General features: G+C 36.2%; 5 protein-coding genes and 3 long non-coding RNA genes across 9 annotated transcripts; 6 read left to right on the top strand and 2 right to left on the bottom strand.

Annotated features, from left to right (window-relative positions):
* The first annotated feature begins 1051 nt into the window (after positions 1-1051).
* LOC102806096 (acid-sensing ion channel 4-A-like) lies at positions 1052-6166 on the top strand. Its single transcript, XM_085498395.1, has 7 exons — positions 1052-1236; positions 2594-3137; positions 3848-3946; positions 4456-4585; positions 5528-5584; positions 5775-5910; positions 6052-6166. Exons 1-7 carry the CDS (start codon positions 1052-1054, stop codon positions 6164-6166), a joined length of 1266 nt encoding a protein of 421 aa, XP_085354521.1.
* A 53925-nt stretch (positions 6167-60091) lies between these two features.
* LOC102801970 (acid-sensing ion channel 1C-like) lies at positions 60092-80686 on the top strand. Its single transcript, XM_085498394.1, has 8 exons — positions 60092-60472; positions 69994-70546; positions 71234-71332; positions 74071-74218; positions 74566-74622; positions 76677-76812; positions 77359-77450; positions 79278-80686. The coding sequence occupies exons 1-8, from the start codon at positions 60123-60125 to the stop codon at positions 79388-79390; spliced, it is 1548 nt and encodes a 515-aa protein (XP_085354520.1). The 5' UTR covers positions 60092-60122; the 3' UTR covers positions 79391-80686.
* A 928-nt stretch (positions 80687-81614) lies between these two features.
* On the bottom strand, positions 81615-154267 carry LOC102807292 (gamma-aminobutyric acid type B receptor subunit 2-like). The gene is made up of 18 exons (XM_085498393.1): positions 154061-154267; positions 153412-153549; positions 150993-151163; positions 150660-150761; positions 150500-150565; positions 150150-150341; positions 149777-149998; positions 148559-148622; positions 148174-148263; positions 147400-147556; positions 88237-88369; positions 87044-87151; positions 86746-86903; positions 83127-83319; positions 82925-83080; positions 82622-82777; positions 82218-82373; positions 81615-81779 (listed from the first exon to the last, which is right to left on the bottom strand). Exons 1-18 carry the CDS (start codon positions 154265-154267, stop codon positions 81615-81617), a joined length of 2634 nt encoding a protein of 877 aa, XP_085354519.1.
* Positions 154268-167710: 13443 nt separating this feature from the next.
* On the top strand, positions 167711-168094 carry LOC146747363 (uncharacterized). Its single transcript, XR_014929217.1, has 2 exons — positions 167711-167788; positions 167934-168094. It is a non-coding gene; the product is annotated as an uncharacterized LOC146747363 (long non-coding RNA).
* Positions 168095-168282: 188 nt separating this feature from the next.
* On the top strand, positions 168283-180744 carry LOC102807152 (adhesion G protein-coupled receptor D1-like). The gene is made up of 17 exons (XM_085498392.1): positions 168283-168339; positions 169525-169645; positions 169872-170015; positions 170120-170192; positions 170655-170811; positions 172485-172534; positions 172633-172753; positions 172859-172956; positions 173172-173271; positions 174718-174845; positions 175034-175126; positions 177759-177825; positions 178584-178669; positions 178793-178919; positions 179036-179077; positions 179225-179437; positions 179986-180744. The coding sequence occupies exons 1-17, from the start codon at positions 168283-168285 to the stop codon at positions 180019-180021; spliced, it is 1713 nt and encodes a 570-aa protein (XP_085354518.1). The 3' UTR covers positions 180022-180744.
* A 15164-nt stretch (positions 180745-195908) lies between these two features.
* On the bottom strand, positions 195909-201173 carry LOC146747362 (uncharacterized). Its single transcript, XR_014929216.1, has 2 exons — positions 200551-201173; positions 195909-196155 (listed from the first exon to the last, which is right to left on the bottom strand). It is a non-coding gene; the product is annotated as an uncharacterized LOC146747362 (long non-coding RNA).
* An 11476-nt stretch (positions 201174-212649) lies between these two features.
* On the top strand, positions 212650-257930 carry LOC102807039 (gamma-aminobutyric acid type B receptor subunit 2-like). The gene is made up of 14 exons (XM_085498161.1): positions 212650-212856; positions 213643-213780; positions 239166-239336; positions 239673-239774; positions 240006-240071; positions 242282-242473; positions 247278-247505; positions 247847-247910; positions 251626-251715; positions 251892-252048; positions 255881-256013; positions 256755-256862; positions 256983-257105; positions 257781-257930. Exons 1-14 carry the CDS (start codon positions 212650-212652, stop codon positions 257928-257930), a joined length of 1929 nt encoding a protein of 642 aa, XP_085354287.1.
* Positions 257931-258325: 395 nt separating this feature from the next.
* Positions 258326-260798, top strand: LOC146747361 (uncharacterized). Of its 2 annotated transcripts, none has more exons than XR_014929215.1 (2): positions 258326-258475; positions 259229-260798. It is a non-coding gene; the product is annotated as an uncharacterized LOC146747361 (long non-coding RNA). The 2 variants fall into 2 exon arrangements; XR_014929214.1 differs by lacking the exon at positions 258326-258475 and adding an exon at positions 258490-258576.
* The last annotated feature ends 27560 nt before the right edge of the window (positions 260799-288358 follow it).

Below are 288358 nucleotides of genomic sequence, written 5' to 3'. Positions count from 1 at the left end.
ATCTCGCTATATCACGTGATTCCAGGCTATACTTTGCCCATGTCATCGATGTCTTCAATTGAATCAAAATCTTTGAATCAAATTTACCCTTCTGAATAAAATTGTCATATAATTTTCTTTTCAAATTGGAAACAAGATTTAGTATTGCACCATGAAAACCATAATACTACTCGATAACTAAGTCACATTTGGGGAACCAAATGCATTACACAAGCTGCTTTTATATCAAAGTCCTATTACTCTGCTGTGAACTGTGTCGAAGAAGAAGAAGATTTTCATCAGAAATTAGACACTTTCACCACTTGTTTTGCATTCTTGTAAAATATTATCAGTTTCACTATTAAAGCATTCCTAAACAGACTTTGAAATACAACCACCCATCCACAATGCGGACCAAAATCTAAACTATCGGTATTGCGTCGAGTACAAGTTAGTGAACAGTGAACGGTCGGGTGCTTTGCCTGGAACAGCCTGACGAGTGACGCATAAAACAGTAATGAAATGTTTATTGGGTTTACATCACAATTAATTCAACTAAATTATGCTCTTTAATCAATTTCGCAGCGGACTAACACCACAATTTGCCATCATGGAAAATCTTGAATTGTGCATGCGCTAGTTATATAATATCTTCGTAAGGCATTCTGTGATTCGTTGAAAAAACTAGTCTTGTTGCACGAGATTTCCATATGGATTAGGTCAGATGCATCTAAGACGACCGAGATACGATACATAAAAACAAAAATAACAATAACAAACATGGATTCTAATTAGATTGATAGTTAGCCATTTTTAATTAATCCATACACATGAAATGATGACATAATTCACAATCCACTGTGTATTGGGTATTATTTATAGACTACTAATGAAATCATCCAACCATAAATACGTTGATTCATTGCGTATATCACTGTGTATGTCACCTGGGAGAGTGAATAAGTAAATTTATGTGTTCTAGCATTGCATCCATAGTTAACGTCCGGAGAAGTACACTGCAGTCTTCTGTATAATCATAGATACTACTGAGAGAGAAATGAACACAATAGAGATGTGGACTGGAAATCAAAAGCCTGTCGCATCGATCACAGAACCAGAAGAAGGGGAAAGCGCGATCAAGCGACAGGTGAACGATCACAGATGTCATGGCTTCGATGGCGTCCGTGCATTCACACAGGAAACGACAATGCACGGGATACGTCATACGATGTGTATCAATTACAGCCCACACAGAAGGTAGGAAACATATACACTCTTACTAACAATATACGAAGACAGTAAATAAGTAACTATAAAATGTTTGATTAAAGACTACACGTATATTTGCGATGTATGTTAGTGTGTGTAATAGTGGCAGGGAGCAAGGTATAATCGACTTATCAATCAAGTAACATAAAACTAAGCCATAGCTTAGTGTTTGCTGAAAGTACATTATGATTTACCGGCGTTACCCAGCAACAACAGACAATAGCATAAGTATTAGCTATATCTACATTATATTAAACATCTACTGTCGTATTACACTTAGACCTCATACGTTTCATATGTGTTCGTATTTCATGTTGTGTTCGTTCAGCTAAGTTGATATCTTACATATGAGCCATCGACAATTACAACATCATAGAATTGCCAACTAATCTCGGAATAGTTATTGTCGCTTACATAACAATAAATAATCTTAACGTGTCATAAATTCATGAACTGTACATGTGGAAAATATAAAAAAAAAACTCTCGCTGAACTAACTTTGTTTTACCTCTGCCCATAATTGATTCATAGAAGCTTCGAAACAAGTCTATATAATTAGTTCATAAACAGTTCGGTTGTGTGAATAATTGTTATATTGTCTCCTAAGCAAATAACACCGAATAAACGGCAAGGTAAAGACTATGTCTAATTATAGTAAATACGTACTGCGTGCGTGACTCGAACCGGCGCTCGCGTACGGCACCTAATCGTCTAGCTTCACGCCACTACACGTCTTCCCCTCGGCCACCGGGCATCCCCAAAAAAGGATGCTTAATAACCGAGCTTATTACGGTTCGAGTCACGCACGCAGTACGTATTTACTATAATTAGACATAGTCTTTACCTTGCCGTTTATTCGGTGTTATTTGCTTACTTTACTTCCTATGTCGACAGCAACTATGAGTTTAAAATTATTTCTCAGTACTTATTCACTGTTACAATGCTGTACCATTACTTTCACCATCCTACTACAGCCAGATCTGAAGGCCTTTGCCGCATTCTGGCCATGCTGTGTGGCGCGTATCGCGTGGACGGGTTTTATGTTCTCTGCACGTAATAAGCTCGGTTATTAAGCATCCTTTTTTGGGGATGCCCGGTGGCCGAGGGGAAGACGTGTAGTGGCGTGAAGCTAGGCGATTAGGTGCCGTACGCGAGCGCCGGTTTGAGTCACGCACGCAGTACGTATTTACTATAATTAGACATAGTCTTTACCTTGCCGTTTATTCGGTGTTATTTGCTTACTTTACTTCCTATGTCGACAGCAACTATGAGTTTATATTGTCTCCTAGTTGATTGGAAGTAATAATGCTGTACTTATTTTTGTTCGTTCTTTTTACATTCTTAGAGCGTTATGGACCGTTTTATTTCTAAGTACGTGTGTTGGTTTCATGTTTGCTATGACGAGGAGCTTCACTCGTTTCAAGGCATGTCCGGTTAACACAGTAATGAACAGTACCCGCCTAGGCTCCGTTGCATTTCCAGCAATCACTCTGTGCAATTACAACAGACACCGAGCTAGTGCCATTAATGGCACGTGGCTGGAGCTCATGTTGAAAAGAACAAAATATGACAACGCTCAAGACATTGAGTGGTCTTACATCACGGCTAAGAAAGACAACTACAAAAACAGAACTGAACAGACAAGGAAATGGGCGCATCAGATAGATGAAATGCTAGTTTATTGTACATGGGCAACAGACACGGCATGTAGTGCCAGGAACTTTACTACTGTTATGACAGATTTCGGAGTATGTTACACCTTCAATCGGCACTTTAGCAATATTCTCAGAGTGAAACACCGAGGCAGTAGATACGGACTGTACCTAGTAATGAATGCCCAACAACATGAATATGTACCTCTGAATAACAACAATGGTGTCGGATTCAAGGTATGTATTACGTAGTAAAGTTAGGCAAGTTATACATGTCCTATGTTATAACGCTTGCAGTGTGTTGTAATATTTTACGTATGGAACTCAGTAAAGTAATATTTTGTTGGTTCCTCTCTATTGCTCTAATAGTACGTTCTTGTTCAGTTACTAAGAAAGTTCTGTTTCTTTGTTCCAAACAATCCCGTCTCGTTGCTTGTGATTACGTGTGTTATACAAACGTATATTGGTTGGTAATAGTTTGGTGAAAACCACTGTACATACCCATTTGTGGATATGTTTCATGCATTCACTTCCAATTTGCTAAATAGTTTGTAGTTTTGTTATCCCCATAGTAACCCTTTAACTAACAGTTGTTGTCGTGTGAACTTTATAGACATTCTACTGGTTTACATCTACATTAAATCATATATCTTTCCAATAACACACACCAAAAGCGATGGAAGGCGTCTGTGACGTCACGCACCCAAGATGACGAAACGCGTCTGTGACGTCAAAATGACGTTGGTTATTTCGAATTTCGTTTAACCTTATAAACAATCCCATTTTTGACAGCAGATCAAAACAACTTCGACGCCCCTCCACTCTTTTACGTCACTGAATTTAATAAATTATCAATAATGAGTTTAACAATAATGATAAAAAATAGGTTGAACTGTCACTCAGTTAATTAACTAATTATTGATTGTTTTATTTAATTGCGTCACCAGGTGTTGATACATGCACAGCATGATACTCCTCGTGTAAGTCAGCTGGGTATGTCTGTGTCACCCGGAATGGATGTCACGATTGCGATGAGAATGAAAGAGGTATGTGCATGCTGAAAACGCCTCTTTAAATCGGTGTAAGATAGAAGTTGAAAATAATGTATTAAAAGATTACACATACGGTTATGATCTTGCATGAAAAGCTTTATAAGTAAAACACCATTCAAACTAAAAATCATGAATCGCCACTCTTGAAGATAAGAACCCAAAATATTATATAACTAATTATTTTGCAAATAAACTTAGTATCAGCTATATATATATATATGGAACACAATCTCATGGAACCGACTGTTTTGTTTTACACCACTCAATCTGTTGGACATGTGTCAAAAATGTATATCTCAAACGGTGTATTTATAGACATCATTTTAAAAGAAATGTTTAAAGTTGTGTGAGTGAATTATCAATGTACATGAATCACAAGCCTCCAACATAAAACTCACGTGATTTCCAATTTCAATTACGTAAACACTAAATAAGTAACCGGATAGTTTTCATACCTGTCATGTCTTTATCACTAATACCCCGTAACTGTTATTGATTCGCAGACAAAAGTGTTGAAATGCAGTGATACACCATTGAAGTATTTCGATATATATTCCTATCCAAACTGCCAACTTGAGCGAATTACTGATCACGTGATTGCCGCATGTAATTGTAAAGATGTGTACATGCCTGGTACGTAGATGGTGTTAGTTCTTTATTTTATGAAAAGTAAATAATCACTCGACAGTTTGAGCAATGGTGTTAATGATACCAGGGTGTTCTCTGTGCATGTGTCTGTTAAATAGACTTGTATTATTAGTGTAACCACATCATATCACCGTTATTCATGGCATCACATGTTTAAAAAACAGATTTTCTCTGGTAATTAATGTACAAATGTACACGTGGAATATATTTAATAAATGATTTACAACCATCAGAACGCTAAACATAGGGTCTCAGTTTCGGTTTAAAAATATAGAGCTTTATCCATTTGATTTGAAATGATTACACTATATAACTTGATATATGTTTGATGCCAAAAGTGTTTATTACTTTAGTAGACCGTGGGGACAAACACCTTGTTGACACTATTTTTAACACAAAATTGTAAACAACGAACCCGTCAGCATAAACAAACTTAAACTTGCGGACCTATTTAAGTGTTAACTTACAGTGAAATACGGAAGTTACTAATTTGCATAATCATTCAATCAGTGCGAATTTTACAAACACTTATTGCGTGGTATTCTGACACCGCTGTTCATAACCTGATTATGTGTTGGTGCACTATTTCCGGTAGTTTGTATGTACCACTGTAAATCCAAGGAAGTCTAAATACAAGAAATGCAAATAGGTTTTAGGGCCTAAGTGCCAGCCAACATAAACATGCCTTAGACAAACGACTTAGACAAATTATTTATAATAATCTTTAATATGCAACGCATTTATTGCAGCGTTATTCGTTTTTTTAACAGTTATGTGTTATGATTTCCCGAATTATTACAGGTGACATTCGTGTATGCAGTGTGCGTGAATCATTAACATGTGTTCAACACGTTATTATTACAGGTGACATTCGTGTATGCAGTGTGCGTGAATCATTAACATGTGTTCAACACGTTATTATTACAGGTGACATTCGTGTATGCAGTGTGCGTGAATCATTAACATGTGTTCAACACGTTATTGGTAAGTTTTATAACATAAATTAACATGAGATTACGGAATTATAGGTTACTTAAATATCAGTTAGAAAGCGCGGGAAAAATAGAATGAAACTAAGTGATTTGAAAATCTTTTTTGAATGAATACACATCCACACATAATATATATTTTTATATTTCAATAATAATAATCAACTTTTTCCTTTGATTTGTAGCGACCGGTGATTTCTCATGTGAAGCACCATGTCAAGAGATCTCCTTTGAATCAAAGCTAAGTTTCGCGTCCTATCCGGCGATGTTCGTTTCAAAAAGGATGAAAACCAAAAACAATTTGGGATTTGATTTCTTAAGGTAAGTCGACAGCCGATTATTACTGATTTTCATGTTAATCTTTCGCCAAAAAGCAATGTATTATAAGGACAATATGACGTATGATTATGTTGTACAATATTGTTTTTCTACATGCAATTGCCGCTGTATATTTCTTTCCAGAGAAAACTATGTTGCACTTACTATATACATGGAAGACATGGTTGTACATTCAACTACTGAAGAAGAGGCATATCCCTATGACGATTTCATTGGTAAGAAAAATACATACTTTTAACTGTAGGTCACAACATTAACAAAATAATAAAAGGGAGCATTACACTGTCAAGATACATACTTATACTACACCATACATAGTATACATACTTACACTACACCATACATAGTATACATACTTACATTACACCAAACATAGTATACATACTTACATTACACCATACATATTATACATACTTATACTACACCATACATAGTATACATACTTACACTACACCATACATAGTATACATACTTACATTACACCATACATAGTATACATACTTATACTACACCATACATAGTATACATACTTACACTACACCATACATAGTAAACATACTTACACTACACCATACATAGTATACATACTTACACTACACCATACATATTATACATACTTATACTACACCATACATAGTAAACATACTTATAATACACCATACATAGTAAACATACTTACAATACACCATACATAGTATACATACTTACATTACACCATACATAGTATACATACTTATACTACACCATACATAGTATACATACTTACACTACACCATACATAGTAAACATACTTACACTACACCATACATAGTATACATACTTACACTACACCATACATATTATACATACTTATACTACACCATACATAGTATACATACTTACACTACACCATACATAGTAAACATACATATACTACACCATACATAGTATACATACTTACACTACACCATACATAGTAAACATACTTACACTACACCATACATAGTATACATACTTACACTACACCATACATATTATACATACTTATACTACACCATACATAGTAAACATACTTATACTACACCATACATAGTAAACATACTTACAATACACCATACATAGTATACATACTTACATTACACCATACATAGTATACATACTTATACTACACCATACATAGTATACATACTTACACTACACCATACATAGTAAACATACTTACACTACACCATACATAGTATACATACTTACACTACACCATACATATTATACATACTTATACTACACCATACATAGTATACATACTTACACTACACCATACATAGTAAACATACTTACACTACACCATACATAGTATACATACTTACACTACCCCATACATATTATACATACTTGCACTACACCATACATAGTATACATACTTATACTACACCATACATATTATACATACTTATACTACACCATACATAGTATACATACTTACACTACACCATACATATTATACATACTTACACTACACCATACATAGTATACATACTTACACTACACCATACATAGTATACATACTTATACTACACCATACATATTATACATACTTATACTACACCATACATAGTATACATACTTACACTACACCATACATATTATACATACTTACACTACACCATACATAGTATACATACTTACACTACACCATACATAGTATACATACTTATACTACACCATACATAGTATACATACTTACACTACACCATACATAGTATACATACTTATACTACACCATAAATAGTAAACATACTTACACTACACCATACATATTATACATACTTATACTACACCATACATAGTATACATACTTACACTACCCCATACATAGTATACATACTTACACTGCACCATACATAGTATACATACTTACACTACACCATACATATTATACATACTTATACTACACCATACATAGTATACATACTTATACTACACCATACATAGTAAACATACTTACACTACACCATACATAGTATACATACTTACACTACACCATACATATTATACATACTTATACTACACCATACATAGTATACATACTTACACTGCACCACACATAGTAAACATACTTACACTACACAATACATATTATACATACTTATACTACACCATACATAGTATACATACATATACTACACCATACATAGTAAACATACTTACACTACACCATACATAGTATACATACTTACACTACACCATACATAGTATACATACTTACACTGCACCATACATATTATACATACTTATACTACACCATACATAGTAAACATACTTACACTACACCATACATAGTATACATACTTACACTACACCATACATATTATACATACTTATACTACACCATACATAGTATACATACTTACACTGCACCATACATATTATACATACTTATACTACACCATACATAGTATACATACTTATACTACACCATACATAGTAAACATACTTACACTACACCATACATAGTATACATACTTACACTACACCATACATATTATACATACTTATTCTACACCATACATAGTATACATACTTACACTGCACCACACATAGTAAACATACTTACACTACACCATACATATTATACATACTTATACTACACCATACATAGTATACATACTTACATTACACCATACATAGTATACATACTTACATTACACCATACATATTATACATACTTATACTACACCATACATAGTATACATACTTACACTACACCATACATAGTATACATACTTACATTACACCATACATAGTAAACATACTTACACTACACCATACATAGTATACATACTTACACTACACCATACATATTATACGTACTTATACTACACCATACATAGTATACATACTTACACTGCACCATACATATTATACATACTTATACTACACCATACATAGTAAACATACTTACACTACACCATACATATTATACATACTTATACTACACCATACATAGTATACATACTTACACTGCACCATACATATTATACATACTTATACTACACCATACATAGTAAACATACTTACACTACCCCATACATATTATACATACTTATACTACACCATACATAGTATACATACTTATACTACACCATACATATTATACATACTTATACTACACCATACATAGTATACATACTTATACTACACCATACATAGTATACATACTTATACTACACCATACATAGTATACATACTTACACTACACCATACATATTATACATACTTATACTACACCATACATAGTAAACATACTTACACTACACCATACATATTATACATACTTACACTACCCCATACATAGTATACATACTTATACTACACCATACATAGTGTACAAACTTACACTAAACCATACATAGTGTACAAACTTACACTACACCATGCATAGTGTACATACTTATACTATACCATACATAGTGTACATACTTACACTACGCCATACATAGTATACATACTAACACTACACCATACATAGTATACATACTTACACTACACCATACATATTATACATACTTACACTACACCATACATAGTATTCATACTTACACTGCACCATACATAGTATACATACTTACACTACACCATGCATAGTATACATACTTACACTACACCATACATAGTATACATACTTACACTACACCATACATAGTATACATACTAACACTACGCCATACATAGTATACTTACTTACACTACACCATACATAGTATACATACTTACACTACACCATAAATAGTATAAATACTTATACTAATTCATATATAGTATACATACATACTTACACCATACATATTATACATACTTACACTACACCATACATAGTATACATACTTACTCTACACCATACATAGTATACATACTTATACTAATTCATATATAGTATACATACTTACACTACACCAACATATTATACATACTTACACTACACCATACATAGTATACATACTTACACTACACCATACATAGTATACATACTTACACTACACCATACATATTATACATATTTACACTACACCATACATAGTATACATGCTTACACTACCCCATACATAGTATACATACTTACACTACACCATACATAGTATACATACTTACACTACACCATACATAGTATACATACTTACACTACCCCATACATAGTATACATACTAACACTACACCATACATAGTGTACATACTCACACTACACCATACATAGTATACATACTTACACTGCACCATACATAGTATACATATTTACACTACTCCATACATAGAATACATACTTACACTACCCCATACATAGTATGCATACTTCCACTACATCATACATAGTATACATACTTACACTACCCCATACATATTATACATACTTACACTACACCATACATAGTATACATACTTACACTACACCATACATCGTACACATACTCACACTACACCATACATAGTATACATACATACTTATACTACCCCATACATAGTATACATACTTATACTAATTCATATATAGTATACATACTTACACTACACCATACATAGTACACATACTTACACTACACCATACATAGTATACATACTTCCACTACACCATACATCGTACACATACTCACACTCCACCATACATAGTATACATACTTATACTAATTCATATATAGTATATATACTTACCTTACACTACACCATACATAGTATACTTACCTTACACTACCCCATACATAGTATACATACTTACACTACACCATGCATAGTATACATACTCACACTACACCATACATAGTAATTAGTAATTATTCCTAAATCAAAGATTCATTTTGTTTCAGGTGATGTGGGTGGACAACTCGGTATATTTATTGGAGCAAGTATTATGACTTTATGTGAACTCTTTAATTTCATTGCAAAGTGTCTATGGCATAGATGTTACAAATACTGTCAGAGAAAGGATGTTGTTTCGCTACAATAACTTGCTAACATATTTGTATATGTACGAAATAAACACTCTGAGTGGTCAAATTATTTCTATATATTTGAATAGAATGAAACACACTTAATATTATTATTGTGTGTGGAAATGTATCGTATAAGTCTATCACGTAATCATAACATTAAAAATAAATAAAGCAAAATCAATACTTTGAGATATGGTCAAAATCCAGAAATTCTATACTTTGAAAAATTAAAAAAAAACAATTTTTCATGCGTATAATGAAATGATGCTTGAAAGACATTGATTTTATTTGGGCACCAAGGCAGAGTCGAAAGATTAATTTTGTGCACTTTTTAATTCATCATATCAGACTACTATATATGTCACAATGTAAGTTTCACATATCGAAATTTCACTAAATCAATTGTCTCGAACGCCTGCAATATAGAAGAAGCGTTGTTATATTAGATTTGTGTCATTAATTAACACACGTACTTCTACAACATAGATTATGGATGTGAAACTATATCTATAATATGTGCGATATATATTAAGTGAAGGTTCAACAATATATAACAACACTCATGAATTATACTCGTTATGTGACTACATAGTCGCAATCCTTACACATACATGTCATGTGAATGACACAATAGGACATGGTCGACGTATGGTTGTAAAATATTCATGCCTGTATTAGCCATGCCAACATAGGTGCTATATTATAACAACATGGTTGCTGGTTATGACAACATGATTGCTGGTTATGACAAGATGATTGCTGATTATGACAGCATGGTTGCAGATTATGACAACATGGTTGCTGTTTATAACAACATGGTTGCTAGTTATGACAAGATGATTGCTGATTATGACAGCATGGTTGCTGATTATGAGAACATGATTGCTGATTATGAGAACATGATTGCTGATTATGAGAACATGATTGCTGATTATGATAACATGATTGCTGATTATGACAACATGGTTGCGATTATGACAACATGAATGCTGATTAGGACAACATGATTGCTGATTATGACAACATGGTTGAAGATTATGACAATATGATTGCTGATTGTGACAGCATAGTTGCTGATTATGACAACATGGTTGCTGATTATGACAGCATGGTTGCTGATTATGACAGCATGGTTGCTGATTATGACAACATGGTTGCTGATTATGACAACATGATTACTGATTATGACAACATGGTTGCTGATTATGACAACATGGTTGCTGATTATGACAACATGGTTGCTGATTATGACAACATGATTGCTGATTATGACAACATGATTGCTAGTTATGACAAGATGATTGCTGATTATGACAGCATGGTTGCTGATTATGACAACGTGGTTGCTGTTTATAACAACATGGTTGCTCATTATGACAGCATGGTTGCTGATTATGACAACATGAATGCTGATTAGGACAACGTGATTGCTGATTATGACAACATGATTGCTGATTATGACAACATGGTTGAAGATTATGACAATATGATTGCTGATTGTGACAGCATAGTTGCTGATTATGACAACATGGTTGCTGATTATGACAGCATGGTTGCTGATTATGACAGCATGGTTGCTGATTATGACAACATGATTGCTGATTATGACAGCATGGTTGCTGATTATGACAACATGATTGCTGATTATGACAGCATGGTTGCTGATTATGACAATATGATTGCTGATTGTGACAGCATAGTTGCTGATTATGACAACATGGTTGCTGATTATGACAACATGATTGCTGATTATGACAAGATGATTGCTGATTATGACAGCATGGTTGCTCATTATGACAACATGATTACTGATTATGACAACATGGTTGCTGATTATGAGAACATGGTTGCTGATTATGACAACATGGTTGCTGATTATAACAAGATGATTGCTGATTATGACAACATGATTGCTAGTTATGACAAGATGATGGCTGATTATGACAGCATGGTTGCTGATTATGACAACATGGTTGCTGTTTATAACAACATGGTTGCTGGTTATGACAAGATGATTGCTGATTATGACAGCATGGTTGCTGATTATGACAACATGATTACTGATTATGACAACATGGTTGGTGATTATGACAACATGGTTGCGATTATGACAACATGAATGCTGATTAGGACAACATGATTGCTGATTATGACAACATGGTTGAAGATTATGACAATATGATTGCTGATTGTAACAGCATAGTTGCTGATTATGACAACATGGTTTCTGATTATGACAGCATGGTTGCTGATTATGACAGCATGGTTCCTGATTATGACAACATGATTGCTGATTATGACAGCATGATTGCTGATTATGACAATATGATTGCTGATTGTGACAGCATAGTGGCTGAATATGACAACATGGTTGCTGATTATGACAGCATGGTTGCTGATTATGACAGCATGGTTGCTGATTATGACAACATGATTGCTGATTATGACAGCATGGTTGCTGATTATGACAGCATGGTTGCTGATTATGACAACATGATTACTGATTATGATAACATGATTGCTGATTATGACAACATGGTTGCGATTATGACAACATGAATGCTGATTAGGACAACATGATTGCTGATTATGACAACATGATTGCTGATTATGACAACATGGTTGAAGATTATGACAATATGATTGCTGATTGTGACAGCATAGTTGCTGATTAGGACAACATGGTTGCTGATTATGACAGCATGGTTGCTGATTATGACAGCATGGTTGCTGATTATGACAACATGGTTGCTGATTATGACAACATGATTACTGATTATGACAACATGGTTGCTAATTATGACAACATGGTTGCTGATTATGACAACATGGTTGCTGATTATGACAACATGATTGCTGATTATGACAACATGATTGCTAGTTATGACAAGATGATTGCTGATTATGACACCATGGTTGCTGATTATGACAACGTGGTTGCTGTTTATAACAACATGGTTGCTGATTATGACAGCATGGTTGCTGATTATGACAACATGGTTGAAGATTATGACAATATGATTGCTGATTGTGACAGCATAGTTGCTGATTATGACAACATGGTTGCTGATTATGACAGCATGGTTGCTGATTATGACAGCATGGTTGCTGATTATGACAACATGATTGCTGATTATGACAGCATGGTTGCTGATTATGACAATATGATTGCTGATTGTGACAGCATAGTTGCTGATTATGACAAGATGATTGCTGATTATGACAGCATGGTTGCTGATTATGACAACATGATTACTGATTATTACAACATGGGTGGTGATTATGACAACATGGTTGCGATTATGACAACATGAATGCTGATTAGGACAACATGATTGCTGATTAAGACAACATGATTGCTGATTATGACAACATGGTTGAAGATTATGACAATATGATTGCTGATTGTGACAGCATAGTTGCTGATTATGACAACATGGTTTCTGATTATGACAGCATGGTTGCTGATTATGACAGCATGGTTGCTGATTATGACAACATGGTTGCTGTTTATAACAACATGGTTGCTGGTTATGACAAGATGATTGCTGATTATGACAGCATGGTTGCTGATTATGACAACATGATTACTGAATATGACAACATGGTTGGTGATTATGACAACATGGTTGCGATTATGACAACATGAATGCTGATTAGGACAACATGATTGCTGATTATGACAACATGATTGCTGATTATGACAACATGGTTGAAGATTATGACAATATGATTGCTGATTGTGACAGCATAGTTGCTGATTATGACAACATGGTTTCTGATTATGACAGCATGGTTGCTGATTATGACAGCATGGTTGCTGATTATGACAACATGATTGCTGATTATGACAGCATGATTGCTGATTATGACAATATGATTGCTGATTGTGACAGCATAGTTGCTGATTATGACAACATGGTTGCTGATTATGACAGCATGGTTGCTGATTATGACAACATGGTTGCTGATTATGACAAGATGATTGCTGATTACGACAACATGATTGTTAGTTATGACAAGATGATTGCTGATTATGACAGCATGGTTGCTGATTATGACAACATGGTTGCTGTTTATAACAACATGGTTGCTGGTTATGACAAGATGATTGCTGATTATGACAGCATGGTTGCTGATTATGACAACATGATTACTGATTATGTCAACATGGTTGGTGATTATGACAACATAGTTGCGATTATGACAACATGAATGCTGATTAGGACAACATGATTGCTGATTATGACAACATGATTGCTGATTATGACAGCATGGTTGCTGATTATGACAATATGATTGCTGATTGTGACAGCATAGTTGCTGATTATGACAAGATGATTGCTGATTATGACAGCATGGTTGCTGATTATGACAACATGATTACTGATTATTACAACATGGGTGGTGATTATGACAACATGGTTGCGATTATGACAACATGAATGCTGATTAGGACAACATGATTGCTGATTAAGACAACATGATTGCTGATTATGACAACATGGTTGAAGATTATGACAATATGATTGCTGATTGTGACAGCATAGTTGCTGATTATGACAACATGGTTTCTGATTATGACAGCATGGTTGCTGATTATGACAGCATGGTTGCTGATTATGACAACATGGTTGCTGTTTATAACAACATGGTTGCTGGTTATGACAAGATGATTGCTGATTATGACAGCATGGTTGCTGATTATGACAACATGATTACTGAATATGACAACATGGTTGGTGATTATGACAACATGGTTGCGATTATGACAACATGAATGCTGATTAGGACAACATGATTGCTGATTATGACAACATGATTGCTGATTATGACAACATGGTTGAAGATTATGACAATATGATTGCTGATTGTGACAGCATAGTTGCTGATTATGACAACATGGTTTCTGATTATGACAGCATGGTTGCTGATTATGACAGCATGGTTGCTGATTATGACAACATGATTGCTGATTATGACAGCATGATTGCTGATTATGACAATATGATTGCTGATTGTGACAGCATAGTTGCTGATTATGACAACATGGTTGCTGATTATGACAGCATGGTTGCTGATTATGACAACATGGTTGCTGATTATGACAAGATGATTGCTGATTACGACAACATGATTGTTAGTTATGACAAGATGATTGCTGATTATGACAGCATGGTTGCTGATTATGACAACATGGTTGCTGTTTATAACAACATGGTTGCTGATTATGACAAGATGATTGCTGATTATGACAGCATGGTTGCTGATTATGACAACATGATTACTGATTATGTCAACATGGTTGGTGATTATGACAACATAGTTGCGATTATGACAACATGAATGCTGATTAGGACAACATGATTGCTGATTATGACAACATGATTGCTGATTATGACAACATGGTTGAAGATTATGACAATATGATTGCTGATTGTGACAACAAGGTTGGTGATTATGACAACATGGTTGCGATTATGACAGCATGGTTGCTGAGTATGACAAGATGATTGCTGATTATGACAGCATGGTTGCTGATTATGACAACATGATTACTGATTATGATAACATGATTGCTGATTATGACAACATGGTTGCGATTATGACAACATGAATGCTGATTAGGACAACATGATTGCTGATTATGACAACATGATTGCTGATTATGACAACATGGTTGAAGATTATGACAATATGATTGCTGATTGTGACAGCATAGTTGCTGATTCTGACAACATGGTTGCTGATTATGACAGCATGGTTGCTGATTATGACAGCATGGTTGCTGATTATGACAACATGGTTGCTGATTATGACAACATGATTACTGATTATGACAACATGGTTGCTGATTATGACAACATGGTTGCTGATTATGACAACATGGTTGCTGATTATGACAACATGATTGCTGATTATGACAACATGATTGCTAGTTATTACAAGATGATTGCTGATTATGACACCATGGTTGCTGATTATGACAACGTGGTTGCTGTTTATAACAACATGGTTGCTGATTATGACAGCATGGTTGCTGATTATGACAACATGAATGCTGATTAGGACAACATGATTGCTGATTATGACAACATGATTGCTGATTATGACAACATGGTTGAAGATTATGACAATATGATTGCTGATTGTGACAGCATAGTTGCTGATTATGACAACATGGTTGCTGATTATGACAGCATGGTTGCTGATTATGACAGCATGGTTGCTGATTATGACAACATGATTGCTGATTATGACAGCATGGTTGCTGATTATGACAATATGATTGCTGATTGTGACAGCATAGTTGCTGATTATGACAGCATGGTTGATGATTATGACAGCATGGTTGCTGATTATGACAGCATGGTTGCTGATTATGACAACATGATTGCTGATTATGACAAGATGATTGCTGATTATGACAGCATGGTTGCTCATTATGACAACATGATTACTGATTATGACAACATGGTTGCTGATTATGACAACATGGTTGCTAATTATGACAACATGGTTGCTGATTATGACAAGATGATTGCTGATTATGACAACATGATTGCTAGTTATGACAAGATGATTGCTGATTATGACAGCATGGTTGCTGATTATGACAACATGGTTGCTGTTTATAACAACATGGTTGCTGGTTATGACAAGATGATTGCTGATTCTGACAGCATGGTTGCTGATTATGACAACATGATTACTGATTATGACAACATGGTTGGTGATTATGACAACATGGTTGCGATTATGACAACATGAATGCTGATTAGGACAACATGATTGCTGATTATGACAACATGATTGCTGATTATGACAACATGGTTGAAGATTATGACAATATGATTGCTGATTGTGACAGCATAGTTGCTGATTTTGACAACATGGTTTCTGATTATGACAGCATGGTTGCTGATTATGACAGCATGGTTGCTGATTATGACAACATGATTGCTGATTATGACAACATGAATGCTGATTAGGACAACATGATTGCTGATTATGACAACATGATTGCTGATTATGACAACATGGTTGAAGATTATGACAATATGATTGCTGATTGTGACAGCATAGTTGCTGATTATGACAACATGATTTCTGATTATGACAGCATGGTTGCTGATTATGACAGCATGGTTGCTGATTATGACTGCATGGTTGCTGATTATGACAGCATGATTGCTGATTATGACAATATGATTGCTGATTGTGACAGCATAGTTGCTGATTATGACAACATGGTTGCTGATTATGACAGCATGGTTGTTGATTATGACAGCATGGTTGCTGATTATGACAGCATGATTGCTGATTATGACAGCATGGTTGCTGATTATGACAACATGGTTTCTGATTATGACAGCATGGTTGCTGAATATGACAGCATGGTTGCTGATTGTGACAACATGATTGCTGATTATAACAACATGGTTGCTGGTTATGACAAGATGATTGCTGATTATGACAGCATGGTTGCTGATTATGACAACATGATTACTGATTATGACAACATGGTTGGTGATTATGACAACATGGTTGCGATTATGACAACATGAATGCTGATTAGGACAACATGATTGCTGATTATGACAACATGGTTGAAGATTATGACAATATGATTGCTGATTGTGACAGCATAGTTGCTGATTATGACAACATGGTTTCTGATTATGACAGCATGGTTGCTGATTATGACAGCATGGTTGCTGATTATGACAACATGATTGCTGATTATGACAGCATGATTGCTGATTATGACAATATGATTGCTGATTGTGACAGCATAGTGGCTGAATATGACAACATGGTTGCTGATTATGACAGCATGGTTGCTGATTATGACAGCATGGTTGCTGATTATGACAACATGATTGCTGATTATGACAGCATGGTTGCTGATTATGACAAGATGATTGCTGATTATGACAGCATGGTTGCTGATTATGACAACATGATTACTGATTATGATAACATGATTGCTGATTATGACAACATGGTTGCGATTATGACAACATGAATGCTGATTAGGACAACATGATTGCTGATTATGACAACATGATTGCTGATTATGACAACATGGTTGAAGATTATGACAATATGATTGCTGATTGTGACAGCATAGTTGCTGATTAGGACAACATGGTTGCTGATTATGACAGCATGGTTGCTGATTATGACAGCATGGTTGCTGATTATGACAACATGGTTGCTGATTATGACAACATGATTACTGATTATGACAACATGGTTGCTGATTATGACAACATGGTTGCTGATTATGACAACATGGTTGCTGATTATGACAACATGATTGCTGATTATGACAACATGATTGCTAGTTATGACAAGATGATTGCTGATTATGACACCATGGTTGCTGATTATGACAACGTGGTTGCTGTTTATAACAACATGGTTGCTGATTATGACAGCATGGTTGCTGATTATGACAACATGGTTGACGATTATGACAATATGATTGCTGATTGTGACAGCATAGTTGCTGATTATGACAACATGGTTGCTGATTATGACAGCATGGTTGCTGATTATGACAGCATGGTTGCTGATTATGACAACATGATTGCTGATTATGACAGCATGGTTGCTGATTATGACAACATGGTTGCTGATTATGACAACATGATTACTGATTATGACAACATGGTTGCTGATTATGACAACATGGTTGCTGATTATGACAACATGGTTGCTGATTATGACAACATGATTGCTGATTATGACAACATGATTGCTAGTTATTACAAGATGATTGCTGATTATGACACCATGGTTGCTGATTATGACAACGTGGTTGCTGTTTATAACAACATGGTTGCTGATTATGACAGCATGGTTGCTGATTATGACAACATGAATGCTGATTAGGACAACATGATTGCTGATTATGACAACATGATTGCTGATTATGACAACATGGTTGAAGATTATGACAATATGATTGCTGATTGTGACAGCATAGTTGCTGATTATGACAACATGGTTGCTGATTATGACAGCATGGTTGCTGATTATGACAGCATGGTTGCTGATTATGACAACATGATTGCTGATTATGACAGCATGGTTGCTGATTATGACAATATGATTGCTGATTGTGACAGCATAGTTGCTGATTATGACAGCATGGTTGATGATTATGACAGCATGGTTGCTGATTATGACAGCATGGTTGCTGATTATGACAACATGATTGCTGATTATGAAAAGATGATTGCTGATTATGACAGCATGGTTGCTCATTATGACAACATGATTACTGATTATGACAACATGGTTGCTGATTATGACAACATGGTTGCTAATTATGACAACATGGTTGCTGATTATGACAAGATGATTGCTGATTATGACAACATGATTGCTAGTTATGACAAGATGATTGCTGATTATGACAGCATGGTTGCTGATTATGACAACATGGTTGCTGTTTATAACAACATGGTTGCTGGTTATGACAAGATGATTGCTGATTCTGACAGCATGGTTGCTGATTATGACAACATGATTACTGATTATGACAACATGGTTGGTGATTATGACAACATGGTTGCGATTATGACAACATGAATGCTGATTAGGACAACATGATTGCTGATTATGACAACATGATTGCTGATTATGACAACATGGTTGAAGATTATGACAATATGATTGCTGATTGTGACAGCATAGTTGCTGATTTTGACAACATGGTTTCTGATTATGACAGCATGGTTGCTGATTATGACAGCATGGTTGCTGATTATGACAACATGATTGCTGATTATGACAACATGAATGCTGATTAGGACAACATGATTGCTGATTATGACAACATGATTGCTGATTATGACAACATGGTTGAAGATTATGACAATATGATTGCTGATTGTGACAGCATAGTTGCTGATTATGACAACATGATTTCTGATTATGACAGCATGGTTGCTGATTATGACAGCATGGTTGCTGATTATGACTGCATGGTTGCTGATTATGACAGCATGATTGCTGATTATGACAATATGATTGCTGATTGTGACAGCATAGTTGCTGATTATGACAACATGGTTGCTGATTATGACAGCATGGTTGTTGATTATGACAGCATGGTTGCTGATTATGACAGCATGATTGCTGATTATGACAGCATGGTTGCTGATTATGACAACATGGTTTCTGATTATGACAGCATGGTTGCTGAATATGACAGCATGGTTGCTGATTGTGACAACATGATTGCTGATTATGACAACATGGTTGCTGGTTATGACAAGATGATTGCTGATTATGACAGCATGGTTGCTGATTATGACAACATGATTACTGATTATGACAACATGGTTGGTGATTATGACAACATGGTTGCGATTATGACAACATGAATGCTGATTAGGACATGATTGCTAATTATGACAACATGGTTGAAGATTATGACAATATGATTGCTGATTGTGACAGCATAGTTGCTGATTATGACAACATGGTTTCTGATTATGACAGCATGGTTGCTGATTATGACAGCATGGTTGCTGATTATGACAACATGATTGCTGATTATGACAGCATGATTGCTGATTATGACAATATGATTGCTGATTGTGACAGCATAGTGGCTGAATATGACATCATGGTTGCTGATTATGACAGCATGGTTGCTGATTATGACAGCATGGTTGCTGATTATGACAACATGATTGCTGATTATGACAGCATGGTTGCTGATTAAGACAAGATGATTGCTGATTATGACAGCATGGTTGCTGATTATGACAACATGATTACTGATTATGATAACATGATTGCTGATTATGACAACATGGTTGCGATTATGACAACATGAATGCTGATTAGGACAACATGATTGCTGATTAGGACAACATGATTGCTGATTATGACAACATGGTTGAAGATTATGACAATATGATTGCTGATTGTGACAGCATAGTTGCTGAATAGGACAACATGGTTGCTGATTATGACAGCATGGTTGCTGATTATGACAGCATGGTTGCTGATTATGACAACATGGTTGCTGATTATGACAACATGATTACTGATTATGACAACATGGTTGCTGATTATGACAACATGGTTGCTGATTATGACAACATGGTTGCTGATTATGACAACATGATTGCTGATTATGACAACATGATTGCTAGTTATGACAAGATGATTGCTGATTATGACACCATGGTTGCTGATTATGACAACGTGGTTGCTGTTTATAACAACATGGTTGCTGATTATGACAGCATGGTTGCTGATTATGACAACATGGTTGACGATTATGACAATATGATTGCTGATTGTGACAGCATAGTTGCTGATTATGACAACATGGTTGCTGATTATGACAGCATGGTTGCTGATTATGACAGCATGGTTGCTGATTATGACAACATGATTGCTGATTATGACAGCATGGTTGCTGATTATGACAACATGGTTGCTGATTATGACAACATGATTACTGATTATGACAACATGGTTGCTGATTATGACAACATGGTTGCTGATTATGACAACATGGTTGCTGATTATGACAACATGATTGCTGATTATGACAACATGATTGCTAGTTATTACAAGATGATTGCTGATTATGACACCATGGTTGCTGATTATGACAACGTGGTTGCTGTTTATAACAACATGGTTGCTGATTATGACAGCATGGTTGCTGATTATGACAACATGAATGCTGATTAGGACAACATGATTGCTGATTATGACAACATGATTGCTGATTATGACAACATGGTTGAAGATTATGACAATATGATTGCTGATTGTGACAGCATAGTTGCTGATTATGACAACATGGTTGCTGATTATGACAGCATGGTTGCTGATTATGACAGCATGGTTGCTGATTATGACAACATGATTGCTGATTATGACAGCATGGTTGCTGATTATGACAATATGATTGCTGATTGTGACAGCATAGTTGCTGATTATGACAGCATGGTTGATGATTATGACAGCATGGTTGCTGATTATGACAGCATGGTTGCTGATTATGACAACATGATTGCTGATTATGAAAAGATGATTGCTGATTATGACAGCATGGTTGCTCATTATGACAACATGATTACTGATTATGACAACATGGTTGCTGATTATGACAACATGGTTGCTAATTATGACAACATGGTTGCTGATTATGACAAGATGATTGCTGATTATGACAACATGATTGCTAGTTATGACAAGATGATTGCTGATTATGACAGCATGGTTGCTGATTATGACAACATGGTTGCTGTTTATAACAACATGGTTGCTGGTTATGACAAGATGATTGCTGATTCTGACAGCATGGTTGCTGATTATGACAACATGATTACTGATTATGACAACATGGTTGGTGATTATGACAACATGGTTGCGATTATGACAACATGAATGCTGATTAGGACAACATGATTGCTGATTATGACAACATGATTGCTGATTATGACAACATGGTTGAAGATTATGACAATATGATTGCTGATTGTGACAGCATAGTTGCTGATTTTGACAACATGGTTTCTGATTATGACAGCATGGTTGCTGATTATGACAGCATGGTTGCTGATTATGACAACATGATTGCTGATTATGACAACATGAATGCTGATTAGGACAACATGATTGCTGATTATGACAACATGATTGCTGATTATGACAACATGGTTGAAGATTATGGCAATATGATTGCTGATTGTGACAGCATAGTTGCTGATTATGACAACATGATTTCTGATTATGACAGCATGGTTGCTGATTATGACAGCATGGTTGCTGATTATGACTGCATGGTTGCTGATTATGACAGCATGATTGCTGATTATGACAATATGATTGCTGATTGTGACAGCATAGTTGCTGATTATGACAACATGGTTGCTGATTATGACAGCATGGTTGTTGATTATGACAGCATGGTTGCTGATTATGACAGCATGATTGCTGATTATGACAGCATGGTTGCTGATTATGACAACATGGTTTCTGATTATGACAGCATGGTTGCTGAATATGACAGCATGGTTGCTGATTGTGACAACATGATTGCTGATTATGACAACATGGTTGCTGGTTATGACAAGATGATTGCTGATTATGACAGCATGGTTGCTGATTATGACAACATGATTACTGATTATGACAACATGGTTGGTGATTATGACAACATGGTTGCGATTATGACAACATGAATGCTGATTAGGACAACATGATTGCTAATTATGACAACATGGTTGAAGATTATGACAATATGATTGCTGATTGTGACAGCATAGTTGCTGATTATGACAACATGGTTTCTGATTATGACAGCATGGTTGCTGATTATGACAGCATGGTTGCTGATTATGACAACATGATTGCTGATTATGACAGCATGATTGCTGATTATGACAATATGATTGCTGATTGTGACAGCATAGTGGCTGAATATGACAACATGGTTGCTGATTATGACAGCATGGTTGCTGATTATGACAGCATGGTTGCTGATTATGACAACATGATTGCTGATTATGACAGCATGGTTGCTGATTAAGACAAGATGATTGCTGATTATGACAGCATGGTTGCTGATTATGACAACATGATTACTGATTATGATAACATGATTGCTGATTATGACAACATGGTTGCGATTATGACAACATGAATGCTGATTAGGACAACATGATTGCTGATTAGGACAACATGATTGCTGATTATGACAACATGATTGCTGATTATGACAACATGGTTGAAGATTATGACAATATGATTGCTGATTGTGACAGCATAGTTGCTGAATAGGACAACATGGTTGCTGATTATGACAGCATGGTTGCTGATTATGACAGCATGGTTGCTGATTATGACAACATGGTTGCTGATTATGACAACATGATTACTGATTATGACAACATGGTTGCTGATTATGACAACATGGTTGCTGATTATGACAACATGGTTGCTGATTATGACAACATGATTGCTGATTATGACAACATGATTGCTAGTTATGACAAGATGATTGCTGATTATGACACCATGGTTGCTGATTATGACAACGTGGTTGCTGTTTATAACAACATGGTTGCTGATTATGACAGCATGGTTGCTGATTATGACAACATGGTTGACGATTATGACAATATGATTGCTGATTGTGACAGCATAGTTGCTGATTATGACAACATGGTTGCTGATTATGACAGCATGGTTGCTGATTATGACAGCATGGTTGCTGATTATGACAACATGATTGCTGATTATGACAGCATGGTTGCTGATTTTGACAATATGATTGCTGATTGTGACAGCATAGTTGCTGATTATGACAAGATGATTGCTGATTATGACAGCATGGTTGCTGATTATGACAACATGATTACTGATTATTACAACATGGGTGGTGATTATGACAACATGGTTGCGATTATGACAACATGAATGCTGATTAGGACAACATGATTGCTGATTAAGACAACATGATTGCTGATTATGACAACATGGTTGAAGATTATGACAATATGATTGCTGATTGTGACAGCATAGTTGCTGATTATGACAACATGGTTTCTGATTATGACAGCATGGTTGCTGATTATGACAGCATGGTTGCTGATTATGACAACATGATTGCTGTTTATAACAACATGGTTGCTGGTTATGACAAGATGATTGCTGATTATGACAGCATGGTTGCTGATTATGACAACATGATTGCTGTTTATAACAACATGGTTGCTGGTTATGACAAGATGATTGCTGATTATGACAGCATGGTTGCTGATTATGACAACATGATTACTGAATATGACAACATGGTTGGTGATTATGACAACATGGTTGCGATTATGACAACATGAATGCTGATTAGGACAACATGATTGCTGATTATGACAACATGATTGCTGATTATGACAACATGGTTGAAGATTATGACAATATGATTGCTGATTGTGACAGCATAGTTGCTGATTATGACAACATGGTTGAAGATTATGACAGCATGGTTGCTGATTATGACAGCATGGTTGCTGATTATGACAACATGATTGCTGATTATGACAGCATGATTGCTGATTATGACAATATGATTGCTGATTGTGACAGCATAGTTGCTGATTATGACAACATGGTTGCTGATTATGACAGCATGGTTGCTGATTATGACAACATGGTTGCTGATTATGACAAGATGATTGCTGATTACGACAACATGATTGTTAGTTATGACAAGATGATTGCTGATTATGACAGCATGGTTGCTGATTATGACAACATGGTTGTTGTTTATAACAACATGGTTGCTGGTTATGACAAGATGATTGCTGATTATGACAGCATGGTTGCTGATTATGACAACATGATTACTGATTATGTCAACATGGTTGGTGATTATGACAACATGGTTGCGATTATGACAACATGAATGCTGATTAGGACAACATGATTGCTGATTATGACAACATGATTGCTGATTATGACAACATGGTTGAAGATTATGACAATATGATTGCTGATTGTGACAACAAGGTTGGTGATTATGACAACATGGTTGCGATTATGACAGCATGGTTGCTGAGTATGACAAGATGATTGCTGATTATGACAGCATGGTTGCTGATTATGACAACATGATTACTGATTATGATAACATGATTGCTGATTATGACAACATGGTTGCGATTATGACAACATGAATGCTGATTAGGACAACATGATTGCTGATTATGACAACATGATTGCTGATTATGACAACATGGTTGAAGATTATGACAATATGATTGCTGATTGTGACAGCATAGTTGCTGATTCTGACAACATGGTTGCTGATTATGACAGCATGGTTGCTGATTATGACAGCATGGTTGCTGATTATGACAACATGGTTGCTGATTATGACAACATGATTACTGATTATGACAACATGGTTGCTGATTATGACAACATGGTTGCTGATTATGACAACATGGTTGCTGATTATGACAACATGATTGCTGATTATGACAACATGATTGCTAGTTATTACAAGATGATTGCTGATTATGACACCATGGTTGCTGATTATGACAACGTGGTTGCTGTTTATAACAACATGGTTGCTGATTATGACAGCATGGTTGCTGATTATGACAACATGAATGCTGATTAGGACAACATGATTGCTGATTATGACAACATGATTGCTGATTATGACAACATGGTTGAAGATTATGACAATATGATTGCTGATTGTGACAGCATAGTTGCTGATTATGACAACATGGTTGCTGATTATGACAGCATGGTTGCTGATTATGACAGCATGGTTGCTGATTATGACAACATGATTGCTGATTATGACAGCATGGTTGCTGATTATGACAATATGATTGCTGATTGTGACAGCATAGTTGCTGATTATGACAACATGGTTGATGATTATGACAGCATGGTTGCTGATTATGACAGCATGGTTGCTGATTATGACAACATGATTGCTGATTATGACAAGATGATTGCTGATTATGACAGCATGGTTGCTCATTATGACAACATGATTACTGATTATGACAACATGGTTGCTGATTATGACAACATGGTTGCTAATTATGACAACATGGTTGCTGATTATGACAAGATGATTGCTGATTATGACAACATGATTGCTAGTTATGACAAGATGATTGCTGATTATGACAGCATGGTTGCTGATTATGACAATATGATTGCTGATTGTGACAGCATAGTTGCTGATTATGACAAGATGATTGCTGATTATGACAGCATGGTTGCTGATTATGACAACATGATTACTGATTATTACAACATGGGTGGTGATTATGACAACATGGTTGCGATTATGACAACATGAATGCTGATTAGGACAACATGATTGCTGATTAAGACAACATGATTGCTGATTATGACAACATGGTTGAAGATTATGACAATATGATTGCTGATTGTGACAGCATAGTTGCTGATTATGACAACATGGTTTCTGATTATGACAGCATGGTTGCTGATTATGACAGCATGGTTGCTGATTATGACAACATGATTGCTGTTTATAACAACATGGTTGCTGGTTATGACAAGATGATTGCTGATTATGACAGCATGGTTGCTGATTATGACAACATGATTACTGAATATGACAACATGGTTGGTGATTATGCCAACATGGTTGCGATTATGACAACATGAATGCTGATTAGGACAACATGATTGCTGATTATGACAACATGATTGCTGATTATGACAACATGGTTGAAGATTATGACAACATGGTTGGTGATTATGACAACATGGTTGCTGATTATGACAACATGATTGCTGATTATGACAACATGAATGCTGATTAGGACAACATGATTGCTGATTATGACAACATGATTGCTGATTATGACAACATGGTTGAAGATTTTGACAATATGATTGCTGATTGTGACAGCATAGTTGCTGATTATGACAACATGATTTCTGATTATGACAGCATGGTTGCTGATTATGACAGCATGGTTGCTGATTATGACTGCATGGTTGCTGATTATGACAGCATGGTTGCTGATTATGACAACATGATTGCTGATTATGACAGCATGATTGCTGATTATGACAATATGATTGCTGATTGTGACAGCATAGTTGCTGATTATGACAACATGGTTGCTGATTATGACAGCATGGTTGTTGATTATGACAGCATGGTTGCTGATTATGACAGCATGATTGCTGATTATGACAGCATGGTTGCTGATTATGACAACATGGTTTCTGATTATGACAGCATGGTTGCTGAATATGACAGCATGGTTGCTGATTGTGACAACATGATTGCTGATTATGACAGCATGATTGCTGATTATGACAATATGATTGCTGATTGTGACAGCATAGTTGCTGATTATGACAACATGGTTGCTGATTATGACAGCATGGTTGCTGATTATGACAGCATGGTTGCTGATTATGACAACATGATTGCTGATTATGACAGCATGGTTGCTGATTATGACAAGATGATTGCTGATTATGACAAAATGATTACTGATTATGACAACATGGTTGCTGATTATGACAACATGGTTGCTGATTATGACAACATGGTTGCTGATTATGACAAGATGATTGCTGATTATGACAACATGATTGTTAGTTATGACAAGATGATTGCTGATTATGACAGCATGGTTGCTGATTATGACAACATGGTTGCTGTTTATAACAACATGGTTGCTGGTTATGACAAGATGATTGGTGATTATGACAGCATGGTTGCTGATTATGAGAACATGATTGCTGATTATGAGAACATGATTGTTGATTATTACAACATGGTTGCGATTATGACAACATGATTGCTGATTATGACAACATGATTTCTAATTATGACAACATGGTTGAAGATTATGACAATATGATTGCTGATTTTGACAGCATAGTTGCTGATTATGACAACATGGTTGCTGATTATGACAGCATGGTTGCTGATTATGACAGCATGGTTGCTGATTATGACAACATGATTGCTGATTATGACAGCATGGTTGCTGATTATGACAAGATGATTGCTGATTATGACAGCATGGTTGTTAATTATGACAACATGATTACTGATTATGACAACATGGTTGCTGATTATGACAACATGGTTGCTGATTATGACAACATGGTTGCTGATTATGACAAGATGATTGCTGATTATGACAACATGATTGCTAGTTATGACAAGATGATTGCTGATTATGACAACATGATTGCTGATTATGACAGCATGATTGCTGATTATGACAATATGATTGCTGATTGTGACAGCATAGTTGCTGATTATGACAACATGTTTGCTGATTATGACAGCATGGTTGTTGATTATGACAGCATGGTTGCTGATTATGACAGCATGATTGCTGATTATGACAGCATGGTTGCTGATTATGACAACATGGTTTCTGATTATGACAGCATGGTTGCTGAATATGACAGCATGGTTGCTGATTGTGACAACATGATTGCTGATTATGACAGCATGATTGCTGATTATGACAATATGATTGCTGATTGTGACAGCATAGTTGCTGATTATGACAACATGGTTGCTGATTATGACAGCATGGTTGCTGATTATGACAGCATGGTTGCTGATTATGACAACATGATTGCTGATTATGACAGCATGGTTGCTGATTATGACAAGATGATTGCTGATTATGACAACATGATTACTGATTATGACAACATGGTTGCTGATTATGACAACATGGTTGCTGATTATGACAACATGGTTGCTGATTATGACAACATGATTGTTAGTTATGACAAGATGATTGCTGATTATGACAGCATGGTTGCTGATTATGACAACATGGTTGCTGTTTATAACAACATGGTTGCTGGTTATGACAAGATGATTGGTGATTATGACAGCATGGTTGCTGATTATGAGAACATGATTGCTGATTATGAGAACATGATTGCTGATTATTACAACATGGTTGCGATTATGACAACATGATTGCTGATTATGACAACATGATTTCTAATTATGACAACATGGTTGAAGATTATGACAATATGATTGCTGATTGTGACAGCATATTTGCTGATTATGACAACATGGTTGCTGATTATGACAGCATGGTTGCTGATTATGACAGCATGGTTGCTGATTATGACAACATGATTGCTGATTATGACAGCATGGTTGCTGATTATGACAAGATGATTGCTGATTATGACAGCATGGTTGTTAATTATGACAACATGATTACTGATTATGACAACATGGTTGCTGATTATGACAACATGGTTGCTGATTATGACAACATGGTTGCTGATTATGACAAGATGATTGCTGATTATGACAACATGATTGCTAGTTATGACAAGATGATTGCTGATTATGACAGCATGGTTGCTGATTATGACAATATGGTTGCTGATTATGACAACATGATTACTGATTATGACAACATGGTTGCTGATTATGACAACATGGTTGCTGATTATGACAACATGGTTGCTGATTATGACAACATGATTGGTGATTATGACAACATGATTGCTAGTTATGACAAGATGATTGCTGATTATGACAGCATGGTTGCTGATTATGACAACGTGGTTGCTGTTTATAACAACATGGTTGCTGATTATGACAGCATGGTTGCTGATTATGACAACATGGTTGCTGATTATGACAGCATGGTTGCTGATTATGACAGCATGGTTGCTGATTATGACAACATGATTGCTGATTATGACAGCATGGTTGCTGATTATGACAAGATGATTGCTGATTATGACAGCATGGTTGTTAATTATGACAACATGATTACTGATTATGACAACATGGTTGCTGATTATGACAACATGGTTGCTGATTATGACAACATGGTTGCTGATTATGACAAGATGATTGCTGATTATGACAACATGATTGCTAGTTATGACAAGATGATTGCTGATTATGACAGCATGGTTGCTGATTATGACAACATGGTTGCTGATTATGACAACATGATTACTGATTATGACAACATGGTTGCTGATTATGACAACATGGTTGCTGATTATGACAACATGGTTGCTGATTATGACAACATGATTGCTGATTATGACAACATGATTGCTAGTTATGACAAGATGATTGCTGATTATGACAGCATGGTTGCTGATTATGACAACGTGGTTGCTGTTTATAACAGCATGGTTGCTGATTATGACAGCATGGTTGCTGATTATGACAACATGAATGCTGATTAGGACAACATGATTGCTGATTATGACAACATGATTGCTGATTATGACAACATGGTTGAAGATTATGACAATATGATTGCTGATTGTGACAGCATAGTTGCTGATTATGACAACATGGTTGCTGATTATGACAGCATGGTTGCTGATTATGACAGCATGGTTGCTGATTATGACAACATGATTGCTGATTATGACAGCATGGTTGCTGATTATGACAATATGATTGCTGATTGTGACAGCATAGTTGCTGATTATGACAACATGGTTGCTGATTATGACAGCATGGTTGCTGATTATGACAGCATGGTTGCTGATTATGACAACATGATTGCTGATTATGACAAGATGATTGCTGATTATGACAGCATGGTTGCTCATTATGACAACATGATTACTGATTATGACAACATGGTTGCTGATTATGACAACATGGTTGCTGATTATGACAACATGGTTGCTGATTATGACAAGATGATTGCTGATTATGACAACATGATTGCTAGTTATGACAAGATGATTGCTGATTATGACAGCATGGTTGCTGATTATGACAACATGGTTGCTGATTATGACAACATGATTACTGATTATGACAACATGGTTGCTCATTATGACAACATGGTTGCTGATTATGACAACATGGTTGCTGATTATGACAACATGATTGCTGATTATGACAACATGATTGCTAGTTATGACAAGATGATTGCTGATTATGACAGCATGGTTGCTGATTATGACAACGTGGTTGCTGTTTATAACAACATGGTTGCTGATTATGACAGCATGGTTGCTGATTATGACAACATGAATGCTGATTAGGACAACATGATTGCTGATTATAACAACATGATTGCTGATTATGACAACATGGTTGAAGATTATGACAATATGATTGCTGATTGTGACAGCATAGTTGCTGATTATGACAACATGGTTGCTGATTATGACAGCATCGTTGCTGATTATGACAGCATGGTTGCTGATTATGACAACATGATTGCTGATTATGACAGCATGGTTGCTGATTATGACAATATGATTGCTGATTGTGACAGCAGTTGCTGATTATGACAACATGATTGCTGATTATGACAAGATGATTGCTGATTATGACAGCATGGTTGCTCATTATGACAACATGATTACTGATTATGACAACATGGTTGCTGATTATGACAACATGGTTGCTGATTATGACAACATGGTTGCTGATTATGACAACATGATTGCTGATTATGACAAGATGATTGCTGATTATGACAGCATGGTTGCTCATTATGACAACATGATTACTGATTATGACAACATGGTTGCTGATTATGACAACATGGTTGCTGATTATGACAACATGGTTGCTGATTATGACAAGATGATTGCTGATTATGACAACATGATTGCTAGTTATGACAAGATGATTGCTGATTATGACAACATGGTTGCTGTTTATAACAACATGGTTGCTGTTTATAACAACATGGTTGCTGGTTATGACAAGATGATTGCTGATTATGACAGCATGGTTGCTGATTATGACAACATGATTACTGATTATGACAACATGGTTGGTGATTATGACAACATGGTTGCGATTATGACAACATGGTTGCTGATTATGACAGCATGGTTGCTGATTATGACAACATGATTGCTGATTATGACAGCATGGTTGCTGATTATGACAAGATGATTGCTGATTATGACAGCATGGTTGTTAATTATGACAACATGATTACTGATTATGACAACATGGTTGCTGATTATGACAACATGGTTGCTGATTATGACAACATGGTTGCTGATTATGACAGCATGGTTGCTGATTATGACAGCATGGTTGCTGATTATGACAAGATGATTGCTGATTATGACAAAATGATTACTGATTATGACAACATGGTTGCTGATTATGACAACATGGTTGCTGATTATGACAACATGGTTGCTGATTATGACAAGATGATTGCTGATTATGACAACATGATTGTTAGTTATGACAAGATGATTGCTGATTATGACAGCATGGTTGCTGATTATGACAACATGGTTGCTGTTTATAACAACATGGTTGCTGGTTATGACAAGATGATTGGTGATTATGACAGCATGGTTGCTGATTATGAGAACATGATTGCTGATTATGAGAACATGATTGTTGATTATTACAACATGGTTGCGATTATGACAACATGATTGCTGATTATGACAACATGATTTCTAATTATGACAACATGGTTGAAGATTATGACAATATGATTGCTGATTGTGACAGCATAGTTGCTGATTATGACAACATGGTTGCTGATTATGACAGCATGGTTGCTGATTATGACAGCATGGTTGCTGATTATGACAACATGATTGCTGATTATGACAGCATGGTTGCTGATTATGACAAGATGATTGCTGATTATGACAGCATGGTTGTTAATTATGACAACATGATTACTGATTATGACAACATGGTTGCTGATTATGACAACATGGTTGCTGATTATGACAACATGGTTGCTGATTATGACAAGATGATTGCTGATTATGACAACATGATTGCTAGTTATGACAAGATGATTGCTGATTATGACAACATGATTGCTGATTATGACAGCATGATTGCTGATTATGACAATATGATTGCTGATTGTGACAGCATAGTTGCTGATTATGACAACATGTTTGCTGATTATGACAGCATGGTTGTTGATTATGACAGCATGGTTGCTGATTATGACAGCATGATTGCTGATTATGACAGCATGGTTGCTGATTATGACAACATGGTTTCTGATTATGACAGCATGGTTGCTGAATATGACAGCATGGTTGCTGATTGTGACAACATGATTGCTGATTATGACAGCATGATTGCTGATTATGACAATATGATTGCTGATTGTGACAGCATAGTTGCTGATTATGACAACATGGTTGCTGATTATGACAGCATGGTTGCTGATTATGACAGCATGGTTGCTGATTATGACAACATGATTGTTGATTATGACAGCATGGTTGCTGATTATGACAAGATGATTGCTGATTATGACAACATGATTACTGATTATGACAACATGGTGGCTGATTATGACAACATGGTTGCTGATTATGACAACATGGTTGCTGATTATGACAAGATGATTGCTGATTATGACAACATGATTGTTAGTTATGACAAGATGATTGCTGATTATGACAGCATGGTTGCTGATTATGACAACATGGTTGCTGTTTATAACAACATGGTTGCTGGTTATGACAAGATGATTGGTGATTATGACAGCATGGTTGCTGATTATGAGAACATGATTGCTGATTATGAGAACATGATTGCTGATTATTACAACATGGTTGCGATTATGACAACATGATTGCTGATTATGACAACATGATTTCTAATTATGACAACATGGTTGAAGATTATGACAATATGATTGCTGATTGTGACAGCATATTTGCTGATTATGACAACATGGTTGCTGATTATGACAGCATGGTTGCTGATTATGACAGCATGGTTGCTGATTATGACAACATGATTGCTGATTATGACAGCATGGTTGCTGATTATGACAAGATGATTGCTGATTATGACAGCATGGTTGTTAATTATGACAACATGATTACTGATTATGACAACATGGTTGCTGATTATGACAACATGGTTGCTGATTATGACAACATGGTTGCTGATTATGACAAGATGATTGCTGATTATGACAACATGATTGCTAGTTATGACAAGATGATTGCTGATTATGACAGCATGGTTGCTGATTATGACAATATGGTTGCTGATTATGACAACATGATTGCTAGTTATGACAAGATGATTGCTGATTATGACAACATGATTGCTGATTATGACAGCATGATTGCTGATTATGACAATATGATTGCTGATTGTGACAGCATAGTTGCTGATTATGACAACATGTTTGCTGATTATGACAGCATGGTTGTTGATTATGACAGCATGGTTGCTGATTATGACAGCATGATTGCTGATTATGACAGCATGGTTGCTGATTATGACAACATGGTTTCTGATTATGACAGCATGGTTGCTGAATATGACAGCATGGTTGCTGATTGTGACAACATGATTGCTGATTATGACAGCATGATTGCTGATTATGACAATATGATTGCTGATTGTGACAGCATAGTTGCTGATTATGACAACATGGTTGCTGATTATGACAGCATGGTTGCTGATTATGACAGCATGGTTGCTGATTATGACAACATGATTGTTGATTATGACAGCATGGTTGCTGATTATGACAAGATGATTGCTGATTATGACAACATGATTACTGATTATGACAACATGGTGGCTGATTATGACAACATGGTTGCTGATTATGACAACATGGTTGCTGATTATGACAAGATGATTGCTGATTATGACAACATGATTGTTAGTTATGACAAGATGATTGCTGATTATGACAGCATGGTTGCTGATTATGACAACATGGTTGCTGTTTATAACAACATGGTTGCTGGTTATGACAAGATGATTGGTGATTATGACAGCATGGTTGCTGATTATGAGAACATGATTGCTGATTATGAGAACATGATTGCTGATTATTACAACATGGTTGCGATTATGACAACATGATTGCTGATTATGACAACATGATTTCTAATTATGACAACATGGTTGAAGATTATGACAATATGATTGCTGATTGTGACAGCATATTTGCTGATTATGACAACATGGTTGCTGATTATGACAGCATGGTTGCTGATTATGACAGCATGGTTGCTGATTATGACAACATGATTGCTGATTATGACAGCATGGTTGCTGATTATGACAAGATGATTGCTGATTATGACAGCATGGTTGTTAATTATGACAACATGATTACTGATTATGACAACATGGTTGCTGATTATGACAACATGGTTGCTGATTATGACAACATGGTTGCTGATTATGACAAGATGATTGCTGATTATGACAACATGATTGCTAGTTATGACAAGATGATTGCTGATTATGACAGCATGGTTGCTGATTATGACAATATGGTTGCTGATTATGACAACATGATTACTGATTATGACAACATGGTTGCTGATTATGACAACATGGTTGCTGATTATGACAACATGGTTGCTGATTATGACAACATGATTGGTGATTATGACAACATGATTGCTAGTTATGACAAGATGATTGCTGATTATGACAGCATGGTTGCTGATTATGACAACGTGGTTGCTGTTTATAACAACAAGGTTGCTGATTATGACAGCATGGTTGCTGATTATGACAACATGGTTGCTGATTATGACAGCATGGTTGCTGATTATGACAGCATGGTTGCTGATTATGACAACATGATTGCTGATTATGACAGCATGGTTGCTGATTATGACAAGATGATTGCTGATTATGACAGCATGGTTGTTAATTATGACAACATGATTACTGATTATGACAACATGGTTGCTGATTATGACAACATGGTTGCTGATTATGACAACATGGTTGCTGATTATGACAAGATGATTGCTGATTATGACAACATGATTGCTAGTTATGACAAGATGATTGCTGATTATGACAGCATGGTTGCTGATTATGACAACATGGTTGCTGATTATGACAACATGATTACTGATTATGACAACATGGTTGCTGATTATGACAACATGGTTGCTGATTATGACAACATGGTTGCTGATTATGACAACATGATTGCTGATTATGACAACATGATTGCTAGTTATGACAAGATGATTGCTGATTACGACAGCATGGTTGCTGATTATGACAACGTGGTTGCTGTTTATCACAGCATGGTTGCTGATTATGACAGCATGGTTGCTGATTATGACAACATGAATGCTGATTAGGACAACATGATTGCTGATTATGACAACATGATTGCTGATTATGACAACATGGTTGAAGATTATGACAATATGATTGCTGATTGTGACAGCATAGTTGCTGATTATGACAACATGGTTGCTGATTATGACAGCATGGTTGCTGATTATGACAGCATGGTTGCTGATTATGACAACATGATTGCTGATTATGACAGCATGGTTGCTGATTATGACAATATGATTGCTGATTGTGACAGCATAGTTGCTGATTATGACAACATGGTTGCTGATTATGACAGCATGGTTGCTGATTATGACAGCATGGTTGCTGATTATGACAACATGATTGCTGATTATGACAAGATGATTGCTGATTATGACAGCATGGTTGCTCATTATGACAACATGATTACTGATTATGACAACATGGTTGCTGATTATGACAACATGGTTGCTGATTATGACAACATGGTTGCTGATTATGACAAGATGATTGCTGATTATGACAACATGATTGCTAGTTATGACAAGATGATTGCTGATTATGACAGCATGGTTGCTGATTATGACAACATGGTTGCTGATTATGACAACATGATTACTGATTATGACAACATGGTTGCTCATTATGACAACATGGTTGCTGATTATGACAACATGGTTGCTGATTATGACAACATGATTGCTGATTATGACAACATGATTGCTAGTTATGACAAGATGATTGCTGATTATGACAGCATGGTTGCTGATTATGACAACGTGGTTGCTGTTTATAACAACATGGTTGCTGATTATGACAGCATGGTTGCTGATTATGACAACATGAATGCTGATTAGGACAACATGATTGCTGATTATAACAACATGATTGCTGATTATGACAACATGGTTGAAGATTATGACAATATGATTGCTGATTGTGACAGCATAGTTGCTGATTATGACAACATGGTTGCTGATTATGACAGCATCGTTGCTGATTATGACAGCATGGTTGCTGATTATGACAACATGATTGCTGATTATGACAGCATGGTTGCTGATTATGACAATATGATTGCTGATTGTGACAGCAGTTGCTGATTATGACAACATGATTGCTGATTATGACAAGATGATTGCTGATTATGACAGCATGGTTGCTCATTATGACAACATGATTACTGATTATGACAACATGGTTGCTGATTATGACAACATGGTTGCTGATTATGACAACATGGTTGCTGATTATGACAACATGATTGCTGATTATGACAAGATGATTGCTGATTATGACAGCATGGTTGCTCATTATGACAACATGATTACTGATTATGACAACATGGTTGCTGATTATGACAACATGGTTGCTGATTATGACAACATGGTTGCTGATTATGACAAGATGATTGCTGATTATGACAACATGATTGCTAGTTATGACAAGATGATTGCTGATTATGACAACATGATTGCTGATTATGACAACATGGTTGAAGATTATGACAATATGATTGCTGATTGTGACAGCATAGTTGCTGATTATGACAACATGGTTGCTGATTATGACAGCATGGTTGCTGATTATGACAGCATGGTTGCTGATTATGACAACATGATTGCTGATTATGACAGCATGGTTGCTGATTATGACAATATGATTGCTGATTGTGACAGCATAGTTGCTGATTATGACAACATGGTTGCTGATTATGACAGCATGGTTGCTGATTATGACAGCATGGTTGCTGATTATGACAACATGATTGCTGATTATGACAAGATGATTGCTGATTATGACAGCATGGTTGCTCATTATGACAACATGATTACTGATTATGACAAGATGGTTGCTGATTATGACAACATGGTTGCTGATTATGACAACATGGTTGCTGATTATGACAAGATGATTGCTGATTATGACAACATGATTGCTAGTTATGACAAGATGATTGCTGATTATGACAGCATGGTTGCTGATTATAACAAGATGGATGCTGTTTATAACAACATGGTTGCTGGTTATGACAAGATGATTGCTGATTATGACAGCATGGTTGCTGATTATGACAACATGATTACTGATTATTACAACATGGGTGGTGATTATGACAACATGGTTGCGATTATGACAACATGAATGCTGATTAGGACAACATGATTGCTGATTAAGACAACATGATTGCTGATTATGACAACATGGTTGAAGATTATGACAATATGATTGCTGATTGTGACAGCATAGTTGCTGATTATGACAACATGGTTTCTGATTATGACAGCATGGTTGCTGATTATGACAGCATGGTTGCTGATTATGACAACATGATTGCTGATTATGACAGCATGATTGCTGATTATGACAATATGATTGCTCATTGTGACAGCATAGTTGCTGATTATGACAACATGGTTGCTGATTATGACAGCATGGTTGCTGATTATGACTACATGGTTGCTGATTATGACAAGATGATTGCTGATTATGACAACATGATTGTTAGTTATGACAAGATGATTGCTGATTATGACAGCATGGTTGCTGATTATGACAACATGGTTGCTGTTTATAACAACATGGTTGCGGTTATGACAAGATGATTGCTGATTATGACAGCATGGTTGCTGATTATGACAACATGATTACTGATTATGACAAGATGGTTGCTGATTATGACAACATGGTTGCTGATTATGACAACATGGTTGCTGATTATGACAAGATGATTGCTGATTATGACAACATGATTGCTAGTTATGACAAGATGATTGCTGATTATGACAGCATGGTTGCTGATTATAACAAGATGGATGCTGTTTATAACAACATGGTTGCTGGTTATGACAAGATGATTGCTGATTATGACAGCATGGTTGCTGATTATGACAACATGATTACTGATTATTACAACATGGGTGGTGATTATGACAACATGGTTGCGATTATGACAACATGAATGCTGATTAGGACAACATGATTGCTGAATAAGACAACATGATTGCTGATTATGACAACATGGTTGAAGATTATGACAATATGATTGCTGATTGTGACAGCATAGTTGCTGATTATGACAACATGGTTTCTGATTATGACAGCATGGTTGCTGATTATGACAGCATGGTTGCTGATTATGACAACATGATTGCTGATTATGACAGCATGATTGCTGATTATGACAATATGATTGCTGATTGTGACAGCATAGTTGCTGATTATGACAACATGGTTGCTGATTATGACAGCATGGTTGCTGATTATGACTACATGGTTGCTGATTATGACAAGATGATTGCTGATTATGACAACATGATTGTTAGTTATGACAAGATGATTGCTGATTATGACAGCATGGTTGCTGATTATGACAACATGGTTGCTGTTTATAACAACATGGTTGCGGTTATGACAAGATGATTGCTGATTATGACAGCATGGTTGCTGATTATGACAACATGATTACTGATTATGACAACATCGTTGGTGATTATGACAACATGGTTGCGATTATGACAACATGAATGCTGATTAGGACAACATGATTGCTGATTATGACAACATGATTGCTGATTATGACAACATGGTTGAAGATTATGACAATATGATTGCTGATTGTGACAACATGGTTGGTGATTATGACAACATTGTTGCGATTATGACAACATTAATGCTGATTAGGACAACATGATTGCTGATTATGACAACATGATTGCTGATTATGACAACATGGTTGAAGATTATGACAATATGATTGCTGATTGTGACAGCATAGTTGCTGATTATGACAACATGATTACTGATTATGACAGCATGGTTGCTGATTATGACAGCATGGTTGCTGATTATGACAACATGATTGCTGATTATGACAGCATGGTTGCTGATTATGACAAGATGATTGCTGATTATGACAACATGATTACTGATTATGACAACATGGTTGCTGATTATGACAACATGGTTGCTGATTATGACAACATGGTTGCTGATTATGACAAGATGATTGCTGATTATGACAACATGATTGTTAGTTATGACAAGATGATTGCTGATTATGACAGCATGGTTGCTGATTATGACAACATGGTTGCTGTTTATAACAACATGGTTGCTGGTTATGACAAGATGATTGGTGATTATGACAGCATGGTTGCTGATTATGAGAACATGATTGCTGATTATGAGAACATGATTGCTGATTATTACAACATGGTTGCGATTATGACAACATGATTGCTGATTATGACAACATGATTTCTAATTATGACAACATGGTTGAAGATTATGACAATATGATTGCTGATTGTGACAGCATAGTTGCTGATTATGACAACATGGTTGCTGATTATGACAGCATGGTTGCTGATTATGACAGCATGGTTGCTGATTATGACAACATGATTGCTGATTATGACAGCATGGTTGCTGATTATGACAAGATGATTGCTGATTATGACAGCATGGTTGTTAATTATGACAACATGATTACTGATTATGACAACATGGTTGCTGATTATGACAACATGGTTGCTGATTATGACAACATGGTTGCTGATTATGACAAGATGATTGCTGATTATGACAACATGATTGCTAGTTATGACAAGATGATTGCTGATTATGACAGCATGGTTGCTGATTATGACAACATGGTTGCTGATTATGACAACATGATTACTGATTATGACAACATGGTTGCTGATTATGACAACATGGTTGCTGATTATGACAACATGGTTGCTGATTATGACAACATGATTGGTGATTATGACAACATGATTGCTAGTTATGACAAGATGATTGCTGATTATGACAGCATGGTTGCTGATTATGACAACGTGGTTGCTGTTTATAACAACATGGTTGCTGATTATGACAGCATGGTTGCTGATTATGACAACATGGTTGCTGATTATGACAGCATGGTTGCTGATTATGACAGCATGGTTGCTGATTATGACAACATGATTGCTGATTATGACAGCATGGTTGCTGATTATGACAAGATGATTGCTGATTATGACAGCATGGTTGTTAATTATGACAACATGATTACTGATTATGACAACATGGTTGCTGATTATGACAACATGGTTGCTGATTATGACAACATGGTTGCTGATTATGACAAGATGATTGCTGATTATGACAACATGATTGCTAGTTATGACAAGATGATTGCTGATTATGACAGCATGGTTGCTGATTATGACAACATGGTTGCTGATTATGACAACATGATTACTGATTATGACAACATGATTGCTAGTTATGACAAGATGATTGCTGATTATGACAGCATGGTTGCTGATTATGACAATGTGGTTGCTGTTTATAACAACATGGTTGCTGATTATGACAGCATGGTTGCTGATTATGACAACATGAATGCTGATTAGGACAACATGATTGCTGATTATGACAACATGATTGCTGATTATGACAACATGGTTGAAGATTATGACAATATGATTGCTGATTGTGACAGCATAGTTGCTGATTATGACAACATGGTTGCTGATTATGACAGCATGGTTGCTGATTATGACAGCATGGTTGCTGATTATGACAACATGATTGCTGATTATGACAGCATGGTTGCTGATTATGACAATATGATTGCTGATTGTGACAGCATAGTTGCTGATTATGACAACATGGTTGCTGATTATGACAGCATGGTTGCTGATTATGACAGCATGGTTGCTGATTATGACAACATGATTGCTGATTATGACAAGATGATTGCTGATTATGACAGCATGGTTGCTCATTATGACAACATGATTACTGATTATGACAACATGGTTGCTGATTATGACAACATGGTTGCTGATTATGACAACATGGTTGCTGATTATGACAAGATGATTGCTGATTATGACAACATGATTGCTAGTTATGACAAGATGATTGCTGATTATGACAGCATGGTTGCTGATTATGACAACATGGTTGCTGATTATGACAACATGATTACTGATTATGACAACATGGTTGCTCATTTTGACAACATGGTTGCTGATTATGACAACATGGTTGCTGATTATGACAACATGATTGCTGATTATGACAACATGATTGCTAGTTATGACAAGATGATTGCTGATTATGACAGCATGGTTGCTGATTATGACAACGTGGTTGCTGTTTATAACAACATGGTTGCTGATTATGACAGCATGGTTGCTGATTATGACAACATGAATGCTGATTAGGACAACATGATTGCTGATTATAACAACATGATTGCTGATTATGACAACATGGTTGAAGATTATGACAATATGATTGCTGATTGTGACAGCATAGTTGCTGATTATGACAACATGGTTGCTGATTATGACAGCATCGTTGCTGATTATGACAGCATGGTTGCTGATTATGACAACATGATTGCTGATTATGACAGCATGGTTGCTGATTATGACAATATGATTGCTGATTGTGACAGCAGTTGCTGATTATGACAACATGATTGCTGAATATGACAAGATGATTGCTGATTATGACAGCATGGTTGCTCATTATGACAACATGATTACTGATTATGACAACATGGTTGTTGATTATGACAACATGGTTGCTGATTATGACAACATGGTTGCTGATTATGACAACATGATTGCTGATTATGACAAGATGATTGCTGATTATGACAGCATGGTTGCTCATTATGACAACATGATTACTGATTATGACAACATGGTTGCTGATTATGACAACATGGTTGCTGATTATGACAACATGGTTGCTGATTATGACAAGATGATTGCTGATTATGACAACATGATTGCTAGTTATGACAAGATGATTGCTGATTATGACAACATGGTTGCTGTTTATAACAACATGGTTGCTGTTTATAACAACATGGTTGCTGGTTATGACAAGATGATTGCTGATTATGACAGCATGGTTGCTGATTATGACAACATGATTACTGGTTATGACAACATGGTTGGTGATTATGACAACATGGTTGCGATTATGACAACATGGTTGCTGATTATGACAGCATGGTTGCTGATTATGACAGCATGGTTGCTGATTATGACAACATGGTTGCTGATTATGACAGCATGGTTGCTGATTATGACAACGTGGTTGCTGTTTATAACAACATGGTTGCTGATTATGACAGCATGGTTGCTGATTATGACAACATGAATGCTGATTAGGACAACATGATTGCTGATTATGACAACATGATTGCTGATTATGACAACATGGTTGAAGATTATGACAATATGATTACTGGTTATGACAACATGGTTGGTGATTATGACAACATGGTTGCGATTATGACAACATGGTTGCTGATTATGACAGCATGGTTGCTGATTATGACAGCATGGTTGCTGATTATGACAACATGGTTGCTGATTATGACAACATGATTACTGATTATGACAACATGGTTGCTGATTATGACAACATGGTTGCTGATTATGACAACATGGTTGCTGATTATGACAAGATGATTGCTGATTATGACAACCTGATTGCTAGTTATGACAAGATGATTGCTGATTATGACAGCATGGTTGCTGATTATGACAACGTGGTTGCTGTTTATAACAACATGGTTGCTGATTATGACAGCATGGTTGCTGATTATGACAACATGAATGCTGATTAGGACAACATGATTGCTGATTATGACAACATGATTGCTGATTATGACAACATGGTTGAAGATTATGACAATATGATTGCTGATTGTGACAGCATATTTGCTGATTATGACAACATGGTTGCTGATTATGACAGCATGGTTGCTGATTATGACAATATGATTGCTGATTGTGACAGCATAGTTGCTGATTATGACAACATGGTTGCTGATTATGACAGCATGGTTGCTGATTATGACAGCATGGTTGCTGATTATGACAACATGATTGCTGATTATGACAAGATGATTGCTGATTATGACAGCATGGTTGCTCATTATGACAACATGATTACTGATTATGACAACATGGTTGCTGATTATGACAACATGGTTGCTGATTATGACAACATGGTTGCTGATTATGACAAGATGATTGCTGATTATGACAACATGATTGGTAGTTATGACAAGATGATTGCTGATTATGACAAGATGGATGCTGTTTATAACAACATGGTTGCTGGTTATGACAAGATGATTGCTGATTATGACAGCATGGTTGCTGATTATGACAACATGATTACTGATTTTTACAACATGGGTGGTGATTATGACAACATGGTTGCGATTATGACAACATGAATGCTGATTAGGACAACATGATTGCTGATTAAGACAACATGATTGCTGATTATGACAACATGGTTGAAGATTATGACAATATGATTGCTGATTGTGACAGCATAGTTGCTGATTATGACAACATGGTTTCTGATTATGACAGCATGGTTGCTGATTATGACAGCATGGTTGCTGATTATGACAACATGATTGCTGATTATGACAGCATGATTGCTGATTATGACAATATGATTGCTGATTGTGACAGCATAGTTGCTGATTATGACAACATGGTTGCTGATTATGACATGATGGTTGCTGATTATGACTACATGGTTGCTGATTATGACAAGATGATTGCTGATTATGACAACATGATTGTTAGTTATGACAAGATGATTGCTGATTATGACAGCATGGTTGCTGACTATGACAACATGGTTGCTGTTTATAACAACATGGTTGCGGTTATGACAAGATGATTGCTGATTATGACAGCATGGTTGCTGATTATGACAACATGATTACTGATTATGACAACATGGTTGGTGATTATGACAACATGGTTGCGATTATGACAACATGAATGCTGATTAGGACAACATGATTGCTGATTATGACAACATGATTGCTGATTATGACAACATGGTTGAAGATTATGACAATATGATTGCTGACTGTGACAACATGGTTGGTGATTATGACAACATGGTTGCGATTATGACAACATTAATGCTGATTAGGACAACATGATTGCTGATTATGACAACATGATTGCTGATTATGACAACATGGTTGAAGATTATGACAATATGATTGCTGATTGTGACAGCATAGTTGCTGATTATGACAACATGATTACTGATTATGACAACATGGTTGCTGATTATGACAACATGGTTGCTGATTATGACAACATGGTTGCTGATTATGACAAGATGATTGCTGATTATGACAACATGATTGTTAGTTATGACAAGATGATTGCTGATTATGACAGCATGGTTGCTGATTATGACAACGTGGTTGCTGTTTATAACAACATGGTTGCTGGTTATGACAAGATGATTGCTGATTATGACAGCATGGTTGCTGATTATGAGAACATGATTGCTGATTATGAGAACATGATTGCTGATTATGACAACATGGTTGCGATTATGACAACATGAATGCTGATTAGGACAACATGATTGCTGATTATGACAACATGATTTCTAATTATGACAACATGGTTGAAGATTATGACAATATGATTGCTGATTGTGACAGCATAGTTGCTGATTATGACAACATGGTTGCTGATTATGACAGCATGGTTGCTGATTATGACAGCATGGTTGCTGATTATGACAACATGATTGCTGATTATGACAACATGGTTGCTGATTATGACAACATGGTTGCTGATTATGACAACATGATTGCTGATTATGACAACATGATTGATAGTTATGACAAGATGATTGCTGATTATGACAGCATGGTTGCTGATTATGACAACGTGGTTGCTGTTTATAACAACATGGTTGCTGATTATGACAGCATGGTTGCTGATTATGACAACATGAATGCTGATTAGGACAACATGATTGCTGATTATGACAACGTGATTGCTGATTATGACAACATGGTTGAAGATTATGACAATATGATTGCTGATTGTGACAGCATAGTTGCTGATTATGACAACATCGTTGCTGATTATGACAGCATGGTTGCTGATTATGACAGCATGGTTGCTGATTACGACAACATGATTGCTGATTATGACAGCATGGTTGCTGATTATGACAATATGATTGCTGATTGTGACAGCATAGTTGCTGATTATGACAACATGGTTGCTGATTATGACAGCATGGTTGCTAATTATGACAGCATGGTTGCTGATTATGACAACATGATTGCTGATTATGACAGCATGGTTGCTGATTATGACAACATGATTACTGATTATGACAACATGGTTGGTGATTATGACAACATGATTGCTGATTAGGACAACATGATTGCTGATTATGACAACATGATTGCTGTTTATGACAACATCGTTGAAGATTATGACAAAATGATTGCTGATTGTGACAGCATAGTTGCTGATTATGACAACATGGTTTCTGATTATGACAGCATGGTTGCTGAATATGACAGCATGGTTGCTGATTATGACAACATGATTGCTGATTATGACAGCATGATTGCTGATTATGACAATATGATTGCTGATTGTGACAGCATAGTTGCTGATTATGACTACATGGTTGCTGATTATGACAGCATGGTTGCTGATTATGACAACATGGTTGCTGATTTTGACAAGATGATTGCTGATTATGACAACATGATTGTTAGTTATGACAAGATGATTGCTGATTATGACAGCATGGTTGCTGATTATGACAACATGGTTGCTGTTTATAACAACATGGTTGCTGGTTATGACAAGATGATTGCTGATTATGACAGCATGGTTGCTGATTATGACAACATGATTACTGATTATGACAACATTGTTGGTGATTATGACAACATGGTTGCGATTATGACAACATGAATGCTGATTAGGACAACATGATTGCTGATTATGACAACATGATTGCTGATTATGACAACATGGTTGAAGATTATGACAATATGATTGCTGATTGTGACAGCATAGTTGCTGATTATGACAACATGGTTTCTGATTATGACAGCATGGTTGCTGATTATGACAGCATGGTTGCTGATTATGACAACATGATTGCTGATTATGACAGCATGATTGCTGATTATGACAATATGATTGCTGATTGTGACAGCATAGTTGCTGATTATGACAACATGGTTGCTGATTATGACAGCATGGTTGCTGATTATGACAGCATGGTTGCTGATTATGACAACATGATTGCTGATTATGACAGCATGGTTGCTGATTATGACAACATGGTTTCTGATTATGACAGCATGGTTGCTGATTATGACAGCATGGTTGCTGATTATGACAACATGATTGCTGATTATGACAGCATGATTGCTGATTATGACAATATGATTGCTGATTGTGACAGCATAGTTGCTGATTATGACAACATGGTTGCTGATTATGACAGCATGGTTGCTGATTATGACAGCATGGTTGCTGATTATGACAACATGATTGCTGATTATGACAGCATGGTTGCTGATTATGACAAGATGATTGCTGATTATGACAGCATGGTTGCTGATTATGACAACATGATTACTGATTATGACAACATGGTTGCTGATTATGACAACAAGGTTGCTGATTAGGACAACATGGTTGCTGATTATGACAAGATGATTGCTGATTATGACAACATGATTGTTAGTTATGACAAGATGATTGCTGATTATGACAGGATGGTTGCTGATTATGACAACATGGTTGCTGTTTATAACAACATGGTTGCTGGTTATGACAAGATGATTGCTGATTATGACAGCATGGTTGCTGATTATGAGAACATGATTGCTGATTATGAGAACATGATTGCTGATTATGACAACATGGTTGCGATTATGACAACATGAATGCTGATTAGGACAACATGATTGCTGATTATGACAACATGATTTCTAATTATGACAACATGGTTGAAGATTATGACAATATGATTGCTGATTGTGACAGCATAGTTGCTGATTATGACAACATGGTTGCTGATTATGACAGCATGGTTGCTGATTATGACAGCATGGTTGCTGATTATGACAACATGATTGCTGATTATGACAGCATGATTGCTGATTATGACAAGATGATTGCTGACTATGACAACATGGTTGCTAATTATGACAACATGATTACTGATTATGACAACATGGTTGCTGATTATGACAACATGGTTGCTGATTATGACAACATGGTTGCTGATTATGACAAGATGATTGCTGATTATGACAACATGATTGCTAGTTATGACAAGATGATTGCTGATTATGACAGCATGGTTGCTGATTATGACAACATGGTTGCTGTTTATAACAACATGGTTGCTGGTTATGACAAGATGATTGCTGATTATGACAGCATGGTTGCTGATTATGAGAACATGATTGCTGATTATGAGAACATGATTGCTGATTATGACAACATGATTGCTGATTATGACAACATGGTTGGGATTATGACAACATGATTGCTGATTAGGACAACATGATTGCTGATTATGACAACATGATTGCTGATTATGACAACATGGTTGAAGATTATGAGAATATGATTGCTGATTGTGACAGCATAGTTGCTGATTATGACAACATGGTTGCTGATTATGACAGCATGGTTGCTGATTATGACAACATGATTGCTGATTATAACAACAATCTCGTGTAAGACCGACGTGTTACTAGTAATCTCATGTGAGACTTACGTGTTGCTAGTAATCTCATGTGAGACTGACGTTTAACTAGTAATCTAATGTAAAACTGACGTGTTATTAATAATCTCATGTAAGACCGACGTGTTATTAGTAATCTCATGTGAGACTGACGTGTTACTAGTAATCCCATGTAAGACTGACGTATTACTAGTAATCTCATGTGAGACTGACGTGTTACTAGTAATCTCATGTGAGACTTACGTGTTACTAGTAATCTAATGTGAGACTGACGTTTTACTAGTAATCTACTGTAAGACTGACGTGTTATTAGTAAGCTCATGTAAGACCGACGTGTTACTAGTAATCTCATATAAGATTGACGTATTACTAGTAATCTTATGTAAGACGGACGTGTTGCTAGTAATCTCATGTAAAACTGACGTGTTACTAGTAATCTCATGTAAAACTGGCATGGTATTAGTAATCTCATGTAAAACTGACGTGTTATTAGTAATCTCATGTAAAACTGACGTGTTACTTGTAATCTCGTGTAAGACTGACGTGTGACTAGTAATCTTATGTAAGACTGACGTGTTACTAGTAATCTAATGTCAAACTGACGTGTTATTAATAATCTCATGTAAGACCGACGTGTTATTAGTAATCTCATGTATGACTGACGTGTTACTAGTAATCTCATGTAAGACGGACGTGTTATTAGTAATCTCATGTAAGACTGACGTGTTACTCGTAATCTTATGTAAGACTGACGTGTTATTAGTAATCTCATGTAAGACTGACGTGTTACTCGTAATCTTATGTAAGACTGACGTGTTATTAGTAATCTCATGTAAGACTGACGTGTTACTTATAATCTCATGTATGACTGACGTGTTACTAATTCTCTTGTAAGACTGACGTGTTACTAGTAATCTCATGTAAGACTGACGTGTTACTAGTAATCTCATGTAAGACTGACGTGTTATTAGTAGTCTCATGTAAGAGTGGCGTGTTACTAGTAATCTCTTGTAAGACTGACGTGTTACTAGTAATCTAATGTAAAACTGACGTGTTATTAGTAATCTCATGTGAGACTTACGTGTTATTAGTAATCTCATGTAAGAATGACGTGTTACTCGTAATCTTATGTAAGACTGACGTGTTATTAGTAATCTCATGTAAGACTGACGTGTTACTCGTAATCTCATGTACGACTGACGTATTACTCGTAATCTCATGTAAGACGAAACGTGTTACTAGTAATCCCATGTAAGACTGACGTATTATTAGTAATCTCGTGTAGGACTGACGTGTTACTAGTAATCTCATGTAAGACCGACGTGTTATTAGTAATTTCATGTAAGACTGACGTGTTATTAGTAATCTCCCGTGAAATTGACGTGTTATTAGTAGTCTCATGTAAGACTGACGTGTTACTAGTAATCCCATTTAAGACTGGCGTGTTATTAGTAATCTCATGTAAGACTGACGTGTTACTAGTAATCCCGTGTAAGACTGACGTATTATTAGTAATCTCATGTAAGACTGACGTGTTACTAGTAATCCCATGTAAGACCGACGTGTTATTAGTAATCTCATGTGAGACTGACGTGTTATTAGTAATCTCGTGTAAGACTGACGTGTGACTACTAATCTCATGTAAGACTGTCGTGTTATTAGTAATCTTATCTAAGACTGACGTGTTATTAGTAATCTCATGTAAGACTGACGTGTTACCAGTAATCACATGTAAGACTGACGTGTTACTAGTAATCTCGTGTAAGACTGACGTGTGACTACTAATCTTATGTAAGACTGACGTGTTACTAGTAATCTCATGTAAGACTGACGTGTGACTAGTAATCTTATCTAAGACTGTCGTGTTATTAGTAATCTTATCTAAGACTGACGTGTTATTAGTAATCTCATGTAAGACTGACGTGTTACTAGTAATCTCATGTAAGACTGACGTTTTACTAGTAATCTCATGTAAGACTGATGTGTTACTAGTAATATCATGTAAGACTGACGTGTTACCAGTAATCACATGTAAGACTGACGTGTTATTAGTAATCTCATGTAAGACTGACGTGTTACCAGTAATCACATGTAAGACTGACGTGTTATTAATAATCCCATGTAAGACTGACGTGTTATTAGTAATCTCATGTAAGACTAACGTGTTTCTTGTAATCTCATGTAATACTGACGTGTTACTAGTAATCTCATGTAAGACTGACGTGTAACCAGTAATCACATGTAAGACTGACGTGTTATTAGTAATCTCATGTAAGACTGATGTGTTACTAGTAATTTCATGTAAGACTGACGTGTTACCAGTAATCACATGTAAGACCGACGTGTTATTAGTAATCCCATGTAAGACTGTCATGTTATTAGTATTCTTATGTACGACTGACATGTTACTAGTAATCTCATGTAAGACTGACATGTTATTAGTAATCTCATGTAAGACTGAGTGTTACTAGTAATCTTTTCAAATCAACCGGACCAATGAAATAACGTATAACAAGTATGATAACATCAAATATTGTTATCACAATATCAAAACTATTTTGATTACAAGACGTAATGCGTTATATAATGACATGGAGTTGTAAATGTAATAAGTATATGACCGTTGTCGTACAATGCAACCTCCATTAAAATGTCGAAAGTCATTAATCTGAATTTATATCTCGCATGTGTTACCGTTTTATTCATAGCGTGTAGTGTCCTGGGATTGTTCTTTTTATTTTAAATATTTGATATATTCCACGATTAGTTACCATATTAATAAAATAGTTATAACACCGAATATTTTAAGGAATTATAATAATATATAATCATATAAACGGAATTAGAATGATGTGTTTGCGGTTTGCAGTGAATTATCGTACATCAAAACAGTTACATAGCGATGTAGACAACCATGAATAATCTAGTTCTATTTTAATATTTTTTTTTATTTTTGTGAACACATTCCGAAAATAATAATATGAGTTTATTACGAGAAAACTGCATCCGACCGCGTACTGTCTGAGTTAATTTTAAGAAATGCGATTCTATTCTCACTGCTCACTAATTATATCATAAAGTGATTGGACCGTGTTATTACCTAATGTCAGATGCATTAATATTTTCCGTTGATGGAAAGACCCTGAATGTCGTTTTATTGTCGGTTTATAACTCATTAAGTAACATCAAATCGGTTGACAATTTAAATTTGCAACATTGTGATGAAGGAATCGATAACATGATTGTCAGCATAAGAGTATTAATTCTTTCATGTCTGACACAAATCAATCCAAACATTGCAAATATATACATAATTATAACAGACTTGACTGAGTACCAGCAGTTCTTTCCTAATTCACGTGTTGAAAAAATAATTCTCTGAAGCTGACATCACCATATTATACTGATCGCCAGTAAACAAAACTGTCTTGACAACTGTGAACAGTGTGTAATATTAATTTGTTGAAACCGATGCAGATGTATCTAAAGGTATTGTCATAAAATCATACTACGAATCAAAGAACATCAGAAATTCCCTTCCTATGGCTTATCCTGAATATATAGATAGATTAGGAATCATTTTATCAATTAAAACGCTTTCAACTACTAGTTAGGTTTCATAATTTAAAATATAAACTTTATTTTCAGGTACACATATATGTAAACCTAAACTGAAAGTGGGTCTATATACAATTAATATAAAACACAATAGAGAATGACATTTACTGTGTAATTTTGTTAAATCCATTGACGTGAATTGTAGAAAATGTGGTGTATCACTTCTAGTGCATGCAATTATATGAGGTTATAACGAGGATACCTCAAAGTATGCACGAAGACAGTACAGCTGGAGTGTCGATGCGCGGCGTACTGTCCGAGTGCATACTTTGAGGTATTCTCGTAATAACCTGATTATTATACATCTTTTCCTTCCAAAGATACCTCATGGGAATGCCGAAATGCAAAATGTTTAGAACAGAATCAGCGAACTTCCTTGTGTGGAGTCAGGTCAAACTATGGTGACAGCAATGTTTGTTCAGCAATGTTTGTTTTTATTATTAGAGGACGATTACACGAGTAATCGTTCCATATTTGGATGGTAGGATGACATACCCCGTAAAATAACGCAAAATTACGGCACGCTGTATTTTTTTTATTAGCTGCTCATGCGCACATCCATAGTAAATAAACACAGACATTGTCTACAATCTACAATTACTTTCCTCGACGATTAACTGGCTTTTAGACAACATATTCACAGGACATGAGGTTGCATCACAACATATTCACAGGACATGAGGTTGCATCACAACATATTCACAGGACATGAGGTTGCATCACAACATATTCACAGGACATGAGGTTGCATCACAACATATTCACAGGACATGAGGTTGCATCACAACATATTCACAGGACATGAGGTTGCATCACAACATATTCACAGGACATGAGGTTGCATCACAACATATTCACAGGACATGAGGTTGCATCACAACATATTCACAGGACATGAGGTTGCATCACAACATATTCACAGGACATGAGGTTGCATCACAACATATTCACAGGACATGAGGTTGCATCACAACATATTCACAGGACATGAGGTTGCATCACAACATATTCACAGGACATGAGGTTGCATCACAACATATTCACAGGACATGAGGTTGCATCACAACATATTCACAGGACATGAGGTTGCATCACAACATATTCACAGGACATGAGGTTGCATCACAACATATTCACAGGACATGAGGTTGCATCACAACATATTCACAGGACATGAGGTTGCATCACAACATATTCACAGGACATGAGGTTGCATCACAACATATTCACAGGACATGAGGTTGCATCACAACAAATATAATGTTTTAAATTACAAGATATGGGAATAATTATAATCTGTTATGATTTGTTGTTGGCTCGCTGCCGACTGAAACTATGGAAATATCCGAAAAGCCCCTCTAGCGATTCAATAAAATGGAACGCCACAAATTGAAATAGAATTTTGCCTTTCGCCGTTCATTTCAAATTTGTATTGTTGAAAACTAAATGTCGCCACCACATTTATAACTTCGAAATAACAGCTGAAATCTAAATGGTGTTTACTTACCGCCAATTCATCAATTGAAATTACACTAAAATATTAGAAATTCTCTTGGCCATCATTACCCACGAACCTTGAAATTATGACACGTATTGAATCAGAACTCCTAAGATACTGACAGAAAAATCATCTAAATCAAACTAACGCTGCAAAATTGTTTTCAAGAACATGGCGATTGTTTAGTTGAATCTGTGTTTAGATGACTATTTGAATTTAACACTATGTAGAATAGAATTATGAGTGTAGTAATACTTGTTTCCATTTAATATCAGTCAGAATCACCAGACAGGAACCAGAATCACAGGAAGCCCGGGAATTATAATAAATTTACGCCTGTTGTGGGAAGTTTAGGTTTATATTTAGTGTTTCAAATCTACTAATATCGGTAAATCAAGGGGTTGTACAAATTTTAAAAAGAAAATCTCTGTTTTTTCCTGTTTAAGAAGTGTGGGGTCGCTGGAGCCATTATCCCTTGTTCAATGATCGATACCAGCAGATACCCCTATCGGGGTACAGTTTATTATAGTACCATGATTCCCTCTGTCATAACAGGTTGTATTAATTTGTTTTCAGTTTACTCTGTATACTAAATACATGGTACTTCAAAAGTGCATTTTTATTTGGGTGAGGCAGTCTCAGGACTGGCATGCAGCCTGAGTGAGGCTGGCTGCCATTTACTGGCTGCGACCTGGTTGTACAAATGATGGCTTCGCGTTAAAAATGTTTTGAACATAGAACAGAGTGCATATCGGCGTGATACCAGTTACGATACAACGGTCATGTCATCATTTCTATATTGACTATATTGACTATACTGAAAATGTCACGTGATACATCGTCTGAGCTTCCGTAGTAGGTTAAAAAACACGCGTTTTGCAGGAGTATTTTGAAGGGAAAACGTTTATCGGCACTTCACTCGAAACATATGCGTACCGTGCATATTCGTGATATATATTCTTTGAATATCAACTGTTAAGTTCTAGTTTACGTTATCTCAGACATTTCCCCAAGCCTGTAGTTTATTTTGTAAGCGAACACATCCACATTGGCGCATAGTATCCGAGTAGTATCGCCCGTCAATTGGTCAAACACGCTTTCAGGCGTTCGTAAATTATATATCCGTAATCGATGTTCTGGGCTTTCTGCAATATTTTTACGAACAATCGCTTTTAATGACAATTGTACTCTTCGGAAGCGTTTCCGTGCTGGCCGCGTAGCAAGATCCCTCAATCTGTAATTGCTAAAATGCTTCAATCAAGAAAGCCTTAGAACTAGTACATTGTAATGTCATTGAATGCCTGCAGTACTCAGATGAAATAAGGAATTCCTTAAAACAAACATGTCCACTGTAATCAAATTGAAAAAAAACAATGATTTACGAGATACACGTCACTGTATAGTCACTTGCTACAATACAAACTAGGATGTAGCCTCAAGGTGTAATTTACTTTTGATAACCGTACAACAACAAGTGGCTCATAAATACCGTCCGCTATGTATACATGAAGAGTTGAACAACATCTACGGAGTTAGTAATGTATTTGGCACATTTTGAATAAACTTTTTTTTGTTTTACTTTTCAAAGGGTGCACATACATCTATTAGGCAGAAATTTGTTTTCATTGAACTCTTTTTGTCGTTGACTACATGTTGTTATGTATTTATTCACATATCTGCGAAAATATACACGATTAATGGGGGTTTCGAATAAGTATATTTCTGTATAAGTTTACCAGACATAACTTTTGACTAATCATTGAAAATATCGGCTTCAATAATAGGTATATGTCAACTGTGGCACAAAGAGAGTGATTACTTCTAGGACAATCAAAAAGAGATCTATTTGAGAATGTTTCAATATTTTTCAATTGTTTTAATTAATCTATTTTTTTTATTTTATTAAACAGCAGCAAATACAAACTTATGTCAATGCTGTTTTTATTATCGTAAACCAGTAACTGCAATATTTGATAAAAATGTTCAAAAGCCAAAATTTATTTCACGAATCACATAAATGCTCAATAATTTGCGATATTCTGAATGTATGTCACTGTGTAAGGTCTGCTTATTAATACTGAGAGAGGCATCCACAGAACTCACATAGGACAGACAGTTCTTTCACTGCTAGAATGGGATAGACAAGACAATAGTGGAAATAAAATACATATACACCAAAATATCCAAGCTCCTTGCTTTAATACCTCTCAAAATAATTACAAGAAACAAAGTACAGAATAATACAATGAACAAAGTCACTAAAATAGGGGATTGCTTAGGGAAGTGTGCATTGGTGATAACTCTCAGTTCCAGGATGTGAATATTGATGACAGTCAATGGCTTCTGCAACACAACAACGAAGAGATACAGGAGTCTTGCTTACAGATGAACGTTGTTATGTTATTATGGAGGGTGCCGCTAATAGCAGGAGATCGCAGAGCAGTTCATACAAGTCTCACAGAATGATGATTGAAGCCATTTGAATAGTGGTCTCCAACTGTCATCAGTCTAGCCTAGTTATAGTGCATATATGGCCCAGTCTCAGGTACACCATCTGGGTTTCCACATGAGCCAATCAGAATGTGGTCTTGCTAGCAGCTGTCCTTTCAGAGTTGTAAACAAGTATGACCTATCAATCACCTTTATGACAGTTATCAGACGGCAATGCACACCGTTTCCTCCCACAATTCCATGCACCACTCTATTTGCAGGGTGTTAGGTAGTATAAAAAACCTAGAGTAAAGAATGCTGACAATGTATATACGTCATGTGTCGTTAATGTCATGTCAGCTCGTTTTTAATACATATTACCATATGATTTGTTTATTCTTGACTTTGGATATTTTTTGAAAAGAAAGGAAATATTCATTGTATAGTCAATATGCATAGATGCCAGTCATCAGTTTTTTCAGTATTAATCGTCCATTTACAGTATAACTGTCGTATACTACAAATCATTCAAAATTATTTAATTTTTTCAATCAACTACACAGAACAGATTTATTTCCACATCCTAAATATATTTTTCTAGACATAGTTTATGACTGCTATGACAAAATGATATTAAGTTCAATTCAAACTCGTTCAAATATAGTCTATTTTCTTATATATCGCAATCATAGTAATGTGTCAGCTGTCATACTGTATATAATATCTTTGTGTACCTTCCAAACATAGTTGAATTGAACAGTTGGAATTGATGTGGTCTAAAATATGATTGTAAATACACGTAATTGACAAACTTGAATAATGAGATCACTGGAACAACAGCAATATGTTGACAGAAATTTACAATACCCAAACTAATGTCCTTCAGCCATATGATGTGAATTGGCTTGATTGTAATAAGCAGCAGATGATCACTAGGACAGTTCTAATGAATGATGGTTTATTGTAATTACTGAATCAACTTGACCCTTAGGTGAATCTAAAATAAAATTAGCTGATATAACAGTCATAAATCACGTGTAAGTGATAGTTTGTAATTTGTAATTTTATCTGCCACCCACAGGTAATCATGCATAGTTATACTGTGACGCTGATTAAATAAACATATGGAATGCTGTGCGATAGCTTCCGGTGTAATATATAGAGGATATTATTAGATTTACTATTTTGTATGGAACTATCATCGAGTGGAAATGTTTTCAACGCCGTTGCAATTCTGCTAATTGTATTCGTTTCCACTGCATAGCTTGAAACACAACCAGCACAAATTATTAGTTAATCAAAGAATTATAGATACATTTTATGTTTTCCTGGTCTAAACACAAGCATACTGAATTATCATGTTGGCGTTCTCTATATTGACACTGCACAGTAGAGTGCTTGAAATGCAATCAATATAACGTGATAAAAACATCACTTTTAGTGTATTCTGTTATAATTACTAGTCGTACTATGTTTGAAATTGGTGGTCGATGACTTCTTCTGACGCAACGCCGAAATATGCCCAGTGCATACTATAACATGTGTTGTGGGTAACTCACATTATCACTATATAATAGGTAACATGAATTACAACAAGCATTCTTCCAGATGAATATCGTGAGATATTGAGAACTCATTCATGACTGTGTAAACAGTTGATATTGCACATCTAAGATTATATTTTGTTTTTTCAGTTTCCAGTTAAAAAATTCGGGATTATGTATGATTGACCACCATTCTTGCACATAAATGATTGTTATATTCAATGCGCTCAGGTGTGTACTAAATTTGTGCAGTTATTCACAATAACCAAAAAAAGTATCCAAGTTTTTGTTCAATCAGCGACTAACATTATTGCATGTCTAATGAATTATAATCTGCCAGGCAGTTGCAAAAATATGGTAAGTATAATTGTATCAGATTTCGTAATAACATTATGAAAGCAGACATTAACATTACACTAGAAGCAGATTACGGTAGGGAAAGTGATGATATGACATATATTTCACACCTGGCATGCTTAAGGGAGCATTGCGTATGTATTAATTATGATATTGTCATTGAGTGATTAATATATAACAATATGTTTCACACACCTATTCACTAATCTGTGCCTCTAATACGAAAAATATTATTTTCATTACAAACTGCCTATATGCGCAATTACGATTCAATATTTATGTATTTGCCTGTTACATATTTCAATAGTTGGTAATAATATATAATATACGATGCAATATGCCTATATGCTAATTTATTAAGAATCACATTGGTTCGGCAGCGTGTCTTTTTCAAAGAATTATTTGCAATCATTTAGTCGATCATAGTCAATTATTCGAAAGGCATTATGCCGTGCAAAAAAATGGCATCATGGGAAATTGAGTCAGTGTAGTGTAGTCCAGAATTAATAGTTCCCACCCATCGATTTCGCAGTGTGTTTAAAGAGCTTGGAGAGTGCGGAAGTAAAGCTAACCGTTATCGCATCATGGCATCTTCGTACTCATTTTACGGTGATCGTTACAGCGACGGCGCGTTGCAATTCAGTCAACCGATACCTCATCCATGCAAAACTAAAACTCGCAATACAATAGCGTTGTCTTCGTTCTCAGACGGACGATTTCGCAGCAAAGTGAATTCCATTAAGGAGGATGAAGAAAAAAAAGTACAATTACAGAAGGATCCCCCGACAGCAACATCAAAAGGGGATGTAAATGCTTGTGGAGATTGTTGCTGCTGTAGAGTATTTTATTCTGACCGATTCAGAGAATTCTCGTCCGACACCACCTTGCATGGATTGCGTTACGCAGTTGCCGAAGGTGTGGAACCATGGAGGAGGTAGGTTAGATGTTTTAATAATACTGTAACCCTGGCAACACGTATTTACATATAAACATATCCAAGATCACAAGACTATTCAGTATTCAGTTTGCACGCTATCTGAATGATTGTGGTATGTACTAGTAACGCCTTAAAACCACGTGAAATAATGTTTTTCTATAGATTCCAAATGATTTATAGCAAAAATAATTGGCAAAGTGCCATGAGCTACATCGAACAAGATAATGATATTTAGCTGCCAACCATTGGTTGATTCTCCGAATCGTAAATGTTAACACTGTTGCGTTTTTTGTTCAAATACACACACATGCTGTACGTACAGTACGTTACAATTAAATAACAAATAATTCGTTCAGAGTAAATCAAATAATATAACTATGAACGTGGGAGTGTGGTATGAAGATTCATTTTCGTCCAATCAGTACACCACTAAAACTAATTGCTACCTCGTACCCGAGGGATCGTGGACTGTGGGTCTCATTTCTCAGCATGTCATTACACTAGTAACTGTCACATGAAGTGGCAATAAGAGAGGATCGAGCAGTTATAGGTCAGCTAACACATATATACGCGTCTTCTAGATTACAAGCTGCAAATAAATGTAACTAAAGAACAAGAAATACTCGGCAGGTAAAAATGTAATGTGTGTGTGACTCGAGTCTTTTACTCGGCCACCGAATAATCCCGACAGAAGGGTGCGAGCATATTGCGCACAGATACCAAAGTTTTCACCATGCCGTGAATTATGTGTTATCACTTGCATTACATCCTGTGGTAACAGCTACTGTGTGTTAACATAATGTTTTTGCTTAAAGATAAATCATTCACAATGATGTGCACAGAATTTTACACATATATGCAAATATAATAGAGAATACATTAATAAATATATGATATATGTAAACACATATTAAATAGTGAGGACCGAAAGGTTGTTATTGTGTAACAAGAAAACAAATCTATACCCAGTATTCAATATATGTATGTATGTGAACTCTGTACTCGATGTGGGTTTAATATTATATTGGTTACAATGGGGCAGCGCAAGTAGAATCCAAATTTAGTATTACGACCATGTGACATATAGTGAACGTATAGACGCGATTATTTGGGACTGACCTGTGAAATTTACGGTTATAGTTTGGACTGACTTGTGAAATTTACGGTTACAGTTTGGACTGACATGTGAAATTTACGGTTACAGTTTGAACTGACCTGTGTAATTTACTGTAACAGTTTGAGTGACCTGTGAAATTTAGGTTACAGTTCGGACTGACCTGTGGAATTTACTGTTACAGTTTGAGTGACCTGTGAAATGTACGGTTACAGTTTGGACTGACCTGTGGAATTTACTGTTACAGTTTGAGTGACCTGTGAAATTTACGGTTATAGTTTGGACTGACCTGTGGAATTTACTGTTACAGTTTGAGTGACCTGTGAAATTTACGGTTACAGTTTAGACTGACCTGTGGAATTTACTGTTACAGTTTGAGTGACCTGTGAAATTTACGGTTACAGTTTAGACTGACATGTGAAATTTACGGTTACAGTTTGGACTGACATGTGAAATTTACTGTTACAGTTTGAGTGACCTGTGAAATTTACGGTTACAGTTTGAACTGACCTATGGAATTTACTGTTACAGTTTGAGTGACCTGTGAAATTTACGGTTACAATTTAGACTGACCTGTGGAATTTACTGTTACAGTTTGAGTGACCTGTGAAATTTACGGTTACAATTTGGACTGACCTGTGGAATTTACTGTTACAGTTTGAGTGACCTGTGAAATTTACGGTTACAGTTTAGACTGACCTGTGGAATTTACTGTTACAGTTTGAGTGACCTGTGAAATTTACGGTTACAATTTGGACTGACCTGTGGAATTTACTGTTACAGTTTGAGTGACCTGTGAAATTTACGGTTACAGTTTGGACTAACCTGTGAAATATACGGTTACAGTTTGGACTGACCTGTGGAATTTACTGTTACATTTTGAGTGACCTGTGAAATTTACGGTTACAGTTTGGACTGACCTATGGAATTTACTGTTACAGTTTGAGTGACCTGTGGAATTTACGCCATATGTCGATATGACGTGTCGATATGACGTGTCGATATGACGTGTCGATATGACCGATGGGAACTAGAGAGATTAAAGTACATTCTACAAAACTGTTGTCATATATTGCTCCATCCATCACATGACTTTATTATGCAACTTGCTAGAAATTCAAGTTCTACTAAATTATCCTACACAAAATACGAGCTCTACCGAAGAGCGATGCCTGTCATAGTGCAGCATATCGCCATATATTTGCACATTATGTCTTAGGGCATGTCTCGTTGTCAACGATCACGGTGTAAATCAAACGCTCTATATGCAATCCCACACTCATATCTATATTCGGCTATGACGTATATCATAATAACGGAAATGAAACAATGTTGCATAGTGCCCAATTACGTGTTCATTTCACTGTTTTAATTAGCTTATTATTTGAAGGGTTTGTGAATTTTTTTCATTGTATCATATAAAGTTGATTTATGTATTATTCACATGTAGTGTTCCATTCCATATTTTCTAGCGTTCACTGTTTCACTAATCATGTTAACCACAATATTTAGAACAGTGCACGCAATGGCAATAGATAATGGATACTATTTGGGTCACGTGATTTTCTCGCTCTCAACGAGATTTTGACGGTCATTTGCGAATAAATTAATTAATCATTAACATATACTATTTTAATTGAAACCGTTGGTCTACAAAATTCTGATTCTGATTCATATTTGCATAGTAATAGTCATTAAAGGTTTGTGGAGTCGTCAGTGCTCTTGAACTCTTGAAAACAAATCGGCTCCATAGAACAGAGTAGCCGACATGCGACATTAATCACGTGTTAATGGCACAATGAAATGATGTTTACAGTCTACAGTCAGTATATATATATGCGGTCGTTTATCATGTCAGTATACATGTGTCCCACAGGAGCTATCCGCCACTGCCGCTCTCTGAAATTAATGTATGACCCTGCACAGTATATGTCATCGGTGATTATTTGTAGTTGAGAGATATTTTACTTTTATCGGATAAATTGTTTGAAAGGACATAAGCCGCCGATTTACGATTTACATTGAATTTACGATTTACATTGAACAATTGAATGGACGCTTCGAACGATGTGAAAGTATGGACGTCTAAAACAATGTGAAAGTAAGTACCGATAAAACAATATGAAAGTACGTTTGCCAAGAACAATGGAAAAGTAAATACGGATAAAACAATGTGAAAGTACGTTTGCCAAGAACAATGGAAAAGTAAGTACGGATAAAACAATATGAAAGTACGTTTGCCAAGAACAATGGAAAAGTAAATACGGATAAAACAATGTGAAAGTACGTTTGCCAAGAACAATGGAAAAGTAAATACGGATAAAACAATGTGAAAGTACGTTTGCCAAGAACAATGGAAAAGTAAGTACGGATAAAACAATATGAAAGTACGTTTGCCAAAAACAATGGGAAAATAAGTACGGATAAAATAATCTTAAAGTGCGTTTGCCAAGAACAATGTGAAATTAAGTACAGATAAAACAATGTGAAAGTACGTTTGCCAAAAACAATGGGAAAATAAGTACGGATAAAACATTGTGAAAGTATGGACGCCTAAAACTGTGTGGATGTATGAACACTTAGAAAACATCAATGTATGGATACTTTGATCAATGTGAATGTATGGACGCCTAAAGCAATGTGAATATATGGATGCCTAGAACAGTGTGAATTTATGGATGCCTAAAACTATGTAAATGTATGGATGCCTAGAACAATGTGAATATATGGACGCCTAGAACAATGTGAATGTATGGATGCCTAGAACAATGTGAATGTATGGACGCCTAAAACTGTGTGAATGTATGAACACCTAAAACAACGTGAAAATATGGACACCTAGAACATATTAATGTATGGATACTTTGAACAATGTGAAAGTATAGACACCTTGAACAATGTGAAAGTATGGATGCCTAGAACAATGTGAAAGTATGGATGCCTAGAACAATGTGAATGTATTGACATCTTGGACAATGTGAAAGTACGGATGCCTAGAACAATGTGAAAGTATGGATGCCTAGAACAATGTGAAAGTATGGATGCCTAGAACAATGTGAAAGTATGGATGCCTAGAGCAATGTGAATGTATGGACGCCTAGAACAATGTGAATGTATGGACGCCTAGAAAATATCAATGTATGGACACTTTGAACAATGTGAAAGTATAGACGCCTAGAACAATGTGAAAGTATGGACGCCTAAAATTGTGTGAAAGTATGGATGCCTAAAACTGTGTGAATGTATGAACACATAAAGCAACGTGAATGTATGGACGCCTAGAACAATGTGAATGTATGAATGCCTAGAACAATGTGAATGTATGGATGCCCAAAACTATGTGAATGTATGTACGCCTGGAAAATATCAACGTATGGATACTTTGAACAATATGCAAGCATAGACACCTTGAGCAATGTGAATGTATGGATGGCTAGAACAATATGAATGTATGGACGCCTAGAAATATGTGAATATATGTACGCCTAGAGCAATGTGAAAGTATGGATGCCTAGAACAATATGAATGTATGGACGCCTAGAACAATGTGAATGTATGGACCCCTAGAAAATATCAATGTATGGATACTTTGAATAATGTGAAAGTATAGACACCTTGATCAATGTGAATGTATGGACGCCTAGAACGACGTAAAAATATGGACGCCTAAAACTGTGTGAAAGTATGGACACCTAAAACGACGTGAAAGTATGGACGTCTAGAATATATCAATGTATGGATACTTTGAACAATGTGAAAGCATAGACGCCTAGAGCTATGTGAAAGTATTAACGCCTAAAACTGTGTGAATTTATGAACACCTAAAACAACGTGAAAGTATGGACACCTAGAACATATTAATGTATGGATACTATGAACAATGTGAAAATATAGACACCTTGAACAATGTGAAATGATGGATGCCTAGACAATGTGAAAGTATAGACACCTTGAACAATGTGAAAGTATAGACACCTTGAACAATGTGAAAGTATGGATGTCTAGAACAATGTGAAAGTATAGACATCTTGAACAATGTGAAAGTATGGATGCCTAGAACAATGTGAATGTATGGACATCTTGAACAATGTGAAAGTATGGATGCCTAGAACAATGTGAATGTATGGACATCTTGAACAATGTGAAAGTATGGATGCCTAGAACAATGTGAAAGTATAGACATCTTGAACAATGTGAAAGTATGGATGCCTAGAACAATGTGAATGTATGGACATCTTGAACAATGTGAAAGTATGGATGCCTAGAACAATGTGAAAGTATAGACATCTTGAACAATGTGAAAGTATAGACACCTTGAACAATGTGAAAGTATAGACACCTTGAACAATGTGAAAGTATGGATGCCTAGAACAATGTGAAAGTATGGATGTCTAGAACAATGTGAAAGTATAGACATCTTGAACAATGTGAAAGTATGGATGCCTAGAACAATGTGAAAGTATAGACACCTTGAACAATGTGAAAGTATAGACACCTTGAACAATGTGAAAGTATGGATGCCTAGAACAATGTGAAAGTATAGACACCTTGAACAATGTGAAAGTATAGACACCTTGAACATTGTGAAAGTATGGATGCCTAGAACAATGTGAAAGTATGGATGTCTAGAACAATGTGAAAGTATAGATACCTTGAACAATGTGAAAGTATGGATGCCTAAAACAATGTGAAATTATGGATGTCTAGAACAATGTGAAAGTATAGACACCTTGAACATTGTGACAGTATGGATGCCTAGAACAATGTGAATGTATGGACATCTTGAACAATGTGAAAGTATGGATGCCTAAAACAATATGGAAGTATAGACACCTTGAACAATATAAATTTATGGACGCCTAGAACTAGAATATATATATAATAATATTATGGATATAATGGATTATTTTATGTCATATGTACGGAAACACACAAATTACGTAATATGATGCTATACAGACATTACGATATATATATTGTATGATCCGTGTCGGAAATCACCGTCCTCGACAATGCTTGAGACAACCAAAGACATTCCATCTATGCATTTTGAACCTAGGCCACATTACACTATATATAGCATGTTCATTTCTCTCTGCGTCAATGGTGAAGCTGCTTCAATGAAATATAATAGCATATGTACTCTGTAAATCTTAGTGTTTTAAAATATGACACATTTTTGTCCCCACTTTAAAATCACATTTAAGTGATTTATAATTAAGCACATTAAGTGTTTTTCTTAAAATCGCAAATGAGTTATTTTACAACATTACTGTTTTAAAATAAAACAATGTTACCGTTTTGTGATAAAACATTTAAAGACACACATTTGTAAAGTGTTTCCAAAAAAGTGTTTATTATCACAACACTTTTAAAAGTGCTTTTACTAGACACATATTTTGTAAAGTGTTTATAATCACGACACGTAGGAAAATGTCTCACCCGAAGACACGTTTTAATGAAGTGTTTACTGTCACAACTTTTTAAAAAGTGATTTCACTAGACACATATTTTGAAAAGAGTTTCAACTAGAATTATATATTGAAATAGTGTTTATCATTACTTTGTAAAGTAAAACACAAACTGAATATTGACAAGTGCTTGTAACTTAGACACATTTTAAAATGTATTTACACTGATAACATGGTAAAAAATCATTAACATTATCATTTTTTAAAACAAAATATATCAAATATGGCGTTTCATGGTGAGACACTTTGCACTATTGTACAGTAATCATAACATAACGATAAACAAATCACATAATCAAGTAAAAATAATAAGATAAGTTCAGGTGAAACATTTAAAAAAAAACATGTATAGTTGTTGTAAAAGATATTATCAATCGCGTGAATAAGTGTGTTTACTAAAATTCAAACCTTTCGTGAAACTGTAGATTCAATACCCCATATGTGTGAACATTGACACTTCAAAACAGATGAGTAATTAACTGAAACCCCTTCCTCAATGACATAAATGAAAAGGGCAAATCTGTTCTCATGTGGTATTGTTGTTACGGATACAGTCCCTCCGGGCACATCAAATTCCTTAGAAAAAATAGTTGGACATAAAAAATCATTAATTTCATCTATTGCGATCCCATTTACACTCAATCCTCGACTCTGAATATATGCACTGCATCTATTCTATTTCATTCATCTTTTAATTTTCTATCCGTCAAATGGGTTGATTGCTTATTTTTATCATTTTTAAAATTACCCCTAAAACGGATAGTGTTGTATTTTGAAACTATATTTACCTATTAAACCAAAGTTCTTCTCGCATAGAAGTGCATTATTACTAATAATAACCCATATTAACAGGACAAAATTAATTCCGAATATTAGCAGTATCATCTTGTCCACTCCGATCGTTTCTCTTAAAATCTATAATATTATCGAATTGCAGTAAGTAATGTTGAATTAATTATCATTATTGTTTCAAGCAATGCGATATTTGAATTCATGGACATGAGTTTAATCAGTTATCCCGCACATAACAAAATGAATAGAGACCGCTGCAAATATCAATGTAGTACACAACTGCCGACACTGGCTCTATCAATTACACTTTCCATACGCTTCGTTACGGAGTAACAATATCATCAGACCTACAGGTTTGTTTAGGATAACTTCCGGTTCCCTTCTTTCCTCAGAAAATGAAAACAGTCGTCATTCGGTTCAAGTTGTTATTGCTTCTTCAACGGGTATGCCATCTGTCCACACACTGCGAATAGTATAATTCAATCATGAATGAGCGTGCGCACGCCACAAGTTACCAGTTACTTGAACACGCAACATACATTAATGTCCACCGTCGTTTACGAAAGGTATCTCAAAATATTTGCAAAGAAGTAGCAAACTTATTTATTGTTCAATATTTGTTTTCAGATTGAATTTATTAATTAAATTTCTAAATAACAATTGAATGGTTGTGTATTATTAGAGGCTTAGAGGGGCTCGTTTAAATGAGGCGCAAATTCGCACAGGTGTGTGGTAATCACCATATTGGAATTCAACACCAAGGCTTCGCCACGAGAATAAGAGCTGTGAAGAAATTGAATCTAATAATTAGATCACATTCGAACATTGATAACAACACCGTGCATGTTTAATTCCATTATTAAACTTGTGGCAGGTAAATGGTATGCACACTCGCAAAATACTAAAATCGGTAAATTTATCGCTACATGCAAAGTATGACTTGCTGACAAATGTGACGTGTGTGAGCTATATATACTATATATGCTGCATACAGTCAATAATAAGTACTGTGTACATTATAGATGCATACCGTAGACGGCATACTAAAGTGTCCTGTATATAATCGGATGTTTTAGGTTGAAACATTGAAACAGTTTCAAAGAAAAGTGATTTAGAGTGATTTAGTTACTCTTATGAGCGTTTGTACATGTCATATACGTAAACATGCATAGTCGGGTGTTTTACCTTGAAACATTACATGTGTGTTTGTTTTAGGAAGTGCTTCATGATAAAACAATTTAACAATTTGGAAAAGGGTTTTAGTGTTTTACTCAAATGAACACAAATGAGTCTTATGCATTAACGATTTGCGAAACAGATATAGTCTGGTGTTTCGGGTTGAAATATCGTTGGTTATTTTGCTTTCTGAAGTGTTTCAAATTGAACATTTTTCGAGAAAAATCACATGTTTAAATCACATGTGAGAATGCTCAGGTGTGATTGGAACTACAAATACTGTTCACCAAATGTAGATTAATGAAATCCCTACTTAATCCACCACGTGGCTCGATTTCTAGTTGTACTTAGGTTGGTAAGACCATATAGGTTGGTGCTTGGCATAACATTATTTTCTGGAGGTAATGACCCATCTCATTATGCGTTGAATTACGACACTTTCGGTGATTGTCTAGTTGGCATATATACTATAATGCTTCCTCACGCGTCCACAGACTTTAACTCAATTTTGTTAATACTGTTTGCATAAAGTTGGATACATTAGCCCATAAATGTTCTATCAATAAACACTTTAATGACACATTTATGTCACCGTGTTTTATTTTATTTTGAAAAAGTGTATTTTTGTGTGTTTACAATGTGCTTAATTTTCATCAAAAAGTGTTTTAGTAACTCCCTAAACACTTTTCTAAAAATACTAAAATACTACTGTTTTGATAGAAAATACAAGTGTTTTATTATATAATACACATGTTTTTAATTACAACAGTGTGTTTTCAATTAAAACGGTGTGTTTTAAGGAAAAACATGAAAGTGCTTCCGAGATTTACAGTGTACATATATACATTCAGACACGACTCAATTTAGTTACAAAATACGACCCAGTTAATGGCTTAAATTCTGTCATCTAATTAGATGGCAGATGATATATTTGTAAAATTTTCATTAAATGATATTCCTTGCAGGTTTCTTTGGACAGTGTTACTTGTAATTGCTGTAAGTGCGACTGCCGTGTACATGTACCTGTGCTGGTATAAATTCTTTTCGTTCCCGGTCAACACCGTCGTTACTCTCACTTATAAGTCAAAACTTCGCTTCCCAGCAATTACCATATGTAACTACAACCAGTACCGGAAGTCCGTTGTTAAAGGCACGCGATTTGAGGAATGGGTACGCCAACAGTATCCACTGTTCAACTTCAGCGATGACGATGTTCAGGTAGAGCTAGATGAATCAATCTTGGAAGCCAACAGAACTTGGTTTGACCAGATGGCCGCACACAGCAAATGGAGTATGATATATCAATGTACTTTTGGTAGCGTTAAAATACCGTGTAGTGCTAGTAACTTCACGGAAACTTTCACCGACTTCGGAGTATGCTATACTTTTAACGGTGCTGACAGAGAAGGTGGGGCGCTACTTGTGGGACACAGTGGAAGTGAACATGGTCTGAGGATGCGATTATTTGTGAATCAATCAGAGTACACTTTCGGTGAGCATTGTGGTGCAGGATTTAAGGTAAAACACATTAGTGGCTACTGTAAATTTCTTGTCAAGTGATGATGCAGTTATTCAAGCATATACTTAACATACTTAACAATTATTTAGATAACTGTGCATTATATTTCACAGCGTCAATGTTCACGTATTAATGAAATACTTAGTAACAACATACATGGCAGCGTTACAATCCTGTTAATTCGTCTGTCAGTGTGACACACAGAACAAACACATAGGTTCCCGTAGGATGGGATGCGAAGGTAGTTTACACTTGTTGTGATTACAAGGCAGAAAAAATGCCTGAACGTTTGCTTACGAGAATAACTGCACATGGTTTATTTCACATGGTTTATTTCACATGGTTTATTTCCAAGGTATTAATATAATTAATCAGTCGTATACTCTGACGCATACACTACATACTAGACGCATAATATTTGATGTATTTTAGAATTTATTATTATGCATGGTTTACTAAACGATAAAAGATTGCTATACCTCAATGGATTCACATGTAACAGTCGGTCTGCACATTATATAAATGATATTACGTGATGAATGCATCATGCCTTCATGACAAGACTCTATCCCTCACTATCCCACTGTGTAATGACACTTTAATGGAAGTATAGTCTCATTAATCTATACTGTATTCTCGTTATTCATGCCTATGGGATTTATGTCGTTTATTAAATGACATTCTAGATTCTTCCCCATCCGCAAGACGAAGTGCCATTGGTTCGTAATTTCGGATTCGCTGTCTCTCCTGGGACTGAGGCTCTGGTTGGACTAAAGATGATTCAGGTAAGTGACCTACTGATGACATCATTCGGTTCGTGATCGGTAATTTGGAGATTCGCTTCTCAAATTAATGTCTTTGTTCTAATGTATGTCTGAGGTCATTAACGTTATGCCATTAGGCGTTACACGTTCATTCAGCATCACATAGCGTGCATTGCTTCTGTCAACATACATTTTTATCCAGTTTAAAAATAATTGTTTCATCACCACGTTCTTGACAGCTCGCTGATCTTTGACAAAATGTTCATAAATAATGAATAAAAGGAATTGCTTACCTGTCACGCATGAACTGTGTACAATATATCTACCCAGGGATTCCACGTATAACGTTCAGTCACTACGCTTTAAAGTCTGAAATATGTATGTTGTCTCATCAACAACCTTTTGAAGGCGACATTGTTAATACATGAGTTGTATAGTGTTATATCATTTTTATCTTCAAATTGTTGAATTATGAACATGACTCACAAGCGAAATCCTACAATTCTGAGAAAACTGATCCCAACTATTATGTAAATAGGTAGTTGCTATCCCCATGGTTACTATAAAGTTATTCATGACGGTAAGCTTTGGTCTTACTATATATATATAAGAATGAATGCTATATTTTTATAAAATGAATGCTGTCACAGTGTGATGGTGCGGTACAGACCATATGCTACCACCTGTTGAGAAGTAATCAATAAATAAATAATAACGTAGCAACATAAATTGCGTGCACACCAACTGAAATTACAACGTAATGTGTCAGGCCATGATCAAATTGTAACCTATGACCCCTAACATTCAGCATCACGTGATACCAATAAGCAACAAGATGGTTTATCATTGGACTAAAATAAATCTCATAGGATCAGCGACTTCACAAAAGCCATTTTTCCATTACGCCCATATTAATCAGATGCTATCACTTGAATGCCTTTCAAAACAATATGTTTCTTATAAGCACAACACAAATATTACTTTGTATTTACTTACCAAATATAAAATTATTGAAATCAAAATGAAATAACAGCCGACACCCAAAAACTGCAAGTCTGATACAGAACATACCACTTTCAAACAAAACCTTGTTTGAATAAAACAGCTCATTCATATATGACAAATCACAATACAAACGCTACCATTCTACAAGTATGTACAGTGTTTAAAAAACGATGCAACGATACACTTACCACAAAATGTCAATAGAGGGCGCATGTTTTTATATTTTACAGATGTTTAAAGATGGCAACATCAACACCTTCAATTTACATTGCACTCTGTACATTCAACAATTTGGCCTTTTTAGCATAGCCACCATCGACTTTTGTATCTGAAATATTGTTATGTTTTTTGTAATCAAAATATGTACATATATAAACAATTGACAGTGTCAGTACTACCTACAACACATCCCACTCATGTATAATAAAACTGTCATATTTGAAAGGTATGGGAAATTATATAAAAATAAATGAAACTGTTGATTGGTTAATATTCCTCCGCAAAACGTATACAGTTATCGACGATAAATGATTACAGCATTGATTCAGAACACTGTATTTTATAGTGTACCTATTTGAGGCACAGTCTACATCATTTAAAATTATAATTGTACAATCATTTGAGTTACAATCGATCTCGGTGAGGTCTCCTTCATATATAATTGTTGTAGCGTGAACCAGTGTGTTTGAACTCAGTTGAGACACGGCAGCACGTACATCATCGCGAGACTAGCTGTGTTGTGGATTGTGCCGCACATGATGTAATTTGTTTTCAGACTGTAATTGCTGTATATAAGATATAGATGCGATTTACTCTTATATTTTCAATATCCGTGCTCTATATTACTGATGACCACTTGAAGGACAGATAAACCTCGTATATTATCACACAAAACTATATAGGATAACCATTTGACTGATTCTTATTTATATTCAGTTATTAATATCACGTTAGCTTTGAATCTACGAATTTACGAATAATCAAATATACTAATCTGTCAAGTAGGACTGGTTATTTATATATTGGAATGGGGTTAAGCCAAAGCGATTCTATAACTACAGTTCTTTCTTGTAACTACTTATCAATGTAATGGCATAAGAAATCTTTGAGACGACAAATGATATGTTAATTCTGCGTAGGCCATACCGACTTAATTTCATGAATGACATCCGCGCGCGCATTAGTTTTCGCCTGTTCTAAAAAAAATCTCCGACGACGAGTCTCCACAGATCGGGTTTCTGTCCAGAACTTGCCGACTCATATTGTCGCAAAGCGCCGGCTTCTCGTAAAACTCGTTTTGGACTACCTCAAAACGTGCCAATTTTGTCGTAAATGATCTTCTGCACATGCGTGTTGCGTTGGCGGGAATTCCAACATGGTGACCACGCCACCAAAATACATGAGCATAACAGTTCAGAGGAAAAACGGAGGGATTGTTGTAGACTGGTACGCAATTGACGTCGGTCAGACAACTTTAAGGACATATTGCCCAAAGTGGCTGTCCTGCGTTTCTTCTGCAACGTTGAGAGAAATGGGAGAGGAGTGGATACACTGTGTTCTGTGGTTCAATTCGTAATACCGGCTCCGTGATCCTGTGGTTTTAGTAGCATTTTTTTGGCAGGATTTTTTTTTCGCCCTCTCGCATTAGTTTTGGGGTCTCCAGATGATGTCATCTATAAAATTAAATCAGTGTGGCCTTATGCTCACAGGATGATTCTGACATAACGAATTTCAGTGTTTGTCCATGTCTTTAGGAACACAATCTTCCAGCACCTTATGCAAGCCAGTGTTCGAACGAAACACTACAGTATTTTGCAAAATACGCACGTTCTAACTGTGTACGAGAGCGACAAACTGACGCTGTTGTCGCAAAGTGTGGTTGTCGGGAACCCTACATGCCGAGTAAGTTTAAATGAATGTTTAGCAATTTGGCCTTGTGGCGCTTTAAATGTTTATAATAATTGTGCATACACTTCAAATGGGGCAATTACTGATTCACACAACTATAGACACTACTGGCCTGATAAAATAGAAAACACTTTGCGATTTCCAGACTTACCAATCATTCTACGTTTAAGCTATGCATGGATACATAAACACAAACTCGTTACACGCTTTGCCATTTGTTAAATGACAACTCAATTCGTAATTTGAATACGCCAATATATATTGCTTTTCCAATTAAATTCTATGCTTCATCGTTTCATTCCAATGCTTGTAGATGACTGTTTACTATCTGCTATTTATAGGTGACGCGAGGGTATGTAATTACAACGAGACTCGTGTGTGTGTTCGACCAGAGTTAGGTGAGTATCAAACATACTGTGATTTTATTATTATTGTATTTAACCAGGGTATATGAGACATTCTATCACATGGAAGCATATAATCACCTGTCAATATCGAAATTACACGACTACACATACTGATAGTATTACAACGTTGCTCGGATGACGAACAGCAATATGTCAATTACTAATGATTTCCTGTTTCACATTCCCAGTTTGCTGTGATTTCTAACGAAATGAACACACCAAATTTTGCTGATATATCGATTGTTCTTCATTGATTCCTTCTGATTATCTATATTGACTAAGATTCAGTGGTGATATTGTATTGACCAATTTTGATAATTTTGAGATGTTGGTGTAAAAAACATTTTCTACAATTCCTGACACAGTTGAACGTCATTGAAGGGTTCCAAATATATTTAAGCAATAACCCCTGCCGAAGGCGGGTATACCAAGTGGTATACCCAACTTCGGCGGGGGTTATTGCTATTATATTATACCAGTATATTGACAATTCGATAAAACTAGTAAAAAAAGAGTTTACTTTCATCTACTAAAAGATCATGATTATGGCCCTTGAACATGAATATTTATAAGAATAGTATGTAGTTTACGCTGAATGCATACAAAAATTACATGCGCAACACAGTTCGAATTGAACACAAACTAATTTTTATTCCACATGAAAAAGAAACATATCCACGTTGAATAGAGCAGCGTAAACACATAAATTAGCATAACAAAGGATGACCTTTCTGACCTTTTACTGACGCACAACGCGATTTGAAATACAGGGTCGTGTACAGTTTGGATCATTTAAACAACGGATTTTCCACGTTTTAATTCCGGTTTTTGTACAATTTGGACTGTAATTTGCCCATTGAAAGTACAGTTGTGAAATAAACCGGTTTTGTGACTCATCATACTACTTGTAACTGTGGATATTTGACGTTCAGCGGTACTTGGTTCGACCGAAATTTGAGACGCAGCACAGCGACCTCAGTTCCAACATCTGACCTGGATACCTTTGGTATAACCAAAGTTTTGTGACAGTATGACTGACAAGTTTTGTCGTTGTTCTGGGGTAAGTTTGATGGTGTAAGATCGGATTTTCGCATCGTTTTTGTGACACGTACATGATATACCTTGTCTCAACTCCGGCCGAAAGACTTTGCACGCCATCACTCTAAATACAGTGGTTGGTGTACACTCGCCGGCGGCACAAATCTGTAGCTTTCGAAATTACCTTCATCATCTCCTGTAATTTATTTACCCATAGTGGAGAATTACAATACCATATATCGTCGTCGAATCCTGCGTTGTCCCGTGTTTTTTTGAAACAGATGGCAATTACCCGGGTGCACTGCAATTTTGTCAGCTGCCGCTACCGGACACCGGTTGTTATTGGTGGCATACATTTTTGCTTGTGACTCATAGTTTTTTTGCATTTTTATGTCATTAAATCCCTCAATTATATCTTGTACTTAAAGATCATGTTTTCTTTGTTGGAAGTTCGCAATCCATCTCAAAGTAACAACACTGAGAACATAGCGTTCTGACGTTCGTGTAGGCACCTCACGGTGTTGAGGGACGGTGGTTTCATTAGGTTTGTGTGGCGAACGACAATCACCCAACGACCGACGCTCACAACTTGGATCCCACCATTAACAAAAAGCAATTTTATAGTTATATAACTTTTCAGATGTTTTTAATTCAGTATTTTTTTCAATATTCTTCCAAAATTCAACCACTATATTTCCCTAAAAATCAAATAATACCGGTTTTATGTATTTCCGTATTAAACCTGTAGTCAATTCATGTTCCAGGGCCACTTGGTTTAGCCGTTTATTATCAGCCAATATACCATGGATTGCATATGCAAATTTTGTGTTTGGACCAATCAAATCAATGGATTAACACCATCAATATACTGGTATAATATAATGAACAATATATAACTTTCTAGTACAGCTTTGTAATTGGTTGAAATGATAATAATATGTCTGATTTGACATTATTATGAATTACATTTGTTTTCGATATCAAATACAATTTTTTTATGTTCATAGAAAGGATTCAAGTACAATGTCCCATGGCTTGCGAATCGTCTACCTACGCACCACGTGTTAGTTATGCCATGTTTCCTGGTCGCCATATTGTGGAAGATCTGCAGATGCGGTTTAATCTTAGCTACGTGGATATAAGGTAATACAAGTAATAGGAAATTGGTTTCCCGGTTCAATCTGTTGCCTAGGATACCATGTTTCATCCCGTATTTTTAGAAATAGTGATATTTGCACAACTTTCAAGTCTTGCCAACTAAGATGATTTGTTTTCAAACAGCTTAGCCTGAAAATCACACAATTGACTGTACGGCACCAAGCTCCCATTTACTCGTAGATGAGTTTGAATGTAATTATATAAGCACATATATCATCAGCATGTTGGCCAAGTATATTGTGCATGCGTGTGTTAACACCTGTAATCGCAGTCAGTTCATAGTATGACTACATCTATCACGACAAACTGGATACGCTCTATCAATCTCCACCTTAATTGCTTCTGCTCACAAGAATGTTTATCCAATGTTGTTATCATAAACCACGCAATTATCGTCCCAGTAAACACCACAGGGCACATATACATCACATAGAAACAACGCATGTGGAAGTGTGGGTTTTCCATTGTTTATATTTTGTGTGAAAACAGTTGTGTGTCAACACGTTTAAAATATTGTTGTCTCATTTAAAGAGAGAATGTAGTTGACGTGAAGATTTACTTTGAAGAAATAAGTTTGGAGGAAATTTATCAGGAAGATGGGTACCCAATTTCTGAGTTGATTGGTGAGTTATTTTATAATATTGATGATGCCAGGGCACAAGACAATGACGTCATCAATATTACAGTACGTATTATACGTTATGACGACTGTTCCATACCTCACTGATAATGAGCATTTATGTAAAAGTAATTGAAGACAAAATATATCTAAATTTCAAACTAAGGCCACACTGATATAATTTCATGGATCGCATCCTCAGGAGACTACAAAACTAATGCGAGAGGGCGAAAAAAAATCCTGCCAAAAAAAAATGCTGCTAAAACCACAGGACTACAGAGCTGGTATTACAAATTGAACCACGGAGTGTATCAAAAAAACAACAAGAAGTCTTTATTTGTAGGAGACACATGTTGATTTACACATCTCGTACTGTATTACTGTCACAGGTAAAACCATTTCAAACAAGCTCTAGTACATGTAGTCATAATGAAGTACCTTCAGTCAGAAACACTGCATTCAAGGTACAGCATGAACACAATTTTCAGTACAAGTCAAGGCGGAATGTACATATCACTACTTTATGACAATAACTAACAAAACATTGCACTGTGTGTGCAAGCAAATTATCCGAATCAGGAAATGAAAAAAAATAAGAAGAAAATTTTCTTCACCTCGAAAGCGGACTTCGGCGAGGAGCTTCCTCTGTTTCGTTGCAGTTTTGTCGACTTCAATGCGGACAAAGCAACCGAACTGACTTGTTGTCTGACCAACTTTTAGGCTACCATACACCCCCACTTCTCTCCCATTTCTCTCGTCGTTGCAGAAGAAACGCGGGACAGCCACTCTGGACAATATGTTCTTAAAGTTGTCTGGGCGAAACTCGCTTGCCGCTACAAATCTCTCGTATAGCTGTGTAAACTTCAGATCTCCCTTGCCGACGTCAATTGCGTACCAGTCTACAACAATCCCTCCGTTTTTCCTCTGAACTTTTATGCTCACGTATTTTGGTGGCGTGGTCGCCATGTTGGGATAATTTACGACAAAATTGGCACGTTTTGAGGTAGTTCAAAACTAGTTTTACGACAAGCCGGCGCTTTATGACAATATGAGTCGGCAAGTTCCGGGCAGAAAACCGATCTGTGGAGACTCGTCGTCCGAGATTTTTTTTTTATTTTATTTATTTTATTTTTTTTTTGAGAACAGGCGAAAATGGATGTCATCCATAAAATTAAGTTGGTGTGGCCTAACTCTGCTTTATTAAGCGCATGGAGATGTATACATAGCGGTAACTCATACGTGTACATTTTATGGCAAAATTTGAAACAGGAATAAACTACTATTATATGTACCATGCAATAACAATGACATCAAGTCATGTAATGATTTCCATATCACACTCTCTCAGCAGTGTTTAGTTCTGGGACACGATTTGAAAGTCACCAACTAATCGTTTCATAAAATGCTAAAACACAGCTCGTGTAATGGCTAGACACATTTTTGTAAAAAATGTTTGAAATATGACCAATCTGAATGTTCTCAATATATACTTATACTTCCCTGCATTCGATCTCTGTTTGCATGTATGCATGTGATAAATATAATAGCAAAATGCGTGACCGTGTATATCCTATGTTTCAAACTCGTGTTTAGTAATTTTCATATGTTCTTTGCCAAAGGTTTGGAATATAATGGAAATTACTACACACGTTTAATGAATACGATATTACATGTTCACTCATAATACATCATCTATGACACCAACTATCCCACTATGTGATAAATAACCCTATTTATTTTTGTTGTTGTTATATTTGTATGGTACAATTGCTTTCATGCAGACAGAGAATAAAAGAGAATATATTTGGTTTTATTCCACTGCTATTTGCAGGTGCTACTGGAGGTGAGTTGGGACTATGTCTAGGTGCCAGTCTTCTCACTGTATACGAAATTTTAGAGTTTGTCGGTATAACATTGTGGAGGCGTTTGAGAAGATGGCATTAGTGTGAATCATTGCAAAACCACCTGACCAAAGAACAGCGCACCGATGACGTCGTTAATATGCTAAAATAACTGTAACTACAAGCGATGTGAAAAGAAACATGAATTCAGGAGCACACAGTGTACGACTGCTGGGACTTAAAATGATTGGCTCTGTACATTGTGATAATGTTCAAATAATATAATCAATTTAATTATGTATTACACGTTATATGCTAGATACAATCTAGACATACTGATGTGTGTGGTTTTGCTTTAAATTCTGGAGAACAGAACATCAGTGTCAAACACTATTGCAGGAATGGCGTCCTCTCTCGAAAGCTGCACGTTGTGTGCGTCGATGGAGAACGGATTGTGATACGCTGATGGGATGGAAATATTTTATTAAAGTAGCACGAATAAGAAAAATGTCTTTTCCTTTTTTTAAACTGTAGCTAATTATAAAAATTAACTTCTCCGTTAAGCAATACAAATTAGTATTCAAAATAATCTAGCACTGCTGTTTTTGCATAATGTTGTATTCTTTAAAGACGCTTAGATGAAGGGTACATTTGATTATTTATCGTACAAGATGAACCTTAAGTACAAGAAACATCGTTTGCCACCGGGTTATATATCACTGGCTACACGCATAAAGTTTGCTACCACGTTGTACCATTTCTTATGAAATTATTCATATAACAACGCGATTAATATGTTCTACAATAATACTGATCAATAAATTTTAAACATAGATCGGTCCTTTGTTGTAAAAATAGAAATCATTTTCCTGTTTAGCAACCGCTACGCTTTCGCTATGTTTTCCAGCTTAGAATACTGATTGTAATTGTCGCACAATATCAAGTTTTTTACCTTTGTGTCACATGTTACAGTTTTTCACATACGACAATGAGAGGTAAATAGGCCTTGAGTTAGGATATACAAAGTTTTGTCACAGAATTATCGAAGATGTTAACTTGTAGTGAATTACTGAACTTTAAAACACTTATCTGTAAACGTTTAAAACAGGATAACAGATCGGGACACATTCACATCAACTTAGTAATACTTGAGTGTATTCTGTAAATTTCAGCCGCCAAAGATATTACTAAATAAATTAAGTAATAGATTGTATTTGAGTTTCAGTTGATAGATTGCGTTGTTATAGTTAATTTCTGACCAAGTGATGGCGCTGTAATCGAATAAATATGAATGTGAGTCGATGTGTTATTTGTAAGCATTCAGTCGTACGTCTCCTGTCTACAGTGACGTCATAACTCTGTATACGCCAGTGAGTTGATTAAAAATAATTTACGAGTATGCCATTGCGCAATCAACATAATTTATTTATCAATGATATCAAGCACTGTTATGCATATAAGTGACATTCATTGTGAACATAGATGATTATAATTAGTGTGGCTTGATGTCTTTGCTAAACACTTATTTTTGAAGATACATTTTACACTACGTTAACAAAAACAAACATTTACGATGTTATACTGTAATTCACCGACATTTATTTGGAAATAGTGTACATTTAAATACATAATCACCAATAATTATTGAAAACAAATGCCACTAATACTGCCATTTAAGAATGATACACAATGATTCACCATTCGATGTGCACATGGTGTAATTTTAATTTGGAGACAATTTATTGTCCTTCACTAAGCAATGTGTTGATTGTTCTCGCCATATGAGGCAATTGTATTTTTGATGTAATTTATTACTATTTTCAACACTTTGCTGTTATGTCTTCAGTTTGATCAATATCGCCCGGGAAAGAAGCAAAAGTTCAAAATAACGATTACAAGGTATATTCACACGTACTGTACAGACACTTGCTGAAATGTTCACATGGACACATTTTACGTTCGTTACTACTATTTACTTCTATATATGTCAACTACATCTAGTTGCAATCTAGTTCAACTGCAGACATCCGATCCCGTATAAAGTATACAAAATTTAATTATATGACTCAGAACCAAACTGGTCAACACCAAAATACGCCGGTTGAGTACATACATTTCATCGACACAGAGGTAGTTTTTCGTAAGAATATTGACCGTATGTACACGGGTAATATCGGTTTATGAAGTGAATATAATATAAATGATTGTTACTTGACAAACAATATAACCAAGATAAAATACTAATATGAATGTGTGAACGAATTGAATCACTTTGAGTAATCGATAATTGTACCCGTGCGCGCCGAGAGACGTATGTGATAAACCTGTTATTTCACGGCCGATGAAAACTGCGCGTGTCTTCTTGTTTGGGCGGCTGTAGTAGCACTGATATTTTGAACGGTACCCAGCTGCACTGAATTGGATGTTTCAATGACACTAGCATCATGTACTGTTGTTCCCATTCCATCATCACCTCGCCTTACCGCCAATACCTGTACACATTAAGGACAATTAGACCAATGTGATAGTATACGAAGTAATCGATTGTCTTCACGACAAAACACGTTCTTTCTGAATAAAATTCATATGCACGAAACCAAGAACTAGCCTTATAATATCTTGTTATTTCTACTTGAATGATTATTCCCAAATGTATTTTTTTATTCACGATTATTTGTAACAGTAACTGTCGGGCAGATATTTCTAAAATATGTTTGTCTTGTTACTTTTTTAAGCAGAATTGATTTTTATGATTTTTCTGCTGAACACATTCCATTTGTTGTCATTTCGCAATTACGCCGTTATTCTAATGCTTCACACCATATGTATGTGTGATAGATTACGCCAGTTACGTGGGTATCATCATTATTATTTGGGACAAGAATACCACGCTATTATATCAACGTTGACGTTTTCTGTAAGAATCTTACCTTTGGTACGAACACTAGTAACAACGTCATCGTTGTACAGAACAATATAAAGGCACTGATAATAATGGACAAGGCGTTGACGTTTTCTGTAAGAATCTTACCTTTGGTACGAACACTAGTAACAACGTCATCGTTGTACAGAACAATATAAAGGCACTGATAATAATGGACAAGGCGTTGACGTTTTCTGTAAGAATCTTACCTTTGTTACGAACACTAGTAACAACGTCATCTTTGTACAGAACAATATAAAGGCACTGATAATAATGGACAAGGCGTTGACGTTTTCTGTATGAATCTTACCTTTGGTACGAACACTAGTAACAACGTCATCGTTGTACAGAACAATATAAAGGCACTGATAATAATGGACAAGGCGTTGACGTTTTCTGTATGAATCTTACCTTTGGTACGAACACTAGTAACAACGTCATCGTTGTACAGAACAATATAAAGGCACTGATAATAATGGACAAGGCCTTGACGTTTTCTGTAAGAATCTTTCCTTTGTTACGAACACTCGTAACAACGTCGTCGTTGTACAGAACAATATAAAGGCACTGATAATAATGGACAAGGCGTTGACGTTTTCTGTATGAATCTTACCTTTGGTATGAACACTAATAACAACGTCATCGTTGTAAAGAACAATATAAAGGCACTGATAATAATGGACAAGGCCTTGACGTTTTCTGTAAGAATCTTACCTTTGTTACGAACACTCGTAACAACGTCATCGTTGTACAGAACAATATAAAGGCACCGATAATAATGGACAAGGCGTTGACGTTTTCTGTAAGAATCTTACCTTTGGTACGAACACTAGTAACAACGTCATCGTTGTACAGAACAATATAAAGGCACTGATAATAATGGACAAGGCGTTGACGTTTTCTGTAAGAATCTTACCTTTGGTACGAACACTAGTAACAACGTCATCGTTGTACAGAACAATATAAAGGCACTGATAATAATGGACAAGGCGTTGACGTTTTCCTCCAAGACTAAAGATATAGGTACTCCAATAACACTGATAATAACTACGCTGTATAACGACAACCCTACATATTTACTGTCATTCAACCCTGGTATGGTTACAGATCTATTGAAAAATATATCTTCATTCATTATACATTAGTTGTCCTGCCTCACATTTCAAAATATATTTTCTGGCTAGCTATAACATGAGGTTATTACGAGGATACCTCAAAGTATGTACATCGAGGGGGGCAAGGGTTATTTTCGTTCAACGCAATTGCAATATTTTTTTGTTCGTACTACGTAAATTGAAAAAATAAATTCCGTAATTCTGTAATCACAGGCTAGACGTACAACGTAATCGATCAAATATTTTTTTTCGTACACTGTAAAATGGATCATTTTTCTCGGTACGTACAAGAATTTACATCCAAATAAAAAAATCGTAAAGAATAATCCAGGGAAATTACATTATAGAAACTGTAAAACGACTAGATAACACTATTCATTACAAAATTGAATATCAAGACGTAAAAGACCCTCTAACCGAATGAAGAGCATTACGAGGGTAATATGCGCGTGCCTCTTTACACACGGCGCAGCAATGGCGGAGAATTTGAGCCGGAGAGCTCTTCGGACCATTCAATGTTCCATTTTTTAACACTGTAAACTGTAAAGACGTCTTTTTTTTCCTTGTAAATTGTAAAAAGCCCTTTTTATTTCCCGTAAATCGGTAGTATCGACCGACGCGCAGCATACTGTCTGAGTGCATACTTTGAGGTATCCTCGTAATGACCTTATTATTATAAATCTTTTCTTTCCAAGGATACATCATGTGAATGCCGAAATCCAAAAAGTTTTGAACAGAATCAGCGAACTTCTTTGTGTGGAGTCCGGTCAAACCCTGGTGGCAGCCATATTTGTTTGTATTATTAGAGGATGCTTACGCGCGTAGTCATTCCATATTTGGAATTCGCATTTCCTTATATGGTAGGATGGAAATACCCCATACAATACTGCAGAATTACGTCACGCTGTAACCTATAGCGTTACGGCGACAGATGTATAATAATACATAATAATACATGTTCATAAAGGGGATTTTATGTGTCAGTAACGTATTTTTTGAAGCGTATCCATGGAATTTTACGAAACATTTTCAGCTGCAGCTACCAAATTTAGACCCTCCTTCGGACTTAAAACTAATAATGTCTTGTCTCTTTGATCTGAGTTTCTATGAACACGAACCCTGTCACAATCCTATGCAAATGTCCAAAAAAAGTGTCTTCGGGGATTACAGCAAGTCTCAGAAGTATTGGGGCAGACAATTTGCAAACCCGATAGCAATATTTTAATTAGTAAATGGCTCGTTTCGCTAATTACAGATAATCAGAAATCTGTAATCAGCTAAACAAGTGTCACCCATTCTCATCCAAACGATTTGTTGGGATATCGTTAAACTGCTAATAAAATTCGACTTCATTCATCGATTTTTGGTGGACAATTCCTTTGTTACAGTATACGAACACCTCATTACCCGAAGAAAATAGAACACTTTCCCTGGTATATTTGAAAGCGAAATCGCCATCCAACTAAAGTATGACTGTCCCTACTGTAATATAGATTCACCCAGAGTGGGTGTGACCACAGGACGGCGCCAGCGAGATTCGAAAACCATCCGTTCAGTTAAAACCAAAGCAGTTATCCAATTCGCTAGCGAGTTTGCAAATTGGCTGCCCCAATACTTTTAAGACTTGCTGTAATATTTCGTCAAGCTATTTGTTTACCTTGTTTGCCAAGTGAGAAATGTGCCGAATATCAATAACAGGCCTTTGTACGTATAAATCGCAATAACAAAGTCTCTGGAGCGAATCGTGGAACAGCTCTGAATAAACTGTGCGTGTTCCTGTATCGCGTCATCTGTCACTGTCACCTTAGGTAAGTGATGAGAAAAGAAACATTTTGTGTGTATGTGTTAAACTTTCCGCCACGAATTGACAGGCTCCTGTGTGCTCGCTTTCAGGATTCCCGTGGGTTGACAGGCTCCTGTGTGCTCGCTTTCAGGATTCCCGTGGGTTGACAGGCTCATGTGTGCTCGCTTTCAGGATTCCCGTGGGTTGACAAGCTCCTCTGTGCTCGCTTTCAGGATTCCCGTGGGTTGACAAGCTCCTGTGTGCTCGCTTTCAGGATTCCCGTGGGTTGACAGGCTCCTGTGTGCTCGCTTTCAGGATTCCCGTGGGTTGACAGGCTCCTGTGTGCTCGCTTTCAGGATTCCCGTGGGTTGACAGGCGCCTGTGTGCTCGCTTTCAGGATTCCCGTGGGTTGACAAGCTCCTCTGTGCTCGCTTTCAGGATTCCCGTGGGTTGACAAGCTCCTGTGTGCTCGCTTTCAGGACCGCCACGAATTGACAGGCTCCTGTGTGCTCGCTTTCAGGATTCCCGTGGGTTGACAGGCTCCTGTGTGCTCGCTTTCAGGATTCCCGTGGGTTGAAGGCTCCTGTGTGCTCGCTTTCAGGATTCCCGTGGGTTGACAGGCTCCTGTGTGCTCGCTTTCAGGATTCCCGTGGGTTGACAAGCTCCTGTGTGCTCGCTTTCAGGATTCCCGTGGGTTGACAAGCTCCTGTGTGCTCGCTTTCAGGATTCCCGTGGGTTGACAAGCTCCTGTGTGCTCGCTTTCAAGATTCCCGTGGGTTGACAAGCTCCTGTGTGCTCGCTTTCAGGACCGCCACGAATTGACAAGCTCCTGTGTGCTCGCTTTCAGGATTCCCGTGGGTTGACAGGCTCCTGTGTGCTCGCTTTCAGGATTCCCGTGGGTTGACAGGCTCATGTGTGCTCGCTTTCAGGATTCCCGTGGGTTGACAGGCTCCTGTGTGCTCGCTTTCAGGATTCCCGTGGGTTGACAGGCTCCTGTGTGCTCGCTTTCAGGATTCCCGTGGGTTGACAGGCGCCTGTGTGCTCGCTTTCAGGATTCCCGTGGGTTGACAAGCTCCTGTGTGCTCGCTTTCAGGACCGCCACGAATTGACAGGCTCCTGTGTGCTCGCTTTCAGGATTCCCGTGGGTTGACAGGCTCCTGTGTGCTCGCTTTCAGGATTCCCGTGGGTTGACAAGCTCCTGTGTGCTCGCTTTCAGGATTCCCGTGGGTTGACAGGCTCCTGTGTGCTCGCTTTCAGGACCGCCACGAATTGACAGGCTCCTGTGTGCTCGCTTTCAGGATTCCCGTGGGTTGACAAGCTCCTGTGTGCTCGCTTTCAGGATTCCCGTGGGTTGACAAGCTCCTGTGTGCTCACTTTCAGGATTCCCGTGGGTTGACAGGCTCCTGTGTGCTCGCTTTCAGGATTCCCGTGGGTTGACAGGCTCCTGTGTGCTCGCTTTCAGGATTCCCGTGGGTTGACAAGCTCCATGTAATTGTGTCATTGAAAAAAAAAATGGGTGCGTTGTATGAGACTTTCAACATTATAAAATAATCTGGCTATTGGTATCAAACATACATATTGTAGAATAGTCTTTGAATATTAATTCAATAAAGTGTGTCAGTTCGTTCTAATATTACACGTCAAACAATATATATTTCCGATAAGCAATTACCTCCCTTTTTACTTCACGTTCAATAATAGATAAAGGCGCCACACATTGCCAGGCAACCAGTATAACAATATCTATGGCAACCATAATCGCCAACATCGTTAACAGCTGTTGATCTTTCACCGCCTGCAACAGATATGTGTAGACATGACATACTCTATTATATTACAGTAGATACATACTGTATTATCAGATCGTGGATTCGAGGGATTACCGCACTGTATGCTAATTATGTTCTCGTGGAATACATGGGTTTAAAGTCTTACCTTACGTTTTGGTGTTTTATTGGTGAATACAGTGTACACTCGCCATGTCTTACTGAACATTGCCCCGTAGGCTAATGTAAAACCTAAGGCGAGGATCCACGGACGTGCCTGTAATGTGGTTGCAAAAAATATGATTTAACAAAGTGACATAAAATATCGAAAATACATGTATAATCGATAAACCTTGCTATTGTCGTCCGAAATATTGATTTATCTGTGTTCAGCTGTGCAATATAATTACTGTGCTGGCGCCTTTAAATTTTATCATAAAAATACTGTATTCAGACATGAATGCGTCGAATAAGTCTCATAGCAATTAACTGAATAAGTAAAACCGAGTCATTCATATAGTGGTTGCCATTCATTAAATTATTATTAGAAACACCACGAGGACGTATAGATTATTGATAGGTCAATAACGTATATGAAGAAGGTAACCAGCGGTTAATAACGGCATGTTTGGAGAAGGGCCGATGGCGTTTACTAGAACAGAGACCTCAAATCGGCCGTTAACTACTTCGGCGAGTGTTTTTTTTTTTTTTTTTTTTTGCAGCTTCGTTGCTGTTATCAAGGCGCACGTGTATTACCTAACACCACAGAAGAAAAATATGCAAATTATTTCGAAAATGTCCGGGTTTGAATAATAGTTCCTTGTAGTAAACTGGCCGTGGTTATTACTGGTTATTCAGGCGAAAGTTGTTCTTCCATGATGAACGTGTGTGACAGCACAACTTACTCCCCACGCTTTAAAATAAATATTTTAACTAGCCCGAATGTCAAGAGCCGAAACCTGGACCCCAAACAAGTTTAGTGCTAGACACTAATTGAACTAAATAGGTGATCGATGAGAGAATCCAAAGCGTTACATAACATATGCATGCATCAAATGGACATGTAGGGAATTAAACATGCCATGCATTTTACATACGTTGGTAACATTTATTTTTCAAGAAGGCTAGTCAATTAGTTTTGACTTTCGTGCAAAATATAAATATAACAATATAAAACCCGAATACATACAGTACATTTTGCAACATAAATCATACTTCATATTAGGGATTCGAATCAAATTAAGTTGAATGGGACGAACATAGGTACTTGTCAAAAATCTGGTTCCAAATACAATAGTATGTTTCCACAGACAATCATTGATGCACAAATGTTCGTGAATTATGCTGACACTCAAGCTGTACCTGGCATGTTTTGGTGAATTGGTCCCTTGACAAAAGCCCACGATCCAGTACGAAGCACACTACACTGGAATATGTTAGTACGCAGCCGCACACCATGACGTTGTTTATGTTCGGACTTGACATTTTGATCACTCTATCGATAAATATAATATATAATAATATTACATTATTAAATGTGATAATATAATGACAGACAGAGAGAATGGCAGGTCGAAAGAAAGAGAGGGAGTCATACATACAGACACGGAAAGCCAGACAGACAATTACGTCATATTTAATATATGATTTAGCGTTATTGATGTACTTAACTATATTATACCAATAGTTTTTTTAATGTAAACTGTTGGTAGAATGAAACCAAAATGTGACCATTCGTACGCCGATTGTCTTTAATCCGATGGCGTCAATGGGGCTAGTATAGTGTAAACAGTAGTAAGCGATGGAACGCCATAACCGTCCCTGGTCACACATTTATAGCGTTATCAGAACTCCGCATTGCATTGTATGGTTTCACCGTTGTGTTCTATAGTGACACCATTTTGTTTTATGGTTTCACAGTTGTGTTCTGTAATAAGATCATTGTATTGTATGTCGCCCTCTGAGTTCCATAGTGTACTTCTATAGTGTTGTCGAACACTTCGTTATGTTGACACTGTGCAGTCCATTATGTTGGCATGGGTTCACGTCAATGTCATCACACAATTACCACGATTGCGCAGTAGTTGGATGAGCAAAATAATGGATTTCATAAGAATTATTCTAAGACGTTTGAATTTAGGTAGATTGTTTGATCTCTTCGAAAAAGGAAAAAGTACACTTGGCCTTCTGTGCTAAATGTCAGTTTTTTACTTGGAATGTTTGGGCTTGCCCTTGCTTTAGTTTATAGCAGTTCCGATTGACATACATTTGGCTACGTATCGCCAGAAAACGGTGCGTTTACTCTACGCTTGTATCTGCGGCTATTTGTAATAACGTAGACAAAAATAGTCTAATCGGAAATGCAACAGGATCACGCCATATCTTTCTAGACATGTTACCACGCCTGTCGCCTAGGCGACCCTTTTTTTTCTACGAACCTTGCGTGAATGATTCTGCGCTTAGTGCAAAGAGTATCTGCAGCACACACAGTCAGCTGGCGCACACGTGATAATAAAATAAATACGATATTTACTATATGGGGGCCGCCATCTTGAATGACGCATAAAACTAAATAAGAGACAAGTTGTGAAACGCGTTTTTCAGATTCCTACAAATCAGGACAAAAATACCAATCTTTCACAAAAAGAACCTAGAACACTTTCCTGGAGTATTTGTCGCACGGGCGAGCATGATAACTAATTGAGTCTGTTCATATCCCGATCTGACATGGCTTCAATAGTCTACAAGTCAATTTAATCTAAATTATTTGCAAGATTACATTTGATGGTTGTACCATACAACACAACAGTCTCACAACTGAACACTATGGTTGTACCATACAACACAACAGTCTCACTACTGAACACAATAGTTGGACCATACAACACAACAGTCTCACTACTGAACACAATAGTTGGACCATACAACATAACAGTCTCACTACTGAACACAATGGTTGTACCATACAACACAACTTACTCACTACTGAACACAATGGTTGTACCATACAACACAACAGTCTCACTACTGAACATAATGGTTGGACCATACAACACAACAGTCTCACAACTGAACATAATGGTTGGACCATACAACACAACAGTCTCAATACTGAACACAATGGTTGGACCATACAACACAACAGTCTCACTACTGAACATAATGGTTGTACCATACAACACAACAGTCTCACTACTGAACATAATGGTTGGACCATACAACACAACAGTCTCACTACTGAACACAATGGTTGGACCATACAACACAAACAGTCTCACTACAGAACATAATGGTTGTACCATACAACACAACAGTCTCACTACTGAACACAATGGTTGGACCATACAACACAACAGTCTCACTACTGAACACAATGGTTGGACCATACAACACAAACAGTCTCACTACAGAACATAATGGTTGTACCATACAACACAACAGTCTCACTACTGAACATAATGGTTGTACCATACAACACAACAGTCTCACTACTGAACATAATGGTTGGACAATACAACACAACAGTCTCACTACTGAACACAATAGTTGGACCATACAACATAACAGTCTCACTACTGAACACAATGGTTGTACCATACAACACAACAGTCTCACTACTGAACACAATAGTTGGACCATACAACATAACAGTCTCACTACTGAACACAATGGTTGTACCATACAACACAACTTACGCACTACTGAACACAATGGTTGTACCATACAACACAACAGTCTCACTACTGAACATAATGGTTGGACCATACAACACAACAGTCTCACAACTGAACATAATGGTTGGACCATACAACACAACAGTCTCAATACTGAACACAATGGTTGGACCATACAACACAACAGTCTCACTACTGAACATAATGGTTGTACCATACAACACAACAGTCTCACTACTGAACATAATGGTTGGACCATACAACACAACAGTCTCACTACTGAACACAATGGTTGGACCATACAACACAAACAGTCTCACTACTGAACATAATGGTTGTACCATACAACACAACAGTCTCACTACTGAACACAATGGTTGGACCATACAACACAAACAGTCTCACTACAGAACATAATGGTTGTACCATACAACACAACAGTCTCACTACTGAACACAATGGTTGTACCATACAACACAACAGTCTCACTACTGAACATAATGGTTGGACCATACAACACAACAGTCTCACTACTGAACACAATAGTTGCACCATACAACATAACAGTCTCACTACTGAACACAATGGTTGTACCATACAACACAACAGTCTCACTACTGAACATAATGGTTGGACCATACAACACAACAGTCTCACTACTGAACACAATAGTTGGACCAGACAACATAACAGTCTCACTACTGAACACAATGGTCGTACCATACAACACAACAGTCTCACTACTGAACACAATAGTTGGACCATACAACATAACAGTCTCACTACTGAACACAATGGTTGTACCATACAACACAACTTACTCACTACTGAACACAATGGTTGTACCATACAACACAACAGTCTCACTACTGAACATAATGGTTGGACCATACAACACAACAGTCTCACAACTGAACATAATGGTTGGACCATACAACACAACAGTCTCAATACTGAACACAATGGTTGGACCATACAACACAACAGTCTCACTACTGAACATAATGGTTGTACCATACAGCACAACAGTCTCACTACTGAACATAATGGTTGGACCATACAACACAACAGTCTCACTACTGAACACAATGGTTGGACCATACAACGCAAACAGTCTCACTACAGAACATAATGGTTGTACCATACAACACAACAGTCTCACTACTGAACACAATGGTTGGACCATACAACACAACAGTCTCACTACTGAACACAATGGTTGGACCATACAACACAAACAGTCTCACTACAGAACATAATGGTTGTACCATACAACACAACAGTCTCACTACTGAACATAATGGTTGTACCATACAACACAACAGTCTCACTACTGAACATAATGGTTGGACCATACAACACAACTTACTCACTACTGAACACAATGGTTGTACCATACAACACAACAGTCTCACTACTGAACATAATGGTTGGACCATACAACACAACAGTCTCACAACTGAACATAATGGTTGGACCATACAACACAACAGTCTCAATACTGAACACAATGGTTGGACCATACAACACAACAGTCTCACTACTGAACATAATGGTTGTACCATACAACACAACAGTCTCACTACTGAACATAATGGTTGGACCATACAACACAACAGTCTCACTACTGAACACAATAGTTGGACCATACAACACAACAGTCTCACTACTGAACACAATGGTTGTACCATACAACACAACAGTCTCACTACTGAACACAATGTTTGTACCATACAACACAACAGTCTCACTACTGAACACAATGGTTGGACCATACAACACAAACAGTCTCACTACAGAACATAATGGTTGTACCATACAACACAACAGTCTCACTACTGAACACAATGGTTGTACCATACAACACAACAGTCTCACTACTGAACATAATGGTTGGACCATACAACACAACAGTCTCACTACTGAACACAATAGTTGGACCATACAACATAACAGTCTCACTACTGAACACAATGGTTGTACCATACAACACAACAGTCTCACTACTGAACACAATAGTTGGACCATACAACATAACAGTCTCACTACTGAACACAATGGTTGTACCATACAACACAACTTACGCACTACTGAACACAATGGTTGTACCATACAACACAACAGTCTCACTACTGAACATAATGGTTGGACCATACAACACAACAGTCTCACAACTGAACATAATGGTTGGACCATACAACACAACAGTCTCAATACTGAACACAATGGTTGGACCATACAACACAACAGTCTCACTACTGAACATAATGGTTGTACCATACAACACAACAGTCTCACTACTGAACATAATGGTTGGACCATACAACACAACAGTCTCACTACTGAACACAATGGTTGGACCATACAACACAAACAGTCTCACTACAGAACATAATGGTTGTACCATACAACACAACAGTCTCACTACTGAACACAATGGTTGGACCATACAACACAACAGTCTCACTACTGAACACAATGGTTGGACCATACAACACAAACAGTCTCACTACAGAACATAATGGTTGTACCATACAACACAACAGTCTCACTACTGAACACAATGGTTGTACCATACAACACAACAGTCTCACTACTGAACATAATGGTTGGACCATACAACACAACAGTCTCACTACTGAACGCAATAGTTGGACCATACAACATAACAGTCTCACTACTGAACACAATGGTTGTACCATACAACACAACAGTCTCACTACTGAACATAATGGTTGGACCATACAACACAACAGTCTCACTACTGAACACAATAGTTGGACCATACAACATAACAGTCTCACTACTGAACACAATGGTCGTACCATACAACACAACAGTCTCACTACTGAACACAATAGTTGGACCATACAACATAACAGTCTCACTACTGAACACAATGGTTGTACCATACAACACAACTTACTCACTACTGAACACAATGGTTGTACCATACAACACAACAGTCTCACTACTGAACATAATGGTTGGACCATACAACACAACAGTCTCACAACTGAACATAATGGTTGGACCATACAACACAACAGTCTCAATACTGAACACAATGGTTGGACCATACAACACAACAGTCTCACTACTGAACATAATGGTTGTACCATACAACACAACAGTCTCACTACTGAACATAATGGTTGGACCATACAACACAACAGTCTCACTACTGAACACAATGGTTGGACCATACAACACAAACAGTCTCACTACAGAACATAATGGTTGTACCATACAACACAACAGTCTCACTACTGAACACAATGGTTGGACCATACAACACAACAGTCTCACTACTGAACACAATGGTTGGACCATACAACACAAACAGTCTCACTACAGAACATAATGGTTGTACCATACAACACAACAGTCTCACTACTGAACATAATGGTTGTACCATACAACACAACAGTCTCACTACTGAACATAATGGTTGGACCATACAACACAACAGTCTCACTACTGAACACAATAGTTGGACCATACAACATAACAGTCTCACTACTGAACATAATGGTTGTACCATACAACACAACAGTCTCACTACTGAACATAATAGTTGGACCATACAACACAACAGTCTCACTACTGAACACAATGGTTGGACCATACAACACAAACAGTCTCACTACAGAACATAATGGTTGTACCATACAACACAACAGTCTCACTACTGAACACAATGGTTGGACCGTACAACACAACAGTCTCACTACTGAAAACAATGGTTGGACCATACAACACAACAGTCTCACTACTGAACACAATGGTTGGACCATACAACACAAACAGTCTCACTACAGAACATAAAGGTTGTACCATACAACATAACAGTCTCACTACTGAACACAATGGTTGGACCATACAACACAACAGTCTCACTACTGAACACAATGGTTGGACCATACAACACAACAGTCTCACTTCTGAACATAATGGTTGGAACATACAACACAACAGTCTCACTACTGAACACAATGGTTGGACCATACAACACAACAGTCTGACTACTGAACACAATGGTTGGACCATACAACACAACAACCTCACTACAGAACACAATGGTTGGACCATACAACACAACAGCCTCACTACAGAACATAATGGTTGGACCATACAACACAACAGTATCACTACTGAACATAATATTTGGACCATACAACACAACAGTCTCACTACTGAACACAATGGTTGTACCATACAACACAACAGTCTCACTACTGAACACAATAGTTGGACCATACAACACAACAGTCTCACTACTGAACACAATGGTTGTACCATACAACACAACAGTCTCACTACTGAACATAATGGTTGGACCATACAACACAACAGTCTCACTACTGAACACAATAGTTGGACCATACAACATAACAGTCTCACTACTGAACACAATGGTCGTACCATACAACACAACAGTCTCACTACTGAACACAATAGTTGGACCATACAACATAACAGTCTCACTACTGAACACAATGGTTGTACCATACAACACAACTTACTCACTATTGAACACAATGGTTGTACCATACAACACAACAGTCTCACTACTGAACATAATGGTTGGACCATACAACACAACAGTCTCACAACTGAACATAATGGTTGGACCATACAACACAACAGTCTCAATACTGAACACAATGGTTGGACCATACAACACAACAGTCTCACTACTGAACATAATGGTTGTACCATACAACACAACAGTCTCACTACTGAACATAATGGTTGGACCATACAACACAACAGTCTCACTACTGAACACAATGGTTGGACCATACAACACAAACAGTCTCACTACAGAACATAATGGTTGTACCATACAACACAACAGTCTCACTACTGAACACAATGGTTGGACCATACAACACAACAGTCTCACTACTGAACACAATGGTTGGACCATACAACACAAACAGTCTCACTACAGAACATAATGGTTGTACCATACAACACAACAGTCTCACTACTGAACATAATGGTTGTACCATACAACACAACAGTCTCACTACTGAACATAATGGTTGGACCATACAACACAACAGTCTCACTACTGAACACAATAGTTGGACCATACAACATAACAGTCTCACTACTGAACATAATGGTTGTACCATACAACACAACAGTCTCACTACTGAACATAATAGTTGGACCATACAACACAACAGTCTCACTACTGAACACAATGGTTGGACCATACAACACAAACAGTCTCACTACAGAACATAATGGTTGTACCATACAACACAACAGTCTCACTACTGAACACAATGGTTGGACCGTACAACACAACAGTCTCACTACTGAAAACAATGGTTGGACCATACAACACAACAGTCTCACTACTGAACACAATGGTTGGACCATACAACACAAACAGTCTCACTACAGAACATAAAGGTTGTACCATACAACATAACAGTCTCACTACTGAACACAATGGTTGGACCATACAACACAACAGTCTCACTACTGAACACAATGGTTGGACCATACAACACAACAGTCTCACTTCTGAACATAATGGTTGGAACATACAACACAACAGTCTCACTACTGAACACAATGGTTGGACCATACAACACAACAGTCTGACTACTGAACACAATGGTTGGACCATACAACACAACAACCTCACTACAGAACACAATGGTTGGACCATACAACACAACAGCCTCACTACAGAACATAATGGTTGGACCATACAACACAACAGTATCACTACTGAACATAATATTTGGACCATACAACACAACAGTCTCACTACTGAACATAATGGTTGGACCATACAACACAACAGTCTCACAACTGAACATAATGGTTGGACCACACTACACAACAGTCTCACTACAGAACATAATGGTTGGACCATACAACACAACAGTCTCACTACTGAACACAATGGTTGGACCATACAACACAACAGTCTCACTACAGAACATAATGGTTGGACCATACAACACAACAGTCTCACTACTGAACATAATGGTTGGACCATACAACACAACAGTCTCACTACTGAACATAATGGTTGGACCATACAAGACAACAGTCTCACTACTGAACATAATGGTTGGACCATACAATACAACAGTCTCACTACAGAACATAATGGTTGTACCATACAACACAACAGTCTCACTACTGAACACAATGGTTGGACCATACAACACAGCAGTCTCACTACTGAACACAATGGTTGGACCATACAACACAACAGTCTCACTACTGAACACAATGGTTGGACCATACAACACAACAGTCTCACTACTGAACACAATGGTTGGACCATACAGCACAACAGTCTCACTACTGAACATAATGGTTGGACCATACAACACAACAGTCTCACTACTGAACATAATGGTTGGACCAAACAGCACAACAGTCTCACTACAGAGCATAATGGTTGGACCATACAGCACAACAGTCTCACTACTGAACATAATGGTTGGACCATACAGCACAACAGTCTCACTACTGAACATAATGGTTCGACCATACAGCACAACAGTCTCACTACTGAACATAATGGTTGGACCATACAGCACAACAGTCACACTACTGAACACAATAGTTGGACCATACAACACAACAGTCTCACTACTGAACACAATAGTTGGACCATACAACATAACAGTCTCACTACTGAACACAATGGTTGTACCATACAACACAACTTACTCACTACTGAACACAATTGTTGTACCATACAACATAACAGTCTCACTACTGAACACAATGGTTGTACCAAACAACACAACAGTCTCACTACTGAACATAATGGTTGGACCATACAACACAACAGTCTCAATACTGAACATAATGGTTGGACCATACAACACAACAGTCCCACTACTGAACATAATGGTTGGACCATACAGCACAACAGTCTCACTACTGAACATAATGGTTGGACCATGCAGCACAACAGTCTCACTACTGAACATAATGGTTTGACCTTACACCACAACAGACTCACTACTGAACAAAATGGTTGGACCATACAGCACAACAGTCTCAGTACTGAACATAATGGTTGGACCATACAGCACAACAGTCTCACCACTGAACATAATGGTTGGACCATACAGCACAACAGTCTCACTACTGAACATAATGGTTGGACCATACAGCACAACAGTCTCACTACTGAACATAATGGTTGGACCATACAGCACAACAGTCTCACTACTGAACATAATGGTTGGACCATACAGAACAAATGTCTCACTACTGAACATAATGGCTGCACCATACAACACAACAGTCTCATTACTGAACATAATGGTTGGACCATACAACACAACAGTCTCACTACTGAACACAATGGTTGGACCATACAGCACAACAGTCTTACTACTGAACATAATATTTGGACCATACAACACAACAGTCTCATTACTGAACACAATTGTTGGACCATACAGCACAACAGTCTCACTACTGAACATAATGGTTGGACCATACAGCACAACAGTCTCACTACTGAACATAATGTTTGGACCATACAGCACAACAGTCTCACTACTGAACATAATGGTTGGACCATACAGAACAACAGTCTCACTACTGAACATAATGGTTGGACCATACAGCACAACAGTCTCACTGCTGAACATAATGGTTCGACCATACAGCACAACAGTCTCACTACTGAACATAATGGTTGGACCATACAGCACAACAGTCACACTACTGAACACAATAGTTGGACCATACAACACAACAGTCTCACTACTGAACACAATAGTTGGACCATACAACATAACAGTCTCACTACTGAACACAATGGTTGTACCATACAACACAACCTACTCACTACTGAACACAATGGTTGTACCATACAACATAACAGTCTCACTACTGAACACAATGCTTGTACCAAACAACACAACAGTCTCACTACTGAACATAATGGTTGGACCATACAACACAACAGTCTCAATACTGAACATAATGGTTGGACCATACAACACAACAGTCCCACTACTGAACATAATGGTTGGACCATACAGCACAACAGTCTCACTACTGAACATAATGGTTGGACCATGCAGCACAACAGTCTCACTACTGAACATAATGGTTTGACCTTACACCACAACAGACTCACTACTGAACATAATGGTTGGACCATACAGCACAACAGTCTCAGTACTGAACATAATGGTTGGACCATACAGCACAACAGTCTCACTACTGAACATAATGGTTGGACCATACAGCACAACAGTCTCACTACTGAACATAATGGTTGGACCATACAGCACAACAGTCTCACTACTGAACATAATGGTTGGACCATACAGCACAACAGTCTCACTACTGAACATAATGGTTGGACCATACAGAACAAATGTCTCACTACTGAACATAATGGTTGGACCATACAACACAACAGTCTCACTACTGAACACAATGGTTGGACCATACAGCACAACAGTCTTACTACTGAACATAATATTTGGACCATACAACACAACAGTCTCATTACTGAACACAATGGTTGGACCATACAACACAACAGTATCATTACTGAACACAATGGTTGGACCATACAACACAACAGTCTCACTACTGAACACAATAGTTGGACCATACAACACAACAGTCTCACTACTGAACATAATGGTTGGACCATACAACACAATAGTCTCACTACTGAACATAATGGTTGGACCATACAACACAACAGTCTCACTACTGAACATAATGGTTGGACCATGCAACTCAACAGTCTCACTACTGAACACAATGGTTGTACCATACAACACAACAGTCTCACTACTGAACATAATGGTTGTACCATACAACACAGCAGTCTCACTACTGAACTCAATGGTTGGACCATACAACACAACAGTCTCACTACTGAACACAATGGTTGTACCATACAACACAACAGTCTCACTACTGAACACAATGGTTGTACCATACAACACAACAGTCTCACTACTGAACACAATAGTTGGACCATACAACACAACAGTCTCACTACTGAACACAATGGTTGTGCCATACAACACAACAGTCTGACTACTGAACACAATGATTGTACCATACAACACAACAGTCTCACTACTGAACACAATAGTTGGACCATACAACACAACAGTCTCACTACTTAACACAATGGTTGTACCATATAACACAACAGTCTCACTACTGAACACAATGGTTGTACCATACAACACAACAGTCTCACTACTGAACACAATGGTTGGACCATACAACACAACAGTCTCACTACTGAACACAATGGTTGGACCATACAACACAACAGTCTCACTACTGAACATAATGGTTGGACCATACAGCACAACAGTCTCACTACTGAACATAATGTTTGGACCATACAGCACAACAGTCTCACTACTGAACATAATGGTTGGACCATACAGAACAACAGTCTCACTACTGAACATAATGGTTGGACCATACAGCACAACAGTCTCACTGCTGAACATAATGGTTCGACCATACAGCACAACAGTCTCACTACTGAACATAATGGTTGGACCATACAGCACAACAGTCACACTACTGAACACAATAGTTGGACCATACAACACAACAGTCTCACTACTGAACACAATAGTTGGACCATACAACATAACAGTCTCACTACTGAACACAATGGTTGTACCATACAACACAACTTACTCACTACTGAACACAATGGTTGTACCATACAACATAACAGTCTCACTACTGAACACAATGCTTGTACCAAACAACACAACAGTCTCACTACTGAACATAATGGTTGGACCATACAACACAACAGTCTCAATACTGAACATAATGGTTGGACCATACAACACAACAGTCCCACTACTGAACATAATGGTTGGACCATACAGCACAACAGTCTCACTACTGAACATAATGGTTGGACCATGCAGCACAACAGTCTCACTACTGAACATAATGGTTTGACCTTACACCACAACAGACTCACTACTGAACATAATGGTTGGACCATACAGCACAACAGTCTCAGTACTGAACATAATGGTTGGACCATACAGCACAACAGTCTCACTACTGAACATAATGGTTGGACCATACAGCACAACAGTCTCACTACTGAACATAATGGTTGGACCATACAGCACAACAGTCTCACTACTGAACATAATGGTTGGACCATACAGCACAACAGTCTCACTACTGAACATAATGGTTGGACCATACAGAACAAATGTCTCACTACTGAACATAATGGTTGGACCATACAACACAACAGTCTCACTACTGAACACAATGGTTGGACCATACAGCACAACAGTCTTACTACTGAACATAATATTTGGACCATACAACACAACAGTCTCATTACTGAACACAATGGTTGGACCATACAACACAACAGTATCATTACTGAACACAATGGTTGTACCATACAACACAACAGTCTCACTACTGAACATAATGGTTGTACCATACAACACAGCAGTCTCACTACTGAACTCAATGGTTGGACCATACAACACAACAGTCTCACTACTGAACACAATGGTTGTACCATACAACACAACAGTCTCACTACTGAACACAATGGTTGTACCATACAACACAACAGTCTCACTACTGAACACAATAGTTGGACCATACAACACAACAGTCTCACTACTGAACACAATGGTTGTGCCATACAACACAACAGTCTGACTACTGAACACAATGATTGTACCATACAACACAACAGTCTCACTACTGAACACAATAGTTGGACCATACAACACAACAGTCTCACTACTTAACACAATGGTTGTACCATATAACACAACAGTCTCACTACTGAACACAATGGTTGTACCATACAACACAACAGTCTCACTACTGAACACAATGGTTGGACCATACAACACAACAGTCTCACTACTGAACACAATGGTTGGACCATACAACACAACAGTCTCACTACTGAACACAATGGTTGTACCATACAACACAACAGTCTCACTACTGAACATAATGGCTGTACCATACAACATAACAGTCTCACTACTGAACACAATGGTTGGACCATACAACACAACAGTCTCACTACTGAACATAATGGTTGGACCATACAACACAACAGTCTCACTACTGAACATAATGGTTGGACCATGCAACACAACAGTCTCACTACTGAACACAATGGTTGTACCATACAACACAACAGTCTCACTACTGAACACAATGGTTGGACCATACAACACAACAGTCTCACTACTGAACACAATAGTTGGGCCATACAACACAACAGTCTCTCTACAGAACTTAATGGTTGGACCATACAACACAACAGTCTCACTACTGAACATAATGGTTGGGCCATACAAGACAACAGTCTCACTACTGAACACAATGGTTGGACCATACAACACAACAGTCTCACTACTGAACACAATAGTTGGACGATACAACACAACAGTATCGCTACTGAACACAATGGTTGGACCATACAACACAACAGTCTCATTACAGAACATAATGGTTGGACCATACAACACAACAGTCTCACTACTGAACATAATGGTTGGGCCATACAACACAACAGTCTCACTACTGAACACAATGGTTGGACCATACAACACAACAGTCTCACTACTGAACATAATGGTTGGGCCATACAAGACAACAGTCTCACTACTGAACATAATGGTTGGACCATACAACACAACAGTCTCACTACTGAACACAATGGTTGGACCATACAACACAACAGTCTCACTACTGAACATAATGGTTGTACCATACAACACAGCAGTCTCACTACTGAACTCAATGGTTGGACCATACAACACAACAGTCTCACTACTGAACACAATGGTTGTACCATACAACACAACAGTCTCACTACTGAACACAATGGTTGTACCATACAACACAACAGTCTCACTACTGAACACAATAGTTGGACCATACAACGCAACAGTCTCACTACTGAACACAATGGTTGTGCCATACAACACAACAGTCTGACTACTGAACACAATGATTGTACCATACAACACAACAGTCTCACTACTGAACACAATAGTTGGACCATACAACACAACAGTCTCACTACTTAACACAATGGTTGTACCATATAACACAACAGTCTCACTACTGAACACAATGGTTGTACCATACAACACAACAGTCTCACTACTGAACACAATGGTTGGACCATACAACACAACAGTCTCACTACTGAACACAATGGTTGGACCATACAACACAACAGTCTCACTACTGAACACAATGGTTGTACCATACAACACAACAGTCTCACTACTGAACATAATGGCTGTACCATACAACATAACAGTCTCACTACTGAACACAATGGTTGGACCATACAACACAACAGTCTCACTACTGAACATAATGGTTGGACCATACAACACAACAGTCTCACTACTGAACATAATGGTTGGACCATGCAACACAACAGTCTCACTACTGAACACAATGGTTGTACCATACAACACAACAGTCTCACTACTGAACACAATGGTTGGACCATACAACACAACAGTCTCACTACTGAACACAATAGTTGGGCCATACAACACAACAGTCTCTCTACAGAACTTAATGGTTGGACCATACAACACAACAGTCTCACTACTGAACATAATGGTTGGGCCATACAAGACAACAGTCTCACTACTGAACACAATGGTTGGACCATACAACACAACAGTCTCACTACTGAACACAATAGTTGGACGATACAACACAACAGTATCGCTACTGAACACAATGGTTGGACCATACAACACAACAGTCTCATTACAGAACATAATGGTTGGACCATACAACACAACAGTCTCACTACTGAACATAATGGTTGGGCCATACAACACAACAGTCTCACTACTGAACACAATGGTTGGACCATACAACACAACAGTCTCACTACTGAACATAATGGTTGGGCCATACAAGACAACAGTCTCACTACTGAACATAATGGTTGGACCATACAACACAACAGTCTCACTACTGAACACAATGGTTGGACCATACAACACAACAGTCTCACTACCGAACACAATAGTTGGACCATACAACACAACAGTCTCACTACTGAACACAATGGTTGTACCATACAACACAACAGTCTCACTATTGAACACAATGTTTGTACCATACAACACAACAGTCTCACTACTGAACACAATAGTTGGACCATACAACACAACAGTCTCACTACTGAACACAATGGTTGTACCGTACAATACAACATTCTCACTACTGAACATAATGGTTGGACCATACAACACAACAGTCTCACTACTGAACATAATGGTTGGACCATACAGCACAACAGTCTCACTACTGAACATAATGGTTGGACCATACAGCACAACAGTCTCACTACTGAACATAATGGTTGGACCATACAGCACAACAGTCTCACTACTGAACATAATGGTTGGACCATACAGCACAACAGTCTCACTACTGAACATAATGGTTGGACCATACAGCACAACAGTCTCACTACTGAACATAATGGTTGGACCATACAGCACAGCAGTCTCACTACTGAACATAATGGTTGGACCGAACAGAACAACAGTCTCACTACTGAACATAATAGCTGGACCATACAACACAACAGTCTCACTACTGAACATAATGGTTGGACCACACAACACAACAGTCTCACTACTGAACACAATAGTTGGACCATACAACACAACAGTCTCACTACTGAACATAATGGTTGCACCATACAACACAACAGTCTCACTACTGAACATAATGGTTGCACCATACAACACAACAGTCTCACTACTGAACATAATGGTTGGACCATGCAACACAACAGTCTCACTACTGAACACAATGGTTGTACCATACAACACAACAGTCTCACTACTGAACATAATGGTTGTACCATACAACACAACAGTCTCACTACTGAACACAATGGTTGGACCATACAACACAACAGTCTCACTACTGAACACAATGGTTGTACCATACAACACAACAGTCTCACTACTGAACACAATAGTTGAACCATACAACACAACAGTATCACTACTGAACACAATGTTTGGACCATACAACACAACAGTCTCATCACAGAACATAATGGCTGTACCATACAACATAACAGTCTCACTACTGAACATAATGGTTGGACCATACAACACAACAGTCTCACTACTGAACATAATGGTTGGACCATACAACACAACAGTCTCACTACTGAACACAATGGTTGGACCATACAACACAACAGTCTCACTACTGAACACAATAGTTGGACCATACAACACAACAGTCTCTCTACAGAACTTAATGGTTGGACCATACAACACAACAGTCTCACTACTGAACATAATGGTTGGGCCATACAAGACAACAGTCTCACTACTGAACACAATGGTTGGACCATACAACACAACAGTCTCACTACTGAACACAATAGTTGGACCATACAACACAACAGTCTCACTACTGAACACAATGGTTGTACCATACAACACAACAGTCTCACTACTGAACATAATGGTTGTACCATACAACACAGCAGTCTCACTACTGAACACAATTGTTGGACCATACAACACAACAGTCTCACTACTGAACACAATGGTTGTACCATACAACACAACAGTCTCACTACTGAACACAATGGTTGTACCATACAACACAACAGTCTCACTACTGAACACAATAGTTGGACCATACAACACAACAGTCTCACTACTGAACACAATGGTTGTGCCATACAACACAACAGTCTGACTACTGAACACAATGATTGTACCATACAACACAACAGTCTCACTACTGAACACAATGGTTGGACCATACAACACAACAGTCTCACTACTGAACATAATGGTTGGGCCATACAAGACAACAGTCTCACTACTGAACACAATGGTTGGACCATACAACACAACAGTCTCACTACTGAACACAATAGTTGGACCATACAACACAACAGTCTCACTACTGAACACAATGGTTGTACCATACAACACAACAGTCTCACTACTGAACATAATGGTTGTACCATACAACACAGCAGTCTCACTACTGAACACAATTGTTGGACCATACAACACAACAGTCTCACTACTGAACACAATGGTTGTACCATATAACACAACAGTCTCACTACTGAACACAATGGTTGTACCATACAACACAACAGTCTCACTACTGAACACAATGGTTGGACCATACAACACAACAGTCTCACTACTGAACACAATGGTTGGACCATACAACACAACAGTCTCACTACTGAACACAATGGTTGTACCATACAACACAACAGTCTCACTACTGAACATAATGGCTGTACCATACAACACAACAGTATCGCTACTGAACACAATGGTTGGACCATACAACACAACAGTCTCATTACAGAACATAATGGTTGGACCATACAACACAACAGTCTCACTACTGAACATAATGGTTGGGCCATACAACACAACAGTCTCACTACTGAACACAATGGTTGGACCATACAACACAACAGTCTCACTACTGAACATAATGGTTGGGCCATACAAGACAACAGTCTCACTACTGAACATAATGGTTGGACCATACAACACAACAGTCTCACTACTGAACACAATGGTTGGACCATACAACACAACAGTCTCACTACCGAACACAATAGTTGGACCATACAACACAACAGTCTCACTACTGAACACAATGGTTGTACCATACAACACAACAGTCTCACTATTGAACACAATGTTTGTACCATACAACACAACAGTCTCACTACTGAACACAATAGTTGGACCATACAACACAACAGTCTCACTACTGAACACAATGGTTGTACCGTACAATACAACAGTCTCACTACTGAACATAATGGTTGGACCATACAACACAACAGTCTCACTACTGAACATAATGGTTGGACCATACAGCACAACAGTCTCACTACTGAACATAATGGTTGGACCATACAGCACAACAGTCTCACTACTGAACATAATGGTTGGACCATACAGCACAACAGTCTCACTACTGAACATAATGGTTGGACCATACAGCACAACAGTCTCACTACTGAACATAATGGTTGGACCATACAGCACAACAGTCTCACTACTGAACATAATGGTTGGACCATACAGCACAGCAGTCTCACTACTGAACATAATGGTTGGACCGAACAGAACAACAGTCTCACTACTGAACATAATAGCTGGACCATACAACACAACAGTCTCACTACTGAACATAATGGTTGGACCACACAACACAACAGTCTCACTACTGAACACAATAGTTGGACCATACAACACAACAGTCTCACTACTGAACATAATGGTTGCACCATACAACACAACAGTCTCACTACTGAACATAATGGTTGCACCATACAACACAACAGTCTCACTACTGAACATAATGGTTGGACCATGCAACACAACAGTCTCACTACTGAACACAATGGTTGTACCATACAACACAACAGTCTCACTACTGAACATAATGGTTGTACCATACAACACAACAGTCTCACTACTGAACACAATGGTTGGACCATACAACACAACAGTCTCACTACTGAACACAATGGTTGTACCATACAACACAACATTCTCACTACTGAACACAATAGTTGAACCATACAACACAACAGTATCACTACTGAACACAATGTTTGGACCATACAACACAACAGTCTCATCACAGAACATAATGGCTGTACCATACAACATAACAGTCTCACTACTGAACATAATGGTTGGGCCATACAAGACAACAGTCTCACTACTGAACACAATGGTTGGACCATACAACACAACAGTCTCACTACTGAACACAATAGTTGGACCATACAACACAACAGTCTCACTACTGAACACAATGGTTGTACCATACAACACAACAGTCTCACTACTGAACATAATGGTTGTACCATACAACACAGCAGTCTCACTACTGAACACAATTGTTGGACCATACAACACAACAGTCTCACTACTGAACACAATGGTTGTACCATACAACACAACAGTCTCACTACTGAACACAATGGTTGTACCATACAACACAACAGTCTCACTACTGAACACAATAGTTGGACCATACAACACAACAGTCTCACTACTGAACACAATGGTTGTGCCATACAACACAACAGTCTGACTACTGAACACAATGATTGTACCATACAACACAACAGTCTCACTACTGAACACAATAGTTGGACCATACAACACAACAGTCTCACTACTTAACACAATGGTTGTACCATATAACACAACAGTCTCACTACTGAACACAATGGTTGTACCATACAACACAACAGTCTCACTACTGAACACAATGGTTGGACCATACAACACAACAGTCTCACTACTGAACACAATGGTTGGACCATACAACACAACAGTCTCACTACTGAACACAATGGTTGTACCATACAACACAACAGTCTCACTACTGAACATAATGGCTGTACCATACAACATAACAGTCTCACTACTGAACACAATGGTTGGACCATACAACACAACAGTCTCACTACTGAACATAATGGTTGGACCATACAACACAACAGTCTCACTACTGAACATAATGGTTGGACCATGCAACACAACAGTCTCACTACTGAACACAATGGTTGTACCATACAACACAACAGTCTCACTACTGAACACAATGGTTGGACCATACAACACAACAGTCTCACTACTGAACACAATAGTTGGGCCATACAACACAACAGTCTCTCTACAGAACTTAATGGTTGGACCATACAACACAACAGTCTCACTACTGAACATAATGGTTGGGCCATACAAGACAACAGTCTCACTACTGAACACAATGGTTGGACCATACAACACAACAGTCTCACTACTGAACACAATAGTTGGACCATACAACACAACAGTATCGCTACTGAACACAATGGTTGGACCATACAACACAACAGTCTCATTACAGAACATAATGGTTGGACCATACAACACAACAGTCTCACTACTGAACATAATGGTTGGGCCATACAAGACAACAGTCTCACTACTGAACATAATGGTTGGACCATACAACACAACAGTCTCACTACTGAACACAATGGTTGGACCATACAACACAACAGTCTCACTACTGAACACAATAGTTGGACCATACAACACAACAGTCTCACTACTGAACACAATGGTTGTACCATACAACACAACAGTCTCACTACTGAACACAATGTTTGTACCATACAACACAACAGTCTCACTACTGAACACAATGGTTGTACCATACAATACAACAGTCTCACTACTGAACATAATGGTTGGACCATACAACACAACAGTCTCACTACTGAACATAATGGTTGGACCATACAGCACAACAGTCTCACTACTGAACATAATGGTTGGACCATACAGCACAACAGTCTCACTACTGAACATAATGGTTGGACCATACAGCACAACAGTCTCACTACTGAACATAATGGTTGGACCATACAGCACAACAGTCTCACTACTGAACATAATGGTTGGACCATACAGCACAACAGTCTCACTACTGAACATAATGGTTGGACCATACAGCACAGCAGTCTCACTACTGAACATAATGGTTGGACCATACAGAACAACAGTCTCACTACTGAACATAATAGCTGGACCATACAACACAACAGTCTCACTACTGAACATAATGGTTTGACCATACAACACAACAGTCTCACTACTGAACACAATAGTTGGACTATACAACACAACAGTCTCACTACTGAACATAATGGTTGCACCATACAACACAATAGTCTCACTACTGAACATAATGGTTGGACCATACAACACAACAGTCTCACTACTGAACACAATAGTTGGACTATACAACACAACAGTCTCACTACTGAACATAATGGTTGCACCATACAACACAACAGTCTCACTACTGAACACAATGGTTGGACCATACAACACAACAGTCTCACTACTGAACATAATGGTTGGGCCATACAACACAACAGTCTCACTACTAAACATAATGGTTGGACCATGCAACACAACAGTCTCACTACTGAACACAATAGTTGGACCATACAACACAACAGTCTCACTACTGAACATAATGGTTGCACCATACAACACAACAGTCTCACTACTGAACATAATGGTTGCACCATACAACACAACAGTCTCACTACTGAACATAATGGTTGGACCATGCAACACAACAGTCTCACTACTGAACACAATGGTTGTACCATACAACACAACAGTCTCACTACTGAACATAATGGTTGTACCATACAACACAACAGTCTCACTACTGAACACAATGGTTGGACCATACAACACAACAGTCTCACTACTGAACACAATGGTTGTACCATACAACACAACAGTCTCACTACTGAACACAATAGTTGAACCATACAACACAACAGTATCACTACTGAACACAATGTTTGGACCATACAACACAACAGTCTCATCACAGAACATAATGGCTGTACCATACAACATAACAGTCTCACTACTGAACATAATGGTTGGACCATACAACACAACAGTCTCACTACTGAACATAATGGTTGGACCATACAACACAACAGTCTCACTACTGAACACAATGGTTGGACCATACAACACAACAGTCTCACTACTGAACACAATAGTTGGACCATACAACACAACAGTCTCTCTACAGAACTTAATGGTTGGACCATACAACACAACAGTCTCACTACTGAACATAATGGTTGGGCCATACAAGACAACAGTCTCACTACTGAACACAATGGTTGGACCATACAACACAACAGTCTCACTACTGAACACAATAGTTGGACCATACAACACAACAGTCTCACTACTGAACACAATGGTTGTACCATACAACACAACAGTCTCACTACTGAACATAATGGTTGTACCATACAACACAGCAGTCTCACTACTGAACACAATTGTTGGACCATACAACACAACAGTCTCACTACTGAACACAATGGTTGTACCATACAACACAACAGTCTCACTACTGAACACAATGGTTGTACCATACAACACAACAGTCTCACTACTGAACACAATAGTTGGACCATACAACACAACAGTCTCACTACTGAACACAATGGTTGTGCCATACAACACAACAGTCTGACTACTGAACACAATGATTGTACCATACAACACAACAGTCTCACTACTGAACACAATAGTTGGACCATACAACACAACAGTCTCACTACTTAACACAATGGTTGTACCATATAACACAACAGTCTCACTACTGAACACAATGGTTGTACCATACAACACAACAGTCTCACTACTGAACACAATGGTTGGACCATACAACACAACAGTCTCACTACTGAACACAATGGTTGGACCATACAACACAACAGTCTCACTACTGAACACAATGGTTGTACCATACAACACAACAGTCTCACTACTGAACATAATGGCTGTACCATACAACATAACAGTCTCACTACTGAACACAATGGTTGGACCATACAACACAACAGTCTCACTACTGAACATAATGGTTGGACCATACAACACAACAGTCTCACTACTGAACATAATGGTTGGACCATGCAACACAACAGTCTCACTACTGAACACAATGGTTGTACCATACAACACAACAGTCTCACTACTGAACACAATGGTTGGACCATACAACACAACAGTCTCACTACTGAACACAATAGTTGGGCCATACAACACAACAGTCTCTCTACAGAACTTAATGGTTGGACCATACAACACAACAGTCTCACTACTGAACATAATGGTTGGGCCATACAAGACAACAGTCTCACTACTGAACACAATGGTTGGACCATACAACACAACAGTCTCACTACTGAACACAATAGTTGGACCATACAACACAACAGTATCGCTACTGAACACAATGGTTGGACCATACAACACAACAGTCTCATTACAGAACATAATGGTTGGACCATACAACACAACAGTCTCACTACTGAACATAATGGTTGGGCCATACAAGACAACAGTCTCACTACTGAACATAATGGTTGGACCATACAACACAACAGTCTCACTACTGAACACAATGGTTGGACCATACAACACAACAGTCTCACTACTGAACACAATAGTTGGACCATACAACACAACAGTCTCACTACTGAACACAATGGTTGTACCATACAACACAACAGTCTCACTACTGAACACAATGTTTGTACCATACAACACAACAGTCTCACTACTGAACACAATGGTTGTACCATACAATACAACAGTCTCACTACTGAACATAATGGTTGGACCATACAACACAACAGTCTCACTACTGAACATAATGGTTGGACCATACAGCACAACAGTCTCACTACTGAACATAATGGTTGGACCATACAGCACAACAGTCTCACTACTGAACATAATGGTTGGACCATACAGCACAACAGTCTCACTACTGAACATAATGGTTGGACCATACAGCACAACAGTCTCACTACTGAACATAATGGTTGGACCATACAGCACAACAGTCTCACTACTGAACATAATGGTTGGACCATACAGCACAGCAGTCTCACTACTGAACATAATGGTTGGACCATACAGAACAACAGTCTCACTACTGAACATAATAGCTGGACCATACAACACAACAGTCTCACTACTGAACATAATGGTTGGACCATACAACACAACAGTCTCACTACTGAACACAATAGTTGGACTATACAACACAACAGTCTCACTACTGAACATAATGGTTGCACCATACAACACAATAGTCTCACTACTGAACATAATGGTTGTACCATACAACACAACAGTCTCACTACTGAACACAATGGTTGGACCATACAACACAACAGTCTCACTACTGAACATAATGGTTGGGCCATACAACACAACAGTCTCACTACTAAACATAATGGTTGGACCATGCAACACAACAGTCTCACTACTGAACACAATGGTTGTACCATACAACACAACAGTCTCACTACTGAACATAATGGTTGTACCATACAACACAACAGTCTCACTACTGAACACAATGGTTGGACCATACAACACAACAGTCTCACTACTGAACATAATGGTTGGGCCATACAAGACAACAGTCTCACTACTGAACATAATGGTTGGACCATACAACACAACAGTCTCACTACTGAACACAATGGTTGGACCATACAACACAACAGTCTCACTACTGAACACAATAGTTGGACCATACAACACAACAGTCTCACTACTGAACACAATGGTTGTACCATACAACACAACAGTCTCACTATTGAACACAATGTTTGTACCATACAACACAACAGTCTCACTACTGAACACAATAGTTGGACCATACAACACAACAGTCTCACTACTGAACACAATGGTTGTACCGTACAATACAACAGTCTCACTACTGAACATAATGGTTGGACCATACAACACAACAGTCTCACTACTGAACATAATGGTTGGACCATACAGCACAACAGTCTCACTACTGAACATAATGGTTGGACCATACAGCACAACAGTCTCACTACTGAACATAATGGTTGGACCATACAGCACAACAGTCTCACTACTGAACATAATGGTTGGACCATACAGCACAACAGTCTCACTACTGAACATAATGGTTGGACCATACAGCACAGCAGTCTCACTACTGAACATAATGGTTGGACCGAACAGAACAACAGTCTCACTACTGAACATAATAGCTGGACCATACAACACAACAGTCTCACTACTGAACATAATGGTTGGACCACACAACACAACAGTCTCACTACTGAACACAATAGTTGGACCATACAACACAACAGTCTCACTACTGAACATAATGGTTGCACCATACAACACAATAGTCTCACTACTGAACATAATGGTTGCACCATACAACACAACAGTCTCACTACTGAACATAATGGTTGGACCATGCAACACAACAGTCTCACTACTGAACACAATGGTTGTACCATACAACACAACAGTCTCACTACTGAACATAATGGTTGTACCATACAACACAACAGTCTCACTACTGAACACAATGGTTGGACCATACAACACAACAGTCTCACTACTGAACATAATGGTTGTACCATACAACACAACAGTCTCACTACTGAACACAATGGTTGGACCATACAACACAACAGTCTCACTACTGAACATAATGGTTGGGCCATACAACACAACAGTCTCACTACTAAACATAATGGTTGGACCATGCAACACAACAGTCTCACTACTGAACACAATGGTTGTACCATACAACACAACAGTCTCACTACTGAACATAATGGTTGTACCATACAACACAACAGTCTCACTACTGAACACAATGGTTGGACCATACAACACAACAGTCTCACTACTGAACATAATGGTTGGGCCATACAAGACAACAGTCTCACTACTGAACATAATGGTTGGACCATACAACACAACAGTCTCACTACTGAACACAATGGTTGGACCATACAACACAACAGTCTCACTACTGAACACAATAGTTGGACCATACAACACAACAGTCTCACTACTGAACACAATGGTTGTACCATACAACACAACAGTCTCACTATTGAACACAATGTTTGTACCATACAACACAACAGTCTCACTACTGAACACAATAGTTGGACCATACAACACAACAGTCTCACTACTGAACACAATGGTTGTACCGTACAATACAACAGTCTCACTACTGAACATAATGGTTGGACCATACAACACAACAGTCTCACTACTGAACATAATGGTTGGACCATACAGCACAACAGTCTCACTACTGAACATAATGGTTGGACCATACAGCACAACAGTCTCACTACTGAACATAATGGTTGGACCATACAGCACAACAGTCTCACTACTGAACATAATGGTTGGACCATACAGCACAACAGTCTCACTACTGAACATAATGGTTGGACCATACAGCACAACAGTCTCACTACTGAACATAATGGTTGGACCATACAGCACAGCAGTCTCACTACTGAACATAATGGTTGGACCGAACAGAACAACAGTCTCACTACTGAACATAATAGCTGGACCATACAACACAACAGTCTCACTACTGAACATAATGGTTGGACCACACAACACAACAGTCTCACTACTGAACACAATAGTTGGACCATACAACACAACAGTCTCACTACTGAACATAATGGTTGCACCATACAACACAATAGTCTCACTACTGAACATAATGGTTGCACCATACAACACAACAGTCTCACTACTGAACATAATGGTTGGACCATGCAACACAACAGTCTCACTACTGAACACAATGGTTGTACCATACAACACAACAGTCTCACTACTGAACATAATGGTTGTACCATACAACACAACAGTCTCACTACTGAACACAATGGTTGGACCATACAACACAACAGTCTCACTACTGAACACAATGGTTGTACCATACAACACAACAGTCTCACTACTGAACATAATAGTTGAACCATACAACACAACAGTATCACTACTGAACACAATGTTTGGACCATACAACACAACAGTCTCATCACAGAACATAATGGCTGTACCATACAACATAACAGTCTCACTACTGAACATAATGGTTGGACCATACAACACAACAGTCTCACTACTGAACATAATGGTTGGACCATACAACACAACAGTCTCACTACTGAACACAATGGTTGGACCATACAACACAACAGTCTCACTACTGAACACAATAGTTGGACCATACAACACAACAGTCTCTCTACAGAACTTAATGGTTGGACCATACAACACAACAGTCTCACTACTGAACATAATGGTTGGGCCATACAAGACAACAGTCTCACTACTGAACACAATGGTTGGACCATACAACACAACAGTCTCACTACTGAACACAATAGTTGGACCATACAACACAACAGTCTCACTACTAAACACAATGGTTGGACCATACAACACAACAGTCTCATTACAGAACATAATGGTTGGACCATACAACACAACAGTCTCACTACTGAACATAATGGTTGGACCATACAACACAACAGTCTCACTACTGAACACAATGGTTGGACCATACAACACAACAGTCTCACTACTGAACACAATAGTTGGACCATACAACACAACAGTCTCACTACTGAACACAATGGTTGTACCATACAACACAACAGTCTCACTACTGAACACAATGTTTGTACCATACAACACAACAGTCTCACTACTGAACACAATAGTTGGACCATACAACACAACAGTCTCACTACTGAACACAATGGTTGTACCATACAACACAACAGTCTCACTACTGAACATAATGGTTGGACCATACAACACAACAGTCTCACTACTGAACATAATGGTTGGACCATACAGCACAACAGTCTCACTACTGAACATAATGGTTGGACCATACAGCACAACAGTCTCACTACTGAACATAATGGTTGGACCATACAACACAATAGACTCACTACTGAACATAATGGTTGGACCATACAGCACAAAAGTCTCACTACTGAACATAATGGTTGGACCATACAGCACAACAGTCTCACTACTGAACATAATGGTTGGACCATACAGCACAACAGTCTCACTACTGAACATAATGGTTGGACCATACAGCACAACAGTCTCACTACTGAACATAATGGTTGGACCATACAGCACAACAGTCTCACTACTGAACATAATGGTTGGACCATACAGAACAACAGTCTCACTACTGAATATAATAGCTGGACCATACAACACAACAGTCTCACTACTGAACATAATGGTTGGACCATACAACACAACAGTCTCACTACTGAACACAATGGTTGGACCATACAGCACAACAGTCTCACTACTGAACATAATATTTGGACCATACAACACAACAGTCTCACTACTGAACATAATGGTTGGGCCATACAAGACAACAGTCTCACTACTGAACACAATGGTTGGACCATACAACACAACAGTCTCACTACTGAACACAATAGTTGGACCATACAACACAACAGTCTCACTACTGAACATAATGGCTGGACCATACAACACAATAGTCTCACTACTGAACATAATGGTTGGACCATACAACACAATAGTCTCACTACTGAACATAATGGTTGGACCATACAACACAACAGTCTCACTACTGAACACAATAGTTGGACCATACAACACAACAGTCTCACTACTGAACACAATAGTTGTACCATGCAACACAACAGTCTCACTACTGAACACAATGGTTGTACCATGCAACACAACAGTCTCACTACTGAACACAATGGTTGTACCATACAACACAACAGTCTCACTACTGAACACAATAGTTGGACCATACAACACAACAGTCTTACTACTGAACACAATGGTTGTACCATACAACACAACAGTCTCACTACTGAACACAATGTTTGGACCATACAACGCAACAGTCTCACTACTGAACACAATGGTTGGACCATACAACACAACAGTCTCACTACTGAACATAATGGTTGGGCCATACAACACAACAGTCTCACTACTGAACATAATGGTTGGACCATGCAACACAACAGTCTCACTACTGAACACAATGGTTGTACCATACAACACAACAGTCTCACTACTGAACATAATGGTTGTACCATACAACACAACAGTCTCACTACTGAACACAATGGTTGGACCATACAACACAACAGTCTCACTACTGAACATAATGGTTGGGCCATACAAGACAACAGTCTCACTACTGAACATAATGGTTGGACCATACAACACAACAGTCTCACTACTGAACACAATGGTTGGACCATACAACACAACAGTCTCACTACTGAACACAATAGTTGGACCATACAACACAACAGTCTCACTACTGAACACAATGGTTGTACCATACAACACAACAGTCTCACTATTGAACACAATGTTTGTACCATACAACACAACAGTCTCACTACTGAACACAATAGTTGGACCATACAACACAACAGTCTCACTACTGAACACAATGGTTGTACCGTACAATACAACAGTCTCACTACTGAACATAATGGTTGGACCATACAACACAACAGTCTCACTACTGAACATAATGGTTGGACCATACCGCACAACAGTCTCACTACTGAACATAATGGTTGGACCATACAGCACAACAGTCTCACTACTGAACATAATGGTTGGAACATACAGCACAGCAGTCTCACTACTGAACATAATGGTTGGACCGAACAGAACAACAGTCTCACTACTGAACATAATAGCTGGACCATACAGCACAACAGTCTCAATACTGAACATAATGGTTGGACCATACAGCACAACAGTCTCACTACTGAACATAATGGTTGGAACATACAGCACAGCAGTCTCACTACTGAACATAATGGTTGGACCGAACAGAACAACAGTCTCACTACTGAACATAATAGCTGGACCATACAACACAACAGTCTCACTACTGAACATAATGGTTGGACCACACAACACAACAGTCTCACTACTGAACACAATAGTTGGACCATACAACACAACAGTCTCACTACTGAACATAATGGTTGCACCATACAACACAATAGTCTCACTACTGAACATAATGGTTGCACCATACAACACAACAGTCTCACTACTGAACATAATGGTTGGACCATGCAACACAACAGTCTCACTACTGAACACAATGGTTGTACCATACAACACAACAGTCTCACTACTGAACATAATGGTTGTACCATACAACACAACAGTCTCACTACTGAACACAATGGTTGGACCATACAACACAACAGTCTCACTACTGAACACAATGGTTGTACCATACAACACAACAGTCTCACTACTGAACACAATAGTTGAACCATACAACACAACAGTATCACTACTGAACACAATGTTTGGACCATACAACACAACAGTCTCATCACAGAACATAATGGCTGTACCATACAACATAACAGTCTCACTACTGAACATAATGGTTGGACCATACAACACAACAGTCTCACTACTGAACATAATGGTTGGACCATACAACACAACAGTCTCACTACTGAACACAATGGTTGGACCATACAACACAACAGTCTCACTACTGAACACAATAGTTGGACCATACAACACAACAGTCTCTCTACAGAACTTAATGGTTGGACCATACAACACAACAGTCTCACTACTGAACATAATGGTTGGGCCATACAAGACAACAGTCTCACTACTGAACACAATGGTTGGACCATACAACACAACAGTCTCACTACTGAACACAATAGTTGGACCATACAACACAACAGTCTCACTACTAAACACAATGGTTGGACCATACAACACAACAGTCTCATTACAGAACATAATGGTTGGACCATACAACACAACAGTCTCACTACTGAACATGATGGTTGGGCCATACAAGACAACAGTCTCACTACTGAACATAATGGTTGGACCATACAACACAACAGTCTCACTACTGAACACAATGGTTGGACCATACAACACAACAGTCTCACTACTGAACACAATAGTTGGACCATACAACACAACAGTCTCACTACTGAACACAATGGTTGTACCATACAACACAACAGTCTCACTACTGAACACAATGTTTGTACCATACAACGCAACAGTCTCACTACTGAACACAATAGTTGGACCATACAACACAACAGTCTCACTACTGAACACAATGGTTGTACCATACAACACAACAGTCTCACTACTGAACATAATGGTTGGACCATACAACACAACAGTCTCACTACTGAACATAATGGTTGGACCATACAGCACAACAGTCTCACTACTGAACATAATGGTTGGACCATACAGCACAACAGTCTCACTACTGAACATAATGGTTGGACCATACAACACAATAGACTCACTACTGAACATAATGGTTGGACCATACAGCACAAAAGTCTCACTACTGAACATAATGGTTGGACCATACAGCACAACAGTCTCACTACTGAACATAATGGTTGGACCATACAGCACAACAGTCTCACTACTGAACATAATGGTTGGACCATACAGCACAACAGTCTCACTACTGAACATAATGGTTGGACCATACAGCACAACAGTCTCACTACTGAACATAATGGTTGGACCATACAGAACAACAGTCTCACTACTGAATATAATAGCTGGACCATACAACACAACAGTCTCACTACTGAACATAATGGTTGGACCATACAACACAACAGTCTCACTACTGAACACAATGGTTGGACCATACAGCACAACAGTCTCACTACTGAACATAATATTTGGACCATACAACACAACAGTCTCACTACTGAACATAATGGTTGGGCCATACAAGACAACAGTCTCACTACTGAACACAATGGTTGGACCATACAACACAACAGTCTCACTACTGAACACAATAGTTGGACCATACAACACAACAGTCTCACTACTGAACATAATGGCTGGACCATACAACACAATAGTCTCACTACTGAACATAATGGTTGGACCATACAACACAATAGTCTCACTACTGAACATAATGGTTGGACCATACAACACAACAGTCTCACAACTGAACACAATAGTTGGACCATACAACACAACAGTCTCACTACTGAACACAATAGTTGTACCATGCAACACAACAGTCTCACTACTGAACACAATGGTTGTACCATGCAACACAACAGTCTCACTACTGAACACAATGGTTGTACCATACAACACAACAGTCTCACTACTGAACACAATAGTTGGACCATACAACACAACAGTCTTACTACTGAACACAATGGTTGTACCATACAACACAACAGTCTCACTACTGAACACAATGTTTGGACCATACAACGCAACAGTCTCACTACTGAACACAATGGTTGGACCATACAACACAACAGTCTCACTACTGAACACAATGGTTGGACCATACAGCACAACAGTCTCGCTACTGAACATAATATTTGGACCATACAACACAACAGTCTCACTACTGAACATAATGGTTGGACCATACAACACAACAGTCTCACTACTGAACACAATGGTTGTACCATACAACACAACAGTCTCAATACTGAACACAATGGTTGGACCATACAACACAACAGTCTCACTACTGAACATAATGGTTGGGCCATACAAGACAACAGTCTCACTACTGAACACAATGGTTGGACCATACAACACAACAGTCTCACTACTGAACACAATAGTTGGACCATACAACACAACAGTCTCACTACTGAACACAATGGTTGTACCATACAACACAACAGTCTCACTACTGAATACAATGTTTGTACCATACAACACAACAGTCTCACTACTGAACACAATAGTTGGACCATACAACACAACAGTCTCACTACTGAACACCATGGTTGTACCATACAACACAACAGTCTCACTACTGAACATAATGGTTGGACCATACAACACAACAGTCTCACTACTGAACATAATGGTTGGACCATACAGCACAACAGTCTCACTACTGAACATAATGGTTGGACCATACAGCACAACAGTCTCACTACTGAACATAATGGTTGGACCATACAACACAATAGACTCACTACTGAACATAATGGTTGGACCATACAGCACAAAAGTCTCGCTACTGAACATAATGGTTGGACCATACAGCACAACAGTCTCACTACTAAACATAATGGTTGGACCATACAGCACAACAGTCTCACTACTGAACTTAATGGTTGGACCATACAGCACAACAGTCTCACTACTGAACATAATGGTTGGACCATACAGCACAACAGTCTCACTACTGAACATAATGGTTGGACCATACAGAACAACAGTCTCACTACTGAACACAATGGTTGTACCATACAACACAACAGTCTCACTACTGAAAACAATAGTTGGACCATACAACACAACAGTCTTACTACTGAACACAATGGTTGTACCATACAACACAACAGTCTCACTACTGAACACAATGTTTGGACCATACAACGCAACAGTCTCACTACTGAACACAATGGTTGGACCATACAACACAACAGTCTCACTACTGAACACAATGGTTGGACCATACAGCACAACAGTCTCGCTACTGAACATAATATTTGGACCATACAACACAACAGTCTCACTACTGAACATAATGGTTGGACCATACAACACAACAGTCTCACTACTGAACACAATGGTTGTACCATACAACACAACAGTCTCACTACTGAACACAATGGTTGGACCATACAGCACAACAGTCTCACTACTGAACATAATGGTTGGGCCATACAAGACAACAGTCTCACTACTGAACACAATGGTTGGACCATACAACACAACAGTCTCACTACTGAACACAATAGTTGGACCATACAACACAACAGTCTCACTACTGAACACAATGGTTGGACCATACAACACAACAGTCTCATTACAGAACATAATGGTTGGACCATACAACACAATAGTCTCACTACTGAACATAATGGTTGGGCCATACAAGACAACAGTCTCACTACTGAACATAATGGTTGAACCATACAACACAACAGTCTCACTACTGAACACAATGGTTGGACCATACAACACAACAGTCTCACTACTGAACACAATAGTTGGACCATACAACACAACAGTCTCACTACTGAACACAATGGTTGTACCATACAACACAACAGTCTCACTACTGAATACAATGTTTGTACCATACAACACAACAGTCTCACTACTGAACACAATAGTTGGACCATACAACACAACAGTCTCACTACTGAACACAATGGTTGTACCATACAACACAACAGCCTCACTACTGAACATAATGGTTGGACCATACAACACAACAGTCTCACTACTGAACATAATGGTTGGACCATACAGCACAACAGTCTCACTACTGAACATAATGGTTGGACCATACAGCACAACAGTCTCACTACTGAACATAATGGTTGGACCATACAACACAATAGACTCACTACTGAACATAATGGTTGGACCATACAGCACAACAGTCTCGCTACTGAACATAATATTTGGACCATACAACACAACAGTCTCACTACTGAACATAATGGTTGGACCATACAACACAACAGTCTCACTACTGAACGCAATGGTTGTACCATACAACACAACAGTCTCACTACTGAACACAATGGTTGGACCATACAGCACAACAGTCTCACTACTGAACATAATGGTTGGGCTATACAAGACAACAGTCTCACTACTGAACACAATGGTTGGACCATACAACACAACAGTCTCACTACTGAACACAATAGTTGGACCATACAACACACCAGTCTCACTACTGAACACAATGGTTGGACCATACAACACAACAGTCTCACTACTGAAAACAATAGTTGGACCATACAACACAACAGTCTTACTACTGAACACAATGGTTGTACCATACAACACAACAGTCTCACTACTGAACACAATGTTTGGACCATACAACGCAACAGTCTCACTACTGAACACAATGGTTGGACCATACAACACAACAGTCTCACTACTGAACACAATGGTTGGACCATACAGCACAACAGTCTCGCTACTGAACATAATATTTGGACCATACAACACAACAGTCTCACTACTGAACATAATGGTTGGACCATACAACACAACAGTCTCACTACTGAACACAATGGTTGTACCATACAACACAACAGTCTCACTACTGAACACAATGGTTGGACCATACAGCACAACAGTCTCACTACTGAACATAATGGTTGGGCCATACAAGACAACAGTCTCACTACTGAACACAATGGTTGGACCATACAACACAACAGTCTCACTACTGAACACAATAGTTGGACCATACAACACAACAGTCTCACTACTGAACACAATGGTTGGACCATACAACACAACAGTCTCATTACAGAACATAATGGTTGGACCATACAACACAATAGTCTCACTACTGAACATAATGGTTGGGCCATACAAGACAACAGTCTCACTACTGAACATAATGGTTGAACCATACAACACAACAGTCTCACTACTGAACACAATGGTTGGACCATACAACACAACAGTCTCACTACTGAACACAATAGTTGGACCATACAACACAACAGTCTCACTACTGAACACAATGGTTGTACCATACAACACAACAGTCTCACTACTGAATACAATGTTTGTACCATACAACACAACAGTCTCACTACTGAACACAATAGTTGGACCATACAACACAACAGTCTCACTACTGAACACAATGGTTGTACCATACAACACAACAGCCTCACTACTGAACATAATGGTTGGACCATACAACACAACAGTCTCACTACTGAACATAATGGTTGGACCATACAGCACAACAGTCTCACTACTGAACATAATGGTTGGACCATACAGCACAACAGTCTCACTACTGAACATAATGGTTGGACCATACAACACAATAGACTCACTACTGAACATAATGGTTGGACCATACAGCACAACAGTCTCGCTACTGAACATAATATTTGGACCATACAACACAACAGTCTCACTACTGAACATAATGGTTGGACCATACAACACAACAGTCTCACTACTGAACGCAATGGTTGTACCATACAACACAACAGTCTCACTACTGAACACAATGGTTGGACCATACAGCACAACAGTCTCACTACTGAACATAATGGTTGGGCTATACAAGACAACAGTCTCACTACTGAACACAATGGTTGGACCATACAACACAACAGTCTCACTACTGAACACAATAGTTGGACCATACAACACAACAGTCTCACTACTGAACACAATGGTTGGACCATACAACACAACAGTATCATTACAGAACATAATGGTTGGACCATACAACACAATAGTCTCACTACTGAACATAATGGTTGGGCCATACAAGACAACAGTCTCACTACTGAACATAATGGTTGAACCATACAACACAACAGTCTCACTACTGAACACAATGGTTGGACCATACAACACAACAGTCTCACTACTGAACACAATAGTTGGACCATACAACACAACAGTCTCACTACTGAACACAATGGTTTTACCATACAACACAACAGTCTCACTACTGAATACAATGTTTGTACCATACAACACAACAGTCTCACTACTGAACACAATAGTTGGACCATACAACACAACAGTCTCACTACTGAACACAATGGTTGTACCATACAACACAACAGCCTCACTACTGAACATAATGGTTGGACCATACAACACAACAGTCTCACTACTGAACATAATGGTTGGACCATACAGCACAACAGTCTCACTACTGAACATAATGGTTGGACCATACAGCACAACAGTCTCACTACTGAACATAATGGTTGGACCATACAACACAATAGACTCACTACTGAACATAATGGTTGGACCATACAGCACAAAAGTCTCACTACTGAACATAATGGTTGGACCATACAGCACAACAGTCTCACTACTGAACATAATGGTTGGACCATACAGCACAACAGTCTCACTACTGAACATAATGGTTGGACCATACAGCACAACAGTCTCACTACTGAACATAATGGTTGGACCATACAGCACAACAGTCTCACTACTGAACATAATGGTTGGACCATACAGAACAAAAGTCTCACTACTGAACATAATAGCTGGACCATACAACACAACAGTCTCACTACTGAACATAATGGTTGGACCATACAACACAACAGTCTCACTACTGAACACAATGGTTGGACCATACAGCACAACAGTCTCACTACTGAACATAATATTTGGACCATACAACACAACAGTCTCACTACTGAACATAATGGTTGGACCATACAACACAATAGTCTCACTACTGAACATAATGGTTGGACCATACAACACAACAGTCTCACTACTGAACATAATGGTTGGACCATACAACACAACAGTCTTACTACTGAACACAATGGTTGTACCATACAACACAACAGTCTCACTACTGAACACAATGTTTGGACCATACAACACAACAGTCTCACTACTGAACACAATGGTTGGACCATACAACACAACAGTCTCACTACTGAACACAATGTTTGGACCATACAACACAACAGTCTCACTACTGAACACAATGGTTGGACCATACAACACAACAGTCTCACTACTGAACACAATGGTTGGACCATACAGCACAACAGTCTCGCTACTGAACATAACATTTGGACCATACAACACAACAGTCTCACTACTGAACATAATGGTTGGGCCATACAAGACAACAGTCTCACTACTGAACACAATGGTTGGACCATACAACACAACAGTCTTACTACTGAACACAATAGTTGGACCATACAACACAACAATCTCACTACTGAACATAATGGTTGCACAATACAACACAATAGTCTCACTACTGAACATAATGGTTGCACCATACAACACAACAGTCTCACTACTGAACACAATGTTTGGACCATGCAACTCAACAGTCTCACTACTGAACACAATGGTTGTACCATACAACACAACAGTCTCACTACTGAACACAATAGTTGGACCATACAACACAACAGTCTCACTACTGAACACAATGTTTGGACCTTACAACACAACAGCCTCACTACTGAACATAATGGTTGGACCATACAACACAACAGTCTCACTACTGAACATAATGGTTGGACCATACAGCACAACAGTCTCACTACTGAACATAATGGTTGGACCATACAGCACAACAGTCTCACTACTGAACATAATGGTTGGACCATACAACACAATAGACTCACTACTGAACATAATGGTTGGACCATACAGCACAAAAGTCTCACTACTGAACATAATGGTTGGACCATACAGCACAACAGTCTCACTACTGAACATAATGGTTGGACCATACAGCACAACAGTCTCACTACTGAACTTAATGGTTGGACCATACAGCACAACAGTCTCACTACTGAACATAATGGTTGGACCATACAGCACAACAGTCTCACTACTGAACATAATGGTTGGACCATACAGAACAACAGTCTCACTACTGAACATAATAGCTGGACCATACAACACAACAGTCTCACTACTGAACATAATGGTTGGACCATACAACACAACAGTCTCACTACTGAACACAATGGTTGGACCATACAGCACAACAGTCTCACTACTGAACATAATATTTGGACCATACAACACAACAGTCTCACTACTGAACATAATGGTTGGACCATACAACACAATAGTCTCACTACTGAACATAATGGTTGGACCATACAACACAACAGTCTCACTACTGAACATAATGGTTGGACCATACAACACAACAGTCTTACTACTGAACACAATGGTTGTACCATACAACACAACAGTCTCACTACTGAACACAATGTTTGGACCATACAACACAACAGTCTCACTATTGAACACAATGGTTGGACCATACAACACAACAGTCTCACTACTGAACACAATGTTTGGACCATACAACACAACAGTCTCACTACTGAACACAATGGTTGGACCATACAACACAACAGTCTCACTACTGAACACAATGGTTGGACCATACAGCACAACAGTCTCGCTACTGAACATAACATTTGGACCATACAACACAACAGTCTCACTACTGAACATAATGGTTGGGCCATACAAGACAACAGTCTCACTACTGAACACAATGGTTGGACCATACAACACAACAGTCTTACTACTGAACACAATAGTTGGACCATACAACACAACAGTCTCACTACTGAACATAATGGTTGCACAATACAACACAATAGTCTCACTACTGAACATAATGGTTGCACCATACAACACAACAGTCTCACTACTGAACATAATGGTTGGACCATGCAACTCAACAGTCTCACTACTGAACACAATGGTTGTACCATACAACACAACAGTCTCACTACTGAACACAATAGTTGGACCATACAACACAACAGTCTCACTACTGAACACAATGTTTGGACCTTACAACACAACAGTCTCATCACAGAACATAATGGCTGTACCATACAACATAACAGTTTCACTACTGAACACAATGGTTGGACCATACAACACAACAGTCTCACTACTGAACATAATGGTTGGACCATACAACACAACAGTCTCACTACTGAACATAATGGTTGGACCATACAACACAACAGTCTCACTACTGAACACAATGGTTGGACCATACAACACAACAGTCTCACTACTGAACATAATGGTTGTACCATGCAACACAACAGTCTCACTACTGAACATAATGGTTGTACCATACAACACAACAGTCTCACTACTGAACACAATGTTTGTACCATACAACACAACAGTCTCACTACTGAACACAATAGTTGGACCATACAACACAACAGTCTTACTACTGAACACAATAGTTGGACCATACAACACAACAGTCTCATTACAGAACATAATGGTTGGACCATACAACACAACAGTCTCACTACTGAACATAATGGTTGGGCCATACAAGACAACAGTCTCACTACTGAACACAATGGTTGGACCATAGAACACAACAGTCTCACTACTGAACACAATAGTTGGACCATACAACACAACAGTCTCACTACTGAACACAATGGTTGTACCATACAACACAACAGTCTCACTACTGAACACAATGTTTGTACCATACAACACAACAGTCTCACTACTGAACACATTAGTTGGACCATACAACACAACAGTCTCACTACTGAACACAATGGTTGTACCATACAACACAACAGTCTCACTACTGAACATAATGGTTGGACCATACAACACAACAGTCTCACTACTGAACATAATGGTTGGACCATACAGCACAACAGTCTCACTACTGAACATAATGGTTGGACCATACAGCACAACAGTCTCACTACTGAACATAATGGTTGGACCATACAACACAATAGACTCACTACTGAACATAATGGTTGGACCATACAGCACAACAGTCTCACTACTGAACATAATGGTTGGACCATACAGCACAACAGTCTCACTACTGAACATAATGGTTGCACCATACAGCACAACAGTCTCACTACTGAACATACTGGTTGGACCATACAGCACAACAGTCTCACTACTGAACATAATGGTTGGACCATACAGCACAACAATCTCACTACTGAACATAATGGTTGGACCATACAGAACAACAGTCTCACTACTGAACATAATAGCTGGACCATACAACACAACAGTCTCACTACTGAACATAATGGTTGGACCATACAACACAACAGTCTCACTACTGAACACAATGGTTGGACCATACAGCACAACAGTCTCTCTACTGAACATAATATTTGGACCATACAACACAACAGTCTCACTACTGAACATAATGGTTGGGCCATACAAGACAACAGTCTCACTACTGAACACAATGGTTGGACCATACAACACAACAGTCTCACTACTGAACACAATAGTTGGACCATACAACACAACAGTCTCACTACTGAACATAATGGTTGGACCATACAACACAATAGTCTCACTACTGAACATAATGGTTGGACCATACAACACAATAGTCTCACTACTGAACATAATGGTTGGACCATACAACACAACAGTCTCACTACTGAACACAATAGTTGGACCATACAACACAACAGTCTCACTACTGAACATAATGGTTGTACCATGCAACACAACAGTCTCACTACTGAACATAATGGTTGTACCATACAACACAACAGTCTCACTACTGAACACAATGTTTGTACCATACAACACAACAGTCTCACTACTGAACACAATAGTTGGAACATACAACACAACAGTCTTACTACTGAACACAATGGTTGTACCATACAACACAACAGTCTCACTACTGAACACAATGTTTGGACCATACAACACAACAGTCTCACTACTGAACACAATGGTTGGACCATACAACACAACAGTCTCACTACTGAACACAATGGTTGGACCATACAGCACAACAGTCTCGCTACTGAACATAATATTTGGACCATACAACACAACAGTCTCACTACTGAACATAATGGTTGGACCATACAACACAACAGTCTCACTACTGAACACAATGTTTGGACCATACAACACAACAGTCTCACTACTGAACATAATGGTTGGGCCATACAAGACAACAGTCTCACTACTGAACACAATGGTTGGACCATAGAACACAACAGTCTCACTACTGAACACAATAGTTGGACCATACAACACAACAGTCTCACTACTGAACACAATGGTTGTACCATACAACACAACAGTCTCACTACTGAACACAATGTTTGTACCATACAACACAACAGTCTCACTACTGAACACATTAGTTGGACCATACAACACAACAGTCTCACTACTGAACACAATGGTTGTACCATACAACACAACAGTCTCACTACTGAACATAATGGTTGGACCATACAACACAACAGTCTCACTACTGAACATAATGGTTGGACCATACAGCACAACAGTCTCACTACTGAACATAATGGTTGGACCATACAGCACAACAGTCTCACTACTGAACATAATGGTTGGACCATACAACACAATAGACTCACTACTGAACATAATGGTTGGACCATACAGCACAACAGTCTCACTACTGAACATAATGGTTGGACCATACAGCACAACAGTCTCACTACTGAACATAATGGTTGCACCATACAGCACAACAGTCTCACTACTGAACATACTGGTTGGACCATACAGCACAACAGTCTCACTACTGAACATAATGGTTGGACCATACAGCACAACAATCTCACTACTGAACATAATGGTTGGACCATACAGAACAACAGTCTCACTACTGAACATAATAGCTGGACCATACAACACAACAGTCTCACTACTGAACATAATGGTTGGACCATACAACACAACAGTCTCACTACTGAACACAATGGTTGGACCATACAGCACAACAGTCTCTCTACTGAACATAATATTTGGACCATACAACACAACAGTCTCACTACTGAACATAATGGTTGGGCCATACAAGACAACAGTCTCACTACTGAACACAATGGTTGGACCATACAACACAACAGTCTCACTACTGAACACAATAGTTGGACCATACAACACAACAGTCTCACTACTGAACATAATGGTTGGACCATACAACACAATAGTCTCACTACTGAACATAATGGTTGGACCATACAACACAATAGTCTCACTACTGAACATAATGGTTGGACCATACAACACAACAGTCTCACTACTGAACACAATAGTTGGACCATACAACACAACAGTCTCACTACTGAACATAATGGTTGTACCATGCAACACAACAGTCTCACTACTGAACATAATGGTTGTACCATACAACACAACAGTCTCACTACTGAACACAATGTTTGTACCATACAACACAACAGTCTCACTACTGAACACAATAGTTGGAACATACAACACAACAGTCTTACTACTGAACACAATGGTTGTACCATACAACACAACAGTCTCACTACTGAACACAATGTTTGGACCATACAACACAACAGTCTCACTACTGAACACAATGGTTGGACCATACAACAAAACAGTCTCACTACTGAACACAATGGTTGGACCATACAGCACAACAGTCTCGCTACTGAACATAATATTTGGACCATACAACACAACAGTCTCACTACTGAACATAATGGTTGGACCATACAACACAACAGTCTCACTACTGAACACAATGTTTGGACCATACAACACAACAGTCTCACTACTGAACACAATGGTTGGACCATACAACACAACAGTCTCACTACTGAACACAATGTTTGGACCATACAACACAACAGTCTCACTACTGAACACAATGGTTGGACCATACAACACAACAGTCTCACTACTGAACACAATGGTTGGACCATACAGCACAACAGTCTCGCTACTGAACATAACATTTGGACCATACAACACAACAGTCTCACTACTGAACATAATGGTTGGGCCATACAAGACAACAGTCTCACTACTGAACACAATTGTTGGACCATACAACACAACAGTCTTACTACTGAACACAATAGTTGGACCATACAACACAACAGTCTCACTACTGAACATAATGGTTGCACAATACAACACAATAGTCTCACTACTGAACATAATGGTTGCACCATACAACACAACAGTCTCACTACTGAACATAATGGTTGGACCATGCAACTCAACAGTCTCACTACTGAACACAATGGTTGTACCATACAACACAACAGTCTCACTACTGAACACAATAGTTGGACCATACAACACAACAGTCTCACTACTGAACACAATGTTTGGACCTTACAACACAACAGTCTCATCACAGAACATAATGGCTGTACCATACAACATAACAGTTTCACTACTGAACACAATGGTTGGACCATACAACACAACAGTCTCACTACTGAACATAATGGTTGGACCATACAACACAACAGTCTCACTACTGAACATAATGGTTGGACGATACAACACAACAGTCTCACTACTGAACACAATGGTTGGACCATACAACACAACAGTCTCACTACTGAACACAATAGTTGGACCATACAGCACAACAGTCTCACTACTGAACATAATGGTTGGACCATACAGAACAACAGTCTCACTACTGAACATAATAGCTGGACCATACAACACAACAGTCTCACTACTGAACATAATGGTTGGACCATACAACACAACAGTCTCACTACTGAACACAATGGTTGGACCATACAGCACAACAGTCTCTCTACTGAACATAATATTTGGACCATACAACACAACAGTCTCACTACTGAACATAATGGTTGGGCCATACAAGACAACAGTCTCACTACTGAACACAATGGTTGGACCATACAACACAACAGTCTCACTACTGAACACAATAGTTGGACCATACAACACAACAGTCTCACTACTGAACATAATGGTTGGACAATACAACACAATAGTCTCACTACTGAACATAATGGTTGGACCATACAACACAATAGTCTCACTACTGAACATAATGGTTGGACCATACAACACAACAGTCTCACTACTGAACACAATAGTTGGACCATACAACACAACAGTCTCACTACTGAACATAATGGTTGTACCATGCAACACAACAGTCTCACTACTGAACATAATGGTTGTACCATACAACACAACAGTCTCACTACTGAACACAATGTTTGTACCATACAACACAACAGTCTCACTACTGAACACAATAGTTGGACCATACAACACAACAGTCTTACTACTGAACACAATGGTTGTACCATACAACACAACAGTCTCACTACTGAACACAATGTTTGGACCATACAACACAACAGTCTCACTACTGAACACAATGGTTGGACCATACAACACAACAGTCTCACTACTGAACACAATGGTTGGACCATACAGCACAACAGTCTCGCTACTGAACATAATATTTGGACCATACAACACAACAGTCTCACTACTGAACATAATGGTTGGACCATACAACACAACAGTCTCACTACTGAACACAATGTTTGGACCATACAACACAACAGTCTCACTACTGAACACAATGGTTGGACCATACAACACAACAGTCTCACTACTGAACACAATGTTTGGACCATACAACACAACAGTCTCACTACTGAACACAATGGTTGGACCATACAACACAACAGTCTCACTACTGAACACAATGGTTGGACCATACAGCACAACAGTCTCGCTACTGAACATAACATTTGGACCATACAACACAACAGTCTCACTACTGAACATAATGGTTGGGCCATACAAGACAACAGTCTCACTACTGAACACAATGGTTGGACCATACAACACAACAGTCTTACTACTGAACACAATAGTTGGACCATACAACACAACAGTCTCACTACTGAACATAATGATTGCACAATACAACACAATAGTCTCACTACTGAACATAATGGTTGCACCATACAACACAACAGTCTCACTACTGAACATAATGGTTGGACCATGCAACTCAACAGTCTCACTACTGAACACAATGGTTGTACCATACAACACAACAGTCTCACTACTGAACACAATAGTTGGACCATACAACACAACAGTCTCACTACTGAACACAATGTTTGGACCTTACAACACAACAGTCTCATCACAGAACATAATGGCTGTACCATACAACATAACAGTTTCACTACTGAACACAATGGTTGGACCATACAACACAACAGTCTCACTACTGAACATAATGGTTGGACCATACAACACAACAGTCTCACTACTGAACATAATGGTTGGACCATACAACACAACAGTCTCACTACTGAACACAATGGTTGGACCATACAACACAACAGTCTCACTACTGAACACAATAGTTGGACCATACAACACAACAGTCTCTCTACAGAACTTAATGGTTGGACCATACAACACAACAGTCTCACTACTGAACATAATGGTTGGGCCATACAAGACAACAGTCTCACTACTGAACACAATGGTTGGACCATACAAGACAACAGTCTCACTACTGAACACAATAGTTGGACCATACAACACAACAGTCTCACTACTGAACACAATAGTTGGACCATACAACACAACAGTCTCATTACAGAACATAATGGTTGGACCATACAACACAGCAGTCTCACTACTGAACATAATGGTTGGGCCATACAAGACAACAGTCTCACTACTGAACATAATGGTTGGACCATACAACACAACAGTCTCACTACTTAACACAATGGTTGGACCATAGAACACAACAGTCTCACTACTGAACACAATAGTTGGACCATACAATACAACAGTCTCACTACTGAACACAATGGTTGTACCATACAACACAACAGTCTCACTACTGAACACAATGTTTGTACCATACAACACAACAGTCTCACTACTGAACACAATAGTTGGACCATACAACACAACAGTCTCACTACTGAACACAATGGTTGTACCATACAACACAACAGTCTCACTACTGAACATAATGGTTGGACCATACAACACAACAGTCTCACTACTGAACATAATGGTTGGACCATACAGCACAACAGTCTCACTACTGAACATAATGGTTGGACCATACAGCACAACAGTCTCACTACTGAACATAATGGTTGGACCATACAACACAATAGACTCACTACTGAACATAATGGTTGGACCATACAGCACAACAGTCTCACTACTGAACATAATGGTTGGACCATACAGCACAACAGTCTCACTACTGAACATAATATTTGGACCATACAACACAACAGTCTCACTACTGAACATAATGGTTGGGCCATACAAGACAATAGTCTCACTACTGAACACAATGGTTGGACCATACAACACAACAGTCTCACTACTGAACACAATAGTTGGACCATACAACACAACAGTCTCACTACTGAACATAATGGTTGCTCAATACAACACAATAGTCTCACTACTGAACATAATGGTTGCACCATACAACACAACAATCTCACTACTGAACATAATGGTTGGACCATGCAACTCAACAGTCTCACTACTGAACACAATGGTTGTACCATACAACACAACAGTCTCACTACTGAACATAATGGTTGTACCATACAACACAACAGTCTCACTACTGAACACAATGGTTGGACCATACAACACAACAGTCTCACTACTGAACACAATGGTTGTACCATACAACACAACAGTCTCACTACTGAACACAATGGTTGTACCATACAACACAACAGTCTCACTACTGAACACAATGTATGTACCATACAACACAACAGTCGCACTACTGAACACAATAGTTGGAATATACAACACAACAGTCTCACTACTGAACATAATGGTTGGACCATGCAACTCAACAGTCTCACTACTGAACACAATGGTTGGACCATACAACACAACAGTCTCACTACTGAACACAATAGTTGGACCATATAACACAACAGTCTCACTACTGAACACAATGGTTGGACCATACAACACAACAGTCTCACTACTGAACATAATGTTTGGGCCATACAAGACAACAGTCTCACTACTGAACACAATGGTTGGACCATACAACACAACAGTCTCACTAATGAACACAATAGTTGGACCATACAACACAACAGTCTCACTACTGAACACAATGTTTGGACCATACAACACAACAGTCTCATTACAGAACATAATGGTTGGACCATACAACAGTCTCACTACTGAACATAATGGTTGGTCCATACAAGACAACAGTCTCACTACTGAACATAATGGTTGGACCATACAACACAACAGTCTCACTACTGAACACAATGATTGGACCATACAACACAACAGTCTCACTACTGAACACAATAGTTGGACCATACAACACAACAGTCTCACTACTGAACACAATGGTTGGACCATACAACACAACAGTCTCACTACTGAACACAATAGTTGGACCATACAACATAACAGTCTCACTACTGAACACAATGGTTGTACCATACAACACAACTTACTCACTACTGAACACAATGGTTGTACCATGCAACATAACAGTCTCACTACTGAACACAATGGTTGTACCATACAACACAACAGTCTCACTACTGAACATAATGGTTGGACCATACAAAACAGTCTCACTACTGAACATAATGGTTGGACCATACAACACAACAGTCTCACTACTGAACATAATGGTTGGACCATACAACACAACAGTCTCACTACTGAACATAATGGTTGGACCATACAGCACAACAGTCTCACTACTGAACATAATGGTTGGGCCATACAGCACAACAGTCTCACTACTGAACATAAAGGTTGGACCATACAACACAATAGACTCACTACTGAACATAATGGTTGGACCATACAACACAACAGTCTCACTACTGAACACAATAGTTGGACCATACAACACAACAGTCTCACTACTGAACACAATGGTTGGACCATACAACACAACAGTCTCACTACTGAACATAATGTTTGGGCCATACAAGACAACAGTCTCACTACTGAACACAATGGTTGGACCATACAACACAACAGTCTCACTACTGAACACAATAGTTGGACCATACAACACAACAGTCTCACTACTGAACACAATGTTTGGACCATACAACACAACAGTCTCATTACAGAACATAATGGTTGGACCATACAACAGTCTCACTACTGAACATAATGGTTGGTCCATACAAGACAACAGTCTCACTACTGAACACAATGATTGGACCATACAACACAACAGTCTCACTACTGAACACAATGGTTGTACCATACAACACAACTTACTCACTACTGAACACAATGGTTGTACCATGCAACATAACAGTCTCACTACTGAACACAATGGTTGTACCATACAACACAACAGTCTCACTACTGAACATAATGGTTGGACCATACAAAACAGTCTCACTACTGAACATAATGGTTGGACCATACAACACAACAGTCTCACTACTGAACATAATGGTTGGACCATACAACACAACAGTCTCACTACTGAACATAATGGTTGGACCATACAGCACAACAGTCTCACTACTGAACATAATGGTTGGGCCATACAGCACAACAGTCTCACTACTGAACATAAAGGTTGGACCATACAACACAATAGACTCACTACTGAACATAATGGTTGGACCATACAGCACAACAGTCTTACTACTGAACATAATGGTTGGACCATACAGCACAACAGTCTCACTACTGAACATAATGGTTGGACCATACAGCACAACAGTCTCACTACTGAACATAATGGTTGGACCATACAGCACAACAGTCTCACTACTGAACATAATGGTTGGACCATACAGCACAACAGTCTCACTACTGAACATAATGGTTGGACCATACACAACAACAGTCTCACTACTGAACATAATGGCTGGACCATACAACACAACAGTCTCACTACTGAACATAATGGTTGGACCATACAACACAACAGTCTCACTACTGAACACAATGGTTGGACCATACAGCACAACAGTCTCACTACTGAACATAATATTTGGACCATACAACACAACAGTCTCACTACAGAACATAATGGTTGGACCATACAACACAACAGTCTCACTACTGAACATAATGGTTGCTCAATACAACACAATAGTCTCACTACTGAACATAATGGTTGCACCATACAACACAACAGTCTCACTACTGAACATAATGGTTGGACCATGCAACTCAACAGTCTCACTACTGAACACAATGGTTGTACCATACAACACAACAGTCTCACTACTGAACATAATGGTTGTACCATACAACACAACAGTCTCACTACTGAACACAATGGTTGGACCATACAACACAACAGTCTCACTACTGAACACAATGGTTGTACCATACAACACAACAGTCTCACTACTGAACACAATGGTTGTACCATACAACACAACAGTCTCACTACTGAACACAATGTATGTACCATACAACACAACAGTCGCACTACTGAACACAATAGTTGGAATATACAACACAACAGTCTCACTACTGAACATAATGGTTGGACCATGCAACTCAACAGTCTCACTACTGAACACAATGGTTGGACCATACAACACAACAGTCTCACTACTGAACACAATAGTTGGACCATACAACACAACAGTCTCACTACTGAAACCAATGGTTGGCCCATACAACACAACAGTCTCACTACTGAACATAATGTTTGGGCCATACAAGACAACAGTCTCACTACTGAACACAATGGTTGGACCATACAACACAACAGTCTCACTACTGAACACAATAGTTGGACCATACAACACAACAGTCTCACTACTGAACACAATGTTTGGACCATACAACACAACAGTCTCATTACAGAACATAATGGTTGGACCATACAACAGTCTCACTACTGAACATAATGGTTGGTCCATACAAGACAACAGTCTCACTACTGAACATAATGATTGGACCATACAACACAACAGTCTCACTACTGAACACAATGATTGGACCATACAACACAACAGTCTCACTACTGAACACAATAGTTGGACCATACAACACAACAGTCTCACTACTGAACACAATGGTTGGACCATACAACACAACAGTCTCACTACTGAACACAATATTTGGACCATACAACCCAACAGTCTCACTACTGAACATAATGGTTGGGCCATACGAGACAACAGTCTCACTACTGAACACAATGGTTGGACCATACAACACAACAGTCTCACTACTGAACACAATAGTTGGACCATACAACACAACAGTCTCACTACTGAACATAATGGTTGGACCATACAACACAATAGTCTCACTACTGAACATAATGGTTGGACCATACAACATAACAGTCTCACTACTGAACATAATGGTTGGACCATACAGCACAACAGTCTCACTACTGAACATAATGGTTGGACCATACAACACAACAGTCTTACTACTGAACACAATGGTTGTACCATACAACACAACAGTCTCACTACTGAACACAATGTTTGGACCATACAACACAACAGTCTCACTACTGAACACAATGGTTGGACCATACAACACAACAGTCTCACTACTGAACACAATGTTTGGACCATACAACACAACAGTCTCACTACTGAACACAATGGTTGGACCATACAACACAACAGTCTCACTACTGAACACAATGGTTGGACCATACAGCACAACAGTCTCGCTACTGAACATAATATTTGGACCATACAACACAACAGTCTCACTACTGAACATAATGGTTGGGCCATACAAGACAACAGTCTCACTACTGAACACAATGGTTGGACCATACAACACAACAGTCTCACTACTGAACACAATAGTTGGACCATACAACACAACAGTCTCACTACTGAACATAATGGTTGCTCAATACAACACAATAGTCTCACTACTGAACATAATGGTTGCACCATACAACACAACAGTCTCACTACTGAACATAATGGTTGGACCATGCAACTCAACAGTCTCACTACTGAACACAATGGTTGTACCATACAACACAACAGTCTCACTACTGAACATAATGGTTGTACCATACAACACAACAGTCTCACTACTGAACACAATGGTTGGACCATACAACACAACAGTCTCACTACTGAACACAATGGTTGTACCATACAACACAACAGTCTCACTACTGAACACAATGGTTGTACCATACAACACAACAGTCTCACTACTGAACACAATGTATGTACCATACAACACAACAGTCGCACTACTGAACACAATAGTTGGAATATACAACACAACAGTCTCACTACTGAACATAATGGTTGGACCATGCAACTCAACAGTCTCACTACTGAACACAATGGTTGGACCATACAACACAACAGTCTCACTACTGAACACAATAGTTGGACCATATAACACAACAGTCTCACTACTGAACACAATGGTTGGACCATACAACACAACAGTCTCACTACTGAACATAATGTTTGGGCCATACAAGACAACAGTCTCACTACTGAACACAATGGTTGGACCATACAACACAACAGTCTCACTACTGAACACAATAGTTGGACCATACAACACAACAGTCTCACTACTGAACACAATGTTTGGACCATACAACACAACAGTCTCATTACAGAACATAATGGTTGGACCATACAACAGTCTCACTACTGAACATAATGGTTGGTCCATACAAGACAACAGTCTCACTACTGAATATAATGGTTGGACCATACAACACAACAGTCTCACTACTGAACACAATGATTGGACCATACAACACAACAGTCTCACTACTGAACACAATAGTTGGACCATACAACACAACAGTCTCACTACTGAACACAATGGTTGGACCATACAACACAACAGTCTCACTACTGAACACAATAGTTGGACCATACAACATAACAGTCTCACTACTGAACACAATGGTTGTACCATACAACACAACTTACTCACTACTGAACACAATGGTTGTACCATGCAACATAACAGTCTCACTACTGAACACAATGGTTGTACCATACAACACAACAGTCTCACTACTGAACATAATGGTTGGACCATACAAAACAGTCTCACTACTGAACATAATGGTTGGACCATACAACACAACAGTCTCACTACTGAACATAATGGTTGGACCATACAACACAACAGTCTCACTACTGAACATAATGGTTGGTCCATACAGCACAACAGTCTCACTACTGAACATAATGGTTGGGCCATACAGCACAACAGTCTCACTACTGAACATAAAGGTTGGACCATACAACACAATAGACTCACTACTGAACATAATGGTTGGACCATACAGCACAACAGTCTTACTACTGAACATAATGGTTGGACCATACAGCACAACAGTCTCACTACTGAACATAATGGTTGGACCATACAGCACAACAGTCTCACTACTGAACATAATGGTTGGACCATACAGCACAACAGTCTCACTACTGAACATAATGGTTGGACCATACAGCACAACAGTCTCACTACTGAACATAATGGTTGGACCATACACAACAACAGTCTCACTACTGAACATAATGGCTGGACCATACAACACAACAGTCTCACTACTGAACATAATGGTTGGACCATACAACACAACAGTCTCACTACTGAACACAATGGTTGGACCATACAGCACAACAGTCTCACTACTGAACATAATATTTGGACCATACAACACAACAGTCTCACTACAGAACATAATGGTTGGACCATACAACACAACAGTCTCACTACAGAACATAATGGTTGCTCAATACAACACAATAGTCTCACTACTGAACATAATGGTTGCACCATACAACACAACAGTCTCACTACTGAACATAATGGTTGGACCATGCAACTCAATAGTCTCACTACTGAACACAATGGTTGTACCATACAACACAACAGTCTCACTACTGAACATAATGGTTGTACCATACAACACAACAGTCTCACTACTGAACACAATGGTTGGACCATACAACACAACAGTCTCACTACTGAACACAATGGTTGTACCATACAACACAACAGTCTCACTACTGAACACAATGGTTGTACCATACAACACAACAGTCTCACTACTGAACACAATGTATGTACCATACAACACAACAGTCGCACTACTGAACACAATAGTTGGAATATACAACACAACAGTCTCACTACTGAACATAATGGTTGGACCATGCAACTCAACAGTCTCACTACTGAACACAATGGTTGGACCATACAACACAACAGTCTCACTACTGAACACAATAGTTGGACCATACAACACAACAGTCTCACTACTGAACACAATGGTTGGACCATACAACACAACAGTCTCACTACTGAACATAATGTTTGGGCCATACAAGACAACAGTCTCACTACTGAACACAATGGTTGGACCATACAACACAACAGTCTCACTACTGAACACAATAGTTGGACCATACAACACAACAGCCTCACTACTGAACACAATGTTTGGACCATACAACACAACAGTCTCATTACAGAACATAATGGTTGGACCATACAACAGTCTCACTACTGAACATAATGGTTGGTCCATACAAGACAACAGTCTCACTACTGAACATAATGGTTGGACCATACAACACAACAGTCTCACTACTGAACACAATGATTGGACCATACAACACAACAGTCTCACTACTGAACACAATAGTTGGACCATACAACACAACAGTCTCACTACTGAACACAATGGTTGGACCATACAACACAACAGTCTCACTACTGAACACAATAGTTGGACCATACAACATAACAGTCTCACTACTGAACACAATGGTTGTACCATACAACACAACTTACTCACTACTGAACACAATGGTTGTACCATGCAACATAACAGTCTCACTACTGAACACAATGGTTGTACCATACAACACAACAGTCTCACTACTGAACATAATGGTTGGACCATACAAAACAGTCTCACTACTGAACATAATGGTTGGACCATACAACACAACAGTCTCACTACTGAACATAATGGTTGGACCATACAACACAACAGTCTCACTACTGAACATAATGGTTGGACCATACAGCACAACAGTCTCACTACTGAACATAATGGTTGGGCCATACAGCACAACAGTCTCACTACTGAACATAAAGGTTGGACCATACAACACAATAGACTCACTACTGAACATAATGGTTGGACCATACAGCACAACAGTCTTACTACTGAACATAATGGTTGGACCATACAGCACAACAGTCTCACTACTGAACATAATGGTTGGACCATACAGCACAACAGTCTCACTACTGAACATAATGGTTGGACCATACAGCACAACAGTCTCACTACTGAACATAATGGTTGGACCATACAGCACAACAGTCTCACTACTGAACATAATGGTTGGACCATGCACAACAACAGTCTCACTACAGAACATTATGGCTGGACCATACAACACAACAGTCTCACTACTGAACATAATGGTTGGACCATACAACACAACAGTCTCACTACTGAACACAATGGTTGGACCATACAGCACAACAGTCTCACTACTGAACATAATATTTGGACCATACAACACAACAGTCTCACTACAGAACATAATGGTTGGACCACACAACACAACAGTCTCACTACTGAACATAATGGTTGGGCCATACAAGACAACAGTCTCACTACTGAACACAATGGTTGGACCATACAACACAACAGTCTCACTACTGAACACAATAGTTGGACCATACAACACAACAGTCTCACTACTGAACATAATGGTTGCACCATACAACACAATAGTCTCACTACTGAACACAATAGTTGGACCATACAACACAACAGTCTCACTACTGAACACAATGGTTGGACCATACAACACAACAGTCTCACTACTGAACACAATAGTTGGACCATACAACATAACAGTCTCACTACTGAACACAATGGTTGTACCATACAACACAACTTACTCACTACTGAACACAATGGTTGTACCATGCAACATAACCGTCTCACTACTGAACACAATGGTTGTACCATACAACACAACAGTCTCACTACTGAACATAATGGTTGGACCATACAAAACAGTCTCACTACTGAACATAATGGTTGGACCATACAACACAACAGTCTCACTACTGAACATAATGGTTGGACCATACAACACAACAGTCTCACTACTGAACATAATGGTTGGACCATACAGCACAACAGTCTCACTACTGAACATAATGGTTGGGCCATACAGCACAACAGTCTCACTACTGAACATAAAGGTTGGACCATACAACACAATAGACTCACTACTGAACATAATGGTTGGACCATACAGCACAACAGTCTTACTACTGAACATAATGGTTGGACCATACAGCACAACAGTCTCACTACTGAACATAATGGTTGGACCATACAGCACAACAGTCTCACTACTGAACATAATGGTTGGACCATACAGCACAACAGTCTCACTACTGAACATAATGGTTGGACCATACAGCACAACAGTCTCACTACTGAACATAATGGTTGGACCATACACAACAACAGTCTCACTACTGAACATAATGGCTGGACCATACAACACAACAGTCTCACTACTGAACATAATGGTTGGACCATACAACACAACAGTCTCACTACTGAACACAATGGTTGGACCATACAGCACAACAGTCTCACTACTGAACATAATATTTGGACCATACAACACAACAGTCTCGCTACAGAACATAATGGTTGGACCATACAACACAACAGTCTCACTACTGAACATAATGGTTGGGCCATACAAGACAACAGTCTCACTACTGAACACAATGGTTGGACCATACAACACAACAGTCTCACTACTGAACACAATAGTTGGACCATACAACACAACAGTCTCACTACTGAACATAATGGTTGCACCATACAACACAATAGTCTCACTACTGAACATAATGGTTGCACCATACAACACAACAGTCTCACTACTGAACATAATGGTTGGACCATGCAACACAACAGTCTCACTACTGAACACAATGGTTGTACCATACAACACAACAGTCTCACTACTGAACACAATGGTTGGACCATACTGCACAACAGTCTCACTACTGAACATAATATTTGGACCATACAACATAACAGTCTCACTACAGAACATAATGGTTGGACCATACAACACAACAGTCTCACTACTGAACATAATGGTTGGGCCATACAAGACAACAGTCTCACTACTGAACACAATGGTTGGACCATACAACACAACAGTCTCACTACTGAACACAATGGTTGGACCATACAACACAACAGTCTCACTACTGAACACAATGGTTGGACCATACATCACAACAGTCTCACTACTGAACATAATATTTGGACCATACAACACAACAGTCTCACTACAGAACATAATGGTTGGACCATACAACACAACAGTCTCACTACTGAACATAATGGTTGGGCCATACAAGACAACAGTCTCACTACTGAACACAATGGTTGGACCATACAACACAACAGTCTCACTACTGAACACAATAGTTGGACCATACAACACAACAGTCTCACTACTGAACATAATGGTTGGACCATACAACACAATAGTCTCACTACTGAACATAATGGTTGGACCATACAAAATAACAGTCTCACTACTGAACATAATGGTTGGACCATGCAACACAACAGTCTCACTACTGAACACAATGGTTGTACCATACAACACAACAGTCTCACTACTGAACACAATGTTTGTACCATACAACACAACAGTCTCACTACTGAACACAATAGTTGGACCATACAACACAACAGTCTTACTACTGAACACAATGGTTGTACCATACAACACAACAGTCTCACTACTGAACACAATGTTTGGACCATACAACACAACAGTCTCACTACTGAACACAATGGTTGGACCATACAACACAACAGTCTCACTACTGAACACAATGGTTGGACCATACAGCACAACAGTCTCGCTACTGAACATAATATTTGGACCATACAACACAACAGTCTCACTACAGAACATAATGGTTGGACCATACAACACAACAGTCTCACTACTGAACACAATGGTTGGACCATACAACACAACAGTCTCACTACTGAACACAATAGTTGGACCATACAACACAACAGTCTCACTACTGAACATAATGGTTGGACCATACAACACAATAGTCTCACTACTGAACATAATGGTTGGACCATACAACACAACAGTCTCACTACTGAACATAATGGTTGGACCATGCAGCACAACAGTCTCACTACTGAACACAATGTTTGTACCATACAACACAACAGTCTCACTACTGAACACAATGTTTGTACCATACAACACAACAGTCTCACTGCTGAACACAATAGTTGGACCATACAACACAACAGTCTCACTACTGAACACAATGGTTGTACCATACAACACAACAGTCTCACTACTGAACACAATGGTTGGACCATACAACTCAACAGTCTCACTACTGAACACAATGGTTGGACCATACAACACAACAGTCTCACTACTGAACATAATGGTTGGACCATACAACACAACAGTCTCACTACTGAACATAATGGTTGTACCATACAACACAACAGTCTCACTACTGAACACAATGGTTGGACCATACAACACAACAGCCTCACTACTGAACACAATGGTTGTACCATACAACACAACAGTCTCACTACTGAACACAATGGTTGTACCATACAACACAACAGTCTCACTACTGAACACAATGTTTGTACCATACAACACAACAGTCTCACTACTGGACACAATAGTTGGACCATACAACACAACAGTCTCACTACTGAACACAATGGTTGTACCATACAACACAACAGTCTCACTACTGAACATAATGGTTGGACCATACAACACAACAGTCTCACTACTGAACACAATGGTTGGACCATACAACACAACAGTCTCACTACTGAACATAATGGTTGGGCCATACAAGACAACAGTCTCACTACTGAACATAATGGTTGGACCATACAACACAACAGTCTCACTACTGAACACAATGGTTGGACCATACAACACAACAGTCTCACTACTGAACACAATAGTTGGACCATACAACACAACAGTCTCACTACTGAACATAATGGTTGGACCATACAACACAATAGTCTCACTACTGAACATAATGGTTGGACCATACAACACAACAGTCTCATTACAGAACATAATTGTTGGACCATACAACACAACAGTCTCACTACTGAACACAATAGTTGGACCATACAACACAACAGTCTCACTACTGAACACAATGGTTGGGCCATACAAGACAACAGTCTCACTACTGAACACAATGGTTGGACCATACAAGACAACAGTCTCACTACTGAACACAATGGTTGGACCATACAACACAACAGTCTCACTACTGAACACAATGGTTGGACCATACAACACAACAGTCTCATTACAGAACATAATTGTTGGACCATACAACACAACAGTCTCACTACTGAACACAATAGTTGGACCATACAACACAACAGTCTCACTACTGAACACAATGGTTGGGCCATACAAGACAACAGTCTCACTACTGAACACAATGGTTGGACCATACAAGACAACAGTCTCACTACTGAACACACTGGTTGGACCATACAACACAACAGTCTCACTACTGAACACAATGGTTGGACCATACAACACAACAGTCTCACTACTGAACCCAATGTTTGGACCATACAACGCAAATGTGCGGCCATACGACGCAATGGTCTCACTACTGAACGCAATGGTGCGACTATACAACAAAAGGATTGGTCCATACAGCACAAAAGTATCACAATTGAACATATTGTGTAACCATCCAAAACAAAGGTTTTACCATATATATGTCGTCATACGTATATGCTAACGAAGACAGTTACGGCGTTTCATGGTTTTCACCCCTACCTTTTATTTCTGTGGATAACATTAAAAAAAAGAAAACCCAACGCAATCAGAACACCACATGCAGATAGAAACACCATCATATATGATGCAGAGTTTGACACTGTGATGAGATGTACTGTGAAGATGGTTCTATCGCTGTCGGCCGGAGACTTGCCACCTGTAATACGATGTGTTTTAATATTAAATTTATAACAATAATGAGCTACCTACAACACTATATTGGATAAAAAGTCGATTATATGTGAGATTTACAGGCGAGCACTACATTTCTAACTAAATTGTTCTTATTATAAAGCATTAGTTTCTGTTTTGTGGTTTATTCCCGGCGATAAAGCATATTTCAAAAGCCGACTAGTGCAACTGTTAGGGCTTTATTGACCGTAGAATATGTACTTGACGCTGAGACACACTGGCAACCCGGACAGACGACACACTGTCTCAATCGTTAACAAATGTTTTAATTTGCCACATTTTATATGTGAAATATTCATTTATAGTATCATGCGTTTTTTTGAACAAAAATACATATAACAATATATTACATAGTATTAAATGACGTCACCACATATTTTTTGTACTAGTACAATATCAGTTGCCTGATTTTTGAATTTTCGGTAAATCAAAAAATAAATCAAGGTCCACGTGGGTGCTGCAATGTGAATTTGTTACGCGAATCATAATCATATGTATACCAATCAATCCCCTAAATCTGATCTGGAATTATTGTTATTTTCGATGTTTAAAACATGGTGTTCCATTCAATATTATACTAACCATGGGTTTGCCAGATTTCATCATAAGTAAAACTCCAAACAATGTCTTCTGTGTCAGCGTAGTATCTACCGATTTCTACTTCAACGAAGCCTGAAAGCAATTGCATAATCCGATAATTCTGTTATAATACATAAGAATGTACATATTTAATCACTTTACAAATGAAAAAGGTGTCACCACATTTCAACAATTACCTCTTCAAGTGTAACTGCACGGTAATCAATCCCGTGTTGCCGTTGCAGACGTGACGTACATTTACGTAATCCAAAAATCACATTGTAATTGCGCTGTATATAATGTTACATTGGTAAATGTATATGGTCTGCACACACAATCGTTCAATTTATTCTATTGATGCTTCCCCATAGATCGGTGAATTACGTACCTCGGTTTTGTTCAACAGATATTACTCCCCTTCTATCACCGTGTTCGGTAAAAGCCACTGGACCCTGAAATAGTGCAGTTAATCAATGACGTATGGCCAATTGCGTAATTTCAGATATTTTTATATCGTATGGCTAATTGTGCGATTTCAGATACTTTCATATCGTATGACCAATTGCGCGATTCAGATACTTTCATATTGTATGGCTAATTGCGCGATTTCAGATACTTTCAGATCGTATGACCAATTGCGCGACTTCAAATACTTTTATATCGTATGGCTAATTGCGCGATTTTAGATACTTTTATATCGTATGGCCAATTGCGCGACTTTAGATACTTTTATATCATATGGCTAATTTTGCGATTTCAGGTACTTTTATATCGTATGGTCAATTGCGCGATTTCATATACTTTTATATCGTATGACCAATAGCGCGATTTCAAATCCTTTTATATCGTATGAAAAATTGCGCAATTTCAGATACTTTTATATCGTATGAAAAATTGTGCAATTTTAGATACTGTTATATAGTATGGTCAATTGTGCGATTTCAAATACTTTTATATCGTATGAAAAATTGTGCAATTTCAGTTACTGTTATATAGTATGGCCAATTGTGCGATTTCAAATACTTTTATATCGTATGACCAATTGCGCATTTTCAGATAATTTTATATCGTATGGCTAATTGCGCAAATTCAGATAATTTTATATCGTATGCCCAATTACGCGATTTCAGATACTTTTATACCGTATGGCCAATTGCGCAATTTTAGATACTTTTATATCGTATGGCCAATTTCGCGATTTCATATACTTTTATATCGTATGGCCAATTGCACAATTTTCAGATAATTTATATCGTATGGCCAATTGCGCAATTTCAGATACTTTTATATCGTATGGCTAATTGCGCAATTTCAGATAATTTTATATCGTATGGCCAATTGTGCGATTTCAAATACTTTTATATCGTATGGCAAATTGTGCGGTTTCAGATACTTTTATATCATATGGCCAATTGCACAATTTTCAGATAATTTTATATCGTATGGCAAATTGTGCGATTTCAAATACTTTTATATCGTATGACCAATTGCGCAATTTCAGATACGTTTATATCGTATGGCCAATTGTACAACTTCAGATACTTTGAATTTCAACTATGTCACAACATCTGATGAGCTATATTCAAACAAGAAATACACGACTTACTGAAACACCTAGAAACTCTGTATGATCCATTTGTTCTTTCAACATGTCGGTCGTTTCCTTGTCCCTGTATGTGAACGTTTCGAGAGATTTTCCAGTTGGCAAGATAGTATTGTTTAATGCAAGAGTACATGCCCATATGGCGTCGTAAACACATGGAAGTAGTACGTGTAAATTATCAGTGTTTAGCATCGCAGTGATTTCTTCTTTGAAGTCTACAGCTGTCTGCAAATGTATGTATGTGTATATCAATTTATTTATCCCATTCACATTCTTTTAGATACATTCACTGTGTGATTAGATGTTAATGTGATTGTTGACATTTGACATACAATTTGTTAACTGGTACTTATGGTATTAAGGGCACTGTTAATACCTGTCCTGAGATGCTATGCCTGGAATCTTTACTCCATGTTGCCCATACTATGCTGAAATAGCCATCAACAGCTAACCGCATTTCGTCTTCTGTGCAATCCAAATTATCCAACCCTTGGGTCCACCATTCCGGAACAAAGAATCCAGGAATAATCCAGACGTACTTTGGACCGTATAATCCTCGTTTATATGCCTACAATTCAGGGGAATACATATTAATAAAGTTATCGTGACAGTACCTTAAAGTATGCACTTGTCTCACTTTCCGTTATAGATGTGAGTTTCCAATCTACTATGAATAACGCGCACTTTGTTATGACAACGCAAAATGCTATACTAAAATACCAGTACCTCACAAAATACTTTGTTTGCCGAATCTGGACCAAAAGTACCCACTATTACTCTTGCATCTTTTATCTGAAGGGAAAAAACAAAAATATATAATCATAAAATTGACACCTTAAAAATAACTAAGGATTTATGAAATTATGTAAACATTGACATGACTCACCTTTAATTGGCGAATTTGTTCAGTGGGCTTCGCTGCAAAAGACTCTGAAGCTATGATACTAAAATTTGCCTGAGCAAGACGAACTAATAAGTTGCTGGAAGTCTATAAGAGTGAGATTATATTAGTAGTAGAAGTATTTGCGATTCCAACGTGTAATATATGTGTAACACATGTGTAATATATGTGTAATATATCATAGAGAACTATAACTAGGATTATAACGTTAATGACAGGAGCTCATAATAAGAGACAGAGATAAATAATATGTATGCGATCACGTGACGACGATATGCATTCCGGTTATTATGTGTATAAATTTGTAGACTGACTTACTGATGTAAACGGTTCTTTGATTTCATGCAATACTGCAATATGTTCCCATTGGAACTGTTTTAGAAAAGTTAAGATGGCTGCATTGAACTCTTCCATTGAAGATAATGTACGAAAGAAATATGGATATTTTGCTCGATTCGACAACGACGGAGCAGAACCAGCATAGGAAACCTAACAATTGGAAGTAATAACTGTAATGTCAAATTAAGATTTTTTAATTCTTATAAACAATCCCATCTCGTACACAGTGTCAAACGTATGAATGTCAATATGACGTAGCAATTTGTGTTAATACACATAGCACTGTTTTGCATGTTATTATGGTTCCATGTTAACACCGCCATGTACAAGTATTAAATTATTGAACGCCGAGACATTTGGTCGCATACAAGAGATATACACATCAATCACACACGAATTCCTGGAAGGCGCTACACAAGTGCAAATCTCTCTCACAATCACCTTATCTGACTATGGTGAAGAATATCGCCGAAAGGTCATTCTGCCATGACAAACATTGTTCTTGTTTCAAGGACGGCCGGCCTAAAAAAAGTCATGATAAAACAGCTTCTGTTCCTTTCAAAATTCTATAGACAATGACAATCCCTCAAAAAAATCGTAAAATTAGTCAACAACTTTCAAAGCTACCCTTGACAGCAGACGTACAAAACTAACAAATAAACAAACAAACTAACCAAAATAGTACATGACAGACCCTAACATGTATAAACATTTTGAATTATCATTTTTATGGAATGCATTTCACTTTCAAGATTGTTTGTTGAGGTAAGCCTGGCAATACCATTTTCTATGTATCGCTTCAAGTGACAGATAGATACACTTATGGCGTTCAACAAGTCTAAAGGGTGCTTCAAATAATAGTCTCATCCTCAGATAACAATAACAACACAAATTATCGGCAATGTCTAATCTATTGTCACCGTTTTTACGGCTGTATTTCGGAAAAAGCTTAAGAAATAATTTATTTGATTAATAATTATGTAAGCTGTCAATTCCAGCTAAATGCTGCTAATTAGCCACATATCGCGTGTTATTGCGATGATTCAGCCAGAAGTGTACGTTCGCTATTTTACCTCATCAACAACATTAGAACATCTGATCTCCTAAATTGTCTATGTAGAGTTTTGATTTGACCAAAAAATACAATAAGGTTATTTTACGATAATAAGCGAATTCATATCCGATTCACGTGACCCTGGATGAAGATTTGCTTGTTCGTTAATAATTCAAGCACTTGCCTCTACAGATAAACACCTTTTAATTATGAGTTTACGACTGAGACGACGTAGCATATTCTCAAACTAAATATTGACATAAATGTGAGTGATTCCATCCACACTGCAATGACAAAGAAACTATATAATTGGAAAGACGGGAAAGTAACATTTTCGAATTGATCTGCCTTATTTATAATTCATGAATACAACTTGTGTCGCTTCGAAGCAACAATGTGATAATAAAAACGTGTGTAATTGGTAATAACCGAGTAAAGCGTGACACTGATTGCAGACATTGCCTTGGAAATAATCCTCTTAATAACTTTGAATAACAGATGTTGCCAATCGTCTTTTTGTTGTTGTATTTTTTTTTTGGCCACAATGTTAATGTTTTTTATTGCACACATGAGCTCAGTGTCTTGATCTGATCATCTCAGCACTGGTTCTGACCACCAAATGTGTTACTCTGTCTAATTTAGGATGATTGCCCATATTCGAACTCGAAAGACAGTGCATAAGCATTTGGTGTAGTTATGATAACAAGTTTTAGATGAAAAGAAAAACGTGTTTAGATGTTATCAGTTGCCAATGACGTACGACATTGACCATCGTAATGTTATCGTAGATATTTTCATGTATAATATATATTATTAATCTATACCCTCTCTATATGATTAAACTATGCATTATTCAAGCTGACATTGATCAGACAATTAAACATCTCTTATTTGTACGTTTAATATTAATCACCAAGATGTGAAGACGTGCTTTATGATACTTCCCAGTACCATAGTATAAGACAGTAGTTAGAATTACAATAGGTTTATGAGGAGGGTCGACATTAATGGACATTGTTTTTAAAAGTTATGTTTCTTTATAGTTTCAGTTATACAAATCCACAACTGGGTGTCATTGTAAAAAGACAAAATGTTCGTTGTATATCTTAATTGTTGCATTGATTTCGTTAGTGAAAAATATTTTAATAAAGAACATGAAACAGACATCCGACTGGATCCTAATAATATTAGTCCAATGGCTTTGCTTTACAAATGTTACATAGTCGTTGGTTCGATAGGTGCTGTCACGTCACGTAACATAACATAACAAATACTTTTATTCGAACAATTAGTTATATTTATCTTATTCTATTGAATGTTCTAGATTTTAAAACCATGAATTACCTGTAGAATGTTCCACATACCAGTGAGTTCAGCTGTCACTTCTGCATTCTCTGAAGACAGGGGTCCAACAATCATGATCTTTGTAGGAGGGTTGAATAACTGGTAAAATAAGGAGTCCAAAGTTCCACCAATTGTGTCCTACATAAGATACATAATATGTATAATATAAACATCTAACTGTGGGTAGCGAGATTATACGTATAGGTAATCGATATTTGAAAGACACACCATTCGAACCAAAGTTTTGATAACCTATATTTTATTAACCGTCCTTCTTCCATTCGAGTTAGCAAGTCATTTAAGGAAACGTCTAATTGTCTAATTGTGAAGTCATACATACATATACTTCATTTCAATAATCTTAAATTTATTGGAAAACGAATCAAGTGATCTTCATGTAGCCATAATATATTATTTAATTTCTGCTACATATATATCTTGTGCAGAGAATTCCAACATCTAGTCCAATCCATCTATTATATTGAGTGGAATAATGAACTCGACTCCCAATTATATGGTATCAACAAAATTCGTCGATGTGTATGATAGTAATAATGAAGTATATGTGCATGGTACTATTGAAGTTCACTTCCAGACACAAAAACTGAATTTGCATACACAAAGAACCGACCTGCGTGTTGTTTCTTACCTGTGTATCATTAGCCAACAATATCAATTCATAGTCGATTAACACATCGTCATTGCTGTTAACGTGCTCTACTGCCAGGAAAGCTGAATGCAGCACCTGTGAGCGGTACTCAGAAGTCAATGGGAATAGACCGCCTAAGTACAATGGTACTTTTGAAGTGCAAACGGATCCCAAGAGAATGAAAAACGGAGCATATACCATATCCATATTTCTTGCCACTAGGTATGAGATGAGTCAAGTGAATCTTTTGCGTGCAGTGAGATGGTACTCCGGTATATATTTAATTTACTAACGTCTACACGGGGGACATACATCAAATAAATTATTCAGACTGCTCCCATATCTCCGAAAACAAACCTATTACAGCCATTAATCTGTATATACATTACAACAACACAATAAGAATTTCGAACCTTATCAGGATTCTTTTAAAATCACAAGCATTGTGTCAATTCACGTCGAATTCACGAAACAAGTCTCAAGTCAGCGTCTTTTCATTTTAGTTGGATTCGTTTACACAAATAAGAAATAAAAACCTGTCCATAGGTCAGCTTATATACATACTACGTGTATCTAGACCGCGTGAAATGACGTCACAGCAGCATGATGTATGTGTAATAAATATATCCCAATGAGAGAAAGAACGAAAGGGGTTGGTGTAGTAGAGGGAAACTAAATATTTGGGAGTTATTTTTCAATACCAAGTTCTCGTTTCTACGCCTGTCAAAGTGGATGCAGTTTTAGTCTTAGATATTAGAATATGATACAGATATTACAGTATAAATTAAAATAACTATAGCCCACGCACAATTGATTTCTGTGCGCTCAACGAGCAATTGAGTTTCAAAGTTAATCATATAAATGTATATAATATGTGTCAGATATTTTATAGTATGGTCCACAATTGCATACATTTCATGTCTTAAATTGGCGGCGTTCTTTTTGATAACTGTTGCTTATGTTAATTAATTATTCCATCTTCCATTAACTCTTATTCTCACTTCGATTGTACACTAGAAGGTTCACTAATATGCATGTATTAAACGTATGCTGTATCTTTATTTTGGCAGCTTGGAGATAGAGCTTATTAATTCTAGGTTTTAAATTATATTTGAGAATAATATTGCAGTTATCATGTTATGTTATGTTACTGTCGGTGCAAATACGATGTTACTCAGAGAGTAATGACTATATTACAGTCTTAGTATACCAAACTCAAGCAGTTTTTATCTTGGCTAAGGCCGCCCCTAATATTTTTTTTTGTTGTTGAATGAACAAGAATAAAACTTAGTTCTTTCACACAGTCAAAACTTTATTATTTAGGCCCGCCTAAAACGCTCAGTGGAGGTCAAAGTGCGACGTACTGTCTGAGTGCATACTTTGAGGTATTCTCGTAATAACTTATTATTATACATCTTTTCCTTACAAGGATACATCATGGGAATGCCGAAATCCAAAAAGTTAAACAGAATCAGCGAGCTACTTTGTTTGGAGCCCGGTCAAACTCTGGTGGTAGCCATGTTTGTTTTTAATATTAGAGAGCGCTTACGCGCGTAATAATTCCATATTTGGAATTCGCATTTCCTAATATGGTAGGATGAAAATACCCCGTAAAATACCACAAAATTATGGCAAGCTGTAACTGGCGTTACGGTGGTAGATGTTTAATAATTATCATTATTGTTTCAAATTTTGCAATATTAAAATCAGAAATATAAAATATTGTTGTTGTTTTAAATAATGTACGTGTAATGTGAAAAGTTTAATCAGTTATCTCGCACACAATTAAATGAATGGTAGCTCTATCAATTACACTTTTCAAACGTTTCGTAATGGAGTAACAATGTCATACCTTCAGGTTTGTTCAGGATAATTTTCCAAAAGGTATCTTAAATTGTTTTCAAAAAAGTAGAATACTTGTGACTTAGAGGAGCTCGTTTAAATCAGACGCAAATCTGCACAGGTGTGTGGTAATCACCATACTAGAATTCGACACTGAGGCTCAATAGAATAATAACTATAAAGAAAATGAATGTAATGATTAGATCACATGGCATTAACGTATGTCTAGCACTGGGGAATCCAGTATACTAACTTGAGCATGGATAACTGCACCGTAAAAGTTTAATTCCATCGGATATTCAACTTGTGACAGTTACATGATATGCACACTCGCAGGATATATAAATACATAAATCTGTTTATTATTGAAAATACTAAAATCAATAAATTTGTCGCTACATGCACAGTATGTCTGCTGACAATGGTGACGTATATGAGCATTTATTTCATTAAATATGCCGCATAGAGATATAAGCATTGTGTCTATTGCATTGTGTCATGAATGCCAATATTTTGAACAATTTAAAGTCGAAGACTCTGTACGGGTATGAGACTAATTTTTGATGGAGTACAAACTTTTACATGGCGTTATATGTATTCAAAAATTGAGCCGTGTGTACGATGTAATCTCGGTTATCGTTACGGTTATCTCGTCTATTAAGATTACTTAGTTAGTGCATACTTTGTTCTTTCATTCATTTATTCAATGAAATAAAATAAACAAATTATATTAAATATTAAACCTAGTTTCAAGGTAGTTAAGGCACTATTTTTAAATCAAACAGTTAAAAAGGATGGTTTTACTCGTAATGAAGCATTTAGGTTATTTATTCTGCTGTTGCACTGGCCATCTACTTATACAGTGATAAACACATTTGATAACTATTATTTATATATGGTTTCGTGACGTTTAAATAAACCAGTAAGTCTTTACTTCTTCTCTTATTTTTAACAGAAAGCAAGTTACAAGAGTGACACCAGAAAGCAAAGGTTAGATAAGAATCAAATTTAATAATAGAATAATGGTGACCAAGTCAAATCTCTATCCCAGTGAAAGAGAATTATGACAACATGAATATTATGCAAAATATAGAATACCAAATGTAATGAATAAAGAAATAATTTAAACCGTAGGAGAAACTAAGAAACCTAAATTGGCAAAACAACAGACAAAAAATCTACATGCTATTGGTTAAAGCGCGGTGGTCATCGCGCTGCGCGTGTTCAAATTTCATGTAAATAAACAATGTATTTTACACGCGTTGTATACGTCGCTATGAGTCCCATATCGAACAGGACGCGGCACGACGACTACCGCGTTTTAACAAGTCGGGGGGTTAACAAGAAATCTATCTACACCAGACTTCTTATATTTGTTTTATTGAATTTAACTATGCGTGTGATACAATTCCAGCAATTCATAATTGTTTATGCTTGGCTTCATTCACGTCACCAAAAAAACGGCTGGCTGTGTAGCAATTTGATTGTCTGCCCAGGCTGCTGTTTTCAAGATAAAGGACAACAAATTTAATGAATGAATGAATAAATAAATAATTGTTATAATCCTAGTCATGGCGTGAATATTAATATCGGTGATATTAATTTTGAGTTCGACATCTAGGGAAAACAAGACGTGAACAGCATTATAATGTACAGACATGAAAATATATTTTACTGTAGTAATTTGGTGGATATTCTTCCTAGCACGGCCGCTTTCCATGAATATTTCTCCAATAAATATATTAATTAGTTAATTGTGTAGTTTTAATTAGTTGATTATTCTATAAATATTTCTAATGCTATTAAATGCCTCAGTAACTTCATTCCAATTATGATAATAACTTTGTTTTGTTGGGACACATAATTGTTACTGTGAAAATTAGTGTTTCCTGTTGTACAATTTTATATGTTCTCTTACACGTTCATTGTTATTTTTGCCCTAATAGATATAATATTTCATTTACTACGGGTGTGTAACAGTTGAGTGAAAGATTTGTGCATCATGCGAGAAATTCGCAATTATCTATGGATATATGGGTGGTTTTATTTTGATGTAGTCCACGCACATCATCTGTGAATAGATGTGCTTCTCCATCAGAACGTATAAGCAGACGCATATATATGTTATTAGCACTTACATTATTCTAAAAAACAAAAACAAAGAAAAGCATCCAAATAAAGAAACTGTGCATACAACATATAGGTGGACTGGTTGGATTTAATATATTCATATATGTTTTTTGCTTGACCTCGACAAAGACAGCTGATTATCACCATGGTTGTGTATTTTATCGGTATTCTTCCTGGCTGCTGACGTCAAAATAAAAGATAATGAATTCAATGTATATATGTATATTAATTAATTAATGAATGAATGAATGAATGAATGAATGAATGAATGAATGAATGAATGAATGAATGAATGAATGAATGAATGAATGAAAAAATAAATAAATAAATAAATAAGTAACTGTTATTATTCTAGGTACAGGATAAATATAAATCATTGGCGATGTTCATTTTTGAATAAGGAACACAAGACGCGGACATGTATATCACAAAATTCGTCAGATTACATAACGTATATGTTTTAATCAAGATATACTGTACCGGGTTTCCTGTGTTTTTATGCATGAACAGTACAATATCATTTCTTGAGCTGCTTATTCTTGGTAAAAAAATATGTTTTCTATCAAATATATTTTGTAGATGCTTTTCCTGCATATTTAAGTTATATCGACAATAAAACCATCCGTTTCCATGGATATGTCGCCCATAAAATCTATATAATTAATATACTTGTTCCGCATATTATTCACAGCAATGTAATATTATCTTGCCAGCATTCCTATTCAATGAGGCATGGCTGTTGTAATTATCTTAAAAGTCCTCACACGAGGTCATCGTCGAATGTATAATTAATTATATACAGTATATAACAATAACAAGTATGACGCTGCCTTCAATATTTCAACGGTCCGTTAGTGACAAGACACGATCATTAGCATATTTCCGTTTTTTAACGAGCTCATCTAATTATCACGATAATTGTCCCCAAAAAGCCTTTACTGAGTGCTCAACTATGCAGACCGCGATCAGAATGGATTCGATGAGTTTCCAATGTGTGTTGTGTTTATTCTTGGGTTTTTACCAATTTGTATCGATACAATCCAAAGGTATGTATACTTGTAGAATACTAATCCAGTCTTTGTAAGGATTTATAGACAAACAAACACTGACACTTCTTTCAATTTAGTGTTTCCAAATATTATTTGGTAAACGAATAACGAGACTGTAACTCATTTTACAAAACTGTAGGTAAATGCCTGCTTACAACGTTTTGGCATTCTGTTAGTCAACAGTGTAATACACGCTATTTTTGAAAGGAGATCATCGATGCCCGCTGATTTATTTATTCTTTAACATATATATTATTCAATTCGTTTCCGGTAACTCCTATGTTTCGCTGGTTTCGTTGTCTTTTCACGTAACATTTGCATAGTATATTAGTGAGTAAATAATGCCAGACAGCGAACAGAACCAGTGAGCAAGCCGTTTTTTTACTAGGCAATTGCATAATTTATTTACTTTCATGTTGTCAGTCGTGGTGTTTATATTGGTACCAAGTTGGCGTTTGTTTTTACTATCAAGCTAACTTTGATTGTATTTTTATTGGAAGTTTTTCTGATATTGTTCTCTGACGGAAATTATTTGTCGACTAAGGCAAGGCCTGTTGATGTTATTACAGACGTTATAGCTGTATAGCGGGTTAAACCACGCGTCGTTACTGTGTGGTCTGTTTTTCTACCTTTCTCTGTGGGTGGTTCAAATTTTAATTGGGATTTGTAGCCACTTTCACGTAAAGCTTTTTGATAGGGTGGTGCCGCAATATCAAACATCTCCTTATATGACGATATCGATAATAGGCGTTTGTTAATCCCGGCCGGGATGTTCATGCTGGCGGGTGGGTGGTTACTCACCTTATGTACGTATGTCAAATTGGCGTTAAGCTAACAGTGAAGGGACCGTATGAGTACCCTCAGTAAGATAGAGAGTGGCACCAAGAAAGTTGACTATGTTCTTGATTATTTGCATCAATCGTGATCGTTAGGCCGTCACGGTTCTTCAATTACGCAAAATATATGTATTTTTCATCCTTTCAGCCTCATTGGATGTGGCATATCTGAGACGGCGGCACTGACGAAATCTGCTCATCATCTCTCACTTAGCTAGGGTATCCAGGGGCATGCCCCCTTAACAATTTTGAAATCTAGGGGCAAATTTTGCTGACACAAAAGGTTTCAGCTGGAGTTTAGAGGGGGCGACGCCCAGGGCGGATCCAGCAAAATGTATTGGGGGGTCCAGACCTATAGGTCAAATACACGGGACCGTGCGATTCGGAGGATGCTATGCGTAATCCAGTGCATTTTCATGCGTTTGGAGGGGACCCTTGTCCCCCCCCCTGGATCCGCCACTGGCGACGCCCCCTAGAAAAATGTTGAGGAGGCGTCGCAACTGCATATAAAGGCGGCTAAACCACCATTGCCTAACCGCGCTCCAAGTTGCGATAGCAGGAAGCAGCCCACAAGTTCGCAGGTCTCTGCACCATCAAAACCTCCCATTGTGACACCAAAACGTACTCGTACTTTTGCTAAGGCGATTGATTGTGAATTAACAATGTTTGTTTGGAGTGGGCAATGATAATGGTCACAGGTACTCTTTGACTAATAATACTCGTACTCGTACTTTTGCCATGGTGATTGATCGTGAACTAACAATGTTTGTTGGGAGTGGCCAATGACGTGTATTTCTATATCGGGGATGTTATAATAAGTCGAGGCGAAACACAGGGCATTGCTTACCAGTTGCCTAATTTATCAAAAATAACACGAACCTTAGACAGCAACATCTTCTGGCAAATTAACATAAATACTTTTCTCTTTTAATACGTTTTTTTTTTCATTTCCATCTTTCATTGATTTACTGTTTATTGCTTTTTTTATTATTATTATTTCATCTATTTTTTTTCCCAATATTATTACCAATATATATCAATAGTTTTTGTAATTGTAGTCTGTTGATTTATTTATTAAACCATTGTTGTGCTTTAGACAGTAATTCTTGTACAATTTGTATGTTTTATATATGTGTTTTAGCAGTTAGTGTAACCATTTTAATTCCTTCTGAGGAATTTTAAGTGTTTCAATAAACCAAACCTTTGAATGCTTAGTAGATCTTCGCTTATGGATAGATCGATTCCACCACATCAAAGCAAATAAAGTTATAATATGCTTTGCACCGATACGGTTAAAACATGTGAATACGAAAGAAGCGTATTTCCACCGGTGGATGTCGGTAGCTACAATAATCTTTTTTTTATCCATGCTTTGTTTTTGACGCAGAGGACACTATTAAAAAATCGTGGTCATTGATTGCTCTGTTTAAAGTGCCTGTGAAATGGCTGCTATTTTCACGCCTAAAATTATCCATTGATACATAAATATTATTATTTTTTATGTTTCTACGCATGAATTATTTTTTTAAGTGAAAAATTGTGTTTTAAACTCAGTCTACTGGTCTACGGCAACTTTATTTTTGTGTATTTTAAAACGAGGCTCCTCATTAGCTTTTCATTTGCATACAGAAATTCCCCTTGTGACGTCAGAAGGGGAAGTCGCATGGCAGCTTGCATTGCCGATAAGTGTAAATAAGGCAAATTTCTTGTGCAGTTTTCTCGTCTTTGACTAAATTGTCACTTGTGTACTTGTTCGTCGTGGAAGAATGGACCATAATGAACACATAGTATCAATTTTTGTTGCATGGGGTTGAGTTAGATGCGAAATATGTCAGTTCTGGTGTAGCTGGTCACCGTGATCGTCACCGACACCGGCGTACGTTTGTACACTGTCGCTGGACAAAATAGAATTTGACGTCGGAATTATCTCGTTATTTAGCAGGTTACTAAACACGTCACTACACTGTTTTATTTCATCGATCGTCTGAGTAAAACTTTCAAAATTAAAATAAAAGAGAACAAATTTTGACATTCTAAACATTAAATTATAATGAAAAACAACAAATCACAGTTACTAAATAGCCGCGTGGAAATAAATTGACATTTTGTTGAAATAGGTGAACGCTTCGGGTCACGGCGAGGGCAAGTGCGTTAAAAGCGGCGTTTAATTGGATAACAAAAATAACCGAGATCGACACACATATAGATAAATTCTGAGTGGATTCGAGTTAGCGTGATCCATGGCGCGATTGTCATAATTATAACATCATATTGAAACTTTACTTGGTGGAAACACATTGACCAAGCCCGGATTCTTATTTCATAAATTATTACGCGGATCAAGCTGCAAGCATGGAGGTAAAACAAGAACAGAGGTGTGAATTCAACATTCAACACCAATCACCAAACAATTCAGAAACTTTTAGCCACAGTCCCCCTATAGATAGAAACAACGCCGACTGAAAAATGTGTATCGTTTAAAAGTATACTGAATGACCAGTGTTATTACGGCTTAGGGGTATGACTTCCTCTCACATTTTGTCAATTTTGTCCAATTACAGCTGTGAAATTTTCCTATGATATTAAAAGATACTTAATGTGTGGCTCTAGTACGACTTTTTTAGCGGGACGGCTATGTGGTTTGAGTTACTGGTCACTAATGATATTCGTATAAAAGTCCACTTCCTGGCTTTTTGATTCGCCCAACCAATTATACATTTTAAGCTGTGTATTATATTATAGCATTGTCAATACCAGCGAATTTTATGACGTCATTGCCCAATATTATTCGCGATAATGTATTGCATTATTGAGCATCAAGGACCCGTACCATGCATAGGAAAGTTCGGAAAACAAATGAAGAGATGGGCATTCAATAATAAGGGGAATTATGGGGTGAAAACGATTAAAATCAAAATTGAAAATGAATAACTCTGAGCTACTAGTATATGAAAAATAATTATTTGTTCTTAGTTTACATGAAAAAATGTCATTCCCGTCATAACGACAAACACAAATCGTCGTCTGGCCAATCCCAACTTCGCGAGAAACACCCGGTACCGACGTACAACGCGTAAATAAACGTACCTCACCAAAGGTAAACATGATGGCCCGTTTTATCGATGTCGACGAATCCCAGTTAAATGCGCTCGAAAATGCAAGGAATGAAAAAAATACTTCACAGCAGACTAAATACATGTTTTCTTCCTAGAATGGCTTAAACACAAGAGGCATGCGCCACCAATTTTGAAGACATTCCTGTCGTTGAGCTCGGTGCTGCTCCGTTCGGACATTCCTTTCTCTACAACCTTTCTCTATAATACTCAACAGTGGTGACAACACTATTACCGCGCTAGATGATTACAAAGCCGGTAAAGCATAATAACATAATTAGTTACCATTTCCAGTGCGACTAAACGGAACACATCAGACTCGGCACTAAGTATAGCTTGAATAGCTTTGGTTTGAATATCTGTGAGTTGCATGGTGTTTGGATACCGTCGCCGTATTTCCTCGGCATCCAGCCAGGCACAGCTTCCACTGTGCGCAGCCTGGCAACCATCACTCAGAAAACGGTACTTCGGGATGGTTGATGACACCTACTGAACAGTGTAACAAAATTACTCCTACATATGCAACATATTTAAATTTGGTTGTTTAATATTACTTAAAAGTTAAGTTTGTGCTGTTTTCTCGATTTTAGCTATTTTCAGCGGCTTTTCGACCGGCGCTCCAAAGCAGATGGCGCAGAGCCTATAGAAATACACGGTAGAGTGGTGCGCGTCTTTAGTCTTGTGACTTAGCTCCGTCCCGAAGATTTTGACGGCTTGGCCAAGCGCGTTGATGGCAGAGGCAGTATGATTGACTGTTGGTAAATTGATTCTAAACTGTGAGGGCACTGTCACATACACATAGTCTCCATAGTCTTAATGAAACACTTTCACCTTGAAAATTCAAGAAGCTCGCCGACTTGCTGCGGGGATTTTACGCTTCACCTCGCAAGCTAGATGGGGTGCAGTACAGCAAGCCATCGCTGTCTGGTTTACGAGCTTCAATCCATCGACACATCACTGGTCTTAAAATCATGTAGGATAGGGAGTTCCATGTTTGTGTTTTTTTGTGTTTTTTTATACGTGTTATGTTGAAATTCCTCAGCGTCGACTTCCCGGTGAAATGTCACAGTTCGAGCACAGTTTCCATAAACAAATAAAAGTTTCCGTGTTCTTAGGTGTGTTTTTTATTTATACACTCAGATTTAAATCACCACGTACATGTACCCCGGATACGCACCCCAACGCATAGTCGATCCAGCAGGTCCACAGCGGCGATCTAGCGTAGTAGTCTAAGGCCGTGGAGGACACCGACGGAGACGGTGTGCCGTTCGCTCCGGCGATCACTACAATGTTACTCTACACCACACATCAGTCACTCGTTCACTCGCAATGTAAACAAAATAATAATTACAATAATATTTGATGGATTAAAAATAGTTTCTTTGCTATATGAGATTGTGGAAAAAAATCCAGAAAGACATTTAAATTATTCAGATTCACGGGCCAGTGACTGAGAAACTGTTCCGTTCACTGTGAATTTTCTCCAAATTTTCCTTCGTGTTAGAACCAGAAAATCCACTGGTATTGACAACGCTAAAAATAATAACAATAATGAACTCCCTGCCAGCCCAGAATGGACTCAAGCACACTTTTTGCTCCATATATGGGCTCGGCTTGCGTCTCGCAAATATATGTCGCCCACACCTATTTCCAGGATTTGAAGACGCTACTACTCGGGCGAGGTGCATGATGGGTAATCTAGTTAGTAATATACGTATTACATTCCGCGTTCTGGCCAATTGTATCAATGAATCGTTTCATGCTGCATATCGGAAATGAAAATCATTAGCTATTAATATTTGTGTTGTTTTAACATTTAACTTTTGATCTACAAGAGACAACCCTCACAATTTTTCATAATTTATTTTAATATTTAATCGAATTTAAGTCAAGTTTGCATAGCTTAAGTTTAGGAAAAGAGAGGGTATGTTCAAGTTATATTATTATTAATATGTTTGTACCATACCTACCCCCTTATATTCAACCTTTATTTAATTAAATTTGAATTGAAACGCAATTCTATGTTGAATTGAATTGGATTGAATTGAGTTTAATTAAACTCCAATAAGCACAACTCTGTATAGAAACGTTTTTTTTAATCGAGTTCATATCGCAACTATATTACAAGTCATTCCAACGTGTGTCGTCATAACGATGGTACGACGTGAAGGGCGTATATTGGTGTGTGTGGGTTGTGTGTGGGGGGGGGTGTGGGTTTGCACTGATCATTTATGTGTACTTACATGACGGTAATACATTTTGTGCGTCTAAATTACAGAATCGTGCACCTTGAACATCGATCATATGCTTATCGAAGCTGACTATTTAAGTGAAATTACTTTTAATTGTTCTGATAATGAAGCCATGGTCGGAGCTCAAACTATTACATGCATTGATGACAGTAGGTGGGATAAAGATATGCCTTACTGCATAGGTAAGAACATTTCTTTATAAAAGCTACAACTATTTTGAGAGGGAACATGGTGTGTTAGAGTTTCGGCTGTTCTATTGACATCGAGCAAGGTAGCTGACTAATGGCCAACGCAGCATATTTATAGGAAGTTATTCGGCCTAGTACATAGTGTGGTACTGAGCGTACCATCAGAAGTAGATACAGAGAGCTTATTGTAATGCCACATATAATTTCAGCAAATATATCCCATATAGAACAAAAAGTAAAGCCTTCTGGTTGAATGTTATTATTAACACGTCTGCTGAAAACACATCCATGACATGTATTACAATATTAATTGTGTACTACATATACTATAGGTACATGCGAAGTTCCTAAACCATCAACAGTTGAGGATTATCAGATTCCAAATATAACCATCATCAGCGGTAACGATTCTTACCCATATGATTCGGTTGTACATTTGCACTGTCCAATACCAGGACTACGATTAGATGGAGTGGATACATTAACTTGTACCAACAAAGGATGGGAACCTAATAAAATAGCAGTATGTCAAGGTGAGAGAAATATATAATAATCATACATATGTCACTGTATCGCCACAAGTTACATTGTTTAGTAGAATTTGAGATAGTGTACAACGAAATACGTACGTCGAATATCGAATGACTACACGATATCCTAAGTTCTAATAATTTTCATAATTTTGCTCAGTTCTGAGCCACCAAGAGGTGAGATCGAAAACGTGTATAATTAGGTTACTATTCAAACAGTAGAGCGGCGTCGCACCTACGTTGTAAGGCTGTCCATACTTGCATCACTAATTTGTGGTATCTTCGTAATAACCTCATATTATTGACACTTATTTGCTCTTTGTTAACACGAATTAAACAAAGTATCATCGCCACTGTGCGTGAATACCAGCACGAGACGAAGAATTTGTGGTAATGAAAAAGTGGAGTACTTTTTTCGACCTCAATGCGATCTCGTTGACCCTTTACGAATAACAACCACCGACTTATAATAATCAGTATATAATTAGTAATAGGACATTATAACGAGGATATGAAAGAAGTATGCACGAAGACAGTACAACGGTAGTATCCACCGATGCACAGTGGAGGTCGATGCGACTGCGCACTGTCTTAGTCCATACTTTGGTGTATCCTCGTAATAACCTTATTATTATACATCTTTTTCTTCCACGGATACATCATGGGAATGCCAAAATCCAAAAAGTTTAGAACAGAATCAGCGAACTGTGTGTGGAGTCCGGTCAAACCCTGGCGGCAGCCATGTTTGTTTGTTTTTTTGTTAGAGGACGCTTATGCGCGTAATCATTCCATATTTGGAATTTGCATTTCCTTATATGGTAGGATAAAATACCCTGTAAAGTACCGCAAACTTACGGCACGCTGCAACCTACGGCGTTACGGTGACAGATGTATAATAATATACTGCATTTAAAGTTTTGTCAACAAAATCAACTGCCATATTAATACAATAGTAATTGTACGACGAGCTCAGCGTGCGCGACCTCGCCAGTGATGATTCACTGATGCATTTACAATTACCACTTGATGTCAGATGTCGTTACCAATTCTCAAAATATGTCTTCAGGGTATAACACTGTATATATTTACACATTTCTACAGACATTAACGAATGTCTAGAAGGTAAACATGACTGTCATATGCTACTGAAACGCGAAGAATGTCACAATACGATTGGCAACTATGAATGCATATGCTTACCTGATTATGAGCGAACTGCAGATGGCGTCTGTAACCCAATTCCAATTAAACAATGCCCGGTAACCGAAGGTATGTTTTAGTATTACATAGTAGAAATATATTTTACAGTAATATATAACAAACAAATGAATAGAAAGACAAAAAACAAAGACAGTCAAAATAACAAAAGAAATGTGATAATTTCAATTCTCTCAGAGTTTAATCAGTGTGATATACATAAGTGTTTTGGTTTTTTTAGGGATAGACGTCTGTGAAGATGAAACTGAATATATTAGTGGATTTGAATACACATGGAATAACACCAATGCAAATTGCAGTTCTCAATGGGTTCCATGTCCAACTGGATATATTGGTAATATCTAGATGTAAATTAATACTAAGCAACACATACTACAATAATAATTTCACAATTGCTATAATCTCGAAATTTAACCTGTTTTCTAATCCTCTATTATTATTATACAGATTCTTGGATAATTTTGTTTCGTTTCAGGTTACTTATTCAAAGAATGTGACGTTGATGGTGTATGGTTAGAAGCCGATACAAGTAGATGCATCTCTCAAGAAATTATTGATATTACTAAGATGGTAATGTAAAACGTGAACTATGTCTGTTATCTAATCTCAGTTCGACTCTTTATACTTATTACCATTTGAAAACGTTATAACTTCAGTAAATCTGTCTCAGATCTGGACACTCCAATTCTTTTTTGTTTAAATTATTGTTCCACAGTTGGAAAACATGACAAATGTTGATGACATTGTATTGGTAATGGAACAACTCAATGAAGTGGAAAACAATTTCGGTGATAAGATGGCTAAAGCTGAAGTGCTGTCGATCATTATTGCGAAGAATCCACTTGTATTTAATTCAACTAATGACAAAAAAGACAACTATATTAACGTAAGCAAAATATGTAGTTTCGTCTTTTATCACATTGTGAAATTATAATCGCATCATTTGTGTATAAAGCATGATGTACAGACGAGCAGTTGTTTTTTCGTTGTTTCATTCACTTTTTGACAGAACAAAACATTCAAAGTGCTCACCTATGTGTACATTTTTTTTATTTCAATAGACTATGTTGCAACACCACAGTAATTTATTAGACTTGCAAGCTGAATGGGAGTCGACACAGGTTAGAAAAATAATCCTTTAGAAGAAACTGGATGCTACCTTTTGTCTACAGTTAAGGCTCAGGTGTTTGGCGATCAATGCTGACGCAACTTAAAACTCTCTATCTATTGATGAGGCTGCATATTTTTGACTCACTTCTAAAAACTCTTGCAACTAAGTGTAACTCCAAAAAAATATTGCGCAACCTAAATAACACATTCTTCGTTTACAAACTCTCAATAAGATTTGAGGATAATTAACACTCTAAATTACGCAAATAAACCCAAGATTTAGCCAATATTAGCAATACCGTAACAGGCTCACTATATTACCGAATGAAATGTAGCGTATCCATTATTTAGTTAGCAAAACTATGAACTGTTGGTTACAGTGTTGGTTACAATGTCGTTATTCGGGAAAACGAGTATATGAATGTTCAAATGGTGACAAGTAACAAGTCAATGTCGCTTCAGTGTCATATTTTTATTATACCAACAGTGTTTGTCATCGACGTCACATAATCGATCCATGGCAGCATTCGTGCTTGTCCAGCAATAATTTATAAACGACTGAATCGATGGGTCATAATACCCGAAGCCTAAAGTCACCTTGAAGATCAGGCCACCTTTGACAGATCTCTCGGTCAAATACATAACTATTGAGTTTACTCTGGGCTGGTTAAAACAAATCAATCAACCTGTGAATTAATTTCACGAGTGTTATTTTTAAATATGTTCCAAGACAAAAAATCACCAGAAAAGTCGTAAACATTTCATCCAAGACTTTGTTTTGAGTGCGCACAAGGGCAGAGAACTATTTTAAATTCTTCCAAATCATTTGTTAATCCGGCATTACATTTCATTCCTATGCTGACACGCCCTCGTCGAAGAAGCAAACAGAACAAAATTGTGAATTTTACAAAATACGATATATTTTTGGACATTTCTCGAGACATATTGACATCAAAGACCAAATGACACCCCATCTTGACTGGGACTCGGCATCCGGAAGACACATATCCAAGACAATTTTGCAAACATATTGTTTCGATTTGATCTGGGTTTTTTTATGCTTCGAAAGCTACACAATTTGCTGCTTTCTATCGGTTGGATAGAATATAGCCATTAGGAAGATCTCAATCGTTAGCTTCGATATCAATTCTAACGTGTTGATATATATGTGTTCTTTCTTGTGTACTCTATTCCAGCATAACATCATTGAGGGAATACAGCAAGTTTTCATCAACATCGACAAATTCGGTCAAACAGTATACGACTATATGTTGGAGATTGGAAGACGTGACTTTAATCTGAAGACCAATAACATTGGTAAGTTGACGAGAACTAAACAGCTGAGTAGTTTTTTTTTTCAGAATACACCATAACACATTAAAAAATGAATAAAAACATGAAGGCTGTTGCACCGACATTTTTACAGGTAAGAAATGTTTCGGGTGTTGGGGTATGTGTGGTGTTATATATAAAACATTGTTTTTAAAGGTTACTGATTACTTTCTACCTAATTATATTTACGGTTTTATGTTTTACTTGCTAGATTACGAGGTACATTTTATGGACGGAGACTGGTTTGAAAACAAAGAATACGTAATTTTACCTGAATCTCTGAATAATCGGACTACATGGAGTTATATTCGTATACCCACGGAAATTGTTCAAACCGATCATGAGGAATTACAAGGTATTGTCAGCAATTCGATTGTATTAACATTAATATTCCTGCTTACAGCAATGTCAGAACTAAATTAATTGTTGTATTACCTTTATTTTACTGCATTTTAATAGACAAGATTGCCATCATAGTAGTAGTATATCATAATCTCTCGGAGATACTACCAACAGAAGCAGTTGGAACAGTGTAAGTATATACTAGTAACTATTGTGGAGTACTGAAATTTATTTATTTATTTATTTATTTATTTATTTATTTATTTATTTATTTATTTATTTATTTATTTATTTATTTATTTATTTATTTATTTATTTATTTATTTATTTATTTATTTATTTATTTATTTATTTATTTATTTATTTATTTATTTATTTATTTATTTATTTATTTATTTATTTAAAAATACAAAGGCAGACATATTTGCCCTGACCCACTAATGTCATACGTTTATAGTCATGTAAGAGTTCCTTCTTTACAATGTACACTTGACAATGATACTTGCTCAGTAGTAAGGCTGCAATACCGTATCCAATTTAGATATATTTTAAATCCATGTGAGTGTAATCAAATATCTTCAATTAGATGTTTCACGCATTAATCATTTGAGTAGATGTAATTAATTGTTGTTGATTTATATTTCTGGACCAGGAAATCCAAATACCGGACATGGGTGACGAGCGTCACAGCCTTAGTGAATGTTATCAAAGTAAATACGCCTGTTATATCAGCTAGAATATATCCCGAAGACGGTGTACAAACGAGTGACCTGAAACGAAATATCTCTTTGAAACTAAACCACATTCAGGTAAGTAAGTCGCGACAAATTTGTTATTTATTGTGGAAAACAGGTTAAGTTTGATGCATGTCGGCAATTTTAGTGAGAGATAACAGTATATATGTTGCCATGTGCAATTAAATTAATATTATTTTCCTACTAGTAATCAATATGGCTTCACCATATATGCTTTTTCAGAGTCTCCTACAAACTTTTTCATAATTTTATAAAAACTAAATAATGTGTGTACATCACAAATCTGTAATCATGGATTGTCACCTAATTTATACGAAGTGGTTGCTAATTGCATAGTAAAGAAGCTAAAACCTAACAACTTGTCATAAGGGTTTAAAGGGCGGTAGTCGTCGCGCTACGCATGCGCCAGATATGGGTCTCATATAAACAAAGATGGCGATTTTGACTGTCGCGCACACCAACAATAAAAAGCAGGTTAACATGTAATTTTAAGAAGTCGTCAGTGGTAATTAGTGCAAGCTGCTCCCAGGGCAAAGTTCGTACTTGTGATCGCACTGGATTATGGGAAAATCAATGTTTATCAACACAAATGTCGCACATGCGCCTACCGACCTTTATTATCCTCCTAGCAAAAACATCCCTTCCAACCATGATAATTTATTCGTTTTTGCCAAAGAATTCACGCTAAAAGCCGAGTCCATGAAATGACGTTCTGTCTACTTTCGAATGTTCTATAGGCAGATATTGTAGTTATATGCGCATTCAAAAGTGTTCGCAAATTAACTCAAATTTACCTAGTATTCAGAAATTATTTAACATTCGCTTGTTTTTTTAATAGTTTGCAAAACAAATAGGTTGATGTTTGGCAGTTATCATCAATTGTATATTCCACAATGAGTACGCCCTCTGTGTTCTCCACCGCACTCAGATTTCAGGCTGTTGTCCTTTATCTCATTGTGAATGTCGCGATATACGATAAAGAGTTACTTGACAACACTTATACAGTAACTTTAGACGCACATTCAATTAGAGTGAGATATGTCCGAGATTTTGACTCAAGTATGATACATTTTGCACAAAGCTACGACCAAAATCAAGTTTTGGGCCGTTGTCATAGAAACAGTAAAACAGAAGTATTTTTTGGTAATTTGTCGACCTTCTAGGGCGCAGCCTTCCTAAAAAAATCACAGGAAAAGTTTTTGAAGTCAAATTTCTCGGCAATGATAACAAACATCTTACAAAATCAAATAGTAACGTTGGGCTCTCACTCAAGTTGAATGGAATGAGATATGTCCGTGGTTTTTACTTCAAGAATTGTAGAAGCTGATATATTTGGCGCGAATGTATTCAGAATCATGTTGTTGTTGTTGCCATGGCAACGGTGAATTTGCCAAGCTGACGAGAGTGAAGGTGTGACCTGTCTGCTGTTTGAATAAAATCGACCCGGCCAAAAAAATCACAGAAGAGACAATGCGTAAAGACGCACAAACACCAAAATGTGTAGCCTATATTGTGACGCCACACAATAACTTTTAATATAGTTGCGTTATCTTTGTTTTAAAGCGCGACTCTATATAAGGTTGCGATTTAATTGGAGTTTAACTAAACTCAATGTACTAATAGCTCCACTTTGTTGATGTGTAACTCAAGAGGTGGCGTCACATATAATGTTATTCACAAACACACTCACATCCTAATGTATTTGTGGCATTTATCTCATTCAACAGGTTGGTCACGATGCAGAGTGTTTCTTTATGAAGTATGGTTACTCTAGTGGGTATGCGACCATTTCGCTTTTTCGAAACTACTAGTAGTTTATGTCTATACCTTTTGTCACCAACTTTCTAATTTTGGAAATTCAATGGTATTTTATAGATTGTGGAGTGACAGTGGATGTAGTCGCATAGCTACCAACGATACCGAATCTTACACCATCTGTACCTGTAACCATCTGACTAATTTTGTAGCCATTATGAAAATGGGTCTCAGGCCCGTGGTAAGTTACACTATAATACAATGTAAAACGATAATACATATATATTAATCACATATTGCACTAGAATAGAACGTTTTTACTAATAATATATTTATATTTTGTCAGCCATTTCTAGAGGCAGCATGGGAATTATGTATTTTAATTGGAGCTGTTGTTGCAAATACACTTCTCCTCATCAGTCTGATCATGTTATATTATGCAAGGTGAGTTTAAATACTGTCAATATTACTCATTGGATTGTCGCTTAGCAACCCCAAACCCCATGAATGTTGCATGTCCTTGCTCACAAGATTGACTTTCTCATTGAATCTAAAGACACTACTGTTTGTCATAAATTGAAAGCCCCTGCTTGTGTTGACGCTGGCCATGCTTTTTATACCCTCTCAGTCATGTATTGTTGTATGAATGCTTTTTGCAGATTATACAGTGACCGTTATTTCACAATCAAGCAACTAGGCATATCTCTGCTGATGACAATAGTGACGTTGGTAGTTGGGATTAAATCTCAGAAGAATACGGTATGTTACTATTGCAATCATTAGTAGCAAATGCAGATTGTATTTTTACCTAAAAACCTTTAAACGACTGTATGAATTGGGGAGATAATTTGGCGCCAATTACTCTAGTTTTGTCAAATATTTAGTTTGTAACCAATGAATTAATAGACGGAAGGCAGAACTTACCATCTTACTCCAGTCTTAAAATTAAAATTGTGCAAAAATGTTGAGGAATATCAATCTTTTGTGTTAGTCTATTAGTGACTCTGCAGGAGAATTTCTCAACACTCAATGCAATTCTCACTCTGATTATCAGTTTTTCACTTATATAACGCAATTTTTATGACTACTAAGGGGAGCCAGCAATTCTGAGTTTTGTTTACACTTTTTCGCATAGTCACACACGGTGTTGAACTTCTTAAAAGAATCTGTTGTGAAATTAAATTCGGATCAATGGTGTACAGAGACTAACATTATTAGAGCTTGATGCTTATATATATATCTTATACACCTTCTAAACATTGTGCAATACATATAAACAAAAAAAGCAGACATTGATTCTATGGAACTAGGAGAGAATGGTATTTCACAATGAATACAGTACTTTGTCCACTTATACACAGGGAAATTTCGGCATAAATGGTAGACAAAATAACTCAAAAACACTAAATGGCGATAATATTAATTGAGCTCAATCGCTCAACACTAGGAAATGCTTTTGTTGAAAATGTCTGCATGAGCCGCCTAAAACGATAAACTTAAACGAAAACACAAGTGGTCGCTATGTTTAGTAAGAAAAAAATATTGTTGTTCATAGAGGGCGCTGTTTTGGTTCATGACGCCACATGCTGAACACACAGTTAAAAGTTCTTTGATTCACAACTTGTATGCATATGTCGTTAGTTATTTGACTCAATGTTATTCGAAGTTCAGCTCATTAAATATGTCCCGTCGGTTCTATAAATAACGTCAAGATGATGTACTTTAATAGTGTCATCTAGAAAGAAAACAAGAAATGCATATCATCAATACTACTTGGCATGCGTTCGTACGGATCATACTGAGCAAACCTCTGACAGTAAATCTCATTTCCTAACATATGTAAATAGTTGGAAGTAAAGTTAGGTCACTATGGCGAATTCACAATCGTCAACTGTGCTTTCAAAGATTTATCTTTGTATATAATACGAATTTATTCGATCAGCATCATTTACGATATCCCGACACATCCCGATATACATCGCTAATCCCCTGAGCTAGTTAATTCTTACAATACATTCACCATTAAATCAAAGATGACATTCCTCTACAATAAACAATTCACAAACCGCATTACAAATAAAAGCAATATTATTTTTCCTCATCATGGGTAATTCCAGGGAATTAAATTTAGTCAGCCATGTTCAATTATATATAAATATATATAATGCTAAACACTAATTCAGTATTTCTCATTCTGTTTCATAGACAACATGCTTCGTCAGTGCCATGTTGGTTCAAACATTGATGCTTAATAATTGCACATGGATAACCATTGGAACTGCGCAACTTTTCTTGCGTTGTCATCGCTTTATCTACTCAAACAACACTGCCAGGTAAGACAGTACACATTATCACAGATTCTTTAATAATAATGCGCTGAATGAGAGTGTGCGAGGGCGGGTACATGAACTGAATGAGATGGATAAATAAGTGGATTGGTAGTAAGTGTGTGGGTGGTGGTTGAGTGAGATAATATAAGTATTATTGAATATAAATTATGCTTATACACATTGTCTTGTAGAATGAGTTACATTGTGATTGGATGGATACTGCCAATAGTATTGATGGGAGGACTGATCATATGGAATATTGACGACTTCCGGTCATCCCCAAGGTAAAATAAGTGATTTGGCTTACAAGTCATTAGTAAACAAAACTGAAGTGAATTAGCAATATATATATAATGTGTATTGTATGTGTGAATAGGATTGCAATCACTCATGTCAGGCATGTCTGAGATGTAGTCCTAAAACAGCATTTTTTGATACAAAATGACCTTCAGTCAGCCATGTTCAATCTGTTCTAAAAACACAATGAAATGTATCAAGGTCGCAATATGTTCAATGTCTTCACCATGTTTCACTAATGGCCATTACGTATGCCCGAGATTGGGGTTCGGGATAGCAGAAATGCTCAATTATGATGCATTGTTAAAATTACATTCGGACATCGTGATTCATAAATGAACGTATAAATGAAGAATTGTGTATATATAAGTTTGAACATGATTGGTCAATGCTTGCCTGATATACAGCTGTAGAACACCATTCCTTAAAGCAAAACAGTCGGCATTCAATGTATTACCCAGTATATTATTGTTCCAATTTTCGCCGTCATTTTAAATATTAATTATGCAGAAATTAAATATACCAGGAATACAGAGCCTGCCATAATCTAAAAAAAAACACTATACTAACTTTTAAACTGAACAAAAGTCTAACAGAGAAATCAATAGTATAATACGATGGTGGCCACCTTGAAGTTACGCAAATGAGGAATATTTAAATGACCACATGATTCGTTCAAGATACATTCTAGCGCCTTTGAAAAAGAATGTTGATTTTTAAGTCGATTGGAGGTGTTGATTTATGGTATCGTAGCGGCCATTAGTTTTATGCAAATTAGAAAAATTACCAACAGATTATATCATGTCATCATACGCATTTATTAAATAAAGTAAATATAGTGACGTCAGTGGGTTCTTTGTGTCATAGCGGCGTGTAAGAGTACCAAGAGCGATAGAATGAAAAGGTCTCTTGGTGAATTAAATGATTGAAATGCATTATACTGAATATATTATATAGCTACCATATCAAATAAAGTAAATACGTCGACGTTAGCGGGTGGTTTATGTTTTAACAGCTTGTAAGGGAACCAACATTTCTAATGAAATTTGAGCTCTAACGGCGAATTAAATAATTGAAATATTCACAACAGTATAAATGCATTGTGGTACATACAAATAAAATAAATAAATAGACGTTTGTTGGTATTTGTGTCATAACGGCCTTTAGAGGTATTGTCACCAATCTGGTGTGCTACCCGCGTGTACGTATGATATGACAATTACATTCAGTTGTGTATGTCAGTACGTGTTAACTTTCCCATGCAATATTACTTTAATATCCACATTCCAACACATATATGTAATTTTCTAATGTATTGTTTAAGCCTGGACCATTTTCATACTTTCATGTGCGCCATGTCAAATGTCATCACGACTGTCTAGCACTCCATAGTTGGCATGTTATTAAGTTCTGACCAACCACGTTGACTTATGCTAGGCGTCGTAGTGACGTCACGATATCACGTGGTTTCACTTATAAATAGAGGGAGGATCTCTTAAGGGGGAGAATGATGAGGAAGGAACTGAGGTTCCACGGGAAAAATTAGTAAATGTCTAAGACCGAAATAAGATTAAAATTGGATTTTTTTTAATAATTATTATTATTTGTACTTTTTTTATTAAAATCATTTAACATAACAGCAACAATATATGAGTTCTATGATTAACATTTATTCAGTAATGTAGGTTTATTTGGCGCAATAACATCTTTTCATAAACAAAACAAAAAAATATTTCCCGATTCCACCGTATGTAGCTCACTTTACCTTTACGCATAATTGCAAAACAAATGTGTGGTTCAGTTCCGTGGAATCACTTGTATTGTATACGAGTAAGCAAGGCACCAACTTTTGGTGAAAATTACGGCCCGGGAGGCCAAATTCATCAAAAACCCAAGAATCATAGTAATTTCAACCTATCATTGCCATATATCACATGCATGTATATAAAAATGAAAATGTAAAAAAGGCTACTTTGACATGTCAAATGGAACCCTTGCTTATTTTAAAAACATAATTTATAGACTTCGTGGGGCTTTGCATACCCGTTTATACTAGTGCTCCTCTTCCCCCCGGGACGGGCTTCCATCGGCCCGCGTACGCTGCAAATTGATTTCCTCAATAAAAACAACCCGCAACAAACTTGAACTTTCAGTGCATACCAACAGCCAAATTCCACACGGCTATTGCTTATCTATTTACATTTGACTTGAAACTGTGTACTATAATATGGGATAAAAACAAAATCCATCATAATCTTAGAATAGAGGACATAAATGAACAGCGTCAGATAACGTAAACAATTTATGAGTATGTCTCTATTTTCATGAAATTTCAAAGTCCCTGTTTAAAAGTAAATTAGATATAACTACTAGCCATGTTGTACCAATCACACGGAACGTTAAACGTGAACAAGTAAACCATATCACCATACTAGAATAAATATATTATTAAATTGAGGCTCATAATTATTTCTTTGTTTCTCTGGTTTATTTAAGTAATACTAGAAATGTTCAAATGTTCACAATGCAATCTATACAATAAATACCATACATATATTTTAGTGATACATTACATTATAAAACGTATTCACAAGTGAATTATATTGTTGATATTTTCAGCTGTTGGTTGGTAGACAACGTGTATATATTCTACATCTCAGCTACATGTATGACAATGCTGACTATAGTAAGTTGTACATAGTTAAATAAAATAATTAATATCTTCACTTGTGTGTGTATGAATGTATGTCCGTCTTATAACTCGAAGGGCAAAATAGGTACGGACTTCAACTTGGCACACAAGTTTCCTGCGCCACCAACACCTACAAACTTTTAGCCAATACGACAAAGGTCAAGGCCAAAGCGTGTGTTTACGTAAAAATATCCAGTACCAATGTTCTCGTGTAATTCACATTGCCATTTTTAAGGTCAAGATAAAGGTCGCAATATGACTTTGTGTAATTGTTGTGTGTAACTACAGAAGAAAAATAACCGGTGTTAGAGTATGTGTATATTCAGTATTGGGGCAAGGGGGATATGTGTGTGTGTGTTCACATTATAGCTATCAGGAAAGGGTCGCAACTGTTCTTAAACTTGGCACACATGTTCATTTTGTAATCCCAATACTAACATCTTAGGGTCACATGTCATGATAGTAACATTTTGTATGTGTAAACTGTGAGTGCTGTCTAGTAATAAACTGTATTACGTGAATATTACATTTGGTTGAAATGAATATTGTTCCCTGAAATTGTATGTCAATATGTCAGGTTCCATATTTGATGACTTTTTATTATGATCATTATTTTTATATTGAAATATTATTTGTCAGTTTGGCTTTTATTAATAGAAGTAAATTGTAAAACGTTTAACGCTTACATTGTCTTTTTTAATCTATCGTTTTAATTCATTCACATTTCACTAATACTTGATTTCTAATTGTAGATATCCTATGGTATACTACTTTATGTGTATCGAGTACTTTATCTCAATCATCCAGAATATGAAGAATCGGAGTTGCTAGAGTTTTAGTGGGTTTTATTTTCATTTATTTAGTTCCTAAAGTAAAATCTAAAATTAAATTATATATATTGTGCTGTTTTGTATGTCTTAAACTAAACTTATAATTAGGTTTACTTTGTGCTTTTTTTCAGTTATGAACTATTGTCGTTATTTCTGTTGGTCGGCATATGGCCTCTAGCTATTACAGTCGGATATATCGCGTACACTTATAACGATGTTGTGGTTGGATTTATATTTGGAGCGGCGATATTCACAACGGTAAATTTTCTTGTCATTTAAATGATATTACGGTGTGTTATTGTTTAATATTTGAAAACATGCAAAATACATTAGGATAACGATAATGAACTCATATTTATTGTTTTGGTCAACAGGGGTCCACTTACTTTCTCACTGTGTGTATAACAAATATTGAGGTGAATGACTTATTTTATTTTATTTTTTGTCTATATTCTAAAAATAGATATTGGTATGTATAGTATGTTTCATATTCAGATATATGGTTCATTTAAATTGTCAGTACATATCATATCTAATATAATACGTAACCATATTATTTACAGTTACTAGTAGCAATCAGAATCCGACTCTCTGGTGATGTAGATTACATCGAAGCATTGCATCAGAGAATTGAACTAGAAAAGACGAGAATGGATATGAGGAAGGACTGTCAATTTATGGAGAACCAAATGGACAATCTTGCACAGTCACGTAGAAAGAAGAAAGTAGAAAAGGAACGACAAGTTGCGGCCAAAATAAATACCTTGTTCACTATGGTATGCATAATTAGTTCATTGTTTCTTGAAACAAAGTAATATTGCGATAACATCATACACAAAAAATGTCCAAATAGCAATTTATACAGGGAATCGCGAGACCAAAGTAAGGAAGCACAAAACTGGAAGTGCGAAGTAAACAGCTGACAACTACTATAAATACATATACATATGTCAAGTACTAACTGTTGCATGTTCAAGTCATATTTTACATAAATGGTACTACAATTTAGTCAGTATTAGACCGAAGAAAATCCTGGCAAGTGGGAACTGTGGAAAGGCCGTTAAAAATTCATCGGCGATTCTTCGCGATCGGCACTACAACACTACGTTTTGTTTATGACCAGTTACGCTGTCATATGTTACGCTAACTCTGATTGTATGAATCAATTAAAGGCGCCTCTATTAAGATTTATACATTTTACCGTGATAAAATACGGTAGAATTTATTTACATCGAGCTCGCGAAAGCCTGCAATTCGGACGATGTCGTTTATGTTTTATACCCAAGTCGTACTCATTAAATAATTCCTCTCTATTCTTTTTCAGGGAAGACTCCGTCAAGTACATCCTACAGATAAATAAAGGCGTGATGAATGAACACATGGCTCTATTGTAATGAATATTTTATGATCAACAACTTTCTAATATTATATATTGTCTGACGCACGTACGCATTTGTTATCTGTTGAAGTGAATTTCCCTTTTTGATAATAAAATGCGTTTTCAAGTTTATAAAATATTTTATTAGAAATTCCAACTACACATTTGCTTCATTAATTTGAACGCAACAAGTGACATAATTATTTCGATTGCATATACGGAGTTTACATGTTGTTGGACGGTAGTACTACTGTGATACACAGCATGTATATTTGTTTTTCTATTATGTTTCTGTAAACTGTTACTATGTGACGCAACTTCTTTTTTCTGTATGCAAACAAAATGTAAAAAAGGATTTCCACAATATTTCACACCTACAAGGCGTTTAATAACTCGTGAATACGTTTGTTTTCATTTCTTTTATAAATATGATTGTAGTTACCAGTATATAAAATCACAAAGTCATTATGTGCACATTACAATGTATATTACATGTGATTTATAAGTTACACTCAGTGTTTCGTTGAGTTTTATGACTTTATGAATTTTAATTGAATTTAATTTGACTATTCAATGACATTATTAGCTAGGTTAATTAATTGAGCGTCGTGGATATTTCAGATTTAATTGATAGATATGTATGATTATATTATGACATTTAATACTTCATAGTTAATTAAGTGATCTTTATGATTATTTAATTCACCTTTATGACTATTTAATTGGTCATCAATGATTATTTAATTGAATTAAATTGTATGATTGTACTATACTATGATTAAGTTATTCAGTTATTACCATGTGAACTCGATTTTATGAATGTACCATGATATTCAATTATTACCTACAATAATCAATAGGGTTATATCAATATTTTACTGCATTTTATTATTATTATTATTATTATTATTATTATTATTATTATTATTATTATGGTTATGGTTATTAAGATGTGTTTTTTTTATTCAATACTTTCGCGATTAATAGACGTGACCTTATGATTAATGTATGGCATTTGAATATATTTAAATGAGTTCATATTTACTTAATTAATTAATTACGACCGTATTTAATCACTTGTTCTTTATGATTGCTTGGTTACATTTAATTATTACTATAGTTTTCTAATTATTACGTTTAATTGTTCCACTTAATGACTGGTTAATTTGCAACTGGATTGTTAGGTTTGTGTGCCTTAGTTACTGAGTGTAAATATGTATAGTTCAGTGAGTTACAATGACATTTTATTAGTTTAACATTGTCACCACTCAAATATCTTTTGTAGTTTTCATAAGCTAACGCTACGTGTTGTTTGTTTTACTAAATTTGAGGTGGAAGTGACTTCAAATAAGCTGTTTTTATTCGTAAATTGTACCTGAACATATACTATGACTTTTACATCATTATATAAATAATTGAATAATTTAGTTGTATTCACTGGTCATCAAAACCCACTCTTACATGTATCACGTGACTTGTGAATATCGTATAGTAATATTTGGATTACATTGGTAATCTGGAATTTTGACTGCAGAGAGAATATGGCTTTATACTAGAACCGAACGTTATCACAAGATATCGATAGATAATTTACATTCCTCGATGTACTGTACATTGTCAATTGCACATTTATAAACTGTCTGTAACCATGAGTTTCTGGCATCATAGTGTGATATTTAATTATTAATTGGTGTTAATTAAACTTGACAGTAGTGACATTTTCTGTGTATGTGTATTTTAATTTGCAATAGCAGTATAACTAATAGCCAGCCTATAGATTATGTTTTATTTCTTATTGTAGATTGATTGTAAATATGCACTTCTTTTAGCAATGTGGTATGCAGTCCATTGCTGGGCGGGTATTGTGATTTTGTAGAGATATACACAGTACCTTTGTTAGAAATGTATTGTATCAGGCTTACATAGTGTACTTGCGTCAACCAGTATAATTTATGTACGCAGTGAACACAGAGTGCTATTACTAATGTTGAGCCATACAATTTCCTTACTCCCACTGAGTATACAACAGAGTTACAAAAGCAGAAAAATACTTTCACATCGTTAAGCAGTTCCAACATTATGTACGCTACTCTAGCTAATGCGAGTTTTGTCTGCGTACCAGGCAAGAGAACTGGGAGGAGTACGGGAAGTGGCGGCGACATGGGGGGGGGGGCAGAGGGGCGATCGCCATCTCGAAAAAAATGAGGGGCCACCGATATCAAGCTGAAGCCCGTTGTCTCAGCAAAATTTGTCCCCTTTAAAATGCAGGAATAGCGTTTCAGAGAGTCTAGATTTCATTTTGTTAAGGGGAAGCATGTCCTTGTAAGGTATGGTCCGTCTTCGGCGCAAAGTTGGTGAGCAGAACCCCCCCCCCCATTACAAAATTTCGTTCCGCCGCTTCTGACGAGCCAGATACATTGTGCAATTAGGAATTGACAGATACATGTGCTCATTGCAATAAGCATTTTGAGCGGTTGCACTGGCTGCGAAGCGTACTGGGCTCAAAATACAAAGAAAGGGTACCAAGCCAGACGCCACTCAACCTCAAAATACAAGGCACGGTTAACAAATCAAATGCCGCTGCACCGTTGACCGAAGAGGGAGAAATTATTTGTGACAAGCAAACCTTCAGTCTCTACTCTCTTAAATCTTTATTATTATTATCTGCTGTTGGTTAAAGAACACTCAAATGCTTGAATTTAGCGATGGGGGTGGCTTGACATGACAAGCAGAAGGAGTCTAATTCATATATAGCCCAACGAGCAACTCACAAAAACAAACTTTGGCCAAGATCCGTTTAGTCACAAAATATTCGCTGCCACTGATGCCCCAAGTCTTGTTCAGTTGCAACTTACGTACTCTACGCATGCTAACGTCCGCTCATGTACAGCTCCGATGCACATCCGTTCTATTGGTGATTATTTACGCCACGGAGACCGTTGTATGGTGCAAGAAACAGTGAATCTACCATTCTATAATCCATGTGCTATCGCTGGTTAAAAGACTAATCACAGTGTGAGAAATACCAGCGTTTCCAGACTGTTTCCCTTACAGACATCCAACACTTGTCAGGTCACTCGACCGAGCAAAGTGTGAACACATCAATTAAGAATCCGCGTGTAACAACCAATCCTCCAAAGTTGTAGCGACAATCAATACTTCACCACACCATCCCGGTACATCGGCGCAATCGGTAACTCACACAAATACTCACCAACAGGCTGCACGCCTAATTTAGCAGCACTCGCTTCCTCTCCGATCACATGTTCAAAGCGTTTCAAGAGAGCAGCATGTTTTTCTACGGGCCATTCATCTTATATTTTATAATATTGAGAATATGAATACTGTCTAAATTTTTCATCAGATCAGAAAGTCACTAAAATGTCGCGTCTTCATGGCGAATCAACGACAGTTAAACAACAATCAGAGCAACATGTATTTAAAAATACGATCGGAAACGGTAATCTACATCAAGTCGAGGACGACATTAAAGTTGAAATTTTGTTTCCTTGTTCCAATTTGCCCACATAATATAATAAATTGTCTACTTGTCCACGAACGACGCCTCCACGCACGAATATATTTTAAAAATGTAGACCCAACCAAATACCTCGAAAAAATAAAAAGTATATCCCGAAGACACGAACATTTTCATTATTGAAAAACCAATCGAGATGAAAAATTGTCCTGGAAAAGATTTAAGAATTATTGTATATTTTATAACTAATCTTGAGCTTGAGGAACCACTATATTTTAAGTACACTGCATGTCGGGTCAGTTTGTTTGTTCTCTTCATTTGCTGTGTCCCATTGAGTCTACAGGGTGGGTAGTTTTCCTTGCAAGTGGACAATATGTGTGCTTGTGTGAACATCGACACCTCCCATAATTTTTGTTGTGATCAACAGTGCATGATGGGTTACTAACGGGATCTCTGGTCGCCCTGGGTTACCAACGGGATATCTGGTCGCCCTGGGTTACCAACGGGATCTCTGGTCGCCCTGGGTTACCAACGAGATCTCTGGTCGCCCTGGGTTACTAACGGGATCTCTGGTCGCCCTGGAAAACACGACAAATTTTCAAATGTATGGATGACATCATACATTCCGCTGATGGAAAATGACTTGACCTGGCTGTGTAGATTAGTACGGACATTTGCAATTACCGTGGTAACTTTGAGATGATTTATCTATGCTTGACCGCAATAGATATTCCCCTGTGTAGACATCAACTACTGACGTTTATCCACTGAATTATTCATTTACGTTGTACACCTTCAATCTAGATATATTGACTGGATACTGCCTGAAATGAATATTACCTTTCATTTCCCATTTTGTGTCGTCATTTGCAACATCACGGAAATATATTTCTTCAACAGTAAACTCATTAAATTCATCTTCTCATTCAGAATATGTGTAGCTGACAAGATGCACTGAAGCTTTCTCGACATTTGGTGTCAACAGCGCCCTCTAGTGGCAATGTTGATCAAAACAAAGACTGACTAGTTGTATTATTAAATAGTTTCCTTGTTTTATACAATTATTTCATGTCAAAATTTTATTATACAATAAAAATAGATATGTTTAATCTTAGGGTAGATTTATTGGCTGCAAGAGTTTTTGTCATGTATTACGCGAACATTTCCCTATTGTTTGTAAAGATGAACGCTAGGAGGCAATCTCGCCAATAATCACTCGGAGTATCAGCTAAATAGGACCACGAGCTAATATACAGTCGCATTATTTGCACTTTTAAGCTTCATTGATGAACCAGTATAGAGCATTTTTCATTGTGATGCTGACAAACATTTGGTGTTATTTATTGATATTGTGTTATTGATTATACAGACTTGTGAAAAGACCAAAGTGTATACACATGCATTGTGATTGAAGACTGTGTTTATTTATGTTTGCTGAATTTCTGTATGTCAACGACCTTGTATGATGCCACAACCTATGTTGAAATACGGAACACTGAACTGTTGAATGAGAAATCTTTAGTATACAGTATAATGTTATACATCACTTGTATTAAGATTTAGTTATTTTGTATGTTCTTTGTTTACTGCTAGATTTAACGGTGTTGCTATATGTGAAATTGTAGACGTAAATAAAAAGATAAGCCACATTAGTCAATAACGTGACCGACTGAGTCTTAGTATTGGTTGGTGCTGAAACAATCTGCAATCACGTCGTCTAATATAACTTGCATTAAATTTATTGTAGGCCATTTTACGAGTTTATTAATTTACTCTGTCATTCATTTTCTCGTACTTTGTGCATTAAGGTTGAAATAAAATAGCATGCAGCTAAAGATTCATTTAGTAAGTCATTGTGGCATAATGCATTCATTATAGACCCTGCAGCTGTGCGTATCTACATGTCAGTGGGAAATGACGTATAGTAACAGTGGTGATCGATTCGGTTCTTCATGAACAACACACTACTAAACAGCGCAAGGAGGGTGTAAGTCAGGTTCAAGTGAACTCAAAGGTGTTAATTGTACTAGGGATTCATTTATTGCAGTGAATAACAACGATATTTCCTCAAAAGACACAAAGGGTTTTAGTCTTTGTACATACATGTGTGGAGATTCCACAAGTAAACAGTGAATATATCCTAGATATTATAGGGCAGGTTGACGAGGGCTATTGAGTTGGAACGGGAAAGGCAGCGAATGAGAATGACATTTCCACACTAGACCCTGAAGGCACTAATTGGGGGATGTTTCCTACGACCAGAGGGTGAAATCTGAAAATGGTTCTTCTGCATCTGACTGTAGAGTGGTAGCCTCTGATTGGAGAACAGTTTGGTTACAGAACGTGGAAACTTGTGCACAGGTCAAAAATAATTACCACTTGTGTGTTCCTAGTATTAGCACTCCAATAACAACTAAAACATCACAAAAGAACCCTGGGTTAAAAAGGTGAAGGAGCTATGTAGCAGTTAGATGAAGACAGTGTGGGCTGTTGTAGTATTCTGACGTGTGATAGATGTGATACAGGGTTTAGAGAATACATGCGAACATTACTACACTGGTGCCATTCTAGATTAGATCGTATGCACATTTGAGTAGTTTAACTTATGATGGGTGTTTTTAATCAGCTAATTATACATTTTGTGAAAGTAAATAAAACAACTGGTGTATCTTTTTCGCGATGTAGAACACTGCCCTATCGATCATAATATTAGTAATATCTATTCTTTGGTTCTCAAATCTCGCATGTATATCACGTTGCCTGTGTTAAAGGTCAGGTTTCGTATCGTACATTTGTTGATTTTATAAAATTACCTTCTTTTCGAGAAGGCAGAGCACAATGAGTGTAATTTAACACCGGAAACAGGAGCCATTCATGAAACCGCGATGCACAATGGGTAGCAAGGAAATAGTGAATATGAATATTTTGATCATAGAAAATATTGTTCATATATATTGACTACATTTATTTATTGTGATGCAATACGTCTGCGCAGTAAATACTGGTACTAATTGCAGTTAAAATTCACATAAGCGGTATTCTATATTTGTATGATATAGAAGTGACGTGATATTACATATATGCAAGCACTCAGCACAGGAATGTACGTTTGACTGGGCTACTCGAGGAATATGTAACCACAATGTGGCGATTCTGGTGGCCAGCATAGTACTTGTAACTTGTATGTGACTTTTCATGCTAAGTAAAGAAGCATATCTCTTAATCGTTGACGGTCATATTTACATATATTTTATTGATTTATAGTTTTGAGATATGTCCTTTATGTTGCAACGAACATAAAATGTAATACGAATATGTTCCTATTCAATACACCTTTGGAATATTCGTGATTGCCTAATTTTAACTGTTAACGTCACTGACATTAATTTGAATTTATCATATGAAAGCTGATTAAATAGCACATTAGTTTTAGTGTATAGAACATTCACTTGTATCTTAGCAAAGGTTTGTTTGGGCATGCCTCTAAATTTGCCGGTTTTTGTACGGAAGTATTACAGCGCCACCTTGTTGCGTATTAATTGTATGCCTTTTTATCTCAACACGTCGATAATATGGATGATGGTAGAAATAAATTAATTAATAACAATCAATGTATGAGCAATTTATCATCGTTTGTCATCCGCTGATAATTATACACTGCAATAAGTAAAAAAAACAATATCTGTCATTAATACAGTAACTATAGTAGATAAAAGGTTAATACTCACGTTTTTAACTAGATTAATCCGCATAATTATTCATTGCTTATTCATTCTGACGGAAACCGTGTGACGTGTGTCAAGGTCAAACTCGGAACAGCGGAAAATTGGACTGTAAATGTATGCGAAAATCAAAGTGAAACAAATTTCAAACAAATGGAGATCAGACAGTTCATCTACAGGGAAATAAAAGCGAAAATCCAAATGAACGCCTATGAAATCCCAATTCAACTTCCATGTGAGATTGGAAATAATACAAGATGAATGTCAAAATTGAAGCAGAATTGGAAATCATACGATAACGATCAAAGTTAACACTACGGGTATACACTAAAATAACACGGGGAATATAGTATCGATAGCTTGATAGACATTAAATGGCAAAGTGAATTCAGGGTTGAATGTCCGCTAATAGATGTTATCAAAATGTATAATGGTAAGACTCGGTTGTCAGGCACTTAGAAGAATCGGCTCGTTGAAAACGAATTGATATTTCAGGTCAGCCGTGGAAACATCTAATGTCTGATGAAAACTTATTTAAAATCGATTAATTTTATCACAATGCCACTACGAATGCATTTACATATTTTGTAATGCAAATGTATTAACACGATGAAATACAAAAAATACATTCGAATTATGAACTAAACTGTGTTTTTGAAGGTATGTAAACCGACACAAATCGAAGAGAGAAGCATAATATAAATTATACAAGTTATAGTTGTTAACGTCATTGCATTAATCACTTGCCATCGTGACGTTAATTAATTTTGTTAAATAAATTATGTGCCAAGCGTTGGCAACGACCACGTGTAGTATTTTCCATCATCAATAAACGAAATGTTAATTCAGTGCATATAAGTAAGTATGGCGTTGATACGGCGTCTGTGATTTCAATGCATTCCTTATAGAAGAAGTAATTCACAATAATTATATTTGCATACAACGGATTCTGACTTTATCATCACATAAAATCTCATTGATATTGATAATGTATGCCGAATGTTAATAGTGTGAAATTACACATCAGTACCATATGAGTTACAATCTGGTTATGTCTGACGACGACAAAAAACACATTCAATACTAAACAAAACACATTACAATGAAATGAGATTTCAAAATTCATATTCACGTTTTTTCTTCTTGAATTTGTTATATAGTGATATCAGATACTACAATAACAACTATTCAGTTGCCAATGTAGAAAGTGCAGTTAAGGTAGAGATGCAGTTTACTTGACAGGTATTTTAATTAGTTAATTGGGAAACCAAGATGACATCCCTTGTCCACAAAACTATATATTTTCGGAAAGCTTATTGTATGAATTTTAAAATTTTGTTAGTATTTTTTTATGGACGAAAGTGATTTTAAAAAAATAGCTTCTAAACCATGCTTCTGTTTCCTGTCAAAATTGGTTTACGGGTACATCTGTTTACTATGAAGAAATTGCCGTCTTGAAAACTGTGTACCAGTTGTCAATTTTGCAGGGCAGCAGCTCAAATTTCACTACTTCAAGTTTATGCATAAATTAACACCCAGGCTAGTTGTCTGTACGATTGTTGTAACACTATTCAACTAAAAACAATGCCCCGACGGCGTTTTAAAGATAAACACTTTGTCAATCATTTGTGAACATTTCAAAACAAAAGGTCAAAGCGTCTAGGAGCTATTTTTTTTTAATGTTCTGGGATGTCCACTAAAAAGAAGCTGAGATAATTGCCAATTTGCATAACAATTCACTCAGTAAGAAGTTTGCTAATGCTCATAATTAAAATGGCTGTAGCAGTTCCAAATTTAAATGTATTATCGTTTTGTAAAAAGTTAAATATAGTGATTAATATGGAGATCCCGTTATTTCTTTTTTCACCATGTTTCTGTTTTATTATTTATGTACAGCCTTGCTAAATCTTGCTAAACATTCAAAATAGAGAATGTTTGCACCTGTTATCTATATTTTAAAATCGTCTTTTGAGCATGTTCCACTATTCACAATTCAAGAAAATTTTAACAGTTTATAGCCAAGACTGTTTGGATAATCAAAAGCAACAAAACAGTATTCACTACAGTATTCACTACAGTATTTACTACAGTATTCACTACAGTATTCACTACAGTATTTACTACAGTATTCACTACAGTTTTCACTACAGTATTCACTACAGTATTTACTACAGTATTCACTACAGTAGTGTTCACTGCAGTATTTACTACAGTATTCACTACAGTATTTACTGCAGTATTCACTACAGTATTTACTACAGTATTTACTACAGTATTCACTACAGTATTCACTACAGTATTTATTACATTATTTACTACAGTATTTACTACATTATTCACTACAGTATTCACTACAGTATTTACTACAGTATTCACTACAGTATTCACTACAGTATTCACTACAGTATTTACTACAGTATTCACTACAGTATTCACTACAGTATTTACTACAGTATTCACTACAGTATTTACTACAGTATTCACTACAAAGTTTACAGTATTTACTACAGTATTCACTACAGTATTTACTACAGTATTTACTACAGTATTCACTACAAAGTTTACAGTATTTACTACAGTATTCACTACAGTATTCACTACAGTATTCACTACAGTATTTACTACAAAGTTTACAGTATTTACTACAGTATTCACTACAGTATTTACTACAGTATTCACTACACAGTTTACAGTATTCACTACAGCATTCACTACAGTATTCACTACAGTATTTACTACAGTATTTACTACAGTATTCACTACAGTATTTACTACAGTATTTACTACAGTATTCACTACAGTATTTACTACAGTATTTACTACAGTATTCACTACATTATTTACTACAGTATTCACTACAGTATTTACTACAGTATTCACTACAGTATTCACTACAGTAGTCATTACAGTATTTACTACAGTATTCACTACAGTATTCACTACAGTATTCACTACAGTATTTACTACAGTATTCACTACAGTATTCACTACAGTATTTACTACAGTATTCACTACAGTATTTACTACAGTATTCACTACAAAGTTTACAGTATTTACTACAGTATTCACTACAGTATTTACTACAGTATTTACTACAGTATTCACTACAAAGTTTACAGTATTTCCTACAGTATTCACTACAGTATTCACTACAGTATTCACTACAGTATTTACTACAAAGTTTACAGTATTTACTACAGTATTCACTACAGTATTCACTACAGTATTTACTACAGTATTTACTACAGTATTCACTACAGTATTTAATACAGTATTTACTACAGTATTCACTACAGTATTCACTACAGTATTCACTACTGTATTTACTACAGTATTCACTACAGTATTCACTACACAGTTTACAGTATTCACTACAGTATTCACTACAGTATTCACTACAGTATTCACTACAGTATTCACTACAGTATAGTATTCACTACAGTATTCACTACAGTATTCACTACAGTATTTACTACAGTATTCACTACAGTATTCACTACAGTATTTACTACAGTGTGTACAACAGTATTCACTACAGTATTTACTACAGTATTCACTACAGTATTCACTACAGTATTTACTACAGTATTCACTACAAAGTTTACAGTATTTACTACAGTATTTACTACAGTATTCACTACAGTATTCACTACAGTATTTACTACAGTATTCACTACAATGTTTACAGTATTTACTACAGTATTCACTACAGTATTTACGACAAAGTTTACAGTATTTACTACAGTATTCACTACAGTATTCACTACAGTATTTACTACAGTATTCACTACAAAGTTTACAGTATTCACTACAGTATTCACTACAGTATTCACTACAGTGTTTACTACAGTATTTACTACAGTATTCACTACAGTATTTAATACAGTATTCACTACAGTATTCACTACAGTATTTACTACAGTATTCACTACAGTATTCACTACAGTATTTACTACAGTATTCACTACAGTATTCACTACAGTATTTACTACAGTATTCACTACAAAGTTTACAGTATTCACTACAGTATTCACTACAGCATTCACTACAGTATTTACTACAGTATTTACTACAGTATTCACTACAGTAATTAATACAGTATTCACTACAGTATTCACTACAGTATTTACTACAGTATTCACTACAGTATTCACTACAGTATTTACTACAGTATTCACTACAGTATTCACTACAGTATTCACTACAGTATTTACTACAGTATTCACTACAGTAGTGTTCACTGCAGTATTTACTACAGTATTCACTACAGTATTCACTACAGTATTTACTACAGTATTTACTACAATATTCACTACAGTATTTATTTACTACAGTATTCACTACAGTATTCACTACAGCATTCACTACAATAGTATTCACTGCAGTATTTACTACAGTATTCACTACAGTATTCACTACAGTATTTACTACAGTATTTACTATAGTATTTACTACAGTATTCACTACAGTATTCACTACAGTATTCAGTGCATTATTCACTGCAGTATTCACTACAGTATTCACTACAGTATTTACTACAGTATTCACTACAGTATTCACTACAGTATTTACTACAGTATTCACTACAGTATTTACTACAGTATTCACTACAAACAGCGTCCGGATAACTTTCGGAAATTCCGTCGCGTTTCGGAAAGATTTAATTTTCACAACTTTTGAATATTTATTCATACTTTTAGGCTAGTGAGGAGGTTATAATAATTTTTCATTTCACTTTAACTCTGTTTTTTTCACCCCTCAGACCCCTTTGAAAAGTCACTTCTGGCCATTGTAATGGCCACTATTTTCTTAATGGCCAGAATACCAACCAGAAATTTTTTAATGGTCAAAATATTGACCAGTATTTTCAAACTGGTAGTTATAATGACCACTATTTTTACACTGGTCAGAATAATAGTAATTTTTTATTTAATGATGGAGTGGGTGACAATCTATTTTTTTAATGGGTATTATAATGATCATTTTATTTTTCATTACATGAATAAAATGGTCATTTTTTTTTTCATGTCACAGATATACCCGGTAATGGCACATGGGGATTGACAGCTCTCCTCTTTTTCCTCACTCGCTTCAGTTTGCTTCAATTTTAAGCCAGTACAATTGTAGGTAAACGTAAAATACAAGATTTTGAAAAATTTGAAATATGGAATTATATATCTTGAAAAAATACGACGTTTTGGGTTAATTTGTTTTTAAAATCACAACAAATCATGCACTTGATACTGTTGACTTAATAATATATAGTATAATGCAATAGGTTATTGAACATAGAAGATGACTCGTTTTCAAAATTCGGTCTAGACCCTTATCACAGGTGCTAATGAAGTGTGTGCAAACATTGAGCCCAGGCTAATCACTCAAAATACCATTGTACTTGATGTCCATTTGAAAATTTAACTATTATATTCATAACTATTCTTATTCATAACTATAATAAACTTCTTGAGATAAAAATGGACTGACAATGAGACTCTGTACTACATCCTGTTCTTATAAAGGCAATGTCCAGCATTTTAATACCTTGAACAAACAAACAAGACATTCACTACTGAACCTTCGAAAAGGGTGCAACCCCAAAAATACTCAGCAACTGACTTTCCACCAAAAAAAGTCACATAAACAGCTGGTTACTCCAAAAAGTCACAGGGAGTTACTCCAAAAAGTCACATAAACAGCGAGTTATTAATTCGAAAATGAGCCTGTCTTTATGAGTGGGGTTAAGCTCAAACATAAACAAAATTCCCATTTTAATAATGACAAAAAACTAAAGTTTAGTCTTCAAATACACCCAAACTATAACATTTTAAATTGAAATACTTAACCAGTAACTTTTCATAACATGTGTTATAAACTGTAGAAGTTTATGTTGAAGGGTTGATGGAAGGTGATTTTAAAGTGGCTAAGACACAGTCAACTAAAAAATACCCATGATGCTCTGCTTTATTTTTATATTTTGCTATTTTCTCTATTATGAATGGTTTAATGTGATATGAAAATTATCTGTGAAAATATTCCACGACTACTGCATGTGTACAAAACGGTGTTGGGTGGTTCAGTAAGTTATATGGGGGGGGGGGGTCCTAGCATAGAGCTCCATGTGTGTAGCTAGCTGACTTAGCAGTGAATGGCATGTTTGTTTGTTCACGGTATTATAATAATAATAACTAATAATAACTTTATTACACTACTAAAGAACCTTCAGAGGGTCTTTGTATGGTAAGGAACATAAATACAAATACAAATTATAATGCTGTACAATAATAGTGTTCATGCTACATGAAGTACTGGCTAAGATTTTAGCTGATGTTTTGACTAGACCCAATTGCATCCATGCATTGGGAGGGCCAGTCCTTAGCACGGGCTAAGGGGCGCTGTTTACGAACGCAAAATTTCTGCTGCTGACATGTTTCATTCTAATTTATGAAGCGAAGTGCACTGGAACACGAGCGTAGACAGACCGATTTATTTGGATGCACAGGAACAGTATATAACGGCGTTACAGAATGCAGAGTTTTATTAGTGCATGTTGTAGACAGCGAACCAAATTGGCGTTGTTGTATGCTCTACTACAGCGACCCAATCAGTGTGGAAGCGTGTACGGAGTAATTAATGACTGGTGGGATACTAGTTGACGACTTCCCCAGAAGTCGAAGATATGGTGTTTCGCATGCGCACGCATGCCGTTTTGGAGTGTAACGTAAATTGCACATGTGATATTGCTTTTGAGTGTACCAATCAACATCACAAAAATTCCCTTCTAACAACTATCAGCAAACTAGTATCGGAAGCACCACAATGGTTTAAAAAAAAAAACAATTGAAAAAACTGGTGATGATATTAATAAAAAAAAATAAGCATTATAAATCAATAAAACATGGAAAAGGAATGAAAAAAAAAAATATTAAGGGAGAAAAATATATGATGGTTGTTTCGATAATTTGTGGTTGGTTTATTTCGGTTAACAGTGTAGTTATAGAACTGTACCATTGCTGTTTAATTGTTTGTTCATAATTGCTGCCTCCCTTGGGAAACAAGTTTGGGTGTTGTTAGCCAGTGCACAGACCCTCAACACTGTGGCCTGTGCTATAACTGTTGGGCCCTCCTGTGAGTGAACACAATTGCGTATAGCTGATATGCAAACATTTGGGATTAGCTTAAATCTTAGCCTGCACTTGGTCAAAGTCCCTCTTATGACTATGACTTGGTGTAGCCTGAAACCAGACTACTGTGGATTAGTGATGTTTTGTAATGGATTACCTCCCTGATGAGTACATTTAAATAACAATGGAAACTAGCATATCATTGGCAACACATATAAGGATTTTGGCAAATTTTCACCGTTTTGTATGAAACTATTTTCACAACAACATTAATGTTTTACAATAAATTATATCAAACATATGTATAATTTAGTAGTATTAAAACTTTTTAAGTTTTTTTGAATTAAGAATGCACCAATCTTACTAGGAATCTATTCAAATCTAACCTAATGTGTGCTATTAATAATGGCTCATCAAAGGTATTGAATTACTGAACACACATCTTTGCATAGTTTCCAAAACTAAAATATTATTTCATGCTCTGCCCCCTCTCATGTAACAGTTTGTTAAGAATACGTACATTATTTAAAATCATTTTAAAAATGTGACTGGAATGTCCAGGCCCAAACTTCTGCTGCTGCAACATCCGACCATTCCTGCATGTACATGCAATTGTTTCTCTGAGATTCTGCATGCAACCAGTTTATTTTTTGAACTGAATAACAGATTCCTAGAAGTTTATTTTGACATTTTCAAATAACACTATATATAATTTAACAATTTCAGGAATAGATTAGATTGCTTGCTATTCCATTAGAAACTCTTACTTCCAAGTGTGATTTTCAACAAGCGTTCATATGTTTAGCTAACCAAAGGGAAACAAAAGCATAGTGACAGGAAGTCAACACAGCAGAAAGTATGACAAAGGTTTACACTTCAAAAATGACTGGAAAGTAAATAATTTATAACCAAAGACCATCTATGCATAAACAACTAAAGATCTGGGAGGTACAGCTTTGCAAAGTAAAAATGTCATATGGGGGGGGTGGGGGGTGGGGAGGGGGGGGGGTTAAAACATTGCTTCAAACACAGTCCCTCTATCACTGTGCTTCAAAACATCATCTTAATTATTCAGCTCAGTGTACAAACACATAAAGTACAGAAATTGGATAATTAATGAAAACATTAGACAAAACAAAAATATGTAAGCAATATTTTGTTTTGTTTTTTAAAAATCATGATGTAGTGCACAGCCATACAGACTGTTTTAGTGGATAATAATATTTTAGGTTTGCAATGTCATACTCCTCCAGATATTCATCAAGTTTTCTTGAGAGGCGATTAGCTTAAGGAGGGGGCTGTGCAAAATGTTTTTTCTCCTCTTTGTTTTTGTGCTATTCTTTTTCTAGTGTAAAATATTTTTTCTCAAAGATGTAGGCGTGTCAAATTTGTTCATGTTTTTGATCTCTACAGGATTTTTTCAATAATATTTTCCTGTTAATTATTATTAAGAAGATGAAAGATTGTGGAGTGAGTGTGGGTGTGTACAAAAGGGTCAGCAAGAAGAACTATATAAGATAGTATATAAGATAGCTGAAAATCATGAAATACCAGTTGAAAGATGTCACTTTTATTTGAGGGAAAACATAAAAAAAAGGAATGTACAGTAACTCTACACACTTGGAACTTTCAAAATCTGTGTGCAAATGTAAAACTGATAAACATGCAAATGCTAAACCATTGCATCCATCAATACTGGTTAAACTTTTTTTTTCCCTTAACGTCCATAAATTCTGGTTCTTCAACTTCTTACGTTCCATTTATATAGTATTTCCTTTTTTTAAATTGTCATTATCTGCAAAAAAAAATTCAGATTGCTATTAGCTTACAATGACCAGTTTTTAATTAAGACACTTTGTAATCAATTTTGGAAACAAAAATTTGTGGTGTCTGTGTATTTTGGCATATTTCTGTCCTCACTAATAACAATGTGGATAAAATGACATCTTGTGATATGTCAATTTTTCCCCTATGCAACTCAGATATACTTCCAAAAAGATGATACCCGGTACATTCTGATTGAAAAAATATAAATATCAAATAAAACAGAATAACATCAAATTGTTTCCTAACCGAATATATTAGGGGTTATGCCATATATACACACAGTTCATCTCTTGAGAGACTAGGACAGTACACAGTCCCTCTGTGGACAGTACATTGCTGTACTTGGGAACCTAATTTCTGAGAACAATAGGGGGATTTAACTTCCTACAAGAGACAAAAGAAAGTTATGTAACAATGCAGCTGCATGATTTTGTCTTTCAAAGTAGGAAGCTGTGTACATACAAAATTATAGAGTCCCTCCACAATGGGAATGCCACCATGCATGTACAACTTCATCGATCCCCAGGTACTTTCACAAAATAAATAATTGTATTTTATCACCAACTTTATTTAACATTTTTCTGAACGATCTGCCAGAATTATTTGGGGATCAAATTGATAAACCAGTTCTAATGGGCGAGAAACCTATAAATTGCATCCAATATGCAGATGACCTTGCACTTATTTCAGAAACGGAAGACGGTCTACAAAGCTGTCTGAACAAATTAAATGACTATTGTATAAATTGGAATTTAGAAGTAAACGTAAAGAAAACTAAAGTCATGGTATTTAATTGCAGCAACAGACTGATTAAAAACATGAATTTTAAAATCAACAACCAAGACATAACAGCTGTTAGCGAGTTTTGCTATTTAGGGGCAATATTTACTCCAAATGGGAAATTTAAAACAAACTTATCTATGTTAAAAAATAAATCAATGAAGGCTCTTTTCAGCATCAGACAAACAGTCTTAAACCACAAAATAATCTCACCAGCACTTAGTTTGAAAATTTTCGACCAATTAATTTCACCTATACTCATGTATGGTGCAGAAATCTGGGCCAATGAAATCACAACTGACAGTAACAGTTTAGAGCAAGTTTGCAGTCATTTTTACAGGTTTATCCTAGGAGTGAGTAAAATGACGCCAATTAGTGGTTTGAAAGCAGAACTTGGTAGGTTACCAGTAAAATTAAAAATTAATTTGGCTCAAATTAAATACTGCCATAGACTATATAGTCTGCCAGATAATCACATTTTAAAATTAGCCCTGGATGAAATGATAAAAATTAATTCAAACTGGGTAAGGACTATTAATGCTACACTGGGACATGATCTAATTAAAATAAAAAATGATCACAATATGGAAAATTGGAATCAAATACTAAAAAAAGTAAAACTCAGACTATCTGAGTTTTATATTCAAAGATGGAGAGAAAAACTAAATTTCAGTGAAACCAATGAAAATAGGGGAACAAAACTGAGAACATACAAACTATTCAAAGTAAGCTATAATATGGAAAATTATTTGCAAAACATTTCAAATTTCAGCCTCAGGAAAATGCTTTCAAAATTCCGTCTGAGTGACCACAACTTAGAAATAGAATTAGGTAGAAGAACAAAGCCCAAAATAGAATTAGAAAATAGACACTGTAATAAATGTAACACTAAAGCATTAGGAGATGAAAAACATTTCCTGCTATTTTGTACTGGCTATATAGAACAAAGAAAAAAACTGTTTGATGAGTGTTCAATAAATATTTACACAATGGATGTGAATTCCATATTTAAAAAGATTATGGAGAATAATATAGCTTTAGCAAAATACTTAAAGAGCCCAATTTTTAAAACCACAGAAAGTAATTAATTTTTTTTTTTTTATTTTATTTTACTAACATTTTATTTTTATCTCTTATGTATTGTATGTATTTATGTTCCTTACCATACAAAAACCCTCTGAAGGTTTTTTAGTAGTGTAATAAAGTTATTATTATTATTATTATAATTATGATCCAATACAATACCATATTTGCTCTAAAATTACATTTGTGGATACTAAATCATGAAAATATTACATATTTCGACCATTGAAGATCCCTGTAATTTACCTAAGTGCATGTGCTGCTAATAGAGTAATTATGTTAAGTGTAATATTGTTTCTATATTTTTTTTTTCAAAATCAAAAAAATGATATTAAAAATATAAAAACAGTTTAGTTTGAAAAGTGAAATAATGGTATTCAGATGGTTATGATTTAAGCATGACCTTAGAAAACAGGGTCATGCAACTTCTGTCTGAGACAATGTGCAAAGTGGGTTATAACCTCCTGTATAATCTCATTAATACATATACATGTACCTAGAAGATTTATACATCTGAAACAGTTTTTACTAGTATTCCCATTAGTCAGTGTATAACAAGTGCACTATGCTATATCTGTTCTAAATATGATGAAAAATCCACTTGTTATAATGACACAAATTTCCACAGGTCATTGTTTACTTTTAGGCAGTTTTGTTTCCTTGCAGAGAAAACTTACCATTTTTGTTTCCCTTTCCTGATTTCATAGTGGAATAAAAATTGTTAATTTTTAGTTTCACTCGCATCAATAGAATGGACTTGGCTATTCAAGTTTTGATCAAATTTAATTTTTCTGATTATATTCCAACCACAAAATTGTCTCATTTTGTGTAGCTACACCCTGGCAGCCATGTTTGGCTTATGAAACAGGAGAGGATGTAACAGTGGTGTTGACATAGATTTATTATCAGTTTCTCTAAGGTGTTAATTTGGGTAGGGGGATTATAACTAAGGTTACATGAAAGGGGTAGCCACAGTAGCATGTCCCTGTTCTCTAAGGTCTATGATTTAAGTACCATTATATAGACTAAATATTTTTTTGTCCAAGTTGAGCAAGAGTACCCATGATCAATTTGGCTGACCCAGAAATGCCTAGGACATTTACTGACTGCATATTACACCTTCATTATATTTTGTTTAAGTCTCGCCCATTTGCCCCCTGTATCTTCAAAAGTAGTGTTCATGCTACACAAAGTACGGGCTAAGATTTAAGCTAATCTCATATGTTTGAGTTCATGCACAGAAGGAAACAATGGTTAGCACGGGGTAAGGAACGCCCAAACTTATTAAGAATAGGCAAAATCTTCAGAAATTTTAACTATGAGTGCTCAGTAAGAGTAAGTAGGAAGGTTAGTTCTACAGTTATAAAACAATACCAAAGCAAATTCAGAAAGTGCAAATTGCAGAATAACAGGAAGTAGCACAGTATCTCATCATCGGTACATTTTTTCTTGAGTCAATCTCTCTATATGTGTTAGCGTTGATTGTCATGCAGGAAATGGCACACCAAAATAAAAAGTTATGAATATAGTAGTAAATCTCCTAAATGAACATTAAATACAATGGTTTTTTTAGCCGAGCTAAGCGTTCATGCTTGTTTTGTTTTGCCTGTGCTAAGGCTTTGGACTGACCAGATTTACTCTGTACCTAGTATTTCTTAGCCTGTATTCATGCACATTTTTTTAGCACAGGTTAAGGTATTGGACCTCTTAGCCTTTGCTAAAGAGCTCTACGTGAATCTACGAATAAGTGTCTTCTGTTTATTCCTATCTTAGGTGCATACATTAAGATTCACTTCCCCTTTATATTGATCTCTACAACTCATTCAAATCAAATCAAAGATGAGCAAAGAATATTAGATTCAATTGAAATTTAGTTTAAATCCATGCTAAATTAAAAGTTATTTTGAGTATGAGTTTTACTTTTTTCTTTTGTGCACAAAGAAAAATGAACTGTTGCACACTGTAGACATATATCATCTTTACTAGTTTACAGGAAAAAGGGATTCTGGATGGTATTTGATGTTATGGGCATAATATATACATGTATAGTTAATACATGATTACTAAATTAGATTTCCCAGTGTACAGTACACTATTGCTGGTATTGTCTGAGGAGAAAAAACAAAACAATATACATAGTCTTCAAAAATTTAAAAAAAAACAACATTTTGCAGTCAGTTAAATTATTTTATTAAAATAATTTGAAAACATTGCCATGAATGGAAACAAATTTACGTTGATGTTTTTTTGCAGATTTCAGGAGTTGGAAATAAATTTTGTTTATACTTTTCTTGTATTAACAAACATAGGAGCTAATCCTCATTAACACCTACTTGAGCTTGTTGTTTGACAATTATGAATAATAATGAAGCATTACTTGTGCCATGACTGAACAAAAACGAAAGCCCCAAAAGACTATCCTGCTACATAAACAACAACAAAAGTATCTAATATTGTATTGAAGTCATTGTAAAATGGTAAAATAATTACAAATTCATACCTTGATGTGCCAGTTGCAGTACTGCAATCGTCCTATGATTCAACACCATCTAAATACTCCGCAGGTTATGCAGTCCACCAGCAGTCACTGGCATCAGCGTTACTATGAAATTTCACTGGGGATCGAGGCAATATTCGCGAAATTTCATTTAAGTGTACTTGGAAGCGCCAGTGAAACTTGGGAAAAATAAATTCCCACACGTATATTGAGGCTGTTTTCTGGGCCATTATATTTAGAGACATGAACAAAAATACTGGTCATTTTATGTATGTAATGAAAAATAAAATGACCATTATACTGCCCATAAAAAAAAAATGTTCATCAACTCCATCATTTAAAAAGCAATTGTAATTATTCTGACCAGTATAAAAAACATGGGTCATTAAAACCACCATTTTAAAAACACTGGTAAATATTTTGGCCACTTAAAATATTCTGGTCAATACTCTGGCCATTAAGAAAATAGTGGCCATTATAATGGCCAGAAGTGACTTTTTAAAGGGGTCTGAGGGGTGTAAAAACAGTGTTAAAGTGAAATGAAGAATTATTATAACCTTCTCACTAACCTAAAAGCACAAATAAATATTCAAAAGTTTTGAAAATTAAAACTTTCCGAAACGCGACGGAATTTCCGAAAGTAATCCGGACGCTGTTTACAGTATTTATTACAGTATTCACTACAGTATTCACTACAGTATTCACTACAGTATTCACTACAGTATTCACTACAGTATTTACTACAGTATTCACTACAAAGTTTACAGTATTCACTACAGTATTCACTACAGTATTCACTACAGTGTTTACTACAGTATTTACTACAGTATTCACTACAGTATTTAATACAGTATTCACTACAGTATTCACTACAGTATTTACTACAGTATTCACTACAGTATTCACTACAGTATTTACTACAGTATTCACTACAGTATTCACTACAGTATTTACTACAGTATTCACTACAAAGTTTACAGTATTCACTACAGCATTCACTACAGTATTTACTACAGTATTTACTACAGTATTCACTACAGTATTTAATACAGTATTCACTACAGTATTCACTACAGTATTTACTACAGTATTCACTACAGTATTCACTACAGTATTTACTACAGTATTCACTACAGTATTCACTACAGTATTCACTACAGTATTTACTACAGTATTCACTACAGTAGTGTTCACTGCAGTATTTACTACAGTATTCACTACAGTATTTACTACAGTATTTACTACAATATTCACTACAGTATTTATTTACTACAGTATTCACTACAGTATTCACTACAGCATTCACTACAATAGTATTCACTGCAGTATTTACTACAGTATTTACTACAGTATTCACTACAGTATTTACTACAGTATTCACTACAGTATTTACTATAGTATTTACTACAGTATTCACTACAGTATTCACTACAGTATTCAGTACATTATTCACTGCAGTATTCACTACAGTATTCACTACAGTATTTACTACAGCATTCACTACAGTATTCACTACAGTATTTACTACAGTATTCACTACAGTATTTACTACAGTATTCACTACAGTATTTACTACAGTATTCACTACAGTATTTACTACAGTATTTACCACAGTATTCACTACAGTATTTATTACAGTATTCACTACAGTATTCACTACAGTATTCACTACAGTATTCACTACAGTATTCACTACAGTATTCACTACAGTATTTACTACAGTATTCACTACAGTATTTACTACAGTATTCACTACAGTATTTACTACAGTATTTACCACAGTATTCACTACAGTATTTACTACAGTATTCACTACAGTATTCACTACAGTATTTACTACAGTATTCACTACAGTATTTACTACAGTATTCACTACAAAGTTTACAGTATTTACTACAGTATTCACTACAGTATTTACTACAGTATTTACTACAGTATTCACTACAAAGTTTACAGTATTTACTACAGTATTCACTACAGTATTCACTACAGTATTCACTACAGTATTTACTACAAAGTTTACAGTATTTACTACAGTATTCACTACAGTATTTACTACAGTATTCACTACACAGTTTACAGTATTCACTACAGCATTCACTACAGTATTCACTACAGTATTTACTACAGTATTTACTACAGTATTCACTACAGTATTTACTACAGTATTTACTACAGTATTCACTACAGTATTTACTACAGTATTTACTACAGTATTCACTACATTATTTACTACAGTATTCACTACAGTATTTACTACAGTATTCACTACAGTATTCACTACAGTAGTCATTACAGTATTTACTACAGTATTCACTACAGTATTCACTACAGTATTCACTACAGTATTTACTACAGTATTCACTACAGTATTCACTACAGTATTTACTACAGTATTCACTACAGTATTTACTACAGTATTCACTACAAAGTTTACAGTATTTACTACAGTATTCACTACAGTATTTACTACAGTATTTACTACAGTATTCACTACAAAGTTTACAGTATTTCCTACAGTATTCACTACAGTATTCACTACAGTATTCACTACAGTATTTACTACAAAGTTTACAGTATTTACTACAGTATTCACTACAGTATTCACTACAGTATTTACTACAGTATTTACTACAGTATTCACTACAGTATTTAATACAGTATTTACTACAGTATTCACTACAGTATTCACTACAGTATTCACTACTGTATTTACTACAGTATTCACTACAGTATTCACTACACAGTTTACAGTATTCACTACAGTATTCACTACAGTATTCACTACAGTAGTTACTACAGTATTCACTACAGTATAGTATTCACTACAGTATTCACTACAGTATTTACTACAGTATTCACTACAGTATTCACTACAGTATTTACTACAGTGTGTACTACAGTATTCACTACAGTATTTACTACAGTATTCACTACAGTATTCACTACAGTATTTACTACAGTATTCACTACAAAGTTTACAGTATTTACTACAGTATTTACTACAGTATTCACTACAGTATTCACTACAGTATTCACTACAATGTTTACAGTATTTACTACAGTATTCACTACAGTATTTACGACAAAGTTTACAGTATTTACTACAGTATTCACTACAGTATTCACTACAGTATTTACTACAGTATTCACTACAAAGTTTACAGTATTCACTACAGTATTCACTACAGTATTCACTACAGTGTTTACTACAGTATTTACTACAGTATTCACTACAGTATTTAATACAGTATTCACTACAGTATTCACTACAGTATTTACTACAGTATTCACTACAGTATTCACTACAGTATTTACTACAGTATTCACTACAGTATTCACTACAGTATTTACTACAGTATTCACTACAAAGTTTACAGTATTCACTACAGTATTCACTACAGCATTCACTACAGTATTTACTACAGTATTTACTACAGTATTCACTACAGTATTTAATACAGTATTCACTACAGTATTCACTACAGTATTTACTACAGTATTCACTACAGTATTCACTACAGTATTTACTACAGTATTCACTACAGTATTCACTACAGTAGTATTCACTGCAGTATTTACTACAGTATTCACTACAGTATTCACTACAGTATTTACTACAGTATTTACTACAATATTCACTACAGTATTTATTTACTACAGTATTCACTACAGTATTCACTACAGCATTCACTACAATAGTATTCACTGCAGTATTTACTACAGTATTCACTACAGTATTCACTACAGTATTTACTACAGTATTTACTATAGTATTTACTACAGTATTCACTACAGTATTCACTACAGTATTCAGTGCATTATTCACTGCAGTATTCACTACAGTATTCACTACAGTATTTACTACAGTATTCACTACAGTATTCACTACAGTATTTACTACAGTATTCACTACAGTATTCACTACAGTATTTATTACAGTATTCACTACAGTATTCACTACAGTATTCACTACAGTATTCACTACAGTATTCACTACAGTATTTACTACAGTATTCACTACAAAGTTTACAGTATTCACTACAGTATTCACTACAGTATTCACTACAGTGTTTACTACAGTATTTACTACAGTATTCACTACAGTATTTAATACAGTATTCACTACAGTATTCACTACAGTATTTACTACAGTATTCACTACAGTATTCACTACAGTATTTACTACAGTATTCACTACAGTATTCACTACAGTATTTACTACAGTATTCACTACAAAGTTTACAGTATTCACTACAGTATTCACTACAGCATTCACTACAGTATTTACTACAGTATTTACTACAGTATTCACTACAGTATTTAATACAGTATTCACTACAGTATTCACTACAGTATTTACTACAGTATTCACTACAGTATTCACTACAGTATTTACTACAGTATTCACTACAGTATTCACTACAGTATTCACTACAGTATTTACTACAGTATTCACTACAGTAGTGTTCACTGCAGTATTTACTACAGTATTCACTACAGTATTTACTACAGTATTTACTACAATATTCACTACAGTATTTATTTACTACAGTATTCACTACAGTATTCACTACAGCATTCACTACAATAGTATTCACTGCAGTATTTACTACAGTATTTACTACAGTATTCACTACAGTATTTACTACAGTATTCACTACAGTATTTACTATAGTATTTACTACAGTATTCACTACAGTATTCACTACAGTATTCAGTACATTATTCACTGCAGTATTCACTACAGTATTCACTACAGTATTTACTACAGTATTCACTACAGTATTCACTACAGTATTTACTACAGTATTCACTACAGTATTTACTACAGTATTCACTACAGTATTTACTACAGTATTCACTACAGTATTTACTACAGTATTTACCACAGTATTCACTACAGTATTTATTACAGTATTCACTACAGTATTCACTACAGTATTCACTACAGTATTCACTACAGTATTCACTACAGTATTTACTACAGTATTCACTACAGTATTTACTACAGTATTCACTACAGTATTTACTACAGTATTTACCACAGTATTCACTACAGTATTTACTACAGTATTCACTACAGTATTTACTACAGTATTTACTACAGTATTTACTACAGTATTCATTACAGTATTTACTACAGTATTCACTACAGTATTTACTACAGTATTTACCACAGTATTCACTACAGTATTCACTACAGTATTCACTACATTATTCACTGCAGTATTCACTACAGTATTCACTACAGTATTTACTACAGTATTTACTACAGTATTCACTACAGTATTTACTACAGTATTCACTACAGTATTCACTACAGTATTCACTACAGTATTTACTACAGTATTCACTACAAAGTTTACAGTATTTACTACAGTATTCACTACAGTATTCACTACAGTATTTACTACAGTATTCACTACAAAGTTTACAGTATTCACTACAGTATTCACTACAGTATTCACTACAGTATTCACTACAGTATTCACTACAGTATTCACTACAGTATTTACTACAAAGTTTACAGTATTTACTACAGTATTCACTACAGTATTCACTACAGTATTCACTACATTATTTACTACAGTATTCACTACAAAGTTTACAGTATTCACTACAGTATTCACTACAGTATTCACTACAGTATTTACTACAGTATTTACTACAGTATTCACTACAGTATTCACTACAGTATTCACTACAGTATTTACTACAGTATTCACTACAGTATTCACTACAGTATTCACTACAGTATTTACTACAGTATTCACTACAAAGTTTACAGTATTTACTACAGTATTCACTACAGTATTCACTACAGTATTCACTACAGTATTTACTACAGTATTCACTACAAAGTTTACAGTATTTACTACAGTATTCACTACAGTATTTACTACAACGTTTACAGTATTTACTACAGTATTCACTACAGTATTCACTACAGTATTCACTACAGTATTTACTACAGTATTCACTACAAAGTTTACAGTATTCACTACAGTATTCACTACAAAGTTTACAGTATTTACTACAGTATTCACTACAAAGTTTACAGTATTTACTACAGTATTCACTACAGTGTTCACTACCGTATTCACTACAGTATTTACTACAGTATTCACTACAGTATTCACCACAGTATTCACTACAGTATTTGCTACAATATTAACTACAAAATTTACAGTATTCACTACAGTATTCACTACAGTATTCACTACAAAGTGTACAGTATTTACTACAGTATTCACTACAAAGTTTACAGTATTTACTACAGTATTCACTACAGTATTCACTACAGTGTTCACTACAGTATTCACTACAGTATTCACTACAGTATTCACTACAGTATTCACTACAGTATTCACCACAGTATTCACTACAGTATTTGCTACAGTATTCACTACAGTATTCACTACAGTATTCACTACAAAGTTTACATTATTTACTACAGTATTCACTACAAAGTTTACAGTATTTACTACAGTATTCACTACAGTATTCACTACAGTATTCACTACGGTATTCACTATAGTATTCACTACAAAGTTTACAGTATTTACTACAGTATTCACTACACAGTTTACAGTATTTACTACAGTATTCACTACGGTATTCACTACAGTATTTACTACAAAGTTTACAGTATCTACTACAGTATTCACTACAGTATTCACTACAGTATTTACTACAGTATTCACTACAAAGTTTACAGTATTGACTACAGTATTCACTACAGTATTCACTACAAAGTTTACAGTATTTACTACAGTATTCACTACAAAGTTTACAGTATTTACTACAGTATTCACTACATTATTCAATATCTATATGATGGACAGTGATATATACAACGCGTATACAATACATAGTTATGTAAGCAAATGTCAAATATTTGCTTTATAACTGTGAAATAATTATATTTTTTTATCACATATACGTGAAGGTATAATGTTTGTTTCCAGTGACAAAGATGACTCACATTTGTATTTTTCAAGTGTTCATGCTCGGTTATACATGTAGAGATAATGGTGTAAGGTTAGTGACTGCCAGTTGAGTTACATACGGCATAGTGTCGTGACAATCATTTGTAAATTATCTTCCATGTTGATAAATTCTGATATTTAAAAATAAATTTTAATAACAACAAATGTAATAACAATTACTAAAAAACCATTAAAGAAAAGTTATAGAACCGATGAATTCTCAGATGAGATTTGCCAGATTGCGTACAAGCAGGGCTGTGTGTATTAGTATACACAGATCCAAAGAATGACAACAACTGAGCGTGATTGCACATAGCAATTGTGCAAACTCAAATGAGTTGTAAGAATTTGACAGACGTTTATTAGTTTATCAGTTTATCAGTAGGTGGTTATTTTTCTACATCCCATTTCCTGCACAATTGCTTTCACACACAAAATGAAAATTGGATGACATTATATTGTTAGATTGCGGTACCTTGTATACAGGTTTAGTGGCAGGGAATGAAATGATATATAAATAAATTATTAATATTTATCAATAACCAAACGTTGTACGTGTACATATTTGTTTACAGGCTTATACCAATATATGTAGAATGACACTGCTTGGCTCAAATTGTGCCATGAATGTTTAATTTTCGATTTTTTTAATTTATTGTAAGTTTATATAATTACTTGATATACATGGGATTATGTTTGTTTGCTATGTATTTGTCGTATTGTGCAAACAATGTGTCGCAATTAAATATCAAGCGATATCACGCAACAGAATCCATCGTAATAACAATCCACAGAAGCCTTGAAGAATTATTATCTTTTACATTATCACGACATTCTCGCACTACGTCATACGTGTGTGTTATTAAAATATGCCATGTAATTGCATCTACGTGCATTTCTGTAGTAAATACGACCACCAACTCGCTGACAAATGATGGAATATATTACTTGTAGTGATATACACGTTTTCGATGTAGATATTTGCTATTATGTTATCAGTTTTATCTTCAAAACGTTCTGGGCACGTCAAAATTTAATATCATCTTATCATTTGAGATGACATCCGGAGCTAGCGTAAATTCCAACCAGACGTAATTGTACTTAGATTCGATGTATATAATATTATTTCGTGGAGACATAGCCACACACAACTAAATCGAACAGACTAGGCCAATTTGTAGACGGTAATAGTAGCACGTATATCACAACTTGAGAAAAAGCCAAGTATCTTGAACAAGTGGAATTATATGTGTTAGTCATAGGCCTGATTATCTGGCCCTAATTCAAAAGTCAACTGAAAAAAGGAGTTACCAAAGATATATAGATAATTCCCCAAAAATAACGCTTTATATCGTTTACTGCTGCCATGTTGCTGGAATCTGAACTCATAAATTCTTATCAATTTTAATAAACATATACATATAATAAACATATACATATAATAAACATATACATATAATAAACATATACATATAATAAACATATACATACAATAAACATATACATATAATAAACATATACATATAATAAACTGGTTATCCTCTAATATGGTTGTAGGTTAATGTGGAATCCGTGTTGTGTCTTTAAAGGCATTGATGCCACTATTGTCTATGGCCAGTATTAAATTAATTATTCTGTGATATTCTCATAATACATGTGTTATATTTGGATTAGTGGTATTTTGAGTTTGATGCCCATGTTTAAATGATTGTGTATGTGACTGTAATTTCGATAGCATTTATATACACATAAAATGTTGGTTCATGTTTTATTTGTTTATAGACTATATAAAAAGAAAATATCAATAAACAGATATTAGCGAAAAACAACTAAATACTAATTTCAAGAATCATCCCCATATGACATTTTGAGGAAAGTGCGTAGCAATGGCATTTTATTTTATGCTAAGGTTTTTTTTTTTTTTTTTTTTTTTACCTAAAATCAAATAACTAGAAACGTCATTGTCAAACACGGAATGCTTTCAAGTACCACTACATCCAAAATATAAATACATCAATATCGTTCACAGTAGTACAACACATTTGGTGAAATACAGGTTGTGTTAACGCTTTTACGGATTTTAATCAAAGTGTACCAAATGATGTGATACAACGGATTGTATTGCAGTATATCCCGGAGAAGTCATTTAGTCAATAGACGTTTCTATTATGCTGTTAAATTTGAATTTCTTAATATGCTTTTTTTTTTAGCATTTCATTTCCATGGTTTCATTTATTTTACATAAACACTAATATAAGCTCAACGAAAAACGAAAACACATAGACGCCGACAGAACATAGAGGGCAGCATGCATCATAAATGCTGATATTTCAAACGAACTAATTTTCCAATCAGGACATCTTGAATTTTCAAGGTGAATGTTCCGGCGAAGCACTCCACTATCACCTTGAAGTATTTCATTAGGACTATGTGTATGTGACAATGCCCTTACAGTTTAGAATCAGTTTAACAACACAGCCAATCATATAACTTCTTTCTTCAACGCGCTTGGCCAAGCTATCAAAATCTTCGAGGCGGAGCTAAGTCACAAAACGCGCACCACTCTACCATGTATTTCTATGGACTCTGCGCGAGCTGCTGTGCACTGACCAAAAAGCCGGTGAAAATAGCTAAAATCGAGAAAACAGCACAAACTTAACTTTGAAGAAATCCAACCAAATTTAAATATGTTTTACATGATGTAGGGGGTGACAACAACCATTCCAAAAATACCGTTTTCTGAGAATTTATTGGTCTTTGTTTCACCATGATGATTGCCAGGCGGTGAAAATGCCTGACCCGAGAATAAATGTCGCTGAGCACAGCTAAAGCTGTGGTGGCTTGGATGTCGAGGCGATACAGCGACAATATCCATACATCATGCAACTCACTGATATTCAAGACCAAAGCTATTCAAGCTTTACTTAATAATAGTGTTGTCACCACTGTTGACTGTTATAGAAGAGTAGGTGTTATACCCCAAAGCTCGTGATATCACTGCAACACATATCGGCAGTAGTGAAGCCGAAAACATCAGAAATGCAGAGCTCCGAGCGCTTTCTGCCAGTCTTTGTAACAAAGCTTTCTATTGGTCGGTAAACTTTCTATCGCGCAACCACGTGACATACACGGTTACGAATGGTATTACCGCACGGTGTTGTAGAGGGAGGAATGTTCGAACGGAACAACACCGTGCAGGCGGACGATGAATCAGGAATACATAAAGTGTTCGGCAATTTAAAACGTTTCCTGGTATGAAAAACGTGCAAAATGAAAGAATAAACAGGTTATAATTATTCAACTACCAAAACTACAGTATTTAAGTTCAAGCCGTAGGTAGCCCTGACTGGAACATATCATGTATCATAGCAATTCACAAAACAGGGGACACATAAGACCTGAGCAAACACAGAGCCATAACAACAATGTCAGAAACAACAATGGCTCAAGTGCGAACACATGTGCAAACTACATGTTCGAGAATAGGCAAAATCTAAAGACAAATGGAGTAAAATTTGAAAAATAAATTACACGAAAATATTACAATAATTTTAATTGATGATAATATCAAATAAAGAAAAACAACTGCACACATTTAGTCAGATTCAAGTACTCAGAAACCCAAAATTAAGAATTATAATTAGGAACCCGTATCAAAGATCGTATTTAATCAAATTAAGAATTAGTGCAATTATCCTACAGTTACATTGATATAACAATGTCTGTAAAAATCATGGCATTGACAATGAGACACATTTTCTTGGCGAATTCAGTCTCCACACATATGAAAGAAACATCTTCATAAACAAACTTAAAATTATCAAACAATAAAACAGATGATGAAAATAAATAGTAAATAGCAATTGAATTACGAAATATGTTCATAATTATTTCATGACAAGTAAATACATATCACATAAATATTAGGTGCACACATTATACATTAATGTTATTCCAATGCATTTTATTTTTATTCTTTCATTGACTATCAAATTAATCATTTGACGATTGTGATTCGAAATGTGTATCTTATTTCTGATACTTACTGCTTTGATACAAAATGCTATTATCAGGATAAAGTTTAAATTGCTCGCGGAAAATAAAATTACTCGTATTCATCGAACTACATAATGACTAATATTTTTTGAGATAAACTGTGAATATGTAACATACACACGTAATTTTGCAAGCCTGCGGGAGAATTAAATTATTTATAAACATTTGTAATGTTATATAATCCTATGATAATAGCTTGGCGTCAGCAAATAAAGCCGTAAGCGAGTATTAGTGCTAAATAATCAGTCTATTCAGTAGAAATGTCTTATCTTTACATCAATTGTTCTGAGCAAGTTGGGTACATCAATGGCGATGTTCAATTTAGTTTTTGTGACGGTCATATTACGCACAATATAGCGTTGTGGTAATCCAGTATAAAGTGCAGCTTGTACATTTCTATTGCTGGAAACAACTTGGGCTTGCATAACCAAAAAAAACGGGCATTTTGTTTTATTTATTTTCCTGGCAAATTCGATAGTCATATTGCCACCAAAAGTTGAGTCACTGTTTAAAGCAATATTTAACAGTAATTCGTGCAACCCCTGGCGGTGGTAACATTGAGGTAAACTTAATCAATGCACCCTTGACCGACCCACGTTAAATAAATAATCAAAGTAATTATCTATAATTTATTTCAGTAAAATAAAATTAACCCGGTCCAGTACCATGTATTTCATCGTTGTCATGACACTATTGTTAAGTAGTGTATCAACAGTTGTCTGTATATTAGGTGTATACCAAGAAAGGATAAAGCATCCATTTAAATTAGTACACACATAGGCATCGGTGGACGAATCAGCTTTTAAAACATCACGTCAGTGTTATTTGATCAAATTAAGCAGCTGCAATATTTTGTAAATAAGCCTGAATTATTGTACAAGTAATCACGAACGTCCTATCATATAACAGTGACTCAAAATGTAAAACACAAATAAATTATGTATATCACTCTGACATCTCGCCCTCTGCTGTGGTAGCGTTCAATTGTCTAGAAATTCATTGGCCAACACGCTCATGTTTCCATTATTCTCTCTTTGACGCTAGCTGATGAACGATGGGGACGGTTTTGCTACTGTGTCTATTATTCTGGGCTTCTCCGTGCTCGCCGACGATACCGCTGTATTTAGGCGGTTTTTTCCCGTTACATTTACAGTACATGGCTCAGTTACTCGATTCGGCTAATCTGGCTGTGGAGCATGTCAACGACAACGATGACGTGTTATTTGACTATGAATTGATATTACTATTTAACAACACACAGGTATGTATGTATTGGTACTATCCATCATGTTAATACAATAAAGTCAAAATCAAAGTCAGTCATTCAAAATCAGTCACTTAAATCTATGATTTGGACCAAATACGGAGCCAAATGTCTTGCACTACAAGAAGCAGAACTTGAACTATTTTATCTTTGATAAGTAAATTACAATTGTGAATGAATATATGTGCTAACATAGTAGCCTTTTCTCCCCAAAAATATGTCTTTATTTTCAAAACGTGTAGTTACCCGTTATCGACTTTGCCAATGCGTATTTGCACCTGACACTAGGTTCACACTTCCCGTAATGTTATTAAATGTATGCAATATATATGCATAATAAATCATATACTTCAGATCAGGTTGTATTTCAGACATATATAGATAATCCCTACATTCTAGTCATAGAATAGTGGTGGTAAATAGTAAATATAACAAAGCAGTTAATCAGATTGGTTTCCGTTTAAAAGCGACTGGTAATCAAAAGAAATGAAATTGAGCAAGTTGAATATTAGAAACAATAAGACAACCACCACCCCACCCTACCCTCCGGAGTTATTATATATTTTATTAACATCACTGAAGCTGCAGTTGATTATTAATTATTTGTTGAAACACAACAGTCGTCACAAAGCTCGCCTTCGGCTTTCATTAAAATTAACAATGTATTGTATACTGACTTTATACGTTGTATGGGTCAAACACACACGAGTTTAAAATAGAATGAATTAGCTATAGCTGTTGTTGTTGTTGTTGTTGTTGTTGTTGTTGTTGTTGTTTATGCAGGGTACAACAGGTGTAGCAATGGACGCATTGTTTTATCAATTATTCAATCCACCAACAAAAATTATGTTTGTTGGACCCATGATGTCGTCAAATGCGGAAGTTACAGCTGAACTGACTGGTCTGTGGAATATTGTACAGGTATATAATCAATTTTATATCAACTTAACATTGATAAAAAAAAATAAGACACTAATACCGCTTTACGGTGGTACTATATCGTGAATTGCCTAGTCCCGGCCTCTGATCATTGCTCAAATTTAGCGATAAAGTAATATTGTGCTAGAATATTATATAATATACACATGATACATATATCACATTTTTGTCTATTTATATATAGTATATATAGTGATAGGTATCATATGCATGCGCAAAACTAAAAACTGCCGCATCTACATTGGACTTGTTTCAATATGAGCGCCTGGGTACATTGCCATCAAGTTGACATGAGTAAACATGTTACATTGAATAACTAGCAAGACTGAGCTGCGTATAAATGTTATATTATTGTTCCGTCATTTCAATTAAATGGTAGGATGTCACGACCCGAAAATCTCGCGTGAATTAGTTTTCAGTGTGAACAAAATGGGATTGCCAATACACCGCAATATTAAAAGATGTTAGTCAAATTGTGCAAGCATATTATGAACTTCAGTTTATAGGTTTTTCTAGCGAGTTCGGCGTCGTTCAATGATTACCCAGCGATTTTATTACAAAACTGGCATTCACATAATTCAGTCTGTCGTTAACGTTTATTACAATGAAAGACAGTGTGATATGCAGCAGTTGGGGAAAACCATCGATGACGATATACGACAATGGTGGGTTACACTGTCGCAGAAGGAAAAACGCTCACTGACAAAATGAAAAAAAATGGGGGAAAACAATTTTAAAAATGATTTACACAAATCTGTTTAAGTTACTATATCTGCTCTCGTTTGAAAGAGAGTTGTAACTCGTGGTTGTTTGGGAAAATAATGGTACATCCTTTTTTCTTAAAAAATAACAGCTATTCACACTGCCAATATTTTTATAAAATGTACACTTTATGGCTTGGTATTTTCATACAATAGATATATAATTGGTTGCGATATTAAGCACTTCCCTTGAATGACGTATTGCTAATTGGACTCAAATCATATATAATTGGAAACCATCACGCAGTATGGTCCATGGGGAAAGAAAACTACATTCAAAGGTGCTTTTAAAATGGATTAAGAATGCAGGGCCGTTTGGGGAATTCCAGCAAAGCTTTCAAATTGGATTGAAATGTTACATATGCAGGGGGAACTCTATTCAGTTTAATGTGTGTTATTCGGAACTATTTTGGGGACTCAACAATGATAACAATCTTCCTTCTAATGGCACATACGACTGATAGTACATCTCTACTATTAATGTAATAAAGGCGAGTACTCTTGTTGGAAAAAAATGGATCGTTCGTTCTTTGATGTACGCATGTAAGCTGTGTTTACGTATACATCTTTCAGATCTTTATTTTCTTTCTAAAAAAGTCATTCATGTTCATCTTCAGTATCGCGCAGACATGTTTTTTTTCTTTGACAACTCTTTAGTTGCTAGTTCAATTTTGATGATGAAGCTTTTTTTATGACACATTTTATCCAACAAGTTCATCCAACTTTACGTTGAGTATTACATAGAGGCTCTTATGTGTGACATCAATTTCCGATTTCAGTCATAGGGTTTCAACTACAGTTTTGTGCTGACTGATCGCCAAGTGATAATTGCATTAAATTTGCATATATATCGATGTTGGAAATTTGTAATAACGCAGAAAGTTTTATAAATTTGATTTTACTAAACAAATGATGATCAAGTTTTAGTCAGGACGAGTATAAAAGTAAAAGCGGCGGAAAATATGAACTCTTTCCCCCGTTTGTGTCATATATACGAACAAATAACCATTTATGTTTTATTCTGGAGGGTGTCTCAGTGGTGACTAATCAATTATATCGTCAATAGAAATGTGTAAAAGCAGTGACGTGTTTAATAATGATTAGCGATAGAATATAAACGACTCAATTCCTTATAAGGGCATGTCTATTTAACGAGACAATTTTCCACCACATATGGTGACCATGAAAATCGCACGTGATTTCACGTATGTAGATTCCTTCTTTTAGTACACAAATGACGTACTAAGATTGAATGCCAATCATTCAGTTCATCTAGGAAAATCAGAATGAATTTGCATATATATTTTTGAGGTGGATTTGTTCGGAATGAACTACGTGAAAGCAATCATAACCTTGCTATTGATCTTTGCCACATATACATAAACAGACGTGATAAAAGAATAGTGACAATACGTCAGTATAACATCAATGAAAATCACATTGATACTCTTGACACAAATACCTCAAGTGATAAATTATAACTCTAATGTTGTGAAACAATGTCTTCATATAATATGAAAACAAATGCCACGGAGCAATACAATAGCACTAGAACTTAACCTATTGGCTGCATAGAAAAGCTGACGTATCTTGATTACCGTTACAAACATATAGGCAAGTGATCACTGGTTATATTACCTTGCTGTTTTCGTTTCTGGTATAAAATGACAGCTACTTGCAATGATGAATGTAAAACCAGGCATGAATTAGCATATTATATTCTATATTACTACCTATCCATGTTCATACCATTGTGCACGTAAGATTACATTGAAATCTCCATGTAAATCTCCATAAACAATTCTATATGATTGTATTTTTAGAAAACATTTATTATTCAATTTTTCTTAAATCCGATTGAATTAATCCTATTTCTGAAAAAATACGTTGATGTTGCATATTTTGCATTTGTTTTCATGTTTTGTAAAAAGAATCGTTGATGGAAGCATTATATGCCCTTCATTCTATGTTCAAATAAATCCTATTGATATTTATTCTCTTCAGTTCGACTGTCGCGATGTTTAATTACATAACACTTTCTTTGCACTGTCATATACCCTATCTGTTTGTCTTGTACTGCAATTTGACGGATTATTTTGATAGGCTTTCTGACAGATTCGTATCAAATTTCAGTCTCATTTCAGTGTGTGATGCTATGACCGGTTTATTACACTAGTTAACCATTCTCAGATAAAATCTATTATATTATACATGTGTGATTAACAAATCGCCAAATACATATACAATAACCGCTAGTACCAGAGTAAACTCCCCTACCAAATATATATCAGAATATCAATCAATTATTTATTATACACAATATACAGAAGCATTTTGGGAATTTCATGTAAGTATTTTGTTGGTAAAAGCAGATCACAGTGAATCGATAAATCTACGGTCTTGCAAATTGTGTAATTGGTTCACGCAGCTCCGGGAAAATGTCAGGTATCCTGATAATAACTTGTAGAACACTTCTTGCGTCCAGTCGCAGCTAATTATTTTATTCACATAAAAGGAATGTGTTGAAGCTAAATAAAATATTTTACAATATCGCTGTAAGTAGATTTTGGTATTCTAAAAAATCACTGTACGACGGAATATTTATTGTTAAAGTTAAACAAATTACGAAATGCCTCTTAAATGTAATAAATTCTTCATTCAATGTTACTGATGGCGTGTCATTGGTATTGGTATGACAATATTTTCAACTTCGCTCTGTAAATACAAAATATATTTTCACTAGCAGTGACCCAAGAACGACGCATGCTTAGCAGGTATCTGTATTTGTGTATACGATTGAAAGTTAACGACAGTGCAAACACGAGTTAAAGTCATCGCACTTAAAAAAATAAATGTAATTCTCCAGAATATAACAATTTTTATTTTGTTGAAATTCATTTTGTGACGGACTTCCATATATATTTAAATTGGTGAAAACGACTACTTAGTAACAATTAATCCTTAAATACCCCATATTTCATCGAGTGCACCACTTAAATACCCCATACTGCATAGAGTTCACCACTTAAATACCCCATACTACATCGAGTTCACCACTTAAATACCCCATACTGCATAGAGTTCACCACTTAAATACCCCATACTACATCGAGTTCACCACTTAAATACCCCATACTGCATCGAGTTCACCACTTAAATACCCTATACTGCATCGAGTTCACCACTTAAATACCCCATACTGCATCGAGTTCACCACTTAAATACCCTATACTGCATCGAGTTCACCACTTAAATACCCCATACTGCATCGAGTTCACCACTTAAATACCCCATACTGCATCGAGTTCACCACTTAAATACCCCATACTGCATCGAGTTCACCACTTAAATACCCCATACTGCATCGAGTTCACCACTTAAATACCCTATACTGCATCGAGTTCACGGTAATCACGCTCTAGTAGATAACATAATTGATTTTTTTCCTTTGATATTGGCGGTAATCGATCACTTTTGACATGTTTTATGACATCTAAATTAGTATATTGCAAATAGAAATAATAACTCACTTGGTATTGATGTAATTACAGCTAAGATGCATTATAATATGGCTATGAACTTATGCTGTAAAGACACGTGTAATTCTATAATATCAGCTTACATACTCCATTGGGTTTTGTGTGTTGATGATTGCGATAATGTGCAATATAAACTTATTGTATAACGTGAATAAAGCCTGAGAATTACGCTTATAATGGTCATCGTTGCTATATTTCAATTTCCCAGAAAACTTGCAGAAAACTTATTTGTAGGGTAAGATTTATAATATCTAGATTAAAAAAAAGTTGATAATATTTATTTGCTTTGTTTATGTTAGTTGTCACCATGGCAATGTTAGGGCAAATTATGCGTGTTAATATGGTTTGGGCAAGGTAATATATTTTGGGCTTTGGGGTCTTATGTTAGTCACCGTGCTAGATTCTAAACATGCATACATATGCGTATAACAATTATTTCAGTGTATATCCGATAAAGTTGACAATATTTGTTAAACAAAAAATAGAATTTGATATATTGTGTTGTACTGTTTGTTTGACAATAAGTCATAACTTCGTTATAAAACCAAACGTTTGTTGTTGAAGTGGACATAGCAAGGTTGCGGCACATGAACTTGTATTTGACAAATATCTCAATTCCTCAATGTCACGTGACAGTGTACATGCTGTTACTCTACTATTATTTACGTTGAACAGTATATACGACTACGTTCAACCAATGTTTTCCACCGTAAAGACTCAACACATTCCAAAAAACGAGTATCACACTCGTTACGGCAAGAAATACACAAAAACTAGTATCTGGCATATTGTGGTCCATCATCAGGGAGAAGGGGCAAACAGTAGCGGTTTTGGCGAGACAACTGACATATTCCTCTCAATTTGTGTGAATAATTGAGTTTGTTTGTTTGAGTGTTGTTTCTCATTAATGAGTATGAAATTGATAGTATAAATAGTTATCATGAATCTTCAGTCCAATAAATACTGTCAAATGAATAAATAAAAATGAATAAAATAAAATAAATAAATCAGTTTTAATAAAATAAATATTATGACCCTTCAAAGTTAATACAATAAAATGCATCTTAGGCCTCGAAGCACAGTTCACAGAACACAATATGATTTATTGCATAACCTGCAGGAATTCGCTTCCATTGGATTGTCTTATGATATCTCGTTCTCGAATTCAATCAACTCGGTTTACTAATCACTAAAATCTGGACGTTTTATGATTTGTTAATTCATGTATTATTAAATAAAATATTATCCACAGTATTATACTCTGTTAGTACGCTTAGTAGTAGACGTTAATGTAAGTGAAAGCCTTTATTTTATGTATTGATAGAATAAATGTCTCACGCTAATACCTAAATCTAGAAAGTTGTTGAAAGTATAAAAAATGAATTAGCTCCGGATTGGAAACTGTATAACATTACTAACCTCAGGTCCTTGTAGCGAAATTGGCGAATTGCAGTCAGTAATATGATTATCGGGTAATGACCGAAATAACGATGCTAGAAATTAAGTACTGGGTATTAATAACCATGACATTCCAATAATGCGCCACATCGTCAAGCTCAATATTCATAACTACATTTAGGACGAGATCTAATAATCATTCAAAATTTGAACTAAGCTGTCGGCGTTTTTCTCGGTTGTCATGGTTAACCTTATTCATTTTTGCTATCTCATTTCGGTATTCATGTTTTATCTACATGCACCTTGCGTTTACTCTCTCGACAAACCAGCCACTGCATGTTATCAATAGCATAGGTGAATTTTTCAGGAAAATGTAAATTATCCAATAATATATTAATTGCAGTGTAGATAATCATTTACTTATTATCAAGGATGATTGTTTAGAACAGCCAGTCCACAGATAAACAGCCAATGAAGACATATTTGGTAATCTGTGTCATTTCATCGGATAACAAAAAACTGGAAGTTTTTGACCAACTAGCATATATTGAATGTACATTTAAACGATAAAAGTGTTCAAAATACTTGTATTTCTTCTAAACATCATATTATTGGACTCAGCGATATTGTAATTACAGAAAGTGTTATTAGTCGTTATTACTCTATTTGTAGTTTATTCGAGGGAGGATGGATACTTTTTGATCAGTGGCCAGTGAATCAGAAGTCACCGGATGGGGGGAATCGCTCAATCGACTTGGCTGCTCGTGTTTCGGGGTCAAGGCGCATCTGTTACGGGGTCAACACACATATACTCATACACACACGCGCGCGCGCAAGACTCGTGGAAAACTATTGTTGATTTCATACACGTCTATTGGAATTAAAACACTGAGTTGGGAAGCATACGTGGTTGAAACGCTGATAGCTGATTGTTGTTTTTGCTTCTATCGACGTAGAGTTGATATGACCAAGTTATTAGTTTTGAATGAGATTGTCGATCTTTTTTAAAGGGAATCGCTATGTTAATTTAGCTTGGCGTGTCAATTTCTTTTTCTTTTCTTTTTGGAACGTGCATTGTCTGTATCCCGTACACCCGGAGATGAATTTGCAATGGCTAGTCATGTCGTGAGGCATTTTATTATCAATTTATTTATTAATCTATTTACCCACGATGGCCAAAATGACGCCCAGTATTAATTTTAAAAGTCATTTAGCGTCTTAGTGCTCTTAGCATGCTTACGTGAGGGCAAATGTTTCATTTTCGATTCAAACATTTGATGCCAACCCTTTGATATGCGAATTTAACTCTTAATAAGTCGGTGGTGTATACTTCTCATTCTAGCCACATTACGCCACCGCTGAGACATCAGTTGGGAATGATTATATCCCGGCAATTTACTATTAGTATGTGTTGTATGTTAGTGCTATGGCATGATAAAAAATTGTGTGAACAGTGTCTTATAAAAGAGTGAGTGGTGATCGAATCGTTGATGTTTGTTAGGTCGTCATATTGTTTAATGATGCATGTATTTTAATAACCATCCTATAACGATCCAATATTCTCGTTATAACGTTCGGATATCATCACAATCGACTTTGCGACTTTTTAAATATTTTTGCTTTGAGAGATCGTTATATTTCCTAATAATTTACGTATAGTACTTGTCTTCTTATAAAGATTAAATCTTTTAGTTATAATTTACATACCTTGTTTTCCGCCTTTAATGGTATATATGTATGTGACTTTTAGTAATCATGTATTTATATTGGTCTTATTCCTACTGAATATTACATTTATAAGTTGACATCGTGATTCCTAAATAATAATGTATTGTGAAACTATTCCACGTAACTACTATGACATTCTAACGACTTTGAGTTCACGCTGGTAAACTATATACCTCTCATGCAAAAATATCAAACAATGTATGGAAAATGGCCGTCTTTAATTTTAGAAGAATTTTGCACTAAAACATTGTATTTACGTTGTTGCCTATAAAATATTTCCAGAAGCAGTATCTTATTTCCTCTTGTCACAATAGTTTTTCGTTCCTGAATATACCAAGTCGAAATTATAAGGGTTTTCCGTTTGCTATCATTTAATGGGGTTTTTTGAACGTTTAAGCGATTGTTGGCGTATATAGTCCGGTTAAACTAATTTCCTGAGGCACAATTAGTGAAATCATTGCCATTACCGATTCACAATTATTGAAATCATTGCCATTACCGAGTCACAATTAATGAAGTCATTGCCATTTACGAGTCACAATTAGTGAAATCATTGCCATTACCGAGTCACAATTAGTGAAACCATTGCCATGACCGATTCACAATTATTGAAATCATTGTCATTACCGAGTCACAATTAGTGAAGTCATTGCCATTTACGAGTCACAATTAGTGAAATCATTGCCGTTACCGAGTCACAATTAGTGAAATCATTGCCATAACCGAGTCACAATTAATGAAATTATTGCAATAACCGAGTCACAATTAGTGAAATCATTACCATTAACGAGTCACAATTAGTGAAATCATTGCAATTACCGAGTCACAATTAGTGAAATCATTGCCATTACCGAGTCACAATTAGTGAAGTCATTGCCATAACCGAGTCACAATTAGTGAAATCATTGCCATTACCGAGTCACAATTAGTGAAATCATTGCCATTAACGAGTCACAATTAGTGAAATCATTGCCATTACCGAGTCACAATTAGTGAAATCATAGCCATTACCGAGTCACAATTAGTGAAATCATTGCCATTACCGAGTCACAATTAGTGAAATCATTGCAATAACCGAGTCACAATTAGTGAAATCATTGCCATTAACGAGTCACAATTAGTGAAATCATTGCCATTAACGAGTCACAATTAGTGAAGTCATTGCCATTTACGAGTCACAATTAGTGAAATCATTGCCATTACCGAGTCACAATTAGTGAAATCATTGCCATTACCGATTCACAATTATTGAAATCATTGTCATTACCGAGTCACAATTAGTGAAGTCATTGCCATTTACGAGTCACAATTAGTGAAATCATTGCCGTTACCGAGTCACAATTAGTGAAATCATTGCCATAACCGAGTCACAATTAGTGAAATTATTGCAATAACCGAGTCACAATTAGTGAAATCATTGCCATTAACGAGTCACAATTAGTGAAATCATTGCAATTACCGAGTCACAATTAGTGAAATCATTGCCAGTACCGAGTCACAATTAGTGAAGTCATTGCCATAACCGAGTCACAATTAGTGAAATCATTGCCATTACCGAGTCACAATTAGTGAAATCATTGCCATTAACGAGTCACAATTAGTGAAATCATTGCCATTACCGAGTCACAATTAGTGAAATCATAGCCATTACCGAGTCACAATTAGTGAAATCATTGCAATTACCGAGTCACAATTAGTGAAATCATTGCAATAACCGAGTCACAATTAGTGAAATCATTGCCATTAACGAGTCACAATTAGTGAAATCATTGCCATTAACGAGTCACAATTAGTGAAGTCATTGCCATTTACGAGTCACAATTAGTGAAATCATTGCCATTACCGAGTCACAATTAGTGAAATCATTGCCATTACCGATTCACAATTATTGAAATCATTGTCATTACCGAGTCACAATTAGTGAAGTCATTGCCATTTATGAGTCACAATTAGTGAAATCATTGCAGTTACCGAGTCACAATTAGTGAAATCATTGCCATAACCGAGTCACAATTAGTGAAATCATTGCAATAACCGAGTCACAATTAGTGAAATCATTGCCATTAACGAGTCAGAATTAGTGATATCATTTCCATTACCAAGTCACAATTAGTGAAATCATTGCCATTACCGAGTCACAATTAGTGAAATCATTGCCATTAACGAGTCACAATTAGTGAAATCATTGCCATTACCGAGTCACAATTAGTGAAATCATTGCCATTACCGAGTCACAATTAGTGAAATCATTGCAATAACCGAGTCACAATTAGTGAAATCATTGCCATTAAGGAGTCACAATTAGTGAAATCAATGCCGTTACCGAGTCACAATTAGTGACATCATTGCCATAACCGAGTCACAATTAGTGAAATCATTGCAATAACCGAGTCACAATTAGTGAAATCATTGCCATTACCGAGTCACAATTAGTGAAATCATTGCCATTACCGAGTCACAATTAGTGAAATCATTGCCATTACCGAGTCACAATTAGTGAAATCATTGCCATAACCGAGTCACAATTAGTGAAATCATTGCCATTACCGAGTCACAATTAGTGAAATCATTGCCATTAACGAGTCACAATTAGTGAAATCATTGCCATTACTGAGTCACAATTAGTGAAATCATTGCCATTACCGAGTCACAATTAGTGAAATCATTGCCGTTACCGAGTCACAATTAGTGACATCATTGCCATAACCGAGTCACAATTAGTGAAATCATTGCAATAACCGAGTCACAATTAGTGAAATCATTGCCATTACCGAGTCACAATTAGTGAAATCATTGCCATTACCGAGTCACAATTAGTGAAATCATTGCCATTACCGAGTCACAATTAGTGAAATCATTGCCATAACCGAGTCACAATTAGTGAAATCATTGCCATTACCGAGTCACAATTAGTGAAATCATTGCCATTAACGAGTCACAATTAGTGAAATCATTGCCATTACTGAGTCACAATTAGTGAAATCATTGCCATTACCGAGTCACAATTAGTGACATCATTGCAATAACCGAGTCACAATTAGTGAAATCATTGCCATTAACGAGTCACAATTAGTGAAATCATTGCCATTAACGAGTCACAATTAGTGAAATCATTGCCATTACCGAGTCACAATTAGTGAAATCATTGCAATAACCGAGTCACAATTAGTGAAGTCATTGCCATTTACGAGTCACAATTAGTGAAATCATTGCCGTTACCGAGTCACAATTAGTGAAATCATTGCCATAACCGAGTCACAATTAGTGAAATCATTGCAATAACCGAGTCACAATTAGTGAAATCATTTCCATTAACGAGTCACAATTAGTGAAATCATTGCCATTACTGAGTCACAATTAGTGAAATCATTGCCATTACCGAGTCACAATTAGTGACATCATTGCAATAACCGAGTCACAATTAGTGAAATCATTGCCATTAACGAGTCACAATTAGTGAAATCATTGCCATTAACGAGTCACAATTAGTGAAATCATTCCCATTAACGAGTCACAATTAGTGAAATCATTGCCATTAACGAGTCACAATTAGTGAAGTCATTGCCATTTACGAGTCACAATTAGTGAAATCATTGCCATTACCGAGTCACAATTAGTGAAATCATTGCCATTACCGATTCACAATTATTGAAATCATTGTCATTACCGAGTCACAATTAGTGAAGTCATTGCCATTTACGAGTCACAATTAGTGAAATCATTGCCGTTACCGAGTCACAATTAGTGAAATCATTGCCATAACCGAGTCACAATTAGTGAAATCATTGCAATAACCGAGTCACAATTAGTGAAATCATTGCCATTACCGAGTCACAATTAGTGAAATCATTGCCATTACCGAGTCACAATTAGTGAAATCATTGCCATTACCGAGTCACAATTAGTGAAATCATTGCCATAACCGAGTCACAATTAGTGAAATCATTGCCATTACCGAGTCACAATTAGTGAAATCATTGCCATTAACGAGCCACAATTAGTGAAATCATTGCCATTACCGAGTCACAATTAGTGAAATCATTGCCATTACCGAGTCACAATTAGTGACATCATTGCAATAACCGAGTCACAATTAGTGAAATCATTGCCATTAACGAGACACAATTAGTGAAATCATTGCCATTAACGAGTCACAATTAGTGAAATCATTGCCATTACCGAGTCACAATTAGTGAAATCATTGCAATAACCGAGTCACAATTAGTGAAATCATTGCCATTAACGAGTCACAATTAGTGAAATCATTGCCATTAACGAGTCACAATTAGTGAAATCATTGCCATTAACGAGTCACAATTAGTGAAATCATCGCCATTACCGAGTCACAATTAGTGAAATCATTGCCATTACCGAGTCACAATTAGTGAAGTCATTGCCATTACCGAGTCACAATTAGTGAAATCATTGCAATAACCGAGTCACAATTAGTGAAATCATTGCCATTAACGAGTCACAATTAGTGAAATCATTGCCATTAACGTGTCACAATTAGTGAAGTCATTGCCATTTACGAGTCACAATTAGTGAAATCATTGCCATTACCGAGTCACAATTAGTGAAATCATTGCCATTACCGATTCACAATTATTGAAATCATTGTCATTACCGAGTCACAATTAGTGAAGTCATTGCCATTTACGAGTCACAATTAGTGAAATCATTGCCGTTACCGAGTCACAATTAGTGAAATCATTGCCATAACCGAGTCACAATTAGTGAAATCATTGCAATAACCGAGTCACAATTAGTGAAATCATTGCCATTAACGAGTCACAATTAGTGAAATCATTTTCATTAGCAAGTCACAATTAGTGAAATCATTGCCATTAACGAGTCACAATTAGTAAAATCATTGCCATTACCGAGTCATAATTAGTGAAATCATTGCCATTACCGAGTCACAATTAGTGAAATCATTGCAATAACCGAGTCACAATTAGTGAAATCATTGCCATTAACGAGTCACAATTAGTGAAATCATTGCCATTAACGAGTCACAATTAGTGAAGTCATTGCCATTTACGAGTCACAATTAGTGAAATCATTGCCATTACTGAGTCACAATTAGTGAAATCATTGCCATTACCGATTCACAATTATTGAAATCATTGTCATTACCGAGTCACAATTAGTGAAGTCATTGCCATTTACGAGTCACAATTAGTGAAATCAATGCCGTTACCGAGTCACAATTAGTGAAATCATTGCCATAACCGAGTCACAATTAGTGAAATCATTGCAATAACCGAGTCACAATTAGTGAAATCATTGCCATTACCGAGTCACAATTAGTGAAATCATTGCCATTACCGAGTCACAATTAGTGAAATCATTGCCATTACCGAGTCACAATTAGTGAAATCATTGCCATAACCGAGTCACAATTAGTGAAATCATTGCATTACCGAGTCACAATTAGTGAAATCATTGCCATTACCGAGTCACAATTAGTGAAATCATTGCCATAACCGAGTCACAATTAGTGAAATCATTGCCATTACCGAGTCACAATTAGTGAAATCATTGCCATTAACGAGTCACAATTAGTGAAATCATTGCCATTACTGAGTCACAATTAGTGAAATCATTGCCATTACCGAGTCACAATTAGTGACATCATTGCAATAACCGAGTCACAATTAGTGAAATCATTGCCATTAACGAGTCACAATTAGTGAAATCATTGCCATTAACGAGTCACAATTAGTGAAATCATTGCCATTACCGAGTCACAATTAGTGAAATCATTGCAATAACCGAGTCACAATTAGTGAAATCATTGCCATTAACGAGTCACAATTAGTGAAATCATTGCCATTAACGAGTCACAATTAGTGAAATCATTGCCATTAACGAGTCACAATTAGTGAAATCATCGCCATTACCGAGTCACAATTAGTGAAATCATTGCCATTACCGAGTCACAATTAGTGAAGTCATTGCCATTACCGAGTCACAATTAGTGAAATCATTGCCATTACCTATTCACAATTAGTGAAATCATTGCCATTACCGAGTCACAATTAGTGAAAGCATTGCCGTTACCGAGTCACAGAAGCAGTATCGTATATCCTCTTGTCACAATAGTTTTTCGTACCTGAATATACCAAGTCGAAATTATAAGGGTTTTCCGTTTGCTATCATTTAATGTGGCTTTTTGAACGTTTAAGCGATTGTTGGCGTATTTAGTCCGGTTACACTAATTTCCTGAGGCACAATTAGTGAAATCATTGCCATTACCGATTCACAATTATTGAAATCATTGCCATTACCGATTCACAATTATTGAAATCATTGCCATTAACTTGAAATGAATTAGAAGATTAAATATTTCTTGTAATTAATTTGCGAATTAATCATAATAATTTAAATGCAATCAAGATTAATTTAAGAACTGTAATAATAAATAATGTCCTTGTAAATGAACCTTTCTTATTTCACGATGAAGCAATTACGTTCTCATACGTTCCACAGTTTCAGTACTCTTCAGATAATTGTGAGTAGTTAAGCTCATTTTAACTCATTCTACAAAATAAGATAATAATCAAAATAATAAAAGGTTCTGCAATATTTCAAGTAATTATTCATTAAATGTGGCAACTTTCTGTGCATCACTGTCAGCCAAATTATGTTCCATTTATAAACTATTACGTTATGAGTAAATAAAGATTTGCTGACATGACGATTGTTGAAAGAAATCGTAGCATAGAAATCGAAAATCAGAATAAAATAACTAATATTTCCAAGCGTTAAGTGTTCAATTAGCTCATTACTGTACAACTTTCTATTACCAATTCAATGATGACTGTGTTTACACTAATCTAGCAGTTAATTGTCACATTGGTTGGTTTACGTTCTAATATATATATATAAGATTATCGACCGTAGTCATTACTTGCTGGTACCAAATGTCATACAATGTGTGCTCACGACCAGCCTAGCATTGAATTCATAGAATATGGTTGAGTGAATCTCGTCTTTAACCTTAACTTCAAGATAATGCCAATTATTTCAGGACCTTGCACACACTCAGGACTTGAAAGCGGTAATAATAATGAACGTGATAATCGAGTCTGCGCACGATGTAAATGTGAGATGAACAAGTCATTGTACGGACAAAAGCAATCACTTCACAGAATTCGTGTGAACAATTAATTTGAAAGACGGCGTCGCTTTCCTGCTTGGGGAAATTGTTAAATACAAGAATCTACTGATCAATTCCCATCAATCAACTGAGACGATCGGTTAAATTCTGTTCCCACATAAACAAAATAAAAAAATAAACAAAGAGATTCGATGACTTCGTGACAAGCTGTGCGACTGTGGTCGTTAATGAATATTATTAAATGATTCAAATGTCATCAAAGAACCAAATGCAATTTTGCCGTGTAGAGCACAATAAAAAAACAATCTTCGAGTTATATGAAACGCGGAATTAGAGTCAGTGAAATCCTCTCATTGCCAACGGAAATTACAATATGGAGACTGTGAAGATCATAAGTCATAGAAAATAAAATCATACAAAACTGATTTGAAAACTGACATTCACAAATTTTGAGAAATGCATGTAAATACATTTTTAAGAATATTGTGGAGATTATACAGATTCTGAAAGTAAAAAAAATAGAATAAAAATACTTCATTCAAATTCAATGACAACATCCTGTACATTACAATATGCCATGTTAACCTGCTGAAAAACCACCATCCAAAGCATCCACCCATCGATCAGTAAATGTGTGCCGTACGTACAGACGCATTACAACTAATGGACATATTCTATAAATCAAGAGTAATCAGTCTGAACTGAGATACATCGACAAAAACAACACATGTAGATAAATATATTCCAATCACTAAACCAAGCGTACAATGCAATAGCGTCTAGCAGAATTGGCAGAGCGATTTATATTGAATTTGGTTGAATTAGATGACATTGTAATCAGTACATTAAAATTATTACGTATAATGTCAAATAGAAAACATAAACCGTACACCATATTCGTTGCAATACAAACAACTTGTCGCATACGACTTATGTACCACTTCCGTGTCACTGAGAATGTTCTAGAACCGTACAGTGTCTGGGTGGAATGTTCTAGATTTTTTTAGAAACTGGTTGAATAGGTAATAGAACACTGTAGGAGGCAATAGAAGGTAATGGAACATTCTAGAGATTTCTAGTAAGTTCCAGACTCATTATGTATGCTGATGTAATGGTCTATTTATAGACAGTGGGGGTATATAGGGGAGTTGTTCAGTTCAGATCGGAGATCTCGTTGAATTGTATTGGAGTTTACGTATCTAGTTATTGGAGTAGTGTAGTTTTACCGCGTTATTGCACTTGATGTTTGCAGAGTATAATAATACCAGTACCAGTTGAAACATCATCTGTTGGCTCCGTGTTCGTATGTTATCATCGCCGCCAGGGAAGTCTTTATGTTACTGTTGCCATTTTGGTATTTGAACCATTACACCTGTACTATACTAATTACGGTAATATTACGTTGCGTGTGACACAATTATTATACGATTCAATCAGGAAATTGACCAAATTTAAGTTTCAACCCAATCTTTTGAGAGATATAAAGTTCAACGAGGATTTCATCCTGTACAAGGTTTTCGCGTGTTTCTACATGTACAAGAATACACTTTGGGTGTGGCGGTCTATAGGGCTTCGAATAATTGATGACACAATAACTTTGTTTCGAATGATATCACACTACATATTTATCATTAAATGTATAATAATGTTGTAAAACTTGAAATGAAAAAATTCGAAAATGTAGAAAATGTAAAAACATCAGCTGGCTGATCACAAGAACGTATGTCGTTTGATTGTCACATTATATAACCCACAGTGTGAATGGTGCATTATATCACTAACAGTTTTATTTTCCACCTTGACGTTTCTGATTACCACCATGATGTTGACAACACATGTTGTTGCCGAGACTGGAATATTGAAGGCTGCCTAAGTGTTAAAATCGTATATTACAGATTGACAATTTCATCGTGGAACTGGGTGTTTTAAACTCACCCATACTGTATTGCAAAACACTGAATACATGTAAATACCAGGGTAAATCTATCCTTGGTTTATCCTGGTACAACACAGGCTGTCGTAGTAGTTAGTATCTTGTACGTTCTTGGTTGCAGTAATATCATTTGGAAGAAAATAATGTGGGTTCTGTATAGTCGAATGGCTGGTAATGCCCATTGGAAAGTCATTCAAATTCTTCTGTACAACCTGAGTATAGGTGGGTGAGAACCCTCGTATTCCGCAATGCTGTGCCTGTGTATGCATGTAATGCCTGTAGTAAGCCTATAATGTCTGTAAATTATTTGCGTAGATTCATACATCTGTATTGTTTGGGTATAATGTCTGATTTTTATCCTGGAATACTTTAATGATGTACTTTTTTTTTGCTAGTTTGATTTGTCCTGATTGACATATTTCCTCTGTTCATCAGAAAAAAACAAATTGTTATAATGCTCATAAAACCATCGCTCACAGAATCCTGTTGTCACGATGGAAAGTGAGTTAAGATCACACGGAATCATTTATGACCAGCGTGGCCTACCTAATAGCTGTCCTAAACGGGTCCCTCATCAGTTGACAAAAGAAAACAAATAACTGAGTATGTAACTGGCTATAATTCTTCTAACCAAATAGTCAAAACAGGTTCCCTGGAGTTATGGTCTATGTCATTATTATGGTCAATGTCATTATTATAGTCAATGTCATTTTCAGTGGATTTACATCATGCGTGCGGTAATATCGAGTAAATTAGTTATAGCGAATATCCCCTGTCTGGATTTGAATGTAATATGCCACGCTGAAGGTAACAGAAACGACAAGGAATATATGTAGTATTTTTTTGTAAATTCAATTGATGAACAGTATAGCGGTTCATGTTGAAAATAATGCCTGTACTAACACTATGATAAAGACTTTAAAATAGTATAATTCGTTCGTTTCTATTCAAACAAAATACATTATTTTTAAAGTAAAATACCACCTTACATATTTTGTAATTTTATTCAGCTTCTTGTGGAATCTGGTGTACTCTTGTGGAATCTAGTGTATTCTTGTGGAATCTGGTGTATTCTTGTGGAATCTGGTGTATTATTGTGTAATCTTGTGTATTCTTGTGGAAAACAAATGTCGAAAAGTTGAAAATGTCGAAAACGGAAGGTCTTGATCGTAGTGTCAATACGAATATGCTAATGGCTGTGTATAACCTTTATATTCAAGATTCAATCCGATCGTACATGTTATCGTTTAACTCGAATGAAAAATGTCTTAACTATTTTCTAATTATGCTTCACCAAGTATTCCACGGTGTGTTGTTTGAATAGCTCGTTCACGTTGCGTTAGCGATACAGGAATTTAATTACATGTACTCCTATAGAGAAAAACATTCACTGTAATAAAGAAATGACACTACAACATAACGACTAGATATTTCCTGGGAATCCTGTACCGTACATGATATGAGGACAGGGCAAAATAACCTGTCATAGAAAATAATTCCACAGATCATGATTAAAGCAGCTATAGATAATTAAGTTTTGTAAGTATTTTCGGTGGAATTTAATTGGCAGACGGTAGGTAAAAACGAATTTAATTGGCTGACGGTAGGTACGACAAAGCTGCACGTACTATTGGATTACTTTTGTTAAGTATATTGAACATCTCCCGCTGTTATTTCAGTGATGTGACGGGAGACAGGCGTGAAGTAACTTTCTGATCGATGTTTATTGTACTGTGGTTTCTTCTTTTTGCTTATGCGACGACAACATTTGAACTCCGGGTATTTGAGCCCAGCAACGGCTTTCATCGGTATTATTATTATTATTATTATTATTAATCCTTTATTTCAGGCCAAAAAAGTCCCATATTAAATACATAACAAACACGAACACTAATAAATACAACGTCTAAGATTAGTCCAAAAGTTGGATAAGAAAAAACTGTCAGAGTTAAAGCATTATCGCTCGTAAGTAGACGCTGACTGAAGTTATATAATGCCTTGCGCTGAAGAGATTCAAAGTTGAAAATATTTCTACTCACGCAATTACCACTGGCGCTGCTAGCCCGTTTAAGGCTAAAGATCAATCTTATAGCGTTATTATAAGCCACTCGCACAGTATTCACAATTTGTGTACGATAATCACACCAAACATTCAGACAATATATACTGTATAAATACGTTCTAAATAACAAACACTTAACGTACTCTGAACTTTTTATAAATTTTCGTAAAATAAAATTTGCCCTAGCATAAATACACCGCAATTGTCGCTTCATATCAGCTTCATCCTTGCCATCTGATGACACCATATAACCCAAGTACTTTTTCACTGAGACGAAAACCAGAGGTTTACCATACAAGTACACGCTTGGGACCCTTGTTTGTCCCCACGTTTTTGGAAAAAAATGACATGCATTCTGTCTTAGTATTGTGGAAAAGAATGTCAAACTCCTCACCATAACACTCGCAGATCTCAACGAGCTTTTTCAATGATTTGACAGAAGGTGAAACTAACAAAATATCATCAGCATAAAAAAGATGATTCATTATTTTACCAGCTAAATGACATCCAACACCCGCTTGTTGCAGCCTAGTACTGAGATCATCAATATAAATTGAAAATAACGTCGGCGAAAGAATGCTTCCTTGTCGAACTCCATTGGTCACTCTAAAGGACGCAGATATTTCTGAAGCCCATCGGATACAAAAAGTTTGACCTCGATACCAATGCAATAGACAACGCACAATGAATACAGGCATTCCCCTATCAAGTAATTTTTTGAATAACTTCCAATGGTTTACCCTGTCAAACGCTTTTGTTGCGTCCATAAAACAAGCAAAAACGGGCGAGTTGTGACTTTTATAGAAGTCGACAATTTCCTTCACTACGAAGATACACATTTCTGTTGAATGCTTGCGTTTAAACCCAATGATACCGCTCTATCTCAAGTCGCAATTTACTTAGGCTCCTCTAAAACCCAAAGCTTGGTACTGTTCATGAAGACTGTAATAAATAGTGCTTCCGGGTTCTTTCTTCCTGAGATCCCTTTGTTCATTAGCATCATTTCTGAAGCGTTTGATCTTTTGCCTTCCCTGGTTTTTAATTTAACTATTTTGACATTTTGTTGATCATCTGAAGTCCTTGTCACGTACTATGGATTACGAAAATTGGTCAATTCATCTTTGATAATTCGTCATCGTATCGGGTACATATTCAGTTCAATTCTTTTGACATCCTCCGAGAAAGCATTCTGCCAGGGGATATATTCAGTAGTATTTGGCATCGTGGACTATATTGAACAGGTTACATAGTAGTCTGCCATTTCTGCCAGGTCAGGATAGAAGACACAGCAGCCTGACACAATTTAGCCACTTTACTAGACCAATTTTACCTAGTCATTGTACGTGCGAATTCACTACAAATCTTTTTAGATAAATTTCGTTGTATTTTAACGGGGGCGCATCTGCTGACAGAGACAAGGCGCATTTGCCGAATTGTGAGTTCGAATCTCATATTACATGTCTACATGTCTATATGTGCCTGTAATTTCAGTTACTTCCACTCAGGTGTTCTTCACTGCTGATGAACAGAATTGTCCTCTAGGGAGATCGTAACTGATGCATATAATAGGCTTTATTTGTTTGCATAATTATATTCTGCATGTTGTTTGTGACGTCAGAAGTATGAATTGCCCATATGCATTGTAAATGAGCATTCATGACGTTTATACGTTTGCGTAGGGGACAGAAATTTCGTTTGCAATCTCGATTCTAGGAAGTGTATATTGTCATATTTGTCAAAAATAACGGACATATATATTTTTGTTTGTAATCATATTGGCTATTTAGATGAAATACGAAAATCATTTACGTGATTCAAATCTACTTGATTCTAATTTCGTCGTTGCCACATCGGACGTTAATGTTTAACTGTTTTATTCATGTGCGGATTTTAAACCGTTACGCTTAAGGTAGAGATGCAGTTTACTTGACAGGTATTTTAATTAGTTAATTAGGAAACCAAGATCACCTCCCTTGTCCACAAAACTATATTTTTTCGGAAAGCTTATTGTATGAATTTTAAAATTGTGTAAGTATTTTTTTATGGAAACTGTAGTTTGAAATATGCACAAAAATGTGCTTTTTTGGTCAAAATTGATATTAAAAAATTAGCTTCTAAACCATGCTTCTGTTTTCTGTCAAAATTTGGTTACGGGTACATCTGTTTACTATGAAGAAATTGCCGTCTTGAAAACTGTCTACCAGTTGTCAATTTTCCAGGGCAGCAGCTCAAATTTCACTACTTCAAGTTTATGCATAAATTAACACCTATGCTAGTTGTCTGTACGATTGTTGTAACACTGTTCAACCAAAAACAATGCCCCGACGGCGTTTTGAAGATACACACATTGTCAATCATTTGTAAAAATGTCAAAACAAAAGGTCAAAGCGTCTGGGAGCTATAAGTTATGGGATGTGGACTGAAAAGAAGCTGAGATAATTGCTAATTTGCATAACCATTCACTCAGTAAGAAGTTTGCTCATGCTCATAATTATAATGGCTGTAACAGTTCCAAATTTAAATGTATTATCGTTTTGTAAAAAGTTAAATATAGTGCATAATATGAAGATCCCGTCATTACTTTTTTCACCATGTTTCTTTTTTATTATTTATGTACATACAGCCTTGCTAAATCTTGCTAAGCATTCAAAAGAGAGAATGTTTGCACCTGTTATCTATATTTTAAAATCGTCATTTGAGTATGTTTCACTATTTAAAATTCTACAAAATATAGCTAAGACCGTTTGGATAGTAAAAAGCAAAAAAAAATATTCCACTCCCAAGTGCCCGCGAACCTGCATCTCTACCTTAACTGTACGTCACTTTTGAAGCGACTTTGCATTAGGTCACATATTTTGTAAACCCCTGTTGTATATCTTACACTGAATTTTGTATAGAACAAACCTTGTACCTTGTCTACGACTGTACATCTTTAGCCAAGGTGTAACGTTTGGAGTTGACAAGTTGATACCGTTCTTCCTTCGCTATTGAAGAAGTAACAGGTAAAGCAACTCCAGAGTGGCAATATAAATCGTTATTTTTAATTCGGACACATTCAATTTAGTAGAGATCTGATAGATCGACAATTTTGAGAATTAATGTGATTGAAAACTTCAAAATGTATGAATGGATTCTCGTGAAACTTTCAACATGAGTTACTCTCGACCAAGCAATTTCATTCGTTATCATACAAACAGCAATTACGGGAATGAATTTCATTAGCAGATCAACAAATATTACACGTTACTTGACTAATTAGGTGTTGGGAGATCTGGTTGTCATGGGAACAACATTTTATTTTGAGAATGATTCTTCATTTTTAATTCAAATATTCATGGATGATTTATCAAGACATTTGAGACTGGTTTACCCCCTAACTACGGGAATTCTGCTTCAAATTCTGTTGATAATGTGCACTATACTGTCCCCGGGTTAAAAGCTTCAAGCCAGTTGTGCGTCTAACTCAGTGACCGTTTGGTAGATTCATTGATACTCCCTTCAAATCAGTCCGTCTAACTCAGTGACCGTTTGTTAGATACACTGGTACTCCCTTCAAATTAGTCCGTCTAACTCAGTGAGCGTTTGGTAGACACACTGGTACTCCCTTCAAATTAGTCCGTCTAACTCAGTGAGCGTTTGGTAGATACACTGGTACTCCCTTCAAACCAGTCCGTCTAACTCAGTGAGCGTTTGGTAGATACACTGGTACTCCCTTCAAATCAGTCCGTCTAACTCAGTGAGCGTTTGGTAGACACACTGGTACTCCCTTCAAATTAGTCCGTCTAACTCAGTGAGCGTTTGGTAGATACACTGGTACTCCCTTCAAATTAGTCCGTCTAACTCAGTGAGCGTTTGGTAGACACACTGGTACTCCCTTCAAATTAGTCCGTCTAACTCAGTGAGCGTTTGGTAGACACACTGGTACTTCCTTCAAATTAGTCCGTCTAACTCAGTGAGCGTTTGGTAGATACACTGGTACTCCCTTCAAATTAGTCCGTCTAACTCAGTGAGCGTTTGGTAGACACACTGGTACTTCCTTCAAATTATTCGACAAATTAGAAATGTGTAAATTGGTACTGGCAAGTCATATGCTGCGTTGAAGTTGGAGAAAGTCTTTAATGTTGCTATTCCAATGGCATTCGGATCAACATGTGATCAAAGTGACAAAATTTTATTTAATATTCCTTGAGTGAACATCCATTCACAACTCTCTGAGTTATGAATAGAAAGTCCAGCTCAGATTTGCTACTTTCATGACAACAGAGTCTGGATGTGACAAAAATTAAATCATTCTTGTGTAGCAAAATGTAAACTGTTATTATGTGTGTGGAAGACAAGACGTAAACTGTTTTTTTAGAACCCATCAATAATTTGTTGAACTATAGGTAGAAAGTCATTCCTCGTAATTATTGTATCTATGGCAACATAATCTAGTATTCGATTGGTCTTTGGTGTTAGTTTTGATTTATCAACAAATATGTGTTGTATAGGCAAAACTACCAAATTGGAGGTATATTTACATATCAAGTATCAAAGCAATTGGGTGAGCCAAGAAAATAATAACCATGTTTTCCATCAAGGCCAAGCATTTTCATCAACATATCATAGTGTTAAGTCAACATGCTTAATCACCCTGTAGTGTAGTGTAGTGTAATGTAGTGTAGTGTAGTGTAGTGTAGTGTAGTGTAGTGTAGTGTAAGTGTAGTGTAAGTGTAGTGTAGTGTAGTGCAATAATGAACTATTTGTTGGGTTCTATGTTTTTCTCGGCCACGATAATATCGACACAAATTAACTATCTGTTGGGTTCTATTGTTTGCTTGGCCGCGGTAATATCGACAATACCTTGTGTAATTTAATTCCGTATTTTCAGCATCTACTGATAGGGAAACTGTTACTCATGGGCGTTCGTGTCGCGTGTCGTAACAAGAAACACGGTTGTACATAAAGCTTTGAATCGATTCAGAAATATAAGGTCACTAATCTATCTTAATAGGAACAAAAAACAAGGTCAAGTTATTAGTCCACTATTAGTGAGAAGCAAATATAAGGGAAAATCGAAATTGTTAAACGCGGTCACTACTTATTATTAAAGGTTAGGACCGTCACCGTCGAATATAACCCATGATGATTAGTTTAACTATTCATTGTCAACAGTGTTAATTCCGTAGAATTTGAAGATGCTTGATCTTTTAAACATTATTTACAGTTCTTACGAAGTGGGAAAATGGGATTACGGTATTACTATGACAGAGTTGGGCATATTTATCGCATTTAAAACGCTTTCTCTTGAGAAATAAATAAATGTTATTGGCACACGTGGGTCATACACTAAACGTGGGTCTTTTTCGGCATGATTGGGTCAGTCATAGTCCCCATACACAACAAAGGAAGTGGAGAAGATGAAAAAAAAAATCTAGGGTATATCAATCAATTACTAAAATCTGTTCATTGTGGACAGCGTTGTTAAAAATACTTTTATTAGTTGTCAGTTGTCTCTTAACACTGTGTTTACATGGACTTTGTAAACGCTTTTGATCGGATTGATCACCATCTGTTATTTATAAAATAGTAAATTTGTGCTGAAAGGAAAACTTTTCAAGTCATGCGTCGTAACACCAGATGGGTTAAATGAGTATATAAAATATGCAGGTAATATGCAGGTAACATTAAACAGAATCCATCCACTAATTTTCTCATTATTTATTAATAATTTAGGTTCTAATTTACAAGATAGATTATCAGAACTTTATGTTGGTATGTTCAAATTGTTCTACCCATTGTTTTCTGACTATTTGGCTATGTGCAACAATGACGTAGTCGGGTCCGAAGTACAGTCTACTTTTCCGACGCTATATTAGAATTTGTTAAATATGGGCTTCATATTTTTGAAAAAGAACCAGGAGCGTATAAATGTTTTACATATAAAATAATGATTTAAACTGTTTTGAATCTAAAATAATTTCAGATATATGTTGAAAACATTGTTTGAGCTTCAATTGAAACACAAAAGAGGAAGAGTGTCATTTTGTTCTTAAATGCCCATTATATAACCAATTAAGACGAACATATACATCACTCCTACAGAACATATGAGAAGTGCCCACCTCAACACATTGATTACTCTTGCTACGCATTCCAGAAACGAAACGGTACATATGTGAAAAAAGTTTATGTGATAGTTTTCATGTTTATTGATTTATTTTTGATATCCCCTAAAACAATTGTTATTTGTTGTCATGGTTGTGTACTTTTGGATCGGTGGCCTAAAGTGTGAAAAATAATTACACTTTAATAAAAACAGCAATTATTTCATATAAACTAGTAAAACATACGGTAATACATATTTTGCATTACCAAATATAAAGAGGAACTGTCGTTCTTAAATATATAATGCTGACATGTTTCAAGCTGATGTTAATAAATTAAGCATGAAATATAATTTATCCATGTGAAAAATTGTATGTAAAACAATTTATTTTCCAAAAAAATAAAAGCAATCAATGTTTTAAAAAAATATACAACTTATTTTGCGGTCGTACAATTTGTTGGCCATTCCGCGTATACAAACATTTTCTTTTTATCTTTTCCAAATTTCTACGCATCACAACTATAATATTGAATTACTCAGAGCTACATTCAATATTCGTGGTTATACAACTACTTCTTTCTTTCTTCTATTTTTCTATCTAATAATGTGTTGTACTAATATTGTTCATTATTTGAAACATTACACATAATAATCAAACTGTACTTAGTAATGGTACATTGTACAAATCCTTGTCAATTTTCATTGTTGGTTATATTGTTTTGTTCCCACTAGGTTTCATATGCAGGTTCAGCCCCGTCGCTGTCCAACCGAGTGAAGTATCCTTATTACTTTCGCACCTTGCCCGCAATGGACGGTTTCAATGCAGCTATATTAGCTTTTATTAAAACGTTCAACTGGTACCGTATAGGAATAATTTATGAACCAGCGGAACCATACACATCAGTGAGTAAATCGGCTTAGTCGTGCTAGCTTTATTTGAATTCATACATGATCTATTGCATCTTATAAATTATTAATTTACATACACTACACGTGGACAGTTGGTAATTATTGTCACGGGCCTAGGGAAACCACCAGTTGACATGAGGGCAAACAATAACTCATATTGTATTTAATAATGTTATTGCGTCTTGTGCATTATTGTGCACATCTCTGTCATTGCCCGTTATCATACAATGGATGGTGCGTTGTTTCTTATTGCCTAACTAATATTAAACAATAGTGTTTCGTTTTCCAGTTAAATGATTGAATTAATATTGTTATCTTTGAATCATGTAGACTATACACGATTTATTGCTAAGAGTTTCCCATGCGAATATTACAATTGCATGCATAGAGTCGATACCAGATGACCCCGCACAACGGATTATTCATTTGAAGGTAAGCTCGTGTCAGTCTATATTATACATGATTCCAATAAATGTGGTCAAGGCCGTCAAATATATATCGATGTAGGATGTCAAACTGAACCGGAAATTCATGTCTTGTATACTGAAATATCAGATTTGTAAAGCGCTTGAACATTTCGAATGTAAAATTTGTTTGGTCAGTTTGGTCACGGATACATGAATGTTAAATATACGCAATAATAAAACATTTGTATTTTTTCAGAATAAAGACGCCAGGATAATAATTGGCATTTTCAGTCCGGAAATGGGAGCAAATATATTCTGTGAGGTACGGTTATCAATGCAGTAAGATTGAAATAAACGTTCGTTATTTCAAATAATGTACTTACATTGATTGTATCAAATTATGTGTATTGTTGTATGGTCCTTCCACATTACCGGCATTCATTGTGATAACTACTTTGTAAATTAAGTTGCCTGCTTTTTATAGCTTTTAATATGTCACTTTACTTTGCAATGGTATGATGACAGGATATATACTGTTAAATAAATGAGGAACACGATAGTGTGAATGCCATCAACTCATAATATGTTTTACTCCAAAATGAAATATGTATTAGATGCGTAGTGCATTACTGTCGTAGTCAATTATACGTTTTTGACATAAAAAACACTCTCGAAATATACATTTTCCATATCAGGGAGCACTATCCTTAGTGTAACTAAGGCAACCGTTGTAATTACAATCGTCAAGTGAGACGTGAAGTGAGCCCATACCCAAATCGGATTTAAGTAAGCTTGTGGTGAAAATTGCTTAAAGAAACATGTCGATGTCGTGCTTGCTTTTTCAACGACTTCACCGCTAAAGATTTTCCGTTGTACTGTCACAAAGCAAACCAAGCTTCTACAATGTCACCCTGGCATATTACAAGTATTTCAATGATTGCGTTTCCAAACATAGGTAGAGTTCTTTATATATGTGAAGTAATGATGTTTTCAATGGCATGAAAGTCTAGGAAGCTTTTCAGAAATATTCTGCAGAATTTGGCAAATAGCAACAATTCCAGCTTCAATCCCACGTGGGCGGACACGGGAATAATTCTAAATAACAAAACAATTCACGTAATACTATACTCATGCACAAATGCACACAACACCAAGAAAATTGTAAGATATCACAACCGTTAATAATGCTTCACAAAGGAGTCACAGGAGTCTAATTCACTTATCCTGAACACTTCAAATTGTTGTTATACCAATCTTTTACAAATGATTGCCAATATAAGTATCCTACTAACATCTCTTTGAATGTAGTAGCATGTAAATTTCAATTATAATGTCAGATATAGGATAACGTGCGGTGTACGTCTGGAATACAATTTCCATTTCAAAATAGAATCCATAATCGTTCAGCATGGTAATTCTAAGAACAGTCTCGACATAACTATCACGCTTGATAATCAACCGCTATCAATTAAATATTTACTCATATTTCTTCACGGCATCACTCCAAACGAATCTTGAAAACGTGTTCGGTATAACTTAGTATCGTGCCGCTATCTTTACTGTTACACTTTGTATGATAACTTACTAATAATAACATTTACAGGGACTCTCATTCAGTCGAATAAATTCACAGTTGGATATCATTGCTCCATACTACTTAAAATATGGTTGTCACGTAGCAGTCACTGTCTTATCCGCACGATTTCAGCTCGAGCAATATGATTCTCCGCCTATCTTCACTTTTGCCTACCGCGTTGCAGTCTCTTTTTGGTGTATTTTGAATAAACAACTGGTGCTTTCTATTCCCTGTAATATTGTATACGTTTTTACCAACGACGTAGCGTCTACTGTTCCAAATACTTTGCTTACATAGGCCAGTGATATAATAAAGGCGATGGAAAGAACGAATTTTCCATCACCCTTACATTCTTATTCTAGTAAAAGTGTAAGTGGCGAGATAATCGGTCATGAAATCAATTAAACACATTATCATAGTAAACGACATTTGTAAACTTGTGTGATACCCTATATATAAAATAGAATTTTTTTTTAATATAAATAAACGTAATGTTAAATTATTCATGTGCAAACAACATCATGTCGACCAGATAGGTTAAGCGTTTTGCATGACAGAGGAATTCGGAAAGGTCAAACATTTTATCTATGAAGCACTGTAACGGCTGTGTGGTAAATTACTTTTCGTTTGAATTATAAATTTTACCCAGAATACAGATTAGATTTAATGGAAAACATGCTGATGTAACATGTGTTGAAATCCTAATTGGGGCAATTTAGAAAAGGCATAGATGTGACACTTTGAATATTGACATTTATGGAAAATCAAAGACCGTTATATAATACTCATTTCGGATTAAAATATTGCAAAATATTTGATCTCGGGAAACTAGAACAGTCGACCAAATTGTCACATATCATAATTAAAAGGTAGAGTTAATATGCAAAAGGGTTATTCCGAATATGTCAACCAATCATTACGCAAACTACATATCTAGTCATTTACTGTGTTTACAGGCTTACAAACATGGAATATATGGGCCAAAGTATGTGTGGATTATACTTGGAATATTTGGACCTGAATGGTGGATTCGAGATGCAGATTTATTGGACTGCACAACAGATGAAATGAATGCCGCAGTAAGGGGATATTTCGCTATATCATGGGCCACGTGGAGTTTGGATACTGGACCTACAATTTCTGGAAAGGTATACTAACTACTCGATAACACATCTACATTGAATAGAAGAGAGACCACTCATTGAAAATTAAAAATAACCTTTGAAGAACAATACTCAGTTACCTAATTGTTCATGTTTTAATCTGTCTGAAGATGACTGTAGGTGTGTTTAGATCTGTCTGAGGATGACTGTAAGCGTGGGTTGATCTGTCTGTGGATGACTGTGGGTGCTGGTTGATCTGTCCGATGAGCACTGTGGGTGTGGGTTGATCTGCCTGAGGATGACAGTAGGTGTCGGCTGATCTGTCTGAAGATCACTGTGTGTGTATGCAGATATTCTGAGGACGACTGGGTGTGTGTTGATCTGTCCGATGAGCGCTGTGGGTGTGGGTTGATCTGCCTGAGGATTACAGTAGGTGTCGGCTGATCTGTCTAAGGATCGTTGTGTGTATGAATATATTCTGAGGACGGCTGTGGATGTGATGTGGTGTGTTGATCTGTCTGGGGAGGACTGTAAGCGTAGTTTGATCTGTCTGAGGATCGCCGTGGGTATGGGATAGTCTGTCTGAGGATGACAGTAGGTGTCGGCTGATCTGTCTGAGGATCACTGTGTGTGTATGTAGATATTCTGAGGACGACTGGGTGTGTGTTGATCTGTCCGATGAGCGCTGTGGGTGTGGGTTGATCTGCCTGAGGATTACAGTAGGTGTCGGCTGATCTGTCTAAGGATCATTGTGTGTATGAATATATTCTGAGGACGACTGTTGGTGTGGTGTGTTGATCTGTCTGGGGAGGACTGTAAGCGTAGTTTGATGTGTCTGAAGATCACCGTGGGTATGGGATGGTCTGTCTGAGGATGACAGTAGGTGTCAGCTGATCTGTCTGAGGATCACTGTGTGTGTGTGTGTAGATATTTTAAGGACGACTGTGGGTGTGGATTGATCTGTCTGGGGATGACTGTGAGCGTAGTTTGTTCTGTCTGGAGATCACCGTAGGTGTGTGTTGATCTGTCTGACGATGACAGTAGGTGTGGGCTGGCCTTCTCTGGATGACTGTGAGTGTGGGTTGATCAGCCTGAGGATCACTGCAGGTGTCTGTTTATCTGTCCGAGGATGACTGTACTCGTAGGTTGATCTGTCTGAAGACGACTGTAGGTTTGGGTGATATGTGTGAGTATGATTGTGTGTGTGTGTGTGCCATGTTGTATCTTTGACTTTGCTATGCATTTCTTGTACTTTTATTCATAGAGTTAGGATTACATAATCAAGTGCCATGACCATGACCTTATTAACTAATCACATTATGTTGTCATGAGCCGATCATGTGTTTCTCAATAAAAAGGGCATTTCATCGCTAACCTACAACCTGATACGTAATTAAGTTTACTTTGTAGTAAAGAGCTACAAAATGCCAATCTGTATAAAAACAACGGAAGGTGTGTGTCGATCTGTCTGAGGATGACTGTATGTGTGTGTCGATCTGTCTGAAGACGACTGCTGGTGTGCGTTAATCTGTCTCAAGTTCAATGTAGCTGAGGATTGATCTGCCTGTTGATGACTATGGGTTTGGATTGATCTGTCTAAGGATCACTGTGGGTCTGAATATGACTGTATGTGTATGTTGATTTGTCTTAATATGACTGTATGTGTGTGTTGATTTGTCTTAATATGATTGTATGTGTATGTTGATTTGTCTTAATATGACTGTATGTGTATGTTGATTTGTCTTAATATGACTGTATGTGTGTGTTGATTTGTCTTAATATGACTGTATGTGTGTGTTGATTTGTCTTAATATGACTGTAATTGTGTGTTGATTTGTCTTAATATGACTGTATGTGTGTGTTGATTTGTCTTAATATGACTGTAATTGTGTGTTGATTTGTCTTAATATGACTGTATGTGTATGTTGATTTGTCTTAATATGACTGTAAGTGTGTGTTGATTTGTCTTAATATGACTGTATGTGTATGTTGATTTGTCTTAATATGACTGTATGTGTATGTTGATTTGTCTTAATATGACTGTAAGTGTGTGTTGATTTGTCTTAATATGACTGTAAGTGTGTGTTGATTTGTCTTAATATGACTGTATGTGTGTGTTGATTTGTCTTAATATGACTGTATGTGTATGTTGATTTGTCTTAATATGACTGTAATTGTGTGTTGATTTGTCTTAATATGACTGTATGTGTGTGTTGATTTGACTTAATATGACTGTATGTGTGTGTTGATTTGTCTTAATATGACTGTAAGTGTGTGTTGATTTGTCCATCTATGTGAAGGTGCATTGAAGGCAAAAAGTTTTAATTCTACATTTTACAAAAACTAGCAAAATGTGAATTTCCCACCATGCTCTATCTGATTATGCAAAATATAGTGGGCAACTATTGCAGGTAAACGTAAACCATTTTGTAGATTGTGGATTAATATAGATAAACTTGAAAATTAATGTGAACCAATGCAATATATATGACAAAACCCGATGTTTATGTCGCATGGAAAATAATCATTTATAGACACATGCAATATGTGATTGTAGATCTGCAAAAGGTATACACGTTCAGTAAGGTACAATTAGTGATTCCTAGAGTGACTGTATGTGTGTGTTGATTTGTCTTAATATGACTGTATGTGTGTGTTGATTTGTCTTAATATGACTGTAAGTGTGTGTTGATTTGTCTTAATATGACTGTATGCGTGTGTTGATTTGTCTTAATATGACTGTATGTGTATGTTGATTTGTCTTAATATGACTGTAAGTGTGTGTTGATTTGTCTTAATATGACTGTATGTGTATGTTGATTTGTCTTAATATGACTGTATGTGTGTGTTGATTTGTCTTAATATGACTGTATGTGTGTGTTGATTTGTCTTAATATGACTGTATGTGTATGTTGATTTGTCTTAATATGACTGTATGTGTGTGTTGATTTGTCTTAATATGACTGTAAGTGTGTGTTGATTTGTCTTAATATGACTGTATGTGTGTGTGTTGATTTGTCTTAATATAACTGTATGTGTATGTTGATTTGTCTTAATATGACTGTAAGTGTGTGTTGATTTGTCTTAATATGACTGTAAGTGTGTGTTGATTTGTCTTAATATGACTGTATGTGTATGTTGATTTGTCTTAATATGACTGTAAGTGTGTGTTGATTTGTCTTAATATGACTGTAAGTGTGTGTTGATTTGTCTTAATATGACTGTATGTGTGTGTTGATTTGTCTTAATATGACTGTATGTGTGTGTTGATTTGTCTTAATATGACTGTATGTGTATGTTGATTTGCCTTAATATGACTGTATGTGTGTGTTGATTTGTCTTAATATGACTGTAAGTGTATATTGATTTGTCTTAATATGACTGTAAGTGTGTGTTGATTTGTCTTAATATAACTGTATGTGTGTGTTGATTTGTCCTAATATGACTGTATGTGTATGTTGATTTGTCTTAATATGACTGTATGTGTGTGTTGATTTGTCTTAATATGACTGTATGTGTGTGTTGATTTGTCTTAATATGACTGTATGTGTATGTTGATTTGTCTTAATATGACTATAAGTGTGTGTTGATTTGTCTTAATATGACTGTATGTGTATGTTGATTTGTCTTAATATGACTGTATGTGTATGTTGATTTGTCTTAATATGACTGTAAGTGTGTGTTGATTTGTCTTAATATGACTGTAAGTGTGTGTTGATTTGTCTTAATATGACTGTATGTGTGTGTTGATTTGTCTTAATATGACTGTATGTGTATGTTGATTTGTCTTAATATGACTGTAAGTGTGTGTTGATTTGTCTTAATATGACTGTATGTGTGTGTTGATTTGTCTTAATATGACTGTATGTGTATGTTGATTTGTCTTAATATGACTGTAAGTGTGTGTTGATTTGTCTTAATATGACTGTATGTGTGTGTTGATTTGTCTTAATATGACTGTATGTGTGTGTTGATTTGTCTTAATATGGCTGTAAGTGTGTGTTGATTTGTCCATCTATGTGAAGGTGCATTGAAGGCAAAAAGTTTTAATTCTACATTTTACAAAACTAGCAAAATGTGAATTTCCCACCATGCTCTATCTGATTATGCAAAATATAGTGGGCAACTATTGCAGGTAAACGTAAACCATTTTGTAGATTGTGGATTAATATAGATAAACTTGAAAATTAATGTGAACCAATGCAATATATATGACAAAACCCGATGTTTATGTCGCATGGAAAATAATCATTTATAGACACATGCAATATGTGATTGTAGATCTGCAAAAGGTATACACGTTCAGTAAGGTACAATTAGTGATTCCTAGAGTGACCGAACAATTTTGAAAATAATCGGTAGAATGTATTTACTTTGATTACATTAGTACCTTGCTGTGGGAATACTTGAGTAGTGTATACGCTCTAGTAGTTGACATTTTGTATTCAATTACATTCACACTATGTGTGGCGATCCATGTGTTCTTTCCCTTTGATTTAACTAAGTAATATATTGCACAAAAGGTATGTAAACTAGTCGTTGAAGACATTTCCCCGGGAAACCACTGATTGAAAACTAAAAGTTGTGCACACAAACAAAAATGTGTAATTGCTTTACTACACGTGCAATCACTGCATGTTGGTTTCGGCTACATATTTAAACTCACTTACCTAATGGTTCCGATTATAAATTCTCGATACGTTCATTTACAATGATATTAAAACTCAAACTTCTGGGTTGTGTTTATCCGAATATATTAGTGAGCGATTCAAGCCTACTATAATATGTGTCCAGATATTATGTTCATTTCATGTAATTTCTTCTCGTGTTTTGTTTTTTCAAATCATAGACAGTTGCAGAATTCAGAGAGTTATTGATTACAAGATCAAACAGCACCCAACTTAACACCATCGCTCCCTGCGTTTATGACGCTATATGGGCATGTGCACGCGCATTAAACGACTCTATCTCGTCGTTGCCGCTCGGAAAAACGTTGGAAACGTTTTCGTATAGAGACAGGGAAATGGCGGATATTATTAAGGATCAGTTGGACAAGATGAAATTTTTAGGCGTTTCGGTAATCTGTTTTGTTTTCATCTTTTTCACTTCCTTGTAGTTTGTATATTGTGTGAGTATTCATGCCACTGTGATATATATATATATGTTAATGTACAGTCATGCACTAACTTTGAACAAGCCAGCAATGTTAATGACGTAATTGAACAGCATTACACGCGTACTTGAAACCCACGAATGGTGTGTTGCTTAACACCATGAGTTATAGTCACAACTAAGTATCACACACCGTTCCATAATGTGTGAAAGTTTGACGTAATAATATGTGTAAAATATACCGTTTACGGCGTTGATACTTTGAGCAGCGTCATACTGAACGGTGAGTTTGTTAACTTCTTCCAGGGACCAGTGGCATTCACAGAAGGCGGTGACAGAAAAGGAGTATTGGCTATTGAACAAAATATAGGTGAGTAAACTATAGGTCGTGAGTATGACAGTTAGGTACATTCACTCTGGAAAGAAAAGCTGTATGGAACAAATCAACCGGTGCAATTACGCGCTCGTAAACTGAACCATGCTCAGTTCAATCCACAATATATTTTGTTGTATTTCAGTGGATGTTGGTATATATTGTTATGCCGGCAGTTTTTTTTTCTGTTTTGTGATATGATGTAACCGTATAAGATTCACGAGGATATTGTTTTATAGTATAATGCATAATTAAAAGGGTAGACTTGAGTCTTTATATTGAACACACTGCCACCTCACGGTAGTTTGCAACCATTGAAAAAACAATACATTTCTTTGATTTTAAATTAGTTTAATTTTTTGCTGTTATTTACAATCTAGATACGAATAAATGGTCACTGAACTACTTTTCATATTAAACAAAGGTTTCTTCAAAAAAATCATTTCATACTAGATACACAAACGAAAGGTCTGATTATATAATTGTGTGACACTTCTCAAACTTTTTTTGGGGGGGGAGATTAATTTTTCGTCCATATTTATCAGGTCGAATGCCCACGAGCGGTGTTAAGTACAGTAATGCTGTTGAACAGAAAATTGATATTTCTCTTAACAAGGGTGTTAATCACTGTTTGTTCAGAAAACTCAAATGACTCATAGCAAGCATAACATATACTACTGGTAACACCAAAGCGGCAAAATATGACTACTCGGCGTAGTCACTAATAGCGGTTACAGCGATTGTAAAGTAATAACAGGATGACCCGTATTGCGTCGATAAGCAATGCGTGTTGTTTACAATTATAGTGCAACAATGTTTTTATTTATATGAAGAACTAGTGTTTTAACTCAACGATTATCAGCGCCACCATAACATGCAACTAACATAGTAATTTTTCACAACTTCAGTGGAAACCCAAACCCAATCGTGGAAATGCGAGTAAATCAGCTTAAAAACACTACTGCGTGATGTTTACAATAGTGCAAATGTTTGCCTTTTTACGCCAGTCAGGTACGGGCCGGGCATGTCTGATGTTCGGTATACACGTTCAGCTTTGGAGAGAAAAAAACAGTTTGTGTTTCTACCCCCACTCCCCGGAATAATTATGTTGTATATTTTTTCAGACGTCGTTGGGAGAGTTCATTTTTAATGAGCTATTCTGGCCCATTTCTCATTTTACTGACTCACATGTACTATTTTACTAAATTCGTTCATACTGATCATATTATTTTACACTCACTTTAACCACCATTTTTGACTACGCCGAGTAGTTGTTTCGCCCCGCTCAGATGTTACCAGTAGTACAACTTCCATGAATCACTCATTATAAGTGTATGAAGTCGTGACTAGGGCAAAAAGATTGGAAAATAAATTGTACCTAGTATTGTCCCATGTGTATAATAAGATTGGTCTTTGATAGTTAAGAACAGCGCATTGTTGTAAACGTTTACAGTGGCACAGTTGAGAGAATATTGTGAAATAATAAAGGGAAACAAAACAACGTCAATGTGCCATGTGATAACATGCATCTAAACGAGTTTGTAATATCCTAGTATATAGGATGAATTGTTTCCACCAATGACAGACTTATATTTAAAACTATCAGCCAAAAAAATTTAATAAACCGTGTAAACCGCTTTTGATATAAATGTATGTCGCTTCTCTTTGTGGAAATTATAAAATAACATAATGCCCAAGAGTCTTACGTGAACAATGGAACCGGAAAATGTTCTTATGATTTATTCTTGTAAACTGCATGGTTCAATGAAAGTGAACAAAGCGTCTTCTGCGCACAACATTTGTCAGAACACTATTTCGTCCCTTATATTTTAATGGATGTTCCAGTGTTATATATGTCAATATTGACACCCGTAAATTGCTATTATTTGAGTACGTGAACTTCAAACTTCTCTAAGGATTGAAACTGGAACTGCAAATGTCATCTACACCTTTTGTCCTTAAACGAGATCGGAATACTTAAATTTAAAAGATTAAATGGCGTTGGAGCCACTTCTAGGTGACAACATGGTACAACAAATCCAATGCCTATGAAGCAGATTGCGTTTCACAACTGTCATGCTGTCGTAACTCATAATACAAGTCCAAGAACAAAAAAATACAAAGCAATATACACACAAATGCATACTATCGAAAGCCGTTCGGGATCCCCATGTATTAATAAAGAACACATAGATAAACCATAGACCTTAAAAGTCTTTTAAGCTCTATGGATAAACGTACAGAGTTATAGATACTTGTATATTGAAATGTACATTAACTACACACGTATCATCCCTGGATGTTTTGTTGATATTACCACCGTAGTTGTAGTCATAGCTAACACTTACATTTCCGTAGTTAAAGTTGCAAGAACAGTTTTAATGATATATTGATTCCTGTTATTACCATCTGAATGTATGTTAGTGAGGATATTACTAAGAACGATCTACGTTGAGTATTAATACCATCGGACGTATTGGTGGTCGTCGCACAGCGCGTGGTTTACGCAAACAAACAACGTATTTTACACGCGTTGTATACGTCGCTATGATCCCATATCAAACAGGACACGGCGCGGCGACCTCTGCCCTTTAATAATTACTATTAGCAACAGGACAACTGAGGTTTGTTATTAATCTCGGGAGCAATGTGGACAATTGATATTACCATCAGAAACACAGCTCGTTGTTGTGTTATTACTATCGAAAACCCGACCTGGACCATCGGAAACACAGCTTCTTGTTGTCGCCATCGGAGATACAATGGTTACTTGTAGTCATCACCGTTGCAAAACGCAACATGTAGTTGTAACCATCGCATACTGAGCAAAGCTCTTTCATGCACATGCAGTCTGCGAAATTAGCTTTGTTTTGTTCATGTAGCGTTTCCGGTGGTGACAAGTAGATGTTGCGTGTCCGTTGGTTATAATAAAGAACGGAGGTCTCGTTTCCGATGATACTGACAGAAGTTCAGATCGCGTTTCCGATGGTAATAACAAAACAAGGTACCACATTCCCAATAGCATTATTAACATTTCAGACTATGTGTATAATGATAAAAACAATCGACGCAGGTCGTTCTTAGAGATAAACGCTCGCTAATAACAATAACAAGAATCGATATCATTGAAACTGCTCGTGCAATTTTGGCAACGTAAATACTTGCTATAATTAAAACTACGGTAGCGATATTAACACAGCAATCAGCAACGACACGTGTGTAGTTAGTATACATTTTAAAAAGAGTATCTATATGATTGATGCTACGCTCGGGAGATTTATCATATATATGTATATTAGCTTATTTAACATCAAATCGGATGATTACCGTGGTAATAAAAAACAAATGTAACCTTCGGTAATGCCTTTAAGAAGTATATAACTTTCAAAATTGTACGTTTTTCTATGTGTTATTTAATAAACCATCGGCTCCGAACGGCTTTTTATAGCATACACAACGCTTCACATGGTAAAATCAGTGAGCGGACGATATATGGATATCTGGAAATACAATTAGGTAGTAAACATAATTGAATTGAAAGTGTATTGTACCATAGTGGGTCAACTATACACTAATAAAATATTCATATTAAAGCTACATAGGTAATCGCATTCACGTCAGTACGTATAACTAATTATTTTCACTCATTCCTACACTCATATTAATCCAAAATTTTTAATTTTCATTGAGTATTGTATTCTTTCACTTTCAGATTCCGTAGAAGTTGAAATTGGCAGATATTACGCGGATAGTGATGACATTGTTTGGAGTTTCACAGCTGATGAAATCTGGCAAACCCATGGTTCGTGCAGTATTATCAAATAAAAACGATTAATATTCAGAAAAGCTTATTGTAATATGTCGAACTAATATTATCGAACGGGCTCAAAAAATGTCAGATCTTTTTGGTCATAAAACAAAAGACTTAAATATTTATAATAACTGGAACTTTATTATTGTATTTGTGTATCAAAACAGGTGGGCAACCTCCAGCGGACGAAGATACCACTGTCACCACTGTGTATCATATTACTGTATCGACATCCGCTTCTTACATCATGTCAATCTTGTCGGTATGTGGCGTATTAACTGCGATGGGGTTTCTTGTCTTCAACTGTACTAATCGGAAGAAGAGGTACGTGTCTCTACTTTATATAATTATTACTCAATGTAGAACTTTCTTGATAGGGTATGTTTTGGATGATACAATAGATATCAAGGTACAACAAAAAAATGAGTTGAAAATGTATTTATTATTGCGATATTCTATTAAAGTTACTAAGCATGTTGTTACTTTAACTTTAATTTTCAGGTCATTCTTGTGAGAAAAAAGGTGTTAAAACATTTTTTTTTTCAAAATGGAGCGCCAGGTAATGTCTTAGACAAACATTAATACGGCATATGTACTGCCGTATTCGCTTATACCTAAGCTTTCATAGCTGTGTAGGTTGTTATTGTAGCGTGCTTAGGGCCTTTTATAGAATGTATGAATCGTTGATCAATTTTAATTCGTATTCCTTCTGTTACTACGTGAATAATAATTACATGCAATTTTATACCCATCATTTATTTATTGTCATTAGTACCAATGAATTTGTAATTTGAGAGGAAAATGCCGGCAAGCATGTCTGAAATGTAACTGATTGCTTGCTTTCAATATCGACTGATTGATATCAATATCAATTTCAACTGCTCGGGCGTCACCTACAGGTGTAAAATATGAACATGGGAAGGTGTGGCTTGGGTCGTTCCATTTTGAAGTGGGTGAATAACGAAGAAAGGAATTCAACACGTGTTATATCACACCGCATCCAGACAGATTTTTGATGTTTTTACAACTAAACAAGGCACACCAGTCTTAGTTTTCTAACTGCCGAAATGACATCACTTTGGGAACAGTTCGCAAAATATGTGCGATATGTCCGCATACAACTCAGCAAAAGACGACATCATCGACGAAGCAAGGCCACGAGTTATGCCTTTTTCCGAAGAGGGATTTGTACATTTTGTTTTCAGCAAGGTTTTACGATAAAACATAATAAACATGATCAAGAGTATTTTGTACCTTATTGAAATGTAGTCTGCTCAGTGGTCAAAAACTAACTATATTCACCGAACTGGTATCGAAATGTATCAGATCTGAAAGTACATAAGTAGAATACCAAGAAATGTACAATATTCTTCTAATAATAATTTGCCTAATAATCTATCACATCCCACACATAATTTAACAAAGTACTAGAATGTTCATTCCATTCATTTTGATGAGTTGAGTTGGCAGACTTCAATATTATCCAATCACTCTTGTTCATTAAAATAGTCAAGTTGTTTCTTGTGTCTTTATACTAGTTAAAGAGTTTAGATCATCAGTTCTACTAAATATATATATTTCCTTAAATGTTTGTTTGTTTTTCGTGTTAGTACCTGCAATATTTGTAAAATATGGGCGGCCCTTTACAATTACACTGTGTTGCGGCGTGTTTAAGAGCGATGATAAACAATGATTTATTCAAGTTTTAGCTTAAACGCTTCCGATTGAAAAGGGTTTGCTTACCACATTGGAAACATTAATATTTTCGGCAATATTAGATTTGAGAGAAAATAGTAAATCATTGCTTCCTCTACCATATAAAATATGCAAAATAAAAAGTGTGCAGCAGAAGCAGAAATACAATGAATCACGGGAAAAGGTATTAACAATTGTGGAACGCCAAAATAATTCTTACTGTAAACGATTTTGTTACATACACGGTGTCATTGTCGATTTAGTGATTAGCTTGATTTCCAACACGTGTGTTCTCATCACCAGTGATAATAGAATATACATACACCATTTGACATTTGTAGACGGTCGTTAATATCGTAATCATTGTATTTGTAAAAAAACTACGCCATTGTCTACATTGAACACATAAACAAGAGAAATATGCAATTATGTAAATTTTAGACGAGTAACATAATAAACTTATCACGTAAATACGCCACACACAAGCGTTGTTACATACTTTGTAGCCTGAAAAAAACACTGATCAAATCGGTTGTCGTTTTCAGTCCATGTTTTAAGAAAGAGATAACGTCAGTAATGTTTGTGTAAAGTTTATGGATACAAAAGTTACTTCGGTGGTGAATTTGGCGTTTCAACAGCTTCTTTCGAGACCTTCGTACCTTCAAGAGAGTCTCTTCCATCGAATCCCCGGTAATATCTGTGATGTCAGTTTTGCCATCGGTTGCAATTAATCTACTCCTTTGAAATAAGCGTATCTCCCTTTTTTGTAATTCACAAGTATTTGTCCTTAGCAAGTTGTAAAAACGGGACGTGTATGAAGAATTAGTAACCGAACATGAATGTTAGGAATACAACAACATGAGATAAACATAAAGCAAGTGTTCATATTTCGATGGAAACTTAATCTTCCACTTTCATATAACCAAATTTTAAGTAATTTAGATGCCAACCTTCAACGGTATTAAGCACATGCTTGCCATGGGATTTACATGGGACCATTGTGCTTATGGACTGTACTGTTCGGCTTTTTGACTGAACAAAACCGTACTCAACATATCTGATGGGAAACGGCAATGCTTTCGACAGAAAAAAATAACTTCTTCTACATGCAACGAGCTAATGAAATCTGTCGTTTTGACGTTGATCGCGGTCTTTTTAAGACAAATAATTCTAACATATCATTCAGACTGTGTCAAATATTAATGTTCAATATTATAATGAGATCGGGATATCTCGTCTAGTTTAGCAAGACACAACCGTGCTGTTACTGTGAACCAGAAACGTGTTATGCTTGATTTGGATACCATCAGTAAGAGTTCCATTGCGACAATTTTACTACATTGTAAGCTACAATGTCTGTAATATTGATGTTCACAATTATTTGTCTAGGTACGTCGTATGCCAAGTTTTTGTGTTTTCATTAATAGTAAATCCATTCCAGTAACATACAAACACATGTTTTCTTGTTACTTTTATATATTATTTCATTATTTAAATATAAATATAAATGCAACGTTTTCAAAAATGTAGAAGTGCTTGAAATTACTGGTCACCCGACCACAAAGTTTTGCAATGTCGCCCGGTTGTCAACCTATATTGTTGAGCAGTAGTTTATATGATCTGCGTCAGTATCTAATAAACCTGTTTTGCTTGTTTTTTCCTTTGTGTAGTTTTACTTTATAAAAAAATGTTTGGCGCTTGCTGTATAGTATAGTTAGTTTAGAAAACTCTGTCTGTCACTCTGTTCATATACAGTAATAGTAATAATATATAACATATTGTGTGTGTGGTATGAAAATGTTTTGAAGTCGTACTAACAGTGGTTCTCTTTAGCAATACGGACGGGTGTGTTATCTAACGCTTTTCTGTCAACTAAACTAAGCGAGCCTGGCAACTAAAATAATATATACGTATGCGTGGGTGGATGGCGATTTGTGTGCACAGAAGGTTAACTGTGGTTTTACATTCTTTTTTACGCATCGTTCGCCGGCACATTAAATTGAATATGAAAAGCGGGTTATAAATAATCCGTACGAATCTCGTTTGCTGTCGCTTGAACCGTCTCCCCAGACGCCGTGATCTATTGAAAGTAAGCCTCCAAGACCCGTTGGATTTTTGAGTTGCAAGTTACCCGTACGATTCTCGTTGTTGTCGCTTGAACCGTCTGGGGGAAGTTGCAAGTTGCCCGTACGATTCTCGTTTGTTGTCGCTTGAACCGTCTGGGGGAAGTTGCAAGTTACCCGTACGATTCTCATTGTTGTCGCTTGAACCGTCTGGGGGAAGTTGCAAGTTACCCGTACGATTCTCGTTGTTGTCGCTTGAACCGTCTGGGGGAAGTTGCAAGTTATACGAATCTTATTTGCGCTGCCGTTACTAAACTAATTTGTATCCATTATCCGCATTAGAGCTCACAATCACATAATACACAAGTCCAATTTATATAACAATGTTTTACTTACAGAGTGATCAAAATGTCAAGTCCAAACATAAACAACGTCATGGTGTGCGGCTGTGTACTAACATATTCCAGTGTAGTGTGCTTCGTACTGGATCGTGGCCTTTTGTCAAGGGACGGGTTTCTACATGTATGTCGGGTATGTTGAGGTGCAATCGTGCCTTTGTGTTATCATGTTGTGACCTCAGATAGTACGGTACATGAGAACTCCAATGCACATGGTCAATATATTCTAGACGCAAATGGCCGATGGCATCTCGTTGGGATTTAAATAAATGAAACATAATTCAGTATCTACTGAAAAACAGACAATGATTCATCAACAACATTGTCCATCGAGCGTAGAATTGTATTACTAAATGTGATTCAGTGTATATATGCAAATAGCCGAATATTGCTGATAACACTACGCAAAGGCAATTTGCATTCAGCGATCAACGGTAATTGTTAGTACTATAACAATTCATACATATTTATAATATCTCAATTAAATGGGGGACAGAAGGCGAGTCACATATAAATTATTTGAAATACACCGGGCATTATGTCGTGTCAGAACACACAGAATAACCTAGAGCCGAAAATGAATACAAATTCGATCAATTTGTAGTGTTTTGTATTTTACACCCTAACCAATATGTGTACATGTGATTCATATTAGGTTTGGCGCGAAATTTTCATTGAATCATTTCATCCCATGCGGTATTAATAAAAGACAGTTATTAATTTCGTCCCGTGCGTCTTGGTTATATATCATTGTGACATGTTTACGATTTACATCTCTTGAACAGATGAACAGGACAATTTTCTAAGATCTGTGTAATTACATACCCTCGTTAAGGCGTTAGTCTGAAATATCACTGTTCATGTTTCATTTCAGGCACGTCCCTGGATCCTCTCTTTGGGTTTCACATTAGCCTACGGGGCAATGTTCAGTAAGACATGGCGAGTGTACACTGTATTCACCAATAAAACACCAAAACGTAAGGTAATCAAACACAGATAAAATCTACAAGAAAATAACCATATATCATCGTATCATCGTAATTGTCTACCTCCGTAGGGGATTGTAAAAACATCAACAAATGTAATCCATTTGTTATTCTAGGCCGTAAAGGATCAACAGCTTTTTACAATGTTAGCAGTCATGGTTGCCATAGATATTGCTATACTGGTTGCTTGGCAACTTGTGCATCCGCTGATAATTATTGAGACTGAAGTCAATACTGTGGTAAGTCTCTTTAAGGATCCGCAATGATACAATGATAATCTCTCATACATATCAACTATAGCTTTTGTATGTTGAACGCTGTACTCTCTCGTATTCTTTATTCAATCACTGTTCTCTGACTGGTTATTACCAAAATCAGACGCACTACACGCTGTGATTGGCTGTAACTTACGTCGTTATACTATACGCTATACTCAAATCATTAGAGGCAATGTGACTCGCGATGATTGCAGGCCCTTTATCGTCAAATAAATATCACCGCCATAATGTTATGATTGTGAATACGATTAGGAAACGCTGAAGATAAAAATGACTGATATTCCCAATTATTTTAAATAGCCTTTTCTAAAAATGATTTGTTGTAAATATCAACGTTGAACTTAATGATTACTATCGTTTCAGTCTTTTTTGAACGCTATTGTTTATGTAAATGTTGCTTTACTGCAGTAAGGTATTAACATTGCTAGTAAATGTATAGCGATTGATTTGAATGTTATTGAAGTTGTGAATGACTGAAACGACAGTAAGTGAGAAAAAAATATTACTTATGTCCAGAATGCGACTGATACATCTTAGTTGGCAACACCATGGCTGACACATACTATAAAGCAGTCGATCACATGATATACTTATAAGTGCCATTATTTCTCACATGTTATTCTAATTCTGCACAAGGTGAGAGAAACAGATGACACAGTATGGAATGATGTTTACATTATTCAGAGCTGTTCTACGATTAATTCCAGAAATTTCATTATAGTCTCATATACGTACAAAGGCCTGTTATTGATATTCGGTACATTTCTTACTTGGCAGATAAGGTGAGGGTTATAACAACCGATTACGACATTAATTAAGTGGCTTACATACATGCCTGGTCACAATGTATAAAAGTAGAAGCCGTTGTTACCGTTGTTACAATTCAGTATATAACGTATGTCTGCCATAGAAGTCACGAGTAAAAGCGCTCTAATACTGAAAAATTGTCGTTCACTAAAATCCAACCATCAACCAATTTCGAAATAATAGGCTAGTTTTGTCTAGGTCAATATCCTTATATTTACTGTGAATACAATTTCGTTGCTGTACAGTGTCACGTGATTAAATTCTGTGTTTTCATTTATGCGAATAGCTTAATATACGAATAAAACACTTTTTGTGTTGTACCTTATTTCAGATCTGTAACCATACCAGGGTTGAATGACAGTAAATATGTAGGATTGTCGTTATACAGCGTAGTTATTATCAGTGTTATTGGAGTACCTATATCTTTAGTCTTGGAGGAAAACGTCAACGCCTTGTCCATTATTATCAGTGCCTTTATATTGTTCTGTACAACGATGACGTTGTTACTAGTGTTCGTACCAAAGGTAAGATTCTTACAGAAAACGTCAACGCCTTGTCCATTATTATCAGTGCCTTTATATTGTTCTGTGCAACGATGACGTTGTTACTAGTGTTCGTACCAAAGGTAAGATTATTACAGAAAACATGACATGTGGCCTGCATACAAAATTCTGCATTTGTCATCATCTAAATAAACGCATAGCACAACATTTTGCTCAATGTCTTGTCATATAAATACGTTATAAATTGTTCGATCATTCGATAATGTTATCCCAGAAACTGTTGCATTTCACTACTACACTACCTCCAGTCTCGTGTCTTGTGTCCATTTGATATGCCCATGCGTTTGAAATGGAACGGAAAAAACACAGTGTTAAACTCTGAATAGTGCCTTATGTGGACCCTATGGTCGTAGGAAACACAAATCCTTCCCGGTTATATTTCGATTATGATACTATAGTGACCACAAATTCGATTCCCTTGATTTCTATAAATATTTAAAAACTTCACTATTCGAACTGAAACGAAATGTTTTTATTGGCCAATGGAAACTGCCATTGAAATTTATAAGTATTTATAGAAATCAAAGGAATGTGTTTGTTTTAGTGGTAATAAAATAACAAGCGCGACTACTGGGGGCTTTGTGATTGCACTGACTGCCATTTCATTATACACATGAAACTAGAGGTAGTGCATCGGTAGTGGTTACACGTAATGGCAGTTCTGGGGTAGTCCAATATATTGGTAATTGATATACCATTAACCGTTAATATTAGGTGATGGCAGTAAGACGTGGGGATGACGGCATGGGAGCAGCGGTAAACGATGCCTCCATTTTAGACGACGAGACAACACAGAATTCGCAGAGAAGGGTCAATACTGTCGCTACCATGACAACAGAGTGAAGTGGGCAGACATAAGAAGAATCGAAATTGTACAGTTTCTCAGTTTCCGTTTTTACTTTAGTTAAATAAAATAGTACACGCGTTCTTAGGCATGTTAAAGAAATTTAAGCAGACGATATAATTAGGACGATGTGACGTAATAAATAAGTCAGTTTCTCATCAATCGTCATACACGATTAACAATTTGTTAAAAATATAATTGTATTCAATCTGTGAGTTGTTGTAGATTTCATTTTATTAACTTACATAACTTTGGTGTTATTTTGTCTATGTCCTGCTGATTTAAATCGCACGCTTATCCTCGCTATACGATGTTCTCAACCCTGGCTTTTTAGGGAAATAATCTTTTCAATGAAAACATGAAATGTAATTTCAATCAAGTTACATTTATTGGCAGACTAGCAATACATATTTGGCTGTACATGTTTATTAAACGATTTCCCCTCGGCGTCAATTACTCGATTTCTAGTCATTGAACTACTAAAATAAGTATTCCGTTCCCATAGTATGTCAGTAGTGATTAAAATGGCCGACATGCGACCATGAATATGTATCCAGCCATTCCAGCGCATATTGCAACTACTGTGATTGTTGACGTCAACATACACAAATAGTACACAGATTAGGGATGACGTCAGAAGATCAATGTCGGATACAAAATTTATTTGCTTTAGTTTGGGGGGGTTGACCTCAAAAATTTTCCATTCTACAAAAGCGATTTTATTTTTTAATGAAGTCAAAAAAAATCATGGAGTATTTGTAGTTTGTTTGTTTTTCTATCCAATCATGGACAAAAATAACAGAAAATGATAAAACAAACATCCAAGACGAGAAAATGGTTTGGCCCGAGTGAAAATATTTGCGTCAAATGAGGTCAATTTCAGGGCATGGACCTAGAACCAACTGCTATGCCATACTACTGTCCGATTATCAATTTGTATTTAATGATGAATGTAGTCTGACGACATGATCAATATTTATCAATTAAGTTTCAGTGGGGTGGGGCGGGGGAACTAAAGGAATTAACTTTTTTATCCTACATTGAACTTATGATGTTGTCCCTAAGTGTAAGGCATGAGCTGAATATCTCATTGGTTACGAGCAATCGTAAGACGTTTTTAATATATAAATACAAATTCTGTGAACGAAATAGTTAAATTGGGCCAGGTTTTAGTTTGTTATTGCGCATATCCGGTAACCTCATTTCCGTTTCCATGATGACTGTAAAGCGCACATTAACGTAATCGATTGACAGGCCAGTCGAACTCGCGCGGTAATTTGTATTACATACCCTCAATGGGGTCTTCCATGCACGCCGTCATGTTGCGAAACCTTATCTCTTTAGCTTAGCTGTACATAATTTAAATAACTCATAACATGTATTTAACATTAAATTATATTGCGAATTGTCTTATTATTTATAATAAATATTTCTAATATCCTTGTGGTGAACGTCTGTATTGTATTAATACTCCATGCTATGCTTTGCGTGTTTTATGTGCAATGTTCACACACGTATTGTGTATGACGTCACTCTCGTCCGGGTACATTATTGGTTTTGATTGATAGCTGTGTTTGACTTTTACTTTCAAAATATATATTTTAATTGCCACTGCAGCTAAAGGTTGCATTACTAATGTTAAGCCGGAAATAGAGTGACGTGTGACGGTAAAACACACAAAGGATACCCATTATGCTTTCGCGCTTAGTTGGCGAGTATATGTATCTTACATAGTCATGGGCGGAAAATACTTATACTGGTTTCAGGCGGGCGCTATTCCAATAGGCGAGCTAAGGGTGCGTCAGTTACTGTATAATGGTGATGAAAATGGTGGATCTGGTGACCAGGGCGTGAACAAACAGCTTATACATTAAACATGCATTATAATTATTACCATTCCAATCACAGCTAATGATAAATAATTAAAAAAAAAAGACTGTGAGTTAAATAAACCTATAAGCTATTGTATGGATAGTCATATTAGTGACTTATTAAAATTACACAATTATTTTTCTTTTTCTTTAATTGCTTACCAAAGTTACCAATACAGTTTGTTACCATATTTGTTTAGTACATTTAGTTTTACTCTTTTTTTTTTACTATTTCTATTTCCATTGTATTTTGTTTTTTCCTGTTTAATTAATATTCTGCTGTCGGTCATGGTTGTAAAAAAGAGAAACTCTGCCAATGGCATGCAAATATCTTCTTTCAAGCTTGGCAGTTGGAATATTAATGGGCTTTACAACAAGCTATCCAATAATGAATTTTATAACCTTAAATCATCCTTAGACCTTATTTGTCTACAGGAAACATGGCTGAATAGCAGTATTAGTAGTGAGAATTTACTTAGTAGTTTAGATGCTTTTGAATTAATTAGAAAAGATTAGAAATTTAACTAGTAAAAATGGCTCAAAAGTTCATAGAGGTGGTGTTGCGGTCTTGTACAAAAGCAAATACAAACAGTATGTTACTGAATTAAATATCAGTAATAATGAAGTTATTTGGTAAAAATTGACAAAAAACTATTGAACAAAAACAATGACTTGTATATAGCCTGTGTTTATATACCACCTAAAAATTCCCCCATTTATAAAAAGATTGATAATGATATTTTCCAGCTGCTGGAAAAGGACATCACTAAATTTTCGTCCAAAGGTGATGTAATTTTAATGGGAGATTTTAATTCCAGAATTGGCAAAACTGATGATCTAATCACTGACAATAATAATAAACATTTATCAATGTCAAACGACTACATTAATGATCATTTTAAAACAAGGAAAAATATGGATATAAACTCTAGTGTAAATAAATTTGGCAGGAAATTAATCGATATGTGCATGGAGTGTAATTTAATCATACTCAATGGTCGCACAATTGGAGATTCTGTTGGCAAATATACATGTTACACACCGAATGATTGCAGCGCTATTGACTTTGGGATTATTTCAAAACATTTTTTATAACTCTGTACAATACTTCAAAGTTCACGAGCTATCTAATATTTCGGATCACTGTCCTATCTCTTTGTCTTTAGCCATACACCGAATTATCTATAATGCCCTGAAAAAATAATAACACAAATAAATTGGATCCATTGCCTGCAAAATATATCTGGGATGTGGATACAAAAAATAAATTCTTGGCCTCTCTGCATTACAGTGAAAAAAATGAAATTACGGAATTTCTCCTAAAACAATATAACAATGACTCAGAAACTGCTTCTTCAGATTTTGAAAAAAAATCATATTATCTCTTACAGACCAAAATGTTAAAAAACTCACTCCAAAGGGTATTAAAAAGAAAAACAAAACAATACTAAAAAAGAAAAAATGGTTTGATAATGATTGCTGGTTGCTTCGCGTAGAATTAACAAAAATATTTCAAAATTACTACAGAAACACCCACTAGACCCGATTATCCGTGGTAGATACTTCAAAACAAAAAAGCAATTCAAAAATTTAATCAGGAAAAAGAAACATGCCCTAAAACAGTTAAAACTGAATGAGCTTGAAAAGTCAAAAAGTGATACATCTAAATATTGAAAAATGATTTAAACAATGACAGTATAACACATTCAGATAATGAACCTATTTCACCTGAGGACTGGTTAATTTACTTTAAAAAACTGTTAAATAAAAACAACACTGTTCACTCTAATATGAAAACACATCTAGAAACTTTAGAGAAAAATGTGGACGCAGTCAATACAGAATCTTTAAATGGTCCTATTCAAAAAAATGAAATTAAAAAAGCAATTAGCCAATTAAAAAATAATAAGTCATCAGCAGAAGACAAAATCAGTAATGAGGTTTTTAAATGTGGTGGTTATTACCTGTCAGACGCACTACAGAAACTTTGTAACATAGTGTTCATGTCCGGCAAATTCCCTGATTCTTGGAATACTAGTCTTATTGTACCCTTGCACAAATCTGGGTCAAAATTGAACCCTTCTAATTACAGGGGAATAGCAATTTCAAGTTGTTTAGGTAAATTATTTAATAGTATTTTAAACACAAGACTAGTTTCATATCTAGAAAAAAATAATATCCTCTCTAATAAACAATTTGGATCCAGGAAAGACTGTCGGACAACAGACAATCTGTTTATCCTGGAAACTATTATTAATAAATACCTCCATCAGGACAATGAGATCATCCATCAAGCAAATGATAAAAATAAATCGAAAACATCAAATTAAATGTATGCCTGCTTTGTAGACCTCAAAAAAGCCTTTGATAGTGTTTGGCATGAAGGTCCTTTTTATAAATTGTTAAAAAATGGTGTAAACGGTAATATGTATAAAATTATAAAAGATATGTATGGTGATGTGAAATATAAACAAGAAATGGTTTAACAGAATCATTTTGTTCAAATATCGAAGTAAAACAAGGATGCAATCTTAGCCCAAGTCTGTTTAATTTATTTATTAATGACCTGTCTGATATTTTTGATAACGATCATTGTGACCCTACACTGCTACACAACACACCCATTAATTGCCTTCTTTATGCAGATGATATTGTGATTCTTTCAAAATCCAAAAAGGGATTACAAAACTGTTTGGATAAATTATCAGCCTACACATCAAAATGGCAGTTGTCTGTCAACACAGATAAAACAAAAATAATGATATTCAATAAGTGTAACAGACTCCTTAACAAGGAAATATTCTTTTATGAAGGAAAAGAAATCAATATAGTTAAAGATTTCAATTATCTTGGCTTAACTATGAGCCCAAATGGTAAATTTAAAGATGCCATGAAAAACCTGAAAAGAAAAGGAATAAAAGCTTTATTCTCATTAAAGACCAAAATTTGATCTGGTAATCTGGACGTGTCCATACTACTGTCACTATTTGATAAACTTATCAGACCAGTTATTGTGTATGGGAGTGACATTTGGGGAGAAGAAAGTTCTACAAAATCAATTGTAGAGGATGTTCAGCTTACATACTATCGGTACATTCTTGGTATCTCAAAAATACACCAATCATGGCAATATATAGTGAATTGGGAAAATTACCTCTTGACTCTTTTATTAAGAAACAAATGATAAAATATGCCAATCGTATTGCAAATTCCACAAATACTCTACTTCAAGAAGCATACTATGTCAATAAAACTATTAAAAGTAAATGGTTTAAAAAACTTGATTTGATATTAAAAAATATAAACCATTCTTATCTTTTAAATGAAACAAATATTATCTCATTATCAAAACTAAAAACAATTGATGAGAAATTAAAAGAAGAGTTTACAACTGAGTGGAAAAATTAAATAAATAATGACAATAGGACAAAATCAAATTCTAAAAATAAACTAAGAACCTACAAACTTTTTAAAACCAAAATTGAACAAGAAAACTATTATGAAAAACAATGAACTTCGCAAATCCTTAACAAAATTTAGACTTGGCAACCACTGTCTGAAAATTGAAACAGGCCGGCATATAAGATTGGATTTGAAAGACAGAGTCTGCAATATGTGCGACAATGACCATGTTGAAGATGAACAACATTTTGTCATAAATTGTCCTCATTACAACGAAATAAGATTAAAACTTTACATTGTAGCTAATAAATGTATACCAAATTTTGACAAATTTAGTGATGAAAATAAATTCATATCATTACTAAGTAACGAGAAAATGTCAATTCCTTTAGCGCAATATTTAAAAAACTGTTTTAATACAAGACAGCAGCACCTACATAAACTAAGCCAGTAACACATTCCTTGTATACAAATTTATCTTTTTTTAATGCTTTTTTGTTCCCTTACTTTTTATGTAGTTATTTTTCTTTTACTAATATTTGATTTGTAACCTATTTCATCCTCCGGGGGATGTTATGTGTCAATAAATAAATAAATATACAGTGCCATGTATAAATATAATAAACATACGTCCATTAGTGCAATTAAACGGCATGACAACCAAATTAACGATGCTGAAAATGGCTCCGGATCCGCATTAATTATCGGACGGAGTTGGAGGGATAAAGGGTGGCTAAATGGTGCCGAACGGGCCATGTCCCCGTTTCAATTTCAACAATCACCCGTTTTTGTAGTTCAATGTATTGTCACGTATACATTTAAATATAACATTTCATTTTTATACATTGTAATAGACAAATTGCGACTCCCCACGCTAGTACACTAAATAAACATATTTTACAATCAAGATAGTATTTTATTATGTACGTGATACATATATGTTTTATTCTATGCACTAAATTCACGACGAGCTTTGCGAATTGTTGTGTTTTTTTCCCAATATGTAAAAGCATATTCTTGATTTGTTTGGAATTATACATTTCCATTTAAAAAAACAGACTAGAACAATATGCTACGAATGAGAACATTAACGTTAGAACATAACTTGCTTGGGTTGCCACTTCTATTTCGGAATCATTTTAAAACAATGTATTTTACACGAGTTGCATACGTCGCTGTGGGCGCCATATCAAACGCGCCGCGACGACCACTTCCTTTTAAACTCACAGAATATAGCAACAAAAATCTCCATCATATCCCGTACTCATAAACTTGTCAAAACCATAATGAAACCTTAAAATACTACACAAACTACGTGTTGCAAACTTTGTATCAAAAAACTTTTCACCGATGTCCCGTTGTTTTGTTTTGTTTTGTTTTGTTTTTCTTTGCTTTTGTTTTTGCAAGTTCATGAACAATGAGTAAATTAGAAAACAGAGGGAGGGCAAACAAATGACTTATGTTGTTATTGTGAAAGGTACATGACCCCCCCCCCCCCTCACGAATGCCTCGCCGTTAGATAATGAAAAAAAAAACTACACCTGGGTCTTGGGAATATTTGATTAATCAATATTAGATTCGAGTGAAATTTCAAATAAAATTAAAGCCGCAAGCGGCGTCACCGGGGCCCAAGCTGATAAGATTCTGTTTCATAATTAATGTGGTCACATGTTAGACAATCAGGTAGCTTGAATTATCAGTAACATGAGGTCAAAATGAAGTTGGTACCATGTATTTACCTGGTTTGGTTATCTAAATATGGTTTTCAGGATATATAATGAGCCATGTTCTTATGCACAATAATGAGATTACATAATCATATATAGCCATTTCTAATGTCAGTTACATCTTTCATTCAATGTCTTCATAATGACACTAATTACATGTCCTGCTCTGCGACAGTGTTTTAGATATGACTGCTTTGCATATTAATGAGTTCACATGACCATATATGGTCATCTGTTATTTTAATCAAATCTCTTGTTCACTGTTGTCATAATAACACAGGATTCATCTTCCTAACTGCAACAGTGTTTAAGATATAATGTTTATGCATATTAATGAGTTCACATGACCATATATGGTCATCTGTTATTTTAATCAAATCTCTTGTTCAACGTTGTCATAATAACACAGGATTCATCATCCTAACTGCAACAGTGTTTGAGATATAACGATTATGCATATTAATGAGCTCACATGACCATATATGGCCATCTGTTATTTTAATCAAATATTTTGTTCAATGTTGACATAATAACACAGGATTCCACTTCCTAACTGCAACAGTGTTTGAGATATGACAGTTATGCATATTAATGAGCTCACATGACCATATATGGTCATTTGTTATTTTAATCGAATCTCTTGTTCAACGTTGTCATAACACAGAATTCATCTTCCTAACTGCAACAGTGTTTAAGATATAATGGTTATGCATATTAATGAGTTCACATGACCATATATGGTCATCTGTTATTTTAATCGAATCTCTTGTTCACTGTTGTCATAATAACACAGGATTCATCATCCTAACTACAACAGTGCTTGAGTTATAACAGTTATGCATATTAATGAGGTTAGAAGCCCCCACCCCATGGGTGCCCAGCCACGTGGTCTAACAGTGTGCTATTGGGGCAAAATGATGCATCTGATGACACAAATGCACATACAAAATTTGAAAGAAATCAGACTAATACAAAACATGTAGTTGCATAATTTCTATTTTCACAAAATCCAAGATGGCGGCCAAACCACGTGACTGATCAAAATAATATTATTTTTCTCGTATGCAGCTAAGGCCACGCATGGTAAATATAAAAACATCTAGTAGATTGGTTGAATCACCTCTGAGAAACAAATGCCCAAACTTTTGGTCAATTTTGCTTAAAATCCAAGATGGCGGCCAAACCATGTGACTGATCTGAAATCTTTCTTAGGTTTCTGAAAGCGTTTGATATACAGATGCCATGAAGCAAAATTGAAAATAATCCCTCAAGTGTTGCCAGAGTAAAAAACTACTTCCTGTTTAGAAGAAATCCAAAATGGTGGCCAAACCACTTGACCAATCGTAATAATTTTTTCAAACATAAATGGGATTCATATATAGAAGCTTAATACTACATATGAGAGCATTCTGCTTGGTGGTTCTGAAGAAGAAGATTTGTTAGTGTTTTTTGCCGTTTTTAGGAAAAACAAAATGGCGGGAAAAGTCACATGACCGCTAAAGTTTTTATTGCTGATATCTATTACACATGAGTTGTACTATATACCATAAAAAAATCTAGACGCCTAGGCCCTCAGAAAGTGGTCAGACAGCCACTTCCGGTTTTATTTCATTTCAACATGGCTGCCAAACTAATTGACCAATCGAAATTCTGAAAGCATGTTGCACCAGTTCACATTAGGGACTATCAGTATAGAGCATTTTTAGACTATTCAGTTCAGCAGTTTTCTCAAACGGCTTGACGAAAGAAGTTGTGGAAGAAAGAAGAAGAAGAAGAATTAAAGCCGCAAGCGGCGTCACCGGGGCCCAAGCTGACAAGATTCTGTTTCATAATTAATGAGGTCACATGTTAGACAATCAGGTAGCTTGAATTATCAGTAACATGAGGTCAAAATAAAGTTGGTACCATGTATTTACCTGGTTTGGTTATCAAAATATGGTTTTCAAGATATATAATGAGCCATGTTCTTATGCACAATAATTAGATTACATAATCATATATAGCCATTTCTAATGTCAGTTACATCTTTCATTCAATGTCTTCATAATGACACTAGTTGCATGTCCTGCTCTGCGACAGTGTTTCAGATATGACTGCTATGCATATTAATAAGTTCACATGACCATATATGGTCATCTGTTATTTTAATCAAATCTCTTGTTCACTGTTGTCATAATAACACAGGATTCATCTTCCTAACTGCAACAGTGTTTGAGATATAATGGTTATGCATATTAATGAGTTCACATGGCCATATATGGTCATGTGTTATTTTAATCAAATCTCTTGTTCACTGTTGTCATAATAACACAGCTTCATTTTCCTAACTGCAACAGAGTTTAAGATATAATGGTTATGCATATTAATGAGTTCACATGACCATATATGGTCATCTGTTATTTTAATCAAATCTCTTGTTCACTGTTGTCATAATAACACAGGATTCATCTTCCTAACTGCAACAGTGTTTGAGATATAATGGTTATGCATATTAATGAGTTCACATGACCATATATGGTCATGTGTTATTTTAATCAAATCTCTTGTTCACTGTTGTCATAATAACACAGGATTCATTTTCCTAACTGCAACAGTTTTTAAGATATAATGGTTATGCATATTAATGAGTTCACATGACCATATATGGTCATGTGTTATTTTAATCAAATCTCTTGTTCACTGTTGTCATAATAACACAGGATTCATTTTTCTAATTGCAACAGTGTTTAAGATATAATGGTTATGCATATTAATGAGTTCACATGACCATATATGGTCTTCTGTTATTTTAATCAAATCTCTTGTTCACTGTTGTCATAATAACACAGGATTCATCTTCCTAACTGCAACAGTGTTTGAGATATAATGGTTATGCATATTAATGAGTTCACATGACCATATATGGTCATCTGTTATTTTAATCAAATCTCTTGTTCACTGTTGTCATAATAACACAGGATTCATCTTCCTAACTGCAACAGTGTTTGAGATATAATGGTTATGCATATTAATGAGTTCACATGACCATATATGGTCATCTGTTATTTTAATCAAATCTCTTGTTCACTGTTGTCATAAGAACACAGGATTCATCTTCCTAACTGCAACAGTGTTTAAGATATAATGGTTATGCATATTAATGAGGTTAGAAGCCCCCACCCCTTAGGCGCCCAGCGACAAAACCCAGCCACGTGCTATTCAGTTGAAAGAATGCATCTCATGAGTAGAATGCACATATACAATTTTAGCAAAATCGGACCAATACAACACATGTAAATGCACAAGATTTGTTTTCATAAAATCCAAGATGGCGGCCAAACCATGTGACTGATCAAAATAATATTATTTTTCTCATATGAAGCTAAGGCTAGGCATGGTAAATATAAAAACATCTAGTACATTGGTTGAATCACCTCTGAGAAACAAATGTCCAAACTTTTAGTCAATTTTGCTTAAAATCCAAGATGGCGGCCAAACCATGTGACTGATCTGAAATCTTTTTTAGGTTTCTGAAAGAGATTGATATAGAGATGCCATACAGCAATATGGAAAATAATCTCTCAAGTGTGGCATGAGTAAAAAAACTACTTCCTGTTTAGAAGAAACCCGATATGGCGGCCAAACCACGTGACCAATCACAATAATTTTTGCAAACATAAATGGGATTCATATATAGAAGATGAATACTACATATGAGAGCATTCTGCTTGGTGGTTCTGAAGAAGAAGATTTTTAAGTGTTTTTTGCCGTTTTTAGGGAAAACAAAATGGCGGGAAAAGTCACATGACCGCTAAAGTTTTTATTGCTGATATCTATTACACATGAGTTGTACTATATGCCATAAAAAAATCGAGACGCCTAGACCCTCAGAAAGTGGTCAAACAGCCACTTCCGGTTTTATTTCAATCCAATATGGCTGCCAAACTAATTGACCAATCGAAATTCTGAAAGCATGTTGCACCAGTTCACATTAGGGACTATCAGTATAGAGCAATATCAGACCACTCCGTTCAGCGGTTTTCTCAAACGGCTTGACGAAAAAAGTTACGGAAGAAAGAAAGAAAGAAAGAAAGAAAAAACTGAACGATAATAATAGGGGCCTCGCCCTTTGGGCTTGGGCCCCTAAAGAAGAAGAAATTAAAGCCGCAAGCGGCGTCACCGGGGCCCAAGCTGATAAGATTCTGTTTCATAATTAATGAGGTCACATGTTAGACAATCAGGTAGCTCTTATTATCAGTAACATGAGGTCGAAATGAAGTTGGTACCATGTATTTACCTGCTTTGGTTATCGAAATATGGTTTTCAGGATATATAATGAGCCATGTTCTTATACACAATAATGAGATTACATAATCATATATAGCCATTTCTAATGTCAGTTACATCTTTCATTCAATGTCTTCATAATGACACTAGTTACATGTCCTGCTCTGCGACAGTGTTTCAGATATGACTGCTATGCATATTAATGAGTTCACATGACCATATATGGTCATCTGTTATTTTAATCAAATCTCTTGCTCACTGTTGTCATAATAACACAGGATTCATCTTCCTAACTGCAACAGTGCTTAAGATATAATGGTTATGCATATTAATGAGTTCACATGACCATATATGGTCATCTGTTATTTTAATCAAATCTCTTGTTCACTGTTGTCATGATAACACAGTAATCATTTTCCTAACTACAACAGTGTTTGAGATATAATGGTTATGCATATTAATGAGTTCACATGACCATATATGGTAATCTGTTATTTTAATGAAATCAATTGTTTAATGTTGTCATAATAACACAGGTTTCATCTTCCTAACTCCAACAGTGCTTGAGATATATCAGTTATGCATATTAATGAGGTTAGAAGCCCCCACCCCTTAGGCGCCCAGCGACAAAACCCAGCCACGTGCCATTTGGTTGAAAAAATGCATCTCAAGAGTAGAATGCACATATACAATTTTAGCCAAATCGTACCAATACAACACATGTAATTGCACAAGATCTGTTTTCATAAAATCCAAGATGGCGGCCAAACCATGTGACTGATCAAAATAATATTATTTTTCTCATATGGAGCTAATGCCAGGCATGGTAAATATAAAAACATCTGGTAGATTGGTTGAATCACCTCTGAGAAACAAATGCTCAAACTTTTGGTCAATTTTGCTTAAAATCCAAGATGGCGACCAAACCACGTGACTGATCTGAAATCTTTTTTAGGTTTCTGAAAGAGATTGATATACAGATGCCATGAAGCAAAATTGAAAATAATCCCTCAAGTGTTGCCATAGTAAAAAACTACTTCCTGTTTAGAAGTAATCCAAAATGGTGGCCAAACCACGTGACCAATCGTAATAATTTTATCAAACCTAAATGGGATTCATATATAGAAGCTAAATACAACACATGAGAGGATTCTGCTAGGTGGTTCTGAAGAAGAAGATTTTTAAGTGTTTTTTGCAGTTTTTAGGAAAAACAAAATGGCGGGAAAAGTCACATGACCGCTAAAGTTTTTATTGCTGATATCTATTACACATGAGTTGTCCTATATACCATAAACAAATCTAGACGCCTAGACCCTCAGAAAGTGGTCAAACAGCCACTTCCGGTTTTATTTCAATTCAATATGGCTGCCAAACTAATTGACCAATCGAAATTTTGAAAGCATGTTGCACCAGTTCACATTAGGGACTATCAGCATAGAGCATTACCAGACCATTCCGTTCAGCAGTTTTCCGAAACGGCTTGACGAAAAAAGTTACGGCGGAAAGAAGAAAGAAAGAATTAAAGCCGCAAGCGGCGTCACCGGGGCCCAAGCTGACAAGATTCTGTTTCATAATTAATGAGGTCACATGTTAGACAATCAGGTAGCTTGAATTATCAGTAACATGAGGTCAAAATGAAGTTGATACCATGTATTTACCTGGTTTGGTTATCGAAATATGGTTTTCAGGATATATAATGAGCCATGTTCTTATGCACAATAATGAGATTACATAATCATATATAGCCATTTCCAATGTCAGTTACATCTTTTATTCAATGTCTTCATAATGACACTAGTTACATGTCCTGCTCTGTGACAGTGTTTCAGATATGACTGCTATGCATATTAATGAGTTCACATGACCATATATGGTCATCTGTTATTTTAATCAAATCTCTTGTTCACTGTTGTCATAATGACACAGGATTCATCTTCCTAACTGCAAAAGTGTTTAAGATATAACGATTACACATATTAATGAGCTTACATGACTATATATGGTCATCTGTTGTTTTAATCAAATCTTTTGTTCAATGTTGTCATAATAACACAGGATTCCACTTCCTAACTGCAACAGTGTTTGAGATATGACAGTTATGCATATTAATGAGCTCACATGACCATATATGGTCATTTGTCATTTTAATCAAATCTCTTGTTCAACGTTGTCATAATAACGCAGGAATCATCTCCCTAACTACAACAGTGATTGAGTTATAACAGTTATGCATATTAATGAGGTTGGAAGCCCCCACCCCATGGGTGCCCAGCCACGAGGCCTAACAGTGTGCTATTGGGGCAAAATGATGCATCTGATGACACAAATGCACATACAAAATTTGAAAGAAATCAGACTAATACAAAACATGTAGTTGCATAATGTCTATTTTCACAAAATCCAAAATGGCGGCCAAACCACGTGACTGATCAAAATAATATTATTTTTCTCATATGGAGCTAAGGGCAGGCATGGTAAATATAAAAACATCTAGTAGATTGGTTGAATCGTCTCTGAGAAACAAATACCCAAACTTTTGGTCAATTTTGCTTAAAATCCAAAATGGCGGCCAAACCATGTGACTGATCTGAATTTTTTTTTAGATTTCTGAAAGGGTTTGATACACAGATGACATGAAGCAAAATTGAAAATAATCCCTCAAGTGTTGCCAGAGTAAAAAACTACTTCCTGTTTAGAAGAAATCCAAAATGGTGGCCAAACCACGTGACCAATCGTAAATAAATGTTCAAACATAAATGGGATTCATATATAGAAGCTAAATACTACATATGAGAGCATTCTGCTTGGTGGTTCTGAAGAAGAAGATTTTCAAGTGTTTTTTGCCGTTTTTAGGAAAAACAAAATGGCGGGAAAAGTCACATGACCGCTAAAGTTTTTATTGCTGATATTTATTACACATGAGTTGTACTATATACCATAAAAAAATCTAGACGCCTAGACCCTCAGAAAGTGGTCAAACAGCCACTTCCGATTTTATTTCAATCCAATATGGCTGCCAAACTAATTGACCAATCAAAATTCTGAAAGCATGTTGCACCAGTTCACATTAGGGACTATCAGTATAGAACATTATCAGACCATTCCGTTCAGCGGATTTCTCAAACGGCTTGACGAAAAAAGTTACGGAAGAAAGAAAGAAAGAAGAAAGAAGAAAAAACCGGACGATAAGAATAGGGGCCTCGCCCTTCAGGCTTGGGCCCCTAATTAAAGCCGCAAGCGGCATCACCGGGGCCCAAGCTGACAAGATTCTGTTTCATAATTAATGAGGTCACATGTTAGACAATCAGGTAGCTTGAATTATCAGTAACATGAGGTCAAAATGAAGTTGGTACCATGTATTTACCTGGTTTGGTTATCGAAATATGGTTTTCAGGATATATAATGAGCCATGTTCTTATGCACGATAATGAGATTACATAATCATATATAGCCATTTCTAATGTCAGTTACATCTTTCATTCAATGTCTTCATAATGACACTAGTTACATATCCTGCTCTGTGACAGTGTTTTAGATATGACTGCTTTGCATATTAACGAGTTCACATTACCATATATGGTCATCTTTTATTTTAATCAAATCTCTTGTTCACTGTTGTCATAATAACACAGGATTCATCTTCCTAACTGCAACAGTGTTTAAGATATAATGGTTATGCATATTAATGAGTTCACATGACCATATATGGTTATCTGTTATTTTAATCAAATCTCTTGTTCACTGTTGTCATAATAACACAGGATTCATCTTCCTAACTGCAACAGTGTTTAAGATATAATGGTTATGCATATTAATGAGTTCACATGACCATATATGGTCATCTGTTATTTTAATCAAATCTCTTGTTCACTGTTGTCATAATAACACAGGATTCATCTTCCTAACTGCGACAGTGTTTTAGATATGACTGCTATGCATATTAATGAGTTCACATGACCATATATGGTTATCTGTTATTTTAATCAAATCTCTTGTTCACTGTTGTCATAATGACACAGGATTTATCTTCCTAACTGCGACAGTCTTTAAGATATAATGGTTATGCATATTAATGAGTTCACATGACCATATATGGTTATCTGTTATTTTAATCAAATCTCTTGTTCACTGTTGTCATAATAACACAGGATTCATCTTCCTAACTGCAACAGTGTTTAAGATATAATGGTTATGCATATTAATGAGTTCACATGACCATATATGGTCATCTGTTATTTTAATCAAATCTCTTGTTCACTGTTGTCATAATAACACAGGATTCATCTTCCTAACTGCGACAGTGTTTTAGATATGACTGCTATGCATATTAATGAGTTCACATGACCATATATGGTTATCTGTTATTTTAATCAAATCTCTTGTTCACTGTTGTCATAATGACACAGGATTTATCTTCCTAACTGCGACAGTGTTTAAGATATAATGGTTATGCATATTAATGAGTTCACATAACCATATAAGGTCATCTGTTATTTTAATCAAATCTCTTGTTCACTGTTGTCATAATAACACAGGATTCCACTTCCTAACTGCAACAGTGTTTGAGATGTGACAGTTATGCATATTAAAGAGCTCACATGACCATATATGGTCATTTGTTATTTTAATCGAATCTCTTGTTCAAGGTTGTCATAATAACACAGGATTCATCATCCTAACTACAACAGTGCTTGAGTTATAACAGTTATGCATATTAATGAGGTTAGAAGCCCCCACCCATGGGTGCCCAGCCACGTGGCCTAACAGTGTGCTATTGGGGCAAAATGATGCATCTGATGACACAAATGCACATACAAAATTTGAAAGAAATCAGACTAATACAAAACATGTAGTTGCATAATTTCTATTTTCACAAAATCCAAGATGGCGGCCAAACCACGTGACTGATCAAAATAATATTATTTTTCTCATATGGAGCTAAGGCCAGGCATGGTAAATATAAAAACATCTAGTAGATTGGTTGAATCGTCTCTGAGAAACAAATACCCAAACTTTTGGTCAATTTTGCTTAAAATCCAAAATGGCGGCCAAACCATGTGACTGATCTGAAATTTTTTTTAGGTTTCTGAAAGGGCTTGATACACAGATGCCATGAAGCAAAATTGAAAATATTCCCTCAAGTGTTGCCAGAGTAAAAAACTACTTCCTGTTTAGAAGAAATCCAAAATGGTGGCCAAACCACGTGACCAATCGTAAACATTTTTTCAAACATAAATGGGATTCATATATAGAAGCTAAATACTACATATGAGAGCATTCTGCTTGGTGGTTCTGAAGAAGAAGATTTTCAAGTGTTTTTTGCCGTTTTTAGGAAAAACAAAATGGCGGGAAAAGTCACATGACCGCTAAAGTTTTTATTGCTGATATTTATTACACATGAGTTGTACTATATACCATAAAAAAATCTAGACGCCTAGACCCTCAGAAAGTGGTCAAACAGCCACTTCCGGTTTTAATTCAATCCAATATGGCTGCCAAACTAATTGTCCCATCGAAATTCTGAAAGCATGTTGCACCAGTTCACATTATGGACTATAAGTATAGTGCATTTTCAGACTATTCAGTTCAGCAGTTTTCTCAAACGGCTTGACGAAAAAAGTTACGGAAGAAAGAAAGAAGAAAGAATTAAAGCCGCAAGCGGCGTCACCGGGGCCCAAGCTGACAAGATTCTGTTTCATAATTAATGTGGTCACATGTTAGACAATCAGGTAGCTTGAATTATCAGTAACATGAGGTCAAAATGAAGTTGGTACCATGTATTTACCTGGTTTGGTTATCGAAATATGGTTTTCAGGATATATAATGAGCCATGTTCTTAATAATGAGATTACATAATCATATATAGCCATTTCTAATGTCAGTTACATCTTTCATTCAATGTCTTCATAATGACACTTGTTACATGTCCTGCTCTGCGACAGTGTTTTAGATATGACTGCTTGCATATTAATGAGTTCACATGACCATATATGGTCATCTGTTATTTTTAATCAAATCTCTTGTTCACTGTTGTCATAATAACACAGGATTCATCTTCCTAACTGCAACAGTGTTTAAGATATAATGGTTATGCATATTAATGAGTTCACATGACCATATATGGTTATCTGTTATTTTAATCAAATCTCTTGTTCACTGTTGTCATAATAACACAGGATTCATCTTCCTAACTGCAACAGTGTTTAAGATATAATGGTTATGCATATTAATGAGTTCACATGACCATATATGGTCATCTGTTATTTTAATCAAATCTCTTGTTCACCGTTGTCATAATGACACAGGATTCATCTTCCTAACTGCAACAGTGTTTGAGATATAACGATTACGCATATTAATGAGCTCACGTGACTATATATGGTCATCTGTTATTTTAATCAAATCTTTTGTTCAATGTTGTCATAATAACACAGGATTCCACTTCCTAACTGCAAAAGTGTTTGAGATATGACAGTTATGCATATTAATGAGCTCACATGACCATATATGGTCATTTGTTATTTTAATCGAATCTCTTGTTCAAGGTTGTCATAATAACACAGGATTCATCATCCTAACTACAACAGTGCTTGAGTTATAACAGTTATGCATATTAATGAGGTTAGAAGCCCCCACCCCATGGGTGCCCAGCCACGAGGCCTAACAGTGTGCTATTGGGGCAAAATGATGCATCTGATGACACAAATGCACATACAAAATTTGAAAGAAATCAGACTAATACAAAACATGTAGTTGCATAATTTCTATTTTCACAAAATCCAAGATGGCGGCCAAACCACGTGACTGATCAAAATAATATTATTTTTCTCGTATGCAGCTAAGGCCATACATGGTAAATATAGAAACATCTAGTAGATTGGTTGAATCGTCTCTGAGAAACAAATACCCAAACTTTTGGTCAATTTTACTTAAAATCCAAAATGGCGGCCAAACCATGTGACTGATCTGAAATTTTTTTTAGGTTTCTGAAAGGGCTTGATACACAGATGCCATGAAGCAAAATTGAAAATATTCCCTCAAGTGTTGCCAGAGTAAAAAACTACTTCCTGTTTAGAAGAAATCCAAAATGGTGGCCAAACCACGTGACCAATCGTAAACATTTTGTCAAACATAAATGGGATTCATATATAGAAGCTAAATACTACATATGAGAGCATTCTGCTTGGTGGTTCTGAAGAAGAAGATTTTTGAGTGTTTTATGCCGTTTTTAGGAAAAACAAAATGGCGGGAAAAGTCACATGACCGCTAAAGTTTTTATTGCTGATATTTATTACACATGAGTTGTACTATATACCATAAAAAAATCTAAACGCCTAGACCCTCAGAAAGTGGTCAAACAGCCACTTCCGGTTTTATTTCAATCCAATATGGCTGCCAAACTAATTGACCAATCGAAATTCTGAAAGCATGTTGCACCAGTTCACATTAGGGACTATCAGTATAGAGCATTATCAGACCATTCCGTTCAGCGGTTTTCTCAAACGGCTTGACGAAAAAAGTTACGGAAGAAAGAAAGAAAGAAAGAAAGAAAGATTAAAGCCGCAAGCGGCGTCACCGGGGCCCAAGCTGACAAGATTCTGTTTCATAATTAATGAGGTCACATGTTAGACAATCAGGTAGCTCTTATTATCAGTAACATGAGGTCGAAATAAAGTAGGTACCATGTATTTACCTGCTTTGGTTATCGAAATATGGTTTTCAGGATATATAATGAGCCATGTTCTTATGCACAATAATGAGATTACATAATCATATATAGCCATTTCTAGTGTCAGTTACATCTTTCATTCAATGTCTTCATAATAACACTAGTTACATGTCCTGTTCTGTGACAGTGTTTCAGATATGACTGCTATGCATATTAATGAGTTCACATGACCATATATGGTCATCTGTTATGTTAATCAAATCTCTTCTTCACTGTTGTCATAATGACACAGGATTCATCTTCCTAACTGCAACAGTGTTTGAGATATAACGAGTACGCATATTAATGAGCTCACGTGACTATATATGGTCATCTGTTATTTTAATCAAATCTTTTGTTCATTGTTGTCATAATAACACAGGATTCCACTTCCTAACTGCAACTGTGTTTGAGATATAATGGTTATGCATATTAATGAGCTCACATGACCATAAATGGTCATTTGTTATTTTAATCAAATCTCTTGCTCAACGTTGTCATAATAACACAGGATTCATCATCCTAACTACTACAGTGCTTGAGATATAATGGTTATGCATATTAATGAGTTCACATGACAATATATGGTCATCTGTTATTTTAATCAAATCTCTTGTTCACTGTTGTCATAATAACACAGGATTCATCTTCCTAACTGCGACAGTGTTTTAGATATGACTGCTATGCATATTAATGAGTTCACATGACCATATATGGTTATCTGTTATTTTAATCAAATCTCTTGTTCACTGTTGTCATAATGACACAGGATTTATCTTCCTAACTGCGACAGTGTTTAAGATATAATTGTTATGCATATTAATGAGTTCACATGACCATATATGGTTATCTGTTATTTTAATCAAATCTCTTGTTCACTGTTGTCATAATAACACAGGATTCCACTTCCTAACTGCAACAGTGTTTGAGATATGACAGTTATGCATATTAATGAGCTCACATGACCATATATGGTCATTTGTTATTTTAATCGAATCTCTTGTTCAAGGTTGTCATAATAACACAGGATTCATCATCCTAACTACAACAGTGCTTGAGTTATAACAGTTATGCATATTAATGAGGTTAGAAGCCCCCACCCCATGGGTGCCCAGCCACGTGGCCTAACAGTGTGCTATTGGGGCAAAATGATGCATCTGATGACACAAATGCACATACAAAATTTGAAAAAAATCAGACTAATACAAAACATGTAGTTGCATAATTTCTATTTTCACAAAATCCAAGATGGCGGCCAAACCACGTGACTGATCAAAATAATATTATTTTTCTCGTATGCAGCTAAGGCCAGGCATGGTAAATATAAAAACATCTAGTAGATTGGTTGAATCGTCTCTGAGAAACAAATACCCAAACTTTTGGTCAATTTTGCTTAAAATCCAAAATGGCGGCTAAACCATGTGACTGATCTGAAATTTTTTTTAGGTTTCTGAAAGGGCTTGATACACAGATGCCATGAAGCAAAATTGAAAATATTCCCTCAAGTGTTGCCAGAGTAAAAAACTACTTCCTGTTTAGAAGAAATCCAAAATGGTGGCCAAACCACGTGACCAATCGTAAACATTTTTTCAAACATAAATGGGATTCATATATAGAAGCTAAATACTACATATGAGAGCATTCTGCTTGGTGGTTCTGAAGAAGAAGATTTTCAAGTGTTTTTTGCCGTTTTTAGGAAAAACAAAATGGCGGGAAAAGTCACATGACCGCTAAAGTTTTTATTGCTGATATTTATTACACATGAGTTGTACTATATACCATAAAAAATCTAGACGCCTAGACCCTCAGAAAGTGGTCAAACAGCCACTTCCGGTTTTATTTCAATCCAATATGGCTGCCAAACTAATTGTCCAATCGAAATTCTGAAAGCATGTTGCACCAGTTCACATTATGGACTATCAGTATAGAGCATTATCAGACCATTCTGTTCAGCGGTTTTCTCAAACGGCTTGACGAAAAAAGTTACGGAAGAAAGAAAGAAAGAAAGAAAGAAAAAACTGAACGATAATAATAGGGGCCTCGCCCTTTGGGCTTGGGCCCCTAATTAAAGCCGCAAGCGGCGTCACCGGGGCCCAAGCTGATACGATTCTGTTTCATAATTAATGAGGTCACATGTTAGACAATCAGGTAGCTTGAATTATCAGTAACATGAGGTCGAAATGAAGTTGGTACCATGTATTTACCTGGTTTGGTTATCAAAATATGGTTTTCAGGATATATGAGCCATGTTCTTATGCACAATAATGAGATTACATAATCATATATAGCCATTTCTAATGTCAGTTACATCTTTCATTCAATGTCTTCATAATGACATTAGTTACATGTCCTGCTCTGCGACAGTGTTTCAGATATGACTGCTATGCATATTAATGAGTTTACATGACCATATATGGTCATCTGTTATTTTAATCAAATCTCTTGTTCACTGTTGTCATAATAACACAGGATTCATCTTCCTAACTGCAACAGTGTTTAAGATATAATGGTTATGCATATTAATGAGTTCACATGACCATATATGGTCATCTGTTATTTTAATCAAATCTCTTGTTCACTGTTGTCATAATAACACAGGATTCATCTTCCTAACTGCAACAGTGTTTAAGATATAATGGTTATGCATATTAATGAGTTCACATGACCATATATGGTCATCTGTTATTTTAATCAAATCTCTTGTTCAACGTTGTCATAATAACACAGGATTCATCACCCTAACTAGGACAGTGTTTGAGTTATAACAGTTATGCATATTAATGAGGTTAGAAGCCCCCACCCCATGGGTGCCCAGCCACGTGGCCTAGCAGTGTGCTATTGGGGCAAAATGATGCATCTGATGACACAAAGGCACATACAAAATTTGAAAGAAATCACACTAATACAAAACATGTAGTTGCATAATGTCTATTTTCACAAAATCCAAGATGGCGGCCAAACCATGTGACTGATCAAAATAATATTATTTTTCTCATATGGAGCTAAGGGCAAGCATGGTAAATATAAAAACATCTAGTAGATTGGTTGAATCGTCTCTGAGAAACAAATACCCAAACTTTTTGTCAATTTTGCTTAAAATCCAAAATGGCGGCCAAACCATGTGACTGATCTGATTTTTTTTTTAGATTTTTGAAAGGGTTTGATACACTGATGCCATGAAGCAAAATTGAAAATAATCCCTCAAGTGTTGCCAGAGTAAAAAACTACTTCCTGTTTAGAAGAAATCCAAAATGGTGGCCAAACCACGTGACCAATCGTAAAAAAATGTTCAAACATAAATGGGATTCATATATAGAAGCTAAATACTACATATGAGAGCATTCTACTTGGTGGTTCTGAAGAAGAAGATTTTTAAGTGTTTTTTGCCGTTTTTAGGAAAAACAAAATGGCGGGAAAAGTCACATGACCGCTAAAGTTTTTATTGCTGATATTTATTACACATGAGTTGTACTATATACCATAAAAAAATCTAGACGCCTAGACCCTCAGAAAGTGGTCAAACAGCCACTTCCGGTTTTATTTCAATCCAATATGGCTGCCAAACTAATTGACCAATCAAAATTCTGAAAGCATGTTGCACCAGTTCACATTAGGGACTATCAGTATTGAACATTATCAGACCATTCCGTTCAGCGGTTTTCTCAAACGGCTTGACGAAAAAAGTTACGGAAGAAAGAAAGAAAGAAGAAAGAAGAAAAAACCGGACAATAAGAATAGGGGCCTCGCCCTTCGGGCTTGGGCCCCTAATTAAAGCCGCAAGCGGCGTCACCGGGGCCCAAGCTGACAAGATTCTGTTTCATAATCAATGAGGTCACATGTTAGACAATCAGGTAGCTTGAATTATCAGTAACATGAGGTCAAAATGAAGTTGGTACCATGTATTTACCTGGTTTGGTTATCGAAATGGTTTTCAGGATATATAATGAGCCATGTTCTTATGCACAATAATGAGATTACATAATCATATATAGCCATTTCTAATGTCAGTTACATCTTTCATTCAATGTCTTCATAATGACACTAGTTACATGTCCTGCTCTGCGACAGTGTTTTAGATATGACTGCTATGCATATTAATGAGCTCACATGACCATATATGGTCATGTTATTTTAATCAAATCTCTTGTTCACTGTTGTCATAATAACACAGGATTCATCTTCCTAACTGCAACAGTGTTTAAGATATAATGGTTATGCATATTAATGAGTTCACATGACCATATATGGTCATCTGTTATTTTAATCAAATCTCTTGTTCACTGTTGTCATGATAACACAGGATTTATCTTCCTAATTGCAACAGTGTTTAAGATATAATGGTTATGCATATTAATGAGTTCACATGTCCATATATGGTCATCTGTTATTTTAATCAAATCTCTTGTTCACTGTTGTCATAATAACACAGGATTCATCTTCCTAACTGCAACAGTGTTTAAGATATTATGGTTATGCATATTAATGAGTTCACATGACCATATATGGCCATCTGTCATTTTAATGAAATCACTTTTTTAATGTTGTCATAATAACACAGGTTTCATCTCCCTAACTACAACAGTGCTTGAGTTATAACAGTTATGCATATTAATGAGGTTAGAAGCCCCCACCCCATGGGTGCCCAGCCACGTGGCCTAACAGTGTGCTATTGGGGCAAAATGATGCATCTGATGACACAAATGCACATACAAAATTTGAAAGAAATCAGACTAATACAAAACATGTAGTTGCATAATTTCTATTTTCACAAAATCCAAGATGGCGGCCAAACCACGTGACTGATCAAAATAATATTATTTTTCTCGTATGCAGCTAAGGCCAGGCATGGCAAATATAAAAACATCTAGTAGATTGGTTGAATCGTCTCTGAGAAACAAATACCCAAACTTTTGGTCAATTTTGCTTAAAATCCAAAATGGCGGCCAAACCATGTGACTGATCTGAAATTTTTTTTAGGTTTCTGAAAGGGCTTGATACACAGATGCCATGAAGCAAAATTGAAAATATTCCCTCAAGTGTTGCCAGAGTAAAAAACTACTTCCTGTTTAGAAGAAATCCAAAATGGTGGCCAAACCACGTGACCAATCGTAAACATTTTTTCAAACATAAATGGGATTCATATATAGAAGCTAAATACTACATGTGAGAGCATTCTGCTTGGTGGTTCTGAAGAAGAAGATTTTTAAGTGTTTTTTGCCGTTTTTAGGAAAAACAAAATGGCGGGAAAAGTCACATGACCGCTAAAGTTTTTATTGCTGATATTTATTACACATGAGTTGTACTATATACCATAAAAAAATCTAGACGCCTAGACCCTCAGAAAGTGGTAAAACAGCCACTTCCGGTTTTATTTCAATCCAATATGGCTGCTAAACTAATTGACCAATCGAAATTCTGAAAGCATGTTGCACTAGTTCACATTAGGGACTATCAGCATACAGCATTATCAGACCATTCTGTTCAGCGGTTTTCTCAAACGGCTTGACGAAAAAAGTTACGGAAGAAAGAAGAAGATGATGAAGAAGAAAAATCCGAACAATAAGAATAGGGGCCACGCCCTACAGGCTTGGGCCCCTAATGAGGTCACATGTCAGACAATCAGCTGCAGGTAGATTGTATTATCAGTAACATGAGGTCGAAATGAAGTTGGTACCATGTATTTACCTCGTTTGGTTATTGAAATATGGTTTTCAGGATATATAATGAGCCATGTTCTTATGCACAATAATGAGATTACATAATCATATATAGCCATTTCTAATGTCAGTTACATCTTTCATTCAATGTCTTCATAGTGACACGAGTTACATGTCCTGCTCTGCAACTGTGTTTTAGATATGACTGCTTTGCATATTAATGAGTTCACATGACCATATATGGTCATCTGTTATTTTAATCAAATTTCTTGTTCACTGTTGTCATAATAACACAGGATTCATCTTCCTAACTGCAACAGTGTTTAAGATATAATGGTTATGCATATTAATGAGTTCACATGACCATATATGGTCATCTGTTATTTTAATCAAATCTCTTGTTCACTGTTGTCATAATAACACAGGATTCATCTTCCTAACTGCGACAGTGTTTTAGATATGACTGCTATGCATATTAATGAGTTCACATGACCATATATGGTTATCTGTTATTTTAATCAAATCTCTTGTTCATTGTTGTCATAATGACACAGGATTTATCTTCCTAACTGCGACAGTGTTTTAGATATAATGGTTATGCATATTAATGAGTTCACATGACCATATATGGTTATCTGTTATTTTAATCAAATCTCTTGTTCACTGTTGTCATAATGACACAGGATTCATCTTCCTAACTGCAACAGTGTTTGAGATATAACGATTACGCATATTAATGAGCTCACGTGACTATATATGGTCATCTGTTATTTTAATCAAATCTTTTGTTCAATGTTGTCATAATAACACAGGATTCCACTTCCTAACTGCAACAGTGTTTGAGATATGACAGTTATGCATATTAATGAGCTCACATGACCATATATGGTCATTTGTTATTTTAATCGAATCTCTTGTTCAAGGTTGTCATAATAACACAGGATTCATCATCCTAACTACAACAGTGCTTGAGTTATAACAGTTATGCATATTAATGAGGTTAGAAGCCCCCACCCCATGGGTGCCCAGCCACGAGGCCTAACAGTGTGCTATTGGGTCAAAATTATGCATCTGATGACACAAATGCACATACAAAATTTGAAAGAAATCAGACTAATACAAAACATGTAGTTGCATAATTTCTATTTTCACAAAATCCAAGATGGCGGCCAAACCACGTGACTGATCAAAGTAATATTATTTTTCTCGTATGCAGCTAAGGCCAGGCATGGTAAATATAGAAACGTCTAGTAGATTGGTTGAATCGTCTCTGAGAAACAAATACCCAAACTTTTGGTCAATTTTGCTTAAAATCCAAAATGGCGGCCAAACCATGTGACTGATCTGAAATTTTTTTTAGGTTTCTGAAAGGGCTTGATACACAGATGCCATGAAGCAAAATTGAAAATACTCCCTCAAGTGTTGCCAGAGTAAAAAACTACTTCCTGTTTAGAAGAAATCCAAAATGGTGGCCAAACCACGTGACCAATCGTAAACATTTTTTCAAACATAAATGGGATTCATATAAAGAAGCTAAATACTACATATGAGTGCATTCTGCTTGGTAGTTCTGAAGAAGAAGATTTTTAAGTGTTTTTTGCCGTTTTTAGGAAAAACAAAATGGCGGGAAAAGTCACATGACCGCTAAAGTTTTTATTGCTGATATTTATTACACATGAGTTGTACTATATACCATAAAAAAATCTAGACGCCTAGACCCTCAGAAAGTGGTCAAACAGCCACTTCCGGTTTTATTTCAATCCAATATGGCTGCCAAACTAATTGACCAATCGAAATTCTGAAAGCATGTTGCACCAGTTCACATTAGGGACTATAAGTATAGAGCATTTTCAGACTATTAAGTTCAGCAGTTTTCTCAAACGGCTTGACGAAAAAAGTTACGGAAGAAAGAAAGAAGAAAGAATTAAAGCCGCAAGCGGCGTCACCGGGGCCCAAGCTGACAAGATTCTGTTTCATAATTAATGAGGTCACATGTTAGACAATCAGGTAGCTCTTATTATCAGTAACATGAGGTCGAAATAAAGTAGGTACCATGTATTTACCTGCTTTGGTTATCGAAATATGGTTTTCAGGATATATAATGAGCCATGTTCTTATGCACAATAATGAGATTACATAATCATATATAGCCATTTCTAGTGTCAGTTACATCTTTCATTCAATGTCTTCATAATAACACTAGTTACATGTCCTGTTCTGTGACAGTGTTTCAGATATGACTGCTATGCATATTAATGAGTTCACATGACCATATATGGTCATCTGTTATGTTAATCAAATCTCTTCTTCACTGTTGTCATAATGACACAGGATTCATCTTCCTAACTGCAACAGTGTTTGAGATATAACGAGTACGCATATTAATGAGCTCACGTGACTATATATGGTCATCTGTTATTTTAATCAAATCTTTTGTTCATTGTTGTCATAATAACACAGGATTCCACTTCCTAACTGCAACTGTGTTTGAGATATAATGGTTATGCATATTAATGAGCTCACATGACCATAAATGGTCATTTGTTATTTTAATCAAATCTCTTGCTCAACGTTGTCATAATAACACAGGATTCATCATCCTAACTACTACAGTGCTTGAGATATAATGGTTATGCATATTAATGAGTTCACATGACAATATATGGTCATCTGTTATTTTAATCAAATCTCTTGTTCACTGTTGTCATAATAACACAGGATTCATCTTCCTAACTGCGACAGTGTTTTAGATATGACTGCTATGCATATTAATGAGTTCACATGACCATATATGGTTATCTGTTATTTTAATCAAATCTCTTGTTCACTGTTGTCATAATGACACAGGATTTATCTTCCTAACTGCGACAGTGTTTAAGATATAATTGTTATGCATATTAATGAGTTCACATGACCATATATGGTTATCTGTTATTTTAATCAAATCTCTTGTTCACTGTTGTCATAATAACACAGGATTCCACTTCCTAACTGCAACAGTGTTTGAGATATGACAGTTATGCATATTAATGAGCTCACATGACCATATATGGTCATTTGTTATTTTAATCGAATCTCTTGTTCAAGGTTGTCATAATAACACAGGATTCATCATCCTAACTACAACAGTGCTTGAGTTATAACAGTTATGCATATTAATGAGGTTAGAAGCCCCCACCCCATGGGTGCCCAGCCACGTGGCCTAACAGTGTGCTATTGGGGCAAAATGATGCATCTGATGACACAAATGCACATACAAAATTTGAAAAAAATCAGACTAATACAAAACATGTAGTTGCATAATTTCTATTTTCACAAAATCCAAGATGGCGGCCAAACCACGTGACTGATCAAAATAATATTATTTTTCTCGTATGCAGCTAAGGCCAGGCATGGTAAATATAAAAACATCTAGTAGATTGGTTGAATCGTCTCTGAGAAACAAATACCCAAACTTTTGGTCAATTTTGCTTAAAATCCAAAATGGCGGCTAAACCATGTGACTGATCTGAAATTTTTTTTAGGTTTCTGAAAGGGCTTGATACACAGATGCCATGAAGCAAAATTGAAAATATTCCCTCAAGTGTTGCCAGAGTAAAAAACTACTTCCTGTTTAGAAGAAATCCAAAATGGTGGCCAAACCACGTGACCAATCGTAAACATTTTTTCAAACATAAATGGGATTCATATATAGAAGCTAAATACTACATATGAGAGCATTCTGCTTGGTGGTTCTGAAGAAGAAGATTTTCAAGTGTTTTTTGCCGTTTTTAGGAAAAACAAAATGGCGGGAAAAGTCACATGACCGCTAAAGTTTTTATTGCTGATATTTATTACACATGAGTTGTACTATATACCATAAAAAATCTAGACGCCTAGACCCTCAGAAAGTGGTCAAACAGCCACTTCCGGTTTTATTTCAATCCAATATGGCTGCCAAACTAATTGTCCAATCGAAATTCTGAAAGCATGTTGCACCAGTTCACATTATGGACTATCAGTATAGAGCATTATCAGACCATTCTGTTCAGCGGTTTTCTCAAACGGCTTGACGAAAAAAGTTACGGAAGAAAGAAAGAAAGAAAGAAAGAAAAAACTGAACGATAATAATAGGGGCCTCGCCCTTTGGGCTTGGGCCCCTAATTAAAGCCGCAAGCGGCGTCACCGGGGCCCAAGCTGATAAGATTCTATTTCATAATTAATGAGGTCACATGTTAGACAATCAGCTGCAGGTAGATTGTATTATCAGTAACATGAGGTCGAAATGAAGTTGGTACCATGTATTTACCTGGTTTGGTTATCGAAATATGGTTTTCAGGATATATAATGAGCCATGTTCTTATGCACAATAATGAGATTACATAATCAT

Source organism: Saccoglossus kowalevskii, chromosome 4 (genome assembly GCF_978046115.1).
Source record: "Saccoglossus kowalevskii chromosome 4, keSacKowa6.1, whole genome shotgun sequence".
Lineage (NCBI taxonomy): Eukaryota > Metazoa > Hemichordata > Enteropneusta > Harrimaniidae > Saccoglossus > Saccoglossus kowalevskii.
This window is presented reverse-complemented; position numbering and strand designations above follow the sequence as displayed.

What these genes read in the sequence shown, in the direction of transcription:
- LOC102806096 (XM_085498395.1), top strand. Translation starts at nt 1,052, where the DNA reads ATGTGGACTGGAAATCAAAAGCCTGTCGCATCGATCACAGAACCAGAA. An exon ending in TTGCGATGAGAATGAAAGAG is followed by an intron (nt 3,947 to 4,455) that starts GTATGTGCATGC and finishes ATTGATTCGCAG; the next exon opens with ACAAAAGTGTTGAAATGCAG. An exon ending in ATGTGTTCAACACGTTATTG is followed by an intron (nt 5,585 to 5,774) that starts GTAAGTTTTATA and finishes TTTGATTTGTAG; the next exon opens with CGACCGGTGATTTCTCATGT.
- LOC102801970 (XM_085498394.1), top strand. Translation starts at nt 60,123, where the DNA reads ATGGCATCTTCGTACTCATTTTACGGTGATCGTTACAGCGACGGCGCG. An exon ending in TTGGACTAAAGATGATTCAG is followed by an intron (nt 71,333 to 74,070) that starts GTAAGTGACCTA and finishes CCATGTCTTTAG; the next exon opens with GAACACAATCTTCCAGCACC. An exon ending in CTTAGCTACGTGGATATAAG is followed by an intron (nt 76,813 to 77,358) that starts GTAATACAAGTA and finishes TCTCATTTAAAG; the next exon opens with AGAGAATGTAGTTGACGTGA.
- LOC102807292 (XM_085498393.1), bottom strand. Translation starts at nt 154,267, where the DNA reads ATGGATATGGTATATGCTCCGTTTTTCATTCTCTTGGGATCCGTTTGC. An exon ending in ATCTGTTGAACAAAACCGAG is followed by an intron (nt 148,264 to 148,558) that starts GTACGTAATTCA and finishes AATTGCTTTCAG; the next exon opens with GCTTCGTTGAAGTAGAAATC. An exon ending in AATTCACCAAAACATGCCAG is followed by an intron (nt 87,152 to 88,236) that starts GTACAGCTTGAG and finishes ACCACATTACAG; the next exon opens with GCACGTCCGTGGATCCTCGC.
- LOC102807152 (XM_085498392.1), top strand. Translation starts at nt 168,283, where the DNA reads ATGTTGCAACACCACAGTAATTTATTAGACTTGCAAGCTGAATGGGAG. An exon ending in CTGAATGGGAGTCGACACAG is followed by an intron (nt 168,340 to 169,524) that starts GTTAGAAAAATA and finishes ACTCTATTCCAG; the next exon opens with CATAACATCATTGAGGGAAT. An exon ending in TCGGAGTTGCTAGAGTTTTA is followed by an intron (nt 178,670 to 178,792) that starts GTGGGTTTTATT and finishes GCTTTTTTTCAG; the next exon opens with TTATGAACTATTGTCGTTAT.
- LOC102807039 (XM_085498161.1), top strand. Translation starts at nt 212,650, where the DNA reads ATGGGGACGGTTTTGCTACTGTGTCTATTATTCTGGGCTTCTCCGTGC. An exon ending in TGAAATTTTTAGGCGTTTCG is followed by an intron (nt 247,506 to 247,846) that starts GTAATCTGTTTT and finishes AACTTCTTCCAG; the next exon opens with GGACCAGTGGCATTCACAGA. An exon ending in AGACTGAAGTCAATACTGTG is followed by an intron (nt 257,106 to 257,780) that starts GTAAGTCTCTTT and finishes ATTCTGCACAAG; the next exon opens with GTGAGAGAAACAGATGACAC.